Consider the following 223,632-nt stretch of genomic DNA (forward strand, 5'->3'; position numbering starts at 1 on the left):
GTGAGATCCAGGATCAGCCATGATGGAATGGCAGAGCAGATTCAATGGGCTGAATGGCCTAATTCTGCTCCTATGTCTGATGGTCTTAATAACAAACTGCCATGAAAATAAGAAACACAGGCAAGAAGGTGCTTGAGCTGTTGGCCACTAAGGGTTAGATGGCCACTGTAAATAATTATGGTTTGAAGGGTAGAGCAGCAGTGACAGAAATATAAAACTAGTAACTCTAAATATTCACCATCCATGCCCCTCTCCTTTCTAGCAAAGAAACGCTTTTGTGATACAGAGTAACAAAATTGTTATTAAAATAAATGTTTTAAAAACTAGTATCACAAACTTGAGAAAGTCTGCAGATGTGTCCAAAGCAACACACACTAAATGCTGGAGGAACTCAGTAGGCCAGGCAGCATCTATGGAAAAGAGCAAACAGTCCATATTTCAGGGCAAGACCCTTCATGAGGACTGGAAATGAAGGGGAGAAGTCAGAGTAAGAAGGTGAGGAAAGGAGGAGTAACTAGCAAATCCTTTCTTATAGGTGTTATGGTCTTTCAACCTAGAATCTCTTACACTGATCTACCAACTGGAAATTTTGAAGTGTAGTTAGATGATTAAAACAGACATGGAGAAGTAAAATAAAATTTTTCCACAAAAACACAAAAGCATATTGGTTATATAAGTGTGGGTCAAAAGGCCACGCTATCCATCACCTGCAAACTAAAAATAATTCACAGCTCTTCCAAACAAAATAACACTTGTAATGAAGATGACTCATCAATATTTAACCCGTAGTGTGCAGCAAAAGGATAGATGGAACACTGATTTTGATAACACAGTGTAATGAATTGCAAGAGAACCATGGAATGTGGGGTTAGTTTAGAGAGTAGAGATACTTTTATTCAAAAACTGCAGCCATGACCTTTTTGAATGGTAAACCAGGCACAAAGGTGGAATGGCCTAGCTCTGGTTTTATTTCTTACGTTTTCATGAACCAAACAGGTTATTAAATGCAAATATATACAATTTGTTGTAAGTTGTAACAGTTAGCACCACACACATAACAAAGATGCTAAACCATATGCAGAATTTTAAAAAAACCACAAAATGCAAAACATTACAATCCTTGATATAAGGGACAATTTTACACTTCCACATTTTCAACTGCAAGCCTCATTTAGTGAAAAAATAAACCTTAGCATGTAAATATTTTCAGCATTAAAATGTATGGAATATTTCATATCTATATATTTCTTTCAAATGGTATAATTTTGCAAAAGGCACATTAATACTAGTATAAATCAATGTATACTTTAAATGGAAAATGCTCCTTTGCTATCTTTTCTATATCGTCATTATTTTGCCCATGTTATGTAAGTGTGATTTGTAATGATTGAAGGAAGAGGAGGATAACAGGGAGTGTTTCACTTCATTAATCACTAACATAGCAATTCAGGTAATGTCATTACATGATTCAATAGGCTAGTCATGGAGACATCATCTCCAACTTCCCAGATAACCTTGACCTATTTATTACTGCAGAAGCAGGTAGAAGATTGCATTTGTTCGCAGATAAGTATAGACAGCAATACCTCATCCACGACTGTCTTCAGTACTGGTGACCCACAGGAATGAGTCCTCTCTTCCCTACTTTACTCCCTATGCACTCATAATTCCATGGCCAGATTCTACAAGTTCACCATAGTAGACCAGATCTCAAATAACAAGTAAACCAGATTCAAGTCCCTACCTTCCCAGTGTAGTCCCAGCAAACACCCAGGTCATTGAAACTAAAGCAGATGAATTTAAAGTGAGAGTTACTTATTGAAGGGATCTGACAGATCAAAACATGGCTCGCACCTGCTTCAGCTGAATCAGTTAAGAAATAGAAAACCTATTAACATGTTGTCATGCAAATGAACTTCCTCTCAATATCAGCAAAACAAGAGCTGGTCACTGCAGGAAGCAGAGTGGAGCATATGTTCCTGTATTTATCAATGAAGATGGTCAAGTTCCTTGCTGTAAATATCACTGTGCTGAACTGCATATACCTGTGTGGACACGCCCCCCCCCCCCCCCCCCCGCGGACTGCTCCAGTGGCTCCTCCTACGGACCCCGGTATAAAGGCGATTGGAGCCGGAGCCCGGCCCTCAGTCTCCAGGATGTAGTGTGGTGGTCAATTGCTGCTTGTTCTTTCTTCCAGCCAATAAAAGCCGATATCTCACCTCACGTCTCAGAGAGTTATTGATGGTGCATCAATCACCAATAATCTGTTGTTGCCCAATCACATAGATGCCATGGGCAAAAAAACACAACACACACATGCACTCTACTTCCTCGGAAAACAAAGGAGATTCAGCATACCCCATTTGCAAATTTCTACAAAAGTACCACGGGGAACATTCTGACTGGTTGCATCACTGCTTTGTATGGAGGTTCCAGTGCATAAAAACTGAGGGTTGTAGACTCAGCCAACTCCACCCTGGGCACAAGCCTTCTCACCAGCAAGGACATCTTCAAAGGGTGGCATCCATCATTAAGGAATTCACAACCTACCCCATTACTGCACTGCACAATCTCTGTAACACTATGTTCTTCCTTCTCTGCTGTTTTTCCCTTGTCCTCAATGTATTTGTGTGTTGAAATGATGCATATGATGACTTGCAAAATATTTTCACTGTATTTCAGTACATGTGAAAATAACAAATTAATTCCAATTCCACACACTGTTACCAGCTTAAAAACTAATCTCCAACTATTCTCTGGATAAAAAATATCCCATTTATTTCAGAAAATAATCTGCTTTCCTGGTTTTATGCACGAAAACAGAGTCCTGTAAAGATTCAATGACTTCCAATATAAATCAATGATTCTTGATTCATGGACTTTGGCTGATTTTTTTTTAATATCTGTAGTCAAGAAACAACAAAGTTAAGTGTGGACCCTTAATGTTTGGAGATCATATCAAGGTTCATGAATTAAACTCATTACCATTATATTGGCACCAAACCTATAAGCCCCTGTACAGTAAGTAAATTGTATCCAGGCTAACACTGAACAAAGCCCTCAAGGTATCAAGTTTAATCAAGGCTCAGAAAAATATGTGCTAAGCTTCTTGAAGGAATAATGATGAATTCAGCATTAAGTAATGGTACATGACATTGGTTAATAGAATGAATATTTTGAATTTATTTATTCTTTGTATAAAAAGATACTGGTGCGTCAATGAGAGCCTCTATTTGTGTATGATGTAAAGTAAAAGTGGTATCAACATTTATTTAATAGGTTGACAGTACAGGATCAGAGTTCTATGCATTCTAATGCACTTACGGAATCATATCAGATTCATCAGAGAACTCACTTTATGCCAATGCAACACTCAAACCATTGAAGTTATCAAGGTATTTTATGACATCAAGGCATTGAATTTAATCTAGAGACCACCTCAGTCCTTTAAAATTTACTCCCTACTTTGTGCTTATACTAATGTCATGCTTCTGAAATTTAAGTGGTTCCCTGTATGTACTTTCTATCTTGGGCATTCTAACCTCGTTGAAATCCCATCTATTTCCAAAACATAATGCCTAAATTTGTGATTTTTAAAGCCATAGAACTTAATTCAATACCTTATCAATAATTACTGATTAATAATTACTAATCTTTTATGGCTTTTTGAACTTATTGCACTGTCTTACAATCCTTTCTAATATTATTAGCTAATCAAATTAATAGGGTGCTAGAATGAAATGCTCAGTACACAAAAGGCCATTATTCATGAACACACACGTCCTGGGTTTGGAATGGATTTAAACAGCACAAAATGATACAATGTAATGAATACATAGTCAAAAATATTAGCCAATTGCAGGCTAACTTTTAAGATGGCTAGATGATATTTGGTCATCAATATTGCTTGCTTTTCAGTGCTTAGAAGTCTGTTTAAAACTGAGGCATATAGGACCTGAGTGCCCTCTGAGGAGGGTGATCTCCATTCAGGCTGAATTTCAACAATGAATTCAGGTAAGATATTGAATAAATTTCTGATGGATTCTGAAACTCCAGAGTTAAACATTTTTCCAGAAGTGGCAGTTCTTGCACAGTGTGTCCTTCTGTGTTACTGTTAGCAATGTCCTCAAATGAAGTCTGTTCCAAGTAACAAAAATCTACTCCTTCATCATTGCCATTGAAAAAGACTTTGCTTTCTTGTTCATGAGATTCAGAGAAACCCTCTGAAGAAATAATGGAACTTGAATTGGCTTCATCAAATTGGATTAACTGCATGAGTGTATGTTTTTGAAATTCCCACAGATTACTAGATTCATTACCAGAACTGTCAGTTTCATTGCCTGAATACACACCTTCGTCAGAATAGCTGCTTATGCACTTGTATTTTGTGCAAAGTGGATCCACTTCCACCTCTATCATAACCTTCGAATATTCAGATTTTGACTGTGCACAAGTAGTTTCCACATTGCCTTCTATTTTGCCATCTGCATCATTACTTTCACTCGGATCCTGAATATCTGATGAATTTGCATTTTGCTTCATTACTACCTCACTTCCAGAATCCACAGCAATTACACTTTTGTCCTCTTTAAATTGTATTACCTCTTCTATGATTGCTGCAGCAAATATTTCTGATTCCACAAGTTGTGGGGAAACAGGTAATACACCTTGACTAGATTTTCCAAATACATTGGCAGCAGCGTCAGACTGCAAAAAGAAAGACAAAATTTAAAATAATTTTAGGATCCTTCTTGAGATTAAAATAAGAAACATCAGCAACAGCCATTTCTGCTAATTATGAAAACACTTGTTGTTTTACAAATAGCAAATAGGAAATAACATTATTTATAAATATTATATTCAATTGTGACAAGTAATATCCGATATTGTACTTTAATCTCTCACTATTTCTGTTCTTGTATTAATCTGCAATTGAAGAACAATAAAGCAAATAATACTGAAATACTATTTTGTAATTGATCAAAACAGTGCATATGATATGATCACAGCTAGGCATGCGCCTCATTTAAAAATTACTTTTATCACTAACTTACATTGTTAATATAGCCACTGGAAAATTAATTGAGTTGCTATTTCAGGAAGCATATTGTCATGGCAAGAGGTGTGTCCTTGGTGATATTTATGTAGGTCCTAAGAGGTATTCCCAGTGTTGTAACAAAACACCATTTTCTTACTTTTGACTCTCCAGTGTCTGGGAATCTGGCCACCAAAAGCAAGCGAAGTGCAATTATCAGAATATCTGCTGATAGTTTTAGGGTGAGTAGTGTTCAATTTGTATAACAAATCATAAATAAAAAAGAAAGAACCATTGCTGATTTTGATTATTCTTTTTGAGCTTCAATTTAATGATCCATGTTTATTTCAGGTAGACAGGTGGGTTGAAGAGCTGAGAGCAACAACAGATTGAAGAGTTTGTTGAATTCATAAGAGATGGCTTTTTAGAGCAGTTTGCCGTTGAACCTAATAGGGGATCAGCTATTCTGGATTGAGTGTAATGTAATGAACTGGAGGCAATTAGGGAGCTTAAGGTAAAAGAGCCCTTAGGAACCAGTGATCACAATATGTTTGATTTCAACTTGAAATCTGATAGGGAGAAAGGAAACACTGGTGTAGCAGTGTATCAGTGGAGTAAGGGAAATTACAGCAGTATGAGAGAGGAGTTGGCCAAAGTAAATTTGAAGGAGCTGCTGGCAGGCATGTCAGCAGAGAAGCAATGGTATGCGTGTCTGGGAAAGATGAGGAAAGTGCAGGACAAGTGTATTCCAAAAATGAAGAAATACTCAAATGGCAAAATAGTTCAAGGTGGCTGACAAGGGAAGTCAAAGTTAATGTAAAAATCAAAGAGAGGGCATACAAGAAAACAAAAATTAGTGGGAAGATAGAGGATTGGGAAGTTTTAAAAAGCCTACATAGAGCAACCAAAAGAATCATTAGAAGAGAAAACATGAAATATGAAACCAAGCTAACAAATAATATCAAAGTGGATAGTAAAAGCATTTTCAAGTATTTTAAAAAATAAAAGAAAGATGAGAGTGGATATAGGACCACTAGAAAATGAGGTAGGAGAAATAATAATGCAGACAAGGAGATAGCAGATGAACTAAATGAGTATTTTGCATCAGTCTTCACTGTGGAAGACATAAGCAGTGTGCCAGATGTTGTAGTGTGTGAAGGAAGAGAAGTGGGTGCAGTTACTATTACACGGGAGAAGGTGCTCAAAAAGCTGAAAGACCTAAAGGTACATAAGTCACCTGGACTGGATGAACTGCACCCTAGGGTTCTGAAAGTGGTAGCGTTAGAGTTTGTGGCAGCATTAGCCACGATCTTTCAAAAACCATTGGACTCTGACATAGTGCCTGAGGACTAGAAAATTGCAAATGACACTCCACTCTTTAAGAAAGGAGGAAGGCAGCAGAAAGGAAATTATAGACTAGTTAGCCTGATCTCAGTGGTTGGGAAGATGTTAAATTCAATTGTCAAGGATGAGGTGATGGAGTACTAGGTGACACAGGACAAGATAGGACAAAGTCAACATGGTTTCCTTCAGGGAAAATCCTGCCTGACAAACCTGTTGGAATTCTTTGAGATTACAAGTAGGATCAATAAAGGGGATGCAATGGATGGTGTATATTTGAACTTTCAGAAGGCCTTTGACAAGGTGCCACACATGAGGCTGATTACCAAGTTAAGAGCCCATGGTATTACAGGAAGATTACTCACATGGTTAGAGCATTGGCTGATTAGAAGAAAGCAGCGAGTGGGAATAAAAGGATCCTTGTCGAGTTGGCTGCCAGTGACTAGAGGTGTTCTGCAGGGGTCAGTGTTGGGACCACTTCTTTTTATGCTATATATAAAGAATTTAGATGATGGGATAGATGGCTTTGCAGATGAGAATGAAGATTGCTGCAGGGGCAGGTAGTGTTGAGGAAACAGGTACCAGGCAGAAGGACCTACACAGATTAGGAGAATGGGCAAGAAAGTGGCAAATTAAATATAAAGTTGGAAAATGCACGGTCATGCACTTTGGTAGTAGAAATAAATGAGCGGACTATTTTCTAAATGGGGAGAAAATCCAAAATTCTGAGATGCAAAGGGACTTAGGAGTCCTTGTGCAGAACACCCTAAAGGTTACCCTGCAAGTTGAATCGGTGGTGAGGAAGGCAAATGCAATGTTAGTATTCATTTCAAGATGACTAGAATACCGGAGCAGTGATGTGATGCTGAGGCTTTATAAGGCACCGGCGAGGCCTCACCTTGAGTATTGTGAACAGTTTTGGGCTCCTCATCTTAGAAAAGATGTGCTGGCATTGGAGAGGGTCCAGAGGAGGTTGACAAGGATGATTCCAGAAATGAAAGGGTTATCATACGAGGAATATTTGATAGCTCTGGTCTGAAGGATGTGGGGGTGGAGGGGGGAAATCTCATTGAAACCTTTTGAATGCTGAAAGGCCTAGATTGAGTAGAAGTGGAAAGGATGTTTCCCATGGTGGGAGAGTCTAGGACAAGAAGGCATAGCCTCAGGATCCAGGAGCATCCATTTAAAACAGAGATCTGGAGAAATTTCTTCAGCCAGAGAATGGTGAATTTGCTGAATTTGTTGCCACATACAGCTGTGGAGGCCAGGTCATTGGGTGTATTTAAGGCAGAAATTGATTGGACGTGGCATCAAAGGTTACAGGGAGAAGGCCAGGAACTGGGGTATTGGAGGGGAAAAAAGGATCAGCCATGATTGAATGGCAGAACAGACTTGATGGGCCAAATGGCCTATTTTCCGCTCCTATATCTTTATGATCTTACAGTCTAAGATCCAGAAATTTAAGGAACTGGATCAATATGTAGTGCTCCAAAGCCAACTGCTCACCAATCTTCACCATGGGAGATGCTAAACACCAAGATATTTGGGAGCAATCTCAATTCTTCCCCTTCACCACACTTCTTTTTGAAGAGTATTGAATTTTCAGTGGTTGTTATAAAGGAATATATATAATCCTCAGCTACTTAACCCTAAATTGCTATTAATTCACGGCCTATCTTCGAAGACAGTCCAAAGTACACTAGACACAATATTTATCATCCGTCATTGAAAGTACTTCCACCTCTGAATCAGAAGGACATGGTTTTATGTTCTATTCTAGAAATCTGAGAATAAAAATCTTTTCTGTCAACCAAGTGCTTCGCTGAGGGAGAAGTACCAAGGTATTAAATGGTGTACACCTCCCTGCCCCCTCGACTGGACTCTTATTATTTCACAAAGAAGTAGATTCTTCCAGTGACCTGGCTAATGCTGAATTCTCAGTCAATATCAGTGAAACAAATTATCTGCTTATATCACATTATCTCTAGGGGGAACCTGCTGAGTATATTTCGTCTCTCACTTGACCATAGTGACTGCATTTCAAAAGTAATTCATCAGTTCTAAAACACAAGAGAACATCTGGAGAATAGGAAAGGAGTGTTATAAATACAATTTAATTGATATTAATCACTTGGAAAGAAAAATTACAAACAAAGAGTGCAATCTGATCTAATTTTATATTAGTGTATCAGCTGAGAATATACTGAACCTGTTTACTCAGTGCTTATTTAATGTAATCCCTCAACCAGATTTTTATTGATTCGGTGTATGATTGTGGTACTTTTAAAAGGCCTTAACTCAACAATAAATTATTTTAATTGCAATCATCCAGTACACAGTACATTAGTCTCTGTATCATAAGCCCATTTGTGTAACATTGTTTATCATCCTATATTCAGTGCAAAAAACATTTACTCACTTCTACACAAACAGTCTTGAATATCCATTACACAATTTATTCACTCAGTAACAGAATCAGGTTTATTATCATTGTCATGTGACATGAAATCTGTTAACTTAGCAGCAGCAGTTCAATGCAATACATAATATAGAAGTGAAAATAATAAAAATAATAATAACAATAAGTAAATCAATTACAGCATGCATATATTGAATAGATTAAAAATGGGCAAAAAACAGAAATACTGTATATTAAAAAAAGTGAGGTAGTGTCCAAGAATTCAATGTCCATTTAGGAATCGGATGGCAGAGGGGAAGAAGCTGTTCCTGAATCACTGAGTGTGTGCCTTCAGGCTTCTGTGCCTCCCACCTGATGGTAACAGTAAGAAAAGGGCAAGCCCTGGGTGCTGGAGGTCCTTAATAATAGACACTGCCTTTCTGAGACACCGCTCCTTGAAGATGTCCTGGGTACCTTGTAGGCTAGCACCCAAGATGAAGCTGACTAGACTTACAACCTTCTGCAGCTTCTTTCAGTCCTGTGCAGTAGCCCCCACCACCCCCCCCCCCCCCGCCCCAACATACCAGATAGTGATGCAGCCTGTCAGAATACTCTCTGCAGTACATCTATAAGTTTTTGAATGTATTTGTTGACATGCCAAGTCTCTTCAAGCTCCTAATGAAGTATAGCGACAACCTTGCCCTCTTTGGGACCAGGTTAGATCCTCAGAAATCTTGACACCCAGGAACTTGAAACTACTCACTGTCTTCACTTCTGATCCCTCTATGAGGATTGGTATGTGTTCCTTCATCTTACCCTTCCTGAAGTCCACAACCAGCTCTTTAGTTTTACTAAAGTTGAGTGCCAGGTTGTTGCTGCAGTACCACTCCAATATTTGGCATATCTCACTCCTGTACGCCCTCTCATTACCACCTAAGACTCTACCAACGATGGTTGTATCGTCAGCAAATTTGATATTTGAGCTATGCCTAGCCACACAGTCATGTGCATATAGAGAGTAGAGCAGTGGGTTGAGCACACGCCCCTGAGGTGTGACAGTGTTGATCGTCAGCGAGGAGGTTACGTTATCACCGATCTGCACAGACCGCAGTTTTCCAGTTAGGAAGTCTCTGTATTCAAACTTGCATGTTTGTTAGTGACAAATTCACAACAAATTTACATGATCATTTAAAAACCCACCTTTTTAAAGTTAATTCCTTGAGCCCACGAGCATTTGTTAGGATTAGGAACTTCTTTCCAGACAAGACTTCTTATTCTAATGGTAAAGAATGTTACTTATTAATTCACCGCATTTCTGAAACAGTTTCATTTAAATGTTTTATTGCAGAGCAAGCACGCACGTAATTTCATCTCTCGGCAGAATAGTACTTTCAGCTGATCTTCAGTTATGTGTACTGTGGTGATTGTTAGCCTTGTGTTCAAGAAAATGCTGGATGCTTTCATCTCAGTTATTAATCTGAAAGCAAGTTATTTCAATGACAAGCCTTGATGCAACTTAGTGGCTCTTCACAATTGTAGAAATATGCTTTGAAAATCCTACTAAAGCCTGCCTTGAACCTAAATAAACCACTTGTTAATGGGTAAGTAATAAATTGAACTTGGAAATCACTCAAAGAAGCAAATGAGTAGCCACAATAAAGGTAAAGAAATACATAAATATACAGGGCTTTACACCCGAGGAAAAATAACTGAACAGAACTAACAAAAAATCCTCTTCATCCATTATTTTAATCACTTGAAGTATTCTTTAAGTTATAAGAAAGTACCAACTAAAATTATAATGGAAGTGCTATAATACTGTTCTGCACTGCTATCATTTTACTTTGTACTACCTCAGTGCACTGTTGTAATGAACTATCTGTACAATCGTATGCAAGACAGGTTTTTCACTGTGACAATACATGTGACAATAATAAACCAATTTACCAGTAAAGAAACTTTTAAAAATACAGCAGAATTACTGGATAATTAATATACTGAAATGAGAACTTCCATTAACTAGGATGAAATTATTGATCTATTGCTGTAAAATTAAAGATATGGAATCTAAAATCTAAATTTTATTTGGTAGAAACATTCTATCAGAAGGGATTTATTGAAATGATTCAATACTGCATTAACCATACACGTGATATTACTTTGCTTAATTCAAGCAATCTACAAACAAATGGTCATTAATACAAAATAATGTTAGCAGTTGTAGACCAAAAAAAAAGTCTTTGGCAATAATGAGCAAATACTTCGCCGAAGAACATGAATACCTTCCTGGCATCAGGGGGAATAACAAATTGCTTTCTTTTGGACAAACATTAAAATGTTCATCTGCTTTAAGTCCTCTTCGAGACACTGAAGGATATGACGTTACCACCGTTACAGTTATTATGTGACATTGATTTTATGCCTTCACAGCTAACACATTTTTTAAAAATTAGGTTTAATTAATACTAATTGATTGGTTGTATTCAGTTGTGGACACATGCCATGTTATTACATAACAGTCCTTGTAACTCAGCAAATAAAATAAACCTGCTTTTCCCTTGTTATTAAATTAACTGAAAAACACTGACCATTAGTATGGAATTAATTCACTAAGCAGAACTGGGGACCTGGGGTAAGTAAAAGGAAGGTGAGAGAGGTAAAAGAGCAGAATGGGGAATAGAGGAAAAGGAGGAATTGGGGAAACTTTTTACCAGTAGGAAAAATTGATATTCATGCCATCAGGTCAAAGGCTACCCAGATGGAATACAACATAATATAACTTAAAGAAGGGTTTATTTGTAATAACAGTCTTTGGGTTTCAGGTTATCCTTATAATGTGTTTTTTTTTTGGCTGGTGAAAAAAAACACTTCAGTACTTTATGAAATAATTAAAATGATTCCATCTACTTATACATTACAACCTGAGCGCTTGGTTTACTTCTTTTTTGTCACTATTATGATTATTTTAAAAGATAAAACTCTGCAGCACAGAAACAGTCCTTCTGGTCCACATGACTCCATGCTGACCACCAAGCATCCATTAACAACGATCCCAATTTATCCTTCCACCAAATCCCTCAGATATCCCCACTCTACCACTCTCTTAAATTACAGTAGCTAATTAACCCTCTCCTTCAAAGGAATCCAGAGCAGACTGGGAAACCCATACAGTCAAAGGGGAAACATACAAACTGTGATGAACTACATATACCTGTCTGGGCCCTGCCCTCAGTCTCCAGGATGTAGTGTGGTGGTCAACTGCTGCTTGTTCTTTCTTCCAGCCAATAAAAGCCGATATCTCACCTCACGTCTCGGAGAGTTATTGATGGTGCATCACAAACTCTACATAGACATGGCCTGAGGCCAGGATTGAACCCATCATGCAGCACCTCCACCAGCTTTTTCACTGTGCCTTTTACATCCTTTGACAGGATTGACTACACCAACCTCCCCCAATATACCTCTTCACTTCAAGTCAAGTCAAGTCAACTTTTATTGTCATTTCGACCATAACATACAGTGCATAGTGAAAATGAGACAAAGTTTTTCAGGACCATGGTGTTACATGACGCAGTACAAAAACTAGACTGAACTACGTAATTAAAAAAAACAGAGAAAGCTACTCTAGATTAAATAACCTACACTGGACTGCAAAAAGTGCACAAAGAACAGTGCAGACATTACAATAAATAATAATCAGGACAGTAGGGCAAGGTGTCAGTCCAGGCTTCGGGTATTGGGGAGTCTGATAGCGTGGGGGAAGAAACTGTTACATAGTCTGGTCGTGACAGCCCGAATGCTTTGGAGCCTTTTCCCAGAAGGCAGGAGAGAGAAGAGATTGTATGAGGGGTGCATGGGGTCCTTCATAATGCTGTTTCCTTTACAGATGCAGCATGTCATGTAAATGTCCGTGATGGCAGGAAGAGAGATCCCGATGATCTTCTCAGCTGACCTCACTATCCACTGCAGGGTCTTGCAATCCAAGATGGTGCAATTTCCGAAGCAGGCAGTGATGCAGCTGCTCAGGATGCTCTCAATATAACCCCTGTAGAATGTGATGAGGATGGGGGCTGGGAGATGGACTTTCCTCAGCCTTCGCAAAAAGCAGAGACGCTGCTGGGCTTTCTTTGCTATGGAGCTGGTGTTAAGGGACCAGGTGAGATTCTCCGTCAGGTTGACACCAAGAAATTTGGTGCTCTTTACGATCTCTACGGAGGAGCCGTCGATGTTCAGTGGGGAGTGGTCACTCCGTGCCCTCCTGAAGTCAACAACCATCTCTTTTGTTTTGTTCACGTTCAGAGACAGGTTGGGTTAATCCAGACACATCTGGTCCTATCCATATTTATCCAGTTGCAGCCAGAGAATCAACTGCAAGGATTTTTTTTCTGCTCTGACATTTATCTCCAATGTCCTTCAAGGATTGTCATCTACCTGATATCCTTGGAAATATGATCTAAAAGGTAACTATTACTTTCATGTCACCTTTGCTCTGCACAACAGAACCAATTTTAGGACCAAATTTTCACTTTCCTTGTGATCACACGGTCTTTCAATTTACTGAACAATTTGCCATGTTTGAATTTATCAAATGCCTTGTCTTATCTGTCACAACTCAACCTTGTTGCCAACTCCCTTCATTATTCTATCAACTCTGACATGTCCAATAGCATTAGAGGATGAGGAAAAATCTCCTAGCTATTCCCTACAAAATTAGGAGGTTAAAGTCTCTGTGGCCTCTTTATTCTTTATTCCTGTCACCAGCAAGGCAGTTAGTAAAATATGACCTCGAGAGGATCTTTGAACCATGTAACTGAACATTACAAAGTCCAACAGCTTTTAGCTCTGCAACATTACCAGGCTCTGCTCTTGCCTTAGCTACTGAAATTCTCTCCTTTGCCTCTTTAAAACTCGGCTTGACTTTCCTACATGTTCCTGACCAACCTCTCAGTTTGCATTTTAACTTCTAATCCAAGACTCCTGTGCTCTTTGATGTTTAAGTGGTATCTCTGTTATAATTCTCAACCTTATTTTAAATTACTTCACATCTCAATAATCTCTACCTCTTATTCCCTCCAGGTCTACAACATGTATTCACATTCTCAAATTCTGCTAATGCACATCACCAAGTTCACAGGCATTGCCGCTTCAGTCATCCAGATCCCAACCTCTAAAATACTTTCCAACATCTCAACTCCACTTTCCTCCATGAAGAAACCTATTAACACCTATCACTTAGACAAGTGCATCTAATGTATCCCAGACTCTTAAAAGTGGAGCAAATAGCAGCGAATCTGACCATTTAACAAACCTCTAGTCAGAGGCATGCCGCCAAATGACTGGAAAACTGTTAATGTCGTACAGCTGTTAAAACATAAAAATGATAGAATGAGAAATCATAGCCTGACATCTGTGGAAAAAAAATTATTGGAAGAAGTTTTTGGGTCAAATTGTTCATGATGTGTCATATTTGACCTCAAAATAAACTTTGTACACATAAGTGTATCATAAGTAGAATGACTCAAGCATCTTCTGATTTGGCCCGTGCCTGAGCTTACGACTATTATTTTCCATAGCACCTTTGGCACATTATTTGGAAAAACGCAAGTTCATCAAGAACAGTCAGCATAGAGTTGAAAAAAAGTTATGTCTGAATTAAAAATAGTTTTTTTTTGAGAGGTTCACAGTGAGTGATGATTAGACCATAGGATTCCAAGGAAAGTGGTAAGATGAATTCAAAGTGGTCTTAAGTGGTGGAGAGCAAACGGTAAAGCTCAGTGAGAGTTTTCACAAGAGGTAAGTATAAAGGTATTGCAACACCGTTTTCCTATGTGATTCAGATTAAATGCTGAACCATGATTAAAAGGGTATGATGATACCAACATTACGAGTGTGATAGACAATGAGGAACAGAGCTGTAGATTGCAGAAAGACAGTAATAGACAAGTAACAGAATAGATAAATAATCAGGTTTATAATCACTAACATAGGTCATGAAATTTGTTGTTAGTGGCGTCACAACATATGAAAAGTTCACAACATATGAAAATGACTAAGTTAAAATAAAGCGCAAAAGAGGAATAGTGAGGAATGGTTCATGGTTAATTCATGAATCATTCAGAAATTGAAAAGGAGTGCAAATGGAATTCAGCTCTGGGAAGTGTGAGGCAAAATGTTTGGAAAAGGCAAGCAAGGCATTTGAATGCATAATAGAGTACAAACAGTAGAGGAACAGAGGGGTTTGGATTGTACGCTCACAACTTTCTCAAGATAATAGGTCAGGTGGCTGTGATAGTTAGGAAGCTATTAGTATCTGAAATATAGAATAAAAGAGCAAATGGAGTATAATGTGGGAGAGTTGAGAAGGTACTGGTGTCCATTTGGTCAAGAAAACTAAGAAAGCATGTTATCTTGCCGGTGAGAGTTTTCAGAGTTTTGTGATGCCAAGGGACGGGGATGTCCTGCTACAGGAATAGGGAGTAATTGGAAAGGTAATAATGGTATTGTCCATTGGTTGAAAACCTGAATACAAAAGTAAGAATGTTATCCATAATGCAGGACATTGACAAGACAATATATCTGGAATATTAAGTATAGTTTTGGTTTTGTTATTTATGGATAAGACATTAATGCACTCAATACCTCCTTGTGAAACTGGATACTGGATTTCCTCACCTGCAGACCCATTTAGTTCAGATTGGCAATAACAATTTCTCTACGACCTCCATCAGCAGAAGTGTACCACAAGGTCATGTGCTTACCCTCTGCTCTACTTGCTTTACACTTATGATTATGTGGCTAAGCAGTGTTCCAATGCCACATTCCAGTTTGTTGATGACACTGCTGTTGTGGGCCAAATCAAAGTTGGTGATGAATCAGCATACTGCAGGGAGATTGAAATTCTGGCTGAGTGGTGTCATAATAACAACTTCTCACTCAATGTCAGCAAGACCAAGGAGCTGATTATTGACTTCAGGAGTGGGAAACCAGAGGTCCTCATTGGAGGATCTGAGATGGAGTGGGTTAGCAACTTTAAATTCCTGGGTGTTACTATTTCAGAAGACCTGTCCTGGACCCTGCAAGTATGTGCAATCATGAAGAAAGCATGGCAGCCACTCGACTTGCTCAAGAGTTTGTGAAGATTCAACATGACATCTAAAATGTTCACAAACTTCTGTAGGTATGTAGTGGAGAGTGTATTGATTGGCTGCATCACAGCCTGGTATGGAAACACCAATGTCTTTGAACGGAAAACCCTACAGAAAGTGGTGGATTTGCCCCAGTCCATATGAGTAAGCCCTCCCAACCATTGAGCATATCTACATAAAAAATGCTGCTGTTGGAAAGCAGCATCCAGCATCAGAGATCCCCACCATCCAGGTCATGCTCTCTTCTTGCTGCTGCAATCAGATAGAAGAGCCTGAGGACTCTCACCACCAGGCTCAGAACAGTTACTACCCCTCAACCATCAGGCTCTTGAAAAAATGGAGATAACTACACACATCTTCACTTGCCCCCATCATTGCAATGTTCCTTCAACCAATAATCTCACTTTCAAGAAAACATTATCTCATCATCTCATGTTCTCGTTACTTTTTGCTATTTAGTATTTATAATTGTATTTGCACAGTTTGTTGTCTTCTACACTCTGGTTGATTTTTCATTGATCCTGTTATAGTTACTATTCTGTAGATTTGCTGTGTATGCTCACAGGAAATTGAATCTCAGGGTTGAAATTGGTGGCATATGTGTACTTTAATAATAAATTTACTTTGAAGTTTAAAGTAGTTCTGAGAAGGTTTAATAGTGTAATGTTTAGAATCAGTATCAGAATCAGGTTTAATATCACAGGCATATGTCATGAAATTTGTTGTTTTTTGTGACAACAGTACATTGCAATACATAATATTTTTATATATTAAAATAAATTAAATAAGCTGTGCATAAAAGAGAGCAAAAAAAAGTGAGGCCGTATTCACGGGTTCAATGTCCATTCAGAAGTCTGAGGGCAGAGGGGAAGAAGTTGTTCCTGAAGCAGGGTTTGAGGGTCAGCACAACATTGTGGGCCGAAGGGCCTGTAATGTGCTGTACTATTCTACATAAAAAACAATGAGCATATATTTTCAGGCTCCTGTACCTCTTCCTTGATGATAGCAATGAAAAGAGAGCATGTCCTGGGTGATGGGGGTCTTAAATGATGGATGTCACTTTCCTCAGTTTGCAGGTGTACTTGATGCTGGGGAGGCTAGTGCCCATGATGGACATGGGTGAGTTTACAAATTTCTGTAGTTTTCTCTGATCCTTTAGAACAGGCAAGTTGCCTTTTAAGGAAAGGATGGGCTAATGAGAGGGGGCATGATAGCAACATACCCTATAAGACTTATATGGTGAATGCGAAAAGATGTTTTTTTTCTCTTGTGAGAGAATTTAGAATTGGGGTTGTTGTTTAACAATAAAGACTTACTCATTTAGGACAGAGAAGAAGTGTTCTTTTTCCCTCCGAGGATTATGAATCTTTAAAATTCTCATAAAGGAGGTAATGCCAATCACCTGGTATTTTTAAGGCAGAAATAGATGGATGCACGACAAGCAGGAAAGTGAAGGGTTATTGCACATCAGCGAATAAAGAATTGAGATCAGTCATGATGTTATTAAATCAGTCTGCATGATTCAAGGGTCAAAAGGCCTCCTCCTGCTCCTGATGCATACAAGTGTTTGTGCACAAGAGCACAATTCTGGTTATGACTCTTTAGGAATGATATACTAGCTGGATTCACCAGAATGTTACCATGGTTATAAGAAGGGGGTCACATAAAATGGAACATTGTTGATCAACTCAATGTTTAGGATTTTGAAAAGACTTGTTAGAGTAGATGGAAGAGAACATTTCTCAATGGATAAGGGTACAGAAAGCACAGGCCCATACATGAAAATCAGAGCCACACCTTTCAGGAGGGAAATTAAGAAACTTTTCCTAAAGCAGAGGGCGTTGGAAGTGATCAACTCTTTTGCACAGAAAGTTGTTGATGCTAGCTCAGTAATTTTCAATCTGAATGCAATAGGATTTTTATTAAACTGGGAATACAAAGTGATGGTGAACTATTATGGGTGTAACCCTTACTGATATCAAGGACATTTTCAAGAGATGGTGCCTCAAGGCGGCACACGTGGTGTTAATAAGGACACTCACCATAAAGGGCCTGCCCTCTTCCCATTGGTACCATGAAGGAGGAAATACATGAACCTGAAGAATCATACGCATCGATTCAGGAACAGCATCGTCCCCTCCGCCATCAGATTTCTGAACAGTCCATGAAACCGAAGAACAGCACTATTCCTTTTTTCCCCACTAATAATGTAATTTATAGTAATTTTATATCTTTACACTGTACTTCTGCCACTACACAACAAATTTCATCATAAAGTCAGTGATAATATATCAGATTCTGAATTCTGATGGAGTTTTGACATGATTCAGATCAGTCTTGATCTTATTGAATTCATAGGAACAGCTGCAAAGTTCAAAGTATATATACTGTGTGTCACTATATACCACCCTGAGATTCATTTTCTTGCAGGCATACACAGTAAATCCAAGAAACACAATCAAATCAGTGAAACCCACCTGCAACAGGATGGACAAACAACCAGTGTGCAAAAGACAACAAATTGCAAATACAGAAAGAAAGAAATAATAATGATAAATAAATAAGCAATAAATATCAAGAAAATGATATAAAGAGGCCTTGAAAGTGAGTCCAGAGATTATGGGAACAGTTCAGTGATGGGGTGAGTGAAGTTGAGTGAAGTGATCACCTCTGGCTCAAGAGCCTGATAACCGGGGGATAATAACTGTTGCTGGAACTAGTGATGTGGGTCCTGAGGTTCCTGTTCCTCCAGCAGCAAAGTAGAGAGCATGATGTACAAAAAAACTGGATGAACTCAGCAGGTCAGGCAGCATCCATTGAAAGAAGCAGTCAATGTTTCGGGTCGAGACCCTTTGTCAGGACGAAAGAAGGAGGGGGCAGGGGCCCTATAAAGAAGGAGGGGGCAGGGGCCCTATAAAGAAGGTGGGGGGAGGGTGGAAAACTAATCAGAGGAAAGATCAAGAGGTGGGGGAGGGGAAGCAGGGAGGGATAGGCAGGAGAGGTGAAAGAATCTAAGGGGAAAGCACTATGAGTAGTACAAGAAGGCAGAGTCATGAAAGGTGATAGGCAGCTAGAAGAGGAGACAGAGTGAAGGTGGGATGGGGAAGGGAGAGGGAGGGAATTACTGTAAGTTGGAGAATTCGATGTTCATACCAAGGGGCTGGTGACTACCCAGATGGTATATGAGATGTTGTTCCTCCAACCGAAGATTGGCCTCATCATGGCAGTAGAGGAGGCCATGTATGGACATATCCGAATGGGAATGTGAAAGAGAGTTTAAGTGGGTAGCAACCGGGAGATCCTGTCTGTTGTGGCAGACGGAGTGGAGGTGCTCGATGAAGCGGTCTCCCAATCTGCGTTGGGTCTTGCCAATGTAGAGGAGGCCGTACTGGGAGCACCGGATGCAATAGATTACTCCAACAGACTCACAAGTGAAGTGTTGCCTCACCTGGAAGGACTGTTTGGGGCCCTGAATGGTGGTAAGAGATGAGGTGTAGGGACAGGTGTAGCACTTACGCTTGCAGGGATAAATGCCAGGTGGAAGATCTGTGGGGAGGGACCTGTGGACCAGGCAGTCGCAGAGGGAACGATCCCTGCGAAAAGCAGAGAGGGGTAGAGAGGGAATGATGTCCTTAGTAGTGGGGTGGTACATGGCCTCCTCTACTGCCATGATGAGGCCAAACTTCAGTTGGAGGAACAACATCTCATATACCGTCTGGGTAGTCTCCAGCCCTTTGGTATGAACATCGAATTCTCCAACTTCCGGTAATTCCCTCCTTCTCCCTTCCCCCATCCCACCTTCACTCTGTCTCTTCTTCTAGCTGCCTATCACCTCTCATGACTCTGCCTTCTTCTACTACCCATAGTACTTTCCCCTTAGATTCCTTCTTCACCTCTCCTGCCTATATCCATCTCTGCTTCCCATCCCCCACCCCTTGATTGGTTTTCCACCCTCCCCCCACCCTCTTTATAGGGCCCCTGCCCCCTCCTTCTTTAGTCCTGACGAAGGGTCTCGACCCGAAATGTTGACTGCTTCTTTCAATGGATGCTGCCCGACTTGCTGAGTTCATCCAGTTTGTTAGTACGCCTTGATTTGACCACAGCATCAGCAGTGTACTTTGTGTTTAAGAAGAGAGCGTGGCCTGGATGGCGGGATTCCTAGATGATGGATGTTGCTTTCCTGCAACAGTTCTCCGTGTAAATGTGCTCAGTGGTGAGGAGGAATTTCCTCAGGATGGACTGGGCCGCATCCACTACTTTTTATAGGACTTTCCATTGAAGGGCATTGGTGTTTCCATACTGGGCCGTGATGCCAATATACTTTTCACCATCCACCTTTCGAAATTTGTCAGAGTTTTAGATGTCATGCCGAATCTTCGCAAACTTTTAAGAAGTAGAGGCACTGCTGTGCTTTTACTGCAATGGCACTTATGTGCTGGACTAATGGCACATCCTCTGAAATGACATCTCCAAGGAATATAAAATTGTTGACCCTCTCTACCTTTGATCCCCGATGAGGACTGGCTCATGGACCTCTGGTCTCCTCCTCCTGAAGTCAATAATCAGCTCTTTGGTATTGCTGACATTGAGTCAGAGGTTGTTTTGGCACCACTCAGACAGATTTTCAATCTCCCACTTACATGCTAATTTGTCACCATTTTTGTTTCATCAGTGCTGTTGCCAGCAAACTTAAATATGGCATTGGAGCTGTGCTTAGCCTCACAATCATACGTATAAATTGAGTGAAGCAGGGGCTAAAGCACACTGCCTTGTGGTGCCCCTTTGCTAATGGAGATTTTGTAGGAGAATTTTTTGCCAACCTGCATTGACTTGGATCTGCAATGAAGATATCAAGGATCCAATTGCACAAGGAGATATTGAGGCAAAGGTCTTGAAGCTTATTGATTTGATTCAAGGGGATGATAGTATTGAATGCCGAGCTGTAGTCAATAACAAGCATCCTGATGTACGTATCTTTGTTGTCCAAATGTTCCAGGGTTGAGTGAAGAGCCAATGCAATTGCATCTGCTGTGGATCTGTTGTGACGGTAGGCAGAAGGTGCTAGAATGATCCAGTTTTTTTGAATACAGGACACTCCTGATAGAGTGAAACTTGTGCTTTTAATTACATTTTGCATGGCATTTTTCTCCATATTATCTGTTCTCAGAATGTGAACAACAGAAGGAAGACCCATATTTATCGTGTGGTCTGTTTTGGCTTGTGATTGTGAGAGTACAATTAACCTTGATCTGCTCATTCTGCTACATTGTCATACTCACTGCACAACTGCAAACTGCAGATGTATTTAATTTCAAATTAAATTAATAATGATATTGTTTTAATTGCTGCAAAACTCCAATCTCCAAACCCATTTCTGAGCTTTACTTCAAACATACTATTTGAAAAATTAAGAATTTGTCAGCTTGGTGACTCAGATCACCTCTGAAGCATTCTTTAAATCACACTGGGAAAAGAAACAACTTTAGCAAGTCATTCTGATGAGTCTTAACATTTCTACACCTAATAGATATGCAAACATACCTTTGCTTGGATATCAAAAAGACTCCAATCAATAAAACCGAGGATAAAAATATAAGTGGTAGAATAACGTTCTGCATTCCATCATTGTTGGCTCGTGTCACTGCTCCTGAAAGGAAAAAAAAAGGATTTCTGATGTCATTTTTTAAACTGTTACAGAAAGGTCTATACAACTGCGCTCATATCATAGCATGAGTAATATAATGGGTTGTAATTATTAAATAAAAATCAGTGTTAATTTTTTTCTAATGTTTGGCTGGGTGAGTTCTATATTGCACTTCACAGCTTAAAGCTTGCAGTTTAGTCTTGGGTGTGCATTGAAAGTAAACTGATAGCTGAAAAAGGCAGCTGAGTGCACCAGCTAACATCAGTGTTCATTATTAATGATCAGCTTCTGTTTCTAGTTTCTGATCCTATGACCAAATAAGGAAAAAGCTGTGTTGTGGTGTGACACAGTGCCAAATTGAAAGTCCCACGCAAGCAATGTGAGGTATCCATGAACACTACCCCGCTATTTCTCTTTTGCACTATTTAATTTTTATTGTAATTGACAGTAATTTCATGTCTTTCTGCCATGAAAGAACTTCCATTCCATTTGTCAGTGATAACAAACCTGATTCAGAAGGTTGTTGAGTTCTGTTCAAGTCACAGTAAACCAGTGACTTCAGAAGAAAAAAATATGACCATTTTAGAAAGACCTCGTATTATTACTGAATAGAGGAGTTACATCAGTTCGAGCAACATTTGAAGAACATTAGTAGCCAATGCAAAGATATAGACTACATAATAACATGCCATGAATCACAAGGGCACATCATATTGTCACAAAAAGGAATATACATTCACAGGATGAATCATGTCACTAATGTCACATACTTTTCTCTCCTCTGCCCAAGACATGAATAGCTTCCAGAGATTGCATCTAATTACAACCCTGGGCATTCTGAGGCTGGATGTCTCCCATAAAGTCCCCATTAGGACCTCCTGCCTTTCAGATGCAGCTGATATGCAGCCTAATCCCTTTGGAACTGGTGTGGTCCTGGCTGTCCATTAAAATCACCTGTATCAACTGTGTGACTCAGCCACAAAGACTACTTCTGTGGGCTTGTTTCCAGCCTGCAACTCAGAATCATATTCTAAACAAGCTTCTCTATATCTTTCAGTGCTATCTTCACACCTGATGGGCTGCTTAGTTCTGGACAAAGATGAGCTTTGTGAGTGTTGTTATCACCATGCATGTCTAAATAAGTGGAGGGTTTCCATCACATTCACAACATCCTTCCCAGATGGTGGGCAGGCTTTGGGGTATAAGGAAGTGAGAACCTAAGACCATAAGACATACAGTGGGAGCAGAATTAGGCTAGTTGGACCATCAAGTCTACTCTGCCATTCAATCAAGTTTGATTTTTTTTCCCTCTCATTCTCCTGCCTTTCACCCCACAACCTCGAACATGCTTACTAATCAAAAATCATAGTGGCAAATGCAACGTTGGCATTTATTTCAAGGGGAATAGAATATAAAAACAAGGAGGTAATGTTGAGGCTTTATAAGTCACTAGTCAGACTGCACTTGGAGTACTGTCAACAGTTTTGGGCCCCATATCTCAGAAAGGATGTGTTGTCATTGGAGAGTCCAGGGGTAGTTTACGTGGATGTTTCCGGGAATGAAGGAGTTAACTTATGAGGAGCGTTTGGCAGCTTTGGGCCTGTGCTCACTGGAATTTAGAAAAGTGCAGGGGGATCTCATTGAAACCTACTAAATGTTGAAAGGGCTAGTTAAGATGGATGTGCAGAGGATGTTTCCTGTGGAGGGGGTATCCAGAACTGGAGGGCACAGCCTCAAAATTGAGGGGTGACCATATAGAACAGAGGTAAGGAGAAGTTATTTTAGTCAGAGTAGTGTATTTATGGAATGCTCTGCCACAGACTGCAGTGGAGGCCAAGTCTATGGGTATATTTAAAGCAGAAGTTGATAGATTCCTGATTGATATGGGGAGAAGGCAGATGCATGGGTTTGAGTGGGATCCTGAATCAGACATGACAGAATGGTGGTGCAGATTCAATTGGATGAATGGCCTAATCTGCTCCTATGTCTTATGGTCTAACCCTATCCAACTCCACTTTAAATATATCCAATGACTTGGCCTCCACAACTATTTGTGGCAATGAATTTCACAGAATCACCACAATCTGGTGAAAGAAATCCTTCCGTCTCTGTTCTAAATGGACATCTTTCCATTCTGAGGCTGTGCCCTCTGGTCCTAGACTCTCACACTATTGGAAACATCTTCTCCACATCTCAGTTTTGATCACCTCACTACAGGAAGGATGTGGACACTATAGAGAGAGTGAAGAGGAGATTTACAAGGATGTTGCCTGGAAAGGAGGGGGTACTTTATGACAATAGGTTGAGTGCACTTGGCCTTTTCTCCTTGGAGTGAAGGGGGATGAGTGGTGACCTGATAGAGGTGTATAAGATGTTGAGGGGCATTGATCGTGTGGGTAGCCAGAGGCCTTTTCCCAGGGCTGAAAAGGCTAACATGAGGGGGCATAATTTTAAGGTGCTTGGAACTAGGTACCAAGTGGATGTCAGGGGTAAATTTTTCACACAGAGTGGTGGGTGCGTGGAATGCACTGCCAGTGATGGTGGTGGAGGCAGATACAACAGGGTATTTTAAGAGAATCTTAGATATGCACATGGACCTTAGAAAAATACAGGGTTATGTGCTAAGGAAATTCTAGGCAGTTTCTAAAGGTTACATGGTCAGCACAACATTGTGGGCCAAAGGGCCTGTAATATGCTGTTAATTTCTATGTTCTATGTTGACTCTATCCAGGCCTTTGAACATTCAGTAGGCTTCAATGAGAACCCAACCCTTGCACATTATTCTAAGCACCAGTGAGTACAGGCCCAGAGCTGTCAAATGTTTCTCATAGCTTAATCCTTTCACTCCCAGGATCATTCTCATAACCTTCTCTGGACCGTCTCCAATGCTTTTCTTAGATACGAAGTCAAATCTGCTCAACTTTTGCACAAGATACTCAGACTCTGTTGCTCTGGTAGCTACAGTATTTAACCAGGCAGTCAAACTCCCTTTCTGGTTAAAGCAAGGCTAAGCAATGGAAATGCTATTGAATATTAGGGATAGCTGTTTGGACTCTCTTTTTTAAGAAATGATTGTTTGTTACTTTTGTGACATCAGTCACATGTCACTCTTATCAGCACATGCCTGAAATGTTGTCTGGATCTTACAGCATGCAGCAGTGGCATACGTTAACATATTTGCTTCTGTGCACCAAGACCTAGACAACATTCAGGGAATGTTTTATGATGATGATGCAGTCATGAATTGATATTGGTCCTTAATGTCAAAATCTTGGGTGAAGAAAGCAACGAAGAAATAAACCTTCAGCCCAAAGGTGGAATATAGAAGAGTTGTTGGAAGGGATAGGGGGAAAATCAAAAAATAATTTCTCTGTCCCTAGTACTATGTTGCAGTTGGGCACCATTTGTTGTTGGCAACTCTGGAAATATTCTAAACAAGCATGGTTAAATAAAACCACACTTAAATAAACTCTGAAATCTTACTGAATCCTGTCAAGTTTGACTTCAGAATTACATGGATTAGATCTCCATGACAGGCATCCAGTCTCAAACTCTGTTGATGTACTTTGGGTAGCAGTTGAAAATACCCTTAGAGGCCACTTTATTAGGTACACCTGTACATCTGCTTGTTAATGCAAATTTCTTATCAGCCAATCATGTAGCTTCTTGGCTTCTGTTTGGCCTTTATATGGTAAAGGAATCCATTGGAATAAATTTGTATTATTTGGACAATGTTTTTACTCATATGTTCCATCATCACCTTCTCCTCCTATGCAAGTATGTGTTACCAATTAAAATACTCAGCACTAAAAATATAGTACCTTCATTTTTAATCTTCATATAAAGGCTGCTTGGTTGTCCTTCCTTTTCAGAGAAAATTGGATAAATCGTCAGTTGGTACTGAACAGATGGATAAAAATGGTCTGTAAGATAAAATATTGCAATGGTAAGCTTAAAGCGGTGCTGATACACAACAGTTATAGTGTCATAGAGCTATAGAGAACTGGAGCTCAGGAACAGGCCCTTCAGTCCATCTAGTCTCTGCCAACCTGTTCTTCTGCCTAGTCCCATCTACCAGCACTCAGGCCATAGTGAAAATCTAGAACCAGTAGTCACTGTTGAATAAAATAAATCACTCAAGCATGAGGTGAAAGCATTTCTTCTCAGATAGTAGCAAGTTTGCAGGTGGAAATTTTAATATTTTTTACACAGAGGTAAACAGATACTTGACAAGAAATGAGGGACATGTAGGTACAAAGGAATTCAGAGTTGTAATTCAAATTAGATCAGACATTTTGTTATTAAATGATGGGGAGGCATGAGACGCTGAGTTGCTAACTCCAGATCCTAGTTCACATTTGAATGTCCCCTTACAGCTGTTATCTTGCCTTTTAGATAGAGGTCACAGGTCCAGCAGGTACTGTTGGGGAGTCTGTGAATTTTATGCAAGGACATATTTCTGATAGCTGGTACATTCCATATCTTCTGTGAAATAATGTTTATGTAAGTAATATGATAGATGAAGAGAATTTGGACGCCAGTCAAGTAGGCTCCATTTTTCTAATAGTGTCAAGTTTCTTTCCGAGTATCAAAGAAACCAAACTCATCAAAGCGAGAGCACTGTATTCCTGTTGCAAGGTTGTACCATATAGATAGAAGAAAATCTCTGGTGGCATAGTGGGGACTTGGGAAGTGAATCAGTTGGTACAGAGTTCTCAGCCTGTGATCTCCTCTTGGAATTAATGCTGTGTGTGCCAGGTCCAGTTACATTTCTAGTCAATACTGATTCCCAAGAATTCATTTAGGGGAAATTTGAGGAGGACAGTGTCATTCAATGTCACGGTGAAGTTTGTGATTTTTTTTGATTTGTTGGAGATAGTTATTCTTGGCTGCTGTTTGGCCTTTTTTTTAAAATGACATCCAAGGTATTTAACATCAATTAGAATCTATGAGCATAAAGTAAACTCTGCTCAAGTTGGAAATTTGGTTCTTGCAGATGTAGACACCTCCGCAAACATAATTGCAAATAATAACCAGATTTGTGTTAAATTAGGAATAAGATTGAGGGTAAAGGCACAGGTGCTGTCCTGAATTTGAACACAACCTGCCAAGAATGCTCGTCATACAAACAGCAGAGTTTGTATTTAGAAGAAGCCTTTTACCTTCTCAGAAGCTCTTCACAGCCAATTAATTTTTCCTCACCTAAATGTACTAATGATAGGTAACAGGATAGCTAAATACCATTACAATAACTCCAAGAAGCAGCCGTTGATTTCAGTCTACATTGTCATGGGATTAATAAGGAAGAAACCATTGCTCTTCTTTAAATAGTGCCATGAATTTTTTGGTAAAAGGCTTCTTCCAATTATAAAGTTTGCTTTTTGTATGATGTACAAAGCAGTGATTACAGAAAGCTTACTCTTTCTAGACGTTTATAATATGTGTAATACATTTTTTTCTCCTTTGGGCTAGACACTTTCATCACAGGAGGCAAAAGAAACTCAGACAACCCCTGTTCACAGACATGTTTCTGGTATACGATGTAAAGTTGTGCATAACATGAACACATAGCCTCAGTTTTGATGAAAGCAATAACTATAGAGAAAAGGGAAGCAGGGAAGGAGGGGGAGAGAGGGAGAGGGAGAGAGAGAGGAATATATATAACAGACCCCTCTGGCCCAACGAGCCCATGCTGTCCAATTAGTTCCACGTGAGCAATTAACCTACTAACTGGTGTGTCTTTCGAATGTGGGAGGAAACCAGAGCACCTGGAGGATATCCACAAAGTCACAGAGAGAATGTTCAGAAGACTTACAGGCAGTGGTGGAATTGACCCGAGTCGCTGGTGCTCAATAGCATCACTTTAGGTTGATAATAATAATAAATTAATAGAAAAAATGTGGTTAATATGTAAGGCAAGCTGCTATATTGTTACCACTCATTTCAGACTACCACTAAAATCCCTCTCCCTTGATTCTTCCCTTTTCTCTATAGCTATTGCTTTCACCGAAATGTTAACATCAAAACTGAGGCTATGTGTTTAGGTTATGAACAGCTTTATATACTAGAAACATGTCAGTGAACAAGAACAGTCTGAGTTTCTTTTGCCTCCTATAATCAAAGTGCCATGCCCGTGGGAGAAAAAAAAAGTAATGCACATGATAAAAATGTCTAGAAAGAGTAAGTTCGCTATAATCACTGCTTTGGATCCATAGATATTTGTTGCCTATAGCAAAGAAGGCTTCTTGCATACAACAACTTTAAGTTTGTTTATATTGTTATTTCATGAACCATTTGGGCTCCTGGTGTTTTAAAAATCTCACAGAGGACTACTTTATCATCTTCTGCTGCTTGTTTATAAATTGTTGCTCTTCAGTTCACTAATGTGGGAGATCCAGATTTAGCCAAGTTAACACACACACACACACGAAAGCAGTATATATTAAGATGCATATTAGACTTTTTGGTTCATTTTGAATCAGTAACATAATGATAGATGATCCTCACTGTCAAACAAAGAATAAAGAATTACTGTTGGCAGTGGAATAATATTATGTCACTCTTGACATTCATAAATAAGCATTTACGTTTTGCTTTGTATGAAATCAAAATACTGCTATATCACTCTTTCAGAGGATCGACAATAACTTCACACTTCCATTTATCCCTACATTCATAATCAAAGTGTTTGATGCTTATTATGACTGTTTCCACTGATATGACAGCATCTAACAACAATTCCTTTTTAATTAAATCTCCTGCCGAGTTGTGATTTCTGACAAAACCACTATCCATCTATGTAGCCTCAAAAGACAAATTCTACTAACCTTTCTCCCAACTTTCTGTTGCCCAATTCTTTTATTAAGCTTTGTCTTTTGCCCATCTGTTCTTTAAAACCTTACTGTTAGCTATGAGTAATACGCTTCTAATTTCTTCCTTATCAAGTCATTCTCCTGTACTTGATACCTCAGCTTCTGCAAAATGACGCATCTCTAATGATTTCAAACCGACCATAAGCTTTCCTAGATCAGTCCACCAATTAGCTTGCCATCCTGTTGTTACCTGACCTCAGATAAAATTTGATCTCCATCTCTTCAATATAGTTCTCACTTCTTGAATTGGCAGTCTCTTACTTTCTCATCATTCTTATTTTCTTCTTCTATATCAACTTTGTATCTAGGAATAAATAGTTCTGCCCAAGATCCAAAATTCCCATTTCACTCACTTTTGACGCTAAGCTTACAATGGGACCTTAGTATGACCCTGCATGAGGGAAGGATAAGAGGGTGGCTGAGGAAACATCAGATAACATAGAATGCCCTGATTAAGATTTTCACTGCTATTCAGTGAGGTATTTTAATTTATCAGTTTTCTGTAAATGCAGTGTGTCCTGCAGGTAAGAGTAGCTTGGCTTCAGCTGAAAGTAAGGAGCCATGTTGTCCAATTTAGGAATGTTGTGTCAGCCAATCAGGAGTGGGATGGCATAGAACATTCTCAAGAGCTTGGTGGGAAGACAGTTCTGAAGGACAGTAGTCTGGTTTTGGGTCTTTCAGAGGGAGCAGCAGAGCAGGGCACAAACGTATTAAGGAACTGGGGCTGCAGCTCAATGACCTTCAACTGAGACTGGAGAATGAGGAGGTGATAGATAAGAGCTACAGGGAGATAGTCACCCCTAGGTTGCAGGAGGCAGGTAACTGGGTGACTGTCAGGAGAAGGAAAGGAAATGGGCAGCCAGTGCAGAGTTCCCCTGTGGCTGTTCCCCTCAATAATAAGTATACCACTTCGAACACTATTGAGGAGGACGAACTACAAGGAGGGAGCCGCAGCAGCTGGGTCTCTGGCACTGAGTCTGGTGTTGTGGTTCAGAAGAGAAGAAGGGTGAAGAGGACTGCAGTGGTGATAGGAGATTCCATAGTCAGAGGAACAGAGATGAGATTCTGCAATTCTGAGATTCTGAGTTACCCGGATGGTATGTTGCCACTGAGGTGCCAGGGTGAGGAGAGCTGTGGAGGTCCTGAAGGGAGATTTTAGGTAGCTAGGTAGTGTCATAGAGTCCTGGAGAAGTACAGCAGAAAACAGGCATTTCAGCCCATCTAGTCAATGAGAAAGCATTTAAACTGCTTACTCCCATCAACTTGCAGCTGGATCATACCCCTCCATACCCCTAATATCCATGTATCTACCTCTTAAATGTTGAAATCAAGCTCCTATCCACCATTTATGCTGGCAGATCATTCCACACTCTCATGACCCTCTGAGTAAAGAAGTTTCCCCTTTTAACTTCTCATCTTTCACCCTGTTCCATGATCTCTGGTTTAGATTTATGGGAACTGGGATCTCTTCTGGGGAAGGTACAACATGTACAAAAGGGACGGGTTACACTTGAACTCGAGGGGGGCCAATACCTTTGTGGGCAAGTTTGCTTGAGCAGTTCAAGAGGGTTAAAACTAATCTGGCAGGGGGATAGGAGCCAGAGTGATAGGGCTGAGGGTGATGTAGCTGGTTTACAAACAGTATGCAGTGAGATTGCTAGCAATGAGAGGCGGTTGATAGGGCTAAATGGAATTCAACAGGATGAGTTGCAATGTAAAAGGAGAACAAAATCAAAAAAGGTGAATACATGACTGAAGGTGTTATATTTGAATGCACACAGTATATGGAACAAGGAAGATGAACTCGTAGCACTGTTACAGATTGGCACATATGACATTTTGGGCATCACTGAGTCATGGCTGAAAGAATATTATACCTGGGAATTTAACGTCCAAGATTACACATTGTATAGAAAGGTCAGGCAGGTAGACAGAGGGGTGGTGTGATTCTGTGGTTAAAGATAAAATCAAATCATTAAAAAGAGGTGACATAGTGTCAGAAGGTGTTGGATCGTTGTGGGTAGAGATAAGGAACTGCAAGCATTTAAAGACCCTGATACCATGTGTTAAAAGGTATTCACCTCCAAGCCCTCTTTGAAAGTTTTCATGTTTTATTGTTTTACAACATTGAATCACAGTGGATTTCATTTGGCTTTTTTAACACTGATCAACAGAAAAGACTCTTCTGTGTCAAAGTGAAAACAAATTTCTACAAAATGGTCTAAATTTATTACAATTATTAAACACAAAATAATTGATTGCATAATTACTCATCACCTTCAAGTTAGTATCTGGTAGATGCACCTTTGGCAGCAATTACAGCTTTGAGTCTGTGTGGACAGGTCTCCATCAGCTTTGCACATCTGGAACTGCAATTTTTCCCCCTTCTTTACAAAACTGCTCCAGCTCCATCAGAATCCATGATCATTACTGAACAAGTCCAACCACAAATTCTCAATTGGGTTGTGGTCTGGAGTCTGACTTGACCACTCCAGGACATTAACATTGTTGTTTTTAAGCCATTCCCGTGTAGTTTTGGCTTTACACGTACGGTCAATGTCCTGCTGGAAAACAATTCTTCTCTCAAGTCACAGGTCTCTTGCAAACAGCATCAGGTTTTCCTCCAGGATTTCCCTGTATTTTGCCCTCTACCTTCACAAGCCTTCCTGGGCCTGCTGTAGTGAAGCATCCCCACAGAATGATGCAGCCATCACCATGCTTCACGGTAGGGGTGGTGTGTTTTTGATGATGTGCAGGGTTTGGTTTATGCCAAACATAGCATTTAGTCTGATGGCCAGAAAGCTCAATTTTGAATTCCATATGAATTCAGAGTGTCCCACGTGCCTTCTGACAAACTCTAGCTGAGATGTCATGTGAGTTTTTTCAACAGTGGCTTTCTCTTTGCCACTCTCCCATAAAGCTGTGACTTGTGAAACACTCGGGCTACAGATGTGGTATGCGCAGTCTCTCCTATCTCAGCCACTGAAGCCAGAGCTGTCACAGGTCTCCTGCTGGCCTCCCACACAGTCCCCTTCCTGCATGGTCACTCAGTTTTTGAGGATGGCCTGCTCTAGGCAGATTTACAGCTGTGGCATATTCTTTCCATTTCTTGATAATTGACTTAATTGTACTCCAAGGGATATTCAGTGACTTGGGCATTTCTTTATATCCATTGATTGTGCTTTTCAATAGCCTTTTCATGGAGTTGTGTGTAGTGTTCTTTTGCCTTCATTGTGTAGTTTTTGCCAGGATACTGACTCACCAGCAGTTGGACCTTCCAGATACAGGTGAATTTTTACTACAATCAATTCAAACGCCCTGACTGCACACAGGTCTCCAAAAACAGATCTCCATTTAACTAATTTTGTGACTTCTAAAGCCAATTGGTTGCACTAGTGATGAGTTGGTGTGTCATATTAAAGGGAGTGAATACTTATGCAATTAATTATTTTGTGTTTTATGCTTATATTTGGATCACTTTATAGAGATCTGTTTTCAATGACACAAAAGAGTCTTTTCCTGTTGACCAGTGTCAAAAAAGCCAAATTAAATCCACTGTGATTCGATGTTGTAAAATAATAAAGCATGAAAACTTCCAGGGGGCAGAAGTGGGGTGAACACTTTTTATAGGCTGTGTACACATCCCAAAGAATAAAGAGGCAGGATGATGCAACCGTGGCTGACAAGAGAAGTGAAGCCAATGTAAAAGTCAAAGAGAGGGCAGATAATAGAGCAAACATCAGAGGGAAGTTAGCGGATTGGCTTTTAAAAACCAACAGAATGCAACTAAAAAAACAATCATAAATCATAAAGAATGAAACTATGGAATACAATGGTAATATTAAAGAGGATACCAGAAGTTTTTCAGATGTGTAAAGTATAAAAGAGAGGTGAGAGTAGATATCAGACTGCTGGACAATGATGCTGGCAAGATAGTAATTGGAGACAAGGAAATGGTGGATGAACTGAATAAGTATTTTTCAGATTGACTTCAACAGTTTAGGAGAACGTGCAAAGAAATGTCAGATGGAATACTGTTTCAGGAAATGTATGGTCATGCACCTTGATAGAAGAAATAGAAGCATAGATTATTTTTTACATGGAGAGATAATTCAAAAATCTTAGGTACAAAGTTACTTGGGAGTCCTCATGCAGGATTCTTTAAAGGTTAATTTGTAGGCTTAGTCAATGGCGAGGAAGGCAAATAGCATTTGTTTTGAGGGGACTAGAATATAAAGCAAGGATGTAATGTTGAGGCTTTATAAAGTACTGGTGAGGCCTCACTTGGAGTACTTTGAACAGTTTTGGGCCCCTAATCTAAGAAAGGAGGTGATGACATTGGAGAGAGTTCAAAGGAGGTTCAGGACAATTATTCCAGGATTGAAAGGCTTGTCATAGAAGGAGTGTTTGATGGCTCTGGACCTCTACTCACTGGAATTGGGAAGAATGAAGGGTGACCTCATTGAAATCTATTGAATGTTGAATGGCCTCAATAACGTGGATGTGGAGAGGATGTTTCCTATGGTGGGAGAGACTAAACCAGAGGACACAGTCTTAGAATAGAGGGGAGAAATTTCGTTAGTCAGAGAGTGGTGAATCTGTGGAATTTGTCGCCACAGACACGTGTGGGGGACTAAGCCAGAGGCAGAGGTTGATACATTCTTGATTAATCAGGTCATGAAGGGTTACAGGGAAAAGGTAGGAGATTCGGGCTGAGAGGGAAAGTGGACCTGCCATGATGAAATGGCATAGCAGACTTGATGGGCTAAGTGGCCTAGTTCTGTTCCCATATCTTATAGTCTTATTTTTTGAACAGAAAACAATGAAGTTCTGGAAGTTCCTGCTGAAAAGGGAGGTGCTGCAAGCTATCAGTATACTGTATGAAAAATGTATTTGGATGAGAACTCAAAATGCTGAACTCTGTGGGACTGTAGATAAAGAACTGAGAAAGGAATTTAATCCAAACTGTTCCTTTTTTTAGCTGTTTTGAAACTCATGGTCCAACTACCCTGCTCCTGTGTTATAAACTTCAATGATTCTATGAGCTGCGGGTGATCCCCAGACCACAACAGCATGAAGCAAATTTGCATTTTAGGCCCTTCACAGGTTTCGAATGACTGACTTATAGACACATTTACATACAACTGAGCCTTCATAGATGTTACTAAATTCAAATGAGACCCAGTCTTGGGGAAAAAAAACTATTGACATGGAACCTCTCCACATTAATCATACACCATTGTCTTTTGAGAACACAGGCTGAAGCCCATGAAAACCAACCACTGAGCATGGGGCATCCTGATTCTGTACTATTCATTATAACTAGGCAGTACAAGACAATTCATGCTCATGTTATCAACCCTCATTAGCACTGCTGTTTGCAACACAACACTGCAATGGTTACTGCATTGAGAGAGTTTGTGTATTTTTCAACTTATGTATATCTGTGACAATCGAACCCATTTGTAACCTGGGGACAGCCTGTATTTATATTCAATATTAGGCCTAATTGTCCTTCAAGTAGAATATCTAGCTAAACTTGTGACCATTCCATTACCACTAACTATATAGAACTGTACAAAAGCAAAATTTTTGTACCTTTATGTAATCAAAATACCTGTGTGTACAGTGAAAACTGCTTAGTTATTTATACCCTGTGGAAAAGGGTCCATCCTTTCTGATAAGGCACACATTTGGAAGTCTTGCAACATAATAATTCCCAGTTTAAAATTATGTAACTAAACCTACCATGAATGTAGATGCTTGTGATGTTCTCAGAAGCCCTTATCCACTTTAAGTTCTTCACATCGTTATTTGTCAGGCTTTTCCATTCTATCACAAATGATGTTGGCTGGCAATTAAGAGGAAGCACTCTCCAAGAAACAGCTACACAACTGTTGTTTATTACGGAGGCATGAAGTGAATGAAGAACAGTCTCTGCTGTGATTAAAAATAAGTATTTTAAATTAAATATGGGAATATTAATGAATACAAAGCTTTCATTACACATTTGAGCATTCCAATTAACAAATCTATTCATAACTTCCTTGTAATCTAATTTTGCACAGAATTCCTGTTAAGTTCTGCAAACAAAACCAAGAAGCACAGAGTGGACTGCAGTATATAGAACCAACCTTTGCTGTTGTCCTTTGACAAGATTAATTTAAAATTCCTTCTAGAAGAACCAATAGAATTGATAGCAATCACAGAGACACTTTTAATTTCATTCGCCAGAGGAAAACTGTAACTTGTAACATCTCCGACACGTTTCAGCCATGTAATGTTTTCTTTTGATTGATATTTCAATGTATAATCCTTCACAGTGCACAAGGCTTCATTTTTTGTCAGAGGCTATATTGAAGAGAAAAAAAAAATCTCATTTTGTTACTACAATGACTTCAGATTCATATTCTATTGATTTTCTTTGTAAATACAATTGCAATACCAATTAAGTTCGGCAGAATATCATTTAAATCTAACAAGATGGTTCATTCATGGAAATTAATCAAATCTACATTTTACAAAGCTTCATCATTTACCCAGCTGTGATAAATTAGAACATAGAACAGGTCAGCACATGAACAAGTACTTCAACCAACAATGTGCGTTCTTGACCAAAGAGTTAGCATTGAGGGGCCAGGTGAGATCGTCCATCATATACACTCCCAGAAACCTGGTGCTCCTAACTCTCTACATGGACGAGCCATTTATGTGCAGTAAGAACAGATCAGCCTGTACCTTCCTAAAGTCCACAGTCATCCGCTTAGCCTTGTCCACACTGAGACTCTTGTTCGGTCCACTCTACCTCCTCCCTGTACACTGTCTTATTGTCATTGTTGATAAGGCCAACCACTGTTGTGCCATCAGCAAACCTGACTACTCAGTTTGAACTGGGTCATCAGTGCAGTCACGCATCAGTAGTGGGCTGAGCCTGCAGCCATGAGGGGTGCCTGTGCTCAGCATGATGGGGCTACAGACGTTGCTGCCAACGTGGGCTGGCTGTGGTGTTCCTGTCAAGTGGTCCAAGATCCAGTTATGGGGAAAAGTAATGAGACCCAATCAGTACAGTTTATTCACCAGCCTCTGAAGAATGATCGTATCAAACACTGAGCAGAAATCAATTAACTGCACTCCAGTGTATGAGGCACCATTTTCCAGGTGGGACAGGCTGGTGTGCAGAGCAGAGGCTGAGGCATCATCTGTGGGCTGATTTGAGTGATAAATGAGATGTAAACTGGAAAGGACTGGAATCATTCTCCACAACTTCCACTGTCTTCAATGGGATTCTACCACCAAGTACACCTTTTCCTCTTCCCCAGCCCAAAATCACTCTCCACTTTCTACAGGATGATTGCCTTGTCTATACATCCCTCTCCACTGATCTCCCTGCAGGTAGAAGTTGTTCCACACTTGCCCATTCACCTCCTCCCTCACATCCATTTAGGGGTCCAAACAGTCCTTCCAGATGAAGCAACACTGCAAATGCGAGTCTGTGGGGGTCATCTACTGTATCCAGCATGCCCAACGTAGCCTTCTCTGCAATGGTGAGACCCAGCGTACATTGGGGAACTGCTATGTTGAACACCTTCACTCCATCTGCAACAGGCTGGATTTCCCAGTAGCCAACCATTTTAATACCCCTCCTCATTCCCATTCTGACATGAGAGTCTATGGCCTCCACTATTGCCAGGGTTAGCCCACTCTTAGGTTGGAAGAATAAATTCCATCTAGGTAGCCTCCAACCTGATGGCATGAATATTTATTTCTCGAACTTCCAATGATTTCTCTAACTTCCATTAATTTCTCCCCGCCCCTTTTCTCTTTTTCCATTCCCCATTCTGGATCCCCTCTTACCCTTTCTCTACTCCTCATCTGCCTATCACCTACCTCTGGCCCCTCCTCCTTTTCTTTCTGCCACGAGACACTGTCCTCTCCCATCAGATTTATTTAGCCTTTTCCATCTGTCAGCTCCCAGCTCCTCACTTCATGCCCCAGCCCCTGCCCTCCCCCTCACAGGCATCACCTATCACCTATCAGATTGCATTCTTTCCACTCCCCCATCTTTTCATTTTGGCTTCTTCCCCCTTCCTTTCCAGTCCCAGTGAAGAGTCTCTGCCTGAAATGTCAACTGTGTATTCCTCTTCACAGATGCTGCCAGACTAGCTGAGCTTCTCCAGCATTTTATGTTACTTTATCTCTCTGCTCTCATCCCATACTATCAAGGGGAAGAAGGTACAGGAGCCCGAAGACTCTGACTCACAAACAGCTTCTTCCCCTCTGCCATCAGATTTCTGAACATGAGCACTACTTCAATATTCTTCCTTTTGTACTATCATTTAGTTTTGTAACTTATAGTATTGGTATATCTTTGTATTGTACTGCTGAAAACCAACAAGTTTTATGACATATAAATCCAGTGGTAATAAATGTGATTCCCATTCTAAGCCTCTCAATTTTATAAACTGATATCAGTCTTCCCTCAGCCTTTACCACTCCAGATAAAACATCCCAAGCTTGCCCATCCTTTGCTTATAGCACATGCTCACTAATTAGGACAGAACTCTGCTAAACTTCTACTATATCCTCTCCTCAGGCTCCACATCCTTGCAGTAATGCAATGAAGCAAACTGAATGCAACATTCCAGGTGCAGCTTAACCAGAATTTTATAAAGCTGCAACGGCTGCTGCGTCTTGGGTGCACGGGCTTGGTGGCCCGCCATCACACGAGGAGATGGCGCCGGGGAAGAAAGACGAGGCTGCGGACCGGGGATGGTTGGCGGTGCTGAGGGCGGCGGCAGTGATGACCGACAGGAATGATTTCCGCAGGTGGGAGGGGATGGGGGAAACCAGTCGGCAGGGACACCATCTTCCTCTGCCAATAATCGGATCATCCTGGACTGCCTTTTCATCTATCCCCACCCTCTCATGTAACCCTTGTCCTTCCTCTACCCTCCCCATCCTCACACCCTCTCAATCCCTTTTCCATCTCCATAACCCCTGCCCTCTTCACCTACCCTCCAATTCTTACTATCCTTCCATTTCTTCCCCACCCTTCCTCATTTCATGTAAACTCCTTCATCTAGTCTGAACTTCCCCACCCCATATCCTCACCTTGTCCAATCTCCTCCTCCCTCACAAATCTCCTCGCACTTCTTTCATCTTCCCCATCCACCTTCCCGCCCTACCCATCCATCCTCCTCTCCCATTCATTTCTGTCTTCCACATTCCCCTGTCTCTCCCTCAGGCTCCACCCTTCCACCAAATCCTTGGTCCTTCTACCCCCTCTCTCACCTGCTCCCCCCAGTCTCCACTCTATTGAGTCTACTATGAACCGTGAATGGTCTTGGTCCAAAACGGCGACTGTTCTACTCTTTTCCGTGGATGCTGCCTGGCCTGCTGAGTTCCTCCAGCATTTTGTGTGTGTTGCTCCGGATGCCTTATGCTTTTTCCTTCTGTAACACCCCTGTGCACTGATTTTTATCATCTGCAATCAGTAGACATTGAACAAATTTAGACTGTTGCCCCTTTGCAGTTAAATTAGATCTTAGAACGGTACAACCTTTCAACACCACAATATTGTGCCAACTTTCTAACTTAGTGCAAGGATGTAAAGAAAGCTTTTAACACGTTGGTCTTCGTAAATCAAAGTATTGGGTACAAGACGTGGGATGTTATGATGAAGTTGAATAAGATATTGGTGAGGCCTAATGTGGAGTATGGTGTGCAGTTTTGGTCACCTACCAACAAGAAAGATGTAAATAAGGTTGAAAGAGTACAGAAAAATTTTACAAGGTTGTTGCCAGTTCTGAAGACCTGAGTTATACAGTGATACTACAACAAGAAGCCATGGGTTAAGGGTGAAAGGTGAAATGTTTAAGGGGAAACTTCTTCGCTCAAAGGGGGGTGGGAGTGTGGAACAAGCTGCCAGTGCAAGTGGTGCATGTAATTTAGATTTCAGCATTTAAGAGAAGTTTGGATAGCTACATGGATGGGAGGGGTATGGACATCCATGACCTGGGTGCAGGTCGATGGGACTAAACAGTTCAGTAGTTCTGCAAAGACTAGATGAACTGAAGGGCATGTTTCTAGGACTCAGTCAATCTAAATCTTCCCTCTTACACTACCCTCCATTTTTCCATCAGCAGAACAATTCCAGCTTATTCATTTCCTCTTTCCCAACAGGAACCTAATTGTAAACATTGGGCTCTTTGCTGTGGGAGTTTATATCGCCCGAAACCTTTCAGACATCGATCTAATGGCTCCTCAGCCCATTCAGTAGATGAGATCTCGGTAAGTTCTCCAGCTCTGCCGTCCCTCTGCAGTGTTAGCGATGGGCTGAGTAATGGTGAGAATCTCGTACTCTCAGTCACTTCACGCCACGGAAACCCGCATAAGCACTGGCCTGATGAGCCTATAAGGCTCAGGATATGAAATTTGTTTTTTGTTTGTGACAGCAGTACAGTGCAATACATAAAATTACTACAGTATGTGCAGGTCTTCGGCACCCTAGCTATATATTTGTGCCTAAGACTTTTGCACAGTACTGTACTTGATAACATGCAGTGAAATGTTGCATCAGTGACCGGTTCGGACTGAGGACGTGCTGGGGGCAGCCCGCAAGTGTTGCCATGTTTCTGCTATTGACATAACACACCTACAATCTACTAAACCTAACTCGTACGCCTTCGGGATGTGAGGAATCCAGAGCACCTGGATAAAACACGTGCAGTCACAAGGAGAATGTTCCAACTCCTAACAAACAGTGGCAGGAACTGAACCCCAATCGCTGGTGCTATCTTAAGTGTTACGCTAACCATGCTACACCAGAAATATTTACTTTACGAACATTAGTCCATTTTGCCTTCGTGGTGATCTGAAACATGGTGACAATCTGTGAAATTGAACTCAAGCTCAGATTGAACTTTCCACTGCTATATTTAACAATGTGTCCTATCCTTCCACACCTCCTCGCTCTCCGTACATTTCTTTGATTTTAGCTTGCATTGGCGATAATTGCGGCTGCCCACAGCACGTCCTCGGACTGCATCGGTCATTGACCCAAAGCACGTCTCCCTGTATGTTTCGGTGTATGTGTGATAAACGAAACTAATCTTTAAAACAGCTTTTGCATCCGTCTCTGTCTTGTTGCAATTAGATGTTCTTTTCCATCTACCCTGTAAAAAAAAAGAAAGCTGCAACATAATGTCCTGAGTCTTGAACTCATTGCCTCAGCCAATAAAAAGGCAAACAAAGCGTGTGCTTTCTTTACCACGGCATTGACTTGTGCAGCAATTTTCAGGGGGCTATGGGTAGAGACTTCCAAATTCCGTCTGTAACCCTCCGATGCTATTAAGGTTTCTGCCATTAACTGCATTCTTCCCCTTACAGTCAATCTGCTGAAGTACACCTCACACTTGCCGTGATTAATCTCTGTATGCCATTTCACCTGGTCAGACTCATTTCTCAACACTAGATCCAGTACAGCTCCTGCTCTAGTTGTATAATCCACATACTGTACTGCTTGCTTGAGGAAGCTCTCCTGATTGCACCCAATAAATTCTACCACATCTACCCCTTTTTGCACTAAAGAGATCAAACCCCCTTTTCGGGAAGCTGAAGTCACCCAATGTGAAAAACCTGTTGTTTTTGTACTTTTCCCCTAATCTGCCTGCATACCTGTTCCTCCATCTATTGGCAGCTATTGGGGAGCAATTCCTTTGGGTTTTCATGAGTTTGTAGATTGTTTAATAATTGTTTATTAAATTATTGCATAAGTATCAATAGAAGTGATTGTTAACTTATTCTAAACCACTCTGCCTTGGGCTACCTGCTATCAAAACACTCATTGCCTCATTTAATCCATCTCTTGTCTGGCTTTCTCTTTTCTATTTCCTCATAAATTTGATAATATTCAAAACCTGCTCACATGCTACCTTACTAAAAAGCTCCTTCCACATACCACTGGCTTACACTGGTACCTAATTAAACCAGTCTCTAATTTTAAAATTTTTATCCTTGTTTTTAAAATCAAGTTGTCATTTTCACTAAGCTTTGTAACTCTCATTCCTCCAATTCTTGGCCATCCCAGAATATATTTACTCCACCATTAGCAGTTTTAAGTTTAGAAAGTAAGGTACCAACTTTCCCAGCCCTCTTTTTTTAATAAAGAGTTCAAGACTAATTTCTTTGACCAACATTTTGATCAATTGCTCTATTGTTCCTCACATGGTTCACTAACAGATTATGTTTGGTAATAATCCTGTGAAATAGAATTTTTTTGCTGTGGTAAGTGCACTACATAAACAGAAATGTGTAGATGGTGTTACTTGTCATTTTTATCTTTCTATTTGAGCTCTTCCTATATCATTAATTTGTATTTAATTTTAATTCACATTTGAATTTCTCAAGCACGCATCAGTTCATAAATATAATGTGTGTATGTATATATGCATGTGTGTGTACATGCCTGTTGTCTGTGTGTTCATTCTGGTTAAAATCAGTTTGAACTGCAGCAATTCATTTTAAAATGTATTCAAACTCCCTTGTCAAACTCCAACAAATCATTATCTCGGTATTATTTTTATTTGCACGGATGGTCTTCTTTCATCAGTCTTTAACTATTTAAGTACAGTTTTTCATAAAATTCTACCGTATTTCTTTTCCCTGTAAATGCCTGCAAGAAAATGAATCTCATGGTAACATATGCATACTTTGATAATAAATTTACTTTGAACTATGTGAAGCTATTTAAATTGAAATGGTGTGATCAATTTAAAGATGTATTAATAGCAAAAATAAATTACCTAATGCCTGTTAGATAGGTAAATAACCGGTCCGACAGTCCTGATCAAAAAACTACAGAACCTGGTCTCTGTACCTCCCTCTGTAACTGGATCCTCATCTTCCTAACTGGAAGACCACAATCTATGTTGATTGGTAATAACTTCTCTTCCTTGTTGATGATCAATACCGACCCACCTCAGGGGTGTCAGCTTAGTCTATTGCTCTACTATCTCTACGCCCATGACTGTGTGGCTAGGCATAGCTCATATGCCAATTATAAATTTGCTGATGATACAACCATTGTTGGCAGAATCTCAGATGGAGAGGAGAAGGGGTACAAGAGTGAGATATACCAGCTAGGTGAGTGGTGCCGCAGTAACAACCTTTCACTCAATGTCAGTAAAACCGAAGAGCTGATGGTGGATCTCAGAAAGGTAAGAGGAAATATAAACCAGTTGTCATAGAGGGATCAGAAATGGAGAATGTGGGCAATTTCAAGTTCCTAGGTATCAAGAGCTCTGAGGATATAACCTGGTCCCAACATATTGATGCAGTTAAAAGAAGGCAAGACAGCAGCTATATTTCATAAGGAGTTTGAGGAGATTTGGTTTGTCACCTAAAATACTTGTAAACTTCTACAGAAGTACCGTGAAAAGCATTCTGATAGGCTGCAACACCATCTCACTGTCTGGTATGGGTGGGGGGGGGGGGGCATATGAAGTACAGAAAGTTGTAAAATTAGTCAGCTCCATCATAGGTCCTAGTCTCCATAGCATCCAAGACATCTTCAACAAGCGGTGCCTCAGAAAGTCGACATCTATTATTAAGGACCCGCATCACCCAGGACATGCCCTCTTCTCATTGATACCATCAGCAGGGAGATACAGAAGCATGAAGGCACGCACTCAGCAATTCAGGAGCAGCTTCTTCCCCTCTGTCATCCAATTTCTGAATGGACATTGAACCCATGAACACTATTTCACTTTTTTCTGCTTTTGCACTATTTTTAAATTTAACTATTCAATATACATATATATTCTTAATGTAATTCGTTTATTTATTATTTATTTTTCTATACTATCATGCATTGCATTGTACTTCTGCTGTGGAGTTAGCAAATTTCACGACATATGCCGGTGATGTTAAACCACCTCTTCTCACCTGAATTTGTTTATGTCATGTTAACTTCAAGAGATTGAAATGTGAAGTTTACTCCTAAAAAACCATGCGGAGCACAATCAAAAAGCCAGCATGAGAAACAATGCATCAAAATAATGCATCCATTCCCTACTGCCTTCCACCATTCAGCCCATCTAAACCATACCAATTTCAGGGTATTCCCATCAGTACCATCTCCTAGCTAAATTCCCTATGATTTATTTTCTCTCACGTTCTCATCATTATCCCACTGATTCTCCTACCAACTATACTGGGGGTAATTACCGGGGCCAATTAGCCTATCCATGTATCTTTTGTAACGTGCAAGGAAATTGGAGAACTATGGGAAATCCAGAATCACAGCAAAGCACAGCATTGAACACAGGTCTCCAGTGTGAAGCAGCAGCTCCAATAACTGTGCCTGCTGCATAGTGCCCCACTGTCCTAAAAGACTCATGTCATCTATCATAGCTCCATTTTTGCCAGGATCACAGAGTCCACCTTCTCAACCAAAGACCACTTGATCACAACTCATTTTAAAAACCACTCACGATAATGCCAAGTTCCTTCTAACTAAGCAAAGATTGTTACATTTACATTTTCTGTTTTTCCCATCTTAATCACAAGTGAGGCTTCCGGATTTCACAGATAGGCAACAAGCACTTTCTGAAAATTCTTAAGTATTGTAAGTAGTTTGCTTTAAATACTGGTTATTTCCCAAAATGGGTTTCCCAAACGTTTTCAAAAGTTACAATGGTTGGGAAACTCCAAATGTTCAGCTGTTCAAATGTGAGCGAGTAAGATACAGACATCTGACAATTTTCTGAAGTAAAGAACAATACAAATGCACGTGCCTAGGAATTCCTCCTCCAGTTAGTGACAGAAAGTCCACTGTGAAACCATATCAGTGCACTAGAGGCACAGGAGACTGTCGGTGCTGAAATCTGGAGCAGCGCACAAAGAAATTGGATGCACCTATACCCTGCCAATTCAGCTCCACCCTTCTTTCCATCTTTTTATACTTTTCCCCTCTGGCTTACAATCCAGATGAAGGGTCTCAACCACTTTCTTCCAAAAATGCTGCCTGACTGCTGAGTTCCTCCAATGCTTTGTGGGCTGTTTTACGTCAGTACTGTATACCATCATAAAACTCATTTTATGGAATGTTATGTTGAAGATGATTAGGACATCGATGAGGCCTAATTTGGAGTACCATGTTCCATTTTGGTCACCAACATACAGGATATACGCAAATAAGGTTGAAAGAGTACATAGAAGATTTACAAGGATGTTGCTGGGTTATAAGGAAAGATTAAATAGGTTACCACTTTATTCACTGGGACTGAGAAGACTGAGAGGAGATTTGATAGAGGTGTACAAAATTATGAGGGGTATAGATAGGGCAAATGCAAGCAGGCTATTTCAATTGAGGGTGGATGGGACTACAACTAGTTGGATGGATTAAGGGTGAAAGGTGAAAAGTTTAAGGGGAATTTGAGGAGAAACTTCTTCACTCAGGCAGTCATGAGAGTGTGGAATAAGCTGCTAGCACAAGTGGTGCATGCAGGCATAATTTCAATATTTAAGAGAAGTTTGGACAGGTACATCAATGGGAGGGGTATGGAGGTCTATGGTCCTGGTGCAGGTTGATGGGAGTAAGCAGTTTAGATGGATTACACAGACTAGATGAGCTGAAGGGTCTGTTTCTGTGCTGTACTTTTTTAAAAAAAACTATGACATTGAAAGTATGGTACAGAAAGTTATTTTAATAGTAAATTCAGGATAAACATATGCATAATGTTAGTTTTTTTGCATGTTCTCAACTTAAGTTTCCACTTTTTTGCCTGTTCATTTTCTATCTTGCTAAGCCAAAAGAGCATATTTAAACAAGATCCAGAGCACATGAAGAAAAGAATTTGAGAAGTGGCAGATGCCTCATAACATGACCCAGACCAGATTATCTACCTCTTTATCTAAATTGCCTGAAGCACACTAAACAACTTCTTAAAAACTGGATTGAGAGAAGCAGTTTAGTGAGATGGGATACAGTGAATTAACTAACCAAGGCACCACCTACTGCTACACACTGCACCATCAGCAAATATTCGGCTCATTAAAAACTATTATGAAAATAAATTTCTTTACCTTCCACATCAGAGTGATATTTGACTGATTGGTCAAGGGATCACTATCAATATATCGCCAAAAGTCAGGCCCTGTGGTTGGTTCTGCAGAAGAAATTGTTAAAACAGCATTTACATTTTTAATATAGAAGAATACAAGTAATTCTCAAAATATGATATTATCCAACTGCTTGAACTATAGACATTTAATAAAGAAAAGTAGCAAGACTAACAAGCACAGGAAACATTAATTAGTCAGCATGATCAGCCCAAAAGAGAGAGAGATTAATGCCTCAGGTGCATTACTGCAGTAACAGTCACATAGAACAAGTTAATTTTGTAATTACACAAAATGTCATATAGCTATATGTGCACCAGCAATCACAGACATTAGGCTTTTTAACAACTCATTCCACAAGACTGCTATAGCACAATATGAATCAAAGACAATTTGACAAAACTTTTCTTTGGGTTTAAGGGCTTTATGCCAGTGCCTCAACCTGAAAAGAACATAGGATTTTATAGCACTCATTACTATTATTACATTAAATACATTATACATTGGGTGCAGACTCAAAATTCCAGCTAGAGCACTAAATGTTTCAGCAATAACTTGCTACTAAAATTGAGTAGGAAAAAATTCCTCAGTTCATTTGAGATTAGGTGCTAACAACAGTTGATTTAGTCTGCTATAAATGCAGCAAACTTAGATGTTGGCAATGGGTGTACATGAGGAAAAACTCCCAATCCCTGCCCAAGAATTTTCCAAATTAACCATCAAGAATATTTGTAACTTAAGTGTAGAAAGGCATTAGTCCAGTTACAAACTGCTGCAAAAGTCATTACTTGGTAAAGTGTCACTTTGATAAACTATTTTTAAAAATTGGTAATATATCATTACTTTTGTTTTACACATTGAATAATTTCTAACAGAATGACTTTTACAGTTGTCATCCCCCCTAAATAACTGTTTTTACACAGAACAAATTTGTATTGAATGCTCAAAAATAAAACATGTACTTTATACAGTTCTTGTGTCCTAACCATGTTCTAACCTTTCTCAGGTGTGAATATCAGCATGTTACCCTTCAAAGAAAATTGCCAGCTGTTATTTATTAGGACTTGTTGGCACTAATTGGGAAATTGGGAAAAGCTCCACCTATTGAAGTGTTTGGGATTGTGACCAGCAATGAAACCATGTAAAACCATAATCTTCTTTCACTGTTCGGTATAGTTAAGAGACCTGTAGTTGTGTCTAAAGATGAGGCACAAGTGTGAACCAGAGATGGGAGAGCATAAATGAAAGAGGAAACAAAAATGGAAGTAAGAAAATGTATAAGTAATTTGAATAACATCCTTTGTAAAAACATCTTTTTGAAGTTCAATGACATTGATACATCAAATATAACCTTACAACTTATTTTTCTATTAATCTATTTTTCACAGAATTATTTAATGAAGTTTCACAGAAACTTTATTGGTTATTTATTAGTTGAAAGCTAGACGAAAATATTACCCTGGATATCTGCAAGATTTGTATTCACTAAACTGCTCCATTCGCTTTGGTATCCAGGTCCTTCAAACCTCATACAGCGTACACGGGCAACATATATCGCACAAGGATCAGCTACTTCAGTGATGATAAATGTCTCATTGACAGTAAATAAAGTCTGCAAAGAGAAACTGCAATAATAAGAACTGCACAAGCAATCAGAAAAGAAATGCATTTCATAATTTGCTCTAGTAAACAATGGGAAGAACAGAGATGCATAAGGGTCTTAGCGGACATTGACATGTATCAGAAGGCTCCACATATATCCCATTGTCAGTGATGACAGGGTCCAACATGCACAGTTAATGACAAATCTGAAGCATTCACAACCATGTTCAGTCAGAAATGTCAGCTAATGACTCATTCACCTTTGTCCCCTGATCTTCACCAGCATAGAAGCCAGCCTTCAACCAGTTGAATGCACTCCACACAGATATGAGCACAGGGTGCAGCCAAGACTGTTGGACCACAAAACCTCACATCTGATTATATAATGAAATGAAGGTCATGATAGAAGCAGATCATAAGTTAATTTTATATTTTGAACAACAAAGACTTTATCCTTCCATACTCAAGACCACTTCTTCAGAAAACAGCCTTCTCAGGTATTTCCTTATATTACTGATCTTTGCTGACCAAATCCTTTCTGCACATATTGAAATTGTCACTGCAGGTGGCCTTGATCTCATCTCATCTACATCTACCAGCGACCATCTGGAGCCAAGACCACACCAATGATCAACTGGCTTCAAACCTAGGTCCTTGCTAGATCCACCCGACTCCTGATTTCCTTCTATTGTCTTCAACCCAAACACCATTTTCTTGCCCCTCCCACTCATGCTTACTTTCTCCATTCTTGGCTGGATGCGGTCTCCACTCTGCAGCCATCACAACTTGCTCCCACCTCCATCATCTTGACACAATGCCTCATTTAACAAGGAGAAAAGAGATTCAGAGAAGAATTAAAAATTAATGCTGAGCCCATGTCACTAGTTCCTTTGGATTTAGGAAGAGGTAGAAAATACAAAGTACTTTAGACTCAGCTGGAAGGATGATTCGCATAATCATCATATTGAAGGAGGCCAACGTGAACAACATGTCCACTATGATAAGGCAATGCCCACTCCAATGGGTAGATCATGTCATCTGGATGCCTAACTCACATCTCCCCAAATGAATCCTTTATTCCCTTTTAAACAAATGTCAATGAATCCCTGGTGGACAAAGGAAATATAACATCAAAATCAGCCTGAAGAAATTCAACATTAGATCGAAACTGGGAAGACATTGCACTCAAAGATACGCTTGGAGGAAATCTGTTCAAGAGGAAGTGATGCTACATGACTGACCTCAACTGTGCCACTGGGAACGAGTAGCATCTGCAAAGGGAGAGACTGAACAACCAAAAGACCCAACCACTGACCACTTACACTTGCCGAACCTGCACCAGAATGCATGAATTCCAGATCAACCTCTACAGCCACATGAGGAGCCATGAATAGACAGCCCCTTAAGAGAACACCATACTCTGATCACACAACCTCTGCTACTACTGCACTTACAGACACAGGGCTGAATGCACTTTTGCAAAATCGGACCTCACTGTGGTCATTTAGTGCTAGGAACATTGCAACGATTTAAGGGCGGCCCTTCCCAACAGCAACTAACTGCAACCAAAAAGCACTTAAATAAGCCCCTGCTCCTGAACTAACATACATATAGTGCAATGCCATTTTCTGCCGTCCTTTCAGGTTCTGAACCCTCACCCATCAGGCTATTGAACCAGAGGGGATGACTTCATTCAACTTCATTTGTCCCATCACTGAACTACTCCCACAACCTATTGACTCACTTTCAAGGACTCTTCATCTCATATTCTCATTATTTATTGTTTATATATTATTTTTTTCTTATTTTCTCTTTTGTATTTGCACATCGGTTGTTTGTCCATCCTGTTGGGTGCATGTTTTCATTGATTCTATTATGTTTCTTGGATTTGCTGTGTATGCTTGTAACAAAATAAATCTTGGGGTTGTGAATGGTGACACACATGTACTTTAATAATAAATTTACTTTTGAACTTTTTGAAATATCCTGATCCCACTTTGCTATCAAAAATGGACGCAAATGAATTTCCAGGCCAACATGTTCTGCACTCAAGACAGGGGTTAGTTTTAAAATAATAGTTTCATTTCTAATCCTATGTGTGGGTAGCAGTAACTGCAGTGGAAGTAATTGTATCACAAAAATTCAGATAAAAATAAACCACTTAAGCTTTTCTATTTCAGTTCATATCATCATATGAGCTCTTCAATGAGATTATTTTGTTGCACTCACTCCCACTCAACCATTTATTTCCACATCACTGATGGCAACCTATCCAATACCCTCCAGAAATCAGCTCATAAGAAAATTGCAACATTTTAAAAAATGTTTACAACTTGAGACTTTTCCACAACTGCAATGGTTCAATGTATTTCTAGATGGTAAAGTGAAATGTAAAATTTGACTGCACACAAACCTGGTGGAACAGAAGTAAATACTGAATTTCTACCCAGAAGGATGAAGAAACAGCAACTTGGTGGTGTGTTCTAGGCCCAGAGTGATTCGCCACGATGGAGCCCAGGTCCTAATGACAGGTACGATCTACTGTTCAGTCAATTTAAATGCCAGACAATATAGACTTCTCTCCATAACGTTGAGGCTGTGAGCTTGCCCCTAGCTGCTGTGCTTCGTGTCTGCCAAACTTTGTGATGACTTGCCCAGCTAACATGATAAACTGAATCCAAGGCTTTGGACCTACTCCAGGCTGCTCCAGGGATTTGGATCTAAGGACTCAATTTGGTTTGGAATGCATGCTCCCTATCCTTACCCTTCATGATCTTATACACTTCCATAAGGCCATCACTCAACCTCCTATATTCTAAGGAATAAAGTCTTAACCTGCCCAACATTTCCCTATAAATCAGATCCTCAAGTCCTGGCAACATTTTCAGAAACCATTTCTGCACATCCTAGCTTAACGAAGTTCTTCCTATAACAGGATGACCAATAGTGCACACAATACTCCAACTGCAGTCTCACCAACATTTTATACAACTGCAACATTATACTCAATATCTGAATGATGAAAGCTTGCATGCCAGACACCTTCTTCACCACCCTGTCTCTCGGTGATCTCACTTTTAGCTAACTGTGTATTCATACTTTTATGTTCCTCTTTTCCACAGCACTTCTCAGGGTGCAACCAGTCTACAAGTCCTTCTTGGTTTGACTTTCCAAAGTGTAACATTTCACACTTATCCAAATTGAAAGCCATTTCACAATCTTCAGATCTCTTGTGTCTATGGCAATCTTCACCCCATTTTCCTGGATGAATAAGATCCCTGTGTAGTTCTTGGTAACTATCTTCGGTATCTATAATACCAACTATTTTAGTATGATCTGCAAACTTACTAATCACACTCACATCCAAATTATTTATATTAATTATGCACAACAAAGGTCCCAGCAACAACCTCTTTGGTACACATCTTGTCACAGGTTTCCAGACCAAGAAACACCTTCAACCATCCACTGCCCTAACTTCATCTATCCTCAAAAAAATTCTTCAAACTTGATTTCCCCGCACTCAAAGCAGTGATGACTATTCCAAATTGGTTTGTTGATAGACCTGTCCCTCAAAATTACCTCCAGTAGCTATATAACCATTGAACAATTACAGCATGGAAACAGGCCATCTCGGCCCTTCCAGTCTGTGCCAAACGCTTACTCTCACCTAGTGCCACCGACCTGCGCACAGCCCATAACCTTCCATTCCTTTCCTGTCCATATACCTATCCAATTTTACTTTAAATGACAATATTGAACCTGCCTCTAGCACTTTTACTGGAAGCTTGTTCCACACAGCTCTGAGTAAAGAAGTTCCCCCTCATGTTACCCCTAAACTTTTGCCCCCTAACACTCAACACATTTCCTCGTGTTTGAATCTCCCCTACACTCAGTGAAAAAGCCCATCCATGTCACCTGTATCTATTCGCCTCATAATTTTAATTACCTCTATCAAGTCCCCCCTCAACCTTCTACACTCCAAAGAATAAAGACCTAACTTGTTCAACCTTTCCCTGTAACTAAGGTGCTGAAACCCAGGTAACATTGTAGTAAATCTTCTCTGTACTCTCTCTATTTTGTTGACCTCTTTCCTATAATTTGGTAACCAGGACTGTACACAATACTCCAAATTTGGCCTTTCCAATGCCTTGTACAATTTCAACATTACATCCCAACTCCTATATTCAATGCTCTGATTTATAAAGGCCAGCATACCAAAAACTTTTTTCAGCTCCTTATCCACCTGAGATTCTATCTTCAGGGAACTATGCACCATTATTCCTAGATCACTCTGTTCTTTTTTTTTATATAAATTTATTTAATTGAATTTTCAAATAGGTTACAGAAGGGAAAAAATTATCACCCCTTCCCCCCTCCCCCCTAACATATCCCTGTAGAAAGAGGAAAAAAAAGAGAGAAGAAAAAAGAAAGAAAGAATGCCGGGATATCGGAAGATCCCCACATGCTCCATGGAATTCATAATAGCTTTAGTATATATATTTATTTCTTTCCCCAGATAACCAATAATTTTATCTTCGGAGCACCTACATATTTAATCCTATCTTTTAAAATAAGGGCGCCAAACTTTCAGCAATATTTCATATTTATCTCTTAAATTATAAGTATTTTTTTCAAGTAGACTGCAGCTAAAAATTTCATTCTTCCAATGATCTATACTTAAGTATGAATCCGATTTCCAAGTAACTGCAATAGCCTTTTTGGCTACTGCCAATGCAATTTTTATGAATTCTTTCTGATATTTATTCAGTTTGGATTTCGGTTTTATCCCTTCAATATCGCCTAGTAAAAATAATGTTGGATTATGTGGAAGTTGTGTTCCAATAATTTGTTCCAATAAAATTCTTAAATTTCTCCAAAAAGGTTGAATTTTAAAACAAGACTGAGTGTAAAAAAGTACCAATTTCTTGATTACATCAAAAACATTGATCAGATAAATTTGGGTTTAATTTATTTATTTTTTGTGGTGTAATATATAACAGATGTAAAAAATTATATTGCACTAATCTTAACTGGACATTTGTTGTATTTGTCATACTGTCAAGACTACTTGTTTCTTCAATTTTAATATTCAAATCAGTTTCCCATTTTTTGTCTTGACTTATGAATTCCTTGTTTAATTGCCTGTTTTTGAATCAAACTATACATACAAGAAATAATTTTTTAATATTTCCTTTTTGAATTAAAGTTTCTATTTCATTAGGTTTTGGCAATAACATTGTTTGACCCAATTTATCTCTTAAATAAGCCCTTAATTGGAAATAACAAAAAAGTGTTGTTTGATATTTTGTATTTATTCTTTAATTGATCAAATGACATTAATATACCTCCTTCAAAACAATCGCCTATATATCTAATCCCTTTTTGAAATCAATTGTATAAAAGTTGGTTATCCATTGTAAAAGGAATAAGTTTATTTTGAATTAAAGGTCTCTTTGTTAATAAAGATTTCTTTATCTCATCAACAACATTTATCTTATCCCATAAATCAATCAAATGTTTTAATATAGGAGATTCTTTCTTTTCCCGTATCCATTTAGATTCCCACTTATATATAAAATCTTCTGGTATATTTTCTCCTATTTTATCTAATTCTATTCTAATCCATGCCGGTTTATCGTCATCAAAAGATGCAATAAATCGAAGTTGATTTACTTTATAATAATTCTTAAAGTTTGTAAGTTGCAACCCTCCTAGGTCAAATTTCCATGTCAATTTTTCCAACAATATTCTTGACATCTTACCTTTCCAAAGGAACTTCCTCACACATTTATTTAACTCTTGAAAAAACTTCTGAGGTTATTGTATTGGTAGTGTTTGTAATAAATATTGTAATCTAGGGAATATATTCATTTTTACAGCATTTACTCTGCCTACTAATGTTATTGGTATCGTCATCCATTTATCAAGATCTTCTTGAATTTTTTTCAATAATGGTAAATAATTTAATTTATATAAATTCTTTATATCATTATCAACTGTTATACCTAAATATTTTATACCATTTTTCAGCCATCTAAATTGAGCTATTAGTCGACATTGACTATAATCTCCTTTAGTAAGGGGTAGAACTTCACTTTTATCCCAATTTATTTTGTAGCCTGATATTTGCCCATATTCTTCCAATCTAGAAGATAATATACGCAGCGAATACAATGGGTTTGTTAAATAAAGCAAAACATCATCAGCAAATAAATTAATCTTATGTTCTTCCTGGTTAACTCTGAAACCCATAATATCTGGGTCCGTTCTAATTAATTCAGCTAATGGTTCTATCGCCAACACAAATAAAGCAGGTGATAATGGACAACCTTGTCTAGTTGACCTTGTTAACTAAAATGATGTTGAAATTTGACCATTTGTCACTACTTTAGCTTTGGGATTAGTATTTAAGGTTTTAATCTATTTTATAAAAGATACTCCTAATCCATATTTTTCCAATACCTTAAAGAAAAAATCCCATTCCAATCTATCAAATGTTTTTTCTGCATCTAAGGCAACTGCCACACTCATTTCCTCCCTCTTTTGTGCCAAATGAATTATGCTAAGTAACCGAGTTACATTATCTGCCGATTGTCTATTTTTGATAAATCCTGTTTGATCCATATGTATTAATTTTGGTCAGTATTTAGATAATCTATTAGATAAAATTTTTGCTGTTATTTTATAGTCAGTATTCAACAAAGAAATAGGTCTATATGATGTTGGTTTTAAAAGATCTCTATCTTTTTTTGGCAATACTATTAAAATAGCTGTCAAAAAAGATTCTGGAAGTTTATGCGTTCTTTCTACTTGGTATATTAACTCTATAAAAGGAGGAATTAGTAAATCTTTAAACTTTTAATAAAATTTGGGCGAAAAACCAACTTCTCCTGGGGATTTATTACTCTGAAGTGATCCTAGAGCTTCTTTGACCTCTTTTAATGTGAAAGGCAAATCTAATCCCTTCTGTTCTTCCAAATTCAATTTTGGAAGAGTTATCATGAAAGTCATTTTCATTTGGTGCAAAAATATTCATAAGAGTCCATACTTCTGAAAAAAATTTGACAATGTATAATTACATATCTCCACGCAGAATCAGTTAATACATTTTGTATTTTAATTGGTAAAGTTTTATTAACCAAAATTGCAACTCCCCTCACCTTTGAACTAAATGAAGCTGCAATAACATTTCCGACCCAATCTCTCTTTAACTTCTGATGTTCTATCTCTGTTAAGTGTGTTTCTTGTAAAAAAGCTATATCTATTTTCATTTTCTTAATGTATGTTAAAATTCTTTTTCTTTTTACTGGTCCATTAAGCCCATTATCATTAAAACTTTAAAAATTCTGTAAAGTAGTCATTATTTTTAACAGGGTTACTCCAATCTATAGTAATACCTAACCTTTCAACTTTCATAGTACCTTGGGGAATCTTTTTAAAATTCTCCATGTTGCTATGTGTCTCCCCTCCCTGATTGTCAAGGCAAAGAAAGAAAGATAAAAGAAAAATAGATTATAAAGAAAAAAAATAACAAAATACGCCCCTACTAATGTTGCAGATTAAAAAAAACACAACATTACCCCCCTCCATTGTACGGGTCATGGCAATCGCCATGATTACACACGTGAGTCCCGTAGCAATCGATCCGAAGTTCCCCCAGCTCCCTCGTAACATAAAAAAGTATATATAAGAAAGGAAAAAATAATATCACTACTCTCGATTAATATTTCTCAAATTATTACCTTTCTCCCACTGTATCATATAATTAAGAATACATTTAAATATTCTTCTGTCCTTAAACATCCTTCAACTCCATTCACTGTCCCTGTCTTTATCTTTAATCCGTTTCACTTTTAAATCTTTGGCTGTGATTAGTGAATATTTGGGAGTTCTTTTGCAAATTCTTCTGCATCCCGATAATCAGTAAAAAAAATTTCTTTTTCCATCATCCAAAAAAATTATCAGGGTTCCCGGGTGGTGCAATATAAATTTATAACCTTTTTCCCATAAAACTTTTTTTGCTGGGTTAAATTCCTTCTTTCTCTTCAAAAGGTCATAACTTATATCAGGATAGAAAAGAACTATTTTCCCTTCTATCATCAATGGCTCATTTCTCTTTCTGGCATGTTGGGCAGCTACCTTCAGGATCTTTTCTTTATCTTGATATCTTAAGCATTTTATCAAGATTGATCGTGGGTTTTGATCAACTTGAGGTCTTGGTCTTAAGGCTCCGTGAGCCCTTTCAATTTCAATTAACCGGGTTCCTTCTTCCATTTCCAAAATATCCGGAATACATTTTTGAAAAAAATTTATTGGATCCTCTCCCCCTATACCTTCTTTAAGTCCAATAATCTTAATATTATTTTGTCTACTAAAATTTTCAAGTACATCCACTTTTTCCAACAACCGTTTTCTTTCTGATGTCCAGGCAGAAATATTATCTTCCATTTTATTCACTCTATCAATGGTGTCTCTGGTTGTTTCTTCCAAGTTTTTAATTTTCTTGTCCATTTTGTCCTGTCTTTTCATCATTTTATTAAACATAACCTTCATATTGTTAATATCTTTTTATTACTTTTAATGTTTTTAATTCATGCATTTGCACCAAAGATTTTTTATGTCTCCAATATCACCTCCAACCTCTTCCTGTTGCTCTTCTTTGTTTGTCTCTTCATCTTCGTCTGATTTATCCAGAGAATCTAATTCCACCTCATATTCACTTTCGCTTTCAGTTTCGATCATAGCTGGGATCTTTAGTTTGGGTTGCTCGTGTTTGTGCATGCCCCTTCCTTCATGCATGCGCAATTCCTGTTGCTCTTTTTTTTTTGGAAACAGTTGATGTTGCCGCAGTTTCCTGTTCTGTATCACCAGAGGTAATGCACTTGAGCCCCAGGCTCTTTCATGGCAGCCGGCCTTGATTCTTTTCCAACTTGTGTTGTCTTCAAAGTTTTCTTCTGCTTCTGTTTAGGAGGGATATCTTAAGAAAATCCTGAGTAGTTCATAAGTAATTTTTAAAAAGTATTTACTAACTTTTCTTCACTTAAACATTATTTTACTAGTTTTTTACGGGAGAGCTGATTTCCACGTCTCGATCCTACGTCATCACATGACGTCCCCCAGATCACTCTGTTCTACTGCATTCTTCAATGCCCTACCATTTACCATGTATGTCCTACTTCAATTAGTCCTACCAAAATGTAGCACCTCACACTTATCAGCATTAAACTCCATCTGCCATCGTTCAGCCCACTCTTCTAACTGGCCTAAATCTCTCTACAAGCTTTGAAAACCTACTTCATTATCCACAATGCCACCTATCTTAGTATCTTCTGCATGCTTACTAATCCAATTTACCACCCCATCATCCAAATCATTAATGTATATGACAAACAACATTGGACCCAGTACAGATCCCTGAGGCACACCACTAATCACCGGCCTCCAACCTGACAAACAGTTATCCACCACTACTCTCTGGCATCTCCCATCCAGCCACTATTGAATCCATTTTATACTTCATTATTAAAACCTAATGATTGAACCTTCCTAACTAATCTTCTGTGTGGAACCTTGCCAAAGGCCTTACTGAAATCCATATAGACAACATCCACTGCTTTACCCTCGTCAACTTTCCTAGTAACCTCTTCAAAAAAATCAATAAGATTTGTCAAACATGACCTTCCGCACACAAATCCATGTTGACTGTTCCTAATCAGACCCTGACTATCCAGATAAATGTATATACCATCTCTAAGAATACTTTCTATTAATTTACCCACCACTGACGTCAAACTTACAGGCCTATAATTGCTAGATTTACTCTTAGAACCCTTGTTAAACAATGGAACAAAATGAGCAATACTCCAATCCTCTGGCACCATCCCCATTTCTAATGACATTTGAAATATTTCTATCAGAGCCTTTGCTATTTCTACACTAACTTCCCTCAAGGTCCTAGGGAATATCCTGTCAGGAACCAGAGATTTATCCACTTTTATATTCCTTAAAAGTGCCAGTACTTCCTCCTCTTTAATCATCATAGTTTCCATAACTTCCCTACTTGTTTCCCTTACTTTACACAATTCAATATCCATCTCCTTAGTGATACAAAAAAAAAAGAAATTGTTCAAAATCTCCCCCATCTGTTTTGGCTCCACACATAGCTGTCCACTATGATTCTCTAAGGGACCAATTTTATCCCTCACTATCCTTTTGCTATTAATATAACTGTGGAAACCCACCACTGATGTCACTACTCACCCTTGTAGTTCCCTGACTGAGCAATCTGTCACGCAGCCTAAGTCCAGATGACACTCAGTTCCTACTCTATACTGTCATGAACTGCTATACCATAAGAAAATTTATGAATGAAATTGATTACATGGAGTTGTTCTTAAGCTGGTGAGAGGACAAACACTGATGAAGTGGATGCTGTTCCTATTCTTATCTATTCTATCTGTTCCTATCAATCATTTCTAACAATACTTGTATCTGCTCCCATCAGATATACCACCTTCCTTTGCATTACACACATATCTCTTTACCTACTGAATACCATTCTTCTGGATCCCGACTAACTGCAATTTTCCTACAGTACCTTAGAACATAGAGCATAGAACTGAACTGCACCGGAACAGATCTTTGGGCCCACAATGTCTGAGCCAAACATGAAGCAAAATTTAAAAAACCACTTCTGCATGCACATGATCCATATCCCTCCATTCACTATCTCCAAACATCTTCAAAATCTCTTCTAGCTGTATCCTCTCTTAAGAGCTATGCTCTGAAGTATTTGACATTTCTACCCATGGAAAAGATTCTGGCTGCATTCTATATCTGCGCCTTTCATAATTTTGTAAACTTCTATCTGGTCTCCACTTAGCCTCTGACATTTCAGAGAAAACAACCCAAGTTTGTTCAGCCTCTCCTTGTAGCTAAAACACATTAATTCGAGCAGTATCCTGGTAATTCTCTTCTGTATCTTCCCTAAAACCTCCAAATCCTTCCTGTAATGGGGTGACAAAACACTCCAAGTGCACGTAACCAAAGTTTTATGTAACATAATTTACAGACTGTTATATCCTATGTCCTTAGGTTAGTGCCAAATTGGAGCGAAGGTTCCCCTTTTCAATGGCAACTACTTTCATCTCCTAGATCTAAGCCTAGAAAAAAATAATGATGCATCCTGGAAACCAAGTGGTACTGGCAGAACCCAAATGAGCATGTTATTGAGGAGCATTAATGACAATTCCTACAGTCACACTACAAACAGGAAGCTAATTATACAGCAGATGTTTAACTTTTACACCATAGTCATATAGATGCCACTACGATAGCCCCATCGCAGTTCTTGTCCAGCATTCTGATAATGATCTATGCTTCCTGATGGTTATCCAGTGATACTTGCTGCCATTTGACTTCATAGCATCACCAGATACAACAGAATCTGTTCTTATCCAAAGTACAAAAGTACAAAGTAAATTTATTATCAAAGTACATATATCTCACCGTATACTATCTTGAGATTAATTTTCTTGCAGGCATTCAAACAGAGCAGAGAAATACAATAGAATCAATGGAAAACTGCATACAAAGGCTGACAAATAACCAATGTGCAAAAAGCTAATTGTGCAAATTTTAAAAAGTGTTGGTAAATAAATAATACTGAGAACAGAGTTGTAGGCTCATAGAAAGTGAGTCCATAGGTTGTGGAATCCATTCAGAACTGAGGTGAGTGAAGTTATCCCCTCTGATTCAGGAGCCTGAAAGTTGAATGGTAATAACTGTGTGGAATCTGAGGATCCTGATGGCAGCAGCAAAAAGAGAACGTGTCCTGCATGGTGAATGCAGCTTTCTTGTAGGGTTATAGCGAAGACTAAAGAAAGAAATCTAATTTGCCTGGCTCGAAACAGATCTTGCAGACACTGTTGTTTTACACATTGTCCAAGTTTAATGAAAAAGAAACAGGCATCTGATGTAATAAATTGTCTGTCTGCTGGGTCACGTTGAAATTACTTACAAGGGCTGCAGAGGCAGTCCCTGTAGGAAGCTGATACGAAGAAATCTGTACTCTGGAATGAAAGAGCATAAGAGGAAAAGGGAAGGAAAAATCAATCTGGTGGACACGCAAAAATGTTTTTTGATTACATTATGTAAACTTGAAACTATTTCCTGCAATATTTTATGCAACCCTCCAGAAAGTAATTACTTGTATTTGTGAGCAAGCTGTTATGATTCTATGCTGAAATTAAAAGCACTGTGAGAAGGCCTGCTAGTTCCATAATCAACAGCTTTGCTAATAACAAGATTAAAGGCTAAGCACCCTTGCGGCAATATATTAAACACTCACCGACCAGGTCAAGTCTGACAATTACAAAATATTGTAGCTGAAGATTGTGCTGAATAAACTAAAGATGTTCAGTGCTGATGCAGAAGGGCCTTCTATCTACAATATTCCTTTTATTTTCTAGCAATTGTTTTTTTTTTCTGGTCTTTACTTGAAGAATGTTAATGTTTTTGGAGCTTCCTCTAGAGCAGTCCCAAGATAGTAGATCTTCCAACCATGCAACCTGTGCTACACAGTCTGCAAAGTTATGCATTTCGCTAGTTGAGTCACAATTGCCAAATGCTTTAGTGAGTTTTGTTTCTGCAGTATTCTTTTCCCACAACTATAAAATCTAAACCAGAAATTACACTTGTAGTGTATTTAAGTTAATCATGTTTAAAATATTTTAAAGCAAGCCTGGGTAAATGAAGATATGTCAATGTAAAGAAATGTAGATAAGTTCTATGCAGAATTGGACACCTAATCATCTCTCAACATTGAATTAGAACCAAGCTAATTTTTTTTTCCACAGACAGACAAAGTGTGAATCCACAAGCTATTCTTTCCTTGTGACTTTACAAAGATGTACAGAAATTTGGCTAAAAAATTCATTTATCACAAGTCAATTTCCATGACAAGTATTTTACATCCTTAGGCATGCTCATAATGTTGTTCTGAAAGAGGCTGGTAGAAAACAGGCAAGGTAGATTGCCCTTACATTGAAATTGTCCACATCTGACACACCTCGACGACAAGGTAGGTGATGGTTGAGTATATGTACATCTCACAATCATTGCTATACTATTTAAGTTTTTAAAAGTTTAACCAATCACCCTACCTTCCAATTACTCTCTATTCCATCCTCTGAATACTGAATTTCAAATAGAAGTGTGTAAGATGGCAGAAGAGGCTTTTCCCAGCTTATATTTAGATAACTTCCATTTAAGGTAATTTCTGCATCAACATTAGAGGGTGCCCAAGGTTTCACTAAAAATATGAAAAAGAGAAAGAAATTCTGATGGGTATTGAAGGACTTACAAAATAACTAACTTATATTATATAAATAAGTTCACATAGATTAAAACAAATCAGCATTTTAATAAAGCAATAAGAAGACTTAAAGGTTTGAGGGAAAAAGGACAAGATATATTTGATTGCATTCTGTTTCAAAATGGAAGAAATAACCTGTGTTTCACTCTGGTCCCATGATAAATGGTATAACAAGTTCCATATATTTCCTAATTGATTGGAGCATATTATGTTTAAACCGATCACATCAAGCTATCAACTCATACAACCACAACATCCTTACGCCAATCCCCATGATCATCTCACTTCTTGCTTACCACTATTTAGGTAAGGAGTTAGAAGCAGGACCTTGTGGGTAGTGATCTCCGGATTAATCTTGGTGCCACGTGCTAATAAAGTCCAAAATAGAAATATCAGGCCAGACAAATTTGTGGCTGAAAAGCTGGTGCAGAAGGCAGGGATTCAGCTTCTTGGATCATTAGAATCTCTTCTGGGGTGCAACTCGTACAAGAGGTACAGGTTGCACTTAGACAAATGGACCAAATCCTTGCAGGATAGTGCTAAACAGGAGAGTTTAAAATAGCGTGGCGGAATGAGGCCATGGGAGGGTGGGGTGCAGAGAGACACTAAGCAGGAGTAAGTCATGGGATAAAGAATATAGAATGTACAAGAGAATTTATAAGTCAGAACAGCTAGGGGCACAGAAAGGAATACTCAGTTAAGCAGCATTTATTTTGTTGTTCCAGATTTAATAAGTAAGGCTGATGAACTCAGAGAGTGGATTGGCTAGCCTTAATAGAAACATGGCTGAGAGAGAGGCAGTACTGGCAGATCATGGATATAAAACTATAAATCCATTGGAGCAGAATTAGGCCATTCAGCCCATTGAGCCAACTCTGTCAATCCATCATGGCTGATTTATTGTCCTTCTCAACCCCCATTCTCCTGCCTTTTTTCCCGTAACCTTTACTAATCAAGAACCTCTACTTTAAGTATACCCAGGCCATGCCCCTGAACGAACTGACAGCCTTTTGAGGATTTCCCACTTTCAAAGGCCATTCCATAATAAGATGAAATTTAAACACGTAATATAAATAATTTAATAAAATAAGTAATAAATGATGAACTTAATGAAAACTATATTAATGTACTAGAAATCAATTAAAGCATTAGAATTAAAAATAAGTAAAAAGTTTGCTTGCACTTACTTTTTCAAATTAAGGTTAGGCATCCTATTTAATGACTGGGCTGTGTTTCTTATGCCAGCCCTCGCTGACACAAGTCTAAGAGGCTAGATGTAAAGTACACCCTGCCCTCAGTGTCTCTGATCCATCACTGAACTCAGTACATGTGACCCAGCTCATCTCTGTGACTATCACACTCCATTGTGAAAAATGAGAAGTTAGAGGCAAGTTGAACTGCAAGGAAACCTCTCTGCCAGTTCTCTGCAGACCAGCTGGCCTGATAGAACACAGAATAAGACAGCACTTGAAAAGGCCCTTCACCTCACTTCTGCCAAAGATGATGCCAATCTGAATTAATCCCACCAACCTGCATTTTGCCTACATCCCTCCATCCCCTGTGCCTGTCTAAATGCCTGTTAAATTTTATTATTACATCTGCTTTACCCACCTCTCCCAGCAATGCATTCCAGGCACAATGTGTGAAAAAAACCTGCCTCACTAATCTTCTCTTTTAATTTTCTCCCTCTCATTTTGAATCTATACTCTCTAGTTTTTGATCTCCCCACCACTCCACCATTGGAGTGTACTCCCTATCCAGTCCACCTCAGCTTCTCATCATCTTATATGATTCTATCAGGTTAACCCCTTGCCTCCAATGTTGTGACCAAAACAATCCATTTATTGAACTATTCCTTATTGTCCCTCACCCAGGCAACATATGGGTAAACCTTTCACCATTAGCAGGTATTTCAAGACAAAAAAAGTTCTCCATTTATACCACATACAGGCCTAAAATAAAATTGATCCCCTTCAATAAAAGGCACTATTAACTAGGTAGGAATTTCTCACTTAGTAATGCATAGATTGAATCAGAAGAATGTATTTCCTTATTAAACCTCTATGGTAGCACATACAAATGATAACCAGTAGACCACCAAATAAGTTGGAGATTTCAAATTGTAAACTTTAAGAGTAACCTGAACCTTGGCTGGACCTTGACACCTCAGTAGAACCATTAAAGCTGAACTTACCCACATCCATTGGAATCACGCAGGTTGGTTCAGATTTGAATGCTGTCTCTTGAAGGCTGAATTCCACCCACATCACATGGCCAAAAGTGAGATTAATTGGCTTGATATGACATTGGCCAAATTCATTTTTTTGCACTGGGCATTCCTCAACATCAATGCTATGGTTTTCAACTTCCAAGTTATCACACCAAGACTCTTTCCTTTTCCAGAAGAAAAAGTAAAGATAAAATGTACTTAGTTATGATCAAATCAGATAATATTGCAGATTAGATGGCACAGGAAATTAGCATTCACCTCTAGTATCTGGATTCAGGGGATCCCTGCTGTTTTTTAAAAAATGAGTCAAGACAAGTTCAACCCAATTTATCCTAAAGTTCTGATACCATGACAAGTAGTCAATCAATCAGGAGATCACTTAAATGCAAATGGGATAAGACTGTTACAATGAATTTTTTTTTTAGTTTGGTGCTAAGGCATATAATTGAATTGAATTGACTTTATTTCTTACATCCTTCACTTACATGAGGAGTAAAAATCTTTATGTTACGTCTCCATCTAAATGTGTCATGTGCAGTCATAGTAATTTCTGATCATTTATAATAAATAGTAGAGTCGATGTAATACAGAGTACACTCAAATCAGCATGAGTTCAACAGTCTCACTGGAAGAAGTTCCCGGAGCCTGTTGGTCCTGGCTTTCATGCTGCATATATTGCGTCCCAGATGGTAGCAGCTGGAACAGTTTGTGGTTGGGATGACTTGGGTGCCCAATGAGCCTTCAGGCCCTTTTTACACACCGGTCCTTGTAAATGTCCTGAATCATGGGAAGTTCGCATCCACAGATGCACTGGGCTGTCCTCACCACTCTCTGCAGAGTCCTGCGATTAAGGAAGGTACAGTTCCCATACCAGGCAGTGATGCAGCCAGTCAGGAAGCTTTCAATTGTGCCCCTGTAGAAAGTTCTTAGGAATTGGGAGCCCATACCAAACATCCTCAACCGTCTGAAGTGGAAGAGGTGCTATTGGGCCTCTTTCACCACACAGCTGGTGTGTACAGGCCATGTGATGTGGATGCCGAGAAACTTGAAGCTGTTTACCCTCTCAATCCCAGATCTATTGATGTCAATAGGGTTTAGCCCATCTCCATTTCTCCTGTAATCCACAACCAGCTCCTTTGTTTTTACGACATTGAGGGAGAGGTTGTTTTCTTGACACCACTGTGTCAGAGAGATGACTTCTTCCCTGTAGGCCACTTTGTTATTGTTTGAGGTAAAGCCAATCAATGTAGTGGCATTGGCAAATTTAAGTAGCAGTTTGGAGCTGTGGGTGGCAATACAGTCATGAGTATACAGGGAGTAAAGGAGAGGACTTAGTATGTATCCTCTAACCTCTCCTTCAATACATGTACAATGAATTCCTTGGTAAGGATTGTCATATTCTTACTGGATCAGGAAGTTTATTTTATTCAAATAAAATGGACAGGCTTCCAATTGGCACCTTCATGAAGATTTCACAATATAAACTTTTATGTAAAGGGAACTTTAAAATGTGAAGCTGACAGTCATCTAAGTGAACCTGATGTAGAAATGACAGGGGACATATATGGAAGACATTGACCAAGTCTAAAGACCTGCCCAAATCAGTTTAAGGCAGTGAAAATCGTTCAATGAGCAACCAGGAGTTATTCCATCCATTCCAAACTTCACCCCAATATAAAAATAAAGACATTATACTTGCATGTAATATTTGAACTTGAAGTCACTGACAGCTTCTGATTTCCACATATTTGTGTGCCATCTGCAGATCATTGTTTCCAGTGCACCATCAGTCTGGCATGATATATTCATTTTTGAGTCTAATTAAAATATCAATATAAAGAAATGTTACAAATAGTTTTAATAAAGATATGGGAAGAAGATATTTTATATCCTATGCATGATTAAATCCACTAAATAAATTATTATGAGAGTAATTTTAAAATAATTATATACAATATACAGCATGAAGACAACCCACCCACTCAACCAACAACTACTTCTCCTACTGTCCTTCTCTTGACTTTGCTTATTTAACTGAAAATCAAAAAGCTGTCATTGCTGGAAATTATCAGAATCACTCAGCAGCTGTAGATAACGAAACAGATAATGTTTCAGATCAAAGAAGCTTCAATAGATTCATGAAGGGGCTTTGACTAACATCATAAGTCTGTACCTCTTTCCACAGATGCTGCTTGACCCGTTGAGTGTTTCCAGCATTTCCCATTTTTATTTCTTATGTAACTATCCAAATAACCATTTATTCCTTCTCAGTCACTCTAACCTCTCCTTCAATATATGTGCAATAAATTCCTTGATAAAGATTGTCATATTCTTACTGGATCAGGAAGTTTCTTTTGAATTTCATTTTTACTAATGTGATTTCCGCATACTTAGTGAACTTTAGTTATGCTATTCTAAGGAAGTAGAAAAATATTTCATTTTTCCACTTGCATACTTCATTTGGATCTTTCATAATCTTAAAGATTAGGATACCTATCTGCTAGTTTATCTCATGCTCTTCTCTCAGGATCAGAGAAGATGAAGTGACCAATCATTCTTTCTTATAGTAAATACTGTAAGCTAATCTAAACACTGCTGTTCTTCTGAAAACACAAGGCAGACTGCAGATGCTATAAATCTGGAACAAGACACATAAAATGCTGGAGCAACTCAGCAGGTCAGGCAACACCCATGGATAGAAATGAAGAGCTGACATTTTGAGCTGAGAACCTGTATCAGGCTGATAAACAGTCTTGACCCGAAATGTCAACTGCTCATTTCCATCCACAGATGCTGCCTGACCCTCTGCATTCCTCCAGTGTTTTGTGTGTGCTGCTTTTCTTGTACATGTACCTGTTTTCTATACTAAGTAAATATCAGGCTATTTTTAAGTGAACTCAGCACTGTCAAGGGAGGAAGATAAATATTTTTAAATGGTATAAAAATGGGAAATAATTATACTAATTGATTAAAATAATCTAAGAGATTTAAAGTATTTTATAGTGTCAGAAAGCAAGCTACGTAATAGTTAAAGCAAATCTTACCAATTATAATTATTTCAGCATAGCGAAAGTTACATTCACTTCTTTGTTCATCTTGCAGGCAACACTGCAATATGTTAAATCCAGACCGTCCATTTGATGTTACATTGAGGAGAGTGACACTAGTTTCATGATCACTGATTAAAGCATAATTATCTTCTGGAATTTTCTCATGCATATTTAACCACCAGGCGACATTATAATTGGTCAAAGTCCGATTATAGAAAATGCACCGTACAGTGACATCCGAGCCAACAGTTGTCAGCACTTGCGATGGATAGTAAGTAATTTCTGTCAAAAGAAAAATATTTTTCTTAATATTTTCATGTTTATTCATTAGTTCTGTAGCAAATGACAAACATCTTAGAAAAGGAAATATAGCCTCACCTTTTTCTGCCTAGGATGTTACAACACGGTGCACAAAAGCTTAATCTACGAAATTTTTGATCCAATCTTAATCTATCTAGTCACTTCTTAAATTGTTCTTATTTTGTAGGGGGGCAAGGGTAAAACAATCGCATAATAGATGCAAAACTGTTCAAAATTACTGTAAGTGAACCTTGTGGAAAGTAGCAACTGCATTACACAACAACCGCAAAATACACATTGACACTAATTCTACATTCATCTGTTTTATTTACCCCACATTGCAATCAACATGCTAGATTCTATCACAGGGGGTAATTCACCAACTTGTACAGCGTAGGAAGGAAAACTGGAGCACCCAAGAGAAAGGGCACTGATATAAGGAGAAAGTGCAAACTCCAGATAGACGGCACCAAAAATCAGGGTTGAACCCAAGTCACTTCAACTATGAGGCAGCATCTCTACAATTGTATTACTACTGCCAAGATTCTCAGCCTTTACTTTGCTTAAACTGAAATATCTTAAGCACAAGTGGTGATCCTGAGTAGATAAACCAGGGATTCATCCTCACCAGAATTAGGTGAAGGATTACTCAATTAAAATGCTCAGGCATGTCTTGAAGAACTTTCAGTTAAGAGCAAGAATATACAACAAATGATTTATTCATTTGCCATTAGAGTAAATGTAGAGTTAAGCCTAGAGACTGGTTCCCTCACTCTATTCTATTCCTTCAATAATTTAATACCAGAAAGATTTTGATAGTATCAAATGACTTTGTTTTAAATGGTCACAGCTGAGATCTATATGGACCCCTACAGCAACATTACTTGTGCAGAGGAATTGAATGGAGTCAAAGGCAAAGCACATCAACACGAGAATAATGTTGATCAGTAAGGAAGGATGGCAGGGAATGGAAAGCAGTCCGGTGCCCAGAGTCTTTATATTTTCTCCATCGACACTCAGACTTTCTGCATCACCCCTCCAGCGCACCCCCATGAAGAATGGACGTGCAGAGAGTTTAGGCATCCGAGGTCAAAATGAAACTGTTAGTGCAAGGAAACAAGGAAGAGTGGCAGAACATCAAATTGAGCTGCAGCATGGAGGGTAAGGGAAAAGACTGCACGAGGAGAGAAAAAGCAGATTCAGGAGAAGATGTATGAGATTCATTATGGTAAGGGCATGATGAAAATGAATCAGAATCAGAATCAGGTTTATTATCGCCTGCATGTGAAGTGAAATTTGTTCACTTAGCAGCAGCAATACAAAATTTAGCAGAGAGAAAAAAAAATAAAACATAATAATTAAATACACAAGTAAATCAATTACATATATTGGATAGTAAAAATGTGCAAAAACAGAAATATTGTATATTAAAAAAAATAAGGTAGTGTACAAAGCTTCAATGTCCACTTAGGAATTAGATGGCAGAGGGGAAGAAGCTGTTCCTGAATATCTGAGTGTGTGCCTCCGGCTTCTGTATCTCCTACCTGATGGTAACAGTGAGAAAAGGGCATGCCCTGGGTACTGCAGGTCCTTAATAACGGATGCTGCATTTCTGAGACACCGCTCCCTAAAGATGTCCTGGGTACCTTGTAGGCTAGTGCCCAAGATGGAGCTGACTAGAGTTACAACCTTCTGCAGCTTCTTTTGGTCCTGTACAGTCATCCCTCCATACCAGACAGTGATGCAGCCTGTCAGAATGCTCTCTGCAGTACAACTATAGAAGTTTTTGAGTGTATTTGTTGACATGCCAAATCTCTTCAAACTCCTAATAAAGTATAGTCACTTGCCTTCTTTATAACTACATTGATATGTTGGGTCCAGGTTAGATCCTCATAGATCTTGACACCCAGGAACTTGAAGCTGCTCACTCTCTCTACTTCTGATCTCTCTATGAGGATTGGTATGTGTTTCTTCGTCTTACCCTTCCTGAAGACCACAATCAGCTCTTTCGTCTTACTGATGTTGCTGCGGCACCATTCCACTAGTTGGCATATCTCACTCCTGTATGCCCTCTCGTCAGCACCTGAGATTCTACTAACAATGGTTGCATCAGCAGCAAATTTATAGATGGTATTTGAGCTATGCTTAGCCACAAAAGTCGCAGAGAGTAGAGCAGTGTATATAGAGAGTAGAGCAGTGGGCTAAGCACACCCCCCTGAGGTGCGCCAGTGTTGATCGTCAGTGAGGAGGATGTGTTATTACCAATCCACACAGACTGTGGTCTTTCAGTTAGCAAGTTGAAGATCCAATTGCAGATGGAAGTACAGATGCCTCTCGATGATATATTTTTACGCATGGAAGTCCTTTTCAAGGAATGGATCTGTTTATGCCAGGTTAGGGTTTATGAAATTGGCCAGGGAGGGACATTGTCCACTCCCATGCCTGATCTGAAAGTGGTCAATTCTGGCACATGGATTGAAAGTAGGGGTGAGAATTGAGGGCTATAGATGAAGGCAGAAAGTCCCACTTGTCACAACTCCTAGAGCATTTTATACAATCTCAGTGTAAAATCAGTTCCACATTTATTAGCCAAGTCTTCACATCATTGTACATCAGTGAATGAATAATCCTTTCAGAGTGCAAATAAAAATATGTAAATTGTTATGGCAGTAAATTTGTACACAGGCAAGAACAAAGAATTAACTGATCTGTTAATTCAGCTGCAAATCAACAAATTTTATGTCATATTAGTCAGTGATAATAAATCTGATTTGATTTGTTGGTATAAGAATAAATTTTGTCCAAACTGGTGGAATTCCCTTCTTTTGGTCCAGATGCATTATTTCAGAGCAGATAGACAAGGCTTCAATTGAAAGACTCAGCTCTGACAGAACAGCATTCAGTGTGTGATGATAACTCCCAAATTGTCCAAGGTTTCATAATGTGGAGTGAGTCAACACACTTCAAACTGAGAGGCATAAACCCCACTAACCAACTGGAAGTTGTACTCATTTTATTTTCAATTATAATAATAAAAGTGTGTCTACTTGTTATGCTGAAAGGATTATTCATTAACTGATGAACAATGGTGTGAAGGTTTTACAATTTATGTGGAGCTGAATTCTCCCAGAGTAGTGAAACCAGCAAGCTTCTCCATAACTGACTCCTGAAAAATATGGCAAATTTCCAAACCCAACCTGAATAATCATTTCAAGATAACATAATTTACACAGGCTGTTGTGAGCACTATGAATCTTCAGGAAGTTCAGAATTGATTAATTTTGGGATCTTCAGGTCTAGGACTGGGAAAATTCAGATAGGGTATTAGTAGAGAAGGTTAAATAATATCATCTGTGTCTGCCTGCTGATGGTTTTATCTGAAATCACTTTAAAATTGCTTCAAGTGCCACTTTCCAATTATCTACATCCCCATTTTTGTTCAGAACTAGTTTAAATCACTTTACAGATATGCTCTACAATCCAACGTGCCTATTTTCAGGGATATATTGCAGGTTGATCTAAGGAAAAGAGTACAGACCTCAAGGACAGCATCTGCAGATCTCCTGAACGAAAGCAAGTTGTGTGGAGATCCACCAGTGTCATCCACAGAGAAAGCTACAGATAAATGAAATGGGAATATATGAAGGTAGATGCCACAGCAGGACCCCAGTGGCACCTAAAATGGGGAATTATTCATAAGGTAAAAAAAGCCAATTGGGACTGAGTTGAGGCAAGATGACAAATTCAACTTGCTCTTCAACAAGCTGAACAGTGGACTTTCCTTTCTTTAAAGATGCTGCTCAACTTACCATTTTATGCTATTGATTCAGAGTCATCTTGTAACAGCATAAATCTATCTATTGACATTGATCAAACAACCCCTCAGAAGTAGCTAACAGAGCAGAGTTAAGCATTCAATGCAGCCTCTTGCCAAGCTGTACCAGCTGAGACACGTGACAGGAATTCTAAATGAGAAACCCTCAACAGCTTTCAGCTGATCAGAGACTATAAAGGTCATATGTGTCTATTTTCTCAGGAAGACACACAGCAGTAAAAGCACTGACAAACCTTGTTATTCACAGTGGTTAGCTTTTAATCATGGAATGCATCAAGTCAGCCAAGCAACAACAGGGTGTAAAATGAAATCCTGGCTCAAGGACATAAGTCCATGTTTGCAGAAGTGCCTTGGTTTTCCTGCTCAGTTTCACAACCGTTGACTCAAGCTGGAACAGTGAAACCTTCCACTTCTGGACACCCAGTTTATGATCTGTCTTTTTTTAGATGAGGCTTTGTGACACTTAATGAATTTTTCCATTTAAAAAAAAATTTGAAAATTATTTCAGTGATAAGGGACTTCAGTCAAGAGGACAGATGGGAGAAAATGTGGCTGGTCTCTTTGGAACAGAGGACATTGCAAAAATACATAATGGAGGTACTTAAAATTATGTAGAGTTTTGGCTGACAGATAAACTGTTCCCAGTGCCAGACAGATCAAGAGCTAGGGGCCCAAATAACGGAGGTGTTTGGTAAAAGAACCTAAAGTGACATGAGGATTTTTTTAATGTGAGAGTGGTTTGGATGTTGAATGTACTGCTGGAATAATAGTAGAGGCCACTAGTAAGGCTTTATTTCAAGTCCTAATTTTCCTTCCTACCAAGCCCAGATAAAGCTGCCTTATGCCCATACCGTTGCCAAAAAATATGCAAAATGATTTATAAATTAATATATTCATGTAGGAGTCTTCCTTCTGGCCTGCTGTACTATCTGATGCCAATTAGTAATCAGTAAGCACAATTACTTCTAATCCCTTAACTAATACAAGTGACAATATCTACAGTAGGTAAATTTTCCTCTGGTCGAGGTTCCTCATGATACAATAAACCTTCAACCAGGGAAAGTATGTAATTATCATGGTACGGACCAGAAATGAAAAGGACATCCCTCAAAGAGATAAATTTATGTCCATGGAAAAAAAATTACTAGCATGCAAAAACACATCAAAAACAACTACTTAGGAAATCTAAACAGTCATCCCTTTGTTTAAGTCATTTGGTCTGAACTTAACCACATTTTCTACAATTTTTAATGATAAAGTTAATGCTTAAATTTACATTCTATTTGTGGCCCTGACTTCTACTTACTACAGCAATGCAATACTTACCCTGTACAGTCACTTGTAGGGGATCACTCCAATCACTCCAAAACCCTGGGCCACTACGACGTTTACAGCGAATGACAATAAGATAAGATCGGCCACTCTCCAAATTATGAAGAATCAAGGAGTTTTGCCAGATATCCTTAACCTATTTGGTAGGATTACCAACATATAAACATTAGAATCAGGAACATGGAGAGCTCACGTAGGGACAGGGATAGCTTGTTTTGCTTTTTGTAAGGTGTGATTAACTTGATCTTAGATCTCATCCCCACTTCCCTTCCTGATCTCTAGTAATAGAATCAAATATATTCAATGATTCCACAGTACACTAGGGTCAAGCATTTCTAAGATTCACAACCCTCATAAGAAATTGGTCCTTCTCTCAATTTTAAATGGCTATCCCCTATTCTGAGACAAACACACCAGTTCAAGATTCCTTCACTGGGAAAAAATCCTCATATCATCCTCCTACCCTTGGCAGTTCCTTTCAGAAACATACGTTTCAGCATCACTTTGATCTTCTGAGCTCCAAACTGCATGTAATCATTCTGCTCATCATCCTTCATCTGGCTATCCAGTCATTCCAGGGATCCATCGTGGATCATCAGCACATAGACTTGAAAATACCATTCCATGAATAAAGAATCTAGCATGCACTGCAGTATTCCAGCTGTGATCTCATGTAATTGCACTGAGACTTCCTGATTTGTAACCATGTCAATTGCAATCAAGGTCAACATTCCAAACAACTTCCTAATTACCTGGAGTGTTTGCATGCTAACTGTGTGTTATTGTATATAGACAACTAAGTCTCTGTACACACTGATATTTAATAGCCTTATACTTAAACAATAATCTGCTTTCTTCTCTTCTTAACAAAACAGACATAACACTTTTCCACTACATACCCTACCTGCCATCATTTGTGCATTCATTAAACTTAGATATCCTTCTGCAGGCACGTGTGCTCCTTACAACTTTACTTTCCCATCTTCAATTCATTTGCATACTTAGATTACGCACAGTTCCTTCATTGAAACCATTAATATAGATTGTAATTAACTGTGACCCAGCAGTGATCCCCAAAGCAACCCACTAACACCAGCTTGAAATTGGACCTCTTATCCTTACCTTCCTCTCATTGCCCATAAACCCTCTCTATTCTGACACATTACCTTCAACTCTACATGCCTTTTACTTCTGCAATATTTTTGCAGCACCTTCTCCAATAACTTTTGGAAATTTTACATCTCCTAGCTCCGCTTTACCTATCTGGCTGACAACATACTCAAAAGAAATCAAAAACATTAATCTATAATGTTTTCTGTTGATAAAAGCACAACAACTCCAAATGCAATACAATATCTTTTTTGCCATGCAGTTATCACCTCCTTCATATTGGATTCTAGGATTTACCCCACTGTCATGTCCTGTCTTATCTGTCATTATTTTCCTTTGCTATCTTTGCTGTTTTCTGATCTGCTGAGGCTTTTGGGAATCCAGCAAAATTGTCAACCCAATTGGCTATTATCTTTGTAGCCATCTATTTGGAATCCTAAAATCTAAGCTATCAGGTCTCGGGGAATCTATCAGCTCTAAGTTCATTAGCCTGCATAACACGTATTTTCTAATTATATTAATGATTAGATTCTTTACAAGAGCTTATAAACGCTATTAAGTTAGTTGAATAAAAGATGAAGTTTATAAACTGTTTAAATATATTCATGTGTGTTTTACAACAGTGATAATAATTAAGCATTATACATTATGGAAAATCTATGTTTATCCAAATAATAGAAAAAAAATGTCATCAGCAGAACTTGCCTATCAGAGCTAAAATCACACAAAACGAATACGTAAGTTTACATTCAGTCTAGACCAATGGACAAAGATTATGTGTGTGCTTCTGCTAGAAGAAGCTGACACCATATAGTTGTAATATCCTTTTGTCAAAACTACTCTGAAGCCCCATTTAGAAAGCTGTTGTAATTGGATATCAAATATACTCTGACAATGAACTTTAGAATATCTTTACTCACCTCCTTAAAATGCTACATACCACTGGCTTCATGAAAAAGGAACATTTTGTCAAAGAATTGGACAGAGAAGAGATCCAGAAATACAAATGGGTGGTTCTCAAAGTAGGGGTTTGAGGTAATGACAGTTGGTTTATTGTTGTCACATGTCCAAGATACAGAAAAAAATATTGTTTGTATCCCATCCAGACAGATTATTCCATCATGAAAAAAGAAAAATATGCAAAACATAGTGTTACATTTATAAAGAAAATGATATGCAGGTGAATAAATGAAATGCAAGGACACGACTGAAAAAATGTCAAGTGTTCAACAAGTCCACTCAAGAGTGGATTGGGGGATAGAAGCTGTCCTTGAGCCTGTTAGATACAGGTTCTCAAGCTTGGGGGAAGGAGTCAAAGAGAAGTAGATTGATCAATGGTGAGTGGAGGGTGCAGCGTCAGGGAATAGTCAGAGAGGAGACTTGGCTCAGATCCTGGTCAGGGAGTGGAGGTGCAGGGTCTGGTGTAAGGAGGTGCTGTCAAGTAATGAGGCAATTCAATCAAGGTCAGGGCCAATCGGTTGGACAGGTTGAAGTGGGAATGAACACCAGGAATAATTACCAAGACACTAGTTTGGGTTTTGAGCACTAACCCTGGTGAGGTCATTCCACCTACAAATAGCAACTAATCAGATCTCAACCCTCTAGTTCAGCACCTACATAAGAGGGAACCATAGAAATGCTAGAAGAATAGAGCCATTCAGGCAGCATCTGTGGATGGAGAAACCTGCTCATCAAAACTGTAGAAGAACAAAATCAAGTTTATTTAAGCAACAAAGAAAGTAAAGAGGACAATGGATAGAACTAAAGGAATGTCTATAAAACCTCCATTGTATAGACAGTGAGGCTCCTTTGCCTATGCAATATATTGCTAATTTTGAGAGGTACAGGTAATATTGTATGGTCTGGCCAATTGGCATATACTGAGCAGGCCTAAATATACAAATGTTCAAATGAAAGAAAGGAGGAATTGAATAGTAACTGCAAATGGCCAGTCCTGAAACAGAAACAACAAGATATCTGAAGCTGGGGAATTCAACACTGAGTCTTGCAATGCACAAAAAAAAAATTGAAGTGTTGTACCTTGAAGGTACTTTGGGCCTTACGATAGCAGAGTAGGAGAGAGGTCAAAGTGGGATTGGGACAGTGAATCAGGAGGACAGACAATGAGAACCTCGGGAGCACCTCGGTTAGGGAGTCATGAAATGAATGGATCCTGTTGGTGTGTATTTAATATTTCCGTAATGCTCAAGTAATCTTGTAAAAATGTTGTTGATTAAGCATTCATGTTTGTTTAAATAATTAATTACAGGTTATATGTAAAAATACATGGACTGCATACGTCACAATACAACCATGTGACATGAGCATGCCTTGCTTGAAGTAAAACACAAAGTTAGAATCACACATTTCAGACTCCAGTGTCTTCCTCTGGATTAATTTAATGTTTTGAAGTTACAAAATGTAACAGTAGCAACAGGGTATTTTTAAAACAAACTTGAAAAGGCTACCAACCTGTTGAAGAAAAGTGAGACTTCCAAGTTAAAGAAAAAGTGTAGTGAGGAACAGTGAATAAAAAATGCAGCCCAGCACTTACAGAAACTTCAAGATAAAGATAAGGTAGTAAACATAAGTATTCAGAGGTTCATTAAGATTGAGTAGAGGGTGATAATAAACATTTAAAAATAGCAGAAGTGGCTGGCTGCATCAGAAAAATTGATGTGTTTGATTGCTCAACAGGTAACTGGCTCATGTACATTGAGCAAATAGAACAGTATTTTGAAGCAAATGTAATAGCCAAAGAGAAATTAGAACCAATTTTGTTGAGTGCATTGGGTTTAAAGGCACATAGTTTGCTTCAAATTTTAACCGCTCCAACGAAACTAGTGGAAATTAGCTTTGTTGCCATTGTGAAAATAATTTCAGAACACTTCCAACCAAAATCATTGCAAACAGCTTTACGCTTCGTAAGTAGAATCAAAAGGAAAGGGATTCCACTTCAGCGTACATGGCTGATTTGTATAGAATGTCTGAACATTACCAGTTCAATGTTGGGCTAATGATACTGAAAGATCATATCACTGTTTCAATGGAAACTTTAGGCAAAGAGACACGATTGTCAGGAATGAAAGTAAGCATGAACAAAATTGCCACATCTAAACAGAAAATGGCCTGGCCAAACAATACACCAGACCATTGCAGATTTAAAGGTGAAACTTGCAGCATATGCAACAAAGTAGGATACATACAAAGAGCATGTCAGGCAGACCAAAATAAGTGGACTGTGCGGGAAAGAGAAAAAGCTAATGTTTCAAAATGAGAACTAATCTGATCATGACGAGAATGACACAGGACTGGGAACTCTTGAGATTTACAATTTACAAACTAACAATATACAAGCAATATGGTATACACCAGAAGTGAACAGCAAATTAATTAAAATGAAATTGGACACAGGTTTGGCTCTTTCAGTCATTGTACAAAATGAGTTCAAAAGGCATTTCAAAAATACTGAACAGAAACCTGTAGATATCCAATTAAGAAATTAAATAGGAGAAAAGATAACTCCTGTGTGAATGACATTCGTGACAGTGAAATGCAAAAACCAGCAAGCCACATTGAATTTGTATGTGATAAAAACAAGAGAGCCAACATTGTGGGGGCATGATTGGCTGAGACAACTACAACATGATTGGAGATCTATTCATCATTTGCATGCCATATCCCCTGCAATAAAGCCAACTAAAAGTGAATTAAGAAAGGTACTGAATTAAGCCAAAACTATCTCCATGCTGCGCAGCATGAATAGTGGCCCAAAAGTGAGCTAACAGGTGTTGGTGCTGACCTTTGTGCCTCTGGTTGGAAAGCATATTGGACTAAGGAAGGGCCATGCTGGCCAGTGGAATTGTGAAAATGATAAAAGCAGTAGTCTGACTGCAACAGTTTTTGTAGCCAACATATCTGAGAAAGCTTCTGATATGTTAAGCTGGCAGTTGATTGCAAAATGTGGCTTGGTTTTAAGCGAGAAGAAAGTTCAAGAGCTTCAGGAAAATGCAAACATTCAGCTTTTATGAGTATAAGGAACCAGAATTTATTCTGCGTGCTTAAGGTAATTGCCTGAACTTCAAGAGGGAGACAAAAGCTGCTTGTCCAAATAGATGCAAAGACCAAAGCCCAGCGGAATAAATGGAAAGCCAAAAGGAAAGGAGTCAATGGAGGTATGAAAATGAAGGATTCATCAGATGATGTTGTGGATGAGGAAACCAAGAGGAGAGATCAAGTTGTAAAGGAAGCAATAGAAAGATTAATAAGAGAACATTCCAGTGAACTAAGTGGCCCTTCTCAAGATCAGATGCACTAACTGGAAGGAGAAGAAAGGTGTCCTGAGCTTTCAAAAGCACTTCCTGCAGTCTTACAGTCAACTCCTACAACCATCACAGAGCAGGCCCACAAGTCTCACCTTCCACGCAGAGTAACCTCCCTTTTCAGGAAAGATGCTATCCCACAAGAGTAACAAAGCCTCCACGGCAACTAAATCTTGATGCCTGAATGGGACAATCAAAATTTACTGTGCTGTGGATGTCTGTAGTTGTATTATATAGTATACTGTGCAAATAGTTGAGATGCATTCTATATTAGTTGGAGTTTATAGCTAAGCAGGGAGAGTTGTGCATTTAATATTTCAGTAATATTTGAGTAATCTTGTAAATATGTTGTTGATTAAGCATTCTTGTTCACTTAAGTAATTCACTGCAAATTATATATAAATATGTGTGTAAGGGGATTTCTTCTTTCTTTATGTTACTGTGTATGTTAATCAAAATGGCTTCTTTGTCTGTTAAAAGTAAAAAATGCTTTTTCTACTGTCAAGATGAAGCCACACTCAGGTTGGAGGAACAACACTTTATAGACCGGCTGGGTAGCCTCCAACCTGATGGCATGAACATTGACTTATCTAACTTCCGTTAATGCCCCTCCTCCCCTTCTTACCCCATCCCTGACATATTTAGTTGTATGTTTATTTCTTTCTCTCTGCCCATCACTCTGCCTGTTCTCCATCTCCATCTGGTGCTCCCCCCCCACTTTCTTTCTCCCGAGGCCTCCCGTCCCATGATCCTTTCCCCTCTCCAGCTCTGTCTCACTTTCACCAATCATCTTTCCAGCTCTTAGCTTCATCCCCACCCCCTCCAGTCTTCACCTATCATTTTGCATTTCCCCCTCCCCCCACTACTTTCAAATCTCTTAGTATCTTTCATTTCAGTTAGTCCTGACAAAGGGTCTCTGCCCAAAACGTCGACAGTGCTTCTCCTTATAGATGGTGCCTGGCCTGCTGTGTTCCACCAGCATTTTGTGTGTGTTGTTAGTAAAAAACTGCTTCTTTGTTATGCTAACTGGTGAGAGAGTGCTTTCTCTCGAAGCTTGTTTGGGTTATAATTACTGATAACGAGAATTGTATTTGTTTGTTCACCAATTGGGATAGAAGTTATTCTTTCTTGTGGGTTTGTAAGCTAGTGTCGTGCGGGCTTTGGGGAGATGGTGTGAGGTGGTTAGAGAGAGAAGATGCGATGCTGTAAGTTGGGCAATGGAACGGCCCTGAGGGGGGGTCTGAGGCCCAGGGTTTCGGCGAGGAGAAGAGACAAGGACAGATTTGTGTGGAGTGTCTGGTCAACCACTGATGTTGGTCCCACACCGCGGGTCAAGGAGGTCAGAGGGGATTGAATGGCGGCAAGAAGACTTCATTAACTGAGCTCCAACGGGTTGTGTACAAAGTGGTTGAACTTTGATAAGTTTGGCACCTTTTACTTTTCCTTTTATATTGTATCTCTATTAAGTACATAGTTCCAGTAAGATCTATAAAGTGTAATCATATACCTCGCATATGGTGTACTGTCTGTTATTTGGCGGGGTGGGGACATCACACAGCATCCACACAAACTGACTACCCAGTTTGGCAGGGCCGAAGGCTGCTCCCTCTAGACAGAAGCGAGCTGAGCAAGCCTGAAGCAACCCAGGGGACTACATGATGTATTGCATACGTACTGATGCTACCATGTGATCTGTGTGCACCTCACTCAAAGTAAAACATGGTTAGACACACATTACAGGCTCCCATGTCTTCCTTTGAAATAGTTTAATGTTCTTAAGTTACAAAACATAACACTTGTGATATGCAGAAGTGGGAGAAGACTGGTGGGAGATAACGTATTGGAGCTGGCCATTCTTTTATTACACGTTATTATTTTTTATACATGTCTGCACAGGTGTAATCAAGAACTTACTTGAGCAGCATCACAAGCACATAGCATCAACTAAGCAGCATTCCCAAGGAAACATAAATTAAACATAAATTCTGTATTTTTTTACAAGAAAGAACACAATTAGAACAAAAAAGTCAATTTTCATGCGAAGTGATTAAAGCGGTCATGATGTTGCTAGGCTTTGCCAGGTGGGTCAGGAACCAACTGGTTAAAGAGAAGTCATGTTCCTGAGCCTGGTGGAGAAGGACTTCAGGTTTCTGAAACTCTTGGCCAATGGTAGTTGCAAAAAGACAGCATGGCTCAGATGATGGGTGGGGATCTTTGATGGTACAATAGTTGATATCAGTGGCTTAGAAATGTGTCATTTGATTTCATTGGTTGTGCCTGGTTGCCTCCATTTGTATGTGAATCATATGAAGAGAAAATATGGAATAGAAGTCCAAAGGTGCATTAATCATAATTGAATGTTGATAAACTGAAGGTGCCATGCATAAACACATTGTGCCAGGTAATATAAATCAGCCGTGGACGGCCCCAAGTCCAGCAGCAAAAGGAGGACAGTTGGATATAGGGCTACAAACCCATCCCATAAAAGCCCAGAACTACAGAAATCTCAACAGAAGCTCCAAAGGTATCATCCCTGGAAGAGGAATGACCTTCATCTAGAAGTCAAGAAGATGGGCTACAGCTGTGGACAACTTGAAAGACTGGCCCAGGACAGAGGACTCAGGCAAGTTGCTGTTGGCGGTCAATGCCCCATTAGGGGTGATGAGCTGAAGAAGAAAGTGGTGATATAATATCACAATGCATAATTCTCAATGGCCTATGAATACACGTTATAAGCTGAATACCTTGTTCTTCTCTGATCTTTTTACATGGCTGAGTTAGTGCAGTTGTTTGCTGCTACAGTGTAACAGATGGTCTCACACATTGATAAAAGTGCAGGACTTCCTTTAGAAACTAAGAAGAAAATAGCTGGCAAGATAATTTGAAACAGGGTCATATACCAAGATGTTCTTAAACAATTAATGATCAAAAATATGCCACAATATTTATTGAAGATGCAAAGAAAATCTTGTCAATGCCATTTGCACAAGGGTTTTGAAAATAGTTGTTTAATTTTCTGTTTGAAAATGATAATAAATGGACAAATATATTTTCTAAATAAAATTAGCATACCTTCCAGACCCTCACTGGGTTGCCTGTGGAGTATTTTACCTCAAACTGGAGGAGGTATGGTTCAGGCCTTGGGCTTGACCAACTAAGGTTGAAAATTCCTTCAACTGTCATTTCAGTCTGAAGATTTTGGGGAGGATTTACCTTCACTGCAAATTACAAAGAGAAAAAAATCACTGATACAATTATGCTGATGTTATAATCCTTGCAAAATCCAAACCCATTATTTTATTTCCAATAAGAAAACATTCAGATTCAATTTACTGCATTTTCCATTACAATCGGGAATTTCAGAGACTACAGTTATCTTTTCTCGCTCAAATATGCTAGTGCTTCCTTTCCTATTATATCTGAAGAATCTCAAATCTAGCACAGGACAAAGAAAGTTGGAAAGACACACGGCTACTATTGTTAACTCCTTTCACAATGCAGGCTGCTTTTGTGACTTCCTGTTCAGTTCATCAATTTGCAGGGCACTTTGCAACTGGACCTGCAGAGGAGCTCTCATCTTTTCAAATTCTTAACAAGTCTGGTCTAACCACATGGATCAAGATGACATGCAATTTCATGCCATCAGATTGGAGCCATCTATTCAAAGATCCACCATTTATCACAGTTGAATGCCCATTTTTGCACATGTGGTTCTGACAGTTTGACAGAAGTAAATGCACTTTTAAAAAAAAACCTTTTTCTTTGGAAGATCATCATTTGATCAGTTCCTCCACAATTTATAATTATTAGCTACTACAGTTTTTCAATATATGAGCTTTTCTTTGTTCCTTCCAAGTAGCTTCTTTTGATCTTATTCTTTCACCTACATCAATTTTCTGTCAAGATCTCCTTTTCAGTATTTACTCAGTAAGATGTGGCAGATAAAGTTATACCCTGTTTTGAACAAGGTTGAGTTTGTCAAGCTTGTGATGGCATGGCAGGTTAACATGTTTCTCATAAAAGGTTGAATTGACTCATGTCTTCACTGACTTGACGAAATAATATCAAACTCTTTACTAAAGAAATATTTCAATAAAGCAAGAATTAAATTAGCCTTAAGAAGTGATTCCTGAAAAACGCTTTGATCCAAAGCAAAATTGACAAAAATAATAATTTATCAAAGATGAGTAGGTAAATGTTTTTCTCACATGCCTCAACAGTGTGCCCTTTTTGAAACTGAATATTCTATTCAATATGGCTTTCTGTTGAGACTCACAACTCCCATTATTTTACATAATCACTTAGAGACAATGAAGAAAATAATGTAGCACTGACTATTTTATTGACCAGAAATATATTTGTAACCAAGAACAGAAAAAAAATATAATTGTCTAAGGCATGCAAAGTTCTGCATTAGGCAGCACAGCAAATGATTTGCATGTATTATAATAATCAATACTTTGTGACTGATGCATAATCAAGAGTTTTGTCATCTTTCATCGATTAAGATCTCCCCTTCCTGAAACCACTTCACTGAAAGTTCAAATGTAAAATTTTGCTATTTGACTCTTAGTGGGAAATATGTACATTCATATGAGCTTATTCTTTTAGAGAGACTATTGTACCACAGCAACTGTACACCTTCACATTTTAATAAGTTCCTTATTTTGAATAGTGTACAGAATGTTAATTTAGTTGTCCCACCACTGAGGAAACATTTTGGTCCCTGAAAGTCACTGCCTGGAAGGATGCTAAAGGAAGAAATACACAACATATTAAAAATATTGGATATGGATTTAAGAACCAGGCTATAGATCAAAGTGCAGGAAGCCGCACTGAGGTTGGACAGCTCTTTTATAATTGGCAGGTACTGTGCATTTCTTTACATTGCAACAGAATCATAACACAAAGGTTCTTACTCCCTCACATTGTGCAATGGGTGTAAGATTTAAATAAATCCTAAATCTAATTCTACTTGACAGAATCAATTCTATAGTGTAAATTTCTGGTTTCCTAATTCTGCATTGTGCAGCTGGAAGCAGCTGCCAGATGACACAGTGATTGTAAAGAAGTGGGGAAATTAAACTTTAAATGTTTAATTTAAAATGTTTAACTCCCAGCAACATGATATTGACTGTCATTAGCAAATTGCTCAGAAAAGGCTACCCAAATGTGTTGGCTGCATTAGACATGCAACACTTGAAGGAAAAATCAAGTTTACCCACAAGAAGTGAAAAATTAATCTGCTGGGCTGTTGGCCATAGAGGCAGAATATTTGTGATTCATTGACTCTGCCTTTTTCAAGTAACTGCAAAGTTATTTATTCACAAGACACAATTTGGGTCACATGTTCCAAATATTTATTTTCTAAGTTAAGCACTGCCAAAAGACAAACTAGCTGATTTTATTCTATTAAATAGAATTGTAATCTATTAAAATGGGGGATATTTGACTTGATTCTTAATAAACCAGTATCATGAGCACCAAAGGGTAGCCATAATTTGCTTTTTGCTCAGACTTTTGAAGTGCCTGGGGTGAGAAATTGAATTATTTTGCTGCAGCTAAGACACATTATTGGTGTAGAGTTGAAATTATCCTAACAAAGGTAAGAAAAGAAAGGGGATTGAGTAACTTGGACTGAGGATAGGAAATGCCAACATTCAGAATGGGTTATAAAGAAAAGAGACAATATGAAGTTAGCTGAAGGGACAAATAAACAGGTCTAACATGGGAATGGTTGAGTCATGCCAGGAGAAAAACAAAATCCCTGTCTTTGATGGTGAAACTTTCCTTGCTGCCAATGCCAACTTCAAGTCTTTTGACTAAATCCCAGGCCAATGAAGGGATTGAATTGCAGTGCACCATATTGATGAGTGAAAAAAATGGTAAGAGAAAGAATATCGAGTTATGTCTGCATGCTGCAATTCATTTGGTAAAGGGTTTGCTCTAACAGTGGGTAAAGATTATTTGTAAAAATACTCCAACACCCTAAGGTATAATGATGAGGTGCCAGGCAGCAGTCAATTGAAAATATTAATTCCACATGCATCTCCGGTTAACACAGTCCGAAAGCTGAAAAAATTGAATTCACAAAAAAAAAGCTTTTGGATCCCAAACCTTTTACCAAACAATCTATAAAAACACAAAATGCTGGAGTGACTCCTGATGAAGGGTTTCGGCCCGAAACGTCGTCACTACCTCCTCCCATAGATGCTGTCTGGCCTGCTGAGTTCTGCCAGCATTTTGTGTTTTTTATTTATTTCCAGCATCTGCAGATTCACTCGTGTAGCCACCAAACAATCTATATCAGGTTTCAGAGCTGATCTCGAATTTACTGTGGTGAAAGGCACCTAAAAACAGTATGGAAAATTTAACATAAAATTGATTTTATATCCACCTTTATTAAGAGTGTATCTCTTCCAATTTCCTTCTAATTTGCAGAAGATCCACTTACATTCTAGTGAAGTGCAATAAAACATCATATTGTCTAACCAGAAGTGCCACTTAATTGAACTACAGTATGGACGAATGATCTGAAATATCTTCAAAGGTATTCTATGTTTTACAGAAACTAATGATGATGTTACTCTGCTCTCTTGAAGTGAAACGCTGATTGCTTTAAATGTGCTCCATCCAAAATCTTAGCTGCCTGAAAACTCATAAAATGTAAAATCAAGCATACGAGTTATTTTCCTTAAACTTCTGATCAACTCTTTCTTCCACAATCAGATGTTTAGTGAAGGGTCTTTCAACCACCATTAGTAATAATACCTTTTCTCAGCCTATCCAGATGAAATACTTGTGATTCAGATTAGGGGAGGGGAAGGTGTAATTAGTTACATGCTGCTCCACACACACAATTACTAATGTAAGCTGAAGTGTTTTCTCTGCTTCCCGTTTCATCCTTCATGATAATATACTCAAAAATTGTTCATTGCATGAAACACTGCAAGAGCATAATTCTTCCAGACTCACCTACATTTATTGGCGTGACAAACATCAAAGGTGACTGCAAGGTTCCAAAATTGGTAATCAGCTCTATCCAGATGAAATAATTGTGATTGAGCTCGGGGGAAGGGATGGTGCATTGAAATACTTGCTGCTCCACACAATTACTACTGTAAATTGAGGTGTTGCTTTCCTTCTGGTCAAATAACCTGCAAACAGCAGATGCAAAACACAACTCAAGTACCAATTCTCAATGGAATGGGGATGTCAGAGAGGCCTTTACTCTTCAAGATCAGAAAAATACAATATTGTAAAACAAACCTATTTGACTGAAAACACTCAATATGTGAGGTAAAAACTGCAGTTAACATTCCTGCAAGGCACTCCTTTCGAGACTAAAGGTTTAGTTCTGTTAACTGATTGTATTCATTTGACAATTCCGAAGTATAGTACAGATCGACAATAATCAATGAGTTAATGAGTGACATACAGCAAGTCATCAGCTGCTATTGAACTATACTTCTCCTTGAAGCAGTACTCTCTGAAATGTAAACAGTGATAAATAGGACAAGATGTCCATAATACATGATCACCCCTCAATGTGAGTGAACAGACAGCCAAACTTAAAACATGGGACATGCACATGATCAGGCCCTTTGGCCCAACATGCACTGAACTAATTAAGCTAAATGATGCCTAATTAAATCCCTCCTACCAGACTTTAACCTGCTAAGCACATATTTCCTGCCTGCCAACCTCTTCAACTTTCAAAGGGATTTATTTCCACAAGACTCATTTGCCTACTCATCTCTCCCCACTGATCTCCCTCCTGGTACTACTCCCTGCAAGTGTGACAAGTGCAACACCTGTCCCCACACCTACTCCCTCACTACCATTCAGAACCCCAAATAATCCTTCCAGGTGAGGCGACACTTCACATGCTAGTCTGTTTGGGTCATCTACCGTATCCAGTGCTCCCAGTGCAGACTCTTCTGCATTGGTGAGACCCAGTGTAGATTGGGGGACTACTTTGCTGTAAAAGGCAGGATTTCCCAGTGCCCATCCATTTGAATTTGACCTCCCATTCCCACTCTGATATGCCTAGGCATGGTCTCCTCTTCTACCAGAATGAAGCAAACTCGGGTTGGAGGAATAACACCTCATACTCCTTCTGGGTAACATCCAAGCTGATGGCATCAGCGTTGATTTCTTTAAACCAGTAATTTTTCCTCCTCTGTCCTTCTGTCATGTTCCATCCTTCAATCTGACTACCCTCTCACCCCTTCTCTTCTCTTCTCACCTCCTGATTCCTCTCCTCCTTCCACTCTCTATTCCTATTAGATTCCCTCTTTAGCCCTTTAACTCTTCCACCTATCCTCTGCCAGCTTCTCACTTTCTTCCTCCTACCTCACCAACCCACCCACCTTCTCTCTCACCTATTATCTGCCAACTTGTACTCCTTGCCTTCCCCCACCTTCTTATTCTGGTTTTTGCCCAATTAATTTCCAGTCCTAATGAAGTATCTCAGCCTGAAACATCAACTGTTTATTCCCCTCTATTCATGCTGCCTGACTTGCTGAGTTTCTCCAGCATTTTGTGTGTGTTGACCAGATGTGGTCGATTTCCCTCCATTCTCTGCATATTCAAGTGCCTACTTAAGTGTCTCAAGAGCCCGTATCATATCTGCTTTCACCACTCTGCAAAAAAAATACTTGCACCAAGGATCTCTTTTAAACTTTTCCATCTGATGTTAAATGCATGCCCTCTTGTATGAGAGAGATCAAATCTGGGAAACAAATACCAGCTGTCTATTTAAGCTTCACGCAATTTATAAACTTCTTCAAGTCTTCCCTCAGCCTTCATCACTCCAAAGAAAATCTTAATTTGTTCAACCACTCCTTAAAGCAACGTATTCTAATTCAGTTTAAATCAGTTCCAAACTTTTCAAAGAAGCACAATCCAAAATCACAATAAGACTTTTAAAGTCATTTAAATTTATCAACATTCTTTTCCTGAAATGTTTTGCTAGATTGGAAAGATTGCAACTTCTTCCTTAAAATAATACAGACAACTGATTCTAATCTATTGTCTCCTTAAGGAATAAACAACATGACCCTCGGTGATTTTTAAAAAATGGATTGAATTGTTTTTAAGTATAACTGTAGGTTCCCTGGTGAACTACTGATGATCACCCATCCAACTTTTAATACTATCACACTAGTTTGCAAACACTTTGAAAGTTGCAAGTCAGGCGCTAATGCAACAGAGTTTAAACTCCACCACTGACAGTGGAACATAGATCATAAAAATCGATTGCTCAGTGTGCTCTGGAAGAGAAATGGTGGAAGTAGACTAACAGAAGAGACAGAACGGATGCACTTGGCATCCACTTCACAGTTTTACAATAGGGATTGCAGTTTATTTTTAATTATTCTTCGTAATTTAATGCCTTTGATTGTACTTTATTTCTTAGCATTTAAGTCTGCTGGAGGAGTTTTCAATATTTCTTCTACAGACTGGAAGTGCACCTCCTGAGGACCACTCACCACTAGGAATCAGCTCCATATAGACTGTGGTCAGGGGAAGAAGTATCTCGGCAACTGGATCTGCAGCCACATTTCCAAGCAGCAGACTTAGTATAGGAAACCTGGCTGACATTAATCCCATGTATCATCATCATATCAAAATATTACAAAGGGGACAGCAAGTTTATATTTGTTAAATCAGTTTCAGGATCTAGAGTTCCACAATTTAAGCCAATTCAATTTTCAAATCAAGTTAATATGCAGGCCGCAGGGGACTCATAAGCTAATTACACCTATCCTTCTTGAAAGGTTGCTGTTCAAGTAGCTTGGCAGGTAACTGTTGTGGATATGGTAGTTAGTTCACACTGTAACCACTGCGCAATATTGGTAGAGGAATGAATATTTGGAGTGCTGTATGGGTCTGGGATGATGTCAAGCTAGTTGAGAGCTGTTGGACTTATATTTACCCAGGAAAGCAGAGTATTCCATCACATTCATGAACTGTGCCTTGTATATGGTGGAACATCTTTGGGTCGTTAGGAGGAAAGTCATTTGCCTCATGATATCTTCCTCTCAACTGTTTTTCGAGGATGTAACCAGGAAGTTGGACAAGGGAGATCCAGTGGATGTAGTGTACCTCGATTTTCAGAGGGCATTTGATAAGGTCCCACATAGGAGATTGGTGGGTAAAATCAAAGCTCATGGAACTGGGGAGCAGACATTGACAGGGATAGAAAACTGGTTGGCAGATAGAAAGCAAAGGGTAGCGGTGAATGTGTGTTTCTCGGAATGGCAGGTGGTGAGTAGTGGGGTGCCACAGGGCTCGGTATTGGGACCACAACCATTTACGATTTACGTCAATGATTTAGATGAAGGCATTGAGAATAACATCAGCAAGTTTGCTGATGATACTAAGCTGAGTGGCAGTGTGACATGTGATGAAGATGTTAGGAGAATTCAGGGTGACTTGGATAGGCTGGGTGAGTGGGCAGATACTTGGCAGATGACGTTTAATGTGAATAAGTGTGAGGTTATCTACTTTGGGAGTAAGAACAGGAAGGCAGATTATTATCTGAACGGTGTAAAGTTAGGTAAGGGAGAAATACAAAGAGATCTAGGAGTCCTTGTTCATCAGTCACTGAAGGTGAATGAGCAAGTGCAGCAGGCAGTGAAGAAGGCTAATAGAATGTTGGCCTTTATTACAATGGTAATTGAGTACAAGAGCAAGGAAATCCTCTTGCATTTGTACAGGGCCCTGGTGAGACCACACCTGGAGTACTGTGTACAGTCTTGGTCTCCAGGGTTAAGGAAGGACATCCTGGCTGTAGAGGAAGTGCAGCATAGATTCACTAGGTTAACTCCTGGGATGTCAGGACTGTCTTACGCAGAGAGGTTAGACAGACTGGGCTTGTACACGCTGGAATTAAGGAGATTGAGAGGAGATCTGATTGCAACATGTAAGATTATTAAGGGATTGGACAAGATAGAGGCAGGAAATGTGTTCCAGATGCTGGCAGAGTCCAGTACCAGAGGGCTTGGTTTGAGAATAAGGGGTAGGTCATTTAGGACAGAGTTAAGGAAAAACTTCTTCTCCCAGAGAGTTATGGGGATCTGGAATGCACTGCCTCGGAAGGCAGTGGAGGCCAATTCTCTGGATGCTTTCAAGAAAGAGCTAGATAGGTATCTTATGGATAGGGGAATCAAGGGATATGGGGACTAGGCAGGAACCAGGTATTGATAGTAGATGATCAGCCATGATCTCAAAATGGCAGTGCAGGCTCGAAGGGCTGAATGGTCTACTTCTGCACCTATTGTCTATTGTCTGTTGTTGCAGCGTGGTATGAATCTGGCTGGTTCAGCTAGATTTCTGGTTCTGGTTCTGATGAGCACAGAAATACAGCATTATTGATGCAGAACTCAGCAATGGCAATGCCACTGGATTTAAGAGTAGGTGGCTAGATCCTTTCTTGTTGAAGAGTGACTGCCTGCTACTTTCATGCCACAAATGGTGTTAGCAGGCAAGAATGTTGTATTGCTGCATGGGCATTTGAGCATGGTATAGTCATCACCATATATCCTCACCTCTGATATTATGCTGGATGGAAAGCCATCTTGGGAATAGCCCTCCCAACCACTGAGCACACGTACATGAAGCAAGGTCATAGGAAAGCAGCATCTATCGTCAGAGGTCCTCACCACCCAGGCTATGCTATTTTCTCACTGATGCCATCAGGTAGGAGGTACAAGAGACTCAGGACTTGCAACGCCTATTTCAAGAACAGTTACTACCCCTCAACCATTAGGCTCTTTAACAAACTGAAATAATCATGCTCACTTGCCCATCCACTGAAATGTCCCCACAACCAATGATTTAATTTTAAGGACTCTTTATTTTGTTATTTCATGTTCTCGTTATTTATTGGTATTTATTTATTTGCATAATTTATTGTCTTCTGTACTCTACTTGATCTTTCATTTATCCTGTTACAGTTACTATTCTATAGATTTGCTGAGTATGGCCATAGAAAAATGAAGCTCAGAATTTGATGTGGTGGCATATATGTACTGTAATAATAAAATTTACTTTGAACTTTGATGAAGCAGCCTAAGTTGTTTGCCAAAATAAATATTCTCTAATCCTTACAAGCAGCCAATCGAGAGATGCACCATTTCAGTTTCACCTAATTCTTAGCAGATTTGATTCATCCCTTTTATTCATTGACTATTTTGCTGTGAAATCATGCCAAAGTTAGCAGTCAATGTTGCTCTCCAATAACAGAACATAATGTCATTGTGAGGCAACAACTTCTGCTGTTACACAAATGTAACTGAGGTCACCATGAATGGAATTTCAGGCATTGATCCATATCGCATTACTTTGAGAATGGCCTCCAAGTATCCCACAGTACTGTCGGAAACAAAATCATCCTTGGTCTATTTTCTGGACTTCAGGGAATTTCCTTTGGCTAGATTATGCTACCCAAAAAGATTATTTAGTTTGTTAACTTACAACTGATTTTGATGTTTCATTCTGTACTTTGCAAACTTGCTCATTTTCCAGTCTTCTGGGTCCAATGTACAGATGAACAACATTAGGTCTTCAGTTGCCCAACACTTGATGTTGATTCTTATACCTGACCAGGATAAATCATTAACAAAAATAAATCCTATGGAACCCAAGAAATAGAAAAGGTTCATGAAAAAATAAAGTCAAATAGTTTTCGGATGATTTAATTCCTACTCTAATGGTTCAGTGTGTAAATGTATCTTGTGATATGAAATCAAACATCGAGCAGGAATATTGCACCTATGATGGGGTGAACTTAGGCAGCTCTGGACATCCTTCTGATCCTGGACCCTTTTAACTAAAAGAGGAATAGAAAAAAAACTTAGTTTTCCTGCTCCTCATTAATACACTAATGGGTCATGCTGTAGCAATCAAAATCACCTAAGCAATATAATCATTTGAACCAATCTAATTTGAAAATGAGCACAATCCAGTCAGTAACCTGAACTGCAGTTAATAGCTCAGACACTGAGTGTTTAAGGATTTCTGTGTTTGTTTTAACTCCTCGTGTTTGCTGATGAACAAGTAAAGCCCAATTCACATGCTACAATGACAATACACAGTTCACCAAAGGTAAAAAATTTTAATCTCCTTACTAGTACTGTGATATTTTCCCCAACCTCTGGATAAAAATCATAAATCCCAGTCATTTAATTCTAGTTTCCAAAGATAAACATCCATGAAACAGGAACATTGTTTCAAAATGGATTTCACTTAAATAATTTATTAACTAGCTGCAATTAAAACGTATATGCATTAAACATTTCCTGTCACTAAAAATCATGCACTGTATTAAAGGAAGATGAATTGAAAATAATTGTAGGTCTGTTTGTGTAATACAACCATCGGTTTACATTTGAAAGCTACTAAATAATATTTGCACCCAATTATTTAAACAATTCACAAAAAAGCTAAACAAAGAAAACCTGAGACAAATGAAATGCTGAACATTGTCAGTTGCATTATCAACAGAGCTATAGTTTAACTTTTTATTTATACATTCCCATTGAACACCTAAGCAATTAAATAATCTAAGGTGATATCACATACCATTGAATTGTTCATTTATGATAGAGCCCGCCTTACAAAACATATTCATTGAAGAGTTTCAGCATTGATGCACATCGTACAAAGACACAAGAGGCTAAGTTAAATTCTATCTGCCATTCTTTGTCCCATTTTCCCAACTGATCTAGATCTTGTATTAATAGTCTTCTCTGTCTACTATACCACAAATTTGGTGCCATCCACAAACAATCTGTATCCTTTAATACCGAAGACAAACAACAGTGAATTCAGCACTGACCTCTGTGGTACACCTCTGGTCACAGGTCTCAGGTCTGGAAAAAAAAACTCTTATTACTATCCTCTGACACCTACTACCAAGACAATTTTCCAGCTGATCCAGGATCCCATGTGATCTAGCCTTCCAAACCAGCCCACCCGAGATCTTATCAAAGGCCTTGCAGAAGTTCATGTATACAGGTTTACCACCCTCCTCTTGTCAATCCTCTTAATCAACTTTAAAAAAAACTGTAACATTAGTAAGATTCAATTTCTCACACACAAAGCCATGCTGAGCATCCCCTGTCAGCCCTTGCCTTTCCAAATACTGGTTGATCCTGTCCCTCAGAATCGCCTCCAATAACTTTCCCCCCACTGAAGTTAGGCTTACCAGCCTGTAATTCCTGCTTAGTGTTAGACATAGTTTGCTGCTGATGCCATTTACAATTCGTCTATCATCAAATCAGTTTACATAGTTATTAGCGGAGAGCTCACTAAAGCAAAGAACAGGCTATCAAGTTACAAGACAACCAAAGTGAGATAGAAATTCAACAGTCAGAAGGAATCGTAAGTTTGAAAACGGATTACATACCGCTCCTATTCAAAGGGGAGACAATAGACAAAACAAGTATAGGCCCAATGTGCCAGAATTTGCTGTCAGTGCTGAGCGATTAACTCTGATATACACACCGTGTGAATTTATGTTTTGCAGATCCACCATTGTCAAATTGCTTCCTGGGGCTTAAGACCCATCATTGTGGCAAATGTTATGAAGATTTTGTCTGACTGGAAAGGGTTTATAAAAAAAATCTCTCGGTTCTCTTATACAGTGGCATAATATGATCTTCCTTCTTTAAGTACGATCTCAAACACAGTTTGCTAGTGTACAGTGTACACCTGACCTCAATGCTGTACCCTTGACAGAGAAAGCGAATAGACAGATCAAGGGGACAAGGATGACCTCCTTATAATCACGTCACTGAACATAAAAGAATCCAAACCTCACACAGCCCAAGGTAACACAGGACAATAGGAACTATTTTTAAAAAGTGCTACATGGTGCTACCATTCTACTAATGCAGATTTGGATGTTCCCTGACCAACACATCATATTTAAAATTATACAAACCATAATGGAATGTTAAACACTGGAGCCATACAGTTCAATCCTGACTTTTGGTGCTGTTGTTAGGAATTTGCCCCTTTTCCCCATTCCCTAGGATACTCAAATTTCCTCCCATTCCCCAGAGATGAGTGGGCTAATAAGTAAACTGGCCACTCTAAATAGCACCCAGTATACCCGCAGGCGTGTATACATGTAGGATGTTGTCAGTGGCCTCTTTATTCTCTCAAGCAAAAAATATGTTTGAGGCATTCCCAAAGCTCTATTCCTAAGCTTCTTGCAAAGCTTCAGAACACTCATTGAAGATAAGGTTGCGTGAAACAAGGAAGCTGGGAGGAAATGTCTATGGAATCCCTGAAATAGAGTGTTCAGGGGTGGATGGATTTTGCTGCCATGCATCTCACCACTGCCTGCTATCTTGTTAAATACTAGTCTGAGACAGAAGTTAGCCCAATTATATATTATGAAAGATTAATCTCTATTGACATTATTCATTCATAATAAATGTCGTTGACAATGCCAGCACCTTGCTTCCTCTTTGTTGCCTCTGAACTGAGGTTGCAGTTAGCCTTGTGGCTTCAATGATTGATCCACCATTCAATCATGGCTGATCTTTTCTTTCCCCTCGTCAGCCCCACTCCCTGGCTTCTCCCCATAACCTTTGATGCCATGTCAAATCAAAAACCTCTCAAGCTCTGCCTTAAATACACCCAACAACCTGCCTTCACAACTGCCTGTGGTAACAAATTCCACAATTTCACCAACCTCTGGCTAAAGAAATTTCTCCCCATTTCTGTTTTAAATGGATGCCCCTCTATCCTGAGGCTGAGCCCTCTTGTCCTAGACTTCCCCACCATGGGAAACATCCTTTCCACATTTACACTGTCTGTGCCTTTCAACATTCAAAAGGTTTCAATAAGATCCCCCCTCATTCACCTAAATACCAGTGATTACAGACTCAGAGCTATCAAACGCTCCTCATACAACACTTTAATTCCCAGCATCATCCTTGTGAACCTCCTCTGGACCCTCTCCAATGCCAGCACATGTTTTCTAAGATGAGGGGCCCAAAACTGTTCACAATACTCAAGATGAGGCCTCATTAGTACCTTATAAAGCCTCAGCATCACATCCTGGCTCTTGTATTCTAGAACTCTAGATATGAATGGTGATATTACATTTGCCTTTCTCACCATCAACTCTACCTGCAAGTTAACCTTTAGGATGTTCTGCACATGGACTCCCAAGTCCCTTGTATCTCAGATTTTTGATTTTCTCCCCATTTAGAAAATAGTCTGCACATTTATTTCCATGACCAAAGTGCATGACCATGCATTTTCCAATATCGTACTTCATTTGCCACTTTCTTGCCCATTCCCCTAATCTGTCTAAGTCCTTCTGTATCCCACCTGTTTCCTCAACACTAACTGCCCCTCCACCAATCTTCGTATCATCTGCAAACTTGGCAACAAAGTCATCCCTTCCATCATCTAAATCGTTGATATACAGCATAAAAAGAAGCGGTCCCAACACAGACCCCTGTGGAACACCAGTAGCCACTGGCAGCCAACTAGAAAAGGATCTTTTAATTCCCAATCATTGCCTCCTACCAATCAGCCATGCCAGTAACTTCCCTTTTATTGCCATGGGCTCTTAACTTGGAAAGCAGCCTCATGTGAGGTCTTGTCAAAGGCCTTCTGAAAGTCCAAATATACAACATGCACTGCATCCCCTTTATCTATCCTACTTGTAATCTCCTCAAAGAATTGCAACAGATTCATCTGGCAGGATTTTCCCTGAAGAAAACCATGCTGACTTTGTCCTATCTTGTCCTGTGTCACCAAGTACTCTATAGCCTTATCAACAATTGACTCTAACATCTTCTCAACCACTGAGGTCAGGTAACTGGCCTATAATTTCCTTTCTGCTGCCTCCCTCCTTTCTTAAAGAGTGGAGTAACATTTGCAATTTTCCAGTCCTCTGGCTCCATGTCAGAGTCCAGTGATTTTTGCAAGATCATTATTAATGTCTTCACAATTTCTAACACTAGCTCTTTCAGAACCCTAGGGAGCAGTTCATCTAGTCCAGGTGACTAATTTACCCTTAGGCCTTTCAGCTTTTTGAGCACCTTCTCCCTAGTAATAGTAACTGCACTCACTTCCCTTCCCTCTCTTCTGACACACTGCTAGTATCTTCTACAATGAAGACTAATGCAAAATACTCAGTTCATCTGCCATCAACTTGTCCACCGTTACTATTTCTCATATTACAAGATTCGCATATGACCTTCAGGAAATGCAGCCCCTCTGCAGTATTTAAAACTCCTATCTGACCAGGTAGAATTTCTCATGAACTACAGCAATTGAAGATGTGCTGCAAGGAGCCTCTTGGGATAATAATGCAGTAATAATAAATGTCAATCTGAGCATTTCACTCACATCTGTGTGTCATTTTTGAAACAAAATGCTGTGTGTCTGAAAATGTTAAAATGTAGACTGGTGCAAAGAACTTTTTTTGTATGATATGCATGTGCATTTCTAGTATTGATTTTTATTGGCATTGAAACAACCAGAATTTATATAAACAGTTTTATATACTAGAGATAATGTACTGTTATTCAAATCTGGAGGGAGATTCTGAATAAAATTCTGGAATTTAAATAGGATTGTGAGTTATTTAACTATATAATAAGCACTTTCCCAGAGGGCGTTCTGTAGCGAAGCAGATACTATGGATTAAACTGTATTACTTTGTGTTCCATAATTACCCCCATTACCATCATACCACAACACATTAACTTCAGTCCTGAAGCAAGTGTCAGTATTCAGTAGCACTTCAAACTTAACAACAGACAAATAAAATTAACCTTAGGAGACTCATCAGAAACTTAAATTTAGAAATTTATTAATATATTAGACTACAAAATAAGAAAAAATCATATAGAACATACCAGCAATACTGAAATTAATGGCTCGTGTTAAGAAATAATTCTTTAAACATATAAGTAATGGAATGGATGGGGTAGTAGTTGTTAAACCATGTAAAAATATAACAGCTGATGTGACACAACCAAAGGTTCGGAGAGAAGAACAACGAAGGCATTTAAAAGTGCAACTACATCATATTCCAATCTTAAAATAACAGCTCCAAATATTTAAATTACTCTTTGATAATTAAATCTTGTAACGGTTCCCCAATTTTGCATCTTCTTTAATTCTGAAGAAGAATTTTTCAATTAGTTTTATTTTATGACTTTAACATTCATTTGTTTCAATAAATAAGAATTTAGGCAAATTTCAGCAAACGTTCCAAAATTCAATGTCAGCAAATTACATCCTTGCTGCCTAAGATCATTCTAGATGAATTAAAAAATTGCCAGCATTAAATTGTCAAGTTACATTGAGTGGCTTAGAAACAATTACAATGTTGCAATAGTGCCATCTATAGTTATCATCTGATCAACTAGTTTGGGATAAGTTGTAATTTCCAATAAACTTTTTGATTTTCATAGGGGGTTGTAATTCATAATCAACATTCCTTCCAATTTTCTTTTTCATGGCTGCACAGACTAACCATTACTCTGAACATGGTAATTTTTAACCACAGCCTGAAAGGTGCACAGCACTTAAATGTGTTTTTTTTGTACTAGGCATATTATGGCAATGGCATTCAGCAGGCTGGCAGTTTATTAACAGTAAGCTACTGACTTCCATTCTGTGTTTATCATTACAGTTTGTAACAGTGTGGTAATTTGAAAAAATACATTGAAGCTCTAAAATGTTTCAAAGTAAAAGTTGTAGTACATTTATTATTTAGAAAATCTATGGATTCACTAACACATAATTAATTACAAGGTAGTTCACAAATAAATTAACATAGATTTCAAAATTATACTAACATTATGTAAAAGACAAAGACATGGCAACAAAGGCTATTTTAGTTACTGCACGGCTGCACAACTGCTGAGTTTAGAGGAAACAGTGCTCATAATTACTACAATGAAGTTAATAGACCATTTCATTTCTGGTATTAAAATAATTACAACCCTAGAACATGTTCAAAACATAAAAGTGACAAAACAGGGCTGATGGAACCAGTCAGAGTCTTACATTCAGGTGTTTTCATGGTTGTTGGTGAAATGGGTAAATCCCTCTCAACCACTGAGCACATCTACCTGAAACACTGTCATAGGAAAGCAGCATCTCCACTCAGGCCATGCTCGTTTCTCGCTGCTGCCATCCGGTAGAAGGTCCTCAGGACTCGCACTACCGGTTCAAGAACAGTTACTACCCCTCAACCATCTTGAACAAAAGAGGACAATTACACTCACCTGTTGATATGTTCCCACAACCAATGATCTCACTTTAAGGATTCTTTACCTTATTATTTTGCACTCTAGTTATTTACTGTTATTTTATTTATAGTTGCATTTTAATAGTTTGTTGTTGTCTATGCTCTTGCTATTTCATAGATCCTGTTTACAGTTACTATTCTACAGGTTTGCTGAGTATGCCACAGGAAAAAGAATCTCAGGGTTGTATGTGGTGACATGTATGTACTCTGATAATAAATTCTACTTTGAACTTTGAGTGAGTTTTTAGTGAAATTTATTCAATTGTAGTAATACTGCTTATTGTGCTTCATGTCGAATACAGTATTTGGAACTATATTCAATATTTTATACTCTGGAACATCTATCAGATAATGAGATAACTCTTGCCTTTGACGATTCTGTCCTTTACAATGTGAATTTATTTCTCGTAACAGCAATTCGCAAGTGGAACAAGTGGACTAAGAATACATTAGAAATCATGCCCCATTGTTTTCAGGTGATTGAAGCTTTGTTCCACTGAGCTTGCAGATCAGTCCAGTGTACTCAAGTATTTTCGGTAACAGTTCCTTTATGACTTTTCACCTTAATTTCACCCACAAACCTAAAGAAGATACAAACATCGAAAGTGCACGGCATTTCTGGAGATTCAGCAATTATCATAAAAGCATGCATTGCCTAGTCCTTAAATGTTTGCAAAACTGATTAAAAATAAGATATTTTTTCATTCCCAATTAATTAATACAGTGGCAACTTTCCAACCAAGGTACTACCAAAAAATAGTTCTTTTGGACAAATAATTTGCAACATACTCTTGCCAAACTGCAACAAAGCCAAAATGAAATGGTTACCTTCTGGATTTTTTTTCATTTCCTTAAATAGCATTGAGATCCTACTTTCTTAATTTTGAAGAATTCTTCCTTGAGAAGCTCAAGCACAGAAATAACTGTATGGAGATCAAAAAAAGCTAATGGAAAGTTGGCTACTGAGACTGAAAGACGTACAGTACACCTGCACGATGCTCTGCTCCAATTAAATCTGGCCACAGCTAACAGGAAAACTGACAACTAGAGATGTTACAGGTCATATTTCCATCAACAAGCAAACTGCTTGAGCAACTCAGTGGATCAGGCAGCATTCATGGAGCAAAATGGCCAGTCAATATTTCAGGTCAGGTCCCTTCATTAAAAAAGTAAAAGAGAGACAAGAGTGGAAATCAGACCATTGGGACAAAGAAACAGTAGATCAACTTAATAGTATTTTGTGTCAGTTTTCACTATTTGTTTCAGAATTGAGGGATGTCCAGAACAGAGATAAACAGAATGGCCTGTTTCTGCTCCTATGTCTCATGGTCTTCATCAGAACTCTGAATCAGTCCAGATGAAGGATGTAGACTGCTCATTTTGCTTCACAGTTACTGCCTGATCTGCCATTTTTCCAGCAGTTTATTTATTGCTCCAGCTTCCAGCATCTGCAGTCTCTCATGTCCCCATATTTCCATTAACTTCTTTTCTTCGTTTCAGATTTCATTCACATCCACGCTCTCTCTACTCTCCATTACACCACTAGCATTTTGGACAGTGATGAAGGTCCCCCATCTCTGGTGGTGTTCAGGGCTTTCCTCATCACGTCAGTGGCTCAGTTTTCACTACTCACGGTCATGCAAGTTCTTTGTGGAGACTCAGGAGTACCGTCGTACACAGACGTAGAAGAATTCTCCATTGTCTTACCAGTCAGGGTTGTTAGCCTTGTCTTCAATACCCAAACCTGGAGGACTGGTACACTACTCTTAGTCTGGCTTCTATCCTTTGACCTGTTTGGCACTGGTGACCCAACCAACAGCCTAACCACAAATCTCTGACTCCAGACAACATAGGTCTCTGGGTCATTGAGGCACACAAGCCTCTGAGCTGCAACAAGGTTGTGGTCCTCTTGGAAGATTCACATCCATTAGACCCATCTTTTCCCAACTGTTATTCCATTACCACTTCCTCGTTTTTTTCATCACTCATTCTCTCCTGCTTCCCACCTGATTTCATCCCCCCTGCTTCTAGAACTTAAAGCTGGCTTTCATGCTTACTTTCCTCATTAAAGATTACTAACCTGAAACAAGCCTGACTTCTTCCTCCAGGCTTGCCACCCACCCAACTGGAGCATTTCCTCAGTTACTAAGTCCTGCAGTGCTGATACATCAGAATGATGCCAACACTAAAAGGATTAAACTATAATGACAAAATCTGTAACTTGGACATGTATTAGGGACAAAGTAGCATCCTATCTCTCTGCAATGCTATATCTTCTGTTTGCAGTAAGTAGTCTGTAATTTCAATGCACTGCCTTCTCAGATAATCAGACAATAAAATACATCAACTCGAATTTCTTCAATTTTTGATTTTCAGCATATTTTCAGGAAATGGTTATGCACATTTAATCTATACCTCAAAACTGTTTAACTGCATGTACAAGCCAAATCAGAATACACTTGCGCAAATGATGCAGAGTATTGGCGTGAAACTTTGAGAATTCCTCCTTACCAACTTCCTCACACCCTAGCAGACACTGTGTGAGCTGCTAAATTCCTCTACAGATTACTTGTTGCTCTGGATTCTGACATCTGCAGTGTTTTGTGCCTCTCTATGGTATACTAAATGTCTGTTCATTGGCTAAGAGGTCCAGGTAAAGATACCCACTGGCAACTCACACTTTACTGTGAATTTAAAACTACCTAACATTTAAAACAATGTCCTTGTAGCCAAACTCAAATGCTAAAAAGCACACCTCACAACTTTATTAAAAATCAGTGTGTGACCAAATTTCCAGCGCAGGGTACAGAAGTGGAAATCGGTCAGAAAGGTACTAAGTCTGGAAAAAAAGTGATCACAAGACAATACAAGACAAAGGAGCAGAAGCTGGCCATTCGGCCCATTGAGTCTGCTCCACCACTCTACCATGAGCTAAACTATTCTCCCATCTAGTTCCAATTTCTGGCTTTTCCCCCATATTTCTTGATACCCTGACTAATTAGAAACCTATCAGTCTCCTCCTTAAACACCCTCAATGATCGGGCCTCCACAGCTGTATGTCGCAACGAATTCCATAAATCCACGACCCTCTGACTAAAAAAATTTCTCCTCATCTCTGTTTTAAATGAGTACCCTCTAATTCTAAGACTGTGGCCTCTTGTCCTGGACTCACCCACCAAAGGAAACAGCCTTTCCACATCTACTCTGTCCAACCCTTTCAACACTCTAAATGTTTTTATGAGATCCCCTCTCATTCTTCTATACTCTAATGAATACAGTCCAAGAGCCGACAAACGCTCCTCATATGTTAGCCCCTGCATTTCAGGAATCATCCTCGTAAATCTCCTCTGAACTCTCTCCAACATCAGTACGTGCCTTCTAAGATAGGGGGCCCAAAACTGCACACAGTATCCCAGATGAGGTCTCACCAGTGCCCCATAGAGCCTCACCAACACCTTCTTACTCTTATACACTATTCTTCTTTAAATGAATGCCAACATAGCATTCGCTTTCCTTACTGTTGATCCAACCTGGTGGTTAATCTTTAATGCATCCTGCACGAGGACCCCCAAGTCCCTTTGCACTTCTGATCTTTGAATTTTCTCCCCATCTATATTATAATCTGCCCAATTATTTCTTCTTCCAAAATGTACAACTGTACATTTCTCAACATTGTATCTCATTTACCATTTCTTTGCCCACTCTCCTAAATTGACCAAGTTTCTCTGCAACCTTTCCGTTTCTTCAGCACTTCCTGCTCCTCCACCTATCTTGGTGTCATCCGCAAACTTAGCCACAAAACCATTTAATCCATAATCTAAATCACTGATATACAGTGTAAAAAGAAGCAGCCCCAACACCGACCCCTACAGAACACCACTAGTAACCAGCAACTAACCGGAATAGGATCCCTTTATTCCCACCCTTTGCTTTCTGCCTATCAGCCAATGCTCCACCCATTCCAATAACTTTCCTGTAATTCCATGGGCTCACATCTTATTAAGCAGCCTCTTATGCGGCACCTTATCGAAGGACTTTTGAAAATCCAAATACACAACATCCACAGTCTCTCCCTTGTCAATCTTATTTGAGATTACCTCAAAAAATTCCAATAGGTTGGTGAGGCAGGTTCTTCCCTTCTTGAAGCCATGCTGGCTTGGGCCTATCTTGTCATGCACCTTGAGGTATTTCATAACCTCATCCTTGAGGATCGACTCCAATAATTTTCCAACTATCGATGTCAGACTAATAGGTCTGTAATTTTCTTTTTGTTGTCTCCCTCCTTTCTTAAACAGCGGAATTACATTTGCAACCTTCCAGTCCTCTGGAACCATGGCAGAGTCTACTGATTCCTGGAAGATCATTTCCAATGCCTCCACAATCTCCAAAGCGACCTCCTTCAGAACCCATGGGTGCACCTCATCCAGTCCGGGAGACTTATCTATCCTTAGTCCATTTAGCTTCCCAGGCACTTTCTCTCTAGTAATCTTGACTGTACCTAATTCTATTCCCTGAGACCTCTGGCTATCAGGTATGTCGCTAATGTCTTCCACTGTGAAGACTGATACAAAATACCCATTTAGTTCCCCTGCTATCTCTTTGTTACCCATTATAATTTCTCCAGCATCATTTTCAATCGGTCCTATATCTACCCATGTCACTCTTTTACTCTTCATATATTTAAAAATACCCTTTTTTATCCTTTTTTATGTTAATTGCCAACTTGTTTTCATAATTCACCTTTTCATTCCTAATGACTTTCTTAGTTTCCTTCTGTAAATTTTTAAAAGTCATCCAGTCTTCAGTTTTCCCACTTTTTTGCTTCCTTGTACGCCGTCTCTTTTGCTTTTATTTTAGCCTTAACTTCTCTTGTTAGCCATATTTGTGCCATTTTTCCATTCATGATTTTCTTTTTTCTTGGAATATATTTTTCCTGCACTTCCCTTATTTCTTGTAGGAATTTCATCCAATTCTGCTCCACTGTCCCTCCATCTAGCTTACTTTTCCAATCAACTTGGGCCAGTTCCTCTCTCATGCCACTGTAATTTCCTTTGTTCCACTGAAATATCGATACTCCTGATATCAGATTCTCCTTTTCAAACTTGAAACTGAACTCAATCAGTATTACAACACTTGGAGGCTGTCACAGGAAAATAATTTATTCCTCTACTGCTCAAAGCATTTACCGCGACTTGAAAGTGGCATTGCACATTTAAAATTAAAATGTTGCTTTATCCAGCACTAACATCTTTAGATGAAGGTAAATTTCCAATGTCACTCCTACGGCAAGGTAAAGTTTCTTTAGCAACACACACACACACACACACACAAGCTGGAGGAACTCAAGGCCTGGCAGCCTCTATGGAAAGGAATAAACAGTCCACGTATAGGGCCAAGAACTGGAAAGGAAGGGGGAAGCCAGAATAAAAAGGTGGGAAGAGTGGAAGGAGTGCGAGCTAGAAGGTAATAAGTGAAACCCGATGGGTGAGGGAGGGGACTGAAGTGAAAAGCTGGGAGGTGATAGGAGGAAAAGGCAAAGGGCTGGAGGTGAGAAGAGTGGTCCACGGGAGAAAGGGAAGGAGGAGAGGCATTGCGGTGGGGGGGGTGATAAGCAGATAAGAGAAGAAAAGAAACAACAGGGCAGCCAGAGTAAGGAATGGAAGAAGAGGATAGGGAAAACTTACCAGATATTAGAGAAATCGATGTCCATGCCATCAGGTTGGAAGCTACCCATATGGAATATGAGGTGTTGCTTGTCCAACCAGACAGTTGCCTCATCAGAGCAATAGAGGAAGTCAAGAACTGACATGTTGGAATTGGAGTGGGGATTGGAATTAAAATGATTGGCCATCAGCAAATACTGCTTGTTGCAGATGGATAGAAGGTGCTCGACAAAGCTGTTCCCCAATCCACTTTGGGTCTCAACAATGTAGGGGAGGCCGCACCGGGCACTCTTTATACCGCACACAACCCCAACAGATTTGCAACTGAAGTGTTGCCTCACCTGGAAGGACTGTTTGGGACTCTGAATGGAGGTGAGGGAGGAGGTGAATGGGTAGGTATAGCACTTCTTCCATTTGCAGGGATAAGTGCCAGGAATGAGAGGAGTGGAGAGGGACAAATATACAAGGGAAACATGGAGAGAGCAACCCCCATGAAAATAGAGGGTTGTGGGAGGGAGATAAGCATTTTTTGGTGGTAGGATCTTGCTGAAGATGGCAGAAGTCACAAACAATGAAGAGCAGGATTCAGAAGCTCGTGTGAAAGGAAAATAGAGACAAGGGGAACTCTACCCCTGCTAGGGCGGCAAGAAGTTGGGGTGAAAGCGGAAGTCCCAGATATGGGGGACATGCAAGTGAGGGCAGCGTCAATGATGGAAAGAGGAAAAACTCATTTGAAAAGGAGGACACCTCTGAAGTTTTGGAAAGGGAAGTCTCATCTTGGGAACAGATGCAGTGGTGATGAAGGAACTGAGAAAGGGGAATGGCATTTTTACAGGTGACAGGGTAGGAAGAAGTATAGTCAAGATATCTGTGAGAATTGGTCAGTTACTTTGATTAGTGAATCAACAATTTCATACGTGTTTAAATTTTGTGGAGTGCTTTCAGATATCCTACTGTATCCCAGTAGATCAAATAAACTTTGAGAACACTGGAGGAAAATTAAATCCCCACATACCTCATAATCTGTAGCTAAACTATAACCTCCAATGCTCCATTAAAGCAGTGAGGAAACATACTCATTTAATTCAGAAGTGGAACATGAGGCTAGGAGTATTGGTGGAAGTGATAAAAAGGTTCAAAAACAGACACATGAACAAATACAGATGATGTGTAGGCAGAAGGAATTAGTTTAATTAGATGCCATCAGTTTAATTAGTTTGAAACAACATCACAGGCTGAAGGACTTGTTACTGCTCTATGCCCTATGCCTGACACAGGTTCTGCTTACATGTCAAAGTCAGAAACCAGAAACCAGATTGATGCCTTCACGGCAAGCCTAGCTTTTCCCAAGGTCTGTATGCTACCTGAAGGGAGGGCCTTAAAGTCACATGCATAAATTCTGATCAGCTGTAACTGCCCAAGAGCAGAGCAAAGCCCATGAAGGGCAAACTCAAGGTGCTGCCAGACACCAGTCCCCTACTGAGCTCTTAAACCCTCTTATCTATCCTGCACACTCAACCTTAACAAGCTTTCATTCTGAGAATATTAGCCCTGCATCTTGCCGCACCTACCCTGTCAATGAACACAAATTTCCACACATTCCATGCACCACCACCATTTCTAACAGTTCATTATACCCTCAGTGAGTGATCTGCTTCACTATCACTCTCCACTCACACCATCCTTCATGACCACACACCCAATCCTACAAACCTGGCCACTATCTTCCCACCCTTCCCAGCCATGAGATAGCTTCTCCCCAAGCCCCCCACCCCTATCTTCCTTGTTTGCTGAAGACTACCATGTTGCCAGATGTGAACCGACTTCTACTGCACTTCCCAGTCTGACTAACACAAAGCACCCCAGGGTAATGAACAGGTTCCATTTTTACAGATGTCCATGTCAATTTTGTCCGTAAGCCATAAAATACACAAAAATCTCTCAATGTGGTAACCATATTCTGCAGTTTTGAATAGAATGATTATCAAAATCAGAGAACAATAATAAGAGAGAACATATGCTAAACGTGGAAAGAGGAAATGAGTCTGACATGCAGAGGATCCGATATATGTACTGTGTGTGTGGACATCTGAATTTAATAGCATTTAGGAGGTCATTCGTATGTATAGGTGTCCATAAATTGGGCCTTCTGAACCAGGAGACGGCCTGTGGAACAATGATGCAACTGATCTCAGATTTATAAATAAGACTCTTAAGTGAACTAATTTTTTAAAAGATATAAGATTACATTTTAAATTTTTAATTTTGGCTAGAGGTGTTAAGACTAGACAATGGAGCATATTTGATGTTGGACACACCATTCTAATCACACTAAGGACCTTGCCAATCAGAAATAACACAATTTGAATAAACTGCAATGCTAATATTTTTGTCCTGACAATTTCCCCCCACCCCCACCAAGTTCCTGTTGTGTCTACAGGAATTCAGCTGTCCAAGCAAAAGTTAGAGTTTGCTGCCAATCTATACCTACTCTTGCCAATTTTATCCTTTGAGTTTATGGCCACCAGATTTTAATTTGAGAAAGGTCGTTTACAGTGCCAGAGATCAGAACTTTCCTATAGACCTCTGTGGGCTGGATTACACTCAAAAAGTAAAAGGCCTGATCCATTATTCAAATGAATAATAAATAAAAGCTTTTTGTGTTAAATCAATCCTGTGCAAACAGATCTCCAACATTATTTCAACAGAGTTATTTTAGAATTTGCCAATCCTTTTACAAAATCCACCAGTTAATGATGTTACCATCAAGGAAATTATAATTCCATGGCTAAACACATCTGTTATCAGTTAGTTTTACCGCATTTGGACTTAATCCTCAGTGACTTTTGTACACAGATTTCCTTCAATATGTTTACACAGGCTGTGGATTTTTAAGGTTCTTTTAAAAGCAAAAAAAGCACTTACAAACACAATGCAACCAATGAAAATAGATACTTACTTTTCTCTCGTTTGACGAACTGTGCAGGGCATTGCGCATCAGCCTCTTTCCAGAGACAGCAACTAAACCCATCTTGATCTGTTGAACGTGATGTATTTGCACTTCGCATATAATCACTAAGTGAAGAATGGAGACAGCTTGAATTCCTGTACAACTGGGTCTGCCAGCTTCTGTGTTTTTCAGTAGCTCCGTGCTTCTGCAGTGTGCAAAACATCGTAAAATTCCATGGTGGAATCTCAAAAGCTTTTTCTGGATCATGTGCGTCAACTAAAACAGATACTCCTGCAAAACAAAGAGCGAACCAAAGTTGTAATTATTCAAGACAGTCTATACATCGCCACACCCAGATAAAAAAGGGATCACTGAAAACTACACAAAGTGGGGAAGTTATGTGTTCTTTTTAACGAAGCCTAAGAACTAGGCCAAAAAACAAAATCTACTCCCCAAAGGGAGTAGGACTATTCTCCATTAATGTAATCCTGGGTAAACTACCCTCCTGCCACCGGCCCCCCCATGCACCCAGTTACAAAAGAGATCACAAAAAAAACTACACAAAGTAGGGAAGCTATATTTTCTTTGACATGAAGCCTAATAACTGGGCAGAAAAACAATACCTACTGTTCAACTGGTCAAAACTAAGCCTAATAACTAGGCCTTTAAATACTGATTGTACTTATAAAATTAGAGCATTTACAATAGGATTGTTCCCACACACCCCCACAACCCTGGACCACACACCACCACGACCCTGGCCCACACACTTCCACAAACACTGGACCACAAACTACCACAAATCCTTGCTTAAACATCCCCAAACCTGAGCTCTCTCTCCGCCAAGCTCTAACCTCCATCTTCCAACCCTACCATTAACCCTAAGCTCCACACCCCTTTCTCTTCAGGCCTTTCACCTCCATTCCCCAACCCTAATGCCACCCTCCCCCCAACACACACACACACACACACACACGCTGTGGTAAAACTATCCCTCTTGTGTTTCTTGATCTTGTTACTGGAGCTTTAGTATCACTTGACTCAGCCAATTTGATCTGGCTCGTGCCTTCATTAACTTAGTCCAATACTACTTGCCTTTATTGGGATTTTAAGGCTTAGAGTTATGAATATGCTGAGGATTTGTTTGGGTGGATGGGGTTATTGCTCCCCCAACCAAGGGACTCACTTTCAAGGATTCTTCGTCTGATATTCTCAATATTTATTGCTATTTATTTTTATTATTATTATTTCTTCTTTTTGTATTTGCACAGTCTGTTGTCATCTGCAACTCTAGTTGAACACCCTAGTTGGGCTGTTTCTCATTGATTCTGTATGGTTATTTTCTATAGAGTTATTGAGTATGCCCACAAGAAAATGAAGCTCAGGATTGTATATGATAGATGTTCATTGGTAATAAATTTACGTTGAACTTAAACACAAACCTTCTCCCCAACCAATCCTACCCTATCACAATAAGAATAGAAAAACACTCAGTAGCAGTTGTTTCCTCACCTTTTTACAACACAACTTTGTCCATGTTATTATTCTGATTGGTTCCCGGAACTTTCCTCTTGCATTGGCTCCAATGTATGAATGGTGTACATAAGGCCTTTCGAAAGTGTCATGCTGGCACTATGCCCAGTTTTACTTATTGATTGATTGAGATACAGTGTAGGACAGGCCCTTCCGGCCCTTCGAGCCATGGCACCTAGCACTCCCCAATTTAACCCTTGCCTCGTCACGGGACAATTTACAGTGACAAATTAACCAATCAACCAGTACGTCTATGGAGTGTGGGAGGAAACTGGAGACACCAGAGGAAGCCCATGCAGTGATGGAGAGAATGTACAAGCTCCTTACAGACTGCAGTGCGAATTCTTTGCACTAAGATCCCTTGTCTCTAATCAATCAATTAATCCATGGGAAAGCTTCCAGTGAGTACACAGATCCCTCAGGACAGATAGAGGAAGTGTTGTGCATTGAGCTAAAACAAATTATACATGTCTAATATGTCAATTGTGACTTGGTGGCAATTAGTAAGCAATTGCTTTTCCTAAGGCTGGAGAGTAACAACACTAACACACCTGACCAAATACACAGGTTCAAATATCAACTATTTCAGTTACCCTCTGAACTAGTTCTTAAAACTTTTCTTTGTAGGAACTGAATTATATTTTAAAATAAGACAGGGGTACCCAACCTGGGGTCCATGGACCCCTTGGTTAATGGTAGGGGTCCCTGGTATATAAAAGGTTGGGAAGGCCTGAAAGAAGATAAATCAGGTGGTTTTACCCATAAGATTATGGATTCAGTTAAAAGTCAGAGTCATAGAACACTACAGCACAGAAACATGCTTTTCAGCCTATCTAGTTCATGCTGAATTATCATGCTGCCTAGTCTCATCGACCTGAACTGGACCATAGCCCTCCATACCCTCACATCCGCGTACTTACCCAAATTTCTCTTAAATGTTGAAATAGAACCCACATCCAACAGCTCGTTCCACACTCTCACTACCCTCTGAATAAAGAAGTTCTGCTTAAACATTTCACCTTTCACCCTTAACCCACAACCTCTAGTGTAGTCTGACCCAAACTCAGTGGAAAAAGCCTGCTTGCATTTACCCTATCTACCCTCATAAAAAAGTTGGATAAATTGGATTACCTTTCTCAAATCTCCCCTCATTCTCCTGCACCCTAGGAAATAAGGTCCTAATCTGTTCAACCTTTCCCTGTAACTCAGGTCCTCAAGACCTGACAACATCCTTGTAAATTTTCTCCACCCTCTTTCAAACTTATTGATATCTCTCCTGTAGATAGGTAACCAGAACTGCACATAATACTTCTAATTAGACCTTACCAATATCTTATACAACTGCAGCATAACATCCCAACTCCTGTACTCAACACTTTGATTTGTGAAGGCCACAAGCTTTCTTTATGACTCTATCTACCATTAGTCTTCAGGTAATTTTTTCTCCTCGCAAATGCATTTACAAAATTCACGTAAGCATAAAGTGACACACAAATGTATTTCCAGTTTCATTTTTATTTTCACAGAAGGAGCCATGTAATATAATGTATCTGAAATTGCATTAAATGATATAGTAGTAGACAGTTAGATTGCGGAGTGGAAGTACGCCTTTATCAAAGAAGGTATAAGGTGCTCCTTCTCTCCTCTAGCCTACAGGTCACCCTTGAGCAAGGGGTAGCACCTGCTTAGCCTGTCAATCAGGGCCATGGGAGTATGTGGTAAATGGTCATATGAGCTCCTGGTGCATATCACGTCATGGTTATGCCAGGTAGACAACCTGTGAAGAGTATTGATAATGGCTGAGGTCATCTATCTTGTAAAGACACCGCTCAGAAGAAGGCAATGGCAAACCACTTCTGTAAATAAATTTGTCAAGAACAATCATGTTCATGGAAAGACCAAGATCACTCACGTCATATGACAAGGCACATAATGAACCAATATGTAGGCAGTAAATCTCAGAGACCACGTGAACCTTATTTCTTCATTGTTAATGACAAGGCTTCAACTGAGAACCAGTCTGAACGTAGCGTGTATCTCTGATGTAAATGTTTTGTTTTCTCACTCCTCCTGCATTCTAGCAATCAAGTACCTGAAACCTGCCCATGATTCATCATACAAAACAAGCCAGCAATAATATTTCCATAGAAACATGTTTCAAATAGAAGCTCAATTGATATGGGATCATGGGTTCCTTCAATAAAATATGTAGATTTCAATAAACTACAAATCAGTGTTGATTACATAATATTGACACAGCATTCAATACCAAAATTAAAATTATTGTTTACAGCACAAATATATTGGAAAGCACTGCCTGTGGAAACACTGAGGTAAATGATTTGGGGGAATCTGTGGCATCTGTATATTACTAAGATTGGTCTGAGTTTATACTTGATGTGAAACATTTAGCAATCAAATTGCTTGGTGCACTTAATAGGCTGGATCATACCGGAACATCCTGAAGCACTGCTACACACATCTGAGTCTGAAGCAGATTGTGTTTCCACCACTAGGATTCAGCAACATGCTCGGGTGAAGAAAAGCAGATTGCAGAGGTACTGACCAAAACAAAACAAACCTGATAGGCTTTGATAGGATGCATTTGGAGCTTTTTAATTTTGAAGTAATTTTAAATGAAAAAATATTTTTATTTTAAATTAATTTTTTAAAAGAAACACCAGTTAATATTAAATGTAAGTGAACAAAAAATACCTTTCTCTTTACCTTCTGATCAGCTGGCTGAGAATTTCAGAAAAAGAAGCAGAACAGGCCATTTGATCTTTTGACAGCACTGGTGGACGGAGGATTCCTATTTCACTACATTCTGGGTAAATAAATTTCTTTTGATCCCAGTCCTGACTTGCCAAGCCCTTATTTTGATATTGAGGCCCCTGGTTCTAAAAGCTCTAGCCAGGAGAATTCTGTCATGTCTTTAATAATTCAGTGTGTTTAAATGAGAAACTCCAAATGCAAAAGAATCTAGATTCAATGTCTATTTAATTTCTCCTCATACAATTATTTCCCACATCTGTACAGAACATTCCAAGTGTGGACTCAAAAAGGTATTGCCTAACTCCAAGAAGTCCTCAATTCTGATATGCAAATCCTCTTACATCTCATTTGTCTTCTGAATTATTTGCAGAACGAGCATGTAAACTTAGTGATTTGTGCACAAGGACATGCAGGTTCATCTGAATACCAGCATTATTCAATCTTTCACTATTCACAAAAATATACACATTTATGTTTGCAGTCTAAAGATCTGTGCCTGTCAGGCAGAATACCATCAGTTTCAAACAGCCTTCCAAGCAGCATTTATTTATTGAGTTATTTATAATACAGAGTTGCCATTCTACCAGATTGCTGCTGACTACAAACACTATTAGGGGAAGAGGACAATCATGTACTGCACTGCACAGCACACTACATCATTGACGTCATTAATACAGCACTGCCCTGCCTCATCAAGCTTCATATGCACCAAGTCTGAACCACAAGGCACAAAAGGTAAAGATAGCAAATTAATCCAAGTGACTTTCAACTTCGTAACCAATATATTTTCAGATAAAGTTTCATAAAACAAGTTATTCATAAGCTTGAGCTTCAGTGAACTAAAATACCCTTGTAGCACTGACACATTCTGCTGTAACTGTGCGTAACTCATCACAATTTATCTCTCATTGTACCAACTTCCATAGGAAACAGAGCTTAAATACAACTGGCTATTCACAACAGGTTATTTAACGAATCAGCAAAACTGTGTTACATTTAGACGAAAGTCCACAGAACTCAATCCACAAAAAACGGGAAACAGAAAAAATTTTAAAACAGAATCATATATAGAACCAGTGCAAACATAAATTTTAAAAAGTATTCTTTTTCATATCTTATTTCAAGGTAAAGAAACAACCCGAGAAGATGGTTCAGGAATCAGGAATTTAAGTTATGGGAAGAATAACACTGTGGAACTTTGCTGAAAGATTAAATTTCTTAAGTTCTGGATCACTTACAGGAGAATTAGATTTATTTTCTTTGGATAATAAATCTTTGATTCAATTCAATTGAACCTTTGTAGTGAATTTTAACTTAGTGACAACAGAATTTGATTTTGTGACACTTAGTGACATATCAACAACTTTTCCCTTAATATTAACAAAACAAAAAGCTGTTCATTGAAGCATTCATCGACAGCGCTGAAATCAAGACAGTTGAGAGCTACAAGTTACATGGAGTGAACATCACCTATAGCCTAGTCCTACCATGCTGACCTCACAGCCAAGAGAGCTCACCAGCACCTCAACTTCCTCAGGAGCCTAAAGGAATTCAGCATGTCCCTTTCGATCCTCACCAGTTTTTAATTGATGCATCATAGCCAGGTATGACAACTGCTCTAGGCACAACTACAAGAAACTGTAGAGAGTTGTGGACATAACATAGCACATCATGGAAATCAGTCTCCTCTCTATGGACTCTGACTATACTTCTCACCTCCTTAATAAGATATCCAGAATAATCAAAGACTCCACTCAACTTGAGGATTGTCTCTTCTCCCAACCACCCATTCAATTGGGAAGGAGATACAAATGCCTGAACACATACTTCTAGGTTCAAGGACAGCTTCTATCCTGCTGTTACAACATTATTGAACAGTTTCCTAGTACAGTAAGATACTCTTGACTTCACAGTCAACTCTGAAATGACTGCAATTATTGTCATTTGACATGGCACTTTGTCTATAACAGTAACACTTCATTCTGCACCATGTAGTTGTTTACCTTGTACCACCCCAATGCACTGTTGTAATTCATTGACTGGTAATGCATTGATCTGTTTGAATGATATGCAAGACAAGTTTTTCGCTGTACCTCTGCTCATGTTATAGTAATAAACCAATTCACTTGTTTGTTTTTTTTTGCATAACATTCAGATTTAGCCTTCAAACATAATAGTTATAAATGTTTTATTTTGATGCTTGAAGTAGAAATACTTTTCTGATTGTCTCAGAGAATCAAAGATTTATGTTAAATTATATAAGCCTCTTAAATCCAACAACAATCCCTCAGTATCAATAATTTATTTGTACTTCTCTTAATTAACTCCAAATGAGTGTCAGACAGATGCATGAAAATAGCCAATCAACATTTTATATAGCAATTCATGAAACAGCCATGTACAATTCGCAGGGAAGATCAATCGCTTGCTACAACTTCAGGAGATTGGTAGAAACTCAGAGAAACAGAATATCCCATGGGAATTTTTCCCAGGTTGTTCACTAACTGCTGGTTTGAAGTTCTGAGGAATCTGGAAAACTGCAGGTGAATGAGCTTGTTTGACCATTTTCTAAAATAAATTGATTTATAGATTCTGCTGCCTGTCCAATAGTATAAGAAATATATTCCAGATAAAATACGATAAACCCAGAGAGACTGAATCATTTAGTTGTTCTAAACAGGCTTGGCTGATTCAGATGCCTAAACCTCTATGCTATTAGTATAAAGGTCACATATATATTTTAACAGCCCTTAAAATCAATGGCCTCCAAAATCAATCTCTAATGTCATTTTTTTCAAGTACATCAGATACAACTTTTTTTTACTAGGAGAGACAAAATTAAAAAGTATGTTTCCTCTAACCACACATCTGTACAGTAAGATTTATTTTTAAGGTCATATCCCTTTGCTCTGAACTACATTGTTTGAGAAAATGACCCAACTACACAATATCAATGATTTTAATAATTAATAATCAGTCTAAACTCCTCAATTAAATCACTAAAATGTGTCAGTGCTGCTGCCCTTAAGTTAAGCCCCCTAGCCCTGGCACTGCACTCATTCTGTGCTATATTGCATCTCAGGGCAGGGTAAATTCCCAAACCAAAATCAAACCAGAATTCTGAGCAACTGTTGGACAACCTCCATCCCATTGTGATCCAACATACCTGAGAAAATGAAAGCTAATTTTTTTTAATTATGTTTTGTCCCTTTTAATGATTTGTGCAACCTTAGAAATTTCTTTAGTCCGCCACATTTCCCAACTGTGCGTCATTTGGCTATTCTTATTACTACCATGTAGAATCTTCAGGTAAGTTTTCCAATGAATTGCCCCAAAATAAATTCCCATCTACCACTCACTGAAAATTCTTTTACAATTGTCTCCTCCCATTTACTCCCATTTAGATTAGCACGGAAGTTTGTGGTGTAAACATTTGGAGATCCCAATATAAATTCCTTGGAGGCATCACCAATTGCATTCCACAATATTTGTCTGATTTGGCTCATAATAGCCCATTTCACAACTGTGCACTTTCACGAATGTGTAAGATCAACTTCCTTTGTTCCTGTGTTAATGTAGACTTTTGTGAACAAAACACGCGAGGGTCATTTTATGTGCTTAACAAAACTGCAGCCCTTTACTCCCATTACGAAGAAACCAACAGCATGATATTGACGTCATTAAAACGGACACCGTTTCTGAAAGTGAACACAACAACTCAATGGCGGTGTTTGTGAATTACATAGAACAGTTTGTATGATGAATAATATGTGTCATCTTGTCACTCATTACATTACCCTACACAGGCCCTCCCAGACTTGTAAGTCTGTCTGACTCGAGTCCCACGTGGCTTGGCTGGGGTAACAGCAGGTGCTTCTGCCTCATCCAGGGGTGTGCTGACACATGCACGGTTATGTCGTGGTATACGGGGTATGGTAGTGGAACCATCCAGGTTCATGTTGGCTGGTTTAAAACGATCTCCACAAATACATTCAGGTTTACCCTTCCTATCTACAATATATTTCTTTTGCCCAGTTCCAAAACGCAGAACAGGCCATTGTAAGGGGATGTTGATGTGAGTCATGGCAAACTGAAATGGCGAGGTCAACTGGAACTCAGGAGTGCTGTACGCCATAATGAGAAGTGAGAATAGGTGTAAAAGAATTGAGTTTACTGAGGAGCGCAGAATGCTGTTGAGACACTGAGCAGGAATAAGATCACCCAACACCTGTAGTGGCTGCCCATACACCAACTCAGATGAGGTCCCCTTTCGGAGCATATTGAGCCCTGGTAGGACACACGGGGGAGGATTGTGCCAACACTCGACCTTCAGAGCAGCCTTTAAGGAATGGTGAAAATGTTCATATAGGCCAGGGGTGGGCAAACTTTTTGACTTGTGGGCCACAAAGGGTTCTAAAATTTGACAGGGGGGCCGGACCAGGAGCAGATGGACAGAGTGTTTTGGTAATACACCTCATAAGAGAAAATAAAATATCATGGGATATGTAGAAAACATGTGCTTTAATTTTAATTGAAAATGAACAAATGTATTACAACAAAATATCTGTCTTTGAAGTCCCATGGTATTTAGCTATTTATTGAAATGACTTTTAAAACACTGAAAATTAAATGAATAAAGTACAGCTTTTTTTAATAGTAACAGTTATTATTTTAAAGCACTGAAAATTCTGTTATCCTTCAAGATATTATCATCATCACTCTCCTCCTGACTGTCTTTATTTCAAAAACGGTAGGAGATGCAGATCTACTTGTCCTGCTCCTTCTTATTCAATCGTCCCCTGTGCCAAAACTCAACAACGACCAGCACAAGGACAGAACAGTGACAGTGCGTCAGTATGCGGAGCGCGTTATTTGGTCTGGAGCGCATTTTTTATTTTGAGAACGTACGTGCACCTGCGCACTACTCATGTCCATCACTTAACAGAAATGACATGTAACATGTAAGGCTTATTGAAAAAAGTATTTTCAAATGCATTTTTTACATAACACAACGAAGAAACTTATTTTTAATTTCAGTGGGAACAGTGTTGTTGGTCTCCCTTTTTAGCCAGCGCATCAAAGTCTGGATTTAGTTTTGTTGTGGCGATTCTCAGGATGGATCTGAGGTGTTGGTCAGTTAACTTGGATCTGTGGCTGGCTTTGTTGATGTTCATGACGCTGAACGCCTGTTCACACAAATAGGTCGAGCCGAACAAAGAGTAAAGCGCAAATGTGGAGTAACACGCTGCACCTCAACAAAGGTCAATGTATATAGAGTGCGTCATCTATTGGGAAAACGCCAGAATTGCGGGGAAAAAACGTTAACAAGGTTTATTAATATAATTTCATCAAGTTCAGCGGGCCGGATTAAAAAGCTTAACCGGCCGCATATGGCCCCCGGGCCGTAGTTTGCCCATGCCTGATATAGGCCATTGGACTGCGGGTGATATGCTGCAATTTAACACCATTGGAGCCCAGAGGTTTGATGTGAATTGGGGACCACTGTCAGAAGAAATATCTGATGGGATGCCAGACTGAAAGACCCAGGTGTTGAAGGCCCAAACCATGTCTGCAGCTGTCATCAACACAAGAGGGACAACCTCTAGCCACCTGGTGGGACAGTCCACCATGGTAAGAAGGTGTTTGAAAATTCACATAAGCTGTTGTGAATTCCAAAATGCAGGCCAGATGGCATTGCTGCTGTGCACCAGGCGCACCAGTAGGATTGCATTTGAAAGAGCTGATTTAGTATTATCACATGCTCTGGTCATGTCCCCTGACTGATCAAACATGTAATTGTGGCATTGCTTTTATGAGCTCGATACAAGGACAGCATAAGTTCAGCAGCTCGTGAAATGAAACAGTGGTAGAAATTCACCATACCTAAAATCTCTTGCAGTGGAAAAGTCATACTGGTGGCAACCTTTGACATGTCATACCTTATTAGGAGTTGTGGTGGCTGAGAAAGTCAATAGTAGATAACCTGAACTGGCATTTAGTGGGGTTATTAATCACCCCATATTGGCTTAAGAGCTTGAAATGTGTGCAGAGATGTAATAAGTGTTTGGTTTCGGATGTGCTGGTGTGCCTTCCAGGTAAAATAAAGAAAATCTAAGTCTTTACACAGAGTCCATCAGCCGTTGAAAAGTCTGTTCTCCATCTTTCAGTCCAAACAGCATGTACAGAAACTCAAACAGGCCATATGGTGTTGTTTCACAGTTTTGGGAGCACCCGCAGTGCACACAGGCACCTCATAATAGACACTGAGGAAAAAAAAAATTATCTTTCCGGCTAACCGTGCTGAAAGTCCTGAACGTGTAGGAGCTGGTATTGAACAGGAGGGGAGGGTAGAGAGAACATTACTCCAATAGTAAAATCTCCAAATAGTTGATCATGTACAGATGGATAAATTGGCTTGCAAAAACAAAATATTAAAACATCAACTATTTTTCTCCTTCCCTGATAAAGCTTGTGGTCTTATGCAAGACAGAATTCTGAACATGTCAATGTTTAAGTGAAAAGTGACAAACCACATGTCAACAACTTCATCAAAAGAAATGTGTGAGAGGAGCGATTACAGTAAACTGTAGACACTATCACTTTCCCACCATTATCTTATCAAAGCACAATCTTCAACATGTTTCTTTTTACATAATATTGTATACAAGACTTTTTTCCAACCTTTATATAACATTGAGAATGTACATTTTATAACAGCAATATTATACCACAGGAATGTAAAAAATATTTTCCCCGGTATATTAAAATGTAAAATTTACATGTATTCAAAAGAAAAATACTTAAAGAATTCTGTGACTACAACATGTGGCTCCTAAGCTTTCTCTTTTTTGGGCCCATGGTTATCAATTTGATTCCAATATGATGATCAATGTGACCATGCATATTTGTGGCACAGGTTATACTTGGTGCCACGTTGCTAAGGTCAGCCAACTGTTGCCAGAGATTCTTAGAATGGCAGATCGTTAAATAACTCAGCGTTCAATGCCAGCACTGTAATACTGGAGTCTGATACTTCCACTAATGAGCTCTCTCGAACTCACACAACTCAAAACATCTCTGTGCTTAGGAGAGACCCCAAACTCCTACCCTGCCACTGCTGTTTAAAATAATAAATTAATTACAGATTAGTTGCTCCAAATCAACAAGTGTTTAGATTGCTCTAATGTTTATCTTACAGTGGTCAATGTCTCCAGCAAGTAGTGTGCCTAGCACTGAAGGCTTTTGTCTTGACTTCGGGGTTTCTGCATGACCTAATTTACCCCAGACATGAGTGTGTTAGTGAAGATACCCCTGATAGTAAAGATAACATGATAACTCATCAGCACAGATAATATTAACAGATACTATGCAGATTAGAGAAAGTTGTTGGGAGGAAGAGAGGATAAATGATAGTGGAAAGGCAGAACTCCCAGCAGTTGGCCACATCCACCAAAGCTGCTCAGGAGGAGGTTCTCACTAAATTCAACCGGCTGAGCACGATGAGGACAACTGTGCCATTCGCTTTCAATGAAATGCTGGACATTATCTTCTATACATCTGGCATCCAGCAGTCTGAAGCTGCAGACTGCTGCAGTATCTAACGGGCTGTCATTCACTGGTGCAAAGATGTAGACAATTGTGCCCCCTATTGAGAAAGACCTGACTGCACACAGTGCTTTGAGATGATGGCGGGCTCCTCCACAGGTGCAGTGCTTCTTGCCACATGTACACTCAGCTGCCCAGCAGCACTTCCTCAATGTCTGTCTACTGTGTGACTATATGTTCAGGTCCTGTGTCCTTGCAGCTCTAATGTTGCTTCCATTTTGCAATAAACATTGTGTTACTTGCATCTGAGCCACTAACACAGACCAAGGGCTTCCTGATGATGGTAGACCTCTAAACTGTTGAATTGGTCAATAAAGCCAACAGCCAGCTAATTGATAGACACCTGGTGTCCACTTTATTTGGTATGCACGTTCATGCAAATATCTAATCAAGCCATCACGTGACAGCAACTCAATGCATAAAAGCATGGTAATGAGGTTCAGTTCAAACATCAAAATGGGAAAGAAATGTGATCTAAGTAACGGACTGTGGAATGATTGTAGGTACCAGACAGGGTGGTTTGAGTATCTCAGAACCTGCTGATTTCCCGGGATTTACACACGTAACAGTTTAGCATTTATGGCAAATGGTGCAAGAAACAACAAGCTGCCAGTGCACAGCACTCCTTTGGGCAAAAAAAGTGTTTTGTTAATGAGAAAGGTCAGAGGAGGATAGCCAGAGTGGTTCAATCTGATAGGAAGATGACAATAACTCAAATAACCACACTTTACAACAGTGATGTGCGGAAGAGTATGTACGATATGTCAAAACCTCAAGTGGATGGCCTCAGCAGCAGAAAACCACCAGCATGCTCTCAGTGACCACTTTATAGGTGCAGGAGTTAACTAATAAAGAGGCCACTAAGTGTATAACTGCCATGTTGCTACATAAAATGCAACCAAGCAAATTTGCATATTCTTCCAAAAGTGGTTTGAAAAATAAATTAACAATTTTCCTTTCATTGAAGGAGAAAATGAACAACTTTCATCAAAAGAATTGCTAAGAAATAAAATTCTATGTTGCTGCTGTAGGTGACTTAAATAACAAGCTGGTGTGGATATCATCACAAGCCCAGTTGCTTCTTTGCCATCACAGCTGTCCATTCTGTTGACATAGGAGCCAAGAATAGAAATATCTGTAGACTAATTGTAGATTAATCACCCATATTTCAAAGGGATACTGCAAGAAGTTTAGTCTTTGACTTACCCAGGCACAAGGTTGCAGTCACAAGTTGCAGTAACATCATTTCTTAGCTGAAGGGAACCTGAAATGTACAAAATGAAATAAAGACAACCAAGTTGCATATTGCCATTCAGGTAAAAAAATTGTTTAAATTAATTTGGAGCAGAACATAATCTAACAGAGTGAGAATAATTTCTACAAAGAAAATACATGCAAAATTTAAATGTTTAAATTTGGAAAACACCAGCAGCTTCAGTGAACTAATTCATTCAAAAGATTCACACACTTCTCCCTTTTGGCATTGGCCAATTCGCTATGCTGCCTGCTTTGCACACAATATCAATATCCTCACAATTTTTGCTGAAATGTTTTGATTGGTATAGCTCTGATATTGAAACATATGGCCAAAAATCTAAGCTCCCACTCTTCAAAATGAGTCTGCAGATCCAGTAATAATGGCAATGCCTTGATATTCTTACCAGCATCTTGCTATTTTAAAATAATCAAAGGGGAATTGTCTCAATCCTAAGTATAAAGAAAAATTAGGTCAAAAATATTGCTGAGAGATTTTCCACTGAATGATTTAAAAATCGTAGAAATCAATTATTAGCATGTAATTCTCTCTGACTTATTTCTAGTTACGTGTGGCAGGGAAAACTCTGATTATCCATGATTCCCATTAGTTCCATAGCTTTTAGTACAATTTCTGTTGACAAATGAATTATTTCCCCCTAATTATATATAGTGATCCTTAAAACAAGTTTCTTTGAATTGATATGTTCACTTATGCTCAGTGTGCATAATAGCTGGTGGAGATCTGCAAGCCATAATCATAAGTTAAAAATGGGTCCACCACAGTACATCATCCCAGTGCAACATTACAGAACTGAAATTGATAGATTATATCCACCAAAATAATTCCCTACTACAGGAACACTTTACAGAGTTTTTACACTTTGCATGAACAGCGTCACAGGGAAACATTGTGGACTGGAGCCAAGCTTCTCAGTCAAAAAGAAGAGGTCTGATAAAGAATTTTATTAATGCCCCACATATTTTTTAAAACAAGATTCACAATAATACATAGTAAGGACATTTGCATGTAGTAACTAGGCACAAGTTCAAAATTTCCCTTTTCTGGTTTACAACACATCTGTTTTCTTTCTATGTTATTATCACTAGATCATAGGTTTAGAGAGTGCAATTAGAGATTGCTGATAACCTGTAAATACATAATTAAATAACACTAAAACATTGGACCCCAATTTGATATAAGTGGAATTAATAGTCCTTTCTGTCAAATTGTCAAACTTTGGCCGAACAATTCTCCAACAAATATTCTGGCCTTATATTACATTGCTCAGAAATTACCACCTGAAATAAATTGCATACTTGTACCATCTGAATTGCCAGCAAAGCAGCAAACCGACACCATTTAATGCTTTGAACAAATTATTTTAGTCACACATCGTCTGGCTGTTGAATCAACCTGAAACACTCCATTGATCAATGTAGAAATCGTCCTGTGTCTAATACAGTTGAACCTCTAATTTTTAATTGCCCAGAGTTGACCCTTGGAAGCCTGTTGTTAAAACTATTCATAAAGAAACTCTAAGGTGAAGTTTTATTTGAGAGTGACTACAAAAGTCAAGGAGGAATCTATGATGCGTGTTGGTTTAAGCTCTGGTGCGTTAGTGTCTTCTACTGCCTGAGTGCAGGTAAATTCACATGTAGTCAGTTATAAGGTAATCTATATGATAAATTTGTAGCTGGTAAAAGACCATAAAATGAAACAGAAAAACAAAAACAGCTCATCCATTGTGCCTCAATGGCAATCTGCTGCATTGTTTTCTTACATAATCTTTTGTAACTACAGTATAAAACATCCCCAAATGTTATTTCTTGTGCGTAATGGAGTTCATGATCCAAACTAACAGATTGCTTCTCCTGCCATATAGAGGTACAGTCATTAACAAAAGTTTAACAAAGTTCACTCCCGATTTACGCTGAGTAATATTCGAAGTTTGACATTGAGCAGCCCACACTGTATACTACTACTACTACTACTGAAATCACTGGAACTCAATGACTAGATGTTGAAGCAAATAAATTACATGTCCACGTGTACTTTATTTTTCTGGTTCTTTATTGCGTTCTCTAAACATTTAACAATTGTTGCTCTTGAGACTTTTTAAAATATTACTTCCAGTTGAGGAGTTATATGCAGAATTAAAAGGGCTAAAACCGAACCGACTTACTTGCAGCTTGGCTAATAATGTTGCAAAGATAACTAATGTCGAGCTTGTTACATGGGGAAGGATGCCTAGCAAAGATCCGGGTATGTATGTGATAACGAATGTACAACAGCTGCCCCACACTCTACTGTACTCTCGTGCTCAGCTGATTGCAGGTTTTCCCAGAATCTGTGAGCGGGGACTGTTTTGTCAACCGAGCGACGCAAGCTCGCTAATAAACAGTACAGTATGTACTTTTTAAATAAAATGTGTTTGACACTTATTTCCGGGTCTGGACCTAAAGACCTCTGGTAGAGAGGCAGATGGACATCTTGGCGCAGCAGCGAGCAGGTCCCAATGTGTAGACCTCTCGCCAAAACTGAATAAGTGGACGAACGGACCGTTTGGGGGTAAATCAAAGACGAACGGGCCCACAAGGTAAGCTTTAACCTTGGATCCTCTCTGCTCTCTGACTATTTTGTTTGTTCCCTCATTTTGGCAGGAAGGGCCCAAAGGGAATAAAGAGGTTCGAGTCCCCCGGAATACGATGGGTGCGCACCTTAACAAAGAGGGGGTGGGGGAGTAGTTCGTTACAGAAAATAATGTACAAATATCCAGACAATGAAGAGAAACTGAGACAGATGTCATTTGAATTGTCTAAACATCTGGGGAAAGACAATTGGCCTGCAGGAGGAAACATCTGATTTAAATTTAATATGGAAAGGGAAGGCAGGGAAAGAGTAAGGCCGCCTGATTGGCCCATGGCGACAAGAGGCAAAAATAAAAGAAGAAAGACATAAATTAAATCGTTGGACCGATAACGCTAAGCGAAGAGGGTTAGATGTACGTGATAAAAGAGGCAAACCTAGGAGCTGGCAAGAGTTGAGAGCGATTTGTGAAGAATGGTGTAAGGGATGAAAACAGACAAAGGAGATGGAGAAAGAAATTTTATCAGAGACAAAACATTCTGGCCATTGAAGAATAAATAAAGGGAAAAGGGAAACGGAAAATAAAAACAATTCTGGGGCACCCCGCCTTTATTCAGACATACCGACCGATTCCCAAAACGATACTGATGATGATTGGGAATGGGTAAGGCGATCTAATAATCCCACCGTACTACCTACAACTGCATCGGTGCCTGTTTTGCCACGGTCAGGTTCCCGACCCCAATATGGTTCTCCCCCTGGTGCCCCAGTCGCCAACTCGACAGTCATTGTATCGTCACCGACCGATGTAGTTCCTCCGGAACGGTTGGGAAGCCCAATACCCGTTTCTGCCCGCACACGCAGTCAGCTTGGACCTCTCCCGGACTAGACCTCTGAACAAGGGCCATTGGTTTTACCGGGACCGATACAAACTCTGTATCAATTGCCCATAAGGACGGTTCATAACCCAGAAACCGGACCACCTACTATGCAAATCCATAAGCGCTGGACCCCTTCCGGACTCTGTGATTACTGAATGCCGCCCCGACAAAAAAGGTCAAGCCCAAGGGTTCTGTGATTATTTAAGAATTGTCCTGACTATCCCGCTAACTCCCGAGATTTGTTTTCCCACCCCCGGCTATGGCCACCCTTACTTCTACTGATCAGACACGATTCACTACTTGGCCTGGACATGACAACTACGACCAGTTAAGCGCGACCTGTCAAACTAAACCGCGGATGAATGAGGATACATTGGACGCCTTGTCCCACGTTCTGGCCATCTCCATAAATCTAACAGTGTAAACCCAGGAACGGTGAGACCCCTGATCATTTCCAGAATGTTTATTCTGCATGATCGGGAGGTCAGCTGCACGCAGCAGGCAGGGAACCCGTCCCACAGTACGGTGTCTCCTCCTCCAAGCCCTGCCGGGCAAGGTGGCCGACAGAGTTAAAGTCAACAATAAGAACAGGTTAGAATCCACCCAAGCTCCAAAAAGCCATTTTAAATGAGTTAGTAGTTCACAAAGTATTTCTAGGAAAGCTGTAAATCCGACTGACGTTCGTTATTTAGCATTGTAGCTGTATTAGCAATCTTTGGCCTTGTCAGAAAGAAATGTCCAGTTCAGTCTTTCAAAGCAAACCACAGAGGCCATCTAAAGGGAGAAACGTTCATTAAAATTTTCAGTGGGTGGCTGGAGCAATCTACTATATTTTAATATTTGTTTTCTTTCCTTGTGAGGAAAGGTTGATTTTTGATTTTGTCCAATTCTGAACAATATAAGCACACTACATTATAATATTTTTTTTAAAAAATCTAGTGTGTTAGTTTGTCAGAAATAAATATTTATTTGTTTTTAAAAGTTTTATAACCCCATTGTTAATACACTACGCTGACTCAGATGCGTAAATTCCTGGGCCTTGTCAATTCCCGCCACACTAGGTATGAGGTCCTTCTCCTACAGAACCTCCTTCTCCATTTTTTTCCCGTTCTACTGTGAACCCAGCCACCTTTTTAAAATGCCCACCTGAGCGTCTGGATTCACTACCCCATGACCGTGTAGCCAATTGACTTAAGTCCGACCTGGCATGACTGACGTCCCCCTCGCTAACCCGGACTTAGTCTTCTATGGAGGTGGGATCTCCTTTATAGACAACCAAGGCCAGGTTATGCTCTTGTTTCCGACATAGAAACCGCGGAGTCCGCTTCCTTTCTTTCTCCTCACTCAGCGAAGCTAGCTGAACTCTTTGCACGCACTGGAGCATGCATCCTAGCCATTGGAAAATCGGCCATTATTTTTACCGACTGTAGATGTGCCTTTGGAGTCGCCAACTTTGGAAAACTAGGGGTTATGTTAGCTCCTCTAGTATGCCCAAGACTAATAAAACTTACATTGACAACCCTTTGTCCGCCACCTTGTCTTCCTTCACAATTGGCCATTATTAAATGCTCTTGCACGCGCTAGAGATTGACCGTGGAAACAACAGAGCTGTCTCGAATGCGAAACAAGCTGCCCTTATTGTTCCCCAAATGACGAATCGCCGGGTTAAAAATGAATCCCCCGTTTCCGAATCAAAGGGTATGGCTGGAATTGAGGATGTGCGTGTTTTACAGAGGGACGCCTCTGGAACAGAGAAAGCCACCTGGGAATCGGCTGGATTTTTTTATTCATCGACGAGGACCTTTGGCTTATTCCTGCCCGTCAGGTCTGCGTACCAAAACTATACTGGGCTATAGTGTAGATTCTGTACATACCAATACTCACCTTGGCAAGGAAGGAATGGTAGGGCAATGTTTGGAATCATGGTAGAGCCAGGACCTGGAGAAAGTAGCAGAGAATGTTACTAGACAATGTCTGATATGCCAAGAACATAATCCAGGAAAAGGCACCCCATGCCTAAAGGCATATATCCTGTTGCCAAGATCCTCTTTCTGCCAACTACAACTTGATTTTATTGAATTACCGCATGAGCACTGATATGTCTTGTCTTGTAATTCTTGGTATTTTTAGAAGATAGATTGAAGCATATCCTACCACAGGTAACAAAGCCAGTACTGTGGTGTGTATTTTCTTGAAAGAAATCATTCCCAGATTTGGGGTACCAGAGCAAGTTGTTTCTGACATTGGCCCTCATTTTGTGGGCAAGATTAATAGCCAACTATGCCAGGCTCTGGGTATTAAACAGGCATTCCATTGCCCCCACAGACCTCAGGCCACCAGCCTGAATGAAAGGGCTAATGAGATACTGAAAAACAAATTGGCTAAACTAGGACAAGAAATCAGTCAAAATTGGCTCAAAGTGCTACCTATAGTCTTGCTCCAGATGAGAACTCATTATCAGAACAAACATGGTCTGTCAGCAGCCAAAATAGTATACAGCAGTCTGTTAAGAACACGCTGGAAAACTGGTTTGCTGACCCCAAAATTACCCGAGATGGACCTGAATCAAATGTCGAATGAAATTATAGGGTATATCCTGGCACTAACCAAATCTCTCCAGGTCTTGCATTGGCAAGTGAAGGAGGGCCACCAAGAAGGAAAGGAGCTGGAAAATGAACATTGAGTCCACCCAGGAGACTTTGTTCTTGTAAAGAACCATTGTAGAAGGAGGCTTGAGCCTCACTGGCAAGGACCCAACCAAGTGTTACAGACCACTTCAATGGCAGTCAAGCTACAAGGACTTCCAAAATGAACATATCTAGGACACGTCAAACGTGTGCATTCATGACTAAACTATTACTGTCTATACTTGTAATCTTAAGCACTTGTATTGTAGTGGCCAAGCCAAACACCTTTCTGTTGCTTTGCCATGGTTATGCTGGGAAAATTAACTCATCTGCCTGCTGGGTGTGTGCAGCGATTCCTCCCCATGGGAACATAAGTGTTGGCCTAATAGCCATTCTGCTGAAGAGCAGTGAACAAGAGTCAGTCTCGGCCTTTTCTAATGTCACTCAGACTAGAGAGGCCCAAAATTGCACCAGTGATAAGATGGGAGACTGTGGATGCCACTGCTTTGATGATTGGTACATTCGTTTCCCCCACTCCCCAGAAAAAAGCCATCCGATGGGAAGGTCAGACATCATGGCCCTCCACCATTGTCAGATCTGACCAACCAATGAATACTATCTGCTACTGTAATTACAAAGGTAAGGGGATTTACTTTCTGGGCAATAGCACCTGTGCCATTTATACAACAGCCAAACCACCACACCCCCTGAACAGAACTCAATGAGTTTACGGGGAAAGGGCCAACTTGTGGCTCCCAGGAGAGACAGATAGCCGATGGGACCTAGTACCCTACATGTGAATGCTGAAAATCCTGGACCAGCACCCTTCCCTCCTACGGCAAAAGTGAGGAATCTCACTACCTGAGCGCTTATGGATGACGGCTTTCCTCTTCTACAGGGCAGCAGCAACTCAAGGGAAATCATCAACCTGGCCACAGTTTTGGAGGAAATGGGCAATCGTACCACTAAGACCATGGATGGTGTCCAGGATAAGATGAGGGCCATCACCACTGAAATGATGGTGCTATGACAGACTGTTTTGCAGAACTGAATGGCCCTTGATTTTGTGTTTCCCTCAGACATTGCAGCTACAACACTCCAGCCAGACATAGTCCTGTGGTCCACAACAGCCAAGCTGGCATATGTTGTGGAATTGACAGTACCATGGGAAGATGGTGTTGAAGAAGCTTATGAGAGGAAAAAGACCAAGTACTCTGAACTGACAACTGAAGCTGCTCAGAATGGCTGGAAGACCAAGATTTTCCCTGTAGAAGTGGGATGCAGGGGATTTGTTGCTACATCTACAATCAGTCCATTGAAGAAGATGGGGGTGAGGGGTGTCTCCCTCCAACAAGCAATCAAGTCCTTGTCAAATGCAGCAGAAGAAAGCAGCAATTGGATTTGGATTAAAAGGAAAGACAACAACTGGGCTGCAAGATGAAGACAGGAGGGTACGGAACTGAGGGGGGTGTATCTGGGACACCAAGTAGCACCGTTGAACCCTCTGAAGACATCATGGGCTTATCAACGGAATGTCAAAGGAGGGTGCCCACCTGATGACCCCAATGATGTAGCTACCCTCCTCATCACCACTCCAAGCCTACTGCCAACATCGAGAGTGCCGACTTTATCATAGGGATTGAAACATCAAGTCCTATTAACTCTACTGGCTGAAAAAGGAGGCACATGTGCCGTTACAAGACAAAAGTGCTGCACCAACATCCCAGCAGAGAACATGACCTCTCTCTCTGTTCACATTCAAAATAACGTAAATAACAGAAAATCAGGGCTGACCTTCATGGCTTTAGCTCAAAAGGAGGATTGTAGTCCTTCAGTAGCATCTTCGCAGGATGGAGCAGTATACTGCTACAGTATGCTATAGTATACATAACAATCAGAGTATGTATGTGATAAAAAATGTATAACAGCTGCCCCACACAGTACTTAGGTGCTCACTTGATTGCAGATTTTCCCAGGCTCTGTGACCAGGGGCTCTGTTTTGTCAAGTGAGTGATGCAAGCTTGCTAATAAACAGTATGTACTTTTAAGTAAACCGTGTTTGACAATTATTCCCTGGGTTGAACCTACAAGGTAATGGGGCAATAGCAACAAAGTAGGCAGGCACATTAATAAGGACACAAGACAAGAGTCAACTGTGTAAAGCTTCAGATGGAAAAATGTATATATACAGACTTTCTCCAAAAAATAGAACTTAAGGGTCCATTTGTTCAGACTATTCTCAAAGTTGAAAATGAGAGGGGTAATCAGAATTAATAGCTGAATAATGTCCATCAGGGATTGAAAAGCCTGTAGATTGGAGGAGGAAAGAGTGACACAAAGGAAGAACGTCCAGCTACAATAACTTACGCATGTAGTTAGTTACCTGAAGAGGAGGAGTTGTAGTATAACCAAAGGAGCAGGATATAGAAAGAAAGACCAGAGAATGCTAGCCCTTCATTTAGGATGGGCGACAAAAATAAGTTAGTCAAAACAGCATTTTGGATGGGGCTTCAAATTCTGCAAGAATTAACTACACAAAAGTATAAGGACAATATAAAGTGAGAAGAGATAACTGCAGAATCTGTTTCATTTGCTGAACAGGGAGAAAAGAGTATTGGAGGAACCTATCTAGATCTTGAGGAAAAGGCTCACATTTTGTTTAATACTTATATTAGAAGAGAGGAGGGAGAGAAAGGTTTTACTGGTAGCACAACGAAAACATGGATCCCTCAGAAGACAAAATTGCAAGAAACTGGAGAGCAATTAACTTGATATATTTTAAGGAAGCAATGTCCCTGTGGTGCTTAAAAAACAAATAGCATTCGATTTAAATATTTTCAGAGATATAGACAATTTTTTTAAAAAAACAGATGCAATGCTCTTAAGTACCCAAATGGAAATCAAGAACAAGAAAAACCACAAAATTTATCATCATTTACGTGGAAATAGAATTGTCTAAATGTAGTGGGGGAAGATTGTGTGCTAGCAATGAAATTGTTTTGAATGTTTCTACTATTAGCAAGTTTAATTTCAGAATTTAAATAATATATTTCAAATACACATTGACATGCCCCAAACATTAGATCATCTCCTAAAAACACAAAAGATACTGCAGATGCTAGAAATCCAGAGCAACACACACTTCTCTGGAAGGAGAAATCGACGCTGTTCTGTAAAAATGTTATTCCCTTTTTTTCAGTTTCTTCGTCTCCATCGCATTTGTTCCCTGGATGATGCTTTCCTTTCCAGGACATCAGAGAATTCCTGCATCTTCAAAGAACGGGGTTTCCCCTCCTTCACTGTTGATGCTACCCTCACCTGCATCTCCTCCACTTCCTGGACATCCGTGTTCACCCCATCTTCCTGCTGCCTTAACAGAGAGACTTCCCCTTGTCCTCACCTACCATCCCAGAGTCTCCACATCCAAGACATTCTCCGCAACCTCCACCATCTTCAAAGAGATCCTGCCACCAAACACACCTTTACTTCCCCTCACTCTCCACAGGGATTCCCTTGTCCAATCATCCCTCCCCATGAGTCTTAAAATTGATGCATCATCAATAACTCACTCTGAGATGTAAAGGCGAGATATCGGCTTTTATTGACTGGAAGAAGGAACAAGCAGTGGTTGACCACCATACTACATCTTGGAGACTGAGAGGCCGGGCTCGGGCCCCAATCGCCTTTATACCGGGGTCTGTGGGAGGAGCAACAGTCTGTGGGAGGAGCCACAGGAGAAGTCAGCGGGGGGCGTGTTCAGACAGGTATATGTAGTTCACCACATTCACCTCCCCTTTGTTTTAAAAAGAGTCCCCATGTGGCGACGTTTCTTACAGGTTAAATCTATCAGGTGGTGGAATCTGTCGCTGTGATTGCACAGGCGCCGGTGATGGTGATTGCACAGGAGATGGTGGTTGTGCTGGTTCCGGCCTAATTGGAGGTCTCAGCCCACTAGGCATCAGTGATCCCTCACGCGTGTGCGAGGCACCTGGTATATGCAGGTGCGAGACGCTCAGTATAAGAGTGTCGTGAGGAGTCTGTGTAGGGCTCGGTGTGCGCGGTGTCACCATGGGTACAGGGTTCATAGTTACCATGGAGTGTTCGTGGTAGTGGTCTGTTGCTCCTGCGGGCGCCAGGTCGCAGATGGAGACCGTGTCCTCCCGCCCATCAGGTAAGACCACGTAGGCATGTCTCCCTCCTAGCACTTAACCACCCCCCCACCCCATGCGACAGAATGCTACTCCAGCCATTCACATCCTCCTCCACCTCCCTTCTGAGCCCCAAACTGTCCTTCCAGGTGAGGCAACACTATACCTGTGAATCTGTTGGGGTTGTCTATCATATCTGGTGCTCTCGTTGTGGCCCCTTCTATATTGGTGAGACAATGTAAATTGGGAGACTGCTTTGTGGAGCACCTCCTCTTCATTCACCAAAAGCAGAATTTCCTGGTGGCCAACCATTTTAATTCCTATTCCTATTCTGACGTGTCTGTCTATATCCTCCCTTCTTGCTACGATGAGGCCACTCTCAGGGCGGAGGAGCAGTACCTCATAATCCATCTGGGTAGCCTCCAACCTGATGGCATAAACATTGATTTCTCCTTTCGCTAAAAATTTCCTTTCCACTTCCCTCTTCTTTTATTCCTCCTGATGACTTCTTACCTCTTCTTTTCTCCTCACCTGGCTTTCTCCTCACCTGGCTATCGCCTCCCCTGATGCTCCTCCTCCTGCCCTTTCTCCCACGGTCCACTCACCTCTCCTATCAGATTCCTTCTTCTCCGGCCCTTTACCTTTCCCACCCACCTGAGGTTGTCCTCTTTCCCTCCCCACCCCACCTGCCTTTTTATTCAGGCATCTTGCCATTTCCTTTCCAGTCCTGATGAAGGGTCTGGGCCTGAAACATTGACTGTTTACTCATTTTCATAGAAGCTGCCCAGCCTGCTGAGTTCCTCCAGCAGTCAGTTTGTGTAGATCGTCTCCTGTTACAGGTAGAAATACATCTTCATAATTGATTGCAAGAAAGCCAAAACTGCACAAATAGCAAGGTTGATTTTAATATAATTAATCTCACACACTGGATTACTGTAAAAGTAAACCATATCTTCAAGTTCTCACAGATTATCCTCCAATATCAAGGAAGAAAAATTGGTAAGAAATGTATGCAGAAATGAGAACCAGCATCAGGGCATTACTGTCATCAGGAATACTTCAGACAGCCCAAAGCTTACTGGAACATTAACATACTAAAATAAATTATGGATGGTCATACCCATTGGAAAATCTAGCGAACCCCTGCCTAAACCAGTTGGGAGAGATCCATCTGTTGGGGGATAGGTTTAAGAGAGGCTGAGAGACAGGAAGGACGCATGGGGCTAATAGTAGCCAGAGGCACCGCGATCAGAAATCTAAAATACTGCAAGGATAGATCTATCTGCCCCTCGAAAGATGACAGTGACAGATTACTCCACTCAATTTCAATTTTTGAGCAGAGGAATTATTGCCCCATACCTATCACAAGTGGGAATCTGGATATTTAGTAGCTGATGACTTTCGATCTGACAATAACTTCAAATAAATACTAATACCAATATTTGCTCAACAAAATGACAGCAGTTAAAATCAATTTCGCTTGCTTAAATATACCCAAAGCTATTAATCCATTGTGAAAGCCAGCCGAGTTATCAAGTTGTTTGGAAACACTTGCTCAACTTTTTCCAGTGTTCAGAATTGGCATATATCTTCAGCGGGCGGTTTCGTCTCCTTTCGGATTCCGATTTGCATTCATTGATCTACCAGCATTAAAAAATGCACTAGAATTGAAGCTTTGACTACTGTAAACAAATTAAAAACGCGTGAGTGATCTTATCTTCGGCTTGCTTGTATTCACAATTATATTCTGCTAAAATGTTACAATGTAAAGCAAGGCGTGGCCTTTAAAAACAAGTTTTCGGCAAAACTTTACCTGCAGACGTAGAATAGTGTAACTAGCACGGAGCTATGCAAAAAGCACGACAGCGCTAACGGGCCAGCACTGATGTGCAGAGAGTTTGGCCCTTCTTACACTCAAAAACAAGAGGGTGATGCCATCCATTGCACGAATCAGTATTCCTCGAAATGCAAACGTCTCTAATCACTCATCATTCTTTATTTGGTATTAACGGATAGAAAGTAAAGCAGATCTTTGAAAGACCAAACTAGATTCTTCACCAAGTTAAATCAGATAAATTTAATCCTAGCAAGTTTCGTTTCACAAACTTTTATACTTCACTTTTCCTGCAAGATCCGAGTGCCCTGCAGACGGTATTTCATATGTCTGACATCTAAAATACGCTCCCCGCTGACAGCTCTCTCTCCAAAAGTAAACGAAAACAGTCTCTTAAAACTTACATGCCGCAGCCCTTATCCCAACTCCTGTCAAAGATTTACAGGCTCCCTCACTGCAAGAATCACTCTGCGAACATCAGGATAACCGTGATAAGAGCCCATGCCGGTACGGCAACTAACAGTCGGGTTGACCGCGACACAGACAGTCGAGAATGCGGCGAGCCTTTCCTCTTACCTCACGGCAGAAGAGCGGCCACGCACAGCCCGTGGCTGGCTGCCCCGAGCCCGGCTGACGTTAATTCACACGTGGCTACTGCACCTCATTCCCGGCACTGAAGAGCAGATTACAACAACTCCGTGTCGACACGGATCAGCAGATGGGCGCTGAGTAATATAGCGAGGAGGTGGGTAGTGACTGCGTCAGACACAGATCCGAGAGGGCAAGAGGTGGGCAATTGCATGAGCCGAATACCTAAGAGGAGGTATGATGAACATATGGGCGATGGAGGGCTTGGGACAGGGACGCTTATCACCGGGCAGAAAGCAAAGAAACTGAGACACGATTCGTGTTATTACGATCAATTGAGGCAAGTTTACACTTTCAGGAGAAGGGCGAGAAGGGGGAAAAAGAAACAAGCCAGTCATCTGAAGCCTTTCAACAACGTGGAAAGAAAATAGATCTGTAAGAGACGAGCATAGGCATCAGTTGGGCACACATGTGATTTAACCCAATCCATAATCAATACAATAATGGGGGAACTGCTATAAAAAGAATGAAATTAGGCAGTGAAGTGTATTACATAGTATGTGCTGTACATAGTAACGGATGTATGAATAATTGCAGGTGCACGACCAAAAGGTAACAAACATCCCTGCGAATTAATTAGTTAATAAGCATCCATAGAAATGATCGGAAAAGCCACGTATCAATCATTTATAGCTTGGATTGGGAGCAATATTCATAGCTGTACAACGGATCAGAAGATTATGCAAAATTCTAACATTAGGAGTTTTGAACAGTTTCAAAAATTTTAACGATAATTTTAATGGCAATGCCTTTTCTGATTTTTTTTTATTAATTTCGCCTTTAAGAGCAAGTATGCGAACAGCGTTTCCACCATTGTTTCCAGGGAGAATTTTATTTTGCAATATATTTTCTTTATATTAATTAGGCCTATCTGTTGTAAAAAATACTAGTTTGATAATTGCTGTTTTTAACTGTAAGTAGATAACAGAATGTTCGTGTTATACCGGAGACACATCTGATTACAATTACATAAACTTTTTTCCACCACAATTTGCAATTTTTATATTGGTATTCTTCCCCAAGACATGGTAATAATACAGCTTTTGTAGATAGCATTCTGTAAAGCTTTCACAATCACATTACTAAATATATATGTTTTACTAGCATTGGCAATTTTCAGGAATAAAAGAAAATGGGCACTTTCTGGCTAATTTCAAACAAGGGTTTCAAAGCAATCTTAGTTATTAAGAAAGGGGAAATGGGCCTCCCTTAGTTGGTACAATGCCATAGAACTCCAAAATGATATAGGCACAAAAGAAGGCCATTGTGACTGTTATGTAAAAGAGCCATTTGACTAATCCCACTACCCTGCTTTCTCCCTTAGCACTGCATGCGTTTTTCCTGTGAAGTATTTGTCTGATTCTGTTTTGAATATTAATAATGAAGATGTTTTCAGCAGCTTTTTTTTAGGTAAAGCATACAAAACCACACTACTCATTTAAATGAAAAGATTGTAAGATTGTGTCTTTTGGCTACCAAGAATTCTGCTACTGGAAAGAGATTCTTCGTGTTTTAATAAACAATTTATGATTTGAACATCTTTGAACTTTTTCCATTTTAAGAATAACAACCACTGTTTGATCTCCCACCTGAGGATTATTTCATGCCGATACTGTATAGTAAATCCTCTCTGTTCCTTCTCCCAGTCTTTGACAAACTTCTTTCCAAAATTGTGATGTTCACGATTGAACACAATTTAGACTTAACTAGTGCTTAGAAAGATTTACTATTTCATCAACAAAAGATAATCTGTAGATGCTGGAAATTCAAGCAACACACACAAAATGCTGGAGGAACTCACCAGGCCAGGCAGCATCTATGGAAAGAAGTACAGTTGACATTTCAGGCCAAAACCCTTCATATCATATCCTGTTTACCATATCATCCTAACTTTTATACTCCTTACTATTAAAAATCCAATATGTTGTTTATAAATGTAATATTTATTATTCAAAGACTTATTGCTCATTGTGAGACTGTGCTGAGCACAGCCTGGCCACCACGTTTCCCATATCATAACTGCAACTACACTTCAAGAGAATGGTAATTGCTTCAGAGCAACTAAACATCTTTAAACAAAATACAATAAAATGTAGATGCTGGAAATGTGAAGTAAAAGCAGAAAATATTAGAAGCACTTAACGGATGAGGCAGCATTTATGAAAAAGGTAACAGGATTCACATTTCAGATTTTTCAGATCCTTTGTCAAAAGTTGGAAAGAGAGATAAAGTGGTGTTTTTTAAATCACAGGGAAGATTATGGATGGATGAATACAACAACATCTGTCATATGGTAAGGCCAGACCTGTAATAGGAATGAGTTGTCTAATCAAAGGACATGGAAGCTTTAGAGAGGGTGCAGAAGGGATTCACCACAAAGTTGCTTAGATTGGAGTGCATTAGTTACAAGGAGAGGCTGAACAAACTTGTGTCATCTGGAGCAATGGAGACCGAGGGGCAACCTGATAGGAGTGAATAAAATGAGGAGAGGCAGATATAAACAGCCAGGGTCTTTTTTACCCCCCAGGGTGGAAAGGTTAAATACTAGAGAGCATAGTTTCAAGGCAAGAATTGGGAGGTTTAAAGGAGAAGTGCAAGGTTTTGTTTTAAACATATGGAGTGCTATGAGCCTGGAACATGCTGAAGGAGATGAGGTAGAGGAGGTAGAGGTAGACATGATAGTTACATTTAAGAAACATTTAGACAGACATGACCAGGAATGAACATGGGGGGGGGGGGACAGACAATATGTAAGCAGGCGGGATGAGTTTAAATTGACATCATGTTGACATAGACATGGAGAGCTGAATTACCTGTTCCTGTGGTATATCTATATTCTGTGGACTAATGAAGGCAGATGAAGTCCTTGTGGATAAGCAGTTTCAAAAGTGTAAAAGCACTGATCAAAACATTGGAACACACAAGGTAAAAGACCCTTGAGTTTCTTGAAATCAGGCAGAATATATTAACAATGACTGGAAGGATTTTTTGAGAAATAGTTTCCACATTTCTATCTGTGAATCTCTTTTATATCTTCAGCTCAATTAAGTACAATGATTCATGTCTAACTCCTAACAAATTGCATTGTTATCATTTACTCTTCAAGAAACAAACTTGAATATCATCTTTTCAGGGCTTCAACTTATGTTATCCCCTTCTGTTGAATCTACACCTACCTTAGTTTCAAGGTTCCTAAGAGACATATAAATTTTAAAAGTCACAGTTTCTCTTGTCAGACATATTGAAAAGAAATCCAAATCTTAACTACTGTAATCTTTTCTCTCTAGATTTTCTTCAACTCAACATTTTTCTGTCTTCTTCCACTGAAAGTAAGGATTTGTGCTAATGTAGGAATCCACATATAATATACAATAAGGAAAAGTCTTACATTTATATGGTATCATTTACAACCCAATGTCATTTTCTTTCAATAATTGACTTTCCGACACGTAGGCAATGCTATACTGAACAAAACAATGATAGTGGCCTAAATTTTCCACAGGCAATATCCCAAGCAAATATAGACCAAATGCCCCTTGAGCGATCAACAAAATTTAGAGATTGAAGCAAGGATAACATACCAAAAACAAATAAAATAATGTCTGACTTTCAAGATGTTGCTGTGATTAACATCATTAAAGTAGGAGTCCTTCTCCATAGATGTGAACAGTGGAAAGAGACATACCCACAAGGAGAATAATATCATGAGAGGGGGATAATCTGCATATCTGATAAGATCAGAGATCGGAGCATATGCAGTCAAAAGTGTTCATCTCAAAGAATTACTCCATTGTATACCTGAGAAGAAATATTCTGATTAAAATATATTTATTTGTTATACATCTGCCAGCTCTACAGAATTACAGTTTCACTCCGTGTCATTTGTACTACTGGGTCGACTTTGCTGCAGATTGATACAGCAGCAAAGACTGAACTATAAACTTGAGAGAATTGATTATGGGGAAAATTAATATAGAATGGGATCTATGTGAGACAGCATGGACTTGACGGGCTGAAGTGGCTTCTCATTCATAAAGACCTATGGCTTCTAAGATTCAAGTTTCAAAGAACATTTGAAACAGAAGAAACTGAGGTGTTTAGGGAAAGAAATATTGAGGACAGAGCTTTGGCCAAAGGTAGTTCATCCACTGATGATACAGTTACGGGAGCTGAGGTGGGTAGCGATTGGAAGCAATGTAGAGATTTCAAAGAGCTGTCACTTCATGTTAACAAGCAAGGGCCAAGCAATTCATTGACAGCTCTGAAAAGTGGACACACATTCTAAAATAGTGATATTGCTGGACTGGCAGTGCATTGGTAGAGGGTGCCAGTACAGGATGAGATGCAAGTGAGAGAATGAGAGTTTAGATACAGATCACATGTATTTGAATGTGCTCAGGCAGTGGTGGGTAATCTGTCATGGGGTCAGAGTAAATTGACACTCAGTGGCTACTTTATTAGATACATTTATACAGCTGCTTGTAAATGTAAATATCTAATCAGCCAATTATGTGGCAGCTACTCAATGCGTAAAAGCTTGGACATGGTCAAGAGGTCCTGTTCAAACACTGGAATGGGGAAGAAATGTGATCTAATTGACTTTGACTGTGGAATGATTGTTGGTGCCAGACAGGGTAATTTGAATATCTCAAAACCTGCTGATCTCCTGGCATTTTCACACACAAATCTCTAGAGTTTATGGAAGATGGTGTAAAAAACAAACAAGAACACCCAGTGAGCAGCAGTTCTGTGGACAAAAATGCATTGTTAATGTGAGAGGTCAGAGGAGAATGGTCAGAAGCTGACAAGGAGGTGACAATAACTCAAATAACCATGCATTACAACAGTGGTGTGTAGAAGAGAATCCCTGAACACACAACACGTCGAACCCTGAAAGGATAGCAGAAGACCACAAACATACAGGATATATCTAATAATGTGGCCACTGAGTGTGGGTTCCCATTTCCACCATTGGCTGGGAACCTCAGTGGGAACAATCTTCAAGGAAGCTATAAAATTTCATACATATGCAGTACAATGCTAACATGTGCACAAAGGGCATTGTCAGTGTCATCAATCACCTTCCCCTAAGGGAGTAACATGACTGATAACATGAAAGTCTAATATCAAATATGCACAGAGCAATGATGAAGACATCTCACAGTTCACTCAACATCTATTGCAACATGTGTTTCATGTTCCTGACTAAGCTCATGATGTATTTGATTCTTACTTAATAGGCAGAGTTGTTGTATTTTTATTATCTTGGTGAATACAGTTCAGAATATTTTTTTTATTAGACCAGGACAAAGCTTTCTACTATTGATGGGCATCTTCTTAAATTTCTATTTTGATTTAAATATAGCTCCATAGTAATTCTTTCATGAAAAACAATACCCATAAAACCATAAAATGCAGGAGCTGGATTAGGCCATTTGGCCCTTCGAGTCTGTTCCGCCATTTTATCATGGCTGATCCATTTCCCTCCCAGCCCCAATCTCCCATTTTCTCCCTATATCCCATCATGCCCTGACCATAGAACATTACAGCACAGAAATAGGTCTTTTGGCCCCCCTTGGCTATGCTGAACCATTTTTCTGCCTAGTCCCACTGACCGGCACCTGGACCATATCCCTCTATACACCTCTCATCCATGTACCTGTCCAAGTTTTTCTTAAATGTTAAAAGTGAGCCCACATTTACCACTTGATCTGGCAGCTCATTCCACACTCCACCACTCTGTGTGAAGAAGCGCCCCCCCCCCCATGTTCCCTTTAAACTTTTCCCCCTTCACCCTTAACCCATGTCCTCTGGTTTTTTTCTCTCCTAGCCTCAGTGGAAAAAGCCTGCTTGTATTCACTCTATCTACACCCATCATAATTTTATATACCTCGATCAAATCTCCCCTCATTCTTCTACGCTCCAGGGAATAAAGTCCTAATCTATTCAACCTTTCTCTGTAACTCAGTTTCTCAAGTCCCTGCAATATCCTTGTAAACCTTCTCTGCACTCTTTCAACCTTATTAATATCCTTCCTGTAATTCGATGACCAAAACTGCACACAATACTCCAAATTCGGCCTCACCAATGCCTTATACAACCTCACCATAACATTCCAACTCTTATACTCAATGCTTTGATTTATTAAGGCCAATGTACCAAAAGCTCTCTTTACTACCCTATCTACCTGTGACACCACTTTTAGGGAATTTTGTATCGGTATTCCTAGATCCCTCTGTTCCACTGCACTCCTCAGTACCCTACCATTTACCTTGTATGTTCGACCTTGGTTTTTCCTTCCTTGTGACTAATCACAAATTTATAAAGCTCTGCCTTAAATATATCCAATGACTTTTATCCATTGTATCTATTACGTTTCTTCATCCAAAAAAATTAACAAACAACTTACCTCTAAAAACATTGGGAGTGAGGAAATTATTTTTGAAAAGGAATTGGTTAGGATCAATGGAGACATGAGACTGCAGATGCTGGAATCTGGGGCAACACAAAATGAACAGTGGATCAGGCAGCATTTGTAGAGGGAAATGGACAATGTTTAGGGATGGATCTGTCACTTGGAGTGAAAGGCAGAGGGTAGATAGCCAATATATAAGGGGAAGGCATGGACCAAGAGCTGAGTGGTAATAGTTGGATCTAGATTAGGAGCATGGGTGGTGACAGAAGGGGACAGGGGAAAATGAGAATGAGGTCAGAACTTGGGAGGGCCAGGAAGAAGTAACAAAGTGCTGAAGATGTTGAAATATGACAGGAGAAAATGGTGGGGCATGGCATAAAGAGAGAGGTGGGAAGGGTAGCAAGTGTATGGAGAGTGTTCATGACAGGCAGATGAGATGCATTTATTAACAAAGGTTGATTACATTTAAGAATTTACAGATCATAAATACAGTACACCTAAGCCTGATTCACAAATAGAAAAATTCAATTCACAGGATTTGACTCAATTTAACCCCCTTCCCTTGGGAGTGAGTTTTAGTTGAGCCAATAGAAAGAAGGGAGGTGAAAGCAGAGTGGCCATTGTTGGACTAGGACAGTGTTAGAGAGGTAGTCTTTGGCGAGAATAGGCTTAGGCAGCTCAGATGGAAGTTCAAAGTAAATTTCAAGTACATTCTCTTCCTCCCGTCCTTGTCTATTATTACACAGTGCATGGAGAATGGGTCCAGAATTAATGGCATGTTCTTCGTCTGTGATGTCGGGACTCTGAGAGACCTCTAGTTTCCCTGATAACTGCACCTGCATAAAGTGCATCAAGATGCAGCTCATTAGAGACTGTGTTAAGGAACTGGAGCTGCAGCTCGATGACCTTCAGGTCATAAGAGAAAACAAGGAGGTGATGGTAGGAGCTACAGAGGGGCAGTCAGCCCTAAGCTTCTGGAGGCAGGTAAATGGATGATTGCCAGGGAAGGGAAGGAAATAGTCAGCCAGTCCAGAGCACCTTGTGGCCATTCCCCTCAAAATTAAATATACCGCTTTGGATATGACCTACGGGAGGAAGCGCTGCGATAGGGTCTCAGGCAGAGAGTCTGGCTCTGTGGCTCAGAAGGGAAGGAGAGAGAAGTGGAGTAATGAAGCGTTGGAGAAGGGCAGGGTATTAATCCAATAACTTAAGATGCTTTTGAATTCCAGATAGATTAGAAGTAGTTCTGAAAAGATAAAATTCATATTGTGTTCATTTGGAAGAGAGATATTACCCTTCCCTCAGTTAGAGGAGCAAACAGGAGATTCTGTGGATGTGAAACTGTCACTCAGATGGTAATTTCCATCACAGATGCAGGGTCAGGGATATTTTGGATTGGGTCCACAGTATTCTAAGGGTGCTACAGCGAGCAGCCAAAGGTCGTGTACATGTTGGTAGCAATGACATAAGTAGAAAAGAGAATATAGGGAGTTTGGTAGAAAACTGGAAAGCAGGACCTCTAGGTTTAGTCATCTATGGATTGCTGCTGGCACCATGTGCTAGCAGGGGTGAGAATAGGATGATTTGGCAGATGATGCGTGGCTGAGGAAGTGGTGCTGGGGACAGGATTTCGAATTTCAGACTGTTTGGGATCTCTTCTGGGGCAAGTATGACCTGTGCAAAAAGGGTGGGTTAAACCTGAACCCGAGGATGATCAATATCCTTGTGGGCAAGTCTATAAGGAAGGATAGGCACATGATGGGGCAAATTTGCAGTCAGTGGGATGGGTTGAAGTGCAACATGGGGGCAAAATCAAAACTGCTGATGAATATGGGACTGAAGGAGTTGTATTTGAATGCACACAGTGTACAGAATAAGGTCGATGATATTGTAACATAGTTAGAGATTGGCAAGTACAACATTGTGGGCATCACTGAGCCGTAGCTGAAAGAAGATCATAGTTGGGAACTCAACACCCAAGGATACACATTGTATCAAAAGGACAAACAGGTAGGCAGAGGGGGTGGAGTGGCTCTCTTGGTGAAAAATGAAATCAAATCCTTAGAAAGAGGTGACATAGGATCAGAAGATGTAGAATCCTTGCGAGTAGAGTGAAGAAACTGCAAGGGTAAAAAGACCCTTTTGGGAATTATATACAGGCCTCCAACAATAGTCTAAATGTAGGCTACAAATTATAATGGGAGCTAAAAAAGGTATGTAAAACAGGCAATGTTATGATAGTCATGGGGGACTTTAATAGGTAGATAGATTGGGAAGATTAGGTTGGTGCTAGATCCCAAGGGAGGGAATTTGCGGGACGCCTAAAAGATGGCTTTTTAGAGCAGTGTGATTGAGTGGGGGATACGTTCCTCGCAGTCGACACATAATGTCAAACGCATAATGTGAATAATTACTTAAATGGAGAAAATAGGGATGCGTTCCAGAGGGCTTCCTAAATATGTTTTATCTGTAATTTATTCACTTTTTCATACCAATAGGGCACAAAAACAGTACCACAAGGCAACATTCATATTATATTTCATCAATTTAAGGTAATATTCAATGTAATAAATCATAGAAAGTTAACATAGTAGGGCATACCAACAGTGGCAGGTGTGTTCGCTCTGGGAGATGAGTGGTTGTTGTGGTGTCGGGCAGCTTTACATGGATGAGGTGGATGGTTGTGGTCGTCAGGATCATATCAAGCACTGCAAGGGGTGAATGAAGACTTACAGAACCCTTAGAGCTGCCGGCAGCAGGAGATGACACCGGTTTGAATAAAGTGGTGAGGGTTGTTTGCTTGGCAGCATTTTGTTTTTCAGCATAAATTTGCTTGGAGGGAAGAAGGGTTGACAGTAGGGAACGACTAAAATGCTGACTCCGTTCTAAACTTGGGTCCATGTCCATCGCCAAGTGTTCCAGCTTCCACCATTCCCGCACCATTGGTAATCTCACGAGATTTTCAAAATCGTCTGTTGCTTGCAGCATCTGAGAGATAGTTCGCCGTAAAAACAAAAATACACCTTGAATGTGGATCACACCTTGGTCGAGTGATTGAATCAGTGATGCTGTGTTAGGCGAAGGAAACGCGCTGTTAGGATGAATGCTGTCCAAATGTTTAGGATGGGCTGGCACATTGTCAAGCAACAAAAGAACTTTGAAGGCAAGCTTCTGTTCCCGGCAGTAGCGTCCCAGAGCTATGTTACCTTTACCTGATGCCGCGCTGTTTATAATTTCCAACTTTTTCCCCAAGTATTAACGTGGTTCTCTGCCACTCAGCTGATGGCCCAGGACTTGACATCGGACACTTAAATATTTCAAGCACAAAATCACTGCACTGTAGGTAAAACCAACAAAAGTTTAAGAGCACAAGATCGCACATCCACACCTTGCCAAAACCAATGCGAGACTGGTGGGAGTGAGACTGTGAGGCACGCGCACGTGACTTGTATTGGCAGGAAAGCGGTGCTCCTTGCATAACTGTGAGTTTTGGACACATATAAGGAGACGTTGGTAGAAATAGGTTCCACACAGAACTGTGAATCTACATTGTCTGAAGACGCATATAACGAGGATAAGGTGTATTTAAAGTGTAGGTTGATTGGTTCCTTATTAGTCTGGGTGTCAAAGGTTACAGGGAGAAGGCAGGAGAATATGACTGAGATTAAATCAGCCATTATCAATTGGTGCAGCAGACTTAGTGGCTCAAATGCCCTAATTCTGCTCCTGTGCTTATTATCTAAAAATTACCAATTTAGCAAACCTGATAAAAGACTGAAAGACACATAATGCTGGAGGAACTTGGCAGGTCATGAAGCATCCATGGAAGAAAATAAACAGTTGAGGTTTCAGGCCAAGATTCTTCATCAGGATTGGAAAGGAAGGGGAGAGAAGCCAGAATAAAAATGTGGGATGGGGTGGTCGAGTACAAGCTGGCAGATGGATAGATGAGGGGGAAGGTGGGTGGATGAAGTAAGAAACTGGGAGGTGATAGGTGTAACAGGTAAAGGGCTGAAGGAGAAATTTAATAGGAGTGGAAAACTGACCAAGGACTACAGGGAAGGAGGAAGGAATCAGAGAGAGGTGATAGGCAGTTCATTGACAGTGGGGGAAGAGAAGAAAAGGGCAGAGAGGGTAACCAGAATGGGGAATTGAGAAAGAAAGCAATGGGTGGGAGGGGGGATGCAGGGAGAAGCTACTGGAAATTACAGAAATTGATGTTTGTGCCATCAGATTGGAGGCTACAGAGATGGAATATGATGTGTTTCTCTTCCAACCTGAGTTTGGCCTCATCATGGCAGTGGATATAGACAGACGTGTCAACATGAGAATGGGAAATCAAATTGAAATCCTGCATTTTGTGGTAGACAGCACAAATTCGCTCGCAATCTACATTGGGTCTCACTGACAGAGGAGTCCGCACAGGAGCACTGGATACAATAGATGACTGACAGGCTCACAGGTGAAGCGTTGCCTCACCTGGAAGGGCTGTTTGGGGCTCTGAATGGTGGTCAGGGAGGAAGTTCATGAGCCAATGTAGCACTTGTCCCACGTGCAGGGATAAGTGCCAGAACAGAACAGTAGGGAGGGATGGTCTCACCTAACACCTGCTGCCTTGTACTCCCCATCTCCCCACCGTATTGTGGTTTCTGCTGCTTCCTATCTAATCCTAATGAAGGGTCACCGACTGAAACCTCAGTTGTTTATTTCCCTTAATAGATGCTGCCTGACCTGCTGAGTTTCTCCAGCAATTTTGTGTGTCACTCAAGATTTCCAGAATCTGCAGTCTCTCTTGTGGCTGTGATAAAAGACTAAAGATGCTAAAATAAATGCGAATGAACTGAAATCTAAAAGAAGGTTCTAAAAATGTGTTGTAGAACATTCATTCCAGAGTACCTTTTCAATTAATGTCTATTAAATAAAGTATATCCATGTGGTCAGATATGATGGTTGAGCAAGTCTTTAAAAAAATTAATGTTAAAACTTACATTTTAAAAGCACTCAAAATAATCCCAGTGTGATGTAAGGTTAAGCTACCTGGATCCAGAAAAGTGCATGAGAGGCACTGGCCTAACAAAAAAAAACAGCAAACCAGGCTCTGAAATGAAATTCAAGGTTGTGTGAAACTAATTATCTCTGCTACAGTCCAGAGAACACAGCGTCATTCAATTGAGCCTCATCATTCCAATTAACCCCGTGAGCCCTCCTCAAGCCCTCACCTATCACATTTAATAGCAATCGATATTCTGATGCCCATCTCAGTGGCTGAGGGCGAGTAAGAGAATAACATGTAAATAGCAATATCAAAACAAGTTTCTTTACTGTTTGGAGAAACAGACCTGGTAGAAATATGAGACGCTCATGGCATCAGCTGAGTGATTTATACTACGTTCTAAATAGAGAATGTAATCATTTTACAATAAGCTTCTATATATTTTAAGTCACTGCTGCTTCTCAGTAAGCATGTGACCTAAATGTAACTAAGGTGTAATTTGAAGTAATGGAGAAACATCAACCCACCATGCAGTTGCTTAACCATCATTAATTAAGGGTGAACTCTGTTTACCACAACAATCTTTCACTCTACTTGATAATCACAAATATTTTTCCTTAAAATGAAAATTAATCATGTTTATGTTACAATAAGTGTCAACAACCCTTAGAAACTATTGGAGGAGAAAACATCCACTATTTGAAAAGCCAATCTTAGCCTGTCCACTTTCCAGCCAGTGGTATTCATGGCATTTGGGCCCAGAGACAGGGTAAGTGAGTGACAGATGCAACATCTGCTTAAATATTTTAAATCTGTTCAAAATATCCTCTGTCAGATGTTGCTTTCCTTCAGAGATCAAAGGGAGGATTTACTCAATGTGTTAACAACTTTCCTGGTATTAATTCAAAATACATTCAAATAAATAAAACTGTATATTGCAAAAATAAAGGAAAACAAACTGCTAGGAATAGGCATCAGCTGCCACAATGAGTATGAGAAGGTATGTTGAAGTTTGGAGGTGTAGATTCTTCATCAAAACTCAAAATTGGAAGACAAGTGAATTTTCTATGCCATGGAACTTGGCAAATGAATTAGGAAGAAAGTTAGAAAAATATGAATATTGTCAACAGATTTGTCCCAGCAAGAATAAAATCAGGTGTTAAAATAGTTAAGCCACCTTAACTATTGGTGGCAATGGAAGGAAAATATACTGATATGGGAAATGTGACACTAAAATGTTCTGCTGAAAATTCTCACTCATTTCCCATCTTTACATACCATAACCATATTAAGTCTGACAATAACTCCCAATACTGATGCTAAGTCTTGACCTGAAATGTCAACCATCTCTTTGCCTCCACAGATTCCAGTCAACATGCTGAGTTAGAGCAGTTCGTTTTATTTGCTCCAGGCTCTAGCATTTGCTGTCTCTTGTGTCTCAGTAATAATATCAAATTTAATTTCTACCAACACCTATCAATGGTTTTGCTTTTCCAATGATTGTTGTGTCTATGGAATGATACTTGAACATTTTAGGTACACTGATATGTGCACGATCTGGCATTAAATAATTGGATGAATTATCTTCTATCTGCCTGAATAATGTGAGTTAGTTTGAAATTAGAACAGAATGTGCACAGTAAGAAAATATGTTTCCTACACCTATCTACCTTTCCCCTTCCAACATTCTTCAAAAGGATTAAAGAATTAAATAACAACAGCGGATTCTAGAAATCTAAAATTAAATCAGAAATTCTGTTCAGTTCTGATGAAGGGCCTTGAATCTGAAACATTAATTCCATTTTTCCGTCCATGGATGCTGCTTGACTCTCTGGATGCTCCCAGCATTTTCTGTTTTTCATTACCCTTAAAAGAATTCTGTATTTACTGTTTTCCATATTCTTTACATAGTTTAGTACAAAGCTCCACTAGTTATCATATTCATAAATCATATGCAAAGATCTGTTGAGGCTGGAAGGTATGTGTTCCATTGATTGATTTAACACAGTCAGGTTTTGTTGCTAAGAAACCAATGGAACCAACAGCACTCTTCCAAATGTGTGGAAAAATTTGCACACCACCTTCAGCTGAAGATCACGGACTGATGAGGCGAAAATGCCAGTATGTACAAATCAACTAATCAAATTGTATTATTCCAAAATTACCTCCTTGAAACAATCCCTCATTTATCTTGCTGTGGGAATACATAGACATATGAACAAAACTCACTGCACAAAAGTATCTTTTAATGAAAAGATTATTAATTACTGGCAATCAACACCTTGTTCACTAAAAATTAAATATCTAATTGTGAAGGCTCATTCCTTCAACCATTAATTGTTGTTGTATAGATTTTAAAATTTATGTTTTTCATTTGTTTAGTGTTTTACTCTTACTTAAACAATTAATTCTCCTTAGCTTTCACCACATCTGATTCAAATCTGGTGAAGAAGAAAGTTACAAGAGGTTCAGGTACTGTCGCCAGAAAGCCATCTCACAGGCAAAGTGGAAATTTCAGAACAAACTTAAATCAACGAAAGGTGCTCAACTGTTGTGGCAGGGCTTGAATACTATCACCTCCTGCAAAGTTAAATCAAATGACATAGGAACAACAGGGCTTCGCTTTCCAGGTGAGCTTAATGCCTATGCCCACTTTGACTGTCAATTCATGGAGGAACCATCACAAACTCACATTCCCCGATGATCAATGATTTCAGTCTCCAGAGCTGATGTGCAGGAAGCCTTCAGGAAGGTGAACCCACAAAAAGCATCCAGCCCAGATGGGACACCTGGCCAAGAACTAAAGGTCTGTGCTGATCAACCAGCTGGAGAGTTCACTGAGATCTTTAACTTCTTGCTTCAGCTGTATGTGGTAACCACCTGCTCCAAACAGTCTTCAATTATATTGGTGGCCAAGAAGAGTTTGGTGATCTGTTTCACCCAGCAGCACTTACATCCACAGTGATTAAGTGATTAAGAGGTTAGAGATGAAACATCAGACCACAAGACCATAAGAGCAGAATTACACCATTCAGCCCATCGAGTCTGCTCCGCCATTCCATCATGGCTGCTCCTGGATCTCACTCACCCATACACCTGCCTTCTTGCCATACACTTTGATGCCCTGACCAATCAGGAAACAATCAACTCTGCCTTAAGTATACCCACGATCTTGGCCTCCACCACTATCAGTGGCAGAGCATTCCACAGATTCACTAGTCTCTGGCTAAAAGAATTCCTCCTTACCTCTGTTCTAAAAGGTCACCTTTCAATTTTGAGTTTGTGCCCTTTAGTTCTGGGTACCGCTACCACAGGAAATATTCTCTCCCCATCCACCCCATCTAGTCCTTTCAACATTCGGCAGACTTCAATGAGATCCTCAAGCATTCTTCTAAATTCCAGTGAATACAGGTCCAAAGCTGCCAAATGCGACTCATATATACCACTTCATTCCCAGAATCATCCTTGTGAACCTCCTCTGGACTCTTTCCAATGACAACACATCCTTTCTAAGATATGGAGCCCTAAACTGCTGACAGTACTCCAAATGTGGCCTGACTCATGTCTTATAAAGCCTCAGCATTACCTTCTTGTTTTTATATTTCTATTCCCCTTGAAATAATTGCCAACATTTTATTTGCCTTCTTTACCAGACTCAACCTGTAATTTAACCTTCTGAGGGTCTTGCACAAGAACTCCTAAGTCCCTCTGCTCCTCTGATGTTTCAACCTTCTCACCATTTAGATAATAGTCCGTCCTATTTTTCCTTTTACCAAATGCATTATCATACATTTCCCAACACTGTATTCTTTCTGCCACTTTTTTGTCCGTTCTTCCAATGTGTCTAAGTCCTGCTGCAATCACATTGCTTCCTCAGCACTACCTACCCCTCCACCGATCTTTATATCATCAGCAATCTTTGCCACAAAGCCATCAGTTCCATTATGAAAATCACTGACAAACAATTTCAAAAGTAGTGGTGCTAATACTGACCCCTGAGGAACACCACTAGTCACTGGTAGCCAACCAGAAATAGCTTCCTTTAATCCCACTCGCTGCCGCCAGCCTGTCAGCCATTCCTGTATCCATGCCAGTATTTTTTCTGTAACGCCATAGGATTTTATCTTGTTAAGCAGCCTCATATGTGGCACCTTATCAAATGTCTTCTGAAAATCCTCTGCCTCTCCTTTGTCCACTCTGCTTGTTACTTCCTCGAGGAACCTAACAGATTTGTCAGGCAAGATTTCCCTTTACAGAAACTATGCCGAATTTGACTTATTTTCTCATTAGTTTCCAAGTACCCCGAAACCTCATCCTTAATAACAGACTCCAACATTTTCCCAACCTCTGAGTTTAGACTAACTGGCCTATAATTTCCTTTCTTTTGCCTTCTTCCCTTCTTAAAGAGTCCTCTGGGACTGATTCTAGAAAGATCATGACCAATGCATCCATTGTCTCTTCTCCAACCTCTCTCAGGACTCTGGGACGTAGTCCATCTGGTCCAAGTGACTTACCCTCCTTAAGACCTTTGAGTTTGCCTAGCACTTTTTACTTTGTAACAGGAATGGCACTCACTCCTACTCACTGACACTCACAGACTTTTGGCAGTGAAGACAGATGCAAAGTACCCATTAAGTTCATCTGCCATTTCTTTGCTCTTATTACTACCTCATCATTTTCCAGTGGTCTAATATTAACTCTCACCTCACTTTTACTCTGTTTTTAACAGAAAAAAACTTGATATTTCACTTTATATTTTGTCTAGTTTGCCCTCATATTTCATCTTTTCCCTTCTTATAGCATTGTTAGTTGCCTTTTGTTGGATTTTATACACTTCCCAATCATCCAACTTCCCACTCACTTTTTCTACTTTAAATACCCTTTCTCACATTTATGCAGTCCTTAACTCCCTTTGTCAGCCACCGATGCCTATCCCTACCATCGTGACAACATATCAACTACTGGCTGAGAAGAGACTTAGATCCACTCCAACTTTCCTACCTGGGCAACAGGTCCACAGCTGATTCTATATCATTAGCTCTTCACTCAACCCTGGAACATTTGAACAGCAACAATGTATACATCAGGATGTATTTATCCACTACAGCTCAGCTTTTAATACCATCAATCTCTTAAAACTAATCAATAAGCTTCTAGGCCTTGGCTTCAATACTCCCTTGTGTAATTGGATCCTTGATTTCCTCACTTGCAAACCCCGGTCAGTTTGGACTAGCAACAGTATCTCCTCCTTGGACCTTCATCAGCACAGGTGCCACACAAGGCTGTGTGCTAAGCCCCCTGCTCTACTCACTTTACACTAATGACTGTGTGGCTAAGCACAGCTCCAATGCCACATTCAAGTCTGCTGATGACACGACTGCTATAGACCATATCAAAGGTGGTGATGAGTATAGGAAGGAGATTGAAAATCAGGCTGAGTGGTGTCATAACAACAACCTCTTACTCAATGTTGTAGGTTTTCACACATAAAATGGTGTGAGGTCAATATCAATATCAGTGGTTGTGAATTATGTATGTTTCCACCAAAATTACATTGTCATATAATATCAACAAGACAAGGAGCTGATTATACTGTATGTTTCAGGAGAGGAAGACCAGAGATTCATCAGCCAGTCCTCCTTGGAGGATCAGGGGTTGAGAGACTTAGTAACTTTAAATTCCTAGGTGTTATTATTTCAGAGGACCTGTCCTGGGCCCAGCATGCAAGTGCAATTATGAAGAAAGCACAGCAGCATCTATACTTCTTTAGGAGTTTGTAGAGATTCAGCATGACATCTAAAACTGTCAATCTTCCATAGATGTGCAGTGGAGAGTATATTGAGTGGCTGCATCACAGCCTGGTAATGGAAACACCAATGCCTTTGAATGAAAAATCCCACAAAAAGTAGTGGACACAACCCAGTCCATCATGGTAACGCCCTCCCAACCATTGATCACATCTACGTGAACATCATCACAGGAAAGCAGCGTCCACCATCAGGGACCCCAACCACCAGGACATGCTCTCTTCACTGCTGCCATCAGGAAGAAGGTACAAGAGCCTCAGGACTCACACAATCAGGTTCAGAAACAGTTACTACCTCTCAGCCATCAGGATCTTAAACCAAAAGTAACAACTTCACTCAACTTCATTTACTCCATCATTCAAATGTTCCCACAACAAATGGATTCACTTTCCTCACATATTTGTTTAACTCTTGAAAAAACTTCTGGGGTAATTGTATTGGTAATGATTGAAATAAATATTGTAATCTAGGGAATATATTCATTTTTATAGTATTTACTCTACCTACTAATGTTATTGGTAATGCCATCCATTTTTCAAGATCTTCCTGAATTTTTTTCAAAAGTGGTAAGTAATTTAATTTGTATTTTTATATCATTATCCACTCTTATACCTAAATATTTTATACCATTTGCTGGCCATCTAAATTGAGTTATTAATCGACATTGATTATAATCTCCTTTAGTAAGAGGTAAAATTTCACTTTTATCCCAATTTATTTTATAACCCGATATTTTCCCATATTCTTCTAGTCTATAAGATAATTTGCGTAGTGAATGTAATGGATCTGTTAAATAAAGTAAAACATCATCAGCAAATAAGTTAATCTTGTATTCTTCCTGATTAACTCTGAAACCCTTAATATCTGGGTCCATTCTAATTAATTCAGCTAGTGGTTCTATTGCCAACACAAATAAAGCAGGTGATAGTGGGCAACCTTGCCGAGTTGATCTTGTTAACAGAAATGATGTTGAAATTTGACCATGGATTCACTTTCAAGGAATCTTCATCTCATGTTTGCGATATTTATTGCTTATTTATTTATTATTGTTGTTTCTTCTTTTTGTATTTGCACAGTTTATTGTCTTTTCCACTTTAGTTGAACAGCCTAGTTGAATGGTCTTAAATTGATTCTGTTATGGTTATTATTCTATAGATTTATTGTGTATGTCCACAAGTAAATGAATCTCAAGGTTGTATATGGTAACATATATGTACTTTGATAATAAATCTACCTTGAACTTTGACTTGATATTAACTCATTCCCATTTACACTTTCATATGAGAATTTTTCAATGCTGATCAAGTGATAAACTTATTGCCACACTTACACCCTTTATCAGCTCACACTTCACACAGCTTGACATGCAAAATTGTGAAAACCCAAACAACCAAAATTTCCAAAGTCTGAAGAGTTTCTTGTGTGGTGAATCTTTATAATATTTATATACAATAATATAAAATATGTGTAAATATACATGCAAATAAAATAATAATTTCATTTACAATTAAATCCCATTTTTACAAGTACTTGATAAATATTTATTTAGACATGCAACCTTATTGAAAATGCTTCGTTGGAAAACAGCCCTTTCGTTGTGCCTACCTGCATGCACTAAATATGCTCTATGTGTGAAGCATCTAGGATTAGTTGCTGGATTAGAGTGCATTTTACTCAGAGCCCTCTTTGCCTAAAATATGAAGTCATTTATGCCTGATTTATTTGAGTGTGATACATGTGAAGACTTGTCTATTGGGGAAGTGGACTTGGGCACAAAGCTCACAGATTTTGTTCTTGACTTTTCTATGATATTCTCAGTGCTTACACAATCCTGCCCTTCCCCCTCCTTTGTTCCTTTACATTTATATCATGAGTACCTTAAATTCCATATGTGCCTGCTGAACTAGCTCTCTCAGTTGCTTTTCTTTAGCAGGGAGTCCAACACTAGAACCAAACCTTGTTGAGATTCTCCAGCATAATGTGGGGAAATCATGAATTATAAGACTGCAGCTTAGAAAGCAAAGAGGAAAGTAAATAAAAATTAATTTACTTAAGCTTAAATTTTTAAATTGTATGCTTGAGCAATTCTTGCTGACTTTTCTCGAGTCTTTTAAAATTTTAATGTATTATTTACATCAATTTGAATAGCTTTTTAGTAACTCTGAATATCAGAAGATCATGCACAGCCTGTAATAAGACAATGCAGAATCCGGTTTATGATTCTGACTTCACCACTGGAGACAAAAATGCTTCAGGCCAGCAAGAAAGGCCCTCAGACCATGAACAGCGAAGTATGTGCTCTGGATTGTAACTATTGCTTGTGTATCCTTTCATGTTCATTTTAAATTTGTAAGTTTGTAATCCCACTATGTATTAATCTTATCATGTTGATATTAATAATAGTAATAATAAAAAGATTTTAAAAGAAAGTACGTGCTCTGGGGAACTGCACATGTTCTTCCCAGATGGGGAACTGGATCAGCTAAAAAGCAGTTTAATGAATGGAGCTTACGGACTGGGTTAACAGCGAGATAATCAGGGCCAACAGGCTACAGCTTAATTGTTGTGTACAGACTCAAGAGACTACAGGTACTGAAATCCGGAACAACAAACAATCTGGTGGAACACAGTAGAATGTATGTGTGGGGGGTGGGGGGGAGTGGTTGAATGTCAATATTTTGGGTTGGAAACCGTCCATTATTTTTATTGAATTTTTTTAGTAAAATTAGTATCATTTGCTGTCCCTTCATTACAAATTGAAAAATAAAATTGGGTCACAATATTTTAGCTTCTTTTGTATTTTTTAAAAGATTATTCTAATTTCATTAAACAAAAACTTAAATTGTGTTTGCCAAGTTATCCAAATTCCTCCCATCTTCCTAGGTCCATTTCTTCTTTCTTATAGCTCATCAAATCAAACTTATCTTGACTCCTACGCTTTGTGAAAATTAACCCTAAAATAATTTACCTACATTATTTTTTCTTCCCTCTGGTTCACATCACCATTTTGGAAATATGAGCAACCTCTTAAACAGCTCTTAATTAGCTAAAATCAGCTTTAAACTTGGCAGAGTCCATCAATACTTGGAGGTTAAACCACAGCCAATGTGGCTGGAAGAATTAATTCCACATAACAAAATTAAAGTGTTTTTTAAATTTTCCAGGATTTCACAGAATTATCATCATGAAATTAATGCCAAAAAACATACTGAGTAGGGTCTGGATCTTTTCAACAACTCACATGGAAGTGTTCAACATTCAGGGAAGAAAATTGCTTCTTCGCCTTGTAATCAAGATTTTAATCCTTTTGTGCAGATTAGATATTGAATGTCTGTCATATACGGTTTATACGAAATCTCATCCATAGTAAATAAGGATCAAAAAGAAGTTATATTGTGGAAGCAAGGGCTGTGGCAATGAAGCTAAATAACTATGTTGCATCTGGTTTCACTCGAACAGAGAATGCTGCCAATAAACTGGAAGAGTGGAGGCAATAACAAAAGAAGTTAAGATAATGAGACATACTTAAAATGTTGTCATTTCTTAAAGTGACCAGTCAAATACTCTACTCAATCTTCATAACCTTACCTTCAACAAACCTCCAGTGGAACTGGAGGTAACTTTGAGGACTGTGCCAAAACACTCCAGAATCAAGATTGCCCAATCTTACAGCTTATTGGCATGAAATATGAAATATTACTTTCAAAATAGTGCTTCTTAAAAGCACTTTAACCATTAAAGGAATGGTAGTAATCAGGCTACAGTTCGCAGTATGCTTGGGTTTGTGTACTTTCAGAAGCCAAGCTCCAAGACATTGTCAACTTATTCACTGAAGCATATTAAAGTAAATGCCTTAACACTCAATTTTCTAAATCCCAAGGTCCTCAACTAATCTGACCCAGCTGCACCACACTTCCCTCTGACAATATGGGTTCATAATATCACCCCTGGAAAACATGATTCATTTCCTCACAGATCTTTTATGATCTGGACATAAAGTCTTGAGTAAATTACATCTATATAATTTAACAATGGACGTCAGTTTGTTTTTCACAATTAATGTTGTTTGATTTTGATTAATCCACCATTATTTCATAATCTACTGAAATCTTAGTTAAACAAATATTACTTTAATGGTTAAAGAAGCACTATTTTGAAATTATTATTTAATATTTCATGCCAATCAGCTGTAATATTGGGTTCAATTCCCACTGCCATCTGTAAGGAGTTTGCATGTTCTCCCCGCGGCAACATGGATTCCTCTGGGTGCTCTGGTTTCCTGCCATAATCCAAAGATGTACAGTTAGGGCAAGTGAGTTGAGAGTATGCTATTGTTGGGGTTGGAAGTATGGCAACACGAGCAGGGTGCCCAGCACAATCCTCATTGATTTGATTTGATGTCAACAACACATTACACTGTATGTTTTCTCAGGCAGGTGACAAATAAAGCTAATCTTTCATCTCTTGATCTTTAAATCTCTACTCTTGTATTAGTTCTTAAATCAGATGGATGGCTTGCATCTGTGAAAATCAATCAAACTATAATCAGAAGTTTCACCCACATCCAGGGATCTTGTGCAGAGATTGTCAGTCACCATCGTGTAATTGTTTGTTGTGTACAACCAGGCACTGCTTGAATATAATCAGCTGAAATAATGCAACCTATAACCACAACGCACTGGTAAATCTTTCATTGCTTGTTCCACCCATGGGGCATTGCGCTGCATGTTTATTGAGAATGGTATGTGATTATTTTGAAACTTTGGCAGGTATATTGTCAGTTCAGTTTTCAGTGCTGTAAACTCTGCTCTCTTAAGTGAATCCCAAAGATGCAGTGATAGATCGTACTTCAATGAATAACAGACATTTTCTTGCCAAATAATTATGTGCAACCTATCTGCCAATTTTCTGCATTGTAACAGTAAATATGCAAAGAACGCCTGTAATGTGCTTTTGGGTAATCCAAAATTGTGAAAGACTTTCCTTTGTTGACCTTTAAGGTCAGGCTAACTGGTTAAAAATACCTTGGGGTATTATTGATCATATATCAAATAACTTAGTTGATTATGAGATGTTGAATGATTTCAATGTTAGAACCAATTAAATTTGAGATACTTTCAGTGATTTGGTGAGAGAAGTAAGAAAACTTGATCGTAATCAAGTGATCAATGCAAATTTCAGGCTCATCTGAAACTTCGCTTTTATTGGTAGAATAACTTACAACTTCGACCATAAGACATAGCAGCAGAATTAGGCTATCTGGCCCATCAAGTCTGCTCCGCCAGTCAATCATGACTGATCCTTTTTTCTTCTCCTCCTCAGCTCCACTCCCCAGCCTTCTCCCCATAAGCTTTGATGCCATGTCCAATCAAGAACCTATCAATCTCTGCCTTAAATACACCCAACGATCTGGCCTCCACAGGTGCATGTGGCAACAAATTCCAGAAATTCACCACCATTTGGCTAAAGAAATTTCTTTGCATCTCTGTTTTAAAAGGACGCTCCTCTATCCTGAGGCTGTGCCCTCTTGTCCTAGACTCTCCCACTATGGGAAACATCCTTTCCATATCTATTCTGTTTAGGCCTTTCAACATTTGAAAGGTTTCAATGAGATCCCCCGCCCCCCCATCCTTCTGAATTCCAGTGAGTACAGACCCAAAGCCATCAAATATTCCTCGTATGAAAACCCTTTCATTCTTCTTTACGATGAGGGGCCTAAAACGGTTTAAATATTCTAGGTGAGGCCTCACCAGTGCCTTATAAAGCCTCAGCATCACATCCTAACTCTTGTATTCTGACCACTTGAAATGAATGCTCACATTGCATTTGCCTTCCTCACCACTGACTCAACCTGCAAGTTAACCTTTAGGGTATTCTGCACAAGGTCTCCCAAGTCCCTTTGCATCTCAGATTTTTGGATTTTCTCTCCATTTAGAAAATAGTCCACACATTTATTTCTACTACCAAAGTCCACAACCATGCATCTTCCAACATTGTTTCATTTGCCACATTCTCTTAATCTGTCTAAGTCCTTCTGTATCCCACCTGTTTCCTCAACACTACCTGTCCTTCCACCAATCTTTGTATCATCTGCAAACTTGGCAACAAAGCCATCTATTCCATCATCTAAATCATTTATATACAGCATTAAATAAAGTGGTCCCAACACCGACACTGACAGAACACCACTAGTCATTGGCAGCCAATCAGAAAAGGACCATTTTATTCCCACTTGCTGCCTCCTACCAATCATCCAATGCTCTAACCATCTTAGTAACTTTCCTGTAATACCATGGGCTCTTAACTTGGTGAGCAGCTTCATGTGTGGCACCTCGTCAAAGGCCTTCTGAAAGTCCAAATATACAACATCCACTGCATTCCCTTTATCTATCCTACTTCTAATCTCAAAAAATTCTAATCAGTTTGTCAGGCAGGATTTTCCCCAAAGGAAACCATGCTGACTTTGTACTATCTTGTCCTGTGTCACCAAGTACTCCATCACCTCATCCTTAATAATTGACTCGAACATCTTCTCAACCACTGAGGTCAGACTAACTGATCTATAATTTCCTTTCTGCTGCCTTGCTCCTTTCTTAAAGAGTGGAATAACATTTGCAATTTTCCAGTCCTTTGGCGCCATGCCAGAATCCAATGATTTCTGAAAGATCATTTGTAATGCCACCATAATCTAGGGTGCAGTTCATCTGTGCGTAGAGCTAGCAAGTAGCCATTTTATCCTGACCAGCAAGCTTGGGACATCTTGATTCTTTTGAGAGCCTTGAGCTTGCGGACATTTGCAAGGGATGTTGTATGTAAATGCCAGCTGTGTGATGCAGATCTGCTGGCAACTTCCACCATGTTCAGGCCCAACATTTAATGATGTCCTGCTGTCTTTTGTTTTAGAAATAGTGCCTTTCTTTTGATCATCTTTGGATTTACTGTTAAAACTTTTAGTTGAGGCGAAAACTGCTCCATTACTTGGTGCTAATACTGCAAATTTATTTTGCACAACTGCCATTTGTTCTTTTTAGAAAGTTTTGATTTAATTGATAGTTCTAAAACAAAACAAAAGCTAGATAGAATTACATTTATCTTTTACAATAACTACAGTCCTCATGAATTCCACTTCCTTCCTGATAGATAGCCAGACTGATCAAAGGTCTAAACTTTAACCTGCATACTGCACTGCATTTCCTAATCTGAAATATTCAGAAACACAATTTAAAACAAACCCCAGAAACTCACTAGCTGTGTTTTTATATAAAAGGTGAACAGTCAAGGCTTCCAGTTCTGCTAAGCATCAGTAAAGATCGACTTCACTGTAAGAATCAGACATTTTATTTTTAAACTTTAACTCAAGCAAGTCCTTGCATATTAAACTAATGTTATAACCCATTGAGTTTTCTTGTACACAAGGACCAACAAATGGAAGAAGAGAAAACTGCAAAATAATAGGGATCCAATTAACAACTGATCACATCGAAGAATACTTTGATCAAATCCACTTAAAATCCACGTGATCATACCATTGTGACATGTACAATAAATAAATTCATAAGCTTGAATCACATTACCAATAAAGGTTCCAAAATTTAGAATCAAATTATTCACCTTTATCGTTTTGGCTGCAATAATCACAGAACGTCAGAATATCAAACTGCAAAAGTAGTAAAATTATATTAATGAAACATATCCACTAATTATGTTAGATCACAAACAGTCTTACACAAAAGTTCAATTTTCATCCCCTTGATGAAAACATTATTTGGTCAATCAGTATTTTTGGAATATATATTAAACAATTAGAAATATTGTTTTGCTTTTTACTCATTTGTGTTTGGCTCCAGTGTCTCAGGATTTCTCTTCAATCAGAGGTACTACTTTGACATACTTGAGCCAATCAAAGTGCAATTTTTTTCAATATGTACTTCGCTACAGCGCACACACGGCCAGCACTTGCATACCAACCATTCTCGCATATATCTGTTGTCACAATACTTAATATTTTCTCTGGGTGCTTTGATTTCCTCACATGGTCCAAAGACATTCTGGTTGGTAAGTTATTTGGTCATTGTAAATTGTCCTGTGATTAGGCTTGGATTAAATCTGGGGATTGCTGGGCGGTGTAGCTTGATGGGTTGGAAGGGCCTATTCTGCATGTATCACAGAAAATAAATAAATTAAGAACTGGGGGAATAACCTTAAATTATACTTTGTTATGCCACACATCCATAATGTAACAGCACAGCCATTAGGTCAACTTCATTAAAATAATTTCACATTTAAATCACAGTACCCAAACTACACATTTCTTCTTTTCAAAGAAGCACATCCCATTTGCTGCTTTTCCAAACTTCTTGTTTACTTTCTTTCACCTAGATTCCTCTTGCAGATAAGTTTTTCCATCTGTTGAGAGAATCTTTCTCATGTACATCTGCATTTGCCTTACATTAGTTTGAGTTTGTTTCTTTTATTCTTTTGCTGTTATCTAACTAGAAATAGAATGAAGATTTTCTTGCTTTTTTAGTATCTTCTGTGCTGTTATGTTCATTCTCACTCATTCTCTTTCAAAGCCTGAAAACTGCAATGTGGATGGTGGATTACTTTGTTATTTTCCCGTAATTTAACTTTTCCAATGTTTGCTTGTATTTTTATGTAATTGTCTATATTCATGTAATTGCTCAGTGAATTTTTCAGTAAAAAGCAGTATAGCTGATTCTGTATTATTCTAGAGGCTATTAGTTTTCTCTCCCCCTCCCCAATAGCAAGTGTCATTCCCTTGAATCTGACTATTTTATAGATGATTTGTTATCATAGAATGTCTTGATATCTCTCTGGTTAGAGCTAGTTTCTGGTATAACATGACAACAACTTATTTATTCTTGACCCCTTCCTTTTGTTTCCTTCTTCATTCCTGTAACACTTAATCAGCGGCCTTATCACCAAATCTTATGCCTCATTCTTGACTTCCATAAACTTCAGATTGCAAAATCACCAGGAATCTAACATCAGTTCATACTAACAGAAGAATGTAGGGGAACTGTCTTTAATACATTAATGTCTGTTATTAAAAATAATATGACTGAAATCAAGTTGAAAAGGAGAACAGAAGTTGAAATGTTTAGTTGAGACAGCACCAAGTGTGTGTGTGTGTGTGTGAAAATCTGTGTTTCAGCAGCACACCTTACATTTATGTCATTACACAGTCTCCTTTTTAAGCCGGCCAATTACAGTAAACTCTGAATACTGACTGTATATTTATTTCCCAACATTACCCTTTCCACAATGACTAGAGAATTATTGTCTGAGATTTTCTGAAGTGACAATATTGGGTGATAATATTACCACAGTTTTCTCTGGAGAACGAATTTTCACTTTCCAGACTTTAGTTGCAATCCAACATCAATTAAAGGTGATCTATAGTGTCTAGAAGCAGTGAAACTATCAAGAGATGCAACTACCTGTGACTGTGCTGAGCTCATCTATTAGGTTTGGTGTTCCTCTGCTTTGGTAAGATCCATCATAAATTGGGGCCAATGTTTCATCGTGCTCTTCTGCTCCATCCACCAAAAGCAGAACTTCTCTGTGGCCAAACATTTTAATTCCGACTCCCATTCCTGTTGGTCTGTGGCCACGATGGGACCGCTCTCAAGGTGGAGGTGCAACACCTTATATTCTGTAAGGGTAGCCTCCAATCTTCAGCCTCCAACCTCATGGCATGAACTTCAGTTTCTTCTTTTGGTAAAAAAAAATCCCTCCCCCTCCCCTCTTCTTCTATTCCCCACTCTATTTCAATCCTATCCGTACACCTGTCAACTGCCTTTTAAATGCTGTGGTGTACCTATCTCTACCATCCCTTCTGATAGTTTGTTCCAGATGAAAAACCTACTGCCCAGCTCTCTTTTAGTTATTTTCCCTCTCATCCCTAACCTGTGTCCACCAGTTTTAGACCCCTCTGACCTTGGAAAAAGACTGTGGCTACCTATCCTATCTATCCGCTTCATAATTTTATAAATCTCTGCAAGGTTACCCATTAACCTCCTGTGCTCCAATGTGAAGAATCCCAGCATATTCTTTCTTCCCGTATAACTAAAGCTCTCCACTCTAGGATACATCCTGATGAATCTCTTCTGCACTCTTTCCAGCACCTATCACATCCTTTCTACACTGCAAGTGATACTTCAAGTGTAGCCTAAATGCTGTCTTATACAAATGCAACATAATGTGCTGACTTTTTTTATTCAGTGCCCCTGCCTGAGATAGCAAACCCACATACAAGATTAGATTTTCACAACTAGGTTGTTCAGCAATGACTATGAGATATTAAAAACTTAATTACATCTCATTTAACAATATGTAATAATTTACAATGATTTTACAGCAAGAATAATTTATTAGAAACTTAAATTCTCAGTACTTTTGCTTTCAGAGCAGCTTCCTGCACCGAGACTACATCCAGCGGAGGGACAGGGATTTCCTGGCAGCAGCGTCTGGATTCCCATGTTTAACTGGACAAGTCGGTTCTCCCAAAGCATTTACTATCCTCCATACTGATGAATGCTAATAGTCTCCCCAATACTCCCAGGGGATCTGTGGTGTCTAGCAATGGTGAAATCATGAAGCTGGCTGAGGAGCAAATCAGACTGAAGAAATTTGACCTGCAGCAAACCATTTTTAACATTTTGCAGACTGCCATACTCAAGCCATAATCAATAAATGGGGCTGTAGATAAAGACTTCTAGCTAAATAGTGTTTGGGAGAGTTCTGGTGAGGGGAATTTAGAAAGTTAAAAGAGAAAGAACATAATGATAGGGCCTAGTAGCATAACCAGAGTTTGCTGAGGCGGTAATAATAACAGCAATAAAACTATATCTGTGTGCACAACACTCATAATAAAGATAGATAAATTAATAGTACAAATCTATACAAAGCCATACAGTCTCGTCTCCAAATCATTAATAACTCTACAGTACTGTGCAAAAGTCTTGGGCACACATATATATAGCTAGAGTGCCTAAGACCTTTATTACAGTACTGCAGTAATTTTATGCATTGCACTTCATGGCTGCCTAGAAAAGAACAACTTCATGACATACTGTATGTGAGTTATCATTGATGCACCATCAATAACTCACACTGAGACGTAAGGCGAGATATCGGCTTTTATTGACTGGAAGAAGGAACCAGGAGTGAGTGTCTATCATACAATGTCCTGGAGACTGAGGCCGAGCGTCAGGCCTCAGATCGCCTTTATACAGGGGCCTGTGGGAGGAGCCACAGGAGCAGTCAGCAGGGGGCGTGTCCAGACAGGCACATAGTTCACCACAATCATAAACCTGATTTTTATATGGATCTCTACTAAGGACTGAGAGTGGGAAGGGGGCAGGAAGAGGGTAATCATGGTAGGGAAAAGGGGAAGGGAGTGGGGAAGGAGTGGGAAGCACCAGAGAGACATTGTGTAATGATCTATAAACCAATTGTTTAGAATCAAATGATCTTTCCTGGTGTCTCAGGACTGTGTGCGTCTGCACCCACGTTACCCTCTGCCCCGACACTCCTTCTCTGCCACCTGTCCCACACCCCTCGCTGGCACTCCCAACATCCTTTGCTCCCGTCAGACATACAAACTTGCTCCGTGCTCCACATTGACAAATATAGTACTGTGCAAAAGTACTGTAGGTTACAAAGTTACCTAATTGATAATTAATCATGAAGTGTTTTCAGAGGCTGGTCATGGCATGTGTTAACTCCACAGCCTCCCAGACAACCTCAACCCACCGCTATTCGCTTACTGCTGAAAGAGGCCTATTGAAGACTCCACCCTTCTGGCCCTATACTCATTTCTGAAGCATCTAGACAATAAAGACACTGAAGTAAGGCTATTTTTATTGACTGCAGCTCCACCTTCAATACTCTATTTCCAAGCAAACTCATCTCCAAATTCCTACTCCTGGAATTTAACACTTCCCTTTGCAATCTGACCAACAGGCCACAACCAGTAAGGTTTGGTAGCAACATCTCCTCCATGATTATTCCCAGCACCAGTGCCCCATTCAAATCCCTATGCACTTACAACTGAAATATCATACTGTGTTCTAATTCCATGCACAAATTTGTAGATGATACCACAGTAGTGGACCAAAATTCAAACAACAATGAGTCCAGGGAGTGCAGGAAAAGATAATGACATGGTGTTATTAGCAACAATCTTTACCTCAAAGTAAGCAAAACAAAAGAGCTTATCACTGACTTCAGGGAAGGGAGGGGTGGAGGTATACACACTCCTGTTTACATCAACGGTTTTGAGGTTAGGAAGGTTGAGAGCTTCAGGCTCCTAGGAGTGAACATCTGTAGGTTTCCATCTTCAGTTCTCAATGCCTTGATAAAGCAGCAAACATAATCAAAGAACACACAGACACACACACACCCCTGATATTCTCTCTTCTTCCCCTCCCTCACATTGAGGAGTACGATAAGATTGACTCTTCACCTCACAATCTACTTTGCTATGGCCTTGCACCTTATTGACTACCTGCACAGCACCTTCTCTGCAATTATAACCCTTTATTTTGCTCTGCTTTATTCTTTTACCTTGTACTGCCTCAATGGGCTAGTGCAATGAATTGATCTGTGTGACTGATATGCAAGACAAATGTTTCACTACACTTTGGTTCATGTAACAATTTTAAACCAATTTACCAACTTAAATATTCCAGGATTCTTAACTTTTACAAGAGTCAGGCAAAATAAAAGTGAAGGGGGTCATCCTAATAATAAAGTATGGAATTAAAATGGCAGAGAGCTATGGAGCTCCACTCCAAAATTCAATAAGTAGAATCAACTTGGCTGGGTAAAATTTTACAGAAATACTTATGATGGTTTAGTTCAATCTGAAATCAGGTCATAAATATAAACAAAGCAAACCACAAAGGCAAAAACTTAAGTGATTATGGTACATGTGGTACATAGGAAAATTGCAGTAAACAAACAGTGGCTGACATTCAAATAATATGTGGTTTATAACAAATGTATATCCCTGGGCATAAAATCTCAAACATTAAAATCAGTCCTATTGTAGACAAGGAGAAATTTGTAACTTGCACAAAGTGCTGGAGAAAACCCTAAAAGGTCTCAACTTGAAATGTTGACTCTTTATTTCTTTCCATAGATGCTGCCTAACCTGCTGAGTTCCTCCAGCATTTTGTGTATGTTACTTTGAATTTCCAACATCAGCACAATCTGTCTTGTTAAAGAGAAATTTGTATTAGATCAAAGGAAAAGGCTTGTAAGAGGATTAAGAAAACATCAGAAATTGGCAAAGGAAGACCAAGATATTGATATGGAAAGGAAAGGCAGAATATAAACATAATCTAGTGAGAAACATAAAATGAGACCATAAGAATGGCAATAAAAGAAACAAAATAGCAAATAAACTAAACATAGTGTGTCTGTGTTGTCAGGAGCCATTAAAAATGAGAAATTGTGAACAACAGCTCTAAAGAGAATAATGAGTTGAAAAAAATAGTGTTTGTAAAAATAATATGGAAGAAATTAATAGAATTGATAGTCCTTAAATTCTTAGGATCTGATGCCCTGTGTCATAAGATTTTGAAGCAGGTGACAATCGAAGGAGTGGCTGCACTGCTTGACATCTTCTAAAACTCCACCAGTTCTGGAACAATTCTCACAGATTCAGATTAGCAAATACAGTCCCACAATTTAAAAAGGAGGGAGCAAGGAAAGAGCAAATTTATAACCTATTTAGCCTGACATCAAAGAGGAAAATGTTAATATTCATTACTAAGTGAATTGTAATGGAGCATTTTGGAAATTTTAATATGATTATCCATTTCATAACGATTTATGAAAGGGAAATCCTGTTTTCAAAGGGTTTTTGATATTGTACCCCACAGAACATGGAGGAACTATAATATGTACTTTCAAAATACCTTCAGTAGGTTTATTACAATGAATTAAAACATGAGTTAAAATTGGGGAGGGGTGATATACTGACATCAACAGAGGATTTGTTAATGCTATAAAACAAGAATAGGGCTAAGTGGGTCACTTTTGAGTTGGGAGGCTGTATCTAATGTCATAGAGATCAGTGCTGGAGCCACAATACTTACAATTTATATCAATAATTTGGATAAGGGATCCAACTGTACTATTTCCAAAATTGCTTAAGATACAAAGCTATATCACAAGAAGAGGTTGCAGAAACATGTCAGGAAGATATAGTCATGTTAAGTGAATGGATGAGGGCATGGTGTGTGGAAAATAATCTTGGAAAAACTGTTGAAAATAGAAAAGCAGAATTTGCTTTAAATAGTGAGCATTGAAAGCTGTTGGTGTTCAGAGCCTTATGAATCACTGAACATTAGCATTCAGGTACATAAAACAATCAGGAAAGGAAACAATAGTTTGGATATTATGGCAAGAGGCTTTAAATACACGAGTAAAGCTGCCTTACCAACAGGGTAGATCCAGGGATACTGTTTACCCTGGGTGGGATTAGAGGGATCAGAGGAATCAGAGGTCAGTTTCAAAATAAAGGGTCAATTATTCCACACTGAAATGAGAAGTAATTTCTTCATCCACAGGTGAGAAATCTTTGGGATCCTCCACTTGAACTGCAGGTCTGCAGAGATTCACTAAACGTGTTCAAGTCAGAGTCAACAGATGTTTGTTTATGAAGAGAATCAGAGAATTTGTTAGCAAAGCCACAATCCTTTTGAAAGTAAGGAATGAGTGGCTAAATCCTGCTTTTATTTCTTATGATTCATTTAATATCAAATCCTTATTTACATTGTCATAAATTTATTGTAATTGATCCATATATTATATTCATATTTGAACCAAGACAACAAAAAATAGAGGAAATATTCTTCTTAAGATTTCTCTTCTCAAAGGTTGTGATTTTTGCTGGAGTATGCTGTCAGAATTTCCAGAAGCCTTCTTGGGCTTTGCCCAAATGTACATTTTTCATATCTAAGCCTAGACATTCAAAGAGGAACTTTTCTCCCTATTGGTTTTCTTGTACAAAGCTGGGGCAGAAAAATGACTGAGGACCCATCATGCTAGATTTCTTCATATTTCTGTTCTTAGAGCCATCTTAGTCCTACTTTTCCTAGATCTTTGAAATAACTACCTAAGAACAGGCAAATAAACCTTAATAACCACATGTCATTGTGCCATCTTGTCTGTAAATACCATCACATCAATGAGATGTAGGGATTATCTAAGGTACTAACAATTCACTTAGCCTTTAGAAATATATTAAAAATTAAATACAGGCTCATTGACCTATTGCAAAATATTACTCTTCATTTAAACCGGCACATTATATGAAGCATGCGTTTGGCCAAGATCACATTGTCAAGCATTCTACTATTGGACATGCCAAAGGCCACTGACAGGAATTTTCCCATCAGGAATCATACTGGGTGACCAGTGGCCATCAGTAAAATTTAAATTAGACCCATTCCTGGAATTAGCTGGAATCAGTGTCACATCAGTCAAGCAAGTAAAATTCTGCTACAACACAACTGCCAACAAAAAAACATCTTGGTCTGAGGACAAGTGGGCTATTCCTCCTAATGGGGCATCACAGATGAGTGGCTTCCTATTTTCACCAGTGATTTTAAATAGAGGTAACCATTACAAATGGAAACTGTGCCCCAAGGACCTTGAAGCTTATTTTAGAGCAAGATCATTTGACTTAGCCAGAATGATGCTCCAACCTGAATCTTCCTGATCCTGAATTTCAAAACCACACCACATGACTCATTCACTCACTCAGCACTGACAATTTATCTTTTCATGATGACATTCACACAAGTGAAGGGCTGCTGCATTTTGCCATGATTTACATCCCCACTATGTGTTGTAAATATAAAAATAAAGTGTCTAAAGTAATATAATAACCGATTGCTTCTTTTAATCCATGGAAAAACATCAATAAAAATGTACCAACAGATCCATTTTCTTAGAATGGGTTACTATTTTGTACAATAGGAATAGCTGGTGAAATGTGTAATGACGGCCAGTTACTGAGTGAGAGTTAGTGATAGCACTCAGCAGGCTAACTAAAGATCAAAGCTGAGAAATTGCTTTATTGCCATATAATGGTGGTAAAGCAGTGTTGTCAGTCACCTTAAAGTTGTTTGCAAATGTGCCAAAACAACTGAGATCCTCAACAGAGCAGTGCTTTTGGGATTCTCTTTCACTGTGTCAGTCTCAGCAGCTCTGTATTCCATTGCCTGACTGCAACTATTTACAGCTGCCAGCATTTAATCTCACTTGTGATCTCTGCTGAAAGCTCTTAAAGGGATACATCAAGATATAAGTTGCATCCTCTTCGGCTACAAGGGAATTTTGCTATTGAATGAATGGATGTGGCATGATGCAAGGGATAGTGTAAGAGTGCTCCCAGGGTCAAGTCAAGTCAGGTCTGCAGCTTCTCCCCTTCTCCATTCAGATTCCTAAATGGACATTGAACCAACCCATGAACACCAACTCACTTTTTTAATATGTAATTTCCAGTTTTTGCATGGTTTTTAATCTATTTTATGCACCATGTAATTGATTTACTTTTTTATTATTATTTTTCTTCTTTTTCTTCTATATTATGCATTGCATTGAACTGCTACTGCTAAATTAACAGATTTCATGACACATGCTGGTGATAGTAAACCTGATTCTGATTTAACTATATAAACATATACAATGTACAGAACTATATAATGCACATAGAAATCAGATAATATTTCTCCAAACCAGGGTGTAAAGCACAATAGTACACATAACACACATAACACATGATGACTTATGAAGGCAAGGAGAAAATCTACAGATGAATAAATAACACACATAAATAACAAACTAAAGTATGCAAATTAAATATTGTCAGGTATGGAATAGGTTAACCAGTGACACTTCAAATGCAATACAGCTGGGAGTTCAGAAGCCTAATGGCCTGAGGGAAGAAATCCTGACCATTCTTGTTTTTTAATGCATCAGAGTCTCCTACCTGATGGTAGAAGGTCAAAGAGGATGTTGGCCAATGGGACTGTGACATGCTGGTGATAAATGGTTGCAGGGGGCTTGTTCTTTGCACAAGTGGTGATGGAGGCTCAGCTGGGCTGCAAATAGGCAAGAGAATACGTTGAGGTCCGCATCAGAATGAATATTAATGCAGTCTGTTAGGGGAGACACAGCTTGTAGAAATGCTGCTTCACAGCTCCAGTCACCAGTCTTAATCCTCAACTCTGGTGCTGACTGAGTGCCATTTCACATTCTCTCTGTAACACCATGAGATTCCTACAAGTTTGCTGGATTCCACCATATCCCAAAGGTGAGGTTATTGGCCACTGTAAATTACCCTTAGTTTGTAAGTGAGTGTAGGCCCTTGGAGAGGTTGATGAGAATGTGGGAAAATATAATGGGATTAGTGTAAGATTGGTATTGATGGTATCTGATGATTAGAATACACTTAATGGGCCAAAGAGCCTACTTTTGCATCTTAAAGAAATGTGACAGGCTAGGAAATTCCACTGAAGGCAATTTCCCTATCTGATACAACTACTCTTCTTGGCTGAATGAAAAGAAGATGAAGTTCAGGTGTACTTCACTAACGCAGCAAATAGCAGCAAACGGAGAGATGCAGCAGCAATGTGCAGGAGCAGCCTGGAATTAACCCAAAACTTGGAGAACTGAGAAGAACTTTGGAATTTATTGGAAAGGCTGTATAAAGTTGTATAAAAGATAGCAAGAGGGCACATGCCTCAGCAAGTACAAAAAATGTATGTTGTGCTAGCCTATTAAATAGCACAGTTTTAGGCAAAACAGCTTCCATAAAACATAATGGTACTATTAAAAATAATACCTTTTCAGATTAATAAATTTAAGAATCACAGTGACTTTGGACACTGCACTACTTTTAACAGCATTTGTATGAGAAAATAAAACTAAGGGCTGTACAAATGAAAATCCTGATGAAAAGTCAGGGGTAGAATTTGCATGCAAAATTACCCTGGTCTGACTTAAACCTATTTTCAACTGCACCACATATTTTAGTTGGAATTGAGAGATCCAGAGATGAAAAAAAAGTTGTCATGTGGGAGATTCCGTTAAGTCTTCACTTCAATATAATGAGGATATATGAAGAACACTGAACATATTAAGTAGCTTATTAAGAGTACAATTACACAAGACTGACATTAATGAGAGCAATTGAATAAACTTACGATATTATATTTTGCAATGAAAATTGGCAGATGCCAGAATTCTGCTCTTAAGGTGGTTCAGGTGAACCTTTTTACATGAACGTTCATACAGTCATAGAGTTGTACAGCACAGAAAAAGACCTTTCAGCCCATCATGTCCAGGCCAACCATTTACTATAACCCCATTTGCCTAATTGACTGCAGAAGATGGAAACCGGAAGTCCACAAGCCAGTCCGTATTAGGGGATAAGAGGTGGAGAGGGTCAATAACATTAAATTCCTTGCTGTTATCTTATCAGAAGACGTGTCCTGGGACAAGCATGCAAGTGCCATCACAAATAAAGCACAGGAGTGCCTCTACTTTCTTCAAAGTTTGTGTAAGTTTGGCATGTCATCTGGAACTTTGACATAATTCTGTATGTGCATTGTGCAGAGTATCTTAATTGTTTGCATCATGGTCTGGTATAAAAATGCCAATGCCCTAGAACAGAAAAAGCAACTAAAAGTGATGGACACAGCCTGGTCAATCCCCACCACTGAGCACATCTGCAAGGAATACTGTCACATGAAAACAGCATCCATTATCAAGGAACCCCATCAGCCGTGCTATTGGGAAGGAGGTACAGGACCCTTAGGTCTCACACCACCAGATTCAGGAACAATAATTACCCTCCAACCATCAGGCTCCTGAACCAGGGTGGATGACTTCACACACCTCATCTCTAAACTGATTCCACAAACTATGGACTCATTTTCTCGGTATTATTTATTTATTTATGCTTTTTTTTTTAATTTGCAGTTTGTCTTTTTTTCACATCAGTCATTCTTTGTGTGTAGTTTTTCAATGATTCTATCATTTTTCTCCATTCTACTATGAATGCTTCTAAGGAAATTAATCTCAATGTAGTATTTGGTGACATGTACTTTGATAATAAATTTACTTTGAACTTTGAATATTCTTCTATGCCTTGACAATTTATATGTCTGTTTAACTGTCTCATAAACACAGTGATTTATTTGATTTTTTTTTACAGCTCCTTTACCAGGGTTCCCTCTAAGAGGACCACAACTGTGAAGTGGTTTGGATGCTTGCATGCATCAGTAACCTGGAGAGCTATGCTGCCCGGAGTCAGGGCCTTATTTTGGCTCTTAGTCGGGTCAACTATGCCAAGTATGTCAAAGGATAGAGGTCAGACTAAGAAAGGTCCACCAGTCCCCCAGGTTCGGGGATTCAGCTCAGGGCCTGACTGGTCGAACAAAACTGTTACAGAAATAGCAATGAAAATTCTTTCTGTATCTGTGTGTGATGGTATTCCTGAGTCTCCACCCAGGATTTGCACGGCTGACACTTGTGAAAACTAAGAAGCAACTCCCAGCACGATGAAGGAAGCCCTGAAAACTACCAAGACCAAATCAAAATTGATTTCTGGAATATACAAGCCATGTACAACACTGGCAAGCTAGCACAAATAACTGCAGAAATGCATCATTACAGCCTACATATACTGGGTCTCAGTGAAAGCAGATGGACACGGTCTGGCAGACTAAAGGCAGCAACTAGGGTAATAGTTATATACTCAGGAAAGGAAAGTTGTCAGCATCATGATGGTGTAGCTGTCATTTTGAAGAAAGGAACTGAGGAGTGCTTGATGGAGTAGAAATCAATAAACAATAATCTGATGAGAGTCAGACTGAAAAAGCAAGTGAACATGACTGTGATGCAGTACTATGCTGTAACTAAAGATATTGACATTGAAGAGAATGATGCCTTCTACAAACAGCTGCAATTGGAGGTACAGTTAACATCACACCATGACGTAATCATTGTCATGGGAGATCTAAATGCGAAAGTGTGAAATAACAATTCACACTTCACTAGGGTGGTGAAAGACTGGTGAAATTCTGTGCTGTGAACAAGCTGGTCAGAGGATGGACCATCCTTCCACACCATGAAATCCACAAATTGACATGGTGCTCACCCAATGGGCATGACAGAAAGCAGATTTACCATTTAATGATCAATGATACATGGAAACTATCATTACACGATGTAAAGATTAAGAGAGGAGCAGATACAGGAAGTAATCACCACCTTGTTATAGCAGTGATGAAACTCAAGCTGAGAAGCACTGTGACCAGAACATATGTCCAAAGATGTTTTGATGTTGAAAAGCTCAAGGAAACTAATGTGAGATCTGCATTCATCATTCATCTTAAGAACAGATTCCAGGCCTTGCAAAACCTTGACGAGGATATGTTAGACAAGATCGACACAATGTGGAAACTTATCACCTTGGTCTTCAAGGAGAGCAGTGAGGCTTGTCTAGGATAGAGAGCTAAAAAAAATAACAAATAATGGATACAGCAGGAAACATGGACAGCCTTAGTTGAAAAATGGAAAAATTAAGAAGGAAGTGCTAGATGCAAAGTCAACATGACTTAAGATGAAATTTCAACTAGCATGCACTGAAGCTAACAAGAAAATGAAGAGACTTGTAAAAAGGATAAGAGAGTCTACTTGAAATACCATGCAGTGTAGGCCAAAGAACCAGCCAATCAAATGACCAGGGAAATATATACGATTTCAAAATTGGTAAGTAGAAAATTGCAGGCCAAATCCAGTGGTCCTGTGAGAGACAAGTATGGTCTGCTTTTGACTGCTGAGAAAGAGCAAGAAGCACGATAGACAAAGTATTTCAGATAATTAGTGCATTGACCAGCCATCTGGAGGTGTAGTGGCATCCACACCAGACCTCAAGGTGAGTTGTCCCGAGTTCGAATCTGGCCGGCTCCTTGCATGCTTTCCATCTGTACTGGGTTGAGCGGTGAGCTAGCAACTCGACCTCATTAAAAACAGACAAAAATGCTAAGGAAATGATAAAGGCTGCTGCCTGATGTGCCACGAGGCACAAAAAGGAAACACAACTGAATAAACCACCACCAGATGAAGAATCTGACTGAGAAGAGGCAGCAGAGGACCTCAACATCAACACAGATCCACCCAAGAAAGAGATTGTTGCTGCAGCTACGTGGCCAAAGAACATAACAATTTAATACCAACCTGTTTGAAGCTAAACTAAAAGTTGCAGCAGCCATTCTTCAACCACTGTTAACTATAATCTGGCAACAGGCCCAAGTACCCAAGAAAAGGACAAAGGGAGTCATTGTTAGGATTCCCAAGAAAGGAGTGCTAAATGATTGCAATAACTGGCGTGGCATCACACTTTTGTCTGTGCATAGTAAGATTATTACCAAAGTCGTTGTCTAACAGATTACAGATGCTGGCAATGTGTACTTGAGCAAGCTGGTTTCAGGAAGAACAGAACTGTGCTGATCACATCTTCACACTGCATAACATCACAGAGCAGTGCACAGAGTGGCAGAGACAACTGCATGTGAATTTCGTGGACATTGAAAAGGCCTTTGTAGCATCCACAGGGAGAGCCTCCAGCGAATTCTCAGATCATATGGGATCCCTTCCAAAGTTATCCAGCTCATCCAGAGTTTCTCTGCTAACTTCACCTGCACAGTTGGGCACAGCAACATGAGCTTTGAAATCAAGACAGGGATCAGGCAAGGCTGTGCGATGTCAGAGATGTTGTTTGACCTGGTGATTGACTGGGTTATGATGCAAACAATGACAGATAACTAGAGAGACATGAGATGGACTCTGTTCTCTACTTTAGAAGTGCTTAACTTTGCAGATGACCTTCCATTTCTGTCACATACACACCAGCACATGCAAGAGCAAACTCAATGCCTGTGTATTTTTGGTGGACAGATTAGACTCAGAATCAGCCAGAGAAAACTTAGATCATGATTCTCAATGTAGAGTGTCCTACTCCCATCAAGGCATATGGCGTCGACTTACCCAGCACCAACAGATTCACCTACCTGTGCAGCAGCATTTGGCAGGATGATGGCACTAAGGACCAAGCTACAAACATCTTCAGATCAATGAGCAATATATAGTGATCAACCAAGTATAGCGTCCACACCAAGGTGAAGCTGTACCAGAACTGTGTTCTGTCCACACTCTTGTATAGGTCAGAATGTTGGTGCATGAGAGGGAGTGACCTTGTCAAGCTTTCATCATTTCATACCATATCTTCTGACAAAGTGTGATCTCCAACCACACCCTACTGCTTCAGTATCATTAAGAGGACATAACCACAATTATCATGAGAAAACATTGGCGATGGATTGGGCACATGATGAGAAGAGGCCAAATCCATCAAGTCAGCACTTCACTGGATTCCCGAAGGCTAGAGGAAACACAGGAGACCAAAAACAATTTGGCGCTATGTCATAAAGGAAGAAATGACAGCCCTGAACCACACATGGGGAACAATAGAGAAGATGGCCAAGGACGGACATAGATGGAGGACTTTCATTGCTGCCCTAAATGCCAGCAGGTGTAACGGGCAGTAAGTTAACAGTGTTCAAGATATCAACCACTCTCTTTTTAAAACCTTTTCCCTTAAAACCCCCTCAAATTTTCTTTCTCTCATTTTAAACCTGAACCTTGTTCTTGATGCCCCTGCCATGCAAAAATAATTCTGACTACCTACCCTGTACATTCCTCTTAAAATTTTATTTATCACTCAACCTCTTTTATTCCAGGAGAAGCAAGCACAGCCCATTCAATCTTTCCCTACAACTAAAGTCCTCTAACCAGGTAACGTCCTGGTCAATCTCCTCCATATCCTTTCAAGTGCAAACGATCCATCCTATATCATGGTGAGTTCCAATAAAATGGCAATACACACAAAATGCTGGAGGAACTCAGCAGGCCAGACAGCATCTGTGGAAAAAAGTACGGTTGACGTTTTGGGCCACTGCCTGACCTGCTGAGTTTCTCCAGCATTTTGTGTGCGTTGCTTGGATTTCCACCATCTGCAGATTTACTCTTGCTTCTGATAAGATGGCAGTGCATTTAAATGCAATGGTTTCTTGGGAGCCAACCAAAGGTGTTTTGTCGTTTTTATGATCACAAGACAATGCTGGACATTAAGAAATTCAAGTACTTACTGCAGGACTACCCCACCAGAGAGTAGCTCTTTGTCAGGGGAGCTCGGGGAGCTGAACTTGATACTGACTATGTTACTGCCTAGTACAGAAAGTCATCGGAGTCGGTGCACTAAAGCATTGAGCAATCCAACAGCGAGTGACTGTCTTGGTTATTTCCCTACAATCTCAAGACCCTGTTGGACGTAGGTAATGTAAAATACTGCAAGTCCATTTTCCTTGTTTGTTGGAAAGACAGAAAACAGGGCAGCTGTGTGGCCTTGGTTTGTTGCGAGGACCAGGCCTCAAGCTGTGGGATTTCCTGTTGCAGCAGTCCAGGAGAGGAGGTGCCAGAGGCCGTGTAGTGCAGCATCAATGCTGAGTAGGGTGCTAGCTCCTCCTGTCGATGCTCCCATCCAGTGTTGGCTTGGTGGAAGACAAGCTGGATTGCGTGTATGCTGGTGAACTTTCATCTGTGGACCACTGAGACTGCTGTGACATGTTCTTGCCAATAATGCCCATGCGTTATCAAGTTACAGAACACATCACTCAGGGACTTGAGCTAAATAAATATTCTTGTGTGACTGTATGTTTACTTGCTATCTTATATGCGATATTTCTGCCTTGTGCCTTGTACGACTGTTGGTACTGTGTTTTGCACCTTGACCCTGGAGGAACAGAGTTTCATTTGGCTGTATTCATTGGTATTCATGTACAGTTGAATGACAGTTAAACCTGAACTTGATTAGACACAACATTTCATGAGCAATGTAACTAGTGTTTTGTAAAGCTGCAACATAGCATCCCAACTTTTATAACCTATAGCCTTTCAGGAACATGAACCTCAAGATCCCTCTGTTATTCAGAATGCCTGAGCATCCTACTATTTACTGTACTTGTCCTACCCCTGTTTGACTTCCCAAAATGCATCAGCTTGCACTTGTCAAGATTAAGTTCCACCTGCCTGTTCTCCATCCAACTTTCTATCTAATCTATATCATATTGTACCTTTATACAACCTTCTTCACGTAATTTATAAGACCATGAGATATAGGAGCAGAATTAGACCATTTGGCCCATCGTGTCTCTTCCAACATTCAATCATGGCTCTTCCTTTTGTTTTTCCTCCTCAATCCCATTTCCTGGCTTCTCCCCATAACCTTTGATGCCATGTCCAATCAAGAACCTATCAATCTCTGTCTTAAATACACCCAACAACTTGGCCTCCACAGCTGCCCATGGCAACAAATTCCACAAATTCAAATTTCTCTGCATCTCTGTTTTGAATGGACAACTTCAATCCTGAGACAGTGCCCTCTTGTCCTAGACTCTCCCAACATGGGAAACATCCTTTCCACATCTATTCTGTCTAGTCCTCTCAACATTCCAAAGGTTTCAATGAGATCCGCCCCCATCCTAAATTCCAGCGAGTACAGACCCAGAGTCATCAAAAATTCCTCATATGATAACCCTTTCATTCCTGAAATCATCCTTGTCAACCTCCTCTGGACCCTCTCCAATGCCAGCACATCTCTTCTAAGATGAGGAGCCCAAAACTGTTCACAATGCTCAAGGTGAGGCCTCACCAGTGCCTTATAAAGCCTCAGCATCACATCCTAGCTCTTTTATTCTTGACCTCTTGAAATGAATGCCAACATTGCATTTGCCTTCCTCACCACTGAGTCAACCTGCAAGTTAACCTTTAGGCTGTTCTGTACAAGGACTCCTAAGTCCGACTGCATCTCAGATTCTGGATTTTCTCCCCATTTAGAAAATAGTCTGCACTTTTGTTTCTGCGACCAAAGTGAATGTCCGTTCATTTTCCAACATTATATTTCATTTGCCACTTTCTTGCCCATTCTCCTAATCTGTGTAGGTCCTTCTGCATGGTACCCGTTTCCTCAACATGACCTGCCCCTGCATCAATCTTCATTATCATTTGCAAACTTAGCAACAAAGCCATCTATTCCATTATCTAAATCCTTTATATACAGCATAAAAAGAAGTGGTCCCAACACTGACCCCTGCAGAACACCTCTAGTCACTGACAGCCAACTCGACAAGGATCCTTTTTATTCCCACTCGCTGCTTTCTTCCAATCAGCCAATGCACTAACCATCTTAGTAACTTTCCTGTAATACCATGGGCTCTTAACTTAGCACCTTGTCAAAGGCCTTCTGAAAGTCCAAATATACAACATCTACTGCATCCTCTTTATTTATCCTACTTGTAATCTCCTCAAAGAATTCCAACAGGTTTGTCAGGCAGGATTTTCCCATGCTGACTTTGTCTCCAAGTACTCCATCAACTCATCCTTAACAATTGACTCAAACATCTTCCCAACCACTGAGGTCAGGGTAACAGGTCTATAGTTTCCTTTCTGCTGCCTTTCTCCTTTCTTAAAGAGTAGAGTGGCATTTACAATTTTCCAGTCCTCTGGCACCATGTCAGAATCCAAAGATTTTTGAAATATCATTTCTAATGCCGCCACAACCTCTAATGCTACCTCTTTCAGAACCCTAGGGTGCAGTTCATCTGGTCTAGGTGAGTTATGTACATTTAGGTCTTTCAGCTTTTGGAGCACCTCCTCCCTTGTAATAGTAACTGCACCCACTTCCCTTCTTTCACACACTACATCTGGCACACTGCTTGTGTCTTCCACAGTGAAGTCTGATGCAAAATACTCATTTAGTTCATCTGCCATCTCCTTGTCCCCATTATTATTTCTCCTGCCTCATTTTCTAGCAGCCCTATATCCACTCTCAACTCTCTTATATTTTTTACATACTTGAAAAAGCTTTTGCTATCCACCTTGATATTATTTGCTAGCTTGCTTTCATATTTCATCTTTTCCCTTCTAATGATTCTTTCAGTTGCTTTCTGTAGGTTTTTAAAAACTTCCCAATCCTTTACCTTCCCACTAATTTTTGCTTTGTTGTATGCCCTCTCTTTCGTTTTTACATTAGCTTTGGCTTCCCTTGTCAGCCACAGTTGTACTATTTAGCCATTTGATTATTTCTTCACTTTTGGAATAGACGTGTCCTACACCTTCCTCATTTTTTCCCAGAATTGCACAACATTGTTGTTCTGCTGACATCCCTGCCAGCAGCTTCTTCCAATTTACTTTGGCCAACTCCTCTCTCAGATCACTGTAATTTCCCTTACTCCACTGAAATACTGCTACATCAGACTTGACTTTCACCCTATCAAATTTCAAGTTGAACTCAATCATATTGTGATCACTGGTTCCTAGGAGTTCTTTTAACTTAAGCTCCCCAATCACCTCCAGTTCATTACATAACACCCAATCCAGTATAGCTGATCCGCTAGTAGGCTCAATGACAAACTGCTCTAAAAAGCCATCTCTTAGGCATTCAACAAACTCACTCTCTTAAGATCCATTACCACCTAATTTTCCCAATCGACCTACATGTTAAAATCTCCCAATGCTATCATAACATTGCCTTTTTGACACACCTTTCCCATTTCCTGTTATAATCTGTGGTCCATCTCCCACCCACTGTTGGTAGGTCTGTATATAACTGCCATCAGGATCCTTTTATCCTTGCAGTTTCTTAATTCAACCCACAAGGATTAAACATCTTCTGATCCTATGTCACGTCTTTCTACTGATTTGATGCCATTCTTTACCAGTAGAGCCATTCCTCCCCCCTCTGCCTACCCTTCCATCCCTCCGATGCAAGGTGTAACCTTGGACATTCAGCTCCCAACTACAACTATCCTTCAGCCAGAATTCAGTGATGGCCACAACATCATACCTGGCAATCTGTAGTGCAAGAAGATCATCCACCTTATTTCTTATACTATGCACATTGAGATACAACACCTTGAGTACTGTATTAGCTATCCTTTTTGATTTTGCATCCCTAAAATACTGATATTCACCCTATTTGCTGCGACTATGTCCCATTACCTGCCTGCCTTTCCTGATGGTCTGACTGCACACGATTTTTATTTTTTTAACCATCCGTCCTATCCTGAGACCCTTCAATCTGGTTCCCACTTCCCTGCCAAATTAGTTTAAACCCTCACCAACAGCTCTAACAAACCTGCCTGCAAGAATATAGGTCCCCCTCGGATTCAGGTGCAACCTATCACTTTTGAACAGGTCATTCGTCCCCCAGAAGAGATCCCAGTGATCCAAGGACCTGAAGCTCTGCCCCCTGCGCTAGCTTCTCAGCCACGCATTTATCTTCTAAAATCATTCTGTTTCTATCCTCACTGGCACGTGGCACAGGCAGCAATCCAGAAGTTACTACCTGGGAGGTCCTGCTTCTCAGCTTTCCACCTAGCTCTCTAAAATTTCCTTTCAGGACCTCTTTGCTTTTCATTCCTATGTCATTGGTACCAATACGTAACAAGACATCTGACTGCTGTCCCTCCCTCTCCAAAATGTTGTGGACGCGATCTGAAACGTTCCTGACCCCGGCACCTGGGAGGCAACATATCATCCAGATGTCCCGCTCACATCCACAGAATCTCCTGTCTGTTCCCTTCACTATTGAGTCCCCTAACACTATCGCTCACTTCTTCTCTCTCTTTCCTTTCCGCACCATGGACCCATGCTCAGTGCCTGTAACTCAGTCGCTGTGGCATTTCCCCGGGAGGTCATCCCCAACGAAAGTATCAAAGCAGTATACTTATTTTTGAGATGAATGCCTACAGATATGCTCTGCTCTAACTGCCTATTTATATGTCCATTCCTCGTGATGGTCACCCAGGTACTCGTCTCCTGCAACTTCAGGGTGACTACTTCCCTGTAACTCTGATCGATTATCTCCTCACTTTCCCATACAAGCCGAAGGTCATCTAACTGCTGCTCCAGGTCCCTAACATAGTCTTCACAGAGCTGTAGCCGGATGCACTTCAAGCAGATGTAGTTTCTTGGGTGATTCTCGGTCTCCCAGGTCTCCAACATCCATCATGAAGAAACCACAACCGCCATTTCCTATACCAAGTACAGTAAGAGAAAAACAAAAAGAAAACCTTAGCAGAAGCTTACCTAGAGCCAATGACTTCTCCGAGACAAAGCTTTCTTTGAGCCAAAGCCTGACATTTCTACTCTCTCCACTGGCCTACTCCCAACAAATGGCCGCTCTGCTTGTCTCTCCTGTACTTTTATTTAGCTTGCAGTACTCTGCTCCCGCCACTAACAGGGCCTCTGCAATGGCCAAACACCCGTGAAGCTCTCTTTTTAAATAAGCAAACCTTTTAATGATATCTCCAACATTCAGCACAACAAAGGTCCCAGCACTGATTTCTGCAATGCACCACTGGTCACAGACTTGACACCCAAACGGATGCATTGAACTTGTTTCCCTTAAAACTAAAATTCCATGATTTGCACCATGTCCAATAGGGAATCTGTGGAGTGTAGTGGCACTTTCAGGTTTGAAGGGTCTCGGCCCAAATTATCAGCTATTTAACCCCATCCATAAGTGCTACCTAATTTGCTGAGTTTCTCAAGCATTTTGTGTGTGTCACACAATGCGTAACTTTTAATCCCTTGTATTCAGATTCTTCAGACATAAAGAACAATATTCCTTTTTTAAAATTATTTTTCGAATCTATCAATGATATGTTTTAATGACCAATGTACATGTTTCCTTAAATCACTTTTGGTCTCAACTTGTTTTATACTTCACCTTATTTAGCACAGTTTCCACTATATATTTAGCCAATTAATTTCTTTATGTTCTACTTCTATCTGCATCACTTATCTGTGTGCCATTGACAAACTCAAGTATTTCCATACAGGTGCTAATAGAAAACTCAAAAAGTTCAGGAAAATATGTTTTAACAATATTTACATGATTAAAATTTCTCTTGAATAACTTTCATATCACTGAACGAAAACATTCCTAGTGACTTGAGAGCTTTTGAAGTGTTGTTTAATTTTTTAAAAAGCCTTTCAGAATCCTGAATATTCACACTGCAGCATTTTCCCAACAAATCTATGTGCTGCCTCTAGAAAAGGGCAGAGCTTATCTCTTTACAATACTCCTCTTCAATGTAAAGAGTCACCTTTTTAAGCAAAGTTCTTTGAAAACAATTAAGTACTATTGAGGTGTGATTGGGCCCAAATGCAGCAGCCAATTTGCACAGAGAAAACCTTTGCTATCAGCTGTATGAATTTGTTCAGTTAATATTGGCTGAGGGATAAATATTGGAAAAAACTCAGGCCAGCAGCTCTCCTGTTGTCCTTTGAGATATAGTCATTTGAATTTTTAAAACTTAAAAGTGCATATGTGGGATTCATTTAACCTCAAATTTGATCCATATAATCTTGTTTCAAAAGCAGGTCCCACATATAAAAGGTCACTTTCCTTGAATCCCAAAGCAGTTAACGATCAACATTTCCAAAAGACATCTAAATTTATTGTGTTTACTTAAAGTTACAGCCCATACTTTAAAATGTATCTTTGGAATTTTGTATTTATATTGGCATTTTAAGAACACATATCATTCTAGAGGAAATTCTTTGTAAATAAAAAGGGTTGGGGAAGGTGGAAAAGATTCCAAGAATTTGGGCAAATGTACAAAACACTATAGCTATTCATGTGTGCATTAATTCCATTACTCCTTTAGCCATGATACAGCTTTGGGTATATGAAGATTCAAAATTATGCACTTTTATATCATTTAAATGCTTTTTGTCAGTAAGACAACGACAAATGCAACAAAAATGAAAGATAACAGACTTAAAATAGACTATCTGCGAAATGCACAGACATATAGTAAATAAGGCTCATGGAAAAAGATTGCAGGTGATCGCATTGTGGTAAAGGAGTCAAGACAATATAATATAAATGGATCAATTTTGAAGGGTGCAAATAAAAGAAACACCAGCTGATGGAGGAGATGTACAAATTCTTAAAGGTGGCACAGCAAATTAACAAAGCAGGAAGCAAAGTGAGAGGGATGCTGTTCATTAAGAACATTAGGATAAAGAATAAATGTAAGGGGTCAAACTTATAAAACTTTGCATTGTTCATTTCAGGGCACCATACTTTGTGAAGGGTGAGGTGGCTTTGGATAAGGTGCAATAGAAATGTATAGGAAGGTTTCCTGGAATGAGTTACATGGATAGCTTGGTGAAGTCAACTGCACCCATTCGAGCTGAGAAGGCAAAGAGGATATTCAGTAAATGAGTTTAAAATCATGAAGGATTCAGATATTGTAATATAGAACAACTCTTAGACCCTCCCCCCATGTGTCATTATTTAAACTTTACATATTTAAAGTGTTTGGCAAGAGAAGAGGTTACACGAGAACAAACTTACTTAATAAATGAATAGCTATGTCTAATAGAGCAATGGAAATAGACTCAAAAATTACTAACACTCAAAAAAATAGAATAAATAAATAGAGAAATAACTGCAGGGTGTAAGCTAACTGAACCACCCTTTGAAAGAACTGTTATGGACTCCAAAAGTGAAGTCGCTTCCTTCTGCATTGTACTGAAAGAGTCTAAGGAGAGCATAAACAAAGGAAAGCCATAGAAATGAGTAAATAAAGATCCATCTGAAAGCCTGTGGCACAAATACAGGTATCAATGAATAAAAATTCCAAAAGACAATACATGGCCAAGAACGGTTAATCTGCCTTTAGGAGGTTTACTTCAGCAGGGCAGAGTTTTCTGTCTGCTGTTCATGGGTGAAGCATAAAGCTGATGATCCGAATTTCAAGTCGGGATTTTTTTCTGGGAAAAAAATTAAGTCCATGTACTCTGGAATTGTACTCATATATCTGTGCCCAAATGACTTTTGAAAATAATCATACATACAATGAGCCAGATGAAACAGGCAAATCTACTTTTGACTTATCGAATATCCACTACTTCTAATACCTTCAAAAAAATAAAGCGAATGGTTTATCTTTCTCTCACTCAGTTCCTCAATTTTAAATTAAGAAATAGTATAGCACATCTGGAAAACACCTGTAAGCAATATGTGCCAACTGTACAGTGTATTTTCTACATTTGGTTAAAGAAGAATAATATGTGCCATTTTAACCCTTCTGGAAGCTAGGTGAACATAAGTTAGTTAGTTAATTTAGTTAATCAGATAACTAATTGTAACCAATGTCCCATTCCAACCAATATTTTTCTTATTCCTTTGAACAATTGAGATGAACACCTACAGGTATCCAGAGGAATACTATGGATCAGCTTCCAGTTATGATATCAGGAACCCAAAACTGTAGGTCTGAGCAGAACAATGCCATCCATTGATGGAAATCCAAATGGATTAAGAAAAACAGGCACTTCCACAGTCTCACATGGAAAGCTCTCCTTTCCTAGCTCCACTGAACTTAAATTTATCTGAATGTGGAAGCCCTTCCACCAGTGACATTCACCTGTCATCTGACACTGCAATCTTGCCACCTGGCCAGCAACTGTTTTCTGGTTGCTCTGGATGAGAAGCCAGCCACTGGAGTTAGCCAGATGCAGAGCATATGCAGCCCACTTCACATAAGATCCAGATGAACATGTTGCATCCAAAATCTCTTAACTGATGGACAACTCAGGGGCATTTTTCATCTGACTCCCTCCCTCAGGCAGTCTTTCAGGATTGAGGATGGCTTCCTTCCATTTCTATGGTTATGAGTGATGGACAAAGGCAACGTGAGACCTGCAGGACTTGCTGCTGAAGACACATGAGCTGTCAAACCGGTGAGAAGTTTGAGAAGTAGCATATTCCCTCTGCCATTTACACTGTTTACTCCCAATAAAGGAACTTCAAGTTATCAGTATGCACAATGTACTAGAGGAGATCAACAAGTGAGGTGGCAGCTATGGAGGGTGTATCTCCCCAAACAGATCTTTTACTCCCAGCTGAAGTAAGATCAGTGAACCACTGGTGGGCAAAGGAAATATTTCAAAGATGACATCAGGATCGATGATGATGGCATCCGTTAGTCTCTTGAGACCATGGATCTGCACCTGGAAAGTCTGAGTGTCCTCTCCAGAGCACAGGCCTGGGCAAGGTTTATGGAAGACCGGTAGCTGCCAAGCAGCAAGTCTCCCCTCTCCACGCCACCGATGTGGTCCGAGGGAAGGGCAAGGGCCGATACAGCTTGGCACCAGTGACATCGCAGGAGTTGCCAGAGCGAGGTTAAAGGCAACGTCAGACTGCCTTAGGGACTCCAGCTCCGGATTTGTCCTCAGGGTTTACTCCCAAAGCCTTTCCCATGAGTGGGTATGGCTGCAAGGCAGCGGAGGTTTGAATTCAGAGTTTTCCCTCTCTTAGATGGACTACCTTCCCAGGCTGATGAGCTCCAACTACCGGAAGCACAGGTTTTAAGGCACCAGGACCCTCCTTCTTCCCTTCTCCTGTCAGTAGACACAGTTCTGCCGGGCTTAGAGACTAAGCCACACGAGAAGGCCAGGAATTGGACTTGGTTGTCAGAGGCTATTTGAGGCGCATGCCGTGAGGAGCACTTTTAGGTAGTGGAAGCTTGTCCCCACTACCACTCCTCGGCTTGACATCCTTGGAACATCAGGGTCAGGCTGAAGAAATTCAACATTGCATCTGAAAACTTGAAGGCATTGCACTCAATAGATACGTCTGGAAGAAATCTGTTCAAGAGGGAGCTGTGTGTTACATAAGAACAACCTCCACTGTGCCACAGTGAACAAGCAGCAACTGCAAAAAGTCAAAGACTGAAAAACCAAGACCCAACCACTAACCACAACCACCAGTTACTCTTGCCCACACTGCATCAGAATACGTGCATCCCAAATTGGCCTCCACAGCCACCCAAGGACACACCAATAGAAAACCCCTTAGGGGAACATCGTACTCAACTGGAGTGATCGCACTACTGTGGAAGAAAATAAACAGACTTCCGGCTGAGCTCCTTCACCAGGACCGGAAAGAAAGGGGCAGAAGCAAGAATAAGAAGGTGGGGGTGAGATGAAGGAGTACAAGCTGGCACCAGGTGAGGGAGAAAGTTGGTAGCTGGGGAAGGGGAGATGAAGTAAGAAGCTGGGAGGTGATAGGTGGAAGTAGCAGTAGAGGAGGACATGAACCAACATGTCAGAATAAGAATGGGAAATCAAATTAAATTGGAAGGCTACCAGGAAATCCTGCCTTTTGTGACCCCTAACTACTGGTCTGCAGAGCTCCCCCAGCATTGTATGTGTGTTCCCCAAACAACATAGGGTCAGGCCACAACTCCACTGCCATCTCGTGTTTATTAAGGTTGTCAGTACCATCCCAAATCTTCTTTCTCCATTTTAAGGAGTCACGAGTTGGTGAAGATGTAACACATTTTGAAAGAAGACTTTGATAACACCCTTTGGCTCTTTCATCTGTCCACCTGATAATCTCCTGCCATGATGGAGCTCAGAGTATTGGGCATACAAAGTACGTGGGCTGGCCACTAAATACATTCATTGTAATTAGGCTTCAATGCTAAGGAAGACCTTGTACTTTCTGTACACAGGGTGATCACGAGCCTGCATATACACAGCAGTTGCCAGCTCAATAAGCAAATTTGAAGTAACTGCATTCTAGTATGGAGGTGACATAGATTGGACAGGGATTACTTCTTTGATCTTGGGAAGGAAGAAATTGAAGAGAACCCTGGCAAACAACAGGAAAGACCTTCAAGACCTTCTACAAGACCACTACTGAGAGCATCCTGACTGGCTGTATCATCGTCTGGTACAGGAACTGCACCAACCTTGATTGCCGAGCTCTGCAAAGAGTTGTACGGACAGCCCAGCACAACCGTGGATGTGAACTTCCTTCCACTGAGGACATTTACAGCAGCAGGTGCAGAAAGAAGGCCTGGAAGATCATCAGGGACACCAGTCACCCCAACCATAAACTGCTTCAGCTGCTTCTGACAATAAGTACCATAGCATCAAAGCCAGGACTAACAGGGTATGGGTCAGCTTCTTTCTACGCCTTTAAGACTTACAAATTCACATGTCTGTACATTGTGACGGAATCATAACACAAAGATTTTTACTCCCTCACATTGTGGGATGGGTGTAAGATTTAAATGAATTCAAATTCAAAAAGACTCTCTAATTATTGCAATCAAATTCAACTTTCTTGAAGTACATCATTCCTATGTGGGCCTGCAGAATGTTTTCTTTGTAGTGTACTTAATATTTCAGTAATACTGCAAAGATATTGTTTGATTAAACATTCTTTGCTTGTGGATTATATTATGTAAGAGATACATGAATGACATACGTCAATACACCAACTCATCACATATGAGCACCTCACTAAACAAGACTAAGTAGACAAGCTATTCCAGGCTCCTGTGTTTTTCTTTTGATTAGTTTCTGGAGTTACAAAAACGTAACAGTCTTCCTCCCAGTTGTGAATTTGTATCTGTACTCCCCCTCTATGAGAATTTTCTCTCCACCAAGTTTTAGAGCAACAGAGCACCAGCTGTTCCTGAGAATATAGTCTTTCAGAGTCTTGTCAGTCCAGGTTTGTTAGTGAATATGGATCAAACATTTTTTAGCGGTATGAAGTCAAAGAAAATTGCATCAAGAGATAAAGGGCTGTTTTAAGATGCTCCCTCCATCAGGACCTGATGCATCCTCCATTCTTGCTAAGTTCTGCGGTTCTCTTGGCTCTCAGCAAAGTAGGGGCTTCTGTGCTGAGATGAGTTTGAAGAATTGGCACATGTTATACATTAGTACATTCCCCCCTCATCCTGCTGCTTGAAGTTGATGCATACTTCGTAACACAAAGCTGAAGTAAGATATTAGCTGGATCATTAAGTTCTAATCTGGGAGCATTGGTATCAAATAAGGATTATGATTGATGTCTTGATCTGCCTACACTTTATACTTCCAGCACTCATTTATCAGTGTATCAGCCAGAAATCCTATACAACAAATGTACACCCAAATGGCAGACACAAGCAGACCCAGTGCATTGCTTGGAACACTGAAATACAGTGTGATGTGGAGCCAAATCTTCCAGCTGGGCAGTTTGTATCTGCTTGCCTTTTTTTTTATTATCTTGCACGAACATTTGAAAATACAGAAGTCATATTTAAAGTTAGCAACATGAAATCTAACACAAACCAACAGCTATCAAGCCGGCAAAACACGTTGGAGCATTCCAGAGAAAAAAAAGACCATTGTTGAAAATTGTTATTCTCAAATCAATTCAAAGATGAGTTTAAAATATAACAATAACATCACACTACATCCTGTCGAAGGGTTTCGGCTCAAAACATCAACTGTACTTTTTTCCATAAATGCTGCCTGACCTGCTGAGCACGTCTGGCATTTTGTGTGTGCTGCTCAGATTTCCAGCATCTGTAGATTTTCTCTTGTTTGTGACTCTGTGGTGCTTGCCTTTTTCACACTATATTACACTCCTCCAGAAACTCATCCAGTTTTCCCATGAAGTACCAGCAAATTTTCATTCATTAGTCAGCTAGATTCCAAAGTTCAGTATGTAAAAAATCAAAAATTGCCCTCGTCCCAGCTATGTAATTTACATTCAACTCTACTTGCTGCCCTATTGTTTACTTACTGCCCATTACAGCGCTGGCATTTAGGGCAGCTATGAAGGTCTGTCTGTATAGAAGGATTCTTCATTGCTATTTCCATGACTATTTATTCTGACTAAGCAGGCTTGTTAGCCCTGAACTGAACCTCCAAACCTGGAGGACCGGTGGACCACTCTTAATCTGGCTTCTACCCTTTGACTTGTTTGGCATGAGTGACCCTACTAAGAGCCAAAGCACAAAGTTATCATAGCTCTCCAGGTTATTGAGGCATGCAAGCCTCCAAACCCTATGACAAGGTTGCGGTCCTCTTGGAAGACTTGTTGCCCTATAATTAAATTGAATTAACCTGATCATATGGATTGAATCTGAATACTCATTATTTTAAGTATTTCAATTGTCCCCACTTTTCCTGAATAAAAGGATCGAACTGCCTAAATACTTCAACAATACTCTTTCAAAGAAGTGTATCTAGGAAACCAGAACTGACATCACTACTAACACTAAGCCAAAACTTGGTGTCAAAAATAACTAAAGTACTGTAGTTTTTTTGTGTAATATTGGATCGTCTCAGCATTCCTTTTTAATGATTTCCTTTTTCTAAATCTTCTCAGTACAGGCCCCAAATCTTTAGAGACATACATATCAGAATATAGAGAAAGCACTAAGCCTTCGAGCTTCTCATGTTGCTCTGCAATTCAAAAAGACTAGTTAATTCTGTGCTCCAACCACTTTCCCATTTCCTTCAATTTCCTTAATGTCCAAAATATGTAATGATGATGGAGTATCCTGTGTCCCAGAGAATTCCAAGAACTTACAGCCATTCAAACATTTCTTCTTATTTCTATCCTAAATTGTTGATCCCTAAAACCCTAAAATCAAGCTCCCCAAGATAAGACTTTCCAGGTAGAAGACTCACCCAACAGACTTAACCTGTCATCCAGCATTTTTCTCTCAACAATTGTGGCAGCCAGAAGAGCAGAGGGGAGGAGACAGCAACTCTGAAAAAGTTATTTGTTTCTATTTTTTTGAGCTGCTACACACTTTACCAATAAAAAGAAAGTAGATTTGAGCAGAGTGGCCATTGTAATATAGGCCAGTGTTGGAATAGGGAGATGACGTTTTGCCTTGAGAAGTTTTGGTGAGGAGGCACCGGTGAATGGCAAATAAGATTCAGGTAAGAATTTTATTTTCCTGTTAATCTATGATCTTTGACAGTGTAGATAAAAGGATATAATTTTATCATGATTGCACTCTGCTGACTCATATTACTTCTCCTGCTGGACACCCATCTCTCTGAGGTGCACCTGAGGCATCTGCACCAGTTCTCTGACTGCTCACATCTTGCAGGAGGGCAGCAGAATGCCCCTCCTGCAAGACGTGAGCAGTCAAGGAGCCTTGGAGTCTCCCTAATGACTACTGAAACCCTGGTTTCCCTGGGCTGCGTAAGTCTGGGAAATACACACTGCGGTCCCACCAAATCTGTGAGATTCGGATGGCTCTCCCACCCCAAACCCTGGTTTGTGTGAATGCTGTGTAATTTGCTACCTTGTTACAACTCAGTGATAAGAAATAATGGACAGCACACTGCATATGATTAAAGAAATTATATTTATGAATGTTATCTACAGGGTTAGTAAAGAAAAGAAAGAATAAAAACCAAAAAGGGCCCATTATAATTAGACAGTCAACTGTACTCAACTTTTCCAAAAGTCATATACACTGACCCTCAGTTGACCCCCACACATTGCCCCACCAGGTTGAATCCTACAACCGGTTCTCACCAGCTTCTTCTCTTTTAATTTCCCACCAAACAAAGACCCCTGCTCCTACCAGTGTCAGGCACACAAAAACAACTGACTCCCCTGACTGGTCAGCTCACACTCCAAAGCACCCGTTATCTCTAACCATAACCCAAACACTGCTTCTACAGAAAGACCATCGCATTAGCAGTGAAACCTTTACCAGGGTGATACGCTACAGCTCTGAGATGTTCACTCAGCTAACAGACTGGGCACACCCTGTGGCCATTTCTCTCACTAATAGACATACCTCTTTAGATACTGATAGAACCAATAATGTAGGCAGGCAGCAGTAGGGATGAGGACCTGCAAAAGGATTTTGGGAGCTAGGCATGAAATTAAAAAGCATGACATAGGGTTGCAATCTCATATGTGAGGTGAGAAATGGATAAAGCATGCAGTTCAATATGTAGCTAAGGAGCAGATGCAGGAGGGGGCACTTCAAATTTATAGATCATTTGTTTCTCTTTCAGGACAGCTGCAATGTTACAAACGCGACAGCTTTCATCCGAACTGGAGAGCAACCATGATCATCACTGGGTGGTTTGCTGGTGCTGCATCAGAGGGCTTAATAGTGGCAGGGGGATGAGAACCACAGTAGCAGAGCAACAGGTGCAGGAAAAGAACAGCAAGGCGCAGACTAATAAATGTAGTAGACTGATAGGCTGAAATGTGCTTATTTCAATGTTAGGAATATTATGGAAAAAGAGGATAAACTTAAAGCCTGGATCAATATATGGAATTATGCCTTTGTTTCCATTACAAAGACCTGAGCATGAGAGAGACAGGCAGGAATGGCAACTCAATGATCCTATGTCTTGTTGTTTTAGACGTGGGGGGTAAAAGAGGTGATGGGCTTGCATTACTGATAAGTGAAAATCAAACTAGTGGCAGTTTGGGTGGAGCTCAGATATAGGATAGGTGTCATTATACTGATGCAATTATACTATAAGCCATCCAATAGCCACTGAGAGGAGGAGGAACAGGTTATGTAGACAGGTTATGGAAAGATTCAGAAACAAATGGTTTGTCATAGTGGGAAGTTTTAACTTCACAGTATTGATTGGAACTTCCTTAATACAAGAAGCTTAGATGGGGCTGTATTTCTTCAGTGCATCCAAGAGGGGTTTTTGAAACAGTATATGGAGAATCCAGCTAGGGGACAGAACATACATTAGCCAATGTTCAGCTGATATAAGTGCCAAACCAAATTAAAACGATTAAGACATTGAGGCTGAGGGCAAAGTATCAACCAGTGTTCCGCTCATCACTCTGTAAGGCGTTACTCGCCTCAGCACTGAACTGGTTCCGTGGCTGTCGACTCACTTTCAGGAACTCTGCAGTTCATGTTCTGTATATTATTTGTTTACTTTTTTATTGTTTGCACATTTTGTTCTTTCTTTGTTCATTGGATGTTTGAGTCTTTGTTGGGTGGGTTTTTTGTGGATTCTATTATTTCTTTGTTTTGTGGCTGTGGGCCAGAGGGTGAATCTTAGGGTAGTACATGTTATATACACCCTGATCATAAATGTACCTTGAATTTTGATACTAGACACTGGGAAATGAGGCAGGGCAGGTGACAGAGCCGATAATGTGACCATGTTAGGAATGGGGGCCACAGCTCATTATGTTTTAAGATAGTTAAGAGTAAAGATATAATTGGACCTTGTGAGAAGGTACTAAATTGGGGAAGGCAAATTATGACAAGATAAGGCAGGAGTTAAGGAGTGTTGATTGGGAGCAGCTGCTGTCAGACAAGTCCACATCTAACATGTGGAGATGTCTAAAGAAGAGTTGATGATCCACTTCTGATGCCTCTATGAGGACTGGTGTGTGTTCCCTCATCTTGCCCTTTCTGAAATCCACAGTTAGCTCTTTGGTCTTGCTGACAATGAGTACAAGGTCGTTGTCGTGACACCATTCAACTAGCTGGTATATCTCACTCCTGTACACCCTTTTGTCACCATCTTAAAGGACAGGATTAATGCATATATGGAAAAGCATTGCCTGATTAGGTACAGTAGCATGCTTTTTTGCAGGCTGGCCCATGCCTTATAAAATAGATAGAATTATTTTGAGGAGGTGATGAAGGTGCTTCAAAAGGGTAATGCAGTCAGAGTTATCAACATGGACTTTAATAAGATTCCTCATTGTAGATTGATTCAGAAGATAATGGTACATAGTCTCCAGGGTGAATTGCAAGTTTGGTTTCAGAACTAGTTTCCCCATTAAAAAGAAACAAGGGTGCAAGATTGTTATTCTGTCTGGAGGCCCGTGACCAGTAGCTGTCTGCAAGGATTGGTGCTGGGGCCTCTGATATACAGTATATCAATGATTTGGATGAAAATGCAGATGGCTGGATTAGCAAGTGTGTGGATAACACCAGGATTGGAATTGTGGACAATGTGAAAGTCTACCAAAGAATACAGCTGAATATAGAACAGTTACAGAGATGGGCAGAGAAATGCCAGATGAAGTTTAATCTGGCCAAATGAATTGTTGAGGTCAATGGGAGTGAAGGTGAAATGGAAGGTCAAATGAAAGTGCACAATTAATGGTAGACTCCTTATAAGAATTGAAGTGCAGAGTAATCTGGCAATCCAGGTCCATAGTTCACCAAAAGTGGCTACACAAGTGGACAAGTGATGAAGAACAACACACAAAATGCTGGTGGAACACAGCAGGCCAGGCAGCATCCATAAGGAGAAGCACTGTCAATGTTTCAGGCTGAAACCCTTCGTCAGGACTTTGTCAGTGATGAAGAATGTGTATTGCATGCATGCCTTCACTGTTAGGGGTGTTGAATGACCATTCTGCAGTTATATAAACTTTAGTCAGACTCCATTTGGGGTTTTGTGTGTAGTTCTGGTTGCCCCAGTACAGAAAGGATGTGCACAGTATGCAGCAGAGGTTAACCAGAATGCTGCCTATATTATAAGGTATGAGCTATAAGGGCAAGTTAGACATATATATGTTGTATGATAGGCATAGATAGATAGTCAGAATTTTTACTGTGGGTAGAAACGTCAGATGACCTAGAAACAGCAGATGACCTATTTTAAAGATTGGGGGTGGGGTAAGTGTAAAGGTGATGTAAGGGGCAGGTTATTTTGTGCAGAGAGTGGTAGGAGCCTGGAATAGGTTACAGAGGTAGTAGTGGAAACTGTCAGTTTTGTAGACTTTTAGATAGACACAGGAATATGGAGGATATATGGATGATACCCAGGACTAAGACATTAAATTGGCAACAAGATCAGCTTGATGTCCTGGGCCAAATGCCTGACAGGTGCAGTACTCTTCTACATATCATAATTATATCCTTGGTATTAAACCTGTCCATGACTGTAACAATGCTTTTTTCAACTCTAAATGCCATCTGCCAGATGTAGAACCATTTCCACCTTGCATCAAGATTGTAATATTTTTCTGACTCTAGTGGTTGTTTGAAATTTTCCTTTGCTGCTCCTGAGAATTCTTACACACATATACATCAGTCACAATGTGCCCCATTGAGTAATCTCTATTTGAAATTAAAAATGAACCAAAAAAGTCAAGATCATTGCAGAAATATTGGTTATCATGTAGATAACTATATATAAAACGTTGTCCTTGCCTGATATAACTGATTTTGAAACACTATTATATTCTATCTTCACACTTGTCAATGAAGAGCAAAGCATTGTAACTCTATAGTATTGACATTTGATTTAAATAAGATGAAAATCAATGAAAATCTGCAACAGTGTGCTGATTATATACAGTACTGCTTCCATTCTACAGATGGTATCACACAGAGGCATGCTTGATTTCAGATTTAACTGATCATAAAGAAATAAGGCTATAAGGCTCTCTCAGCCAAGGCAAAAACTAAAAGGATGCATACAGTATTCGAGACCATGAAACAATACGGTTTCCGATACTTTTAATGTTCTGGTGCTAAGGCCCACTCCAATGCCATGATGGGAATAGTAATGGAGATTTTATCTAAAAGGAAGTTCAAAGTATACTTTATTACATAAGTACATATGTGTCACCATATACAAACCTGAGATTTATTTCCTTGTGGACATACTCAGCTAATCTATAGAATAGTAACTATAACAGGATCAATGAAAGATCAACCAGAGTGTAGAAGACATCAATCTGTGCAAATGCAAATATAAATAAATAGCAATAAATAATTAGAACAAGAGATAATGAGATAGAGTCCTTAAAGTGAGATCACTGATTTTAGGAACATTTCAGTAATGGGGCAAGTGAGTGCAGTTATCCCCTTTTATTCAAGAGCCTGATGGTTGAGGGGTAGTAACTGTTCTTAAAATTAGTGTCATTGTCCTGAGGCTTTTGAACCTTCTACCTGATGGCAGGAGTGAGAAAAGAGCATGGCCTAGGTGGTGAGGATCTTTGTTGATGGATGTTCGCAGTTTTTCATGTCGATGTGCTCAATATTTGGGAGGGCTTTACCCAGAAGTACTGGGCCAATCCTCTATCTCTTGTAGGATCCCTGTTCAAAGGCCTTTGAAAGGAAAATTCTACAAAAATGAGGAAAAATAAACATTATTACATTTAAATATTTTTAAATGGGTATAACAGGATATTTGTGCAGTCAGAAAATGGGAGTTTTTTGTAAATAAGGGCTCCAAATTTTCAGAAATGTTTCATTTTTATCTCTTAAATTATAAGTAATTTTTTCTAATGGAATACAACCATAGATTTCTTTCTTCCAAGAATCTATACTTAAATGTGTATCCGATTTCCAAGTAACTGCAATAGCTTTTTTGGCTACTGCCAGTGCAATTTTTATAAATTCTTTCTGATACTTATTTAATTTGAGTTTTGGTTTTATCCCTTCAATATCACCTAGTAAAAATAATATTGGATTATGAGGAAGTTGTGTTCCTGTAATTTGTTCCAGTAAAAGACAGGATTAAATATATAGATGCTCTGAAGATGAAACAATTGGTTATTAGGGGAAAGAAATAAATATACATATTAAAGTTATTACGAATTCCATGGAGCATGTGGAGATCTTCCAACCACCAGGCATTCTTTCTTTCTTTCTTTCTTTTTTTTTCTATAGGGCAGTTAGGGGGGTGGGGTTAAGGGGAGGGGGTAAGGGTTATATACATTGTTTTTTCATACATTGTAATCATTTAAAAATGCAATAAAAAAAGTTTTAAAAAAAAAGAAAATGGGAGTTATCTACTATTAATTCTGTGGAAGGATATTGTGGGCTAAGATGTTGGCTACTATCGCACAGGAGGTTTACCTATTTCTGTGGCTAAGATGCACAGAAAAGCCTAATGGCTGTGTTGCATCCAGCAAGGACTAATTGATCAGGTTCACAACCTGCTCTTTCCTAAGGCTTTACGAAGTTGTTTTTTTAAGCAATTACAATTCTCTCATTACATTGCATGTACTTCCACACTAAGCTACCGGATAGACCATTCCAAGTCATAACAACAAACAGTGTTCATAAACATTCTCATTCCCCTCTGCTCATCACCTTAAGCCAGAGGTTAACAGTAGTCCTGGCATGGAAATTGTTGCGTATTTCATACTTCACTAATATTTGAATGACTGTAAATATATTGTTTGTCTAAGCATTCTTTGTTGTTTACATAATTCGTTGAGTTATATGTAAAAGTACATGAATGGTATACGTCATTATCTCAATACATCACAAATACACGCCTCACTGAAGTAAAAACTAAGTAGATACACATTACCTCCAGTGCCCTGTGTTTATCTTTTGATTAGAATTTTGTTCTGGAATTACAAACTGTAATTCACAGGTTCATAAACAATGAGTACTGGATGATATTAATCATAAAAAAAAGATTAAGCAAAAGAAATAACCAATGCAAAGGGAGTGCCAGTGTTGCTGAGTGTAATAGGTGGAAATGAATTCAGTTTCCTTATAGGTTTAACTGCTCCAATCAAATCAGCCTAAGTAAGCTTTGCTGATGTCATGAAAGTAATGCAGGAACATTTTGAACTGAAGCCATTGGTGATTGCAGAACACTTTATGTTTCATAAGCACAATCAAAAGGAAGGGGAGATAATTTCAGTTTACATGACTGAATTGAAGAAATTATCTGAGGACTGTGAGTTCTGTAGTGGGCTGAATGATGAATTGAGAGATTGGGTAATTCTTGTGGAACTTAATTTAAAGCATTTAAAAATGGCTCCTAACTGGAACAACTCACATTTAAAAGAGCAGTTGAAAATTGCTGTATCAATAGAAACAGCAGACAGAGACACAATGGAGTTACAGTCAGGAATGAAAGGGAATGTCAACAAAATTGCAGTGTCTAAACAGAAACCAGCCTGGCTAAACAAATTGTGCTGCTGTTGTGGCAAGGGCTCAAATACACCAGACTAATGCAGATTTAAAGGTGAAACTTGCAGAAAATGAAACAAAGTAGGACACATACAGACAGACACGTACTGCACAAGGAAAAGAAAAAGATAAAAAGTCAAGTTGCATTTTCAAACAGAGCACTAATCTGCATGCTGTTGATGAAAAGTCTGAAAATCATGAGAGTGTCATGGGTTTAGAGAGCCTTGAGATTTAAAATATGAAAACTAACAATAGACAAGCAGTATGGTGTCTATCGAAGTGAATGGGAATGTGGTGAACTACATATACCTGTCTGGACACGCCCCCTGCTGACTGCTCCTGTGGCTCCTCCCACAGACCCCGGTATAAAGGCGATTGAGGCCTGAGCCCAGCCTCAGTCTCCAGGATGTAGTATGGTGGTCAACTACTGCTTGTTCTTTCTTCCAGTCGATAAAAGCCGATATCTCGACTTCAAGTCTCAGAGAGAGTTACTGATGGTGCATCAATTTTATTGACTGGAAGTTTTAAAACATGGAAAGCGTTTTACGTCCGGAAAGATTGGATTTGGACCCCCAAGACCCTGAAGTATCTCTTGCCATTGAACTCTGACTTGCATGCTTCCAATCATACTTGGAGGAGGTTAGTGCAACTGAACCCGCTATTATGCACCGAATTCTCCTCTTGAGGGTCACCCCGAAAGTTTACTCACTTATCAGAGGCCTGCCAACCTACGAAGGGGCACTGGACACCCTCAAAAGACAGTACCTGTGGCCGGTGAACACTGTCTACGCAAGACATCGCTTGGCTACGCGACGACAGCGGCCTGCAGAGTCGAGCGCCGGGTTTCTCCGAGCCCTACAGACACTCGTGCGAACTTGCGATTGCAAAACACTCACGGCGGAACAGCATGCGGAGCTCCTTGTACGAGACGCCTTTGTTACAGGAATCAGGTCAGTGAATGTGCGCCAGCGGCTGCTGGAAAATGCCGATCTTACCTTATGCTCGGCGATCGAGACGGCCAACACGCTGGAGGCTGCTCTGCACAATGCTGACGCTGTCCAGCCACGCAATCCCCAGCTGGTTCCGTGGACACCTCAGACCCCGCCGCCGCCGGTTCCCGCAAGCGAATTCACCAATGCCGCTGCCAGTCGCGATTCCACGAATTCCCCGAACCCGACCACAGCTGCTGCCAGTCACAAGCCCACGCAGTGTTACTTCTGCAGACTCGAAAAGTGCCCCCGAAAACGCTGCCCGGCCTGAGAAGTGACCTGCTCCAGCTGCGGGAAGAAGGGCCATTTCGCCAAGGTCTGTAAGTCTAAACCACAGAGTTGGGCAGCGCTGTGTGTGAGGCATGGGGGCTGCCATCTTGCCTGCCTGCCTCGTGCGAGGCATGGGGGCCGCCATCTTGCATGCCCGGATGGGGGCAGCCATCTTTGTCGGCGCCAACATGCCCCACCCCCTACCCACCGGTGCTTACCAGGCAACATGACGGCAGTTCAACTCTGGCCACCGTAACCCTCGACCAAAGCGCCCCACACCAGCTTGCAAGTTCAATGATGGACATCCTGGTGGAGGGGCAAAGGACTAGCTACCAGTTTGACACGGGCAGCACTGAAAGTTTTATTGACCCGGACACAGTGCAACAGCCGGTAAGCCAGAGGGTCACCTTGGCTTCTGGGTCATATTCCACAGACATCCAGGTGGGTTGTGTGGCAACATTGGTGGTGCAGGGCATAGAATATCGGAAATTTGCGCTACTGGTCATGCCTCAACTGTGCGCGCCTGTGCTATTGGGGCTGGACTTCCAGAGCCACCTCGAAAGTGTGACTATGGCATATGACGGGCCCCTCCCACCACTCACTGTCAGGAATCCTCAGTTTTGTGGGACTTCGCCATATACCCCGCTACTGACCACACACACACACCGAACCACACGTCCCACCCAGCACCATGCCGACAGCTGCGCTACTGACACCACTTGCAGCCTCTCCACCCTCAAGATCCCTCACCCACCGCTGTTCCCCAACCTGACCCCTGACTGTAAACCCGTGGCAACTAAAAGCAGGAGGTACAGCGCGGGGGACAGGGCCTTCATTCAGTCAGGCTGCTCAGGGAGGGGATCATTGAGCCAAGCACAAGCCCTTGGAGGGCCCAGGTGGTTGTTGTTCGGACTGGGCAGAAAAATAGGATGGTCGTGGACTATAGTCAAACCATCAATAGGTTCACGCAGCTTGACACGTACCCACTACCCCGCATCGCGGATATGGTCAACCAGATGGCTCAGTACAAGGTGTACTTGACAATAGATCTGAAATCCGCTTATCATCAGCTCCCCATCCGCCCAGAGGACTGCCCCTACACGCCTTGGAGGCGGGCGGCAGGCTCTATCACTTCCTGTACGTCCCCTTCTGTGTCACAAACGGTGTCTCTGTCTTCCAGAGGGAAATGGACCGGATGGTGGACCAGTGCCAACTGAAGGCCACATTTCCCTATCTGGATAACATCACCATCTGTGGTCACAACTGGCTGGATCACAACGCCAACCTCCAACGATTTTTCCAAGTGGCCAAAGCCCTGAACCTTACTTATAATAGGGACAAGTGTGTGTTCAGAACCACCCGACTCGCTATCCTTGGGTATGTTGTGGAAAACGGGGTCATTGGCCCTGATCCCGACCATATGCGCCCCCTGTTAGAACTCCCTCTTCCCACCACTCTCAAAGCCCTCAGACGGTGCCTGGGCTTCTTTTCCTATTACGCCCAATGGGTTCCCCCATTACGCAAACAAGGCCCGCTCCCTGGTCAAGTCTACCACTTTTCCCCTCTCTGCTGAGGCCTGCACGGCCTTCAGCTGCATTAAAGGGGATATTGCCAAAGCAATGATGCATGCGGTGGACGAGACCATTCCCTTCCAAGTAGAGAGTGATGCCTCCAATTTCGCGCTTGCTGCTACCCTCAATCAGGCAGGCAGGCCAGTAGCATTCTTTTCTCGTACCCTTCAAGGCTCTGAAATTCGGCACGCCGCAGTTCAGAAAGAAGCCCAGGCCATAGTGGAAGCTATTAGGCAATGGAGGCACTATCTCACCGACAAAAGGTTCACCTTGCTGACTGACCAGCGCTCGGTTGCGTTCATGTTCAGCAACCAACAGCGGGGCAAAGTAAAAAATGATAAGATTTTGCGGTGGAGAATAGAACTCTCCACCTACAACTATGTTATCCTGTACCAGCCTTGAAGGCTCAATGAGCCCCCTGATGCCCTATCCCGGGGAGCGTGTGCCAGCGCACAGCTCGACCAGCTATACGCCCTCCATGCACATCTTTGCCATCTGGGGGTCACCCGATTTTACCATTTCGTGAAAGCCCGGAACCTGCCGTACTCCCTTGAGGACATCAGGACGATGACCAGGGACTGCCAAGTCTGCGCTGAGTGCAAACCGCACTTCTATCGTCCTGAAAAGGCGCAACTTATCAAGGCCACCCGCCCCTTTGAGCGACTGAGTGTTGACTTTAAGGGCCCCCTTCCCTCCACCGATCGCAACGTCTACTTTCTCAATATTATCGACGAGTACTCGCGGTTCCCCTTTGCCATCCCCTGCCCCGACACCACTACCATGTCCATCATAAAAGCACTGCACCAGCTCTTCACTCTGTTCGAATATCCGGGCTATATCCACAGTGATAGAGGGTACTCCTTAATGAGTGATGAGCTGCGCCAGTACCTGCTAGCTAGGGGCATTGCTACTAGTCGGACCACGAGTTATAATCCTCGGGGAAATGGACAAGTGGAGAGGGAGAATGCCACAGTGTGGAAGGCCACACTTTTAGCCCTTAAGTCAAAAGGGTTGCCGGTCTCTCGATGGCAGGAGGTCCTCCCTGAGGCACTCCACTCTATCCGCTCCCTGCTATGTACGTCCACCAATGCCACCCCACACGAGCGCCTATTCTCTTTTCCCAGGAAGTCTGCCACTGGGACCACCCTACCAGCTTGGCTGATGTCCCCAGGGCCAGTGCTGCTCCAGAAACATGTGAAGAGCAATAAATACTCCCCGCTGGTCGAGAGGGTTCACGTTCTACATGCAAACCCCCAGTATGCTTACATGGTCTTACCTGATGGGCTGGAGGACACGGTCTCCGTCCGCGACCTGGTGCCCGCAGGAGCAGCAGACCACTACCCCGAACACTCCATGGTAACTATGAACCCTGTACCCATGGTGACACCGCGCACACCGAGCCCTACACAGACTCCACACAACACTCCTATATCGGGCATCTCGTACGCGCATATACCAGGCGAGGCGCACACGCATGAGGGATCACTGACGCCTAGTGGGCTGACACCTCCAGTTAGGCCAGAACTAGCGCAACCACCGTCTCCAGTGCAATCACCATTGGCACCTGTGCAATCACAGCCGGTGCTACGTAGATCGCAGCGACAGATTCAACCACCTGGTAGACTTAACCTGTAAATATACTTGTAAGAAACTTCGCCCCATGGGGACTCTCTTTTAAAACAAAGGGGGGGGTGAATGTGGACACTAGCTCAGCTGTTTCAGCCATTCCACAAAATGAATTCTGATGTCAATTCAGAGATACCAAACGGAAGCCTACAGACATCCAACTGAGAGCCTATACTGGAGTAAAAATAATTCCTGTGAGAATGACATTTTTAGCAGTGAAATAACAAGCCGTATTGGTCTTGAAAGTGTTAAAAACAGGAGGACCAGCATTGTGGGGATGTGAGTGGCTGAGACAACTATGGCTTGCTTGGAGATCTTTCCATTATTTGCAAGCCACATCCCCTGTAATAGGATCATCTGAAAGTAAATTAAGATAATGGATAATGCCGCAGCAGAGTTCAAAGATGACACTGGAAACTCAAACATATCAAGGGCAACACATTTTACAAAGCCTGTCTGGTTCCCATGATGAAGTAGCCAGAGAGCTAAATCACATGGAGGCTGAAGAAATTCTTTCCATGGTTGAATGGAGTCAGTGGTCCCAGTAGCCAGGAAGAATTGGTCTGTCAGGATCTGTAGTGATTTTAATGTCACCATCAATCCAGTACTGAAAGCAGAACAATACCCTCTGCCCAGGATAGAGGATATCTTTGCAAACCTTTCTGGAGGAAAATACTTCACCAAAGAAGAATTAGCTGAGTTCTACCTAGAGATGGAAATGGAATGACAGTCCAAAGTGTTTCTCACTAAACACTCACAAAAGGCATTATCGTTACCATAGGCTTATTTTTGGAATAGTAGCTGCACTTGCACTCTGGCAGAAAGCTATGGACCAGATACTGCAAGGCCATCCAGACACTCAATGTTACTTGGATGACATCATTGTTACTGGAAAGGACGTCAAGAACATCTCCAGAATCTCAAGACGCTGTTAAAAAGATGATGGGCTTGAGAATGATTCAACAAGTGTGAATTCTTTAGACCAACCATCACTTACTGTGGTCACACCATTGATGCACAAGTATTACACAAGTGTGCTGAGAAAATTCAAGCAGTGGTGGATACCAGAGGGTATGTCACAATTGTGGTTCCCGTTTAGCATTTATCAATTACTATAATATGTTCCTGCCAAACCTAGCTAATGTGCACCACCCCTTGAACACACTACTACAGATGAGGAGGAAATGGTGACATCAGACACTGTACTCACACATTAAGATCCACATTAAATCGCGAAGCTTGCCTGTGACGTCTTGCCTTATGGTGTAGGTGCAGTCATGTGACATGTTAAACTGATATAAATTAATGCCCCATGGACTTTGCACCACATTCCCTTACCGCTGCAAAGAAAAATTATGCACAGATTGACAAGAGATGGTTTGAGTCTGGTTTGGGGTACAAAACATTTCAACCAGTACTTGCATGGGAGAGTGTTTACCCTTATTACTAATCATCAACCACTGATGCCGATTTTCAATCCACAGAAAGGTGTCCACTAAAAGCAGCAGCACAAATGCAGATATGTTTCTTGGAGGGCACAATTACAAGATTGAATTCAAGAGGATGACTAATCTGATGGATTGTCCCATTCACCTTGGAAAGGAAATATCTAAAAAAATTTACAAAAGGGGGCATAGCCCTTGATGTATTCTCCCCAATGCAAATCAAATGTCTCCCCTATTATGACAGAGATGATCAAAAGGCAAACAAGAAAAATTCCCACACCGCCTCAGGTCTACATGCAAACTCAAAATGGCTGGAACGACCAGCAGAAATTCCAGTTCCTCCATCTTTACCAGCACGATGATGAACTTGCCATTGACATAGGTTGCCTCATGTTTAATTCAATTCAAGTTTAATTGTCATTCAACAACATGTGAATATCCATGGATACAGCCAAATGAGACAGCGTTTTTCCAGTGCCAAGGTACAGAACACAGTACCAACACTCACGCAGCTCAAAACACACATTACACATACAAGATAGCAAGCACACGTAATATCAGTAAAATACAGCCACACAAAAAAATAGTCCAGATCCGAGCCTTGATTGGCACAGAAACCTGCCAATGAGCACAATACAGTTTGTCTTCTGCCGAGCTAATACCGGGGGGTGGGCAGCACCAACTCCAGCCTGGACGCCCCTCTCCTGCTGGCTGTAAACAGGTGACACTGCAGCTTGAGACCTCGTCCGCACGAATACAAGATTGCAAGCACATACAAGATATCAGTAAAATATAGTCACACAAAAAATATATATATAATCCAAATCCTGAGTCCATAAATGCTGCAGAAATCTGCAGTCGACCACAATGCAGCTTGTCTTCTGTTGAGCAAACTCTGGGGGGAAGTGCAGCACCGACTGCAGCCCGAATGTACCGAGCACACCAGCTCAGGCACCTCTCTCCTGGCGCCTGTAGACAGGTGACACCACACCTTGAGGCCTAGTCCTTGCTAAGACTGAAGCCGCGCAGTTCCCCTGCCACCCATCTCTGCTCTCTGCCAATAAAACAGTGATTTGAACTTGCAGTACTCCACATGTACAAGTCCAAAAGGGTCTTACAAGAAAAGTGAACAAGCCAGTCACTCAATATTAGAGTGTACGACTCCTTCAACGCAGACAGTAGCATGGTACACAGCTCTTTCATTTTCTCTGACAACAAACAGCTCATTGATGGGGTAGACTTGCAGTACTTTAAGTTCTTAATATCAAGCAGGGTATTACCATCATAAAAAAATACATTTAAAAAGGACAAAAGCACCTTTTGTCGACCCCATAGAAACTGCTGCAATTGAGTGCACCGCCAACTTACCGGAACCAGAGCTCACATGAAGGGATTCAGAGTCCAAGCGGAGAGCAAAAGTGTTGGAAGAGCTACATGTGGTCATCTAGGCATGGTCAAAATGAAAGCGTTAGCTCAACACTTTGTCCAGTGGCCTGGAGTAGACCAGCAGATTGTACAGCTTGCCATGAACTGTTCAGGATGTCAACATGCCCAGAAGATGCAGCTACAAAATAGCCAGAAGTTTTCCAAATAACCTCCACTACACTCTTGCACACTGTTGATGTGTGAGAAGCCCCTTCTCAAGGGCTGGTGTTCCAGGACATTTTGTAAGTGACAATGGACTACAGTTTATTGCAAAACAGTTTCAGTTATTCCTGAAAATGAATGGAATAAGACGTCCAATCAAGGGAGTGTGTTTCTCATGATGTGTGCCTGACATCGGGGTGAGCAGGGTCTTTTGTTCGGCGGGAGATAAAGGAAGAAGACACCGAAGAGAAGAGGTCATAGGACTCGACCTGGAACGGGGTCACAATTCAATGAAGCCCAGGGTGAGATTGAAGGAAGATCGGCAAATAGGAAATTGTGAGCTCCAAATTATGCACATTAGACTGTTTCATTAAAATGGGCCCTTTTCATTGTTTTGCTTTTTCTTTACTAACCCTTTAGTCAAATTAAGAATTATAAAGCTGAATCATTTAATTGTATGCAATGTACTGTCTGCTATTTCATGGTCCTTATTTGTAACAGGGTAACGAATTACACAGTATCCCACAAACAGGGGGTTTTGGGGGGGAGCCTGCGCTTCAATCTCCCATGTTTGGTGGGGCCCGAGATTGTCTTTCCTAGACTTACGCAGCCGACAAAACCAGAGTGTTTCATATATATACAATGTTGATAAAAAGTATTCAACTCCCTTGAAGTATTCATGTTTTATTACTTTACAGCATTGAATTACAGTGGATTTAATTTGGCTTTTCTGACACTGATCAACAGCAAAGACACTTCTCTGTCAAAATGCAAAACAAATTTCTACATATTAGTCTAAATTTATTAATTATTAAACTCAAAATAATTGATTGTATAATTACTCACCTCCTTCAAATCCGTATTTAGTGGATGCACCTTTGGCAGCATGAAGACAAGGACTGCTCAGTGTCACTGCTATAAATACTTTTGAAAACTGATACACCTGCCACAGGTAAACTGGTCAATCCTCCTGTTAGCTCACCCAGTGGTTACCCCAGATTCTGACCAGCAGCTATTGCCTTGGACACTCAGCCAGCTCATTCTGTAATCTTCCCATTTTTAGTATTATTTCAAAGATTGTTCAATTCTGAGGAAAGTAGACAAGAAATTTTCACCATTGGACCTGCTACCATGACATTTCATGGAATCTGGAGTCAATGTTGAGGACTCTAACAGATACTCTTTCTTAAATGTATATTACTTGTGCTATGACCTCTTGTGAGCTGTACTGCCATTGGACACGAGGTGCCCAAGACTTGTGATGGAGGTGTCTGGTACAGTATCTCCATGGTATCATTCTGTGAGAAGAGCCATGTCAAGCTGTTGCCTAAGCAGTCTCCCAGTTTAGACTAGGCCCTAGATGTTTGTGGGGAGGATTTTGCAACGTTGGCCACATCGAGACCAACTTTATGTTGAAATTCAGTGTCAGTATCAGTGTCCATTTTTATTTCTTTCTGTTTAAATGCAACAGTATTGAAGCATGAGTGGCTTTGTTCGGTCATTTAAGAGCCAACTGCTTGGGGTGCTTCTGGAGTTGTGTACAGGCCAGAGTGGGCAAGGATGGAGAATTTGGTTCCCTGAAAAGCATACGTGATCAAATGGATTTTTGTATGATGATCTTGTTGGGATTTGAATTGGTCTCTGGATTGTTTATCCAGACATCTAGATTACTAGATCAGAAAATCTGAATGGAAAAGTTAAAATGAATAATCAGAAACAAAATTACTGTCAATTTATTTGAATTTCCTACATTGATCCAACACTCTTCACATTTTTCTCTCTTCATACACCTTTGATATGCAATGAAGGTCTGGAATATTGCAGAATTTGCTGTCCAATACCAGGTATAAACTTAAATCCAAATGGATTAATAACCTTCATGCCCTATAAAAATGTATCTTAGCATGCACCATGAAGAGATTATATGTAAGTAGGACAACAGTTGTCTATTGTGATATCATTTTCCAAGCAAAAGTACTAACTCAGTGATCTTCCACTCTATAACAAACTAGCACCAGTACCTAAAAATATTGTCAACAACATAATCTGCATTTTCCTCCACCTACTGTATTTTGCTACTTTTATTAGATGTTAGTGAAATCTTGGTCGAAAGTTCTGGCTGTTATGGTTCAAACTGTCTTAGTTCCTTTTTAAATAAACTTAGTGTATAGTCTAAATGTTTGCTTTTCAGTCTGCTGAGTAAGTATACTTTGCTGTGAAACAGATTGATTGCTCCAAGTCCTAACACAGGTCACGACTTGTAGCTTGGGATGGGTATGCCAACAGTGGGGCAACAGTGGGGTTTAAAGACTTAAAGAAATTTTTGAAGTTTAATTATGACATATCGACTGAGAAATGTGTCTATCATCATTCTGGCACGTTTGTTTTGGTCCACCAATCTTGAAGACTATACAGCTGAGTGAATTACAATGAGTTTTATCGAAACCGTGTTTCACGATTTTACCAATTAAAAATATACTGAGACTAATTGTACAATAAAACCAAAACTGCTACACGTTGTTCCTGAACTGAAACACTTCAGTGATTATAGTCTAGGATAGTATTTTCTTTGGCTTTATGACACCTCATAGAACAGAAAATAGTCTGTTCATTTTTCCTGACCATCAGCTCCGTGATGGAGCTGGCTGAATCTACAACAATCTGCAGCCTCTGGCAATCCTGTGCATTGAAGCCTCCATACCAGGCTGAGATGCAACCAGAGAGAATGTTCTCCACTGCACGTCCACAGAAATTTATGTCAATGGTGACATAGCAAATCTCCTGAATTTCCTGAAATACAACCAATAACATGCATTCCTTGTAAATACATCAATGTGTTGGGTCCAGCATAGATCCCCTGAGATGCTGATGCCCTGGAACTTAAATCTGTTCACTTTCTCCATCACTGCCCTCACAATGAGGTCTGGTGTGTTCTCCCAACTTCACCTCCTTGAAGTCCAGAAGTCAAACTGCTTGGACCTGCTGACTTTCAGTTTTTGTAGCAACATCACTCAACCAGCTGATCTACTTCAGTCCTGTTTGCCTCCTCATTGTCATTTGAGACAATAGTGGTGTCATCATTTGAGCTATGTCCAGTCCCACAGTCATGAGTGTAGAGAGAATAGAGCAGTGGGCTACGCAAGCATCCCTGAGATTCACCTATGTTGATGATCAACATGGAGGAGATGTTATTATCAAGCAGCCAACATAATCAGACACCACTCACCCCACACATTCTCTCTTCTACTATTGAGTAGAAGGTACAAAAGTTTGAAAGTATGCAACATCAGGCTCAAGGACAGCTTCTATTGATTGCTGTAAAACTATTGAATGGTCCACTAGTATAGTAAGATGGACTCTAAACCTCAAGTTTGTTATGGCCTTGCATCTTATTGTTTGCCTGCTCTGCACTTACTCTGTAACACATTATTCTGCATTCTGGGTTTTTTTCCTTGTATTATCTCAAAGACTATTGTAATGAAATGATCTGTATGGAAAATGTTTTTTTCACTGTGCATGTATCAATAATCAACCAACTCCATATTTTATTAAGCCCATGACCCCTACTGGGACATAGGCCACTGACAGCAGCTTGCCAGAGTCCTCTGTCCTTGGCCAGTCTTTCAAGTTGTCCCCAGGTGTCGTCCATCAAAGAACCTTCTTCTCCCAGGGATGAGGTCTTTGGAGTTTTTGATGGCGCTTCTCTAGCACTGGGTTTTTACATAATGGGGTTGCTGGCTTCATGCAGCTGGGCTTGAGACTGTCCATGGCAGAATTAAAATAACCATTTGGATCATTAAATATTACTGGAATCAGAAGTTGTTGATCAGCTATTAAAGCAGACACTTTGGAGATAATAATCATAAAAAGATCTCAAATTTCACTTTATATGAAACAAGAACTTCAAGGATATACATGTTCATACCAGTAAAAAGTAAATGTAATAACAACATTAGGTAGTTTTTCATACAAATTACTATACAATATGACCAGTAGTTCACTAATGAAGACAGATTCTGAGATATTGGCTAGATACTATGAACAGAAAAGAAATGGACTGTGGGATTTAATTAAAAGGATCAGTAAAGAAAAGATGTGAACAGCCTTTCTCTTTTACACATCTTGTGATTGCCAGGACCAAAATCCAAAAACAGTGTAGCTTTTTTTAAATAAACACTCAAAAAATATCCTGGCATCTCACATTTCCATATAACAGCATCATTCTGTTAGCTGTGAATTATGGGTCTCTTCCATGAAATTCTACTTATTTATACAGGAAGATGTAAGTATAATTACAGGATAAACAGCAAATTCTTAATTCAAGTAAAATACACATTGTTCATTTCTGAAGAACTTGAGACAGAAAACTAAACAGGCTAATCACAGCACACTTGTTGTTGTCTTTGCTGATGTTTCTCTTGTTGAATTTGAGCAAATCCATGAGTGAAGCAGACTTGTAGTTTATAGTAACAAAAGACTGTCTTCTCTCCCAAATCTCAGTAGATGCTTACCCATTTCCTATCCCAGCAACAACTTAAATAGATGATGAGACCAATTTCCTTCTATATATTTCTAATTACCAGTAATTCCATGATCTGTGAAAATAGACAGATTTAGCATTTCAGGCCAATAATCTTTCATCAGTTCTCAATTATCAAATTGGAAACATTTAATTCCAGTTCTCTCTCCAAACAGTCTGCCCAAATAATATCCTAATATCCTCAACAACTTCCTACTATGCAATTGATGCATGTGCTTACAAACTTACTCTGCATTCACAACTTTAAAGCAATGGAAAAGATATTTTAAATGAGTTAAAGGGAAAAGAATATGCAAAAAATGACATTTGCCTAATTTTGAGAGTATTATTGATTGTAATATGGAATTCTCAAATAGCAAGATAAAATATCAGTATCTTTTTACAAGCAGAATTTAGTAACGGTCATTGCAAATTAGTGGTCCTGCAATTCCTTCCACAGCAAACTAATTATGCCAAAATATGCTTGCAAATCTTCTGTCAGATTTTTCCTTTAAGTTTTTATGTTCACATTTTGAATGGTAATGGAAAACTTGGCAAACTGTTGCAGGGTAATGTTATGAGTGGAAACATATGCCTAATTCACAACCACCGACATTGGATTGGGGTTCACTTTGACAGGCTGGTCTGATGTGATGACTTAATTAGGTGAAGTTTTTACCGCGCTTTATGTCCTGTGTTGCGTTGAGAATAAAGAGCTTTTTATTGTTTGCCTTAAATGTAAAATGCCTCTGCCATTTTATTTATGAAAACCCACCTTGATGACCCCAATGTTGTAGGACAATTCCAGAATAATTGAACAAATGAAGTCACTTTAAAACTGCTGGAGTTTTGGGAGCAAAATGCCGTTGCTTGGTTTGTATTCATGCTGAGAAATCTCTGCAGATGACACCCGATATTACAACATAGTAGTATCGCTCAGCAATTCCACTGCAGCGAGAGTGGTGAATCTGTTTGAACACCAGTCTGACGTAATAAATACCACCCACTGAAAACTCATTTATTACAGACCTTTGGCCTATCAAATCTGAGCACATCAAACAGTTGTTCTCCTTGCTTGGCCTGGGGGATGCTAGGCCTTCAGAGCTAATGAACCACACACTTTCTCTCCAGGGAAATCACCATCCTTGTTTTATTTTTAAAGAACTCTTTATGCAGCAAATGCCTGAGCAATTTTGCATAGCCCTCACTACCGTGCTTGTGAGTGACTATAGAGAGCTCGCTAAAAGGGCCCATAGTCCACACTCAGCCAGGTAGAGATACATCACTCCTCCTCTTTCTCTGCCTCAACAAGCCCAGTGAGCAGGACCTCCAACACACACACAGCCTCAGCTGCAAAACACCCAATGCCAGGTCTGTACTTTAACCACACTCACTTTGGTACGAACACTAGATAGTGCTGACCACCTTGCAGTTTCAACAATGCCAGCAGATCAGGACATCAGAGGTCTGTGATCACCGTGGGTTCCAGCTGCCAGGGTCATCTACTGTTCATTACAGATATCCTTTCAGGCAACGCTTCTTGTGTGACACGGATGCTGAGGTGAGTGCGCTGCCAGCATCATCTATTGTTTAGAAGGCAAAGAGCAACAAAACCTCACTGGAGGCCGCCAATGGCAGCAGGATCCAAATATACAGGACATGATAGGTAACGCTCTGCTTTGGTGGACAATGTTACAAGTGGGACTTCGACCTGGCTAAAGTGACTAGACATATGCTCAGTGCAGATTTCCTGTGTGCACAAGGACTGTCTGTTGATCTTGAGAACTGACAACTTGGGGTTCCGGTGACGTCATCGTCGAGAATGGCAGCTTAAGTCACTAGCTCCTCCGGAAAAACACATATTTAGCCCCGTTAACCCATCAAATATAGTATTTTTCTTAAGTATTTGAACTGATAAGAGGGGCAAGAATGGGGAAAAAGAATGGAAATTAAAAAAGCGACACTGCAGAGCCTGCGGCCGAGAGGAGTGCAGCGAGCAGCTCTCCTACCCGACCACGTGCTAGCAAGGCGGACACTGGACCTCATTCAGGTGAATAGGCAAATATGTTTGAAATTTTGAGAGAGATAAGGGAGTTCCAGAAAGATATAAAACAGCAGCTACATGATATTAAGTCAGAGCTCGCTAACATCAATCAAAAAATAGCGGTGACAGAGACTCAAATTGAGAAGGTAGAGGATCACGTGCAAGTCGTGTAACGGATACTAAGTAAGACGATAAAAATATTAAATCAACAAGAAGGTAAACTGCGTGACCTGGAGGGAAGATCACGGCAGGAAAATATCAGAATATACAATGTTCCCGAAGGAGCGGAGGGTTTGTCAATGACGGAGTTTGTCAGAAAGTTGCTGCAGGATGCGCCGGAGCTTCCCTCGACTATGGAGCCAGAAATTGAGAGAGCGCATCGTGCGCTCGTCCCGAGGCCTACCCGAGGCAGAGCAGATAAGCCACGCTCAATAATAATTAAATTCCTTCGATACAGTACCAAGGCAGAGATTCTACAAAGGGCCTGGGGCAAGAAGAGGGTGTTTTTATATGATAAATTAATATATTTCAACCAAGATTACCCCCCCCCACCCCGCGGTCCTGCAGAAACATAAAGAATAGCCTGAAGTAAAGTGAATACTAAAGCAAGAAAGGATTAGATTTCAAACTCCGTACCCTGCTAAACTTCGAGTGTTTTATCAAGATGGGACCCAACTGTATCAGACAGTGGAAAAGGTGATTACAGACATGAAGGCCAGAGGGCTGCCCATCAGTGTGATCAAACAGAGGAAAGCCTGGCAGAGGAATTATCCCGCTCTGCTTGGGAAATATGCGAGAATCGAGAAGGCAGGACACGAGAAGAGGCCGAGAGAAGTATATCAGGAAGAGACTGAGAGTTTTCCAAAGGCAGCCCTCACTCCCTCCAGAAGAGCCATAAGATTTGGCTAACTTTACAAATGTTGAGAAGCTAAATAGAAGCAAAAGTAGACGGAGATATACCCATCTCAAGAAATATTTATTACAATGTGGATTTCATATTACTCAGTTATTCTTCTTTATTCACTCACTTACTCCTTTTTCCCCACCAAAATGAGTATATGTGTGTGTGTATAGGAGGAGTACACAGGGAAATCTTTTCTGTGTAATGAATTTGTTCACTGACTTCTATGAATACTGCAATGGGGGCCCTCAACTCACAAGTAGGAAGGGTTATCCTCCACAGCTAGACATTTCCTCTAGCTCAACCCAAGGTTATCTACCAGAGACCTCAGCCTTGGAATCAAACCTTCGTTGTGTTTTTTGTTATTATTTGCATTTCTTGGTTCTTATTTGTTCAGGGAGTAGATAGAGTAAGTTTTATTCTGCTAATTTCAATGATACATTGACAGATAAATACAGATGGCTAAGGACAAGGTAAGATTCATTTCTTTTAATGTCAATGGGCTATTAAATCCATCAAATGTAATAGAATTTTATCCAAAATGAAAAAAGAACAAGCCCATGTAGTATATTTACAGGAAACTCATTTAAGTGATAACGAGCATAGGAAACTCAAGAGAATGGGCTTCACTAATTTGTTTTTCTCCTCATATAAATCAGGACATAGGAGAGGAGTTGAAATGGGAGATAAAGAGGGCAGATATATTCTGGTAAGGGGGAATTTAGAAGGAAATTCAGTTACTCTATTGCATACGCACTCCCGGGAAGTGATATTGGTTTCTTTCAGAAAATTACTGATATTATGATAGTGGAAACAGAAGGTCTCCTGATATGTGGGGGAGACTTAAATTTGCAATTACAACCAAAGTTGGACTCTTCCAACAGAAAAACCTAGGAAACAAAATTTGAGGATGTTGGTTTAATTGATATATGGAGGGAGCTTTTCCCCGACAGAAGGGATTACACTCATTATTCTGCTCCCCATTCTGTATATACAAGAATAGACTATTTCATAACATCTGGAAAAGACGAAGACAAAGTAAACACCTGTGGGATTGGGACTAGATGTAAGTAACCATGCACCTATATATTTATCTGTTAATTTTGACCTACAACCAAAGAATACTATTTGGAAACTAAATTCAAGTCTAATCAATGACCCATACTTTAAGGAACAAATTAAATAAGAAATAGGTCTCTACTTAGAATTCAATGATAATGGAGAGGTTTAACCTCCCATTTTATGGGTGAAGGCTGTTTTAAGAGGGAAAATTATAGTGATATCTTCATTAAAGAGAAAAATAAGGAATAAAACATTAGAGGAATTACAAAATAGGCTGAAGAAACTAGAGAAAAAACACAAATTGAATTTGGCACAGAATACATTAGGGGAAATTTTAAAAATTGGGAATGAAATTAATAGTTTAGCTATACAAGAAATCAAGAAAAATTTAATATTTCTGAAACAGCGACATTATGAAAGTGGATCTAAGTCTATGAAAATACTAGTGTGGAAACTGAAAAATGATAGCAGAAAATACAATTCATAGAATTAGGGATCCAAGAATGAAAATGTTAAAAATAATCTAAGTGAAATTCAAGAAGCTTTTGAAGTGTTTTACAAAGTTCCAGGGGGAAGCATAACCCAAATTGACACATTCTTGAATTCTCTAGAGTTACCCACTTTAAGTGAAGAACAAAATAGAAGGATGACTGCTGACATAACTGAAGTTGAATTAAAAGCTGCAATTAGTAGGCTTAAATTAAGCAAGTCACCAGGATCAGATGGGTATATGGCAGAGTGGTACAAAGAATTTAGAAATGAGTTAATTCCTGTTTTACTCCCCACACTGAACTGGGCTCTAAAAAAAGGCACAAATGCCAGCCAGTTGGAGGAAGCAATAATCTCAGCTATACCGAAAGAAGGGGAGGATAGAATGGATGCGGGTCATTTAGACCAATATCCATTCTTAATGTAGATTATAGATTATTTACCTCCATCATGGCCAAACGATTAGAGGAGTTTCTACCCATACTGATACGTAACGATCAGACAGGTTTTATACGACAACGCCAAACACAAGACAATATATGAAGGACACTTTATGTTATGGATCATATACAAAAAAATAAAATCAAAGCAATAGTGATAAGTGTGGACACTGAAATAGCATTTGATTCGGTTATTGGAATTTTCTTTAAAGAGTTTTACATCGATTTGGTTTCCAAGATACAATTATTAAAACTATACAGACACTATATAACAACCCTACTACTAGGATTAAAATCAATGGATATTTATCAAATAGTGTTACCCTAGAAAGGGGCACGAGTCAGGGTTGTGCATGGTCACCGCTACTCTTCGCATTATATCTGGAACCATTTCCTCAATACATGACAAAATGAAGGTATTAGGGGAATTACTATTAAAGGGACAGAGCATAAATTGACTTGTTACGCGGATGACATTTTGATCTATCTAGGGCAACCAACATACTCTTTACCTAAATTGATGCAATCCTTTGAACAATATGGTCAATTATCAGGATACAAGATCAACACAGATAAAACCCAGTTAGTTTCATATAACTATAGCCCACCAAGAGAAATTGAAAGTAGATATCCCTGGGCATGGCAAACAGAGTCTTTCAAATATTTGGGCATCATTATGCCAAAAGATTTGGCAAAATTATCAGAATGTAATTATCAGCCTTTATATTAAAAAAAAATTAAGGAAGATAAGCCAAGATGGAACCTGATACCTTTTTTCAGTCTCAGTTCAAGGATTGAGTCTATTAAAATGAACATACTGCCCAGACTGTTATACCTCTTTCAGACCCTACCAATAGAGATTAATCAAAATCAATTCAATAAATGGAACAAGGTGTTATCAAGGTATATTTGGCAGGGTAAAAGGCCTAGAGTTCGTCTCAAAACTTTGCAATTAGCAAAGGAAAAGGGGGGATGGGGCCTACCTTCTCTTAGAGATTATTATTTTGCAGCACAGTTGAGAGCTGTGATGATATGTTGGTGTAACCCATCATATGACGCTCAAAGGAAAAACATCGAGGAGCGGGTACTTCCCATCCTCATACAAGCAATTTTGGCTGATAACAACCTACAAAGGTACATAAATACTATTGATAACCCATGGGAGAAATTGACCCTTAAAATATGGAAAACTACTATAAAAGAATATAATCTAGAGAGAGACATTGCAATTCTTAAATGGTGTGCATATGACTCAGATTTTACACCGAATAAACTGGATGCTATATTTAAGGACTAGACTGCTAAAGGAATAACAGTTCTTTGTAACATAATGAAAGAACGAACACTGTTTAGTTTTGAAATGCTTAAAGAGAAACACTTATTAGCAAAACGAGATTTTTATCGGTATTTACAGAAGTGACAATATGTTAATAGGATGCTTAAAAATGTAACCAAGGCAAGCACATGCTTGACAGAGCTATTAAGAAAAGCATATAATTCAGATAACAGTAATAGAATCATTTCAAATATGTGTAAGGGTTTGTCATATCTTAAAACACATTCGACTTCATACATTAAAACAAAATGGGAGAAGGAGGGATAATTACATCTAAGGAAGAATGGACAATAATATGGAGGTATCAATGGAAGTGTACCAGTTCACAGAAATGGAAGGAGTTTGGATGGAAAAACTTGGTAAGATATTTTATTGCACCCTCTCAGAAATCCCATTATGATAGTAACCTCCCCGTTTGCTGGAGAAATTGTGGAAATCAAAATGCAAATTATCATATTATTTGGGACTGCCCTGTTATCAAAGACTATTGGAGGGGGATACACAATGCCCTGCAAGACATCTTTAAAGGTGAAATACCCTTAGAGAGTAAGACCATATATTTTGGGTATATACCTCAAGAATGGTTGAAAACAGATAAATATTTAATGAATATACTGTTGGTGGCTGGTAAAAAGATTCTTACTAGGAAATGGTTATCACAGGAGAGCCCAACTTTAAATGCATGGATGGAAATTACAATGGACATTTACAAAATGGAGAAGATAACAGCATCTGTTAATCATAAGCCGGAACAATTTGATTCATACTGGGAAAAATGGTTTAACTACATAATGTCTCATAGGTCTGATTTTATTCTCACAAATCAATGAATATATTGTTAAAAAAAGATCACTCCCTACTTGGACATAGTTTTTTCCTTTTGCTTGTTTTTTCTTTCCACTCTTTTCTATAAGTGTATACCTCAGATAAATACTATGTGGAGATTTGTGATATATATGTACAGTGTCTGAAATACATCTTATGGAAAGGTTTGTTTGATAATGAACTTCAATTTTAAAAAATTACAAAAAAAAAACTGACAACTTGTGGATATCAAGGATTTTGGCTTGTTACCCTGCTCCCTCAGTAAGTTTCCCTCAACAACTCTGTCAAACACATGCACCACCACATGTGAGCTAACTCAATTGCTGAGCAAATTCCCAAACCTCACCAAGCCCACATTCTCCACTAGTCAAAAAACATGGGGTCAAGCATCACATTTCCACAACTGGCCTCTGCCAGTTGTTGTCCACATCCGTAAACTGGACCCAGAAATGCTGGCAACTGCAAAGGGTATGTTTACTAGCATGGAAAGTCTTGGCATTGCATGCGGGCCAAATAGCCCCTGGGCTTTGCCCCTCCACATGGTCACTAACCCTGATGGTGGTTGCTGGCCGTGTGGTGACTACTGACGCCTTAACAAAGTTACCACCCCTGATCACTACCCAGTTCCACAAATCCAAGACTTTTCGACATGTTTAGCCAGAAATTTAATTTTGACTGAGTGAAGGTTTTAACATCAGGTGCCTGTGTGCTCAGAGGACATTCCCAAAGCAGCTGTGATAACCCCATTTGGCCTCTGAGTTTCCACACGCCGTTTGGACTGAAAAATGCAGCACAGACTTTTCGACAGCTGATGGACTCAATATTAAAAGACTTAAACTTCCTCGTAGTTTCTTGCTTTTTGTTTACCTGGATGACATACTTGCCCCCAGTGCATTCAAATCCAAACAGGTATCACATCTCCTCACACTTTTGAAGTGCTTAAACCAACACGGGTTGATTATTAATCCTGCTAAATGCCAGTTTGGGTTGTCAACCATTGACTTTCTCAGCCGTCGTATCTCCGCAGAAGGGGCAAAACCCCTCCCATCAATAGCCACTATTATATTTCTCATCACCCCACATACTAATAAACTACTAGAGTTTTCAGATATGATGAATTTCTATCACTGCTTCAATCCATAAGCTGCTGATATGATACTCCCTTGCATAGTGCCCTTAAAGGCAATGCCTCTAATCACGTGCTTGACCAGAGCATTTGATGACACCAAATAAGCACTCCCTAACATGACGCTACTGGCGCATCCACTCCCCAACACACCCATAGCCATTACTACTGACACTTCCGACTATGCCGTGGGTGCTGTGCACGAACAGTTGATCAGAGACGTGTGGCAGCCTATCTCCTTCAGCTGGCAGTTCTATCCCCCTGAAAGGAAGAACAGCACTTTTCACCGCGAACTTCTCGGTCTCTACCTGGATGCCTACCATTTTCGTTTTCTACTAGAGTCACTACTTCACAGCGTTCGTTGACAACAAACTTCTCATGCACGCGATGGCCAAAATATCAGATCTCTGACCTGCATGGCCGCAACACCATCTGGCCTACTTATCAGAGTTCACAGCTGATATACAGCACTTCAAGGGTAAAAAATAATGCTGTGGGCTGATTGCCTCTTATGGCTAGCCCTTGAGGCTGTACACATCGGGGTTCACTATGCCAGCATGGCAGCAGACAAATCTATTGACCCAGAGGTCCACGGTCACAGGCCTGCTGTTAAGCTTGGGGAAGCTGGGGTTTCTCTCCTGTGTGATGCCTCAAACCGGTCACTCTTGCCCCATGGTGCCCACAAACTGGAGGAGGTGTCCTATTTTTAACTCTATTTGCATCTGGGCTGGAAGGCCTCACAGAAACTGGTCACACTGTAGTTTGTGTATCATGTCCTTAGAAAAGACTGTGTGCGATTGGAGTGCAGCCTGTGTTGAACGCCAGTGGGCAAAAATTAACCGTCATGATCGGGCACCTTATGAGATCTCTAAGCCACTGTTTGTGTGTGGACCTGGATGGTCTGTTTACCCCTGCCTGCTGTTTCATGCTCCTCCTTATCAAGGTGGACCATACCACCAGGTAGCCAGAGGTCATCCCTCTCACATCGATGACAGCCACAGATGTGGCTCAGGCCTTCATTCAACTCCTGTATAGCTCAGTTTGGCACCCCAGCTGATATTTCCTCTAACTACATTCCCCAATGTGATGGCCCAGAACCTTGGCGTTAGGCTACATCACACCATGGCTTATCACCCGCAGTCCAATGACCTATGCAGCAGTTTCACTGCTCCTCAAAGGTCCATCCAAGGGCTTCCCAGACTGATAAATGTTGGCATGATTGTCTTCCGTGGGAACTGCTGGGCCCCAGAATAGCTCCAGAAGAAGACTTACAGTTGTCCGTGGCTGAGTTGGTATACAGCCAGCCACTACATGTGCCAGGTGGTTTTATTCCTGATGCCAAGACCACCTGATTGGTCACTCGGTGGTGTTTCATCCTCCTCAGTAAACTCAATTCCTTTGCACCTATTCCTACCTCCCATCATGGGGTACAGCACTCTTGGGTGCCTGTTGATCTACATTCCACTTCGTTCATTTACGTCCGCCATGACACACACCACCATTCTCTTAGGCCTCCTTACGATGGCTCATTCCATGTTTTGGAATGGAAAGACTTTTATCATAGATAGGAGGGGTAAACCTGAATGGGATTTCAGAAAATCACCTTAAACCGGCCTAGCAAGATTTGGAGGATTCCACTACCATGCCCCGGCGTCACAACTGGACCATGAGCGTGTCAACACACCTCTGGACAAGCCAGAGGCACCTGCTGTTACTCCAGCCTGGAAGACAGGACCCGAGCTAGACAGCTCATCTGAGCTTCAGGCAGGCTCACAATGGCAGTTTTGGTGAATTCTGGCGGGGGTGGGGGGTTCTGTGTAGGGTAATGTAATGGATGGAAACAGGTATAATTCACAACCACCGACATTGTTCTGGGGTTCACTTTAAGAGGCTGGACTGACGTGATGATGTAATGTTGTGAAGTTTTTACCACACTTTATGTTCTATGTTGGGTTGAGAATAAAGGAGTTGTTATGGTTTCCCTTAAACTTAAAACGCCTCTGTCATTTTATTTACAAAAACCTACACCGTAATTACATCTTCCCTCAAATGAGGCACTTTAGCACCATCCAGTAACAAGTAGTTGTAACTACAGCATGAGAAGTTTATATATCCAATTTCAATGATAAATGAGTGAGAATGTAGGATTTTATAATATAATTACAAAACTTAATTCAGAATTAGGTGAACTACATTGGCTTGACATGATCCAAATAACCCCTTCCATCCAACTGCATGCTACTTGAGAAACTAATCTCGACTTTCACCTGCAAAGTCATTTGGACGACTAGCCTGGTTAGCATCTTTCAATTATCCATTCAATTTCTTTTCTGCTCTGATTCAAATAATTCTCACTTACTGGTCTTTCTAATGTCCCACCTGTATTTAAATATAACAATAGCCACAATAAGGGTACAAAAAATATTTCTGAAAGATACCAGGAATAAAGATAAAGAGGAAAAGTTGGACCCTTCCCCATTACAACAAAATAAAATGTACACCCTAATTATGACTACTCTTTTTAAAGATAAAAGATGAAAAAAACAATTCCAATGTAAAATGTGAAATGTAAATTTATAACATAAATAATGGAAGGATAGAAAATGTTAACATTTTTCAGGAAGTTAGAAAGATGCAAAATTTTCACTCGAAACAACGATGAAGGCTGAATCCAAAAGTGGATAAATATTTGATAAAGACAAAATTAATAGGTCAAGAGGAAAGGGAAAGGACATGCATTGGGTTCATTCTCCTTTGCTACGATGGATTAAGCGGTGCCTTTCAGTCTTTCAATTCCTTAAAATACTATAATTTAAGTAATGTATTTGTTAGGATTTTTGAACAGCTTAACACCAGCCAAATTCTAAATCCTTTCTGAAATTGGTTCCTTGATTCCCCTTCAAAACTGCTTGTCATTTTTAGACTGAAATTATATAATTTACTTACAATCCCAAAGAATATATTTCCTAAAATTTGAGTATATAGTTTAAGTTTTATCATGTTTATTGAACAGGGAAAAGAAAACAAAATGGTAAATAAGTTCATCACTGCACAATCCTTTTCATCAATGCAGCCTCTTTTTATTTTAATTTCTACCTTTAAGACATTGATAAAATTCAGCCAGCAGTTTTCTATAAATTTGTTGCACTAGCGCCAGGAATAGATACCAGCCATGACAATCTGGCCATTTTATTGGCAATAATATTCTGCAAAGAACAGATATTCTATTACAAAGGCTATATGAAAAATGCTTTTCCACTGCAGTTCAAAAACATTGCTTAAGGCTACTCTGCACAAAGAGAGCATTGAGTGTGTTTCTGGTTCAAGTTAGCAGTAACATTTTGGTGTTGACCAAGATTCTTTCAGATAGTTAAGAACTAATCAAATACTGTAGTAACCATTCACATCCTGGAACATGAAAGTCATTAACAGATAATTGTTCCAGCCCCCACTACCTTTCCTCTCCCAATTATGAAACATTTCAAACCTCATTTCTTGTAATTTTCATAATTAGGACATAACATGCTTAAAGCACTTGATCTTTTTAATACATTTATTTAGAAGTATTTTATTTGATTTCCAAATAAATAATGAATGGTAATTTAAAAATAAAACTACAAAAAATCTTAATATTTCCTGTTTAAGTAGACCAAAGTCTGTTCAAGTTAGACTACACCCAGATTGATGAACGACTCTGACTTATTTGAAAATCTGCTAGCAGCAGGTGTTCCCAATTATTCTCCCTCGCTCTCCCTCATACTAGACCTCCACAGTAAAGCACAATTTGACACCCCAACCTTCAAAACACCATTCAACTGCCAAGTACCAAGGTGATAGATGATGCAGTTTCTCGCAGAAGAGGAAAAATCATCCAAAACACTTTTTTCTACACTACCGAGTTCTTAAATCCATCTAACATCCCTAACCTCTAAGTAGAGAGGGCATGGACTTTTATCACCATGACTGTAAACAGATTTTACACCCTTACTCTTACTCACCAAACCAAACTTACTCCAGCTTTCCTTCTGCCTTCATCCTGAAATGGCTTCTCTCACTACTTTTTCTTCCATCACTCCAGATTTCCCACTCCCAAATCTTCCTCTTTACTCAGCTTCTCTACTTGTTCCCTACATAAACCAACAATATAAATGCTCCCATCCAAAGTTTCTGTTCCCCTTCCTTGCCACAACACTGGGATAACTCTTTTTTTCACCTAAATACTGTCACAGTGCATTCATTTAACATCTCTGACTCACTCAGGAATTTTTAAGTGGAAGTGAGAAACACACAAACTTGGGATTCATAAGGAAGAGTGCTGCCAGTCCAATGGCTAAAACACAACCGAAAAGAAATGTAGAGTGAAAGATATTGTCCTACAGTGAAATCACAGTTATGGGGAATAGGCAGCAAAGTAGAGGGAAGACAAATATCAAAGTAGCAAAGGGCCTTGTGAATGGCAGAAGGAAACTTGCACACATGACATGCGTCTCAGAATAATGGTGAAATATGAGGTAAAAGACATAGAACTGCTCAGATTGATAAAATGGACAGAGTACAACATAAGAAACTGTTCTGACATTCAAAAAGAGTCTAGTTGGCTTGATGTTGGCCTCAGCTCCATTTTACTACCTGTACACAATAATCTGCAATTACCCTTCAATGCAAAATCTATCTTGATCTTAAATACATTCAACAATACAGTTCTCTGGGGAAAGAGAGTGCAGGTGTTCCGGGAAAAGATGTTCCTCCTTTTTTTTATGTCTTAAATCAGTAACTTCTTAACTTGAAACTCTTGTTTTAGATTATTTCACAAAGGCAACTGCACTTCAACAGCCTGCTTGTCCCACTCCCATTGGAGAGGAGACTGAGCAGCATCCACGCCAGACTCAATAACAATTACTTTCCTCAAGCAGTGAGGCTGATCAACACCCCACCACCACCACTGTATCATTTCCTCTCAGTCATCTTATGCAGACACTCCTGCGCCTTGCATCACTTTATGTACATACATATAATCAATGTATATAAGCCATCTAATATATTTATAATTATTCAATTTTTAAAATTGTGTTCTTTACCTCAGTGTGTTTTTTATCTGAGTGTGCTTTTTACATGCTGCATTGAATCTGAAGTAACAATCATTTTGTTCTCCTTTACACTTGTGTACTGGAAATTTCATTGAACAATCTTGAAGGAATTGGTGCCCTAAAGGATGCATGCTCCGTCCACTGCTCTACTCTCTCTACATCCATGACTGTGTAGCTAGATACAGTTCAATTGTCATCTATAAATTTGCCGATGACACTATTGTTCATGGAATTTCAGATGGTAACAAGGTGGTGTACAGGATTAGATGGATCATTTGGTTGAGTGGTGTCACAATAACAACCTTGCACTCAACATCAGTAAGACCAAGGAACTGATTGTGGACTACAAGAAGGGGAAGTCTAGGGAACACACACCAGTTCCTGGGTGTCAACATCTTTGAGACTTCAAAGTAATTTTTACAAAGATAGATATATGCAGACCATGTATCATTCAAATCTTTTACTACAATGCAGATTTTATTACCATATTTGTTATCATTAAAGTGCTTATGACCAGTAAGAAGATGCACTGAATTCATAATCAATTTTAAAATGCTTGATGAACATGAGGAGACACCTAGTTTAAAAACTCAAATATTATGTCAGAGACAAAAACTAAAAGCTGAAGGGGCTCTGGCAGTAGTACTTAAAATGTCCTTAGCCATGGTTAAGGTGCCAGAGGACCGAAGTTCTGTTGTTCAAGGAAGACCCTAAGAATAAGCTGAGATATTATAAGCCGGTGAGCCTGGTATCAGTTGTGAGCAAATTATTAGAAGGTATTCTAAGGGACAAAATATATAAGTGTGTGGATGGACAGAGCTTTCTGGGTAACAAGGATTTATAATTGGTCTTGTCTAATTAAACTTAAGAGTTTTTGAGGAGGCTACCAAGAAGGCTGATGAAGGAAAGGTGGTAGTCTACAAGGACTTTAGAAAGGCCTTTGACAAAGTCTCCTGTCAGAGGCTGGTCCAGAAGGTTAAGTCAAGTGGCATTCAGAATGAAGTAATCGATTGGATTCAACACTAGCTTAGCGAGAGAAGGCAGCACGCTGTCTCTGACTGGAGATCTGTAACAAGTAGTGTGCCACAGTATCAGTGCTGGTTGTGTTATTCTTTATCATCTATATAAATGATGCAGTAAAATGAATCAGCAAATTTGTAGATGACAGTAAGATTGGGGTCATAAAGGGCAGCAAGAATGGGTAGCAAACCTTGCAGTGTTCTTGACCAGATGGAAAAATGGGCTGAAAAATAGCAAATGAAATTTAATGCACACAAGCGTGAGGTGTTGCACTTTGGAAGGACAAACCAGAGTAAGACTCACACACTGATCAGTAGGGCATTGAAGTGTGCATTAGATAAAGGAACCTGTGAATACAAATCTATTAATGCATTGAAAGTGACATCATAGGTACAAACCCCATTTCCAGAAAAGTTGGGATATTTTCCAAAATGCAAAAGCAAAAATCTGTGATATGTTAACTCACGTGAACCTTTATTTAACTGACAAAAGTACAAAGAAAAGATTTTCAATAGTTTTACTGACCAACTTAATTGTATTTTGTAAATATACACAAATTTAGAATTTGATGGCTGCAACACACTCAACAAAAGTTGGGACAGAGGCATGTTTACCATTGTGTTACATCACCTTTCCTTTTATTAACACTTTTTAAACATTTTGGAACTGAGAATACTAATTGTAGTAGATTTGCAATTGGAAATTTTGTCCATTCTTGCTTGATATAAGACTTCAGCTGCTCAACAGTCCATGGTCTCTGTTGTCTGATTCTCCTCTTCATGATACGCCATATATTTTCGATAGGAGATAGATCTGGACTGGCAGCAGGCCAGTCAAGCACACACACTTTGTGTACAAAGCCACGCAGAATGTGCAGAATGTGGTCTGGCATTGTCCTGCTGAAATAAGCATGGACGTCCCGGGAAGAGACTTCACCTTGATGGCAACATATGTCTCTCTAAAATCCTAATATACGCCTCAGAGTCAATGGTACCTTCACATACATGCAACTCACCAATGCCGTGGGCACTGATGCACCCCCATACCATCACAGATGCTGGCTTTTGCACCTTTCGTTGATAACAATCAGGATAGTTGTTTTCATCTTTGGCACGGAGAACCCGACGCCCGTTTTTTCTGAAAACTAGCTGAAATGTGGACGCATCTGACCACAGCACACAGTTCCACAGTCTTTCAGTCCATCTGAGATGAGCTCGGGCCCAGAGAACTCACCGGCGTTTCTGCATAGTGTTAATGAATGGCTTCCTCCTTGCGTAATACAGTTTCAAGTTGCATTTCTGGATGCAGCGACGGACTGTGTTAAGTGACAATGGTTTTCCGAAGTACTCCCAAGCCCAGGTGGCTATAATTGTCACAGTAGCATGACGGTTTCTTTGGCAATGCCAACTGACGGCTCGAAGATCATGTGCATTCAACAGCGGTTTCCGACCTTGCCCTTTACGCACTGAGATGTCTCTGAATTCTCTGAATCTTTTCACAATATTATGTACTGTAAATGTTGGAAGACCTAAATTCTCTGTAATCTTGCATTGGGAAATGTTCCTTTTGAACTACTAACAATTCTCTCATGAACTCTGGCACAAAGGGGTGAGCCACGACCCATCCTTGCTTGCAAAGACTGAGCCTTTGATGGACGTTACTTTTATACCCAGTCATGACACCTCACCTGCTACCAATTAGCCTGCTTAATGTGGAGTCTTCCAAACCGGTGTTACTTGAATATTCTGTGCACTTTTCAATCTTATTTTAACTCTGTCCCAACTTTTGCTGAGTGTGTTGCAGCCATCAAATTCTAAATTTGTGTATATTTACAAAATACAATTAAGTAGGTCAGTAAAGCTATTGAAAATCTTTTCTTTGTACTTTTGTCAGTTAAATAAAGGTTCACGTGAATTAACATATCACAGATTTTTGCTTTTATTGCATTTTGGAAAATATCCCAACTTTTCTGGAAATGGGGTTTGTAGATAGGGTTGTGAAGAGATTCTGCAGCACCCTGGCCTTCAGTGAGTACAGGACTTGGGATGTCAAAGTTGTTCAAGACATCGGCAAGGCCAAACTTACAGTACTGTGTGGAGCTCTGATCACCTCCATTCAGGAAAAGTATCAAAAAGCTTGAAAGAATGCAGAGAAAAATTAGGATGTTGCCAGGACTTGAGTTATAGGAAAGGTAGAATAGATTAGGATTTTATTCCCTGAAGTACAGAGGAATGAGGGAAGATCTTTTAGAGGTACACAAATCATGAGTGGTATAGATAGGGTGAATGCATGCAGGCTTCCCCACCCCCACCCCCCCAAGATTGGGGGAGACAAGAACTAGAGGTCTTAGATTTAGGGTGAAAAGTGAAATATTCAAAGGAAATCTGAGTGGAAACTTCACTCAGCAGGTGCTGCAAATATGGATCAAATTGCCAGCAGAATTGGTAGACATGGTTCAACTCAACATTTAAGAGTAGTTTGGATAGATACATGGATAGAGACTGTTTGGACGGATATGGTTCAGGTGCTTGCAGATGGGACTAGGTAGACTGAAAGCTGTTTCTGTGCTCTATGGCTCTATTCCTTCATCCGAACACCAAAGAATTACTTCAGCCAAGTCGCACTTAGTCCAGTTCATTCACAACCATATCAAAGTAGAATACATTTGCAGATACAATCTGATGAAACATAGTAACTTCATAAAACATATCTAAATATAAGCTAGTCAGAATTGAACATGATGAAGTGAAGATAATATACACTCCATGCATTATCTAAACTTTCTAAGGCACACTTCAAATTACTAAATGGCCTTCTGCTGTTAGTAGCCTTACTTTCCTTGAGAACATTCTGTCTCCAACAATATCAAAAGGGTTCATTTTGCTCATAATCGGCTCAACAGTTTCGCTGTGCTCTAGATGGATAAAAAAGGATCTATTCATCCAAATGGTGAGCTGAAAGCTATGTTTAACAGTTATTATACCAGACAGTAATTTTAGTTTCTAACTTATTCACACTAAATATAATTGACATGATTAGAATATGTGCCTTTTTGTGTTAATTTAAACACCCCCGGGTTTTAAGGAGAATATGCTGGGTGCCTTTGCCTATAATGTTGCAATTACTCAGCATGTCAAAAATTATGCCAATTTTGCTATTCAAATCCTATTGGCTTTCCGTGGGCCTTTAGTGTCCAGCTGCTTCATGGATATGATGAGGGGTAAAATGCACATTCCAAAATTGACAGAGGGTACTGGTCATCAGCTTGATGAACTGTGCATCTATAAAGGACTGAGCAATTACCTTTTATAATTTTAAAACAAGATTGGAGGCATAGTGGACAGCGAAAAAGGGTTTCAAAGCTTGCAGAGGGATTTGGACCAGCTAGAAAAATTACCTGAAAATTGACAGATGGAAGTTAATGCAGACAAGTCTAAGGTGTTGTACTTCAGGAGGACAAACCAGGGTAGAACGTGCATAGTGAACAGTAAGGCACCGAGACATGCAGTAGAACAGAGGGATCTGGAAATACAGATCCATAATTTCTTGAAGATGATGTCTTAGGAAGATAGGGCCATACAGGGTCAGAAAGAGTATTTTTAGCATAATGGCCTTCATAAATCAGAATATGGAGTACAAAAGTTGAGAGGTTATGTTGAAGTGACACAAGGCATTAGTGAGTCCAAATTCAGAGTATTGTACGTAGTTCTGGTCACTTACCCACAGGAAAATTATCAATAACATTGAAAGAGAACAAAGAAAACTTATAAGAATGCTGCTGGAACATGAGGACCTAAATTATAAGGACAGGTTAAATAGGCTAGGATTATATTCCCTGAAGCATAGGAGAATGAGGGGAGAGTTGATATATAAATTATCAAAGGTATAGATAGGGTAAATGCAAGCAGCCTTTTTCCACAGAACACACAAAAATGCTGGAGGAACTCATCATCTTTGAAAATGAATAAACAGTTGATGTTTTGGGCTGAGACCCTTCATCAGGACTGGAAAGGAAGGGGGGAGATATCAGAGTAAAAAGTGGAGAGAGAGGAAGTTGGTCAAGCTAGAAGATGATAGGTGAAGCCAGGTGAGTGGGAAAGGCAAAAGGCTGGAGGAGGAGGAATCTGATAGTAGATTGAACCATGGGAGAAAGGGAAGGGGAGGGCACCGAGCAACGTAGGGAGAAGAGGTAACAGGAAAGTGAGGAATAGAAGAAGTGGGTGGGAAAAAGAAAAAAAAAGAAAAAAATAATACCAGGAGAAATTGATGTTCCTATCATTAGATTAGAGACTACCTAGACAGAACACATGGTGATCCTCCTCCAACCTGAGTGGCCTCATCGTGGCAGAAGACAAGGGCACAGACCACATGATGGAACACAAATGGAGATGGAAATTAAAATGATTGGCACCGGGAAATTCCACTTCTGATGAATGGAGCGGAGGTGCTCAACAAAGCAGTCCCTAATTTAAGTCTCACCAATATGGAAGAGGCAGCATCTGAAGCACCAGATACAACAGACAACAACAGATTCACAGATAAAGTGTTGCCTCCCCTGGAAGGACTGTTTGAGGGCCTGAATGGAGGTTTAGGGAGGAGGTGAAGCATTTCCCTCACTTGTAGGGATATGTGCCAGGAAGGAGATTAGTGGGGAAGAACAGAAGGACAAAGGAATCATGGAAGCAATCTCTGCTGAAAGTGGTAAGTAGGGTGGGAGGAAATAAAGAAGTGTTTGGTGGTAGGATCCTGTTAAAGATGGTGGAAATTGTAGAGAATGTTGTGCTGGATATTGGGTACCTTTCCCACCCACCTGGCTTCACTTATCATTTTCTAGCTTGTCATCCTTCCCTCCCCCTAACTTTTTATACTGGATTTTTCCCTGTTCCTTTCCAAACCTGATGAAGGATCTTGGCTCAAAACATCAAAAATTTATTCATTGTATGTCTACCCTGTCAAGTTCCTCAAGCATTTTGTGTGTATTGCTCTGGATTTCCAGCATCTGCAGCTTCTCTTGTGTTTATGGTTTTTCCCACAGAGGTTCAGCGAGACTAGAACCAGATGTTATAGGGATCGGGTAAAAGATGAAATATTTAAGGGGAAACTGAGGGAAATCCTAACCCTAACCCTCAAAAGGTGGCATGAGTGCAAAACAAGCTGCCAGCAGGAATGGTGAATGCAGTTTTGACTGCAACATATAAGAGAAGTTTGGATAAGTACTTAACAAGGTCAGGCCACATCAATAGAAAGAGCAACAATGTTAATGTTTTAGGCTACGCCAGAGCTCTAAACCCTGCTCAATTCTTTCTCTGAAAAATTAAAAAAACCTGCACTAATTATCCAGAAGGCAAACATACTTCATAAGCCTGTCGTCATTGTTCAGATCACCCCAACAACCAAGAACCCAAAATAATCAGTTCCCCTTATTTATGAATCACCGGTCAGAAAAGGAAGTCAATGAAGATTCCTCACCTCAAAATACGATATAGTCTTGATCTGCCAGCTGCAAGGCGTTTGAAGACCACGATCTCAATCCCAGTACCACTCATAATTTACCATGTCACAGTAATCCCTATTCTTCTGCATGGATTGGAGGTATAACAACTTATGGTTACTGTCTGAAAGTAGTGCAGAAACCACCAAAGCTACCTGCATAAAACAATACAAAGCCACAAAGCAGGATAGACAAACCAGGCATCAGCTTCTCCCAAGCAAACCTATCTACTGGAGAACAGGTCACATAATTAGCATGCGGTCACAGAAGACTGCAGGTGTTGGAATCTGGAGTAACACAAGCAGTCTGAGACAGCATGTATGGATGAAAATGGACTGTCCACTTTTCAGGTCAAGAATCTTTCTTCATAGCTCGAGATGAAAATTGGACACAACTAAGAAGGCAGCTAGCAGGAAAACCAAAAGCTACCAATACTGAAATCCGATCAGCAAACAAGCATGGGAACCATTCACATTGGGAGAAATGAGGTGGGCAAAAGATGCAGGGGAAATGAAAAAAAGGAAGAGGCGTCAGAAATGGCCCATGTGAATTTGAGAGCAGGGTGGAAGTTGGTGGCAAAGTTGATAAAATTGATGAGTTCTGCATCAATGCAAGAAGCACCAATGCAGTCATCAACATAACAGAGAAAGATTTGGGGCAGTGGTACCAACAGAAGTGTTTTGGTACAGAGATCATTCTCCATAACTAACTAAAGGACAGGCATAGTTCAGCCAGGCCAATGGCAGTGCTGGTGTAGGGTAACTGGCTGGATCTTTGTGGTAGAAAGAAGCAGAGGTTCTTGTGTCTTCCAAACTGGATGTAGGTGTATAAATACTGAGCATCCATGGAGAAGAGAAGGCCAGGGAGTGTGAAGTTGTCCATATGGTAGAGGGCATGCAAAATATCTCAGTAGTTAGGAAGGGTCTGGACAAGGGGAGACTGGATGGAGCAAAGATATTAGGGGATAGGTCTGGCGAGGCAAGAGCAGGCAGAAACAATAGGCCTAACAGGGCAGTACTGTTTGTGAACCTTCAGCAAAAGGTGAGAGTGTCAAGTGCACGGTTGAGGAACTATTAGTTTGGAAACTGTGGCAGGGAGATCTTCCGATGTAATGACATCTTTGACAGTGCATGAGATGATGACCTGGAGTTTGTTGGTGGTATAATAGTCTTG

General features: G+C 39.9%; 1 protein-coding gene across 1 annotated transcript; it reads right to left on the minus strand.

Annotated features, from left to right (window-relative positions):
* Nucleotides 1-2,091: 2,091 nt before the first annotated feature.
* lepr (leptin receptor) lies at nucleotides 2,092-129,852 on the minus strand. The gene is made up of 19 exons (XM_059984384.1): nucleotides 129,281-129,852; nucleotides 116,749-116,806; nucleotides 103,639-103,920; nucleotides 88,200-88,323; nucleotides 82,692-82,873; nucleotides 78,789-78,934; nucleotides 70,279-70,420; nucleotides 64,812-65,099; nucleotides 63,467-63,584; nucleotides 61,732-61,931; nucleotides 59,326-59,474; nucleotides 46,016-46,169; nucleotides 44,522-44,604; nucleotides 34,570-34,786; nucleotides 34,184-34,375; nucleotides 25,385-25,486; nucleotides 21,461-21,566; nucleotides 9,975-10,050; nucleotides 2,092-4,707 (listed from the first exon to the last, which is right to left on the minus strand). Exons 2-19 carry the CDS (start codon nucleotides 116,786-116,788, stop codon nucleotides 3,934-3,936), a joined length of 3,375 nt encoding a protein of 1,124 aa, XP_059840367.1. The 5' UTR covers nucleotides 116,789-116,806; nucleotides 129,281-129,852; the 3' UTR covers nucleotides 2,092-3,933.
* Nucleotides 129,853-223,632: the final 93,780 nt, after the last annotated feature.

This window comes from Hypanus sabinus, chromosome 11, assembly GCF_030144855.1.
Source record: "Hypanus sabinus isolate sHypSab1 chromosome 11, sHypSab1.hap1, whole genome shotgun sequence".
NCBI lineage: Eukaryota > Metazoa > Chordata > Chondrichthyes > Myliobatiformes > Dasyatidae > Hypanus > Hypanus sabinus.

Excerpts from the sequence above, each read along its gene's own strand:
- lepr (XM_059984384.1), bottom strand. The coding sequence starts at position 116,788 with ATGATGTTACTGCAACTTGTGACTGCAACCTTGTGCCTGG. Across the intron at positions 46,170-59,325 it reads GAATAGAGAGTAATTGGAAG|ACTTTATTTACTGTCAATGA; the intron begins GTAGGGTGATTG and ends TTCTCTTTGCAG. Across the intron at positions 4,708-9,974 it reads AAGGAATTAACTTTAAAAAG|TCTGACGCTGCTGCCAATGT; the intron begins GTGGGTTTTTAA and ends TTCTTTTTGCAG.